The sequence below is a fragment of the Passer domesticus genome, chromosome 4, assembly GCF_036417665.1.
Source record: "Passer domesticus isolate bPasDom1 chromosome 4, bPasDom1.hap1, whole genome shotgun sequence".
In the NCBI taxonomy this organism is placed as follows: Eukaryota; Metazoa; Chordata; class Aves; order Passeriformes; family Passeridae; genus Passer; species Passer domesticus.
In genome coordinates this window covers 77,704,495-77,992,852 of record NC_087477.1, presented here as the reverse complement: position 1 = coordinate 77,992,852, position 288,358 = coordinate 77,704,495, and the positions used below count along the sequence as shown (strand labels likewise).

The 288,358-nt window shown below is 43.8% G+C and overlaps 1 protein-coding gene and 5 long non-coding RNA genes across 9 annotated transcripts; 3 read left to right on the top strand and 3 right to left on the bottom strand.

The window, feature by feature from the left end:
• Positions 1–6,341: 6,341 nt before the first annotated feature.
• On the top strand, positions 6,342–17,306 carry LOC135300122 (uncharacterized). Its single transcript, XR_010362004.1, has 4 exons — positions 6,342–6,418; positions 8,563–8,632; positions 11,519–11,587; positions 15,899–17,306. It is a non-coding gene; the product is annotated as an uncharacterized LOC135300122 (long non-coding RNA).
• Positions 17,307–49,329: 32,023 nt separating this feature from the next.
• FGFRL1 (fibroblast growth factor receptor like 1) lies at positions 49,330–220,018 on the top strand. Of its 4 annotated transcripts, none has more exons than XM_064418967.1 (7): positions 49,330–49,771; positions 50,822–50,931; positions 130,699–130,971; positions 200,998–201,078; positions 205,769–206,053; positions 208,438–208,791; positions 211,595–220,018. In XM_064418967.1, the coding sequence occupies exons 2-7, from the start codon at positions 50,871–50,873 to the stop codon at positions 212,002–212,004; spliced, it is 1,464 nt and encodes a 487-aa protein (XP_064275037.1). In that variant the 5' UTR covers positions 49,330–49,771; positions 50,822–50,870; the 3' UTR covers positions 212,005–220,018. The 4 variants fall into 4 exon arrangements, with proteins under 4 accessions (XP_064275037.1, XP_064275039.1, XP_064275038.1 ...); XM_064418969.1 differs by lacking the exon at positions 49,330–49,771 and adding an exon at positions 50,034–50,118; XM_064418968.1 differs by lacking the exon at positions 49,330–49,771 and adding an exon at positions 50,112–50,239.
• LOC135300121 (uncharacterized) lies at positions 126,494–128,221 on the bottom strand. Its single transcript, XR_010362003.1, has 3 exons — positions 128,045–128,221; positions 127,611–127,761; positions 126,494–126,685 (listed from the first exon to the last, which is right to left on the bottom strand). It is a non-coding gene; the product is annotated as an uncharacterized LOC135300121 (long non-coding RNA).
• An 888-nt stretch (positions 220,019–220,906) lies between the features above and the next one.
• On the bottom strand, positions 220,907–227,479 carry LOC135300164 (uncharacterized). Its single transcript, XR_010362053.1, has 3 exons — positions 227,368–227,479; positions 226,857–227,018; positions 220,907–221,009 (listed from the first exon to the last, which is right to left on the bottom strand). It is a non-coding gene; the product is annotated as an uncharacterized LOC135300164 (long non-coding RNA).
• Positions 227,480–243,360: 15,881 nt separating this feature from the next.
• Positions 243,361–247,903, bottom strand: LOC135300120 (uncharacterized). Its single transcript, XR_010362002.1, has 3 exons — positions 247,694–247,903; positions 247,049–247,151; positions 243,361–243,504 (listed from the first exon to the last, which is right to left on the bottom strand). It is a non-coding gene; the product is annotated as an uncharacterized LOC135300120 (long non-coding RNA).
• Positions 247,904–277,478: 29,575 nt separating this feature from the next.
• On the top strand, positions 277,479–286,217 carry LOC135300123 (uncharacterized). Its single transcript, XR_010362005.1, has 5 exons — positions 277,479–277,673; positions 278,720–278,782; positions 281,154–281,274; positions 282,135–283,134; positions 285,787–286,217. It is a non-coding gene; the product is annotated as an uncharacterized LOC135300123 (long non-coding RNA).
• The last annotated feature ends 2,141 nt before the right edge of the window (positions 286,218–288,358 follow it).

Below are 288,358 nucleotides of genomic sequence, written 5' to 3'. Positions count from 1 at the left end.
CTGTCACTGGACATTAATGGAGTGAGAAAAGTAATTAGATCTAATTTCAAATGTCTAAGCCAATTAAATAACAGGGAGAAAAGTTGTGTAATTTAGCTCTGCTCATCAAAAATAAAACTGTCAAATTGTCCACATTTGCAAATCTCATGCTGACTTTTTGGACGGCTTAGGGAGGGCTTGTTTGGGAAATACGCAAATTGTGCACAAGGTGTCAAGACTGAGTGCACCTTATGTTTTTCTGGTTCATAAAACTTGGATCTTTTAGGTTTAAATGCTTCAAAGCTCAGCTCTGCCCTCAGACATTCCCAAAAAACCAAGGTGAACCTGGCCAAACCAGGAGCTGTCAGTGGGTCTGAGAAGAAGCCTTCAATTCATACATATGCCCCCAAAAGGCAGGTGTGTGTGCTCAGCCTGCCAGGTGGCTGAGCCCACAAAACCACTTGTCCTTGAGCCAAATTTTGCAGTAGAGGTGTTTGCAACTGCAGAGCCAGATCCTGGTTGTGAATGTGTCACCTCCATGTGCAGTTGTGGTACTGAATTTGGTGGAGGTATTTGAGACTCAAGCTCACGTAAGTAAGGCTGGAGAGTGGCTCCCAGACTCCAGCCCTGCCTGAGGTCTGTGCTGGAGCTGGGCCAGCCCTGCTGCAGTCTCAGATATCACTGTTTTCTTGTGCTGTGTTTCCCTGAAAGCCTCTTGGACAGCTCAGAAGCAATACTGCAAGAGACAAGGCTCGACGTGCAAAGCTGCAGTGGAGAATGTGGAAAGCCCAGGAGTGGAGCACGAGGAAGATTTGTGCTGCCTGTACCTTTGAAGGGACAAAGCCAGCAGCTCATGGGGGTCTGACACCCTAAAGGACTGCCAGGCTGGTTGGCTAATGGGGGTTTCAGTGTATAAACCTGCACCAGGTCTCAGATCCACCACACCTTTGGGTCTAGCATGAGACCCATGCTCAGGGCAGATCCACCTGCAACTGGTGAGGCTTGTGAAAATTTTATGCTCAGTAATAAGATTTGTTTTCCTTTGGCTGCATGAAGGGTGCTCAGGTGGGGGATTCACAGTGTAAATTTGCATGGCAATATCAGAACACTGTTCATTCTGGTGAATGCCAGGGGATGAATATGGAGGAGGAGAGAAGAGGAGCTTGGATGTGTTTCTACTCCAGTTGATTAGTACTGGCTGCAAGCCCCTCTACCAGGAGTGCATGCATACAGCTGGTTTTATGAAAATAAATAATTTTCCCAACACCTTTCCTGCTGGCCCTGCTGGGACATTGGTGGGGTCACCCAGAGGCAGTGGGCTCAGGAGCCTGGCATCTGTCTGCTAGGCAATAAATGAAGGCAGCCAAACTAATGTCACCTTCACCCCTGAAGGCTCATTGGATGAAGGCAGCCTATATCCACTGTTTACCTGTTCTGGATTTGAATTGGTGACCCAGGGATGAAAGGCTTTCTGTCCTAGTGCCAGGACTTTGACTTGCTCTGCTGTAACAATAAATATCCCCCAAACCCCTTGGAGCTCCCAGCAATTACAGCCTTAAAATAAACTTATAGCATAGGATAGTGATTACCAAATGTTTCTTATTGTTTCCCCTCTGGGAGACATGTATCCCTCAGGAAATGAGGTTCTAATTACACAGGAGAAGCAGGGAAGTAACCGTAGTGTGGGAAAGCTAAATTAATAAAGCTCCTAGGTGCACTCTGACCACCCCTTTTAGGGGAATGATTGAACATGAGTGGTCTGAGAGTTTTACTTTGTCTCTTCTTGAGGAATGCCTAGACCAGCTGGGGCAGAAGAGATTTGAGTAGACAAAGAGAGGAGAGAAATAAAGATGCTGTCGAAGACCCCAGGAAAAAGCTGCACTGAGCAGCATACAGGAATTCTTCAGCCTGCAAATCCCAGACCATGTGGTACCATCCTGTGCAGGGCTGAGATTCTAATACATTGGGAAAGTTAATAAAATAGATGTGCATACTTTATCCCCTTGAGGTGCTAACCCAGCTCATTTCAGAGTCCAGTACTCCTTTCAAATACACAATATTAAGGAGTGAATCCAGTTCAAGCCAGTGCACTACCCATTCATGGAAAGCTGAGGCTGAAACACTCTTTGGGCACTGTATGGCTCAGAGAGCCTGAGATTAGAGAGGCTGGAAAGCCTTTTGGACAATAACACATGTGATGGTTCATCATGCCAGCTGGAATCCCCAGGGCTGGCTTTGTTTCTGTGAGTGCAAGAGGAAGTCCTCTCCATCCCTTGCTTGTACTTGTTTCATTTCCCACAGTACATACCATTTATAAACCTTGGGAATGCAAGTAGTCCCTTGGAAAACATCTCACATCTCATCCATGCAACAGTGGTGTCCAGAGCAGAAAAATGGCTGCAAATGCACTCAGTCCCTCTGGAAGTGAATGTCAGGGTCTACCCCCACTCAGTTGCTGCTGAAGGACAAAATCTTCAAGCTGCAATTTTCTGGGCAAGATGAGGCTCATCCTTTTTCAGAAAATGTCTCCCTTGGTTTGAAATTCATTGCCCTGGTGGAAGATACATCAGGATATGAAGAAATGTGCCCTGAGGTGGGAGCCAAACCATGGATGTCACATACCTAAGCACCCATACTGCAGTTTGCATGTTTGCAGAGTGGATGTCAGGTTGCTTATGGGGAACCCCTGTGAAGTCTTGCTATGTAATTTACTCAAGATTAAAGAATGGAGAAATCAAATTTGTGTTTGTACATAGCTCAGAAGCAAAGAAGACAGTAGAATAAACAGTGACATAAAATAAGAATAAAAAGAAAAGAATAAAACTCTGAGGAGAGGATAGGATTTAATTTTAAGTGAGAATGTTGCCTTTCTCTGGGCAGAGGAGTGCTTTGTTTTGAGATGGAAAACACAGTAGTCCGTGTATCACTGAGGATGTTTTTATTCTGAAGTCAGGCAAACTATTTTTGCTGAATTTATGCTTAGCCTGCAAATTGAAGCAAATTGCAGGGATCCCAAAATTACTCATACCAAAGTCAAGAAAGACAAAATTAGCTTTGTTCTCTTGGAACCAAAGCCACAGGATCTCAGCCTGTCACAGCTGTCCTTAAGATAACGAAATACTCTGTTCTTAGGATTATGCTCACCATTTTGATCAAATCCACAGTTAAAAACTGTGGTTGTTGCACATTTAGTTAATCAGCACTCATCTTAAATTCCCAATATATACATTTATGCTATTCTTGTACTGCACAATTTGCCAGATGGGCTTTTATCCTTGAGATACACAGTGAGGAACATCATCACCTCTCCTGGCAGTGCCAAACCACAACTGCTTAGGGATTCTCTTTGGGTATTAATTGAATCTGAAATGGTAGTGCCAGCAAAACATCAGAATTGCAGCAACATATGTTGAAATGGCATTAATATAGGCTGTATATATAGATAATATGTTCAATCTGCCTCTTGGGGAATGAGAATTTAAGCTTCTACTGATGCATTCTATCCTAAAGGTTAGGGTAGGATCAGAGAGCAAATCATCACATTGGCATATGGCAAGGATTTACTCTCCTGCAGCTGTAATTATGTTCATTCTGTCTGGTGAGAGTGCAAAATAAGACAGGACACATTCATAATAGCTCAAGCAAGCCCGTTTTACTTTGCTGTTGCTGCACATGAGAAGTTTTCATTATGTTAGAGAAGGGGTTACCTGTTCAGGGCACACAAACCCAATTGCTCATGCTCTTTTGTAGTTACTCCTAAATCATCCTGCCTCAGGGTAAGACTCTTCTCCAGCAGAAGAGAATAACAATTGGTTTTCTCTACTCTAGTTGTAAATAACCACCAGCAATAAGTACCTGCAGTGTCCCTCGAGAACCTGTTTCACAGCCAGTGGGGTGTTGCTATTTCCCAGCACTCAAACACGGGTTTTTCGTGAGTACAAAGACTACAGTGCTGGTCTTCAGCAAGGATAAATTATTTGGAACAAGATTAGACATTAACACCAGCAGAGCACAAATGGGAAAATCACTGGACAGAAGCACTGAAAATTGCCTGCAGCACTGATTTGTTATTTAGTGTCCTCCTGCCCTGTGGTACCAACTTCATCCCTTTAATGTGCACCAACAGTAACTCAAATTTAGCTGTGGCTGGGTTTTCTCCCTCTATGTTTTCGTATTTATTGATTGTTAACACAATGCACAGAGCACAAAGAGGAAAAAATATAACTGTGGAGAACAGTGGTGCCTCTCTCCCTGTTCCATCCTGGATTGTTATTCACACAGATAAGAAAATGTAGCCACCTGCCATTCCCCTCATGCTTAGACTGTCAGCTTTCTGGTTCTGTATTTGTAAGGCACAATAAACCAGCAAATAACAGGGTAGCTGAGCAGCATGATCAAAATCTGCAAATGTCTTGAATTTTCATTTTGCTGAATTGATCCTGGTCTGTGTTGCATAATCCTGGGCTGTAAAAGGTAGCTGTTCTTAGAAGGATCAACCTTCTTGAGCTATTTTCCCCTCTTGTTAACAATTTCCATCTCATTTCCTATTTCCGGCTCTAACTCCTGCCGATAATGCTCCTCAGCTAATATTGAAACCAAGAGGGAAAAATATATGAATAGTAGACATCCGATCCAAGCTTTGTGTGTGGAATTTGGGGATGGAATGTTCTTGAGAACAAGACGGGTTTTTTAAATAGCAAAATACTGCTTGTTTAGGAAGAAAATTTGCACTGACACCTATATGTGGTACTGCTGATGTTTGTTCCCACAGTGCTCTTAGGTCAAATATAACCATCCCCTTAGAATGATTTTTTCCTTTTTTTTTCTTCTTTTTTTTTTTTTTTGTTTTCACCAAGATGTTCTCCATGCAGAGTGTGTCTGCATGGCACTTTGCTGCACGACTGCAGCTTGTACAGATAATTTGATGCCAGCTTAAGAAGGTGAACTTGCAAATGCCATAGCAGTCACCAGCTGGGTTTGTGATGTCATGCAATGCTGTCTTTCAGTCTGCAATATTGGCCTGCTATGCCCTTGCCACCTATTCTGGCTCCTCCATCTCCTGCTGTTCATCAGTTGGGTCAGCAGTATTTTGTACAGTTGTTCCAAGACACACTCAGCCCCTTCACTTCCAGAAAAGACATTTTATCTGCACCCCTGACACAGTTCTTGGTGCATGGATGGTTGTGCAGGTTATCCAGCTGCAGGTGGAAATGAGCAGCCAGGGCAATAAGTGCATGGGGAAAGACCCATCCCCTCCTATACAATTGCAGCTAGAAGTTATTCAGAACTAATCTGGCCATTTCTAGGTGAGTTCCCTGCTGCTCTTTTTGCAGAAGAGATAAGAGCAAATATATTATTTCAGTAACAATGAGTACCCATGCAAGAGGTGGGCATGGGGAGTCCTCCCTGAGCAGGGATCATGTGAGGGTCTCTCTGTGCAGCAGTTTTGTAACCTACCCTGGAAATACATCAAAGAGGCCTTGGCTATGAAAGGCAGGAAGGGAGTGGTCTGAGGAACTGCAGCTACACCAGCGAGTTGAGCAGAGCCAAGGAATGTCCTCAGGCATTGCACTCAATTGTGCTGTTAAATTGTCAGTCCCTGGCCAGCAGAGAGCCTGGGAGCTGGCTGGGGCTCAGCACTGAGCCCAGGGCTGCTTGGACGTGTCCCTCCCTCCTGGAGGACCGTGGTATGAGCACGGGCAGTTGTGTCCCTGTGGGCTTCCATGCTCCAGAGGGAGCCACTCAGGGCATGAGCAATGGGATAGGCAGCTGCTGGTAGGAAGGAAAAACTGGATTTTGCTAATTCATTTTTTGGTATTAATATTCCCAGATTTCTCTGTAATAAAGCAGAGGGCATATATGGCTCAGAGTCTCATCTACAGCTCTGGAAGCGGAATTTGGACCTTACAGAGCCATCCAATCTCATGCTGTCTTAGGATCTGTCTCTTCTTTGTGTTTAAGTCAGTACTTGCTTGGGGCTCAGAGTTTTTTTCCACTGGATATTCAGCTATTCCAGGACTGTGCTGCACAGGGGGAAGTTCTGCCTTGTGTGTAACACTGTCCAGGTCTGCCTCTACCTCTGCTGGTGGCCCTGGCTGGCAAAGACAGGTCCCCAGGGCATGCTATGGCTCAAATTCAAGTGGGCACCTTCCTCCTGCAGAGTCCTGGGCACCCACTCTCTGTGGCTGGCTTCATGGAGCACACTGAGAGGAAGTGGATAACATTTGTTGGGACCAGGATTTCCAGAAGCAAGCCTTCATTTGGGTGTTACAGCTGGATGTCCTCACAGACTGATACAACCTGTGGGAAGGCTCTTACACCTCAGCTTCACCTGAGCCAGGTGTTTATCAGTGTGGAAGGAGGTGGGCCCAGGGCAGCATGCCCAAACCCAGGTTAATTAGAGCCAAGGGACGTTGATTGGGGCCTCCTGGTTTGTAAGGTAAGAATTCTGATCTGTGAGAGTAATGAAGGTGAGTGTGGGGGGAGCAATGCAGATAATGGAGAGCTTTTGAGCTGAGATAAAGCTTTGCCATGTGGTGAGCCAGGGAAGATGTTTCAGGCTTGTCTGCAGCATGTGTGACTGAGAGAAGACCCTGCTCAGCTGCCTGCAGTGAAATGGTGCCAGTTGCTGGATACTCCTATGTCCTTCTGATTTTTGTAACTCCAAACCCTGATGAGTCCCATTCTGAAACTCAGCAGTGAAGGTCAAAACCCTTCTTGTGTGAAATGACTTGTCTCCTGTTTTTCCCTAGCAAAGCACACAGGTGATCCTTAGGGCTCCAGGGAGTCTCCAAATCACTTGTACCAGGTTTTGGTTGCTTTGATCTTAATACTGCAACATGCCCTGGGCCCAGCAGATTTGCCAGAATTGACAGGGCTGAGTCTTTAGCAAAGCTCTTTACTGACTATTCATTAGCCTATGGTTGTGTTCCAGTAGCTGAAAAATGCTCTTCTTCCAGGGTAACAAGTGACAGGAGAAGAGGAAGAGTCCTCAAGTTGTGTCAGGGAAGGTTTAGATGGGATTTTAGGAAACATTTCTTCACTGAAAGGCTGGTAGAGCCTTGGAAAAGGCTGCCCAGGGAAGTAATGGTGACACTGTCCCTGGAAGTGCTCAAAAAATAGGTGGACTTGGCACTTTAGGGACATAGTTCAGTACTTGGCAGTGCAAGGTTAACAGATGGACTCAATGATCTTAAAGATCTTTTCCAAACGAAATGATTCTGTGCAAATCTTCCCTGGAGCCCATGGCAGGGGGGAAGATCAGGCTGGAGAGTGAGGAATGGGGCTGGGAGGCAGTGGAAGAGGTTGCAGAGATGCCTGTGAGAAAGAGAAAGGAACTGGGACTTCCCTGCTGGTTCAAGAAGGGCACAGGACGCCAGATCTAGAGAGTGATTGTTTTCTTGACAGTCTTCCCCAGAAGACAGGCATTTGGGATGAGCTTCAGCCCGAGCTGTGGGACAGGAGCTGTGGGGCTTTCTGCTGGGGAAGCTCAAAGGGGCTTGTGGACAGGCCTGAACTTTCTCAAAGTCTTTTGGAGATGTGTGGAGCTGAGTGGGAGAAGCACAAGGAAAATCTGCCAGCTGGAGCAGCTCCTCTGCTCACTGCCCAGTTTGCTGCTCATGCTGGGCCCTCAGCCCTGGCAGATTCCACCCATCAGTGTAGGATGTCCTCTAGGAGAAGGCATCACCAGGATGCTTTGCACCCCTGAAAGTCCAGAAGAAACACTGCTGGCAGGGCCAAAGACATAATTTTTCCAGTACTCCTTGCATGGACAAGAGTGGGCAGCTTCTGCCTTTCCAACCTCTTCTCAGATACCTCAGGCTGTGAATGTCCCCATGAATCATGAGAGGGGTTGGGAAACAATATTTACTTTCCTGGAGCCTGAAAACAACAGAAAGGACATGGAAGAACAAAAACCCCTCCTGAGACAGGATCTGCAAATCTTATATCTGCCCAAATCCAGGAAGGAAGCAAGACTGTGGATGCCTCATGTGGAGCAACCCCAGCACAAAGAACAGTGGCCACAAAATTTGTTGTTGACCCATCTCATGGAAAGCTGAAGAGCTGCCAAGATGGGTGAGAACAGGGGACCCCAAACTGGGCTCTGAAATGTCATTTTGGATACCTGAGAAAGCAAGAGGCTCCTCAAACACCCTGACTGCAGTGGGTGCTGGCAGTGCTTGCTACAGAACTGCTTCCAGGCTGAGCACTCTTTTTTTTTTTTTTTCCATCAGAAAATGCCAATTCCTTACAATGGAAACACTGCAGGGTTGTATCACTGCTGTGACTGTGAGAGAAGCCAGGCTGTTTTCTTACCCAATTCTTTGGCTCCTCACAGCCCACCCTGGCAGGGTCTGCAGAGCCAGAGCCTCCATCCTCCACATTAACCCTTCACCCCATCCCGACACCTTGAGTCCTTGCTCAATGGCCAAGCTCCTGCTGGCCTGTAAAGGGGAAGCAGTGGTGTAGTTTTCTGCTCCACAGTTTGATAGTTTTCTGGCTCAGGAGCTGGTGTGACTTTCTATCTGATTGTGCAACTTTTGGGAAGTCAACCAGGGATTAATTTCATTTCTGTCTTCACAGGATGGCTGGGAGATGCTGGGTCAGGACTGCCTGCTTTCCTACTGGAAGCTGGTCTGTTTCCAGGCAAATGGTATGTAAATGGTATCTAGAGGGATGCTATTAAAATTACTTAATCTAAGGAAATATTTTCATGAAATTGTCTTTCGAGGGGGAGCACTAAGCTTTTGACTTGAAGCTTTCACAAAATAAATGTCTCCATGCAAAAGCCACTTCCCTTGGGCCAGCAGTGGTGGGAAACCAGAGTATTTTGATTTCAGCAGGATGTCACAGCAGCAGCTTGAGGATCTGGTTGGGTTGCTTCCTACCTTTTTTCCCTGTCAGTGACAAGATACCTGGGGCCAAAGGCTCAGGGGTAAAATCTGATTTTCCCTTTTTTGAGACCAGGTGGCTCACGACCCAAACTTGCCACCCACCAGCATTTCCAAATAGAAGCAGTTTTCTGTTTCAAACTTTGAAATTTTCAACCCCAAACCTCGGTTTTCCTGCAGATCTGAAGGGCCTGAGCAATTGAAAGCCTATTTTGGCTGAAATTCAGAGCAATTCTGTTCACAATCACTTCTCTTAATAAACAACATTAACATCTGGTGAGAAATCCCTGGGCTGAGCACAACGTAACTGCAGCACCATGCTTGAGCTGAGCTCAGCTTGATCCAGAGACAGAGCAGTGTGAGCTGAGCCAAGAGCAAGGAGGGGAGAAAACAGCAAATGGAAAAATTAATTGCATGGTAAAAAACTCCAACACTCCAACTTCCATCATCTCAGGGGTTCACAACTGGCAGGGAGTCTTTAGTAAACTAATTAGTGGCTATGGCAAATTGTGGAAGAGTCTGTAAGTTGTTGTAGTTGAACAGAAGTCAACAGTGTCTGATTTGCAGTAGCCAAAACTCTTGCTCACGATTTTGCATTGCACAGCTTTATAAACAGTAGAAGTTTTTTACCATTTCTCTGTTAAGATATTGCTCATTTTGAATGAGTCTTTCTCTTAGAACTTTAATTTAGATAGAATTTCGTTTCAGATATATGAAATTAAAACATATTTATATGAGTTATCTGTATAATAGATTAAAAAATAAGTTTACTCAGAGCCCTAAATTAGCTATGAGAGTGCAGACACCTCCCATGATTTAGGGATTTAATTTGCTGCTGCTTGGAGGGGTGCAGCAGTAGGTCAGGCTCTCCAGGTTGCGTGGCACAGCACAGGGACAATTGCCAGTGTAAATAAACTTTGCCTGGGTCTCTTTAAGCAACATTTCACTCTGAATAATCCTGGTGATTTAGCTCCCACTAGAACATTAGTTTTAGTTCCACTTTGCTTTATTGCTGCCATGCTTAATTGATTCAACACCAGGATGGAACTGCATAATGAGGCTACTTAAGTGTAATGAAACCCTTGCATTGTCAAAAATGAACGTTTTGTCTTCAGATTCTGGAAAGATCTCTAATTAAACACTTTTAAAATTAGATATATGCAGACATAGGAATTTATTTAGTCCTCTAGTTCTGTAGCTTTTCATATTTCCTATTTCATCCAGGCCATTCTCCAAGTAATTCCTTTGTTAATTCAAATTTCAGAGGCCTTGATTTTTTTTTTTTTAACATTCAGCTGTGAAATCTCTCTGCTTGGAGATGTCTATCACTGAGAGACACTTGTTTGTTCTGTGTAGGTTGATGTCAGCTGCCTGGTTGCCTCCTGACAAGTCCTTGGAGGCTGCTGCTTATTTTTCTTTTTTTGTGATAAAATAAAATAAGCTGTTCAAGAGGAGGCTGCTGCATGCCCCACACCAAGGCCTCTTTGCTGGCCACGTGGGAATGGGTTTGTAGTGGGAGACCTGAACTAAACTGCTTGGTCCCGATGTGTTTTTCACCCTCATTGAGCTCCTCTTGAAAAAAGGGGGAAAATTCAGTTTCTGTAGGAAAATAAGCCGGAATACGCCTGTTACATCTTTATCTTCTTTCCCTATGTTTCCTGGCTCTGGAGCGGCAGAGCAAATTTGGCTTTCTCCACCAGGTGGTACTATTAAGCTGTCGTAGCGGGAAGATTTGCTCCCTCCATCCCAAACCCACCCAGTTATCCCCGGCGGCTGAGGCTTTCAAATAATTTCCCTCTTGGTGTACTGAAGCTAAGGAGGGGCCCCGGTTAATTGCAGCTGAATGAGGGCATTCAGGCCCTGTTCCCCTTCTCACTGCAGATCAAATATTGATTGATTGATCAAAGGATTGATTTTTCCCCCCCCCCAATTTCTAATTAAAAGAATGGTCTGGAATCTTCTGATGAGCCCATACTCATGGTGGGCCCTTGGGATTGTTGCTTTTATGAAGATATTTTCCATATGAGCAGTGTAACTCCCTGATAGCTGTGGAAGATGCACCAACGTGCCTGAGGACAGAGCAAGGTTTTGACACAAGTTGTGTTCCTAATCTGATGTTCAGCTTTCCCTGGGTGAAGTGGATAGCATGTCTGGGCTCTGCCTGCAGTGACAGGATGGGATGCTGAGGTTCCTGTGTGGGTTCTCTCATGCAGGGCTAATATCTGTCCATATCTCAGACAGCTTTTGCTCTTACCTAGATATCTTGTCCAGGAAGACTACTGAAGGTGGTTTTTTTTTATTAATTTAGTGCCTCTGATGCCTGTGATGGCCCAGTGGCTGTGTATGGGCTGCTGTGTGTCCTCAGCTCCCTGGCACAGCCACAGGGCATGTCCTTGTGTGGCTCCGTGCAAAAAGCCAGAGGCACTTGAGAAACCTCTCTTGCACAATAATTCTGTCAAGCTGCAGACATGTCAGATGTAATGTTGGTATTGTTCACCTGGGAGGGAAGAGGACACAGGTACATGGAGAGCCAGCTGCCTCACTGCTATTGAACTATTAAAATGCTACAGGGGCAGTGCAGTTGCTGATGTTGAAGACTCAACCCCTTAAAATCTGAGGACAATAGCATTGTCTGAAATATACTGCAGCTCTCAGCTCCACAGGTAAATTGTCAGCAGTGTGCTCCATCCACTGGAATTATTTATAGACTTGCCCAGGTAAGGATGATCCATATTTTTTTGTGCTTAGTCAACCATGAATTTGTGTATGTCTGAGCAAACGCAGTCCTTATCTACTGCTGACTGTCCACATGTGCCCTTTGAGCACTTCTCTGGTCCTCTTCTTATGGAAAGGGCTTTGCATGTGCTGTGATGGGCTGGCTGACACAGGGTTTCTGCTGTGAGGCCAGTGCTGTTTATAGAGCTGGAGTTCATTTGCCACTGGGGTGATGAAAAGACACTTAAACTGGAAGATCAGGTGCTTTCCTGGGCATAACCAGCTAGCTGGCAGAATTTAGATAATTGGAGTATTGTCAGGACTGCTTTTGGAGAGTTGCAGCTTCTGGGAAGACTCTGTTTTTTTGAGTCACCCCCCTTCACATGATGTTTATGACACTGTGACAGTCACACAAAAGCCCTGTGATCAGAAGGACAGTACAGGCAGCATGAGGGGCTTTGAAGAACAAGCTCTGATGTAAACCAGTTCTGCTGAGCAGGCAAAAACTCCTCCAGATTTGGCCAAGTGGTGGCATAATGTGCTAGGTTACCCCAAGGATCCAGATGCCATAACATAAATCTGTTGTTGCAGGACTGAGAAGGTGATTTTTTTCTTTCATTTTATTAGCCATGCAAATTATAAAAGCTGTCTAAAAAACCCAGTGGACTTTGTCATAAAGCATTGAGGATGGTCTTGCATCCTTAAACTAGTGGATAGGGTAAAAAGAGGATCTTTTGTCCCCTCTCCTTCATCAAAATCACACTGTGAGATTTATGCTGGTGATTCAACAGAGAGGGGAATGAAATACTACAGTGAGTCTCCAAATTGGTCATTTTCCCCTGCTGTCTTGTGAAATGGTGGTAATTTGTAAATGAGACATCTGTTGCTACTTGGGCTTGAATACTCTTTTTTTTTTTTTTTGGCATTGGCACTGTGTGATTGTATGATTGTGTGTGGTGATGTTGGTCTGTGGAGGAAGGAGAGCACGATCTGCTGCATGGGGAGATGCAAGGGAAAAGGGGCTGTTGATGAAGGAGCAGTGGCAATCACTGGGAATGTTTTTGCAATGTATAGATGGAGAAATCTTCCTTTCCTTTGTCATTAGGGGTTTGTCAGAACTTGGCACAACCCTAGTCAATTTGGATTACATTATTTTTTAATGGACCATCCTGCTGGATTCTGAGCCCTTCCTGTGGTTCTGCACAGGGTGTGCACTCTTAAAGTGGAGCAGGGATACCTGCAGAAAGACAATTGCTGAAGGCTGAGAGCCCTCTTGGGGCAGAGAGTTCACAGCAGGAGCTGCGATGTCATCTATAACTGCCCATTCCTGCTTCCTCTCAATTTAATTTCTTCCTGGCTTAATTTGCTGGTGCCCTGTCCATAACCCCACTTTTCCCTGGTGTCGTTTCTCTGTGTTCCATGCTCTGGCTGCATCTCCTCTGCTGCATTTGGGGACCAGTGGAACGAGTTTCACAAGTTTCTGGCTGCACAATGCTGATGTGCCAAAGGGATTTGGTTCCCACGTATTGATATCTGTGTTGCAAGTGGTGGGGTCATGGGTTGCTTTTGTCTTTGGGACTCCTTAGTACCAATCCTTTCACTCTCCTCTTAAATTTCTATTCCTGATGTGATCATTGTTTTAGCAATAACCACCTGCAGCATTTCTCAACATAATCATATTTGTGTGTCTGGCTATAGCTTTTCTTTAGGCTTAAACAGCATCAAAAAATTCCTTACAGCTGAAAAGTTCCTTTTTGATCTAAGGATTTATCATGCTTCTTTTACTGTGCATTTCCCCCAGATATAGCAGGTGATCTATATTATCCCTTTTATCCTATTCTTTTCCTATTCTTTTCTTAAAAATTGGAAAGAGCTGGTATTTCTTCAGTGCAATTGCACAACAGAGGAAGGTGTTACCAGCATCACTTTTGGCTTGCAGTGCTCAGAACATTGTGCAAAGCCCCAGTGGGCTCTGAGTGATCTTTAACATCTGATTACTGGGGTTTGGTAACAAATGCACCCACATATCCCTATTGAACAGCACATAAATTAGTGCCACTGATATTCTCTAAATAAATACTTTGGTTTAAAACCTTTTCCTCCCTGGTGAAACGGAGTCTGGTGTTTTATGGAAGAAATTCTTCCCTGTGAGGGTGGTCAGGTGCCCAGGTTGCCCAGGGAAGTTGTTGATGCCCCATCCTTGACAGTGTCCAAGGTCAGGTTGGATGGAGCTTGGAGCAACCCAGGATAGTGGACGGTGGGAGGTTTGGAACCTTCCAACCCAAACCATTTCTGACTCCATGATTCCAGGCTGCTGCTCTGAAGAAACTACACAGGAATAATTTTTACCTGGTTTGACTGATCAAATGCAATCACTGTTGCATCACCACCAGTTCTTTGAAACTGAGCTCATTTGCTGGCCTTGAACTGGTGCTGCATGGAGAGGGTGAAGGATGAAGGGGTGTGGGCAGGAAAGTGTCGTGAACATCTCTGGTGCTTGGCAGGCTCATGGGTGTGTCAGCCAGCACAGGGCCAGTCACTGCACAGAAGCATTGAGCTCACCCTGAAATAAATAGCCTATAGCAAATGTAGGCACCAGGAGGAAAATCCTGCAAATGCTCCTAAGCTCTGTAATTCCTTATAATTTTTAGGAACTGGTTGTCCTCTGCTTTCAAACAGCCTGCAGGATTGGCCACTGCCTTCACAGGCAAACAGTAAGCATTTGGTACAGTAATAAGAGATTTTAAATGGAGACAGGAAGCACCCCCCCCATCTTTTGAAAATGTGGCCAGACCCCACTTTCAGAAATTTCTTGTCTATCCCTTAAAAATCATAAGGTTTTTTTTCCTTTTACTCCCCAGATCTCATGTTTAAGCCAAATAATTTGAAAATTTGAATTTCACAGATCACATCCATCAATCTGGATGTATCTATCAATATGGGAGTTATCAACCAACCAGCTCTATAATCTGTACATATCATGCATGTACATATGGAGTCATTAAGGTTGGAAAAGGCCTCTAAGATCACTGAGTCCAATTACTTAATTAACCTACCACTGCAAGGTCCACCATGAAACCATGCCCCTAAGCACCACATCTACCTGTTTTCTGAGCGGTTCCAGGGGCTGTGATCTCCCCACTTCCCTGGACACACTGTCCTTCAAGACAACTGTAGATGGATGCCTGAAAACTGGCTTTATTCCATCAGAAAGTGGGATGTGAAAGTATCAGGCTGCTGGAATCCTAGGGAGAGCACCAAGTCGAATCTTCAAATGCAGCCTGTGCCTTCATGGTACAGGGACTTGTTACCATTCTGCAATGCTACAGCCTCTAATTCTGTGGCATAATTCACCCTCTGTCCCTCAGCCTTTCTGGCAGCTGCACAGTGTAACTGTAATTGTTGCTTTTCCCTTATTTTTATCTTTCTTTGCCACCCATCTCCCTTGCAGGCTCCTGCCTGATCTCCTGTGGTGAGGTATTCACACCAAACAGTGAAGGTGCTGCCAAGGATCATGTGTTGGTGACCTTGTTTTGCTTGGCTACCCTTTGGGTATCCAAGGCCTGTCTCTTGTGCAGTGGGGAATGTGACATTTCCCTGGTGTGGAGGGTGTCAGAAGAACTAGTTCTGGAAGGGCTGTGAGCTAACAGACTGTGCAGCAAAACCGGGGCAGTAGGAGCTTTTCTTCAGTGTCACAAACCCTCTGCTCAGCTCTTTTCCTGTTGAGAAATTCTTCATGGTTCACAGAGTGTTTCCTAGAAAGCAGCTTCAGTTTTGCAGTTTCAATAACTAAATGAGTGCTTTTGTGTGAGGCTTTCCGTGCCATTTTGGGGGATTGATATCTTACTCACAACTAAGGAAAGCTGTACAAAATTACTGCTTCAACATACACAAACAAAATGTTTTTGGCTTGAAGTTTTGCCCAAACTGATGGATTAATGATTCTCAGTCCTACTTGTACACTGAAAAGAGCTTTATTTTCCCCCTGTAGGATAAACCCTGTAACTGAGAGAGGTGTATGTTTTCCAAGAGTCAAACTGACTGATAGCTCATACTCTATGTGCAAGCTGTGGTCACTTGGTTGAGACCCATGGTTTTTCTCACAGCCATAGCTGATATTTATTCTCACATGTAGCAGCTTCAAAATTGGGTTCCTACAGAAACTTGGGCAACACATTCTTCTTAGTGCATTACACAGAGCCAGTTTGCAATACTAATAATTAAAAAAACCCCAACAGAGTAGTTAAGTGTCATATGCAGATTGCTCACTGGAGGTGACTAAGTGGCCTAATGATCCCTCTTCTTTTGGTCAGAAACTTGGCTCTCAGGACTGAGTCATTACAGGAAATGGAAATATTATAAGCAACACCTGGAAAGAAGGTTCTGGTTGTAGAGTGCAATTCAAAATTTAAAAAGCTTCTTGGTAATGGATAAGCTGAACTGTTTGAAGTTCAACACAGGCAAACAGAGGGTTCTACAGCTGGGGAAGAATAACCCCAGCTCACTACAGGCTGGTGACTCACCTGCTGGGAATCAGCTCTGCAGAGAAGGAACTGAGTGTCCTGGTGGAAAAGAAGCTCTCCAAGCAGTGCCATGGGGGACAAGAAGGCCACTGGTGCATTAGGGGTGCATTAGGGAAAGCACTGCCAGCCTGCCAAGGGAGGTGCAGCCACAGGCAGTTGTGGAGGCAGGATCAACAGGTCCCAGGAGGAGCTGAACAAACTCATTGACAGTAGAAGGTTTCAATGCTCACTGATGTACAAGTACTGGCTGGAAACATGGAATGCATTTCCCCTATTTGTACAGCTAAAGCTGGAACGTTAGTGGAGCAGGAATCTGAAATGACAGCGAGATTGCCCATGCAAAATTAATTCACAGCCTTCAAAGAAAATGTGTATGGGAAACATGCTGGAGCTGACCTGCACCTCAGGCTCCACTCCACAAATGGGATCTTCATCCTGCCTGCAGTCTGCTGTAGCAGGGACTTGGCATGACTATGAACTTGCTGGAGGATTGTGGGCGACAGGTTCTTGCCTGGCCTCCCCTGTCCTTGCTTGGTGTGGAAAAGATGTAGGTGTGGTGTGGGGAAGAGTTATAAAGTGACTGGTTGCTGCTGGGGGCTTGTTCGTGCTCGTGCTGTGCTGTGGGGTACAGGCTGTGGAAAGACTGTCAAACCCAACACCAGCACAAGGGAGAAAGAACAGAGCCCATTTTTCATCTGGCTGGGGTTATTTCAGTGTGTACAGCCCTCTGTTGTGCTTCTCTGAGTGCTGCCTAGGCATGTGCAAGCTATGGGGTGAAACTGGGGTGAATAGACCTGGGTCTGTTCTTGAATAGCTGCAGAAAATTCCTTTGGAGGTGTTATGTGTACACAGAGGCTATTGCAGGCTTCCTGAAGGCTGTTACACCTTCCCTCCTTGATGAATCCATGGGGTTTTGTGCACTGGATTATTACAGGGTGCCCTTTTAGCCCCTTCTAACACGACACCATTTGCATTTGTTCTCCCTCTGGAGAACAGGAGGGAAAGAACAGTGAGATATTCAGGGACTTAAAACCCCTGCACTTAACAAAAATGAAATGGGATCTCATGCCAACTGTGTGATTCGCACTTTCCTTGCTTTGTGTGCAGCGTTGGGGCTCTCCCCCCGTTCTCTTTTAGGTGATTAATTCCACCTCCTGCTAAATAAATTTACAATTAAAATGGGCTTATTTGTAACAGCCACTGAATTTCCACTCTCTCTCTTTTTTCTTTTTTTTTTCAATATATAATTGAAAACACACCCAAACTCTAGTCGCCTGTAAGTATTAATTTTCATTTCCACAGAATGCTCTGTCTCCGGGGCAAGGAAGGAAATTCCAGAGAGTTAGCCAAGACAATCAGGGTTAATGTGCTCTTTGAAAAGTGTGGTGCAAGCAGGACCCTTGCTTTCTCATCCAAAGGTCAGGCCTGCTGCTGGGACAATGGTCTGGGTATAGAATGGAGAGGGCATGGGTCTGGCCCAATGTGCATTTTGCCCAGGATACAGTTTGGGAGACCATGTGCAGCAAGCATGGAAATGGTGATATGAATTTTCAGCAAGGCTGTGGATTGCTCAGGGGCAGCATGTGCTCCTTCACAGAGGAACAAAGGCTGTTTTCAGTTGTGTGGAGGATGCCTGACTTCATAGCATGGGAGGTGCTGTACATTCACAAGGGTAGGAGGCACTCATGGGGCTGGTGCTTTTTGGCTGTGCCCCCTTGACAAGCAAAAGAAGTGTAGGCTGTGGCCTTGCCATCTTGCTAGTCTAAATTATATGGATCACTCCATGAACACTCATTCACAGAATCACAGAACAAGCTGAGTTGGAAGGGACCCCCAATGATCACCCAGTCCAGCTCCTGGCCCTGCACAGCACCATCCCCAGGAGTCCCACCCTGTGCCCCAGAGCATTGTCCAAGCACTCCTGAGCTCTGCCAGGCTGTGCTGTGAGCACTGCCCTGGGGAGCCTGCTCAGTGCCCAGCCACCCTCTAGGGGAAGAACCTTTTCCTGATATCCAACCTGAACCTCCCCTGGCACAGCTTCAGGCCATTCCTTGGGTCCTGTCACTGTCACCAGAGAGCAGAGATCAGTGTCTGTCCCTCCTCTTCCCCTCACGAGGCAGCTGTATCTGCACTGAGGTCTCCTCTCTGTCCCCTCCGGGCTGAGCAGACCAAGTGCCCTCAGCCTCTCCTCACACGCTTCCCCTCAAGGCCCTTCACCACCCCTGTGCCCTCCTCTGGGCACTCTCTGATGGTTTAATGTTTTTCTTACATTGTGGCACCCAGAGCTGCCCCAGCACTGGAGGTGAGGCCGGCCCAGCCCCGAGCAGAGCGGGACAATCCCTCCCTTGCCCGGCTGGCCGTGCTGTCCCTGATGTCCCCAGGGCAGGGATGTCCCTGCTGGCTGCCAGGGCACTGCTGGCTCAGGCTCAGCTTTCCACTGCCCAGGAGCCCCGGGTCCCTTTCCCTGGCACTGCTCCGCAGCCCCTCATTCCCCAGTCTGTCCGTACATCCAGGGTTGCTCCATCCCAGGTGCAGAATCCGGCACTTTCCCTGCTGAACCTCACATGGTTGGTGACTGCCCAGCCCTCACTTGCTGAGGTCTCTCTGCAGGGCCTCCCTGCTTTTGAGGGAGTCCACAGCTCCTCCCAGCTCTGTATCATCTGTGAACTTGCTCAGTGTCCCTTCCAGTCCTCACCCAAGAGGTGACCGAGGGCATCTCAGTGCTCTGGGTACGAGCAGGGCTGACTTTATGGCTCCTCACTCCATCATGCACATGGGCTCATCTTGCTTTGGTGCTGTGGTGTTCAAAAAAATCATCCATGTGCATTACAGACCCTTTCCTCTGCAAATGTGTTCTTGCAGTTTTCTGTGAATGTTCAGTGCCTTCTGTCCCTCCATCCCCATCACGCCAATAAGATGTGATTTCATCTCCACCTGGAGACCACACTGTTAAAGCTGTGTTTTGAAGAGCGCTAGGGCTTCTTTAAAATAAAGCTTCAATAAATATTTTTAATAAAAAAGCCCCCTCTTGCTTCCCACAGCTACTTTAGGCCTGGAAACCTAAATACAAATGTGTTTTTGTGCATTGACATAAAACCTTCAAAGTGAGACTAACTTGCTGTTTTTCCTCCTCTTCAGTTAATCAAATTTGGTTTGTGTATTTTTTAGGTCTCGCTCTGTTTCCTGGCTGGCTCCCCTCTCCCCCCTTGGAAATGGGTAGGAACACCAAGTTCTGATTGCATGATAAGTTTCATGGTCATTCACCCACATTCCTTTTCTCCTCCTGGTCCCAATAGCCAAACTGCAGAGCAGGGCCAGGGCTTGTAAGGACATTTTCAGCTTCCCTGCAAGTATCCAAGCCAGCAGCATGCGGGCTGTATTAGAGCAACAAAGGTCCTTTTTTCTTCCCTGCCCGTTACCTCCTACTGGCAATGAGGATAAGAAGTGGTTTTGATCAATTACTAAATCTTTTTCCCTGATGAAAAGCTGCAGTAATACTCAGGTTGAGATTAAAATCAAAACTACACTTACTCCATACCCCTCCATGATATGGGGTAACAGTATTTTTAAATTCTCTGCCTTAGCAACAATGCAAAGGTTTTTTTGGGAAGTTTTGTAACAGTTTGGGGACCCGGAGTACCCCAAACCAGCAGTGCTGATGCCTACCTGAGTGTCCTCCACTGCTCACACACCTTGTGGACAATGAGTGGCTTCAGTGAATGGGAACTTTTTCAGACACATACGGCCATGAAAGCCTTCCAAAATATTTTTTTTCCCATTCCAATTTTTCTTTTGGACAGATCCACAAACCCAGGATAAACTGATGCTCATGGGCACATTGCTCTGTTGCTCCCTTGACTTTAAATGCCATCTTCATTTAATCAGAGAATGGTTTGAGTGTGAAATGGGATAACATGTATGAGGCTGATCAGAAATAAAAGGAGCAGCTTTTGCTTAAAAAGAGAAGTTGTAGAGGTGAGGAGATACAGTTGACTGTTGCTGTTCATCAGGGTCATATGCAAAATCTGCTTTCCTGGACTCTTCCTGGAAGTGATAGTGCTATGGATACGATGTGTAAAGCTGGTTTTATGCAGTTGCTGTGGGACTGATCTAGTGGCTTGATAATTAATAATTGAATTTAGAAACAGTTTATGTCTCTTGGAGAACTGGGAAAGAATGGAGCAACATGGTAAGTTGGTCACATATTTATTCCTATGGTCTTCAAAAAAAAAGAAATTAAAAAAAAAAGATGTAATGCATCCAGACATTGATCTCTTGACCCCAAGTATTTTCTTATGTACAAAGATAAAATTAGACTTTATTTCTCTATGAAAATTCAAATTTAAGCCTTCACTAATCTCTGACAAAAATCTTGTTTCTCAGTGCTTGCTTGTCCTGAAATGCTCCAGGCTGTTTGCATTGACAGCATGTTGTCTGTGTGAGATCTTAAGACTGTGTGCACCTTTGACCAAAAAATAGTGCATAAATCAAGATTCTGTACAATTATGACAATGAGTAGTTTTATTTATTTTAACATGAAAAAACATGCAAACAGTAGAACGACAGTGGGTTTGCTTTTTTTCCCTGAGTCAAATGATCCCTTCTAGGCAGATTGTTTATTTGTGAGCCAAGTGATGAAGAAAGAACAGACCTGCACACAACCTTGGAGAAACAGATGCTGAGAGAGGGGATCTCTGGAGAGAGAATGATAGAGCGGTTTGGGTTGGAAGAGACCTTACAGATCATCAGGTTCCAGTCCCCCAACTGGATCAGCAGGTCAAACTCCTGCCCAGATCTCAGAGCATCAGCCTTGAATTTTTCAGAACTGCATCAACAGGCCTGTTAATTGTTACAGCAAATACAAAGTGGCTGAACAGGGACGATACTGATTTTTTCCCAAATTCAGTCATCTGAACTTGAGATGATTTAAATTTTCTGTGAGGACCATTGGTGTGGATGTGGCTGCATTTTGGGCAGTTTGTGGTTCTCCATTCAGCATTCCTGCACCTTTACTCTGTGCACATTGAGACAGTTGTGCTTTTTCTCTAGCAACATTGAGACCTAACCCCCTGTAACCTGAGCAGTTTGGGATGATCCTTGGGAGATAATGCTGTCCCATTGAGAGAGTGGCTATGCATTAGGGAAAAATGTATCAGTTAAGTTCCTACACAGCACAGAAAACCTCAGCTTTGTGGTATCAGAGCAGTGGTTTCAGGCAGGGTAATTATAGCAGGGTTATTATGTTTTTCCTACCTCTGCAGCAGCAAATTTCTTTAGGAATCTGGGGTATTGCTTGACAATAGTGAATAGTAGAACCTTATTCCCTTTAGGTCTTTACACAGAGTCAATCAATCTAAGAAAATGCATATTTAGATAGCATGCCAAAAAGTGATTATGTCTAATACTAAACCTTTTGTATCAAAAAAAAAAAAGAAATTCCAAGTTAGAAGAAGACCAGTTCAACTTTATAAAGTTGTCATTTCTATCAAGCCAGGCCAGGAAACTATGCTATGGGTATGTCAAACTAAACAGGAAAAAAAATAGAGGAGAAATGCAGTTAGTGCTCTTGTTCTGGTCCCCTTTGTATTGGGGAGTGCAAGCCAGTTTGAGGATGAGTCTTCTTTTAAAGGCTTTGTCCTCATGACTGCAGCCAGGTCTTTGTGGACCAGCGTTTACAAATCTGACGCAGATCTTTTAAAAAGCTCATTTGTGTTTGGTCAGCCTGTAGGTTTATTCCATTCAGATTCCAACTGTGCAGACCTCGCCATGGAAAAAGCCCTCCCTGTGAGAAGTGACATTCACCACCGTGAGAGTTCTCCTGTTACAAAATCCCCTTCAGCTGACTGGCAGAAACACCCCCCTTTCCTCCAAAACACAGAAAACTGAGGCAGATAGCCCAAACCCTTTCCCTTAGGCACGACTGTAAGCCTTACAGTAGAGATTTAACAAACTGCTCTAAGAACTTCATGACAGCTGAATTATGCAAAAACTATGATTCCTGTTCACATGCTGGGGGTACAGATCAAAAACAGCTTGTACTGGAAACCATCTCACAGACCTGGTGTGCTGGTCAAGGAGAAATACATTTATGTGGAATATTTTAAATGCAAAACATACTTAGGAAATGCTGTGAATTTCTCCCATCACCCTGCAGCTTTGCTAGCTGAAAGCAGTGGAACAGGCAAAATTCACAAGGTGAATGGTGGCATCTCTTATTCTCCAAACTGACGTGGTTGAGGCAAGAAAAAAAATAAAATAGCAAATTGTCCTGAACAGCTCACAAAGAATGGGGTTTGAGGAGAGCTGGTCCCAGAGCCGGCCCAGCAAGCCTTGACAGGGCTGTGTGGCAATCAGAAGGGACAGCTGTGTGTCTCTGTGCTCCGCTGTCCCCCACGGCTGCAGCTGTTGGAGGAGGAAATGATCTGGGGGTCGGCAGAGTGGGATAGATTAAACAAACCCCCCTGCCCAGTGCAGGGTCTGGGAGGCTCCCACCCCCACTTTTGCCTCCTTGGTAAAAAATAGTTGTGGCCATTTGTTATCCCCCTGTTGTGTGCTTGAAATGTGGCTCAGAAAGGCAACTGCATCCTGGGCAGTTTCAAAAGAAGTGTTGAAGGAGGTAATTCTTCACACCTTTTCCTTGTAAGTTCTCACCTGGAGTATAGGGGTCCCCAAAATAAGAAGGATGTGGACTTGTTGGAGGAAATCCAGAGGAGGCTATGAAGATTCTGAGTGTTGGAGCACCTCTGCTATGGGGACAGGCTGAGAGCGCTGGTGGTGTCCAGCCTGGAAAAGAGAAGTCTCAAGAGAAACCCCAGTACTCAGAGGGGGCTCATAAAAAAGAGGGAAAGCTGGTCTGAAGCTGTCATGCTCTGTACTTCAAACCCAAATCACAGGCTAGACCTTCACATTTCTGGGGTCTGGCCTCTCCCTGAGACCAGGTCAAAACAGCAAAAACCTCATCAATCCCTCAACACCCCTGCAGCCTATTGTTCAGGACAGCATTGGTCAGGGAGAGCTTCTGGTGGATTTTTCCTTCCCCGGTTGATTTTCCTCTCTGTATGGGCACAGTGCAGCCCAAGGTCAGATGGGTTTTCCCTGCTCTTGTTACACCACATTCCCCTCCGTGCTGAGCCAAACCATCCTCTCTGCCTTTGGAGTTGGTGGGTTTGGTGTGGGTTGTGTTCACAGCATGGCCTGGACTCAGGCCTGGCCCTTCTCTGCCATGGGCTGAGAGCTCCTCAGTGACCTGGTTTGGTACCTCATCATGTCACCTTTGCAATTTCATCAGGATCCTGATCATGCTCCAGCCAGTGAGGTACACATTGGCATAATTCTCTTCTCAGAGGGGATTGTTGTCATCATCCTGCTAAAATCCTGGTTGGGCTGACAAGGGATTGAATACAGTGCATGTGCCACAACTGTGTTTCTGTAGAAACCAGGCTGTGGAAATTGGTTCAGAAATATTCTTCTCCAGATTGTCACCAGTCCTGGCTTTCATCTTGGTGAAGCCTTCCTTCTCTTTTTTTTCCTCATCCTCCCACTTAGTCCATCTCCTTCTTGCTTCAGATGTTGTTTGTGTGCAGATGAAGGGGCCACCTTTAGCTCTGCAGGTCTGAAGCCAGGGAGAGCAATGCTGATCAGCTGGAATTTACTCTGGTGCAGCCAAGCCCAGGATATGGCCATGTGTCATTTATATTAATTTGGCTTTATTTATTTTTTGGCCACTTTCTGAGCACATTTGTCTCAGACCTCTGGGTTTTCCTTACTGGAGGGGATTTATCTGCTGAACATAAACTGGAAAACAGCTGTATTCCAGTAAGAACCTGATGATGTGATTAAAATTGTAGGATGGCCATGAAAATGTCCCAGAATTGGGATAAGGAATCTTGAAAAGTTTTGAGAATCATAAAGCTTTAATCCAGAATTTAATCTTCTTCTTAAGGCTGCTTGTCTATTGATTTCAAATTTGCCAACCTTTTCCTTGGGGTGACACTGGCACATTGGTACCCCAAGAACCCAGAAGAAAGCTAAAATTTGGAAAAATTTAGATTTCATCTGAATCAATCTCCAAACTATAGGTGACATTTTTGATGTAATCAAGCAGCCATAGGTCCAAAAATCTCCTTTTACTCTGTAATAAAAATCAGATGATTTCAGGGGCTCTATCAAATCTCTGGATCAACAATTCCTCCTTTCCTGTTCTCCTCTTTTCCTGTCATACTTGCTCAGACCTTCAGGTCAGCAGGTGAGTGATGGTCCCCAGGACTCAGGCTCCTCCAGAAGGCTTCATTAGAGCCTTCCTGGCTTTCAGACTTGTCTGAAAGATGAGCCCATCCACATCCCTGAGTACACAGACCTCTGTGCCTACAGTTTGGGATGGGTTTGTTTGGGCTTTTTTTCCTTTATTCAGCCCCTGGGGACATCTGGTAAAGAGTTCAGTGCTTGGCTGTGGCTGACAAATGGATTGCTGGTATGGAAGAAAGCAATTCCAATTGAGCTAATAAAATATACCTGTTGCCTGTCATTTGTGAGGAAATATCCCAGGGAAAGCTATTGACTTCCAAATATTTATGCAATATTTTAAATGGATTCTCAGGCTAAAATTGAGAAATGAGAGGGGCATTAAATTAACAGCTGCAGCATATTTTCCTCTAAAGTGTCACGTGAAATGCGTGAAGGGCTCTGAAAATGGAGTGAGCAATAAGGTTTCTCCTCCTCCTCCTCCTCCTCATGGCTGTGGTTGCTCCATGGCTCTCCTTGCTTTTTGTGCCCACAGAGAGATCAGATTGAAGACATGGAGGTGAAATGCAGCAGTTGCTGCACTGCTTTTCCCCATCTTGATGTTGGAACTGAACCCAAAATCTTGCACTGCACAAGCAAACCTTACACTGCAGCTGCAGGACCCTTGCTCTAGTGGTGGGTGCCTTCTCCCAACATTTCCTCCTTGGAAGAAGATCTCAGACTCTCAGCTTGGGAAGAAAGAGCTGCAGAGATAATTTAGCACCTAAACTGGAGAAAGGGCTGTGGCTGCAGCCGTGTCCCTGTGCCTGGTGTCACTCTGAGCCCAGAAACAGCAGATTCCTACTAGCACCAAATGGTTTGTATTTCTCCCCTGAATTCAGGGAGGACACCCCACTTCCAGCCTCTAGTGAGCTGGCTGAGGCAAGTGCCTAAGTTATAACTGGAGTCTCTGAAGGTTTGAATTTCACCTGATGCCCATCCAAAGTGAAATGCCAATTGCACCATTTCCCAGACCACTGAAACCAAACCTCCACAGGTTTCTGCCTGGAAGTTCCTCAGCCTGGAAATGCCTTTGCTGGGAGGAGTGAGAGGTGGGACTGGGTCTGTGTAAAACATGCTGGGCACAGTGGGGTGAACCCCAGCTCATTTAATGGCTTGGAGCCTGTACTTGGAGCTTAGCAGAGGCTGTAATTCTGAAAGTGCTGTTCCACAAGCACAGTCCTTACCAGTCTGGGCTTGTGGCACAGGAATCAGTGACGTTGATTCCTCTAGCAGAGGGCAGCAAGGGAGAGCATGTAGGTGCACGTATCTGCACACATGCACTCACCCCCGTGTTTTTTACAGCCTGAAAATGAAAGAAAGGCAAACGCCATCCCACCTGAAGGGATTGCTGCCAGCACACTCCGTGCTCTGCAAGCCCCACTGCAGCACTGCTGGTGGCAGCCAACACGTTAAAGCAAATAGAGTGCCTCTAAAACCTGCTCTGCATGGCTCTGCTTCCCTTGCTCCACGCTCCAAGACACTCACGGCCGGCTCGGCTGAAGGATGGCAGAGGAGGTGAAGGTCAGCAGCCCTGAGGAGCAAAACAGGAGGCTGGGGCGGGGTTGGGGAGGGAGTAAACTTCTAAATTAAGGGACATTTGGAAACAATTTCCTTAGCACTTTGCAATGTGGCATATGGGAGGGGGCTCCCTGTCTCTGTACTTCCCCCACCAAACACCTGCTGAGCTCTTCAGAAATTCCAAGGACTGGAACTCTCTTTATCATGAAGTCAGACTGAAGGAGCTGCTGGCTTGGGGTGCTTACAATGAAGGTAGTGTCACCAACGGCAGTAAACTTGCCAGATTCAGCAGAAAAGCTTCCTAGAGCGTTATCTTAAACAAAGTTGCAGTTTAGTGATCTGAAATCATTAATCAAGCTAATTGCAGCTCATATTTATTGGCCTGTAGCTGCTGTGTAGCCACGAACAGCTGAACACACTGAACTTATCAGTGGAGTAATTGTCTCTGATAAATGAATTGCCTTCAAAAGAAAACAAGTGATGCCAGGAATCCATCATCAAAATGTCTGCAGGAAACCACTGGATGTGTTGCTTTCATACAGGCACAATCCCACTTGGTGTTAAATAAAGAGAAAGGGCACGTTCCTACAAGGCCCTAAATCCTGCTCTTACACCCTGAGGTCATGGGGCATTTGGTGCTTATGATGGATTCCTTCACAGAAAGAGCAAATATAGATATTATTTATATATCTTTGTGTGTCTGACATTGGCCTTGCCATCTGCTTTCTTTCTTTTATGCTTTTCCCACCACATCATCTGTCTCATAGACCCAAAGGACTAAAGGTTTAGCCATGAAGAGCAAACACATGGGGCAAAAGCTCTGGATTTGAAGAGGTGATGGCACAGCTTTCCCAGGTATCTCTCCTTCTTCACAGTGATTTTTTCTGGATGTCTAATTCAGCCTCAGAATCACCGCAGAAAGCAATGCGAAATTTGCAACTGTAAGTACTGGCTCTTATTATGACTGTAAGTTTCTCGAGTATTAAGCCATGGTACTGCAGGAAAATGTTAGGGAAAGATAGAAAAGGACTTGGAGAAATGGAAGAAAAATGTGATGTGTTGCCTCCTAAACCAGGAGAGTCCAAACCTAAGCAAACCTCCATCCCTGTCCTATAAAACTGCAGCAGGGCTTGTAGCTTGTTAGGAGGCAGGAGCACGGGGGCTGGGTGTTTTTTTTTCTCAAATAGCCACACGAATCACGTGTGTGAGAAAAGAAATGACTGGAAAAAGAAGGCACACATACCTGCTTGCAAAGAAAAGCCTGTTTGTGCTGCGAGCACACTGGAGGAAATTGTTGAAGAACAGTTCATCCATGTAAAAATACGACCGGCACGAGGCTGCCAAGGGTAGTTAGAGCTGAGCGGATTGGTCGCCTAAATGCAGGTCAGACAAATTATTGGTGTCTAGGGGCAGCTTTCAGTTACACACAGCATTTTTTCTCCCATAATTTATAAAACTTATGGACAGCAGGATACAGGCAAATGGCTCATTGGGGTCCCAGTTACTCCTTCCTCTTTCAAATTCTTTGGCCTCCTTGTGGAAATGCCCTTGCTATCGCTGTGTTTATCTTTAGACTTGGAGCAATTCCTCTGGCTGGGCTGGGCTGGCGGAAGAGTCCTTTTTTGCAGGAGAATTCACCTTTATGTTCCTTTATTTTCCTCTTTAGTAACGGAGAACAAACAGTAACTTGTTCTGGTGGATTTTATGCCTTTAGATAGCAGGAATATGTCATAAATTTGTCAGACTGTTTGGAAGTGATGTTTCAATGATCTGCTCTGACTTCCCAGATAACACAGCGCTCATTCCTGCAACAAGCCCATAACTCCTGCTATCACAGTAGTTTCTTCAAATATGACCATAATGTGAGAACTTCAAAAGGCAGCAAGTGCCCCAGAATGTCCACACAGTCAATTTCAAACAAATGTTCCAAGTTTCAAGATTAAGAATCCATATTTCTATTTCTGTCCTAATTGTAAGGCAGCTCAAATAAAAGGAAAAGCTGTGCTGCCACCCTTCTGCTTGCTTAATTTCTGTTTTATAGAGAAAAATGGTTTACAGCCATGGGTTAAGAGTCAGGACTCCTGGGTTCTTTTCCCAACTTAGCTACTGACTCATATTACGTTTGGCAAGCCATTTAACATCTTTGCTTGACTTTCTCCTCCATAAGAGAGATGTAATAATACTTCAGTGGCTTAATTAACTAAACCTTGTAAAGCACTTTGTGATCTTTGGATGAAATTGTTCTAAATGGTGTTAGAATGTTGAAATGGTAGAAACAACGAGATAGAAAAGGACAGAATTTACTGGCTGGTGTGGAAAGAGATTCTGGTGAAGGTACTGAAGATGCTTGGGAGGAAGGAGCCTGAAATGTTCACCTCTGCTCCCACGGAATTCTTGCCCTGGTGGATAGTGAATGCCATGTTTCTGGAGGAGGGGGGAAGATGTTTAGGCAGCTTAGAATAGTAGGGCTGAACCTCATGTCCTTCAATTCAGGTTCAAAGAAAGGATAATCAGTTCAGTAGTGCAAGAGTAGGGTACCTCTCTGTGCCTTGGCTGTTCATTTTGCAAAAAAATATTTAAAAAAAAAGTTGCTGTCCTTTTCCATTTTTGCAGCTCACTGAAGTGGATGGAGCAGTTTATGCATATCTAACAGGTCCCTGTTCCCACAGGGAGCACAGATGGTGCCAGTGCATCCTTCAGACAAAGGTGCTGGATGGAAACAAGGCTGCTGGGGCTGCTGTGCCATTCAGTGCCAGCCCATAAAGCATTCCCACTGTGTTTTGTTAGTCAGTGGATGGCAAAGTTAAAAAATGGGCTGTATAGCCTCAGCTCCTCAGCCAGGTCTGTGGGTGATGGATTGCAGATGTAGGAGCTCTTTTCAAGGCACATCCTGTGTGCAGCACGAGGCACTCCGAAGTAAACACCATTTCAAAGAAGTGTCCCACGCTGCGCTGCTCCCCAGTATCCATATTGCCTTGGACTTCGAAAAAAAAGAGGAGGCCATGGGGTCTTTTAGCAGTGATTATGTGCTGATGAGAGGTCCCACCACCTCCAGGCAGGAGCAGGCCCTACCAGGTGGCACAGGGAAAAGCCAAGTGCATGCCTCCTATGCCTTAAGTTTTAATTTTGACAAGGAATCTGGCTTGCAGCAAGCAGGGAATGAAACAGCCAGGAGGGAATAACAGGGAGAGGGTAGGAACTGTGAGGCATGTGGTTTCACAGGCTTGCTGGGTGCACAGCCATGGGGTGTTGAAATGTTTAAAGGGATTCAAGATAAATAAATCTCACTCAGGCCCCGTCTCAGCAATGCCTGTTAGCGTAACTCAGTGTTGGAGCAGAAAGTAACCCGCTCTTCATAAAGCGTGTGACTCAAAAGGGGTTAATCCATCACTCACTCCCCCCCCTGCCCTCACCCTGCTCTGTCTGGGATAGTTTCTAATCAGTGCCTGGGCCCAGACATCGTCTCAGCAGCTGGCCATGACGCCACGGCGCAGCAACCCCTCCAGCCCCTGCCAAAAGCAAACCCCATCCTTGCTTTAGCGAGTCCAGGAGCCAGCCCCAGCCTCTGCACCCCAGCCCTGGCCCAGAGGAGGCTGTGCTTGGCTGCCACTCAGCCCTGGAACCTGCCCCTCTAGATTTTCCTGATGCCCACCAGCAATGAGAGAGCTGCAGCCTGACCCAGTTTTCCATGGCTGGTGGGGTCTCTCCAGTGCAGCACTTGGACACACTTGGTGCTGGCAGCAAGCCGAGGGGTGGGGGGTGGTTTATGTTCCCACTCCAATCTCCTTTTGGCAGTGTCAGGTGTCCCATAAGCACAGACATGTATTCTGTGTTAGTTTCAAGGCAAAACTGCCTCTTTGGGAATGATTTCTCCAGAACTTGCCCATTTTTCTGTAAAATTGACCTGGCCCTTCCTGGCCCCCAAGGTGCCATTGCCTCCTGTGAGATGCCCAGCCTGGGTTGGAGAAGGGTGGTATGTAAGCAGAGAGGGACTTCAATGGACAAAGACATGCAAGAAAGCAGAGGACAGGGATGTAACAAGGAGCCACTGGTTTTATAACTGGCTTTATAACAGGATTTATAACAGTTTTCCATTCCCTTGCTTGACTCTCTCCTTTGAACAGTGGATGTGAAAGAAGGTACAGTTTTTTTACATGTGATTTGTAAAAGCAGCAAGAAATGCAAAAGATGGGTCACTTGGGCTCTGTAAATGGTGGAGGGGGGAGAGTTATTACGGGTAAAGTAATGGATGTAAAGCAAATGTTTCTGGAAGGAAAGGGGATGCATTCTCCCCCTTGTGCAGCCTGCTTTCAAGGGCTCATCAAGTGCATCTCCCAGAAATATCATTGGAGCACATCTGGTTCTCTCCAACTCAGATATTGCATGGGTCACAGTGGAGCCAACATGATGTGGGTCTAATGAATTTTCCACCTCTGACTGAGGAAAGCCCATCTTGGCCCATTTCTTGAATGTTCCCACTGAGTAGTTCCTGTAAGTTAGGAATATATTTCCAGTCCACATTTCCACTCGTTGCCACCAGTCTACTTTCCAATGATCTGGTTCAGCCCTGAACCATCCATACTCTCTGGATATCCTGGTTCATGGTGGATCAGATGTGTATCACTTGTTTCTTCATGGCAATGCTCTCTCTGCCTTAGGAGAAGGAGGTATTTCTCCACTACACACTGCTCTGCTCCACCTCCCTGATGCACTGCAAGGGCATTTTCCTGCATCGTGTGTGGGACTGACCTGTCCTCCCATGGAATTCAACCTCTGTGCTTTTGAATCATTTTTCACCTCTGGGTCCTTCCCTCCCCTCACTCTGAATGTCACTACATGAGTCATTCCTCAGTTTTCTTGACAGACAGACCCCTGAGGAGCAACAACTCAGTCCACGTTACTGCCGAGTGTGTTGTGTGGTTGAAACTGTGCTGAGAGATTCCCTGCCAGGCAAAAAAGGACAAACAATCTTTCCCTGAGGATGCTCTGCTTCATTAGTGCCCTCCCCTCATGGATGGTTTCACTGTGAAGCTGGACTTCTTCCAGCATGCATACAGGTTGGACATGGGCTTCAGTGGGCACAACTCAAATCCCATCTTACCTCTGTCCTGCTGGGAAACAGTGTCCCGGGAGAAAATCTTCTCTCCCTGCAAAATACTTGGCAAAGCAACAGAATTTTCTTGGTCTGAGCTCATTGATGGACTCGACTCCTGCGGGATTGCACTGGATTCTCAGCCTATTGGGACCATCCAAAGCCCTGCATTTATCACAGGGAGGTGTCAGTTTGTCAACTACCAGCACCATGTGGATAATAACATTTTCATTACATGACATCTTTTGCTTCCCTTTTTTCTTCCTGACAGCTTATGAAGACAAATCCCTCTGGTTAACATCCATGACGCTGGATCAGGGGAGTAAGGAGGAATTATTTCAAGACATGGTGTGGGACATCATCCCTGCCATACACTCAGTGACCTCATTGAGTTTTCTGTCATATGCCTCTTTAAACCACCTGAGGGCTTGACTTGGTGTCCAAGAGGGATTTACAGATACACAAAGAATATCTCGAGAGTTAATTAAAAAAATTTAATTCAACCCAAGAAGTTTTTCATGGGGCCAGGGCTTGTAATGAAACCCCTTAACCAGTGCCACACACTGCGAGTCATCCTTGCCTCAGTGGGGTTGGTAAATTCAGTCTAATACACAGATTTTAACCAAAGGTCTCCTTACATGCTAGGAGGGGTCCTGTTGCTTTTAAAGGGAAGTCCACAGACAATGAGAACCACTTGGTGTTTGACGTCCAGCCAAGGTATCTCCCAACAGGATCGTTGCCTATGTTTGCAAATTAAAAGTAGAAGATGTAGAAGGGTGAGTGTTCTGCTCTCCATCTGACCTCTCATGGGCATCATATCAGTGCTAATTGCAAATAACTTTTGTTCTGTGAGCAGAGCTTATATTTTGTTGGGTCCTATGGTAATATTATTTTAAGAAATATCTCAGCGTTCTTGCACTTTCTCTTGTTGTTCACACAGATCAGATCCAGGTTGGCTTTAGGAAGCTGAATTTTTTTAAGATAAGGAGGTTTATTTTGGCTAATTCTGTGTCCCCACTTATCACTTGGTCTGAGTGCAGAGTGTTGTTTCTGAAGTGAGACGAACATTTCAGGAACGACATGACCATTGTGTCTTCAGTCGCCTTGTCTTTTCACACTTGGGTGTTTTTGTTTCTCCACCAAGGCAAAGTAACCACTTCTCACATAAATCAATAAATGTAATGCACCTAGGGGAGCTAAAAAAAGCCAGGGCTGTGTCCTTTAGACCTAGACCAGCCAAAATTCTCTCTGATGCCAGTGGGAATTGGACAACATGAAAGGATCACGCAACTAGAGAGAAAAAGCAGCCAGAAAAAATTAAGTCGGTGAACCTCCAGGTCAAAGACATTTGAAGACTGGCTGCAAACAAATATGGCACCTGCCTTTAAGAAGACAGTGAAATCAGGGCTTGGCATCTTCTGTGTAATTAGCTTGTTTGTTTTGGGGAAGCGTCCAGACTTCACAGTCTGTTGGAGGAGTTTGTGCAACAACAGGCAGGAAAGTATCCAATGGCTGGCAGACAACACGGCCACTTTAAAACCAAATCATGCCAAAAATAATGTACAATTGCCTTCCCAGTTTGGTGGAGGCAGTGAATCTAGTGCACCCATGATGTGTTTGGGATTAGTCAGGGTATTTGATATTGCACTGTGCTGGAAACTGGATAAAAATACCCTTGCTCAGGCTATATATTTTCCAGAGCAGAGAGCTGCTGCTGTTGGTGAGCTCCCCTGGGCATGGCAGGGTGCCAAGGAGGTCAGCAGTAGAGGTGACTCTCATTTAAGGTCTTCAAGACCATGCCAGTGCCTGGTCATTTGGAGTCTTGCTCTTTTCTTGGTCCCAGAGAGTATTGGGAGATCCATGGGCTGTGGGCACTATCTGCAATGCCTGGGGACAGGGAATGGGGCCTCACCAGGGACATCATATGAGGACTGGTGACATGAGCTCCCCTGTGGTGGAATGCTGTTGGTGATAAGCAACAAAATGGCCAAGAGAGAGATGGGTCAAAAATTCCAGCTGCAATCACAGCAGTGAATGGAGATGGGATGAAATGGGATAGTTCTTTAGGAAGGGAGAGCGAGGCCAAGGGACCCTGTAAAATGCACAGTGCTGCAGAGGACCTGGCAGAAAACCTTAACTGTCAGCTTGTGATGCCAGAAGTGTAGGAGGACAGAGCCAGACTGAGTGGAGAGGAGGAAAACTGTTGCAGCAATGAATGAACAGCAACCCATAAGTAGATTCAATGGAAAAAAAAAACAGTTCAAAGAAAGTTTGAAAGTTGCAGTAAATAACAAAATAATTAAATGTTTAGATTGCTGATTTCAGAAGCCCTCAGCTTTGACCCCATATGGAATATCTGAGTCAGTCTTAGCCTATGCAATCATAGAAATGTAGACATAGAAATGATCAAAAGAAAAATGTTACAAAGCTTAAAAGCTGATACCTAAGGGGGACTGATATGTGGTACACTTACAGGGAGAAAAAGCACTTCATATTTTACTACCAATGTGTTCAAGCAATGATGCAATGAGTAGGCCAGGACTTATTCTTGGGAGCGGACTGTGTAACAGCAGTGGTTAGACACTAGCAAAGCTCAAAGCTCCTTGCTGGGAGATGGTTATGTGCTTCATTTCTCATTTGTACCCACCAAACACCCAAATTCAGACTCAAAATCCTTCTTCTGCTGTTGGATGCAAGGGTGAGCTCAGCCTCAGGAAGCATTTTCCTGCTCCCCATGCAATGCCCAGAGCCCTCAGGCACGGCCAGGCTGCAGCACGGTGCAATCCAAGCTCCCCGTTGCTCACGTGCCAAATTGCTGAGGGCACAGACCGACTGAATTACTGCAAAATCTGGACAAGTTCCCATGTCTCCTGCTGATGACAGACTTGCTCAAGGAGATACCCGGCATGTTGGGAAGTGCAGGCAGATTATAAGTGGGCAGACCAGGCTGAAGTCATGTAAATCTTGTAAAAATCTCTGACTGCTTCTCCAGCTTCAGTTAACACCAGAACAGTACCTTGACACTGGCTGATACCTGTGTGCAACATCAGCAGACTGCTTTCATAATGACCCTGATTTACTTCAAATTTCAGAACACTATAAAAAGACATTTTCAGACTAAACACATTTGAAAAGCTCATTAAAGAAAAATAATTAAATATCATTATGATGGCAAATGCAGCCACAGGTCTGTCAGGTCCCATGCTCTGCAGTGTCTGAAATGTAGTGGCTATTTCCCTTTCTTGGAACAGGAGGTGATTTCATCCTTTCATACTGTTTCCTGTAGCAACATCATTATGTGCCAGCTTTTTGGTGGGGACTGCTGTGCACCTAATTCATCCAGCTCACACTAGCACTGCTCATGGCAATCCTTAGCATGGATCTTCCCTGAAGCTGTGTTTGCTTAACCAGTATTTAGTGAAGTCTTTGTTTCTAATTTGTCTGTCTATGTGCCTAATTAGCTCCTTTTGAACTCATCATCCTGCACACCTACTCTGCAAAATGATCCTGGTAGGTGGAGAAATGCTGCTGTTGAAATCCAGTCAGCTGTGTTGGTGCAAGTGAGGTCAGAGTTGGGTGTGATGTGGCAGTGTTGGAAATTACTCCTCTTTCAGGGGCTGTGTTTAAAAACTTACATTATAAATTGTGCTGCTGGAAAAACAAGAGGATTTGTCAGTTAATTCTTTTGCATCAAGTCTAGGCTTGCACGTTCAGACCAATTATTTCTCCACAAAGAGCTCTCTTTCCAAGATCATATATCCCTCTGCAGTTTTGTATCTTCATTTTTCTGCAGCAAAGGCTGGGTTGGTAACATCCAGTTCCCCACATTCATGGTCCACATGAGTAACAGGCAGCAGCTCTGAACATGTGTCCTCATGCATTTATGGATATTTATGCTCTTCCTTGCTAGAGAGATGAACATGTTTTGTCTCTGAGGACCCTGCTGAGCCTACTTTCTTTTCAACTTTCCTGTGGGTTTGCTCATCACCGACAGGTGGTTCATAAGTGCACAGCCAGCCAAATGGGTATAAGGGTATCTCAAAGTCTCACTGAAAAGTTTTGCCCAAATGTTATTTCTCCTGGAGGCAAGAACATCAGGCTTGGCAGACCAGGGCTGTTTGGCAGCTCCTGTGTCCCCGTGATCCTCACACACTGCCTTGGGCTTGTGGCTCCTTTCTGCAGGTGATGTTACACCACAGCAGCTCAGCTGCCCGGACAACTCCAGATGCCACTTCTTGAAGGCATAAGAAAACACCTTTCCTTGCGTGCTGGAGGGAAGCAGGACTCCTGGAGAGGGAGTCCTCAGCCTTTAACCAGAAGATGGCACAATGTAACTGCTGTTTGAACCTGGACCGTCAGCGAGCTCTCTAAACCAGAGTGGAGAGTTGCTAAGAGGAGAGCTGAATGGCCAGGCATTTTCCAAGGGGTGTCTGGTGGCTCTCAAGTGATGGCTTCTGCATTGCTGGTCACTCATCTCTCTTCCTGGGATCCTCTTGTGCTTCTGCAAATGCATCCAAGCCAGAGCCACACTCACCTCTCCTCCCCATGTGTTTGTGTGCATGCATGGGTGAGGATATTGCACATTCATCCACGTGCCTGCATGATTTCCAGGGTGTTACACCCCCTCCAGCTTGCCTGAACCTGGCAGACATGCTGCAAATCCAGCAGCCCAGCTGCTTACTGATCCCCACAGCAAATCTCAAACCCTCCAGCAGATGCATGCGAGACCCCAGGAGCTGATGTATCAGGGATGCTGGGCTGTCAGGGCTGGCTCGTGGCCCGTGGTCCCCCTGCTGCTGTGCTGCACACCTGGCCCTGCTGGCAGCCTGGGCTCCCACATTCCTCTCCTCTCCTTCCTCTGAGCTTCAGGGGCTTTCTGCCCATGGTCGTGTGACTCCCGTGGACTCACGGCCTAGCTGTGGCCTCTGGGCCTTGGAACAAAAGGGACAAAACTATTTGTTACAAAAGTATTCAATACAAAAGCATTTTTGTACTGAAAGGGCTGGCAATCAGCAGCCAGGGAATGGCTTGGGATTGGCAGCCTTGCTGAAAGGTGGTGAGGGAGACCCAGGCAATTCCAAGGCCATAGATAACTCACTTGCTTTTGAGTGGTCCCATGGCTGTGTCAGACTGCCCTTGGAAAGGATGAAAGATTGAAGTTCCTTTTACAAATGGGAAACTGAGGCTCATAAAACAAGAGATTAGGCATGCAGAAAAGGAGTGCAGCCAAGAGTGGGAGTCCTCCCTCTGTTCCTGGAGCAGCCTGTGACCATAGGCAAGTGTGTGTGTGTAACTGTCTTGTGGCAAACACAGCTACCCTCTTGTGCCTCTGACCAAATTCTTGGGCACATTGCATTGCTTGAGCAGTCAGGACATGTAAAGCCCTCTGAGTCTTGAATGAACAGGCCCGTAGGAGTGCGAAGTATTGTGGTGCTGAGGATGGATTATTTTAAAGGCAGGGCCCAATTAGTGTAGTTGATGATGATGGTCTGACAGGCAGTAGCACAATGACAGATCCTAGAGACAGCTACACCATGGTGAATGAGTGAGCAAAGGCTAGATATGCCTATAATTTCCTTTAGTTCCTTTTCTTTTAGCTCAGGACTGACATCAAGGTCGCATTTCAGTATCGCCATAAGAGACGTGTGACAGCAGATTTGTGTCTGTCTTCAAGGACAAAACTGATTCCCAAGGTTTCTGATTGCCACTGATACTTTTAATGTCACTTTGGCATCATACTCAAACACAAACCCTTTGCTTACCTAGTGAGATTCAAGTCCAAGAAAAATGTGATGGCAAAACAAGCTTAAATTTTTTTTTTTAAATTACTTGCTCTCATTTTTTTTGTGTTAGTTAAATTTGCTCTTTGGTGTGCTTGATAATATTTGCATTAAATTATCCTCCTCTGAACAGAAATTGTTGGGACTAATTTAGATTTCAGGGCATAAATCCAAACTTAGAAGACTATAATAAAGTGGCAGCTCTTTGCCATTGAATTACATGTTAAGTATCTTACAGTGGAACTGTAATTACATGCTCACTCTGAGCATTGACAAGTAAACAGGATTATAACAGTCTCTGGAACCAATGTTTGCATGAATACTTCAAGAGAAAAGAGATACTTGAGGACACATATGGGGTTTATTTTCTGGCTGAAAGCATATCATTGTTATTTATTATTCACACACTACTGCTGTACATAGCAGAACAGAGGCTTGCAGCACTTACTAGCTAAGAGGGAGAGATGGATAAAGACAGAATAAACAAAAGTAAATCTTGGCATTTTCAATGTTTCCTTTAGCTGTGAAGGGAAGGGAGGGATAATCAGACATTGACAGGAATTGAGGTGGCTCTGGAATGCACTGGGAGCACAATAGAGACGTGCCTGCACAGAGTCTGCACTGAGCCACACCAGTGTTCCAATGATCATCAATACCCATCTTAGCACGACTCTGCAGAGCTTCCAACCTGTTTTTCCTTTTGCTCACTAGTACTTTTGTGTCTCAGAGGATTTATTCCCATGTGAGATCTTGCCAATAATTTTTGATGTGGCCTAGGAAATCACACAACTCAGCTCCCATGGTATCAGATATGAGGAACAAAGAGGTGGCACACTGCCTCTGATGGAGCTTAGATGGGTGTCCCTGCACCACAAGGAGAGTTCAGCAGCAGAGGAATAAACCACCCCTCTGTTGCTCAACCATAACTGAGACTCAGAGGCATGTATTTCTCCCCTTCTCTTTTGTCTTAATGCCATGGTGTGGGAGGGGAATGTTTAGCCATGGGCAGTTCCTTATAGCCTAGAATAACATGTAATTTCCTAGGCCACCTTCAGCACAAACTGGGATGAAGAAATAAATTCCCGGCAAAGCTGAGAAATGTTTGCAAAGCTTCTCTAAACACAATACAAACTGGAGTGAGTTGATGAGGACGTGTCAGGACAATGGGAAGGGAAGAGGAAGATGATGGGAGTGCCATGTGCTTATGTAGGTATTTGGATCAGGCACTGGAAACCTCTGTGTCCCACAGTGTCTCTGTGAGGCTGTCTCCAACAGGCTGAATCACAGCTCCAGGTCCAAGTGTTCCTGAGCTCTGGAAGAGGCTTGGACCCAGAGATGAATTCTGTGGCTGCAGCTCATCTCTGACCAACAGTTTATCAGTTTTAGCCGTGTGCTCAGCTTGCTCTTTGTGCAAACTGTGCTCGTTAGGGACCATGGTGTCAGCCACTTGCCCTACACCTACACCTTTCACACCATGTGCCCTGCACTCTGTGCTGGCATCCAGGGCTTCACGCAGGCATTCTCACTTCCAGCTCACAAGAGCGATGGCATGAATTGCTCTAAATCAGGAGCTGCATGTGATTGACATCTGAAGTGGCAGTGAGAGGAAAAGGGCTGGTATCTGGCTTATCCATGCTCTGTGCTGCAGCTTGGTTATATTCTGGGTGACAAACTCTCCTCCAGTGAAAACCTGTGTTGTCCAACTTACTCAAGTACATGGTTCACTGTTCTGATGCCTAGGACTCAGTTACTAAATGGCAAAAGAATGAAACACACATTTCCAGGCCTGTGGACAGCCACTCAAACCAAAATTCATTACTCTAATCAGCTGCAATTCTTCCTTCAAATGGACTTGTCAGAAATGGCACTGGGCTAACACTTTGAGTTTTGTGTCACTTCTGAGTGGCCCACAAGGCTTTATTCAGATCCAATAAACACGTTTGAACTATTAAGTTGCGGCACATCTCTGAGAGCTGTGCAAAAAGTAGCTACTAGTAACTAAGATGCTCTTGCAGATGCCTGACTAAACTTTTCGGGCTGTGTCTTTGGAAGAACATGGACTTATGTTTAGGAAAAGTAATTCTGCAAGGATACAGGTGCTAGCAATAATGTTTTTCTACTCAAATAGAAGGGTCTTCTTATTTTTTTCTTACAGACACCATCCCAAATGCATTCCTGTTCCACAATCTCTTGACAAGCCATTTTTCACAGACAAAAACTTTGTGTTTGTACTGAAGGATGTTGCTCCTTTTCTGGACTCCTGAGTTTCAAGACATGCTGCCCTGCTTCCTGCACCCAAATTTCATCCAGCCCACCTTGAAGCACCTCCCAGAGGGCTTCTCATGAGGCACAGCTTGTGTGCTGCTTGGAGATGGTGTCAACAAGAGTGTGCCCTGCAACTTCTCTGGGAAAACACACTTTGGGAGTAAATTTTGGCCAGGTGAAAGCAAAGAGTCGCTCTAGGACTGGTTGTAAGGAACTTTTAGCTGGTGAAAGCAGAAGCTCTGGCAGGTCACTCCTTGCACTAATGCCCCTCTGCCCCATGCACAGGGGCTCACAGAGCTCAGTGTCCTGTCAGAGCACCCCACTGGAGTCAGGCTCAGTGATTTGGAAATGCTGACCTGCAGCTTTAATTATGGCTTTGCTTTTGAATCTTTTCTGAACTGGTGCCCTGAGAAACTTTTCATGCAGATGACTTTGGTGTCCATAACCCAAGTCCTTCATCCTGGTGCTGGATTAAACAATAGAGTCACACTTAGCTTTGTTAGAAAATACATCTGAGTTTAGGCACCTTGGATTATTCAGATTGATCATCCTGCTAATTCTGCCTGGCCTTGAATGTATTCATTTTTTCCCTAATGCCTGGCCTGGATTTCCTTGTCAGAGGCTCAGGATGTTGTATTCCTTGAAGAATTCTTTTGCACTGTATAACTTTACAATATGTGGAATTTCTTCTCTCTATTTATTCACTTTAAGTGCTATGCTCAGGTGGGGATGGTTGTGTCTGTAATCTGGGTATCTCAATTTATGGCCACATCAGGACTCGGAGTTCCTACCCTTTTCATGATAGCAAATGATTTATGAAGAAGACATTTAGGGTCTGGTTAGAAAAATGGCTCCATAAAATTGTGTATTTTTAGCCTTCCTGCACTTATATGTCTTTCAGCTGAAATGATGATCCCTATTCCCTTGTTAGCAGAGGAGAAGCAATACATCCATAAAGCTGAGCCAACATATAAAAATGTTGTATATTGTCAAAACTCTTCATTAAAGCCCTGTCGCTAAAGTCACTGCAGAAATGAGGAAGGGAACTTCATTTTTAACTCCCAGATTCACTGTCCCATTTTCCCATGGGAAGGACCCTCACACCTTTAAAGTGCTGAGAATTTCCTCTGCTGATGGGAAACAAATGTCCCTGAGTCATGCACAATGTGCTTTTTCTGATGCCACTGCATGAAAATGTGGATGTCAGCTCTGAAATGTGACTCCACATATGCCTTACCCCACTTGGATCCTTAATGCTCATATCAGCAGTATGAGAGTTGATTTTGAAATCTTTTCCCCTGCTCTCTGCAGGCCAACCCAGGGCTGGAGACAGACCAGGATCCACCATGGATTATACAGGAGTGAACACAGCCAGAATCAGCCACTGGCTTGCAAACAATTTTTTTTTCTTATTTTGGTCCTGGAGAGGTGAGTGCCCTGTTTCTCTTGCAGTGCTCCTGGAGTACAAATTCCTGGTGAGCAGGGAGGGAATGCAGTGAGCTTTATATCAGCAGCTTCTCAACTTTGTGCTGGGGGTGAAATTGCCTGTGAAGGAAGTTAAATCAATTGACTTTACAGCTGAGCTGATTGATAATGCCAGCTCACCATTCCCAAAGCTGGAATCTTCATGCTCAGGCTGTCAGGGAGTATTGAATCCTCCCAGGCCTCTCTCCTGCCTTAGGACATTGTGCTGCTGGCTTGGACAGAAGCTCTGGCTACTCCTGTAGGATTCCCTGTGCTAGGAAAATCCCCTTACTGCCTTCAAGCATCAAACATGCTCCTGGCTTTGTCAGAGAAGTGTGAAAGGAAAAGGGGAGGGGAAGTTGAGAACTCAACCTGCCACTCCAGGTTGAGCTGCAGGGCTGGCAGTGAGGAAAGAAAATAATATTTCTGCTGCTAAACAAATTTGATCTTGAATCAGTGAGAAACTAACTGGAGCTTACCCGGTGCACTCATTTTGGAAAACTTTTGCAGCTCATTCAGAAATCGGGTGGTTTCTTCCTCAGCACAGCTTTGGCTGCTACAGGGAGCTTGCCACTTCTTCTTCTCTCTTTTTTTTTTTTTTTTTTTTGGTACTGTTTCTAGTGTGGATTTGTGGATAGCCCCAGAGCATCCTCTGCTCCCCTCTGGGTTTTGTTGGTTCTCTTTCTTGCAGAGACAAACACCCATGTGCAGATTTTAGTGAGGGCATTATTTTCTCTTTGATTTAGCACGACCAGGAGTTATTCCATTATACCCAGACTTGTCTATTTACTCTTTAAAGCATGTTCCTTTTATTTACTCCTCCAGAGCTGCCTGTTTAATCCAATCTCTTTTCCACTGAATTACACTAGCACAATAACACAGGCCAAACAGGTTCAGCCTGGGTCATGGGTGGCAGAGTAAGGAGCTATATTCTTGCCAGATAATAACTGTAGTATTAAAAGAAAATTAGTATTTCCTGGGACCAGTGAGATTTATAGCTAAAAAGGGAGTTTCTATTCTATATATCTATATTCCCAGTATTTGTAGTGGTTTTGCAGCACCTATCCCTGTAAAAACTAAGCAAATGATCTGAAAATGAGAGTGGAGTCTGGCTCATTTTTGCAGGAAGCCTGAGATCTGCCAAAAGTTCTATCCAATGGGTAATGCCTGGCCAGCCAGATGTAGGACCTCATGGAGGAGACTGGCCCCAAAGCCCCAGCAAAGCACCCAAACCCTGGGATGACATTAATCTGTTGTGTAGAACATGGATAAAAGCTCCCCAGTAAGCAGACCTTGAAGTTCAGAGCCAGCACTGCAGTGGGTGCTGTGCCTTGTGTCCCAACATCTCTCTTCCCTCTGGCCTTGGGTTACAAACTGTGTGACAGCTGAGGACACCCTTTTATGTATTTATGTCACCTTTTGCTCTCTCACTATTGCATTACATCTGCCTTGCCATGCAAGATTTTTATGTTCATTATTCTTTCTGAGTAGCAGATTTTTTTGTTCTTCATTATTAACACTATATCTTAATGGCTCTCTTAAGTAAACAGACACCTGGCCTTTAGAGAAACATGAGAAGATAAGTCCTCTGGTCCATGGAGGTTAAGTTCTTATTTATTTCTATCATCTGTGATTTACTATCCAGCAGTTTTTCTCATGAGATACATTGTCACCTTCTCACTGCCCCATGTACATCTGCTGCTCACCAGGACACCAGCCAGCCCTACTCTGCTCCTGTTATTTTGGAAACCCAGAGCTGTGAGTTTCATAAAGGCTGGGTTAAGTAAGCAACAGATTTATCTTTGTCGAAAGATAGAAGTGTTTGGCAGCAAACGTTGGCAGCTCCTTGCATATTTCCAAGGCTCCTTAGTGTGCTCTCTGCTCTTCCCTTGGCTGGGGATGGCTCAGGGGGCTGCTGCCCAGCCCAAGGGGCTGCCAGGCCTCAGCAGGCTTGGTGTGGTTAATATTTAACCCTCCCTGTGCCTGGGGGGGGTGGGCCAGGTGCTCCCCAGGTAGTTTCTGGTGCATCAGGCCATGGTGGATTTTGTGTCCATCCTGCCTGGGCTGTGGACAAGTGGGCAGAGCTCCTCAGTCCATCAAGGTTTGTCCTGGTGTGAGAGGACAACAGCCAGCCACCCCAGCAGTGATCTTGGATGAAGCCATGGGCACAACACCAGGACAAAGTCTGAAGAACATTTGAGCAACTGCAGGGCCAAGAAATCCCCACTGAGTTCAGGGTTTCCCCCATGTGAATAAAGGAATAAAGCCATGGCTGAGCTCTTGTGGTGGTGTGGCTGCAAGGGCTGAGGGATATCCACAAGCTCCAGAAAAATCTCTGAGAGGAATGTCCTAAACAGAAAGTATTGAGGTGCTGGATGCATCTTCCCTGCCAACTCTGTTTCTGTATCACAACAGCCCAGGCTGGATCTCTGTTTGAGGGAATCAAGGAGAGTTTCTCAGACAAACCCTGGGCAAAACAAAGCTCCTGCCAGTCCAGGCAGGCTGGAGCAAGCTGCTCGCTGGGGAGAAGGCAGCACAGCTCTCCCACCCCCTTTCTCAGCAAGCATCCCATTCCAGTCTCTCCTATTGTTTCTATTTGCACACAGATAGAAATTTCCTATGAGGATCATTTCCGTGTGGTTTTTACGCATGAGAGTAAACAAGACATAGCTGTTGACTGTACAGTTAACATATTTTTGGTGGTGTTCCCATCCAGAAAATGCAGCTGCATTATATTCCTGATAGAGTGGAACTAAAGTTTGGCTTCAGCAAGAATGTTAATAAATGAAAGACATTTCAAACAACACTGATTGAGGCAAAGTGTCAGTCCCTCTTCCCCCCACCTACCCCCTCCCACAAGGCTTAATTTTTTTGCAGAGTTGCAAAAAACTCTGATGTGTGACCTGGAAATCAGCAAATTTCTGCTCCTGGTTACACTTGCATGAAACTGCAATGGCTTTATTGGTTTCAGGGGGTTTGTCTGGGCCAGCACCCTGGCCACTGAGAGCAGGGGCTGTGCTGCTGCTTTACTGCAGGTTTGTCCTTCAGATAATTTGGTTTCTCTTTGTTATCAAGACCCAGCCAGAAAGGGGGGAGGTTGTGCTCGTACCACCTAAACTTAGTCAGTGCCCCTGACATGATGCATGTGGCTCTTGCCTAATCTGCCATTGCTGACAATTAAAACACAAACATATAGTCATGTTTTTGGATGAAACTGTACAAACATTTCAAAACAGTTTATGCATGCAGATTTGTATGTTATCAGAGAGCACCACACATGCACATGGAATTTATGGAAAATACTGAGATATTTGAAAGGAAATAGTTTGGGAAGTTGTCTTATTTTTTGAACATAAATCCCCAAACAGTTTCCCTTAACATTCCTCACGTCTGTTCAGCAATTAATACTTGACATTTCTGTTTCTCATTCTGTCTGTTGATATTGGGCTTTTTCCTTTTTTTGTTATTTTTCACAACTCTTCTTTCATGTTTGCTACATTTGTTTGCTAAACCCAGCATCAATGTGTACAAATTTCCTTGAACAGGAGGATGATCTGAGGAAGCAGTTGGAGGAGATTTAGGCCTTCAAAATTGTGGTCTCCTCCGAGAATGAGATATTTAGATTCAAAGGTTGCAAATTCAGTCTTCAGCTCAGCCTACCTGGACTGAATAGTGGCTGCTCATATGAGTCTGTTGGTTTGATCAGGTTTTTTTTCTCACTTAGAATGATTCCAATGGCTCCAGTGGGATTATTCTTGTTCTAGCCAGATGTAGAAGGAAAGCAAAATCAAATCCTTCATACATCAGTGTCAGACTGACTCCAAGAAACCAGTGTTGAGTGATATAAAGGATAAGGGGCCTGAGGAAGGATGTGTTTATGGAGAACATTTGGAAACTTTAACTACTTGTAGTTTGAACAACCGCAGAGTTACAGAACTGCCTTCAAATATTTAAGAGTGGAAAGAAGCACAGTGATGGAAAGGGATATGAAAAAGAGGAATGAGATACAATTAACAAAAGGAGGAGTATAACTCTTTTAAACAACTGGTGAACTAGTCTGCCACAAGCTTTTTGTACCATATTCTTCATCATGAACAGGAGTTTGGAAATGGTGTTCAGATGTGGTTTATTCCTGTGATCGCGGTTAGTTGTTGAATAGAAGGGAATCAGATTTTGTTGGAGATGTAGTATCTTTTCTTAGATCTACTGAGAAAAGTCAGAAAAAGCAGATGAGGTCTGGGCCCTGTGTGTCTAAAATGTTCTGTGTATTCTTCCATCTAGATTTCTTGATCTAAACCCCTTCCCTTTTCTTACCTTTCCTGCAAGGAAGGAGAATTTTGCATGGATTGTAGTGTTTTTTTACACTAGGACCTTCCTATATACCCTTTTGGAGCAGAGAAGGTTGTCTGAAGCTGTCACAGAGGCAATATAGGTCTGCACTTCATGGTGCTGCTTTGGGATGCTGTGAGCTTTTTGTGAGCTTTGCCTTCAGCAGGAGAGTTCAGCTTAGCCTGGAGCAAGGACTTTTCTTCTGCTGTCACCCACCTTGGAGACATGAGCTAAGCAGCTGACTAGTGTGTCCCAGGCTCTGAGACCTTGAAATTCATTTGGCAGCTGCTGGGAAGGCAGCGTGAGGGACTCACACTGCCAGAGAGATGTGTCCTCCTGGCCTGGGCTGGGCTGGGCTGGGCTGGGCTGGGCTGGCATTCCCCGAGCACCTCCTGGACTCTGCTCAGGGCTGTCACGTTTCCCCGGTGCCAGGGAGCGCTGACACAGCGTGCCCAACCTGGCCAAGAGAGACAGGGCCTGCTGCCCAACTGGGAATGGTGGAAGTGATTGCCTGCAGATGCTGTCATGTGCAGATTTAGCACCAATGAGAAATCCGAGCGCATTCTCCAGGCAGAGCGAGGCTGGGCAGCGTGTGCGGCCGGTCCTGGTGAAAGGGCTGGGAATTCTCTCCTGGTGGTGCTTCAGACCAACAGAGAGACCCACAAGGCAGCAGAGGGATCTTTTGTGCCTGTGGAAAGCCAGAAAAGCCCTGGTATAATGGCCATGGGGAAATGGGACCTCCCAGCATTCTGCACAGGACCCAAGGTTTGGATGATAGCAAATCTAACCCTGTTACCACCCTCTCCCTCTGTCAGACATTGGAGTTCATGCTTCATGTAAAAAAGTGAACCACATGCATATGATGAACCATTTGTTTCTTTGCAACACTACTTAGAGCAAACCTATTCTAAGGGACTAAATGTATATTTACACGTGACATAGATTTCAGCACTGTACCACCCTGTTTGATCTTTCCATCTGCCCGTTCAGCCCCTCTAAATGTTATCTAGGTTATAGCTGGGTCTCAGTTATAGGGAAGACAGTGATTCTGCTTTCTCTGAAAAACACCATTTCAGCCTTAGCTATAGACCTAAGTGGAGCAGGCAGTGACTCTGGTGTTGTGCAAATGGAAAAGTGCGTTTTGTGCTCCTTGTCTTCCCAGGAGAATTTTAATTTCATGTGACATTTTCTGCGCTGCCCTATCACAACTGATCCACCCAGGGATCAATCCCATTACTCACCTTTCCCTGCATCCACATCAACCCCCTTCCCCAGGCATCCGGGAGGGATGCTCAGGTTGACCCCACGTGGCTGGGTAACCAGAGGAGGGCTGCCGGGACGGGGTGGCAGGTGGAGGGAATGTGCTAATCCTGGTCATGCCCTTCCATCACCTTCACGTGCTCCGTCAGCTGCGCGGAGCCGCCCTGCGCCCCGGTGGCATGTCCCCATGGAGCCGTGCCATGGGCCCCGTGCTCCTCGGGCAGGGCAGCGCTGCCAGCCCCGTGGAGTGCTGCGTGTCACAGGGAATCTGGCTGCGTGGCTGCCACCTGCAGCTGGGGAAAAAAAAATCAATTAAAAAAAAATAAAAAAATCATTGGAACCGGTTAGGAATTACAGTCTGAAGGTGCTGCGTTTCCCAGAAAAAGAAAAGGCTGAACCGTCAAGTTGGAAGGGAGAAAATGTGGGGAAATTGAGTTCTGTGATAGCAGAGGTGAGCAGCTCCTCTGAGAAAAGAGGTAGAAAAGCTGGGAAAAATCCAGTTTGTGGTTTTGGAGACATAAGGAAAGTCACCCTGGGGATGGATGTTCACTAGACCATCACAGCCATGCAAAATTTGAAAAGCCGTGGTCTGGAAACAGGGCTTTGGGGACAACTGGGATACAAATGGACTGTTAGGCTGCTTCTCAGGCCATGTGGAGACACGTATTTCGTTGCTTAGCATTCATTTTTGTTTGTCAGCTCCAGAAAGCTGTTTTCCCACAGCCTTGTCTCAGGACCGTGGGGTGCAGGAGCAAACTGGGGCTGTTGACTTTCAGACTACTCAATCATCCTGCAAATTACAGTCAGCCCAGAAGAAAAACACAGCTCTGCATGTTTCCTTTTTTAGGTAGAAGTGTTGGGAAAACAACATGAGATTTTGTTTCTGATAAACTAGGAACTGTTTCAGGAATATTAATTATTTTTCTTGAATCAATATTTTACATTTATTTCTCTACTATGGTATTGAGATTGAGATGGATGAAGCCTACAGCATGGGTTTCAGATTTTCTTTCAGGCCCCTGAAAAAAAAAAATTAAAAATAGTGCTGAAATTTTGATGTCAGACAGGTTTATTTTCCGGTTATTTTAGCCTGGGGTATGGAAGCTGTGGGCTCCATTCCCTGCCCCATGTAAGCCCTTTGTAACATCATTTGGAATCATATTCTAAAAAAGCTTCTGTACGCCTTAGGAAGGGGCTTAAAGAGCATCTGAAGGTGTTGAGGCACCTGAATAATTTTTAACTTCTTGTGTGCCACCTCTGTAATCCTTCATCTTCCAGAACTTCACACTGGTGGAAGGCAGCAGGAGAGATTTTGCTGCTTCATAGTTGTACTGTGAGGAGAAATCTCAGTCTGGGAGATGTTGGAGCCTCCAAAGGCACACACGTGATTTTCAATAAGGAAGTGAGGATGGAAGGAATAGATCCATTCAGGGATTTTTATCCTCTGTGTTCACCCTGAACTGGGTGCTCAGTGCTGAGCTTAGGCACAGCCTGGGTTGGAAGAAGATCTTTTCTTTCTGAGCTGATTGAGGCCCAGAGAGAGCTCACCCAAGTCTAGACAGTCTGAGACAAGATAGTCATGGTATCTGGGATTTAAGCCTCAGCCTCTGTGCATGACTTGAAAAACAAGATGTGGAGTAGGAGCTCAGCCAGGTCCCTCTAACCTGGTGGGAAACCTGCCTGTGAACCAATGGCCCACATCTGCACCAGAACTGAGGCTGCTGTGGACTTCAGTCTGCACAGACACAGAGGCTGTGTAGATAGTTCTAGGGCTGGATCACCTGTGTGGAGATGTCCTTGGGACAAAGACCTTGACTCCTTTGGGGTGAAATGGCTGTAAAATGTTGCAAAGAGGTGTTTTACACATCATCCCGAGATGCAGCATGAAGCTGAGCTCTCATTCTGCTGCAAGTTAGAGTGATTTTATCAGAAGGCATGGCATGAAAATGACCATGTAGGTTAAGTCCTGAAGGTTTCCCTCAATCAACACTGTCTTTGAAATCAATGAGGCTGAAGTTATTACCTGATAGGAGAAGGAGTCCATCTGGGATTTCTCAGCTGAATTAACTTTAATGATAAAAATTATGATATAAATATGTAAAATACAAAACCAGTGTTGTCAGCCGTTTTGTTTCTGGCTCGAGGGGTTTATATGTTTAGTCTTAAATGCTTTTCACATTGATTTTGTGTATTAAGATTTAATGTTGTCAGGAACCACTCAGTAAAAATATTTAGTAATAACAATAAAAATGGTGTGATTTCATAATCCTAACAAAACAGATAAGACAGATGTTCAAACTAATTCTTGGCTTGGGTTTAGGCATTCTCCTGGTGCCTATCACATTGAACTAGTACTGAGACAACTTTGTTTTCAAGGAGGTCTTCATGCTGGAGCATATCAAGTAAGAGATCTAAGGAACTATAACATCAACAGTAATGATATTTCTTTTGAGATACAAAATGTTTAGCCATTGGGGCAATATTTTTTCTAGTCGTTTGTTTAGTCTGTTTGGTGAATTCTGCCAGGTTGGTTTTGATCCTGTATGAAGAGTGATTTGCTGCAAGAGCGGATGCATCAGCCGAGTCGCGCTTGAAAGTAAATAATAAATAATTGTAACAGTTAATATAAGGAACTGACATCTCCACAGTTTATTTTCCACTTGGTTAAGTTTAGCTCAGGCCAGCTTCTTTCTGGCATCATTTGCATCCAAGCCGAGCGATCAGAACGGGGCGGCCGCCCCCGTCCCTCCCGGCTGCGTTCCCGGTGGGTTCCCACGGCCGGGGCTCTCTCCCGGCCCGGGCCGAGGGGTGCTTTGGTCGGGAGGGGTCGTGGCTGCGGGGTCGGAGGTCTCCACCGCCTCTGGGCTTACGGGGGCGCGGGGAGGGGGATGCTGTGGGGCACGGCGAAGTCGGCACCGCAGCGCCGGGGCTGCGGGCTGGGCAGCGATGGGGACTGCGGGACGCGCTCCCCGCGCACCGAGCGCTCCGCAGCCGCCGCTGCCGCCCGCAAAGGGTTAAGGGGAGCGGGGCCGGCGGAGGGCGGGAGCTGCCGGGGGCTCCCGGGGATTGGTGCGAAGTTTGGAGCGGGGCGGCCCCGCACCGCCCTCCGCGGCGGCTCGGCCCCCACCGCCACAAAGCCCTGCAGGGAAAGTTGCTTTATCGCCGGTTTCTCGCTCCCCGGCTCTCCCCCCCCCTCCCCTCCCCTTCCCCAGCCCCTTTCCCCTCCTCCCCTCGCTCCTTAAACGGGATTCCGGCTGGGCGAGCCGCCGGACGGCATCACCGGGCATCCCGCGGCGCGGAGCCCCGGAGGCTCTGGCAGGTCCCCGCTGTCCCTCCCCGCACACACACACTCAGCCCGGCCCGGAAAGCAGGAAAAAAAATAATTTACAAGGTTTCCCCCTTTCCCTGACCTCCTCGCCCGTGACTCTTGAGTGGAAAAAAAATCGCCCGCGGGGGCGAAGCGGGGGGAGGTTGTTCCAAAGCCGGTGAAGGGGCAGAGCCGCTCCGTGGGGAGGGCACCCCCAGGCAGCCCCCGCCACCCCGGGGACGGGGGGGATGAGGTAGAGGCCGGCGGCGGAGCGCCCGCCGGGCGCCGTGGCCGCGGAGGGCATGAGGCGGCGAGCGGCGGGGATGGGCTCCAGAGCGCGGTGTTAGAGCCCGGCAGCAGCCAAGGTAAGTGCGTGTCCCCCGCGCCGGGACACCGCGCCGGGACACCGCGCCGGGGCCGCGCAGCGCGCAGCCGGGAGCCGCCAGCGCAGCGCCGGGGCGCGGGGCAGCACCGGGTGGCATCGCGCCGGGTGTCCCCCCGCGCGTCCCTCCCTCCCTCCCTCCCTCCCGCGACCCCGGCTCCCGGCGGCCGATATCCCGTCACCGCCGAGCCCCGGCGCCCCCCGCTCCCGCTGCCCGCCGCGGACGGCGGAGCGAGCGGCGCTGCGGCCGCGTTTGCCGCGCTGGATGCTGTACGCGGGTTGTTGTGTGTCCTGGGGGCACGGGGTGTTTAAAGCGGGGAGTTTACAAGGGTGAGGAATCCAGACAGTGTTTAGAGAGTGAGAGTTTTAGGAGGAGAATGGGGTATAATTAATGTAAACCTGATCTTCCCCGGGCGTGCGTATCGCAGCGAAGGCATCTTCAAGAATCTGGGTAATTGAGTGCGGTTGCGCTTTGGGACGCACCTCTGGAGCCCACGGAAACAAGTGGGGCTGTTGGTGGGGGGAAGAAGAGGAAAGGAGGAATCAGTGCTGTACAGAGAAGTCTCGGAGTGGAGGAAGGCGCGTACCCAGAGCGGAGCCTGGCTGAGGGGCACTGGAGCAGCAACACAAAGTTTGCTGGGCTGCTGATGGGAGAGGTAGCATTCCTCCTCCCCCTTCCACCAAGTTCCTCCGCAAATTGTTAACCTGAAATCTTGTTTTATGGCCACTTGCTAGCGTTTTGTTTGCCTTCCAGACTGGTTCTGTACAGGATACTAAAGAATTATGCATTAACTGTAAACTTAGAGGAGCTTACTGGCCTCAGTGGGTTCTTGATTTATATCAGGCTAAAGCAGAGAGGAGGGCAAAGTTTTACTCACTGAGCACCGAGGAATGAATTACAAGTACGTTGCTCTTTCATTTGCTGTTTCTTCTTGTCAGTCTTCTCAATAGGATTTAAAACTCTGCAAAGTTGAGGGTTGCTCAGGGTTTTTTTCCTCAGTAACTATTTTGGTCTCTTTTTTCCTGCCTCCAGGTCTGAGAGGACAGTAGCCTGTGCGATACGGCGGGATCTGGTTTTCAAAATGGAATTGCAGCTGGCGCTCCTTTTGGCAGGGATAATTGCATTTTCGGACTCAGCGAGAGGTAAGGGGACCGCGCTTGGTGCGATCACCCTGGGACTCTGTCCCTTCCCTCTGCTCCGTGAGCTCTGCTAACACCCGTGGTGCCCCCGGAGGGACCCCCCAGGGGAGCTGCTGTCAGCAGGGACTCGTCCCCTGCACATTTTTTATCTGCACAGGGGTGCAAGCTCGTGCCCACCTGTGGTGCCTCCTCACCTGCGTGGTTCGGGGCCGTCGTTTGGGATGGAGGTCTCTTAGGCACAGGTGAACTTCCAGGGGCTTTTCTTGTGCCTGTGTAAAAATACACAGACAATTTTAAAGAAAAGCAGCTGCATTCCTCTGTGGATCAGAAATACCTCTCCCCTCCTGTAATCCCTCCAGCCTCTGCCCTGTGTATTCCCACTTACAAACTAAACAAACACATCCATTAACTTCCCCGGTGACAGACAAATGACAGTTCCCAACAGCGAGAGCGTATTTGAGCGCTGAGGCTCCAGCAGTTGATCAGATTTCAATAAACAGGTTACCCTTCCAGAGGCAAATTGAAATAACGTTGACTTGGGAATGATGGGGGTAGGAAAAAAGAAGTTTCTTTATGGCAAGGTGCTTTTAGCAAAGCTGTGGGATCAGAGTGTGAGGAGCGGTGGCGCTTCCTGCTCTTTGCCTGTGTTGTACCTTGGTGGGTGCTGTCCTTAGCCTGAATGGGAATCCAGGATTTCAGCTCCCCCACCTCTGGTCACAAAGTAGGGGCCGCATCGTTCCCGGAGAATAGGGGTACAACTTTAGGATGCAGATTGCTCCAGCTGCAATTCCCAACAGTCTCAGAGTTTTGTGAATTGTTATAAGACCTTGAAGTTGTCCAGTGTGAAGAACTTGCAAGTTAAAAGATTTAAACTTGCTCTTCACTTGGGCTGTAACTTGCCAAAAATAAATCTTGGGGGTGAGGGTGGGAAAGGAGAGGGGGAGCATTACTCTCAAAACTCAAGTTTGGTTTAGTGCACTGCTTTTTTTTTTTTTTTTTTTCTTTTTGGCATTGGCTCTCAAGCAAATATTTTATGGAGGCAAAAGCACTATAAAATGATTTGGCTGGAAGCTGAATGAAAAAGAAAACAGTGTATAGGCTGTAATTCCTTCAAGTCTGAATTCCAGGCAAGGCTTACAATGGAGACTCAGTTTAAGTTGTGGGCGATGGGCAGCAGTGTGTGAATTAAGATGACTTCATGGATGTATATTATTGCAATGGACCTGAGAAGTTGGTGGAGTTCCGGAAAAGATCTGAAGTGGGCAGGAGAAGACAAAAAGATTCTTGTCTCTGATGTGAGCTGAGTATCGGCTCCTTTACTGGCTGACCCTGTTTAAATTTGGTTTGCAATTTTCTTGCTCTTACACTTATTGCCCCTGGAAAGTGAAGTGCTGTGGGCTCTTGTCATGTGAAGAAGTGACAGAAAATTAACAGCAGTAATTTCAGGACATCATTATTTTTCTTGTGGAAAGGTCTTTTAAATATAACTTTGATAGGATCATATTGGTAATTGGATTATTTGAACACTTTTCAGAGCTAGAAAAACCCATTCTGTAAGTGTATGGAGAGATGGTTCTGGTTATTTAAAATTATCAAGAGATAGAGGTTAAAAGCCAGGGCCAAACCCATGAAAAATGTCATTCATTTGTGTGCTGATTTAAGAGGGGGGAAGTAGAGAAGAAAAAGGAGTCATTGCTGTGAAAACAGAGACAAAATTCTGACATTCAAGTCCTGCTTTAGACCTCCTTGAGAAGGAGAACATTTCTGATAGTGAAGGAGGTAGATGGAAGATCAAACTTGTGAGCAGAGATGAGACACTTCCCAGAACTTTGAAACTTTGTGCTGACAGATATCTCCAATTGTTAGGTGTTTACACTGGGATAATTTCAGGTTCTTGGAGAAATGTGCCAGGCTTTTCATGTGCCTGCAGAGTTTTTCTGAACGCCTCCTACGAGGGCTTTGGCTGCTGGAGATGTGTGAATGTTACCTGCCACAGTCGCTCAGGTTTTATAGGCAGTCCTTCAGCCAAATCTCAGCCTGAGGTCGTGAGGCTCTTCTCTGGGGGAAGAAGGGCTCTTTGTTTTGGTCAAACAGCATTTCATATCTTTGTCCTGATTGCAGGTTAGACATGTGTGGCCTGAAGTGTGCCAGCCCCTCCTGATCCGAGGCATCAGAAGTTAAATAGGTGCTTGCTGGCTGGCGATCAAGTGAGGAAGGTGGCTGAGTAGGTTCTCTGGGAAAGTGATGGTCCTTCTTTTCTACTCATTTTTGGCAAAAGTAGGTTATGCTGTAGTTAGGGTGTTAATTTGAAGCTGACTGAATGCTGTGCCCGTGCTTGGGGAAGGGCTGTGCCGTGGTGCATCTGCACAAGGGGGCAGAGTTAAGTTGCCCACGCGCTCCAGCTTTGATATTTCCTGACAGTTGAATGCTCAGCTGCAATCTTGCATTAAATGTTACCGTTGTATTAGTTTTACATCTTTATTTAGGTGACACCTTTTAAGGCAAAGGGCCCTGCAGGAATGACTGATTGGGTTTGGCTGGCAGGTTTTTTTTTTCCACCTCCCAGCAAAAAGGGGCGTTTTTCCAGGGTCGGATCTGTGCCTGCTGGCTCTGTCCCACCAATGTATCTCATCACTGATGAAGACATTAGAAATCGGAGTATCTTAGCAAACCAAGATAAACTCTTAAGAAAGAGGCAATACCTCTGAAGTATCCAGGGAAAATAGAGAGCAGGTCTGATTTTAGGGGTACAGGTGGTAGAACTGTCTGTGTTTGAAGGGATTAAGGGTGAGGTGGCTCTGCCTGTGTTTGAACCAATGCTTTTGAGGTTGAAAGACTTTGACTAAGGGCTTGTGTACACCTTCCAAAAAACTTAGTCTGGAATAACTCTCAGTGGCCAATCTTATTCCAGGCTAAGGATCTCCTGAAGGGAGCCTGTACCAAAAAGTCTTCCCCGGGAGCTGTTTTGGTAGATATCCAAGCCCCTTCTTTCCCTTGTGGCTGAAAACTAGAATGCCTGTGTGCTCAAAACTCACTCTTGGAGAACAGAACCTGAGTGCCGTGGTTTTCTAAGAGGGACTGTGCCTTCCAGCTGGCAGCCAAGGCGTGGAGCTTCAGCCTGGCAGCTTCAGCCCGGTTCCCAGCCTCGACAGATAACGTCTGCTCTGAACCTGGGATAACAGCACAGGTCCAGGAGCTCATCCTTTGTGTTATTCCATTCCTGCTCTCTCCAAGCAGCCCCATACTGGGCATAAAAGTCTTCAGTGTCCTCTGCAGGGATTGATGCCATCCTGGGTCACTAACCTTTAGTGACTATGTCCTGTAGCAATGTAGCTCCTGCCACGCCACACCTCCAGCTGGACACAGGTAATACAATCTGATATTTTCCTGCCTGTGTTATCTCAGTGACCAACAACGCAATATTTGTTCCAAATCTGTCAAGTTGCCATCATATTCGCGTTGGTGACCGTATATGGTAACGCTGGGATGTGCCTGGCTTGGTCCCATGGCTTAAGCAAGATTTTGTATGGTATGTTTAGAAGTTTTTGGTAAGAGCAGTAACCACCCTCCTGTTAGCAAGTAAACTGATATTCTGCTGGAAACTAATTAGTTTGGATGTTGATTTCATTTTCGGTGCATTGCGTAGGGAGGGGAAGAATGGGACCTTAATTGCTTTCTGTTCTGGCACTTCTCTCTGCAACCTTGGCTTGCAAACCTGCTTGGTGTCTGCTTTACAGGGAATTTGCCGACTGGGCCACGTCAAAATTCAGTGGTTTCATGCAAAAATAATGTTATGTGCCATTTTTGTTTCTCTTAATATTGAAGAAAAGGGAATAGGTTGCTAGAGGTGCTTTTTTATTTCTTGGAAGTTGAGTTCTTCATTCTGATGGACAAAATTCCCATTCTGTAACTTTGGGGTTTGCAAGAGTGAACTTAAGTTTTTATAAGAATCCTTCAGTAAATACAGAAAACATAAATAATGGTAGTGGGACAGAGATGGTTATTGGCTTTTGTATTACGCCTTTATTCTTAGTGAGTGGTTGTTACCAGATAGAACGATTAGGTAATTTCTCGCTTGTGCAAGAGAAGCATGTTCAGATCTAACAGCCTGATTCAGATTTTATGGAGACACAGCACATCTTCTGGAGAAGTTTGGAGCATTTTTTGGATCTTGCTCTTGGGGAACTTGCTCATGAATAATCTGTCAGCATGACTTGTACCTAGAGTCAACATGACGAGCTAAGAAAATCCTGGTTATTTTTTAAATGCCGGTTCCTCCCTTCTTCTGAGGCTGTCGGCCGCTTTAAATTGGGGCCGAGTTTAAACATAAAATTCAGTGTGCGTCATACTGGAAAATTAGGGTTGATTTTATTTGTTTTTAATTAGGAATATTACAAAATTCAGCAAATTGCTCAAATACATCTAGATTTTCCCTAAAGTTTTTATAACTCTGTTTTTCAAGTCCATATGTTTCTTTGACCTTCATTAAAAGATGCAAGCAGCAAATCCAAATGTCTCTTTTCTGGGATGAACTTGCACACAGCAAAGGCTGGGCTCCAAAGCCTGAGTCTTAGCCACAGACGCCACTTTCATATGCCATGAGGTGGTTCTTGAGATATTACAGGAAAGTGTTTTTTTCAGGAAAAAAATATAATTCAAAATTGAAAAAGAAGTGACTATTGCTAGCAAGTAGGAACTCTTTTTTCAAGATTTGGGGCCATTGGTGCCAATTTATTACCTAAAGCTGAAGTTTTTCATTTGACATGAGTTGGCTGACAGAGCTGATCTTTTCCGATATCCTCTCTGATAATTCTTTTTTGAGTGTCTGTCTCACCATAAGTGACACTGGTACATCTGGGTGCAGAATACTCATCATGGAATAGTGTGAATGCAGTAGAGCCTGCCTGCGCATTTTTGGATTAATTACTGAAAGAGATAAAAATTTCCACTGAAAGAGCAAAATAATAATAATGCAGAGATCCTCTTGAGCCTAGGTTGAATTAAAAAAAAAACCTCAACAACCTTTAGTCATAGCTTTATTTATTCAGTGAGACTTGAACTGGTACAGCTGATTTTCCTAATATGTGAAGCTCCTACTTGTGTCTGCAGTGACTTGTAAAACCAAGCTGCCAAAAGGATCTGTGCAAATGTATCCCAGCATTACAGGAGTTGGTGGAAGTGCTTTTTTCTCACATTTCTTTCATTACCCTCCTCATTTTGTCTTGTTTCAAGTAATTTGTCTTTCATCTGACCTCTTCCTGTATTTTCTGGTGGGCTGCTCAAGCTAAAATGCATTTGATATTGTTTGGAACATTTAGTTTGGATTTCTGTTCCTTATCTTTTTCTCTGTAATCAGCCTTTACTTTGGGCTTTCTCTGGTAATAACGCCCCCATACCTATTTAGCTGTGTTTACCTGCTCTAATCTTTTGCAGCAAGGTGAAACATTTTTGGTCATATAAGGGACTTTTTGAGAGTGGAGTCAGTGTGAATGCAGAAGTTGCAAACACTTCTATCTGATGCAAATCTGTTCAGCCTGCTGCTGTGTTACAGTAACTGTGGTACTATGGTAAAAGAAAAATATTTCCAAAAGCAAGTTTGATCTGATCTGATCGTGCTGTCCTGATGTCGTGTGAGATAGGCAGATGCAGCCCATGCCAGTTGTGACAGGTTAGGACCTGATTCAGAGCCTGTGAGTGTTGGTGCTGTGACTCCTACTCACTCCCATAGGCTTTGCATCCATCCCTGAAGGATGACTTCCCCAGATTATCTGTGATACCCACCCCATGCGAGACAGCAGAGGGGATGTGGGCTGAGTGATTGCGACTCACCTGCTTGACTGCATGGCTTGGACTCACATTTTTATTCTAGAAAAGCACATTTTGCTTCTACTGACTGCCAGCTCTGGTTGATGGGTGGAGTGTGCACTGCCAGGGCTGAAAGCAATTTGGAAATTCACTGCTTGAACTGTGGGTTACTGCAGAGAGGTTTATCCCCAAAGACAGAGAGCAGTGTTCTGAGTCTGCATGGACTCAAAAATTGCCTGTTGTTTAATAAATGAGTGTATGCTGTTTGTTCCTAAATCCATTCCCATCTCTTATTCCCCCCCAGCCTTTCCAGTCAAATAAACCTGGGCTGTGTGGGGTTTGGTTGGTTGCTCTGATTACTCAGTGTCCCCTTGGTATCACAGCAGAAACACAGTGTCCTGCAGTGCTGCGAGGAACCTGACGTTGTTATTTCATCCCAGCCACTCCAATTTTCATGAAGAAATTCAGCCAATAACTCCAGGCTACTTCTTCCATTAAGTGTTCAAACTTTGAGCTTCACTAAAGAAGGAAGAAAAATGTAAATTGGGAACAGAGGCTCCTTGGAGCAGGTTAATGTTTCTCAGGATGGCTGCACCTCTATGCTCAGCCTCTCTACAAGTGGTTTCCAGCTTGATGGGACACAAAATAATTTCTTCTCATATGTGGTAAATTTATTTCATGAGAGATTCACACAATCTTGGGTGTCCTGTCAAGTGAGTAATGCAAGAGGTGTCAAACCCTAGATGCCACTTGGGGGCATTGACTTGGGTGGGTATTTTAGGAGCTGTCAGTGTTCGTGCCTGTCCGATAAAAACACAGGAACAACAGACAAATAGGAAAATGTGGACCTAATTTGTGCAATAGGCGTTTTTAAAAATTCACATTCTCCTTTCTAGGTTTGCTCCACATACCCCCTGAACTAATGATAACCTTAAGAGTTAGTTATTAATGGGGACTGGCACAACATCTCTGTGGTTACTTTGGGCTTGTTAGTTCTGCCCAGGATACTGAGAGAAGGAAAAAGCTGGAGAGGAACGTGGTGGGAAATGTGTTAGCCAGCCTCCAAGATAAAATTTAGTCCAGATTAATTAGTGTACCCCTGCTCTTGAGGCCTGCTGGTCCCTGGGAGAGGATCTTGAGCAGGCAGTGTGTGACTTGGACAGGGATGTTGGGATGCAGCTTTTCCAAGTCTGTGTTGTAGTTCTCTTGTCTTTTGTGTCCCCCATGTACAGGTGTGAGACTCGATTGGCTTTTGACCAATGTGTGACTCTGAGTAAAACCCTTGTAATGTAAAAGGGGTGCTTTCATTGTGCTGTGTTTTGCTATTGCTTTGTATGGATTTTAATCTCCTTTGTTCTAGACAGAAGTGGATGGGGTGAGGCCAAATCAACCACAAAGAAGGAAAAGGGAAAGCTGTTCAAGTCTCTCAAAGCTGCACAAGCCAAAGTACTGGAGTTAGGCAGCTGCAGATGCTGGAGCACTGTGAACAGGTTTCTTTCCCTCCTCCTTCCTCTCTAACAGATTTGTGTGAGTTGGAGTAACAGAGGAAGTTATTTTTCTTGACGGTTGTTCTCAGATCTGTTAACGCAGATCTGTAACACATCTGTAACTGCTGGCTAAGCAGTGGCAAGTGCCAGATGAGCTACAGGTGTATGAACTGCGTGTCAAGGATGGAAGGGTTAATGAGTAACAGGATGAACCTCTGAACACTCTGGAATATCTCCCCAGGGATACTGCAGACTCTGTGGAAGGAAGGGAGGATGCTTGTTTGTCATTGACCAGTCAGTATTGAACTGGTGGCTTTAACTCCTGCAGGGTGTGGATACCCTTCAGAGAGAGGGTGCTGTGAGCCACCTTGCTCACCTTCTGGGTGAATCTAAATCTTCCCTGTTCTTCTGCAGACTAACACAACATTTTGGTGGCAATACCAGCACCTCTTTATCTGGATGAGGAATATTGGGAAGGGTTTAATGTAATTTTGGGCAGTTTGAAATGGAAAAACTAGGGAGGAGTTGACAGGTCCTCCAGAGAGGAGGTCAGGCTCCATGGATATCAGGCTCTGTGCTCTGATAAGTCATTTCATATTTTAATGTTCAGGGTTGGATTACAAAGGTGATAGTCCCTTTAGGTTCAGTGAGTTGTGGCTGAGTAGGTGTGAGTAGGATTTAAATATATAATCCTACCAGAGAGCAGAAACTGGAGCCTTGTAAGACCAGGCAGAGCTTCAGCTCTGTGCAGGGTGGCACCACACCATGGGAGGGTTCATCATGATCTGCAATAGTTAATATAAAACTAGAATAACAGATCAGAGCTGATGAGTATCTTTCCTCCTCCCTGCTATTCCCAACCAATCAGAAATGCAGTATTGCCAGGGCTAATTTCATTAAGGGCTAATGAGAGTGAAACCTTCTACTTAGTCATGGCCAGGACAGTAAGCATGTGTTTACTTTGCCTTGTTTGATTGACAAGGAATCATAAACCTGTTAGGGAGATATTTGCATATGCAGGGAAGTGGCTTTGGACAGTTGATTGCTAATTGCTGGATTTGTTCTCTGAAAGTGTTTGCTCTGAGCACACAGCTATTGTTTCTGAGATACAAAGAAGTCGTAGAGGCTGGTGAGAGCATTTTGCTCAGGAGCTGCACAAACCATAAGGTGGGGATGGGTCAGTGTTTTATCTAGACCTGAGCAAAGTCCTGCTTGTATTCCTAAGGCAGAATGCTTTTCCTGATTTCCTGCCTGCTCAAACAGGAGTAGGCCAGAGGATTTGGAGGATTTCAAGCAGTATTTTGTGATGGTGATTTACACAGTTTTATTTTTGTCCTTGGAACTTCATTGGAAACATCAGACTAGTAGTCCTTGTATGCAATTGGTAAAGCAGCCTCTGGATATTTAAATTGAAGTTAAATTCAGGGCTCTCCTCCCCTTGAGTATTCCTGTTTGGAGGAGGATTGTAGATTCACAGGGTTAGGAATCTGTCCCTTACTTTACCATCAATACCAAAGAAGAAAGCTACTGCAAGGATGCTACTCAAAAGTAATCATAGCAATAGACCTGCATATTTATAATAATTATGACTATTTATTGAGAATTTCCAGTACATTAAAGGGACCCAAAAAGTGCTGCTCAGCATAGGCAATCTTCCTCTTCTAGATACTGTCAGGAGAAAAAGCTTGTCTTTCTGAAGGCCACAGACTAAGTGGAGTTCCAAGCTTATTTTTCTTTTATCCAAGAAAATCCAATAAATCCAGTAAATTCTTTCAGTGTGGTCTTCCAAGAGTTTTTCAACTTGGTCTGACTCACAGATTATTTGAGTGCCATTATAGACTAGGGGTCAAGCAAGTTAATTCCCAGAACAGTATGCTGCCCTGTTTTCAAACTGTGCTAATCAGGGTTTTGAGTCAAAGCATGGCAGTTTGCTTAGTGAAATTATTTTCCTGTTAGAAAATCACAAATAGGCTCTGACTATTCATGTTGGCCTGGTCACTGGAGCACTCACATCACATGCAGTGCAAAGCCCCCAGGGATGCAGTCGCTGTGGATCAGGGCACTGGTGGGGGCTCATTTACCATTTCACAAGATTGAACTCATGAAAACAGGCTGAAATCTTTGGAAAGAAAAGAAAGAAATTGTTGCTGTTGCATTTCCACCTCCAGCAGGATGGAGGGAGGGCTGTGTGGAGCCCGTCTGAGCTGTGAATGTCCTTCCCCTGAGGAGACATTTGGTGGAGTTATTTGGTTACCTCTCCCCCTCACCTTTTTGTAATGGACTCTTGTTTACTTTTTCCTCCTCCTTTCCCGAAGCTTATTAGCACTGTTTAGGCAGAGGAAATGAATTAACATAATTCACTGTTGTTTAGAACAGGACACATTCCCTGCATGTCTGTATACACACGCTGGCATTCACCCTCCCAGCGCTGTGCAGAGCAGCGTGTTTACAGAGTCTGGCTCCATTTAGGGAGAACAATACCCCGATTATAGAGGGCAGCCTTTTCTTTCCAGAAACCAGAAGGAACCCTTTGCTTCAAGCAGCTACTGCCCCTTGAAGGTGTGGGTGTTATGAGCTGCTGGAAAGGGGGGAATAAATCTGTTGTGGACACAAACCAGCAGCATTGTTCTCCACGGAAGTTGGTTTAGGGGTGGGGGTGAGGAATGGTGTTGGGATAAACCAAATGCCAAGTGTAAGATCTACCAGCGTGCAGCGAGGTGTTGTGACTTCCAATTTAATTTTCAAATAACAGCTGTGAGACTTCATGGGGAGTTATTTGGTGCTGCTTGAGCAGGGAAGGCTGGGTGGGAAGAAAATGGTAATTGAGTCTCAAAGTGGTTTTGGATGGGCTGAGTTGGGTTGAAAGGTGCTGTTATGTGTGAAATGCTGGTCATTTCTAATTGCAGTCATGCACCTGTGCCTGGTAGATAATGCTGGAGCCGTGTCATATGGAGCATTTGCTTCACATGATGTTGAGAAAGGTCAAGCACTTGGTTTCTGTCCTGCTAAGTTGGGTCATTAGATGCACAAATAGGACTCCCCTTCCTTTTCATGACTGCAGGCGCTCAGATTCTGGCAGTAAATCCTTCTCAGGTGTGACTTCATGGCAGCTGAAGATGACTGAACTTGACCCCATCACTGGCCTGTCCTTGTCCTCCTTTGCTCTCAGCCTGGTAACTCCCTCGTGCTAGGGGAAGAGCTCCTCTGACCTTGCTTTGGATGTTTTGGGGAGGAAACTTGGGCAGGAAGCCAACCTGGAAAAAATGTGATGGTTTAAATTCTTAGAGGAGCATGGGCTGAGCTTGTGGAATATCACAGTGTCCTTACAGGCAGCAAGTCCTTTCTTCTGTTCCCGCTTATGGCAGGAAGGCTCAGTACTTTGAAGGACTGGATATTTATGGGAACATTTATAAAATGACTCTTTAGGAATCTCAAATGCATCAAGGTCCACAGGGTAAAATGTAACATAGCCTGGGGGCAGTGAATGTGAAGACTGAAAAGTCATGTTTGGCTCTTGGTTCAGCTCAGGGGTAGTGTATTGGTGGACCTTCTGCACTGGGAGATTGCATCTTTCACACTCTGCATTGTGACAATTTTCTGTTTGTCTCAACGATCCCTTGAAATTTGGAGGGATTTTATAGGGAAATGGGAGATACCTTCTTCCTCTGTCTCTGCTTTTGTCTTCTGAGGCAGAAGGATCATTTTGGGGGAATGGAAAACATCAAGTTAATTCTACCAGCATTTTCTGACCTGCCTATGGCATTGCCTGCTGCAAGGAAGGAGCTGCTCCATGAGAAGCACAGTGGGCAGCAAAGGTGGCTGCAACCAGTGCTGCTGGTGACCAGCTATTCCCTCTGGTCCAGGCATAGTGTGTATCCACCCTGGGGCCAAGGAGAATGTGGGATGTCACCAGGAGTTTCTCCTCAAGCTTGGTTTTGTCTCTACAAAACTTCTGACTACTGACACTGCTTCAGCAGGTTGCAAAAATAAGGCAGAGAAAATAACTTGGCCAAAATACTCCCTGTGGGTGAAAATATTTTTCCAGGGAGAATAAGAGAGCCAGCAGGCTAAACAGGTAACACTGCAGGGCTGCATCAACAACACTTTTAGGGGATTTCTGGAAGGGGATGTTTATGTTGACCAGTGAGACGTTGTACTGGAGTTCTGTCCTGGGGTGATTGACACATGTCTAACCTTCTGAAACATGACCCAGCACCCTGGAGAAGCTGTGGCTTTTGCCTCTTGATCCAGTTTTTTGGAAAGGGGGAAAGATCCTGGTGTATGCATCAGTACCCATATGAAGGCTGCTGGGCTTACTCTGCCTTGGAAGACTAAAGTCAGGTACAGATGTGAAAATCAGAAGCTGGTACTCAGTAACTCTACCTATTGAAAGAAAAGGATTTGTTTTTTAAATATGCTTTAAAATCTGCCAAACCTTCTCGTACCTGGACAATGGGTCCCTCTTGGTCAATGCAAGAGGGACAAGTGTAGGTTCCCATGCTGGCTCGTGGACTGCAAGAAGGACAACAGGAACAGGACAGTAAGAACCACTCCAGGGTCCATCCCTGCATCTGTGATGGCTTTAAACTGAGAGTGTGAGGGTGTGTGGTGATCTGGGGAAATTGTGAATCTTGGCAACAGTCCCTGCCTGATTCAAAATATCTAGGAAACACTGAGCCGGGAGGTTGAAAATACATCTCTGGGGTTTCTTTCTCCAGAAGGAAAAACATTATCAGACTTTCACTGAGAAAAGTGTTTGAAAGAAAAAAAAGGGAACAGCTTAGTTATCAGAGACTAACTGAAATAATAGCAGCAAGGAATAACCCTGAATGAATTTTAATGGCATTTTGATTTGGATTGTTTTCTTTGTGTACTCACAGGCGCTTTCCCTTTTACCTCTACAAGGGTAAGACAGATACTGTAAAGTGCAGAATAACCCCAAACTGCAATAACTTATCTGAGGCAGATGAAAAATGCTCAAAATTAATTGAACAGGCTTTCTGCTGCAATTAACACAGTGTTAAAATTGACCCAGGGCCTTCTGTCTGTGGCATGTGTTGGAGGGTATTTACAAGATACATATTAAGGTAGAGCTTGAGGAGTACTGCAACATCTGAGACATTTAATATTGCTCTCAGAGAGCAGGTCTGCAAGTGAGCAGAGGTTTTTGTTGGTGTGATGAACACAGCATAAGGCAAAGGTGTTGTTGTAGCTGGTGTGATTTTATTTTTTTTTTTTTAGATTGGGGTTAGTGCCTGGAAGTCCTCATTGCACCAAAGCGCTGTCGTTGTGGTGAGGGCTGTGGAACTCAGAACAAAGAACAGACAGCTACAGTGTTAAATGCAGCAGTTCTTTGGATAGAGGCTTTGTTTTACTCTGACAAAGGGCCCCTCCAAAACCAGACCTGTTGGTCAGCTGAGTTTTATTTACTGTGTACCCCCCAGAATGGTGAGGTACCTTTGCACCCTGTACAAAGCAGATGTTGCCCTGATAAGGATTTCTTGCTGCTGCTACAATACAGACCCACCAGGGCAATAATTCTGTCCCCAGAACTTGTTTCAGTGGGCAAGGTAAAACAGATGCAAGCATTTGTTCATGCACAGGCTGGAGCCTTGCACTGAACACCCACCATGGTTCATGTGTGTGAATTACAAGTTCAGTTTTCCCCTCTCTGCTGGGCACAAGGCACCATTGGCTTCAGGGAGAGATGGCATTACACCATGCTTATTTTTTATAGAAACAACCATCAAAAGTCCTGGAATGAAAAAAAAAAGAAAATATACACAGATTATTCAGGCATTATTACTGTTATTATCATCCTCATCATCAAAGTGTCTTCATCTGTGATACCAACAAGGTCTGACTGCTCCCAGGTGTTGCTCCACATCCTGCTGGAGCCCACCAGAGGTTTCTACTCTAGACAGATGGAAATAACAACCAACCTAAAATCTGGGAGAAGGAAAGAGAGTTGAGAGAGGCAAATTTTCACACAGTCACAGAAAAAGAGATCTTCCAAAAGATTTCATTTTCCTTGCAAAGGCTTCTGGTGGTTGTTGAAAGGGCATTTCAGTGGAAAAGGGCCAAGCAGCCCTAGGCAGAACCAACACCCTCAATTGAGAAAGATTTTTTCAAACAGCAGTACTGCTAAGAAGTAATTAAAGTCAAATAAAACACGGAAAATAGTGTATGACACATCCATTTGAATTCATCCCAGTTTGGATCCACTGAATCCATGTAGCACAACACTGGAGGCACACAAGGGGAGGTCCAAGCCCAAGGATTTCAATGCACTTTTGCAACTAGAGAAGTCTCTGTTCTCAAACTCCTTTTTTCCAAGTGTTCAGGCACATACTTCAAACACCTGGAGATTTCTTGTATTTAAAGAAATGCTTGCTGAGGACCTTCCACTCTTGCAGCTCTCTTTGCTTTGTTCCTCTGCCTCTCCTGCAGTGTTATCTTGGGCAAAAATTTAAAATAAAATAAAGAAAAAGGGTCATTTTGGGAGCCCAGCTGTGTCACTTCAGGTTTTTCCAGCTGTTTAGGAAGACTTGTGAGGACTCTCTGGGGGAGAAGGGGTCAGGTCAGAGGCAGAAAGCCACTCACCCTCTGTCAGAGGGGCTTATAATGCCAGGGCAGCTCCCCAGGGAACGTCTGTCTGTTTGTCCTTCCCTCTGGGGTTGACAAGAGGCTGATTCCTTCCCCCAGTTGTTCCCTCTGTCTCATTACAAATGAGACTCTGAAAAGCAGCCCTTGGCCTTGCGACAGCTCCTCTCTTGCTAACTTGTTCTACCCATCAATTAACGTCAAGCAAAGGTGTTTTATAACTATTTTATAACTTTTTCAAGAGCAGGACCTTCATGCCTTTGCACAGGAGAAGTCCAACTCCTGTGTGAGTGGGCTGCCAAAATGCACAGTGCACAGTGAGGTATGTGTGAAAGCAAACAGAACTTTTGCTTTTCATGAAAAAAAGTGCTCCACAACATCCAAATCCTTCCACAGGGACTTTATCCAAAAAGAGCATATTTTTTATAAGTGATGATGAGGACAAAACATCTTTGTCCTCCCCATCAGGACGGTGGCACTTAAGAACAGCTTTGGTCATGGTCAGAAATCTTCATCCATTTCTGATGAGCTTGAAAACCTGGTATGAAGGTCTGGTGGCTTTGCCTGGATTCTGTCCTAATTCCATTCCATTCTCATTCCTAATGTGAGCAAGCAGCATTTGGAGCCATTGTTCACCCTTGTAGTTCTTGGCCTGTGCAGTGGATGTGAAAAGTGAGGAGTGAATTATGGAATAAATAATTGAAAATCTTACATGGCAGTGTATTTCCTGGGAGGGAACAGCAAGACCATAGTGGGACCTTTCAGACCATCTCTTACCCACTCACCCTCTCCTCTTGCACCAACTTCCAGCAATTGGGCTGCGTGTTTTTTTTAGGAACTAACTTCCACCCAAAGACTACTGAATTTTTCTTAAATGCTGGGTTCTGTCAGAGCTGATAAGGCAGCAGCCAGCCTGCAAAGATAACACAAGGTATCAAGGCTGCTTGGGTTTGTCTTTATTTGGATTTTTTAGCAAGCATTTGACAGACGCTGAGGGCTGTCTGGAGACTCTGGGTTTAGTGGGTCCTCCCTGCTTTTCTTTTTGTCTTTGGTACCAAAATGCTTTTAGGCTGATTTGGAAGGAAAAAAAAAGGTCTGATGGAGCTGGGGAAGGGGGTGGGGAAGGTGGACATTGGGGGCTGGATGCCAAGGATGGCTCTGGGATCTGTTGTGATGTCTCCACTTGGAAAATATTTCCCCCAAACAGGGTTTAAAGGGGGTGAGTAGCAACACAGAGTCACTCTAAATGCCTGATCACTGGCAGGAATGTGTTAAGGTGTATGAAAACCTGTGATTAATTGTCTTTTCAACTTCCCCCTGACTCCCACTCCCCTTTTCTTGCAGAGTTGTCCCTGTTTGGGCTGCTGGCTTTTGTTAACCTCTGAGGGAGTGTTTATGCTTGGCTTATGTTAACCAGAAAGGAAAATTTTCCAGTCAGAAATTGATCTATCTGCTGATGCTAATAACTTTGTGATAGGGAGTTTATAGAGCAAAGCAGATGGGGATAGAAAGCATAGCCCATGCCCTTACACAGAGATCTTCTGTCACCCTTAGAGTGAGATATTAGGTCCATTTTTAGCCCAGGTGAGTCCTTAGTGAAGTAAGATATTCTCCCATTCCTCACCTCTTTGTACTGACCCTGTGTGTCCCCAGTTTTGTAGGATCATAGAATCCTGGACTGGTTTGTGTTGGAAGACTCCTTAAAAATCATCTTTTTCCAACCCCCTGGCATGGGCAGGGACACCTTCCTCTAGGCTGCCCCCTCAACTTGACCTTGAACACTTCCAGAGAAGTGGCAACCTGTTCCAGTGCTTCACTACCCTCACAAGAAAGAATTTATTCCTGCCCTCTGTCTGATGCAACTCTGTGGATGGTTGTACCATGGGTCAGATTAGGACATAGATATGACTGGAAATCCTCTTAAAAAAAAAAAAAAAAAAAAAAAAAAAAAGGAAAGACTAAAAGTCATGGCATAGCCCTACAGCCCTGGATTTTATAGACCTGGCTGTTGCTTGTGGTACCCCTCAGGTGGTTTGTACCAAGCAGGCTCTTACTTGCTGATATTTAATATTCATCGTTTTGTCAGTGCTGTTTCACCATGGCTGGAATTACAACGCCAAACTAAGTGCCCTTTTCAAATTTCAGTGCAATTTGTGGGCATGCTTTAATTAAGCTTCACAGCAGTGCTTGGAGGAACATATTTTATGCCTACAGTATTGTGAAGGCAACCTCACAGAGAGGGTCATGGGTACTGGTTTTGTTAGGTGCTTCTGCCCAGCAAATCTTTCTTGCTCTTTAGTGTAACCTGTCGCATATGAAATTAATTTCCAACATGCATTTGCTTACAAAATAGCATTCTTCACACCAGAAATCTATAGCAGTAGAAGAAACCACTGCCAGATGTCTATATTTATAGAAAACTGGCATGTTCTGTCTGGCGATGACAGAATATCTCAGTGTATTTATGAAGTGCTCGTGTTTGTAGAAATATTGAAATCCAGTCAATATCAGTAGAATCTTGCTTTTTTTTTATTTTAACCAGCAGAACATGTTTCTTTAGTAGATGCAGTACTAAAAAACTAAGAAAAAAAGCTTTCACTACCCCTCTGTCCTCACTGGTTGGTTGGGGTTTTTTTTGTGGGTTTTTTTTTTTTTTTTTGTGTTTTTTTTTTTTCCTAGCTTCACAGACCTCATTTTAAAGGGACATCTCTGGCTTTAAACAAACATTACTAGGATCTCATGCAACTTTGACTATACCATACTTCTTCATCAGGCATTTTTTACTTGAGATAAAACTGAAGGAATAATTTTCACTCTAACAGTAGGTCATACAACATTTTCAGTTTTCAGACTGAGGTGTTTTCTTTTGCTTAGATGGCCCTCTTTTAGGTTGTTATCATGCCAAGGGTCTCACATTTGAATCTGAACCCTTTGAATGTTAAATTTGGATCAAGCCAGAGGTGTTGGAGAGTGCAGAATCCCTGGCATGGCTGGTGGCTACAGTGAGCCCATCAGAAATAGTGTTCCACAGACAGCTCAGTTGTTTTCCAGAGTGCCTGTAAACAGCTCTGTTGAGCCACTCAGTGCCTCAGGGTCATGGTTTTTGCTTATATTCCTGACATGGACACTGGAAAGTTTTCAGAACTAAAATTTGCAGAGATCTGGACAGATCTTGGTCGGAAGATGCTGTTGGAAGCCAGGGCTGCATGCCTGGCAGTAAAGAAATGGAAGGAATTTAGATAGGTGCCTTTACATATTCAGGTAACAAATGAGGAGCTGTACAGAAATGTAAACAAGAGGGGCTCCTTGTGGGATTTACCACTGGAACACAATTGCTAATCTGTGCAATCTACAAATCAAATTAATTGGGTTTGCTCAGGCTGTTGCTCACACTGATTGCTAAGCACAGTAGCTTGGAGGCAATGAGGGTTTGGCCTCCCAATCTCTGCTGCGTGTTTGTTTTTTTTTGCAGCAAATGCCTTTGATATATGTAAGTTATATTTCCGTACATTACAAATGATAGATTCCTCCCCCATATCCTGTGACAGCCTTCCCTGGAGACAGACAGTCTGTGTTGTTTTAGGGAGATGGAGAAAGATTAACGGGAAAGGTTTTGCTGGTGTTTGCAAAGACTTTCAGCAAAAGGGAAAGGTTTGGATAGAGGATTTAGTGAGAATGAAAAAGCATTTCTGAAAACTCCTGCCTGCCCACAGGGCTCCCCTCAGTGCCTCCCCTCTCGTGCTACCTTCTGCAGCATCAGGGCAGTCCAGAGGAACCCACGGGCTTGGATCCCTCCCTGTGCTCCTCCTCAGGTAGAACTAATCCCATGGCATCTGCAGGTCTGCAGATGATTTTCTGATCCGGCTGTGCTGCTGCATTGAGTGTGTGGGTGGGCAGGGAGCCTCTGCACCACTGGGGAGTGTGAGGAGGTGGGTACAAGTGGGGAAGGGGCTCCAGGGGACCCCTTTGTCCTCTCCATGGGGCTCACCCCACTAGGTATGGGAATGCTGCCCTGCAACCTGAAGCCAAGGCACCATGAGAAGTGTTCAGCTCATGGATAAAATCATTTATGTGTTGGTGTCTGAGCTGCCCTCAAAGCTGATGAAAATGTTGGTAAGTAGGGCATTGAGCCAATATTGACCATCTCTCTGCAGACTGTAATGGGAGTTTGACACCTCAGTTTAGATGCACCCAAGAGCTGAGTCCTGGCCATGTTTAAGTTCCTGGAATAGCTAATGTTGATGCTGCCATAGTCATATACAGCTCATGCATATCTGCATGCAGTGCCAGCAATTAAAGCTTACAGGTTAATCACAGGCAATTCCCACTGAGCTTTTTCCCCTCCACAATGAGTTTTTAGAGCTGGATAGGCTCTATCTCTCTCCATAGCTGCTTAATATCCTCAATCACTCTTACCCAGAGCCCCCAGCTCTTCCCTGCCAGGTGTGCCTGAGGACACATTGCAGTTAAACATCCAAGGACATTGCTCTGTATTCCTATGAAATGTTTTGGTCACTGTCTGCAGAGCAGCTGTGCCTGGAAGCTTCACACGCAGGCTCCTTGCTCCTATGTGTGTAATACTTTACGTGTTTAAGGGAAGAGGTGGTTTTCCTGCCTCCTGGTGATCAGTTTATACCCCAGAGTGGGAAGGATTGATTGCCCTTGGGGCTTTCTCATCACCATGCAGGAATTAGCATCACAAGCAGGAGGGGCTCAGAGGTCTGACCTGCAACCTTCCGTGGTGTTTTCATTGTGAACTACAGACAGGATGTACAGTAAATTAAGTTCAGGCAGTTCTGCTTGCTGAAAACAACATAATTTCACAGTGACCCTGAAAACAACTTTTTTTTTAGAGTCCTAGCAGAGGGACTGTAGCTGGATCCAGGAAGAGGAGTTGGGGGTGGTGGATCAGGAGCTGGAAGCAAAACTTTCCTCTCTGGGTTCATGCTGCAAATCCTGCCTTTGCTGACAAGGCTGGTGACGCATGCAGAGGACTTGGTGGCCTTCACCATGGCCTGATACAGGGCTGATAGAGCAGCTCCTGCTTCCTGTGAACTGGAAAAGATGGACACCATGGCCTGGAGTCCCTCTGTCATGAAAGGGGGCATCCAATTGTGGCAGCAGCTGAAAAAAGCCACCAACAGAAAGACTCTGAGCGGAGCCCTGGTGGTCCCTTCAGCAGTGGGAGGGAGAAAAGCTCATCCAGCCCCTGCTGTGCTGCAGAACAGGGTTTGTTTGTCCCACTCTTTACCTGTGTGAGATGGAGATGCTTCATGCCCTAAAAGCACATTTTCCTCCTGTAAAGAGAGATGAGGGACCCCTCAGGTGCCTCTGCTCTGTGTGTCTAAGTTAGAGGTGAAGGAGGGCTGATGGGATCTGTTTTTCAGCATGTTCTGGTGTCAATCAGGAATGGCTTCTTCGAAGTGGAAAAGGAAAGGCTAATTTAAAGCCAATATATGTGAATTTACCCTCAGGCTTCAGTGAGAGTTAGAAGGATTAGTATGTGAGCCAGCCCATTTCCTTACACAGACAAAACTTTTCCGTATGGCAGGAGATTCAGCTCATTGCAGAAGGCTCAGGTACCACCAAAACTCCTCTCTGAATGGGAGGCATAATGTCTGTAGACATTGTGTTGCCTGTCTGTCTGCACAGGGAGAAATGTCATAGTAAATGAATCCATTACCCAGGATTGTTGATATAACACCTTTCTTCTACCTCTGAAAGAAGCTTCCTTTTAGGTCTTTAAATCTGTGTTATCTACGGCTCCCTTGGTGTAATTGAGGGATTTGGGGATTAGAGGATGGAGCCAACGTCACTGCTGCTTTTCTGCATTTTTGGAATGTGAGGGAAGAGGCTGGGGGTGGAATGGTTCTCGAGTGTGCAGTTTACTGATGTGTCTTTGGTAGAGTTTTATGGCTTTGTTAAAAGACGTTGAGCTATATGATTTATTAGCACTGCCAGAGAGTGTATTAATGATTATTTCACATTCCATGAGATCTTAGTGGGTCCTGCCCATGGGAAGGTCAGAACGAAGGGGCATTTGACAGAGTACTGCTTTACTTACAATAACAACTGATAACGAGCCCAGAAAATAAGTAAGTTCCTTTGACTTCAGGGTGCGTTATCTTGCAGCAGATATCAACACAGCCTTCCAGAGAGAACTGTTGACCCTTTGCTGTGTGTTGTCAGATCTCTAAGAAAGTGCCATGGCAAAACCTGTGTGCCCATGTGCATTTGGAAGTGTGTTTACTTGCTTAGGAGCAGGCACTCCAGCATCAGCAATTGCTCCTGGCAGATGCAGCACTCTCTGCTAAGTATGAGGGATCGGGAGGTTTGGTTGGGAATGAGCATACCCAGCTGGCATGAAAAAGGATTTGTTAACACTTGCTTTTCTTTTCCAGGGGTATTCTCTAGTAAAAGTCAATCTGGCCCATTTGGTGCCTTACAGAGCTAAAGGCCCAGTCCCCAGTCTGGGTCTGGTTAGTCTCAGGTTGATACCTGACCAATTCTGGTGCATGTTCAGAGGTCTCTGAACAACATGGGTGTTTCTTGACTGTAACTTCTGCATTGCACAGCAGCTGAAGCTTTAAGAAAATCAGTGATTATTACAACTCTGTTAATGAAAAAAACCAAACATCTGTTAGCAGAGAGCTCCATTTTGGGTGATGGCCACCCAGCATCGTAGACCCATTCTGTTGTGAATTTGGTCAGGCTGTCTCAGAGCGACAGCTGTCTGTGGGTCAGCCTTGCCCTTCCAGCATCTGGCCTGGTGGAGATAAGACAGCAATCAACCCTCAGCTCTCCCTGCTTCCAAAGCCGATTTTACAATGTTTTTTTAATTTTTCACAGGCTACTGCTGGCCAAGCAGAGACATTCCTTGTCTGTTATTCATGGGCAGAAATGCTTGATTAGGGCTCCTCTTCCTGGAAACATCAGTGAAGTTGATGCCCTGGATCCTCTTCCACAGATAAGATTAAGAGCATGGAAATCAGCACGCTTCTGGCAGTGGTTTTTACTGGCTCCAGGTGGTAACTGCAGAGAGGGTATTTTGGACTATGAGAAATTTGCTGTATCATTTGTCGAGCGCCATTCGCTGCTGGGTTCTGGGGGCAGAGAACTCACCTAACAGACATGGATTTTTCTTTTTTCCATGTTGTTTCTTTGGCTGGCAGTGGCTGTGAGGGTTGCTGCTGCGAAGGGAATGAGTCACTCATTTGTTTGAAACAGTGAAGAAAGGTTCTGCGTGTTCCCATTGATATTAAACACGAAGCTGTGATGTCGGTGGTTTCCTTTTCTCCTGCTTTCAGTGTATTTGGTTTTCATATCAGGGAGGTCAGGAATTCATGTTTGCTGCCTTTGAGGAGGGAGGTTTCAGGTAGTCTTTAGGTCTTTCTGGCTGCCCATCCCAAGCTGCTGCCATTGAAGCACAGTGGAGCCTGTCAGCTGGAGTATTTTCAGTTGCTGTTTTTGTGGGGAACCTGCCTGAGTTTCAGCCTCATGGATCTATCTTACTTCACTTGTTTTTATTAAAGTCAGTGACCAGTGCAACCCTGGAATGCAGCCAGGCTTTATTTCATGGCATTACAATTTGAAGGATGTGAGGATCAGCATGTACCATTAGAGTGGCTGCTCTGTCCTGCCTGGCACAGACCTGGGAGCTTCATCTGCTGGATCTCTTTTGGGGGCACAAACCTGTGTTTGATTAAATCCATTCTAGCACCTCTCTATATGTTTATTTCCCTGCAGGCAAGCAAAGGATAAAGGTGAGACTCTTCTATCTGGTAGTCCTCTGTCAATAAGCAGGAAACTTAATTTCCCAATTTTTCTCATAACAATCCCACTGACCTTACCCCAGTGAGTTTTTCCTCTTTAGGGTATCTTGCTCAGGAAAATGCAGAAGTGATTCCCCTGGTGTAGGAGGACTGGTCCATGGAAAGCTGTTTTTCCTGCCCAGTGGTGATGTAGCAGACTGCATCCTCCTCTCTTTCACTCCCCACAGGTAAATTTTCTTCAGAGTGGTCACCTGGGGACACATGTGTGCATATTTAAAATAAGATACAAACCCCTGCCAGTGTCTTGTAAGTGCTTCTGTTGGCTGCTGGTTCTGCTAAAAGCTGGAACAGCAGATTTCACTCTCCAAGTAAAATTGGTCCCCTGAGGGGCACAGCTCCACCTGACATCAGCAGTGCCCTATGGTTCCCCCATTGTTTTTACTTTTGCTGTGTCTGTAATTTAAAAAGCAAAACCATCCCATCCTCACCCCCACAGAGACCATATGTGGAAGTGACTGTGCTTGATGCAAATGCAGAAAATGTGTCTGAAAATAGATTGCAAGTGATGTAAAAGCTGTGCTCATCAAAGGAAAATGCCAACCCAGTTTGCCCTCATGGTTCTGGAAGGGATTTTGTCTTGTGCAGAATGTGCTTCCCCCTCGTCCCCCTCCTCTCCCCTGGAGCTGTAAGTCCCCTTTTGTTAGGCCACTGTCGTGGAGCTAAATCCTGGAAACGTAATTTATTCAAAGTGTTCCGCACACATGTAAATGGGCAAAACTTATTGACAGCTGAGTTAAAGTATCTCTTTCTTCTGCGTAACAAGGCACTTTTGCTGGATCTTTCAGCTGCTGCCTTTGTTCCTCAGGCTGGTGAAAAGAGCTCGAGGGGGGAGAAACAGGCACACAGGGAGAATGCCTCGGGTGTGTGTTGTGTGTCTGCACAGGCACAGATTTGTGTGGGGACAGCGTGGCAGCAGCTCTCCCCATGCAAGGTGCAGGATGGCACACAAATCTCAGCATATTCTTGGTATAAGAAGACACTCTCTGTGTCCCTGGTTCTTTGAAAGGCTCCAAGTGGCTGTATGTCCACCTTTAGCTGTGGGAAATGACAGTTCCCGAAAGGATCTTGGTATTTGTCTATTAAATTCCAAGCACACAGCAAACTCAGCTGAACTTTCTGCTGCTTAAGCACTACTCTTTCCTCCTCCATACAAGGCCTTGAATTAGCTAATTAAAATCTAGGGGAGAGAGGGAACAGCCTGCAATGGAGTGAACTCACAAGATTTCTGAGGTCATTGCTGGTACAGAGTTCCCTCACTCTGTCCCATGAAAAGATTTTTAAGTATTCATTGGAAATCTCCCATGGATTTAACTTCTTCCTTTGTTTTCCTTTGCAGTAAAGGCTTGATTGAAAGTGGCTGTGGCAGCAGTAATGCCTGGCTGAGTTTGGAGAAAACAAGCTCTAGGCCCATTTAGACATTTCATTTGAAAGCAGCTTCCATTATCTCCTGTTAGGAGCTGTGGTTAGTAAGGAGCAGGGTGAATGCATATGTGTGTTCATCCATTATGACTTCTTTATCAATTATTTTTAATCACTGTGTTTTTAGGAAGAGGTGAGATTATTATTTTTTTAATGTAGGTAATTAATGTTTGATAAACCTGACTCCAGTTTTCTTGGGATGAAAGAAAACTGACAAAAAATGGGATTTCCCCCCCCCCCAAGATTAATCTTTTTTTTTGGGAGACACAGTTCTTAAAACTTAATTTGCATGCTGAAATTTAAGGTGTCAATTACTGTGGCTTGATCAGAGCTACATTATGTTTTGTCAAATGTTTTCTGAGCCTCAGTTAACACAGGTGAGGCTTTGAGGAGAAGAGTGGTTCTGCCTGAGTCCCAGCAGTGCAGTCCCTCTCACTTCAGTGGAACTGGAGGAAGGTTTTGGGTTTGTCTTAACAAAAGTGGAGTAGATCAATGTATGAAATGAAGAATTTATTTATGTAAGGACATGACTGAAATGTTTTATCTTAACCCCAGAGCAGGTAGGGCACATGGAGGCAGTACTGGCTTCTGCAGCATATCTTGAGCAGGGAATTGCATAGGGGAAATTCTGTCTTAGCAACTCATGCCTGAAGCATGCTCTTTGTGTTGGGACAAAGAACTATTTGTCAGCAGAGGCTGTTTCATATAAAAATGGTATTTTCCATTGAGTTTTGTTTTGGAGGCCCTTTTCTCCCCGCATCCTTTCCTGCTGCTGGCTGGCTGCTGCCATCTCACTCCTCTTTGCCTGCACTGGGCCAGTCAGACTCATTGCACTGCTGAAAAGTAATGCAACAAAGTATTTTTGGGTGATTTGATGACCTGAATCTTCCTTCTTACCACATTAGAATGACTGCACAGCGAGGAGAGGAAGGTGTCAGTTTGATTTTTGCTTTAGTGCTGCTTTGAACTTAGATCTCTCCAAGCTTATAGGGGCATACAAATGGTTTTGTGGTGCTGTTGGGGGTTTCTTGGTTTCATTTTTGCAATCTGAGCTTGAGTGTGGAAGAGCCCAGGCCTCTGAGCTCTTCATGGAAGTGAGAGGTCTGATGCTGTGGTGCCTTGTGCTTTCTATTTTTGTTGGGCTAATGATAGGGAAATGCCACTTGCTCTTCAGATTGATAGGAGGAAACAGCTCCTAAAAATAGGAGGGTTTTTGTGAGGGTTTTCCCTGTCTGCTGGAGAGATGCTGGGAAGGTTCTCTGCTGGAACAAAATCTGTACTAGAAGTGAACTGAAGTGTGTGGGGAAATGCAATCAGTCTGCACTCCCAGTCTGTCTGAGGCAGTGGAAGGAGTAGGATGAAACCCATGGCACCACTGTAGGTTCTCCTCTTGGGTCATCCTTGTTTTGACCAGATAAGGTGGAGTCGGGATAATGTTAGACCTTGTTCTCCAGCCACACAAAGTCTCCTCAAACTGGAGGTTACCTTTGAATTGTGTAAGGATTTCAGTGTGCTGGGCAAAGCAGGGAGCATTCAGAAGGGACAGCAAGCAGAGAGGACCTCCAAAAATCTGTGAGGGTTTTAGTCCTACCTCATGATGAGCAAGAAGAAGGCTAAGTCTATCTTTTGGACTCTTTCAAGAGTGAAACTCCTGGGCTGACCAGGCAGCATGCTCTGAGGATTGATTTTAAATTAGCCCAAACCCAATTACTTAGTGAAGCCTCATTCTTGAGAGGGTGTTGATGCTCTCAGGCTTGGACAGGGCCTCCCTGTGGCTGCTCTGGCTTCTGTCAGCTTTATGACTGTAGCCATGAAATTAGCCATTTAACCATGTAATGACTTTTTATTTCATTTAATCTTCCGAAGAGCGCTATTTGTGCAAAAACACCAAGAGTGCTGCGGTTTCTAACGCAGCCTTTCTCTGGCCCATTTCCTGCCCAGCTGTTGTCCTCTCCAGCCCCTGTCTCTTGGCTGTGGGGGTCACACCTGCACATCTGCAGTGAGCACCTCAGCCTGGGAGCTGGAGCAGCCGTGGCCATGGGGCTCCTGGCTTCCTTTAGCCGTCATTCCCCGCGCCACTATCGCGGCCATCGCAGCTTTATCTCTGGACCTGGTGTCTGATGAGGCCGTCATGGGGCAGGAGCACTTACTGGAAAATGATTTATACTAATTAGGCAGCCTGAAGGTTTCTTGTGGAGCAGTAGGAGGGAAGACACAGAGGTCAGTTGTCTTTATTCTCCAAAAAGCCATCATCACCTGATAAAGATTCAACTGCCTTAGATTTTGAAGAGGATGTTTCATGCTGCTTCGGCCAAAGCAGGGAGTGAAGACTTCAATCTAGTGACCTTTGTTCTCTAAAAGAGCGTGTCAAGTTTTGGCTGTGCTGCTGGCCTTGACTTTTAATTGTTGGAGAGGATGTGAGATCAGCCCCAAGCCTTTGTGCTGCAGCTTACCCGGTGAGAGAGGGGAAGTGCTGTGCTTCTCTGCACACCGCTGCCATGGTTTAATGTGAAAAAAACACAGGCAGCCTCCCCTTCCCCCCAAATAATGAGCTACCTCTTATCAGCAAAAATTAAAGCAAGAGAAGAACAAGAAGAATGTTAGGGATGGGAAACCTGATTATATTGATAGCTGTGTTTTCATGCAGATTGTTACACCATGATGAACGAGGGGGTTGCCCTGACTTTACCTTGTCTTTAGCATAAACTTCATCCCCATATGAAGGGCCAAATCCCCATTCCCTGGCACAATGATGGCATGTGCTTGTGAGGTATCTGAATTTGGCCTGACAAGGTGGCCTAATCCCCCCTCATGCCTCAGAACCACTTCTCACCCTGCTGTGATCCAGCTGAAGCTAAGGGATCAGGTGCTGGAGAGGGAGGACAGAGTGGGAAGGATTTTTGAAGGGCCAGCAGGATCTGGGTGAAAGGACCTTGTATCAATATTGATCTCTGTGACTCATTTCTCTGCCTTTGTCTGTCCATTGTGTGTTACTCTGCTGGAGCAAAGACATCTGTGGTGGTTTGCAGGCACTTTTAGAAGCATGTCTGAAAATGAGGTGTCCTCTGGACACATGGAGCACTGGTGTTCCATGCCTCTTCAGTGTGCCATCCTCTGGTTACCTGGTATCCTGCCCTTGTCTCTTGGGCTGGTGTTTGCCAGGAGGTCCTTGAAAGGTGCCTTGTCTTTTCTGGACAGCATGAATGACTTACACCCTTTTTTTGCTTCTTTGGCCCTTTTACTTGTCAGAAAAGCACTAGAACATGACTAAAAATTTCTGTGTTTCCCTGCAAAGAACAGCCAGGCCTAGTAGGTGCTTTCTCCTTTCCCCCCAGCATGGCAGCCCTGTCACTCTTGATGGTGGGCAGTCATTTCTGGCTGACCTCACCAAGGATAGTCCCCAAAATGTTGACTAGTTACTATCTTGGTTTCAGGGTTGCTGAGATGTGTCCAGTGGGGAACAGCACTTGGGAACTATTTTTTTCTGGACAAATGTCTCCTTACAACCTTGCTGCTCACGTGGGTTATGTGATTTCCAAGCTGGCTGGGAGCCTGGAAGTGAACTCATGGGCCTCAAGGAGCAATAAGTGCTGTGGTGTTTTAACCAGCCCAGCCAAACTCAGCATGCACATGTGTGTGTGTGTGTTTATGTGCATGTGTGAAAGCACTTTCCAGCAGACCATCTATCTGTAATGATAGCCTAGCTCCACTCAGCTGTGGTATCAGCAGCAATTCCATGGTACCAAGCCAAACAAGGAAATATGCTCCTGAAAAAAGCCTGTTTTAAACTGCACATGTCACCTGTGGGTCTGTGTGAGTAGAACAAGCCTCTCTCAAATGCAGCTTTTTGTGACATAGGGTCTGCTGGAAAAGCTGAGGTCTGAGCTGGTACCTCAAGGTGTGCCCAGGTAATCAATCCACCTCTGAAGTCATCTCCCATTCCTCTTCCAGGTGCTGCCCTCTTTCAAGGGTTATGCAAGGAGATTTGAAGGCAGCTAGTAAGCCTGTGATGGATTTGTAAATTCTCTAAGCAATGCCTCTGATGTGTGGGTTGGAAACAGAGCCTGTTCTTTTATACTTGTGTTGTGCTCTCCTGTAATTGACTCTGCAGATGCTGGGCTGGCTCCTTTGAGAAACCAAGGAACTTGCAAAGGTGTTGAATGGTTCTAGTAGGAGCTGAAAGGAGCTGTGAGTGCTTCACAAGCCCATGAGGAGTGAAAAGTCTGCCTTGAGGTACCAAAGCAGTTTTGTAGTTGGCTCGAGCCCAAGAGAGGAGAGAAAAGCAAAGTAATGCCTTTTCCAAAGGTCTCTTAGAGCTTCAAATCCTAGGATTTATGAAGTCTTTGATTTGGGACCAAATTATTTGACAGTGTGTGCCTCTGTTGCTCTATTGCTGCCTGAAGAGCCTGTCAAATGGAGTCTTTGATAAGGTGTGCTGGGCTGAGACCTGGTAGGGGAATCATCTGCCCTGTCCCCACTGCCTGCATTATGATGAGATGAACACAGTCTCTCTGTACTTGTGGTACAGGGAGCTGAAGGGAACTGGCTTGAACATGGACGGCTGCATTGGGGAAACCTGGGCTACTGTTTTCTTTTCTGAGCACAGAGAACTGGTACATGGAGACCTTTTCCCAAGGCTCTGTTACCCCTCAGGACTATAGGCATTCCATAGGTTCAGGGTCCTATGTACCAGCTCCATATGGATCACCTGGTGTGTCTTCTGCTGCTCTGGATGTCTTATATTTGGAGTGACTCAAGGTCTTAGAGCCAGGAGAGCTGTTCTCCATTCCTGCCTCTATCCTTGATTTATCCTGGTACAGTGGCAATTCTCTCTAATTATTGTGGGCCTTGGAATATTCTCTTCTTTTAAGGCCTTGTGAAAAATCAAAGAAATAGGAGTAGATTCAAGTCCTCCATATTTTCATATTTTTAAGTATTTTTTTTTGTCCTGAAGCAAGACAGAAAAGCTTTGTAAGCTTCCTAGGTTACAACAAAGCCTGGAAAACGAGGCGATATTGGGAAAAATAATTTGGTTAACACTGAGCTGGTGAATTTCAGACAGATGGAAAATGATAGCCCTTCAACTATGGCTTCAGTGCTCTGCAACCATAGCCATGACCCTGGTTGCCATAAGCATGCACTGAGGTAAGCAGGGCACTGCCACTGCCCATTCCTGGGCATCTCTTGCAGAGCTCCCAGAAGCAGAGACCATTTCTGAAACACCACCTCCCTGAACCTCTGATCTTTACCTCTACCTCCTCAATCTGATACAGTTGAAAAATACAGTGAAAAGGCTGGAAAAGGCTGTTAAAGAGACCTCCAGAATTTCCCATTTACCAGGACCAGCCTGCCCTGACAAGCCCTTGAGCTGTCGTGGTTTTCTCTCTCAGCTTCCTGACAAAGGGTGCGCAGCGTTTCCCAAAGAGACTTCTGCCAGTGCCAGGAAAGGAGACAGTGTTGCTTTGCTCAGAGTTGTCCTTGTGCTTTTTCCTCCCTCGTGTTAGTGAGATAAGGAGCCCGTGAAAGACTGTGCAAAGCACCATGTCGGTTTAATCAGTGTACGAGGGAGAAACTCGATATGCCCTGTTAGTGTAGTCACAGTCCAAGCATGAAATTAAGTGGAGGTGGGGGTGGATGTGATGGAGAGAAATGCTGTCCATCTCCCAGGCATGAAGCTGAGAGTCCACAGGAAGGGAGAATTGAGGGAATGCCCTTGCAGAAAGCCTCCTGGAGCCTGGCAGACCGGGGCTGTGGTGTCTTATAATTATTGCACATAATAACCCAAAGTGGGTCATGCAGCAGTTTTGTGTGACGGTATTAAATGGCACTTTGGGAGAGTGTGCGTGCTGATTACAGCTGGTGAGGAATGCCATCACTTTAAGAGGGGTGAAAAAGAAGTGAGAATGAAAAGATTTTCTTTGTGCCTTGAGGGATGTGAGGTTAGTGTCTTCCCCATCACCCCAGGGATCAGTGGAGAGTTACACTTGCTCAACCCAGACATCAGAGCCTCAGGCTGCATGTTGACATGGGATTTAGTGCAACCTGTCTGCTTGAACTCTGCTTGACTGTGTCCTGGTGGGTGCTTCCTAGCCTGAATTACCCTGGAGCAGTGCTGTGGACTACCAAATGTTATCTGTCCTTTGGCCTGGAGTTGGCAGTGTTTAAAACTGGCACTTCCAGCCTCCACAAGCTAATACTGCCTATGGAGAGAAGTAATCCTACCTTGCTGCTGCCCTGCCCTGGTCTACCCCTCCCTTGGAGAATGTGATTCAAGACCTCCATTGCAATCAGAAAAGGCTTTCTTGGGACACTAATTTTGCCAGCAAGTCTGGCTTTTTGTATTTTCTGCAGGGATTTCAATGTGCTCTCTAAGCTTAGAAATTGCCAATGTTTTAAATTTAATTGCTCCTGATACACAACTCTTACTAGATGTTGTAGATATGACAGTTGTTTCTGACATGACAATTATGGGGAACCTGCAAACAAGACAGTCAAGGTGGCATTCCATGCTGCCCCAATCTCTGCTGTTTAAATCTTTCCTTTCCATCTTGTTCAGAATGAAGAGATTAAGCAGAATACTTTTATTTGCATCTTCTTTCTGTCTGAAAATGAAGGATGATTTTAGTAGCTTCAGGTTATCCTCTGAACTATGAGTGCTGCCTTATTCAGGTGACAGTCCTGCTGAAATTAGTGGGTGTTGCACCTTGTAGTGGAGAAGTCTTAAAATGCTTTACAGAGGTAGTTGCCACATAGTCCCTGCTTTACAAATCCAAGGCACAGAGGGAAGATCTTCCACCAAACCAAGCAGCAAGAGAAAGAGAATATGATCTAGCTGATAGTGACAGCATTGTAGCTCAGTGTTAGATTACCTCAGCTGTGTTAATTACCCCACCTGTGTAAATTTGCAGGTATGGAGTCAATTCACCAAAACAAGGCCATGGCTAGGTAAAATTTCAGAGATGAATGAAGATGAGGATGCTCTGGTGAACGAGACTCCTCCTGAGTGCTGGAGAACTTGACATTCTCACTGCTGCTGCTCACTTGACATTCTCACTGCTGTTTCATTGAGGAAATCATGCCATGTCTTTTTTGTTTCTAATTCTTGTTATTTCTCTCAGGGCCCCAGTCCATCCCTGGCTGGACCCTTAGTCCTGCTGTGGGAAGGAGCTCTCTGTGCGCTGTATGAAATCATGGGGCAGCTGCACTTGTTCTGCTCACCCTTGCTGGTGATCTCTGCCATTCTCCAGCCTGGTGTCCCGAATTCCCCACTGCATTCCCCACTGCCTGCCCTGCCCAGCCCTTTGGATGCAGAGCAGGGTGAGCTCTGGGGCTGTGCAGAGTGGGGTCCCTGCCAGGCTCTCGGGACTCCTGCCAGCTGTCCTGCTCCCTCGGGCTGACAAAGGCTGGGGCTGCTGCAGGAGGAAGCGTGCACAGATCCCAAGGGGAAAAGGAGAGCAAGCACTTTGTATCACTTGACAGGAAGGCCTCTGCTTGACAAAAGAGCACTGCTGACAGGCTCCAAAAAGCAGCCCGGGGCTTATATTTCCTGAGCCAGCAAGACATCCCCAGCCTTAGTGCAGAGGGGTTAAAGAATGGGAGCGAGAGAAGGGACTGTGGGTATTAGCAGATCATGGCAGGCTTGTTCCTGATCTGTGCATGGCTCTTGCTTCCCAAAAGGTGAACTTGCCACCCATCCCTTCCAGCCTCTGGTTTCTGTGTGTATCAGGGATGCCAGCAGTTTGGGAAGCACTTGCCAGATATTTCACTTCCCCCTCTGCTCCCCCTGCCAGGCTCGCACAGCAGTGAAGTAATCTGTGACATTCAGACAGCGGGAAGGGGAAGCCGCTGCAAAATAAAATAACAGCATCAGGAAGCAGCACCGTGCTTTTCCCCACTCCCAGCTGGGAAATGACAACACTTCATTCAGCTGCTCAAAGCCCGGCGCCAGTGCAGCCCTTGCCGAGCAGGGCTGGCTAACAACTTCCCTGGCTGCCCAGCTCAGCTCTGCCTGCCCAGTGGGCTCAGGGGCACTGGGAGGATGAGACAGGCGAGGTGCCAGCAGACAGTCACTTTAGCAGCAGGAGCTGTGCAGTAACACCTGGCAAAACAGTTGCTGGGGTTTATAGCTTCTGTGAAGACCCCTGAGGGGTTTCTTTTACATTTTAATTCCTGCTAGTTACATTTTGCAAGATACCGGGACCTTCCCTCCTTCCTTTTCTGTTACTTTTACAGATGTATTGCAACGCGAAGTTTCACAGCCCAAATCCAGTGTGTTACGTGCCAAAAAGAGGCAAGCTAGACCCTTTGGACAGGTGGTGTGTGAGTTTGGAGCAAAGTTTTTCTCTCTTCTTCCTCTTCTTGTTACAAACCAACCCCTGGGTGGAAGGCACTGCCTCTATACACAGTGTCTGAGTGCAGGAGGTTGGTTCCTGTGCTCCTTCCCTTTCTAAAACATTAGCTGCGGGAAAAAAGTCAACCTGGCACATTACCTCTGATGATGGCACCAGCCAAGCACCTTAACATGGACAGTGAGATCCACAGACTTTAAATCCTCAAAAGCAGATTATATTCTTTGTTTATGTATGACTGGAATGTAAAAATAAGTAAAGCCTCCCTTTTAGGGCTGGAGTCCTAAACCACAGATCTGCTCTGGATTTAATGCCTGTTCTCCTCATCTAATCTGAAGGGACTCAAAAGAGCCAGCACCTGGTGATGGGCTTGAGGGTCGTGGTGATTTTCTGTCCACAGTTTCAGCTCTGCTGGGCCTGATGCTGGCTTTTTTGCCTAGGATATGACTTGTCTTGTAGGGATCATAGACCTGATTTTTCATTGACTTCAGATGCACAGCTCCTAGGGTTAGAACACAAATGCTGTTCTTTTTCATTCAGGTGTGTTCCACAGCAGGCATGTATTTTTAGTACGCACCAACAGCATCGGGAGGGAACAAAGCTGGTGCAGTCCTACAAGCTGTTCCTTCAGCTTCCAGCCCCTCTCTTTGGGTGCTGTGACCCAATGGCATTACCTGAGTCATGATGTCACCTCATTGCTGTGCTGGCATTGCTGGGCATGTGGAAAAGAGCACACATTCCATGGTGGGAAATTTGAAATACCAAGGTTTCACTTACACCTTTCAGCCTACAGATTGCTGTGAGGCTGCACCCACTGTAGGTGAGTTCCTTCCCATCCAGCAGCTTTGGGGGTTGTCACTTCAGCCCTTCAGATGGCTGCAGCCTGAGCTGTTCACCATCTTCACGTTGCTGCCTTGTGCTCACAGGAGGATGACATAAATGCCTGTCCATGTTCCTGTGGGGGTTTTTGAGTTGCTTCTGAGTGTTAAAGTAATTTTGTGTTTTGCACCTGGTTTTTGTCACCCAGGGTCCATCACTGTCAATCCTGTTGCAATTGTTTAGTTTAATCCTCTTGCTGGCTATTTCTTTTCCTCTACCCACCACTGGTCTCCCCAAGCTTCTCATCTTGCAGTACAGCTAAATCCTGAGAGCACTGGACCTGCATCCCAAATCAACATAAAATGCCTGTTGTTTTTTTGGCCAGGTGTACTAAGAGTGCCAAAGGTATTAAATGATGTCACTATCTACTGAAGATTCTCTTTTGGACCTAATTTGTCACAGAAAGCAGGAGTGCAGCTCTGAGCTGTATAGAAGGCTCCTGGCACATATGTCTGGGCTCTTGGTGACCCAAACCCATGTTTCTCTCTGCAGTGAGTCTGATTTTAAAGTGTCTGCTCACTTACAATTGTGCAAACCTGTGCAAAGCTTGGTGTGACCTGCCCTTGGGGTGATTCCTGGCCCTAGAATTGATCTCCTGTAGAACTATGGCCAATTAATTTCATAGGTCAGTTCATCCTCCTGTTTTGTTTCTGGCCTGTCCATTTGGACATTCTTTTTGTGTGTTTGCACTGTACCTCATTCAGTCTGGGGCTCTGGTCCTGACTGGGACCTTGGGGGAAATGCCACAGTAGTCATGTAAAATCTTACTGTGTTTCTGTGACAGGGCTTTAACCTGTTTTACATCCCTGCAAATGACTGCCCTGGGCATCAAAGAATGACAAATATACACTCTTCTCTTTTCTGTGTATGTTATTACATTACGTCTGATATAGAGAGTAAAATATATATATATAAAGGAACTATTATATATAAAGGAAAATAACTATTTTCCTTCAGAAATTGCAAGCCTATCCCACTGAAATGAAAGTATCTCCCAGAGTTGTGTGGGCTTTGCTGAATCTGAGACATAGACAATCCTATTGAAAATAATCATAGAATTATAGAATGCCTTAGATTGGAAGAGATCTTAGAAATCATTTAATTCCAACCCCCCTGCCTGGGCAAGGGTGCCAGCCATCAGATGAGGTTGCTCAAAGCCCTGTCCAACCTGGCTTTGAACACTTCCAGAGATGGAGCATCCACAGCTTGCCTGGGCAACCTGTCCCAGTCCCTCACCACCGTCACAGTAAAGAATTTCTTACTAACATTTAATCTAAATTGCCATTCCCCCTTGTCCGGTCTACCTGTCCAAGATTCTTTTTTTTAAAGTTTTTTTTTAATAAATCCCCTTTAGAAACTGGAAGGCTGCTAGAAGGTCTCCATGGAACCTTCTCTTTTCCAGGCTGAACACCCTCAGCTATCCCAGCCTGTCTCCAGAGCAGAGGGGCTCCAGCCCTCTGATCATATTTGTGGCCTCCTCTGGACTTACTCCAACAGGTCCATTGTTTTCCAAAGGAAAATAAGATTTTCTTTGTAAGACAATTTCCACACTTCAGGTGTTGCTGCTGTTCCACTTTGGTCCAGATTTCAAAATCTCTGAAATCATACATGAAACAAAACACCCATCTTGTGCCAAGCCCTGGGTGGAGGAGGCTTTCAGTGCCCTGTGCTGTGGGCACAGGGAGGGAGCAGGCTGGGAGGAGGGACACAGCTCAGGGAGCCAAGTGGCTTCAGTTCTGCTGTTCACCCTGGTACAGGCTCCACGTTCAGCCCGGGTCAACGAGCCATGTCTGCAGATAAAGAGCTATTCTGATAAAGTGTGCTGAGAGGGGATGTGTAAATGCAATAAACCCTTAAATTTATGCAATATATCCGACTGAGCCTCCACTCCCCTGCAGCTGGAGATTCTGATGGGTTTTAGGGGATGATCCTCCTTAAATTAAACAGTAAGACAAAGCCACCAGTAACTGAATGGGCTGGTCTGACAAGGAGGAGGCCGGAGCTCTGCTGTGGGGACACCTGGCTCTGGGCAGGGGACAGGGACACCGCCCACCCCGATGGCTCCAGTTCATTAATCTGAAACTGCCGTGTGCCAGTCTTGGTTTTAAATAGCAAGTCAAGAGGGAAGCCACGTTTGTCTGGGGCTGAGGAGGGAGCCAAGCTGAGATAGTGCTGCTTGCTGGAGTGTCTGGACAGCATGGGCAGAAAAGGCCCCCTCTTCCTAGCAACAAACCCCCAGATTTTGGCGTCGAAGGTGACTTTTTTTAAGATAAGTGTCTACTGGTGTGGAGGTTGGGGGAGGAAGAACTGGCAGCTGAGGCAGAGAAGGGCTTGTCCTTTGTTCTGTCTGCTGTGGGAGTGATCTGGACTGCTGCAGTGCGTGCCGTGAGGGGCTGGGTTGGTGGTGGGGTGGGCAGGGTGTGACATGGCAGGTGGAACACACAACGTGGGAAGAGCTGGTGTGCCCTGGGTGTGTGGGGATGGCCAGTGCTGGTGGGCAAGGGTCGGGGCTTGTGGCAGGGAAAGAGAGAGGGAAAGGTCCTGGTGGCTGGGAGCCAGCTCTGGAGCTGTGAGCAATGAGGACACCAAGGGTTTTAGGGGAAAAAATGGATGAAAGTGTGGTCAAATAGAAGCAGGATTTCTGAACCACTGCAGTTGGAGCCTTTCTTTAAGGTGCTTCTGGCCAGGGTCAGCTCTTGTCCCATCGTGTCTTACAGAGCTGGCCTAAGTTGTGCTAGTGAAATAGGCCTCAGAGGCAAAGCAGCTCCAAGAGGGCCAAAAGAGTGGGATCAGCTCCTGCTCCTGAAAAAGAAAAAAAAAGGGAGTGGCTCTCTAAAGTAGTCTCTTGCAAGGTGAGACCAGCATCTCAGCCTCCTGCAGTCCTCAAAACTGCTTTTACTTAACCTGTGTAGTGGCCATTTTCAGGGTGTGACTGTTCTCTTCCTTCTCCCAGGGTTTGACTGCGACCTTCACGCAAGGCTGGGTGGGAGCTGGAGCCTGGTTCCTGTCTCAGTCTGAAGGGGTGCAGTGGTGGAGTCCCCATCCCTGGAGGTGTTTGGAGAGGCTGGATGTGGCGCTTGGTGCCATGCTGGTGTTGTGTCTCGGGCTGGACTGGGTGATCTCAGCGGTCTTTTCCAACCTCGCTGATTCTGTGGCTCTGTGGTGGGTGTGCTGTGTGGCTGGGGTGCCTCCATGTCCTGCTGCTGGCTGCATCCTCCCAGGTGTGAGCTGTGTCATTTGGAGTTTATATCCACTTCTGTGGGCCAAGCAGATCAGAGGAAAACCTTCGGCCAAGAGTGCTCTCCTCATTTATTAGAGCCGTGACAAGTTAAATAGAGGTAGAGATTAAATATGAATAGGACTTATGTTGGAAAGCTCAGCCTTAGAGACATTAAAGAAAAGGAAGTAAAGTCAACAGGAAAGTCACCTGACTAATAGGAGGAAAATCTAATTATGAGCAGGGTGCTGATGGTGTCCCACTTCCCTCGTGGAGTAGAGGAGCTGCTGGGGTAGGGCACCTGAAAGGTGCCTGACAGATGTGGCATCGTCCTGTTCACAAGGGAGCTGCAGCCACAGATAGAGGCATCATAATTTTAAACTCTCCTGTAAGTTTGTCTTTCTGAAAAACAGAGCAGTAAAAGCTGTCTACTTTTGCAACTTATGTGCAATGCAATTAATGGATCCTTTCCATGTGCTGGCAGATTTCATCTGCCTCTGTCTATCTTTAGTTATTAATTGCCTAGGATTTAAACATGAGTTTCTCATTTTTTATCTTTATTTATAATCAATACTTGTCTGATGGTATGAATAGTTGTCAAATTAAGCTAAGTATTACCAAATCATGGCAGATTTGTATATTATTTGCATGAGAACAGCTTTGTGTTGCCTGTTTAAATTAAAGTGACTGAGCAGTCACGTTATGGACAAGATCAGGATGAGTCCAACTTTGTGTCAGTGTAACAGCAAAACTTGGATTACAGGCTATTTTTTGCCATTGCCTAGGATGGTGTTTTCTTTTTTTTTTTTTTCCTGGTAATTGATGGTCTTTTCTGTTTCTTTTCCTAAAGTGTTTACTGAAAATGTGAATGCCATTTTAAGGGTGTTTCTTTAGCAAGGAAGTGTGTGATAAATAGAAGGCAAAGTTCTTCATTCCAAGAAAGCACTGCAAATCCACACCACATCTGCTGACTTCAGCAGTCTCACCAGGTTTGCACAACACACACATGGCAGCTGGGCTCACATCGTGCATACTTAGAGAGATGATGGAAATATTTTTTGGGAAACGAAGCTTTCCTGAAATTCTTTTGGTACTTTTCTTGAGACCAACATACTTGTATAAGAAGAAAATGTAAATAGGAATATCTCCAAAAAGGCCAAGACACAGGAATAGCAGGACAGCAAGGTGCTCTTCATCTTGAGTTCATGTTGCTGGCTCAGGATATGGATCTCCATGATCAAATCTCTGATGTGGAATGAAATATATTTTCCCTTTGAAAAGAGGGAGAGTGAGAGATACTTGACCTTGCATCTTGGTTGGGTGGTAAACTGTAACCTTCTTCTCAAGAAAAAGCTGAAATAAGAGTGAAATGAGAGAAACAAGAGACAAAGGGGGGATACATATTTGTCCCTGGCTGGTGCAGTGTGTGTTTGTGCATTGCTTGTGGTGACACGCAGCCTTCCCTTTGCTGTCCCTGTCCAAATATTTTTCTCTCTCCAGCATGGAAAACATGAAGTTCCCAAATATGATACCTTCTTGTTTGTAACAAACACTTAAACAGTGTGATTGCATTCAGGGGCAAGGATGGCTTGTGTCAGTCCCAGAGCCCCCAGGACTTGGTGTGTTGCTCTTCCACAGTGCTGATTATGTTGTTAATATGTTTGCTTGGCAAACAGAATCCTTGAAATGAATGGCTTTTGAAAAATTAATTAATTAATTATTTTTTAAAGCAGTTAAAAAAAGAAAAAGATGGCAAGAGAGTGAGAATTCTTCCTCACCCCTCTTGTTTTTTTCTGTGGAGATTTTTCACTTGGCAGGGCAGGGGCTGTCTCTGGAGCACAGAGAGCTGCTGATTCTGCTGACATCCTTGAGAAGATGTGTTATAAACAGGAAGGAGAGAGGGAAGAGCCCAGGTCTTGTTGACAGGGAGCATGTGGCTATTTTTGTGGGTGGGAAACCTTACCAGACCCAAGTCAGGAATCCGGGTGTGCTGCTGAGAGGTAGCCAACCTCTCCAGCGCTGTTGCTGCTGAAATCCCCATTCTGACATCCTAACCCTGCTGGAGTGCAACCTTTTCATTTCTTGGCTTATTTAACTCTCCCAGTCAGTCCATTCAGTCCCTCCTGGGACAGGCTGTCCTGCTGGGGTGTTGCACTGCAATTAGATGTTAGGTGTCAGGAGCAGATAATGGCCAAGCACGTATCAGAGAGGATGGCACTTAGCTAATCACTGGCTCTGTTTATCTTACAGGCTATTTTAGGGAAAAACAACAACAATGCAAGAAAGCTGCCACTGTAGTGTCTGTGGTTGAGGTTGGCTGCTATTGCTTTGGGGTTGTGTTGGCATTTCCACTCTGGCTTCACGTGGTGCTTTCCCAGTGGCCTTGTTTGCACAGCTGCCCCATGACCGGGCAGGAGCCCAGTGGCAAATGAATTCAGCCACAGCTCTGGCCAGACCTCGTTGTCAGCACTTCTGTCTTCTGCTGGATCACTTCTGTGTTGCCTTGGTTTTTTTTTCCCCTGGAAAAGCAAGAACCTAGGTGTGGAGGCGTTTGGGGAAGGGAGATGAGCTTTTGGGATAATTAGCATCATCCATGAAACTTCCACATTTTATATGCTTGTTACATCAGAAGCCTTTAGGGTTGAAGTTGCATCTTTAGGCATTTTAGTATGTTTAACACTTGATTCTCTGGCTTTCCAGCATCTGCCTGGTTTAGGTGTCTTACATAATCTTTCTGGGATCTCTTTCAGCAGCAGAGAAGAATAAAGTATGTTGAACAGAATGTAAGATGGCTGACCTTACATACACAGATTATTTTTCAAACATTCTTTGCCTGAAACTAATTACCTCATACTAATTAGCCCTTTCTAAGTGGTGAATTGAAGGGCAGGCAGCTGTGGCTGCTGTCAGTCAGGCTCCAAAGTCTAGCTCCTGGTGAAATGAGAGCCTAGTTGAGTCTCTTCAGTGTACATGAGGGTTGTTACTGCAAGGATTTGCCCTGGGTACCCCATCTGGTTGAAACAGTGGAGAAAAACCAGGAGAAGCTGTATATGTGTGACAGTTTTGGGAAAACAGCTTTAAAGAGAAGTGGAAATTCTCTCTTGCTGTTTGCTGCTGTCCCATGGAAAAAAGAAATCCTGCTGTGTAACCCCTGAATTGCAGGAATTCCTGGAGCCCCAGCAAACCCTGCCTAATCTCTCCCAGTCCCTCACGTATCGCCTCTGAATGTTTTCAATGAGTTCCCAGACCTCGTGCTTTCTTGCTCCTGATAACTAGCCATTGCTGGGATGCCAGAACCACTGCGCTGCATAGTTCAGCTATCAGCAAAAATATAGTGAGATAAAGGGGATGGTTGATACTAGAGTGTCTGTGGCAGTGCAGATGGCAGAGATACTCAACTGGCTTTCCTGGAGAAGTTCTTTAAATGGGTCAAGTTGCTTTGGGAAAATAGTATCTAGCCCTTTTGACAGTGTGAACATCCATAAGAGCATCATGCAAACATTTCTTCCTGTTGAAGAGTTAGGCAGCCATGAAATAAGCACTCAGTGCTTCAGAGTCTTGGCAAGGTCCTTCCCACCTCCTCTGGGACTTTCCAAGGATGGCTCTTGGGTGCTGAGCACATTTGGGAAGAACCCAGTTGCAGCTGAAGATGAAAAGCTGGCCTGAATGATGGGCAGTATGTTCTTTTGAGAATTAAGCCCATAAAATAATGAAACCAGATAGAGGAGCTGAAGGATTTATTGAAATGACTGAGCAATTGTAGGATCACAGGTGCCAAAGAGGAAGAATAGGGCTATTGGCTTTTCCTGCCAGGTCAGGACTGCTGCCTGTAGTGTCTGGTCTAGCAGCCTGTTCAGTTGTTTTGAGTGATCATTTCCATTGCTTCCCTTCTGAGACCCTTGTATTTCCTGATAGGAAAGCTTAGTAACAATGAGACCTAACTGCCAGGCTAAATTTTTCTTCTGTCTAATTGCTGGTTAATATTCTTACTAATTCAATGGGAAATGCATACCAAAACAGAGAGAAGAGTTCCCATGGGGTTCCTTAGAAAATGTACTATTGTCCATAGTGTTTGCTCCAGGGCATCACTGGAGGGTCCCTCTTGGCATTTCTGTGTTGTGTCTGCCTGTGTGACAATTTGGTGGCTGAGATATTTTATACAGCTTGGTGTGAAGAATGATGTTTTGGGTTGAGGTTTGTGGTCTGTGAGGTTAAATACCAGGAGTGGTGGTCTTGGTGTTGAAACTGATTTCTGGGAACCAGTCTCTTGCTGACTTTGCTACTGACATGGGCAAATATCCTTAAGCTATGGTGAACTCATGAGTGAAATAAGGTTTTGCTCCTCCTGATGCCCATCAGAGGGACAGCCAGTCTCTTGGCAGACTAAATACAAATGTGTAAGGCACTCCTGTAGGTGTCTGAGCTTTTGGCGTGTGGAAAGTGCAGGGCAGAGTGTGGCCACTTAGTTTCTAATAAAAGGCATTTGAGCTGAGACATCTGCATTTGAGATGTTTGCAGAGCAGTGTTCACCACTGAGCAGTGGTGGATTGATCAGAGCTGGGAGTTTGTAGCTGCTCTGGGCAAGGCCCAGGGAATGACTGGAGCAGCTTGTGCTGAAGAAGCTCTGCAGAAGTGAAGAAGACAATGTGCTGAAGAAGCTCTGCAGAAGACACAGATTACACTAGTCCAGGGGTTTATCTATGGGTCTCTGGGTCAATGTGGGTCTTGTATGCCGTTGTGCTGAGTAGGGAAGCAAGAAGCAGGAAAGAAAAGATTGCAGCCACCTCCTCCATTCGTGGGGATGCTGTGCTTCACCGTTTATGGAGGGGGGTTGGCCTCAGCTTGGGGCAGCTGCCAGTCTGCCCCTCCTGACCGATATTAAGTGCTTGTTAAATGAACACAACCTTTAGTTTAGGTTCAGCATTTCACTTGATAGCTCTCTCTTGTGCAGCCACCAGCGCTGGGAAAAGGGAGGGAAGAGGAATCCCAAGAGCAGAAGCAAGACAGAGGAGAATAGTAAGGGGAAGGGAAAAAAATATAAGGGCATTGTTTTTAACAGCACTTAGTGGCCTAGATTTTCCTTTCACAGCTATTTCTAAAGTGTGCTCTACTGCAGATCCGTTCAGCTTTTATTGGTATTTAGTACACTGTGTAGCAGCAGCCACTGTTGTCTGCTCAGCTCTTAACATGATACTCTGCCAGATGGCAAGGACATAAACCTGCGTTTGTGCTCCGGGACTGATCAAAGTTTTTTTGCCGTTGTCATCCCTGTAACATTGTCGCAGATGTAAGGCCACTACACCCAGCTCTCATCCCTGCAACCTTCCCGTGTGTAAATTCAGTACAGTGCCCCTTTTCATAGCAGCATTATGTCCACATTCCTTAAATCCCAGGAATAGCCCTGTGTAGGGGAGGATGCACAGCAAGGTTTCGCCAGGAGGTTTTTAGAGGAGGTTTGTGCAGGGGTGAGCGCAGGGAGTGGAGTTGGCTGGGAGGAGGGTGGGTCTCCAGGAGATGTAAATCAGCAGCCCAGTTACAGTAGCTGGGCTGATTTACTCTGGTGGAGAACTCAGCTTGGGATCTCAGCAGGAATCCTCCAAAGGAAAGGCATTTGGGAATGATTAAAATAATACTCAAGGCAACGATTGTTCAGTGGTTTTGGATGAACAAAACCTTGCAGAGGAAAAAGGCTGTTTTGGAAGGGGGTGTGGAGATGCAGGGAGATGACACAGGGGTCCTGCTCTGTGCGGACATTTTGCTCAGGACAATTTAATTAATCTTTAATGCATCTTTACCTAACCATCTGCTTATTCCCATTCTCCCATGGCTTTCACTCCCTATTCTGAGACCTTTTTTTGTGCTGAGGGCTTGTGTATGCCAACAAGCTTCTGCAAAGAGCCGGAGCAGTTTTGGGAGGCTGCACCATGGGCTGGACTCAGCTCCTTCCCCCTAAGGCAGGGGAGGTTTGGTGTCCTGATCCACCTCCCTGCCTGCTGGTGGGACAAAACTTATATTACAGCATAAAAATCCAGGGATATATTCTGTGCTCAGGGGGAAGATGGTCTTGCTCCAAGAGAAGGAGGCTGTGCTGTGGCCAGGGGTTGCATGCGCACACTGGACAGAAGCAGATGAGAAGAGAGAGCATCATGAGCAATTTTGCTCCCCCTGCTCTCTAAGGAGACCTGTAACTGTGAATAGCAGGGAGGGGGAAAAACATGCCCAGAGGTCTGTAGGGCTGCAGAGAGAGCAGTGGGCAATAGGTTGGAAATTAAAGGGGTCTAGAGAATTTAATCAGATGCCAGTCTGTGCTGGAAGAGGTTCTGGGAGCTGTGCACCAGCTTGTTACTTTTGATGATTTTTACAAAACTACACTGTTTAAATCCCACCTCACGCTGCTGAACCAGAGCCTCACTGCATGGCAAGGGCAGGTGATCCCTTTCAACATGTTGCTGTGTATGAATTGCCTCTGGGAAGCTCGTGCTGATGCATGTTTTAAAAAAGGCAAAAGGTGTCAGTTTTGGCCTCCTGACATTCATGAAACTGGCAACTTTTTTTTTTTTTTAAGTTTGGGTTTTTCTCACATTGGTGGGGATGAGGGCAGAAGAAGCCCAGTTTGGGATGATTTGTGGCTCCAGGAGTGGTTAATTTTTTGGCAGAGTTTGCAGGAAGAGCCCCCTAAGCGTGCCAGCTGTAATCGGCCAAGCTTTCAAGAGACACGGGGAGAGAGATAAAATGTTATTTATCCTCACACACACAGGCTGATGGAAAACGTGCGTGTCCCAGACAAGGAAATTCTCCTCCCTCTGCCCCCTCGCTCAGTTCAGGCTCCCCGGGAGCAGCTGGGCTCTCTTTACTCCTGCAGTCCCCAACAGCTTCAAATTCACTTCCCTCAGCGCCTTCAAAGGAGGTTTTGATAAATGCATTGCACTTTGCAGCCAGCCAGCCTCTAATTGCCAGGAGGATTATGATAAGCTTTTTTCTTGTTGTTTCAAAACAATCTGGAGGACAGCGTGCCCTCCCGGTGCAGACACCCCCCAGCCCCGCTGCAGCCGGGCAGAGAGGAGGCAGCAAGGTGCCAAATTCACCCTGATTATTGCATTAAACTGGGGCTGGTTTGGTCTCAGTCCAGCCCGAGTGCTGTGGGCTGACACTGGCTGCAGACCTGCGGGTGACCTGTGCTGGAGGGGAGCCCTGTGCCAAGGCAGCTCCTCCGTCGGTCGCCAAACGTCCTGGCACCTCTGGGGCCTCGGGAGTCCCAGCAGCAGAGCTGCCTCGTGGGCCACTGAAGTGGAAACTCAAGAGGTCTGTCAGCCCCTGGGAGTGATTTTCTTTCTCTAGCCGTGTGGTTATGCTGCTTGTACAGTGGTTTATTTTTATTTATTTATTTTTTTTTAAAGGGCGCTCTCGTTTCTTTGCCTGCTAAGTTTAATAACCATGGTCTGGTTAGAAAATAATGCAGGGGAAAAAGCAGAGCTGCCTTAATTTGTGATCTAAAAATAGGGAAACCTACACCATTAAATTGAGAGGATTTAGAAGCATAACCATAAAGCCAGGAAGAGTTTGCCAGGAGCTATCGAGTGACACAGATTTCAGCTCCCTCCTTCTAGTTTTCTTCTTTTAAAGGTGAACTGAACAGGCTTAGATTTCTATTTTGCTGCTTTTGATTACAAATGTAGTTCAGGGAGTTTTCACAGTGACAGTTATCAGTAGAGCTTCCTTTGTAATTTTAAAGATTTTGTTTGTAATAAATTTTGAATGCAATACCACCAGCAGAGAAAATGCTTTGTAATCCCTATTTAACCCTTAAATGTCCCAATGTATGACTGACGTACCTGAGATCCATTCCAGTAGAGTAGTTCAAGGATTTAACCATAGGGAGAGAAAGACTGATGGTTACTGTTCTCATCTGACACTTAACAAACCATCATTTAAATCTTTGTGAATCAGTCTCTTTCTTGACTGAACTGAGAGAAATCCCTTTTGTCTTTGCCATCACCAGCATGGGGATGAGTTTCTCAGGTGTGAAACAATGATAATGATTTCATAGAAATACTTCCAGTGGAAAATGGCAGGTTGCCTGTAATCAGCTTTCTCTGGAGGGATATGGCATGCAGCCCCTGGAGTGATGAATGACCCTGAGACAGAATTTTCCAGCCTCTAAAAACTTCTGCCAAAAGTGTTAGTGATCTCCTTTAGCAAGGTTCACCCTGTGGGTCTTTTTGGAAGAACTCTGCTAGGGAAGGTCCTAGAGGTTTTTTCCCTGATGCTGGGTGGTTTCCTGCCCAGGCACTGAGCAGTTCACCTTACTGCTCCCCATCTCTTCATGCTCACTGATGATTTCCAGTATGGCTCAGTGAGGCACTTTCAGACACAATGAGTTCTACCCAATTTCTCTGTGTGGTTGGCTTGAGCCAATGATGCTTTGCTCAAACTCAGCACCACCTTTGCTTGTGTAGACAATAAGTTTTCATATCAAAAGCAGATTCATGGTTAGCTGGCATCTTTGATTAAGAAGTGCATTTTACCCAATTTTCTTGGCTTATTAGCCACCTTGGATTGCTCAGGGCTTCAAGATCTGCTATAAAGCCTTGCATAGCAGTGAGATTGTTTACTTGGTCTTGTGCTCACCTCAGATGACACTGTGCTGGTTTCACTAATGCTGTGTATTGGATAACTTGCTGTCCAGGAGAGCCTCATTTGCCTTCTTTTTCTTTTCAGTGTCTTAGAGTAGCTGGAGTCTGTTTCTCAGATGACTTGAGTATAAACAGAGCTGTCCAGAAAGCCAAAAGCAGCCTGACAGACAAACAAGGAAATATTCAGGGAACTTTAAAGGTGATGAAAAGCAAAGTTATTCCAGATAAGCTCTGGAACATACTGCCATGAGATAATACCAGGACCACATGCTGGTTGGGATTAAAAAATATGTAGATATGTGGATAATGGGAATATCTGCTCTCATATTACCCAGTTTTTCTTTTTTTTTAAGGGATGTTAATTCTGATGCTTTAAAGGCGTATGCTGAATACTGAGGATCCAGTTATTTAAGGAGCACTTTGCTGGTAAATAAGGGGAGGATTAGTTCCTGGATGGTGGCCTAGCTGGAGGGACCTTCAGACTGGGGGGGCTGTAGATGTGAGACAGTACCTACACATCTGATCTGTGCTGAGCATCCTCACACTTGCCAGGAGTGCTGAGCTTTGTTTGTGTGCCCTTGCCAACAACCTGAGTAAGCACAAGCCCAGGATAGAACCACAGAATTGTTATGGATGTAAATGACCTCCAGGATCACTGAGCCCAGCTGTTCACCCAGCACTGCTCACCACTAAACCATGTCCCCACATCCACACGCCTTTTGCACACTTCCAGGGATGATGATTCCAGCAATTCCTTGGGAAGCTTGCTCCAGTGATGTTGTGCAGGCCAGTGCACAGCCCTGAAGTCTTAAGTGTGACATAATCAGACACCTCTTGTATCAGGGAGGAACTGTGATTTCTTTTGAAATGCTGTGGTTGGTGGTAGTGAGAGTCTAAACTGTGATGTGTTGGAATGAACATACCATCAGCTTTGAAAACACCTCTCTATCCCCCATGCTTGCCAACTGGGTGCTGTTGGGATGACTAATTTGAATTTTGGTGGAAGAGAAAAGAGATTCTGCTGTCTTAAATGTAAGCTACTTCCCTACTTGCATGGCTGAAGTACCTGGGTATTTCCAGTGTGCTGGAAATGGAGATGAAACAGAATAAAGAGCAGTGTGGCTTGTCTGGGTATTTAGGAGAGTGCTTCAGTCTGAGCTGGAAATGTGAACTTTGGATAGCTATGTTCTGCATGCTTGAAAACTGGGTCAGAGATGTCAGAAGAAGGCTTTTTATTGATTCAAAGAGATTTGCCTCTGTGTGCTGACCCACAACGATCTCTCTTGAGTTCCCCTCACTACTCTCTCATTTCAGCACAATCCCATTTGTTTTTAACTCCTCCTCCCCGTCCCCATCGCCTCAGCACTCAGCTGTTTATTTAGCAGATGTTGGCCCAAACTTTTGAAGCAAGGGTAAACAGAGCTAAGGTCAATCTGAGAAACACAGCACCCCAGGAGAGCTGCTGCTTCTCACTGCTGCTGGCAAAGCCTGTATCCAACTGGAATTGGAGGGAATCTGAAAAGACATGGGTAGAATTTGTCCCTGCAAGGATAGCAGGGTTTATGTATTTGAAAAAAAAATCACACAGGACAAAAGTGTGGAACCTTAAGGTGAACTGGGTGAAACTATACCCTTCTTATGTTTCCTCCCTTTGAAGACCTTGCATTGTGTATTCACAGCCATTACCATATGAATCAATGATTTAAAAAAAACCCCAAACCCAACATCTTGATAAGAATCCAACTTTGCTTTACCAGTCCATCCTCTGAGGTAACCAGAGCGAGCTCCTTTCACTCCAGCCATTGTTGGCAACACAGATTATGTTCTTCAAAGACTGTCTGTCTCGTTCAAACACAAGGTCCATATCTTGACTGAACATTAACGTCACCTGATAGGCCCCATGTCCAGCTCCACCTTGCCCTTCCCAGCAAACCAGGCTTTACAGCAGAGTCACAACGTGAGCAGAGGGAATAAAGAGCCTTTGTGCTCCTCCTGGGTCCATCCCCTGGAGCTGGTCAGGCACCAGGATTGATTACCAGGCAGGTAAAGACCTGATAACCTACCAAATCTGCATGAAGACCCCTTTCTGATGACTTCTTCCCCTGATTTGCATTTCAGGCCTCCGTCTCGTTTTAGAAATGATTTTATCTGGCTTTCACTATAGTCCAGACTGCAGGAAGTTCACATGAGAAGAGGCATCAGGGAAGCTTGGAGGCTACTCCTCTAGTACTATTCAAATAGAAATTAAGGCCATAATATTTTACTTAATTTGCAGCAATGATTGAGTCAACTCCTCTGCTCGCCAAGTACTAGGAATTAGCATTCACTTACCATCACATTAAATAAATTAAATAAATTTACAAATACATAAAATCAAATTGAATGGTTTAGTAAGGTTGCAAAACAGAGAATTGAAGATGTCCTTTTCTGCCCTAATTCAGCTCATGTGTGAATATGCCAAATCATAGAATTTCTAATTAGATGTTCTCCTACTATTTTTCTCTCATAAGAATTGAGTCATATATCCCAGGCATTGGAAAGTCTTAGACCAAATGGTTCTGTGTGGCAAAATTATGAGCAATTAAACTTTTGTCTTCATCAATTTAAGCACTCTGTTGATTCTTGCCACAACCACAGGGATTTGTGGTAGCTATTATGTGTGGAAGTGCCATATGTAACTCCTCAATTTCTTTTGTTTGGCAAAAATTGAAGAAATTTTGTATAGAAAAGGTGGGGTTTTTTTAAAAATGCCATTTCTTTTTAAAAATGCCGCTTCAGTTTAAAAATACTGGTTCTTTTTTTTATGGATTTATGGAAATCCTGGCAAATAGTGATGAATTTTGTTCAGTGCCTCTTGTCTGTCTGCAAAGTTGGTGTATAGTGGCTCCCACAAATGGGTATGATTTGTGCAAAGGGCTGTGAAAGTGGGACTGTCCTCTGTGCTGTTTGTGTCCGTGTCTGCTGCAGGATCCCTGCCAAGACACGTGAAAGAACTCTAGGAAAATTTCTCCAATTTTCTCTGCTTGGGAAGTGACCCAACAGGCCCCAAAGCTGCATTGCAGGAACTGTAAGGAGAGGTGAATCCCTTCTCACCTAAATCCAACAATTATAAACAAGCCACTTAGCCAAAACATAAAAGATGGTGTAAATGGAAATTATGCCTTCCCTTAGGGTTTTCCATCAGAGGGTCTGTTTCCCTGACATCCAGCCCTGGGATGGGTGGATGACATCCAGCCTGCTCTTTTGTGTGCGGTTCCTGTGGGAGGTCTGAGGAATTCTGAAGCTGTCAGGCTGTAATACTCTGGGTTTAGCTTTTTCGAGAAAGCACGCTGTTTTCCAGAGAGGGAAGCCAGATTGCTGGTTTAAAGCTGCTACATTTCACCAAAAGAATGCTGATTATTTCACAGTCATGCGAGCGCCTGACCGGTAAAATGTGTGGGCAGTCTGTCCACTTCTTTTCTTTTCTTTTTTTTTTTTTTCCTGTTTTCTCACTGATTTGGCTTCTTAATACAATGCCTGAAGATCTTTTGAGAGGGCCAGAAAAATCTGCTGACAGCTCACGCAGCTGATTTGACCCAGAGCGCCTGCTTGGCTGAGCAGAAAGATGACACTGCAGCAAAAATGTTACTTTAAGGGAAAAGAAAACAGGCACAATGCTCCTGCCATTGTTCCCAGGCTCTGTTCTAGTGCCAAGCTCTGCACTTAGGAAAACACAGAGGTACCAGGTTTTAACCTTTTGCCTGCTTCCCGCAGGTGTTATCTTTTGCTCTGAATAGGCAGGATGAGGTCCACAAATCACATTCAAGCCTCTAGCAGCCCCGCTGGCTATGAAAAGACAACTTTTAGTGGGTTGTGTATGGAGGAGCTTTACAAGATTTTCAGCAAAAAGAGTCATTTGCTCAATTTTATTCTTTCTAGGTTTCAGTGTAATATTAGGTGAAATCACTGTTGTCTTCTCTCCCAGCACTGAAAGTAAATAGCAGTAGTTTAGTGCTGGGATATCCAGCCTATGATGCATGTGATTTAACTATATTTTACCACTGACAAAGAAGTAAAAAAAAAAGAATTAAAAAAAATCTGAAATGGCTTTGGTGAGGCTCCCATTTAAATAGTTATTGTTTTGAGTGAAAGTGGTTTGTGGAAGGAGAGCAAAGTGCTCTGACTTCAAAGCTTGTCATTGTAAAGAAATCTGATGGTGAGTGGTCACGCATACCTGAACGTCACTCCTACTGCAGCAAAGCCAGAAGTGCTGGCAAGCAGCCTGGTCATGTTCCCATTGCAGGCAGGGTGAGAGATCCTCAGCTGGTGTAAATCACAATAGCTGGATTTAAGCTGGAGATTTCTTTTTCAAAAACTTACTGGCTGCACTGGGGGCTGGATCGAGCCCCTTATGTGAGTCGATGGGAGCGTCTTAAAACCCTCTGATCCTATTATTTGTTCAAATCTTAGAGAAACTCTGAACCTAAGAAAATTTGGTACAAGTATGAGCAGGACTTCTTTTTTTATTAGTTTTCCAGGCTGGCTTGCCATCCTGTTGCTCTTAACAGGACATCGATAACTGTCCAGGTGGTGTTTGTGCTGCTCCTTCAGCCCTGCTGAACAGTCATTTCTTGAATCTACCATCCACATTCCTGAAACTTACCTTGTGCCATCCTGGGCTGTTGGGACAGAGTGATCATCACACAATGTGTCTCTCTGCAATATCTAAGGAATCGTGGTGTTCAGCTTGTTATAGGCAGACCACAAATTGTTTTTTTCCTCCCCAGTAGATACACACACAAGGTAAGAGGCATGCACACTCCCACCCTGCAGGTCAGGTAGATCCATCATGCAAGGATGATGCATTTTGCAGGCATAATGCAGCAGTGATGACAAATGGGTGCCTCTGAGTACTTAGAGAGTGCCTGGAAGGCAGACAGATTATCTCAGAAGCACCTCAAGCTAATCCTGCTCAAGAAAACCAGTTTTTCTTAGCCTCTAATCTACCTGCTGAAACCAGGGTGGATTTGGCATGCCTTCTTTTCGAAGAAGCGGCAAGTAAGATGACATGAAAACTGTCAGTTCAAGTCTGGAGATTGGATTTCTGGGTGTGGAAAAATTGGAAGATATCTAACATTCATTGACCAGCAGTCATTTTTAGTGTGAATATCCTCCTGTGCACTTGGAAGATAGAGCTGTTGATGAAAATCCACTGCCACAAAGCAGTGCTCAGTGGTTTTGTCAGTGAGGGCACTGTGTATAATTCTGCACTGGTCATGCTTTATGAGAGATTTGAAATGCTCTTTTTTTGAGCACAGTCAACAAAAGTGCCAGAGGTGTACCCAACTGGGAAGATGCTGCAGGAGGAGCTGTTATTATGGCTGCCCAAAGGATGGCAGATCTATCTTCCATTGCTTTTCTGAGACCAAAAAACTCCTACTGTTCTGCGCTGGAACAAACCCAAAATGTTTCACTTTATCTTCCCCCAGAAAATGGAATGTCAACAAAGTGTCCCTCTTGGCCTGAAAATGTTGACCTTTTCCATTCCTCCTGGTCCCTGCACAAGTTCCTTGAAGCACACAGTTACTTATCCTTACTTCTTCAGGACCTGGGGCCATCCTGGCAGTAGGAGGTTCAGCTATGCCTGTGCAGGGTGTCCTGGGTCCCAGTGACCTCTCCTCTGGTAACAGCAATGCCTTTTCATATGAAGCTGCAGCTCAGTTTTTTGCCAGGATTCTCCTTTTTTTGTAGTCAAACCCATTAACTGTCACTTAAACGCCCCCCGGCCCCATCTGCAAATCACAGTTTAAATAAACATCAAGCTATTTCCCACCCACTAAAATAAATCTTGTAGCACTGTAGCTGGCGCATTCAGGGTTGTTTTTGTCCTTGCTGGTTTTGTTGTCAGGTCATGCTAACCTGACCATAAATGTATATTTTAGTGGATGGAAACATGGGGCTGATTCTTCAGCTGGCATTCAAGGCTGAGTTACGACTGATTGGCTGCATAATTTAAAGTAAATTTAAAATTAAATTTACTTTAAACAAGCATCTGTGACTTTTAAAAGTGATCCAATACCTAAGGAAACAGTTTTAAAAAACAAGACGGGCTCCCACCAACCTGTTGGGGTGGAGGGAGTGGAAAAGAAGAGAGAAAAAAGGCATAACCTGTGCTGCTACAGGGCTGTTTGGTAGTGATGTTAGCTAGGATTGTTCTGGGGCTTTCCCTTTGAGAAAATATAGCCACTTCATTAAAAAAAAAAAAAAAAAAGAAAAAGAAAAAGATAAGTACCACCATCTCCATTATATAGATGGGGAAATGAGGCAGAGAGAGATGAAAGGACTGTGGCCCATTCATCCCACCAGGAAAACAACAACATCCAGGTCAGCCAAGTCCCTGTCTTTACACTTTGGTCCTTAGGCTATGGCTTTCTAACTCCTTGCACCTGTGTAAATAGGGAGGCAGGTGCAAAGTCCCCTGTGCTGTGGCAGCCTTGGGAGGGCAGGAACCCAGAGAGACGTTCTCAGAGGGTGGCTGAGCAATGCCATTGTCCTCCCTTAGCTCTGCTGCCTGCCCCAGCCAGCAGGACTGTGTCCTGCCCGGGCAGGAGGCATTGCTCTGGCACTGTGAAAGCATGCAGTCAGCACCAGAGATTTCATGCTCTGTCTCTTGAAATCCAATATGAAGCAGTTGCCTTCTCTCCATCCCACAGGCTCATTACACAGCTCTGTGTGTGGCCTCTCCCCGTAATTAACCTGAGGGGGTTACTTTCCTTTTCTAATTTGTAGGAAGTGGCTCATGACATCTGTTGCAGCCCCGAGGCTCCTTCCTGCAAACCTTTAGCCGGTTCTCGTTGAAAGAAAAAGCAACACAAAGAGGTGTAACAATTAACCGGGCTGAGTCCTGGCTTTGAAAACAGCATCTTTCAATTGCTCAACAAAAATCTGCTGAGAGCAGAGGACAGCGCATATTCTTTTTAAAGGGAACCATGGGCTTAAACCTCATGACTAAGTATCTTCATTTCTCTTCTTGTTAATACTTCAGGGAAAAACTAACAAACAACAATTGACCTAGGAAGATTTTTAGCGTGTTTTGCTTTTTTATTCTGCCTCATGGTACAAAATTATAATAGTGCTCTTCCTCACAGTTCACCTTTCTCCTTTAGAAACTTGCACTTACCTGTTGCATCATACCTTAACTGGGGCTTGATAGTGCAGGGAACTTCCCTATAAAAGCCACTATAGAGTTTGATCATAAGACTTGAGTTTGATCATGAGACTTAAGTTTGATCCTGACTTTTGGAAGTGAGAAACATCCTTCTTAGATTCTAAAGGAAAAAGGGATCATTTGGATTCTCTTATCACAAGAAAGCTTTCCAGTTTCATAATTGTATTTTGGAGTTAGGTGATGTTTTGGCAAGGAAAAAATCTGAAAGAGACAGAAAGGTGCAGCAGCTTATTCTGTGGGAGGGAAATCAGTGGGGTGGGTGGGAAGCTGGTTCTCACCAGCCAAGCTATTTTGAGGTGATGCTCTCCCAGTCTCACTTCTTGGAGCTCTTTATAATTCTTATAAAGTCAATATTCCTCAGGGCATGAAGAGAGAAAAGCTGTACAGGTGCATCTGTGTGTGCATTAGAGCTGTGAGAACATATGTGACTCTTACTGTCACTGATTTATTACAGGGCTTGCAATGAGACTTTTCTGATCTGGGCTCTGGCTGTTCTGAGAAACATAAATTTCTATCCTAGACATAAAACATTTTTTACAGTAGATCAATTTTGATATACTTTCATCCCAAATTTGTACTTCCCCTCAAATTGGCATCTTCTGACTGAACTGCAGGCAGCTGGAAATGGTTGACTGTAATCTCACCCGACCTCTTGCGTAATGTGCTGCACAAAATCTCTCATGGTCCTTTCTGCAGCATTTCTGTTGGGCACAGAGCATTAGCTGTGTGTAGATAAAAACCCTTTTAGAAAGCTGTCTGCCCTGTGTTTGCAGCAGGCAGTTGTAGCCTGAGTCAGGCAGCTCTGACCTCTGCCAGGGCTGGTGATACCTTAACAGCAGTAGTGTGTGTGTGTGTGTGTACTGCGTAACAGCAACTGAATGAAAAAGGCTTTGAAGTTGCTGGCTGGCTGGGGAGCAAAAGTCCCTTCATCTTTCAGCACCAGTGGTGCTTGCCAGGCCATCCAGTGCTACTGAAAAGCCCCTCCCTGCTCCTGATTGCGAGGTAATGAAGATGACTGATAATCAAAGTGCCATTTGCCTCCTGCTCTCCATGCACAATGGAAGCAGCCTGGTGGGTTCTGCTGAGATTCCTCTGTCTGTGAGGGCTTTTTAGGTTGATGATTCTTACTGAAGAGTTTTACAGGGAAGGAATCCCTTCCTGCAAGGGCTGAGCTGCTGTTGTGTGAGGGCTTGCAGGTGAGCAGTACCTGGAGTTTTGAGTTTTGTGGAGCACTTCATGCCAGCTTGGCCAGATTGTGGCCCTTCCTCCAGAGCAGTTTCAGATCCAAGAGCAGGGACTCCTCAGAGCTGAGTGCAATGTCTCCTGTAAAATCAGGAATCATCCAGTGTGTGATGAACCCAGGTCTAAATCCCTGTTGTCTCCCAGCTGTTGGCTGATAAGGGTGGACTGTGCCCTGCCACATCCAGGCCATCAAGTTGTCCTCTTGGGAATGGACCTGTGTCCCCACGCTGCTCCCTGTGCCCTGGGATAATAGCAGCAATATCCCTACATAGCCCTCAACTCCCCATGAGTAAGGCTGGAGCTGTACCTGGGGTACAGCCTGTGTCAGGGAAAGAAACATTTCTCCTCACAACACTGCACAACTACAAGGGCCCTGTTAGTTTTAACACTCTGGATTTGAAAGGCCTGCTTGGCAAAGGGCTGAATGGCCCCATGAGCTGTGTGAAGGGGAAGCGTACTTGGCAGGAGATATATGGCTCTGTTAATAAATAACGAGGATTATGTGAATGCTGTGTAGGGGCTACAGCAGGAGCAGGCTGTGGGGATGCAGAATTGAGGGTTCTGTTCCAAGAGAAGGGGGTTTTTGTGTGGGATGGTGATATGGGGGTCTATCCAAATGTGTAGGGCCCTGGTTAAAAGCTGATGAGGGTTGCTGAGCTGACTCTTAGAGTGAACAATAATACAGAGAACACATCACTTGGAGCCACTGGAGCCTGGGATCTGCAGATCCATGAGTGAAAGGGCTCTGGGAGGAATGGGGATCCCTGCCATTTCCCTCAGCATGTCATACTTTGCTTTGTGAACATGAGAAAATTATTTTATGAGTTCCTCCAGAAGTGCTGCTTGCTTGTGTTTTGGGAGGAGAGGAGAGGATGGAGGGTCAGGGGACAGTAGAAAGTACAGTTGACACAGTGGTCTGTGCAGCTTCAAGTGATCTGTGCAGCTTTAGCCACTAAGGCCCTGACCTGCCCAGGTGCTGATTTGTTGATCTCAGATTCACACTGCAGTTGCTGTGTCTTGCTAGAGGGGCCCTACTTGGGATTGTCTAAAAATTGTTCAGAATTGCTCTTCTGATATTACCTTATTATGTCCCTGGTGCAAAATACTTCTTCCACTGCTCATCTTATTTGATTTCAGGTTACTTTTCCAGGCACTAGGAAAATTTCGTGATGCTGTGGTTGAGATAGAGATTTAAATTTAGACCTAAATGATATGGAAAAAATAACATTAAGGAGTTGGGGCCAAGCCTTCAAACTCAAGTGTTTAATAATAGATGCCTAAATCTGCACAGGCATTTAAATGTATTGCCTTGTCCTGTGAAGACTGTTAAGCAGTTAATTCTATTAATTTAATGTGAATTTAATAGGCAGGCATCCTCTGCTACTTGCTGAGGACCATGCCCTCCACAGAGGGAACAGAGGCTCCAAAATATTACAGAAAACCTGATTTCATCCTAGCCAAGTCTTGCAGCAGACCATAAAGCTGTAATGTTACCCTTCCCAGAACCATGACTCAGTCTCCAATACTCAAGAGGATATTAAGGTATTTAAAAATTCGCATTTAGGCACTGCTTACTTGTTTTCTGGCTAAGCGTTCAAATTCTCAAGCTTTCCACAAGCTTGTCACCACAACAGCTAAAAAAAAATTCCATTAAGATTCATCCTTTTGTGTTATCCCGTGACTCCAGAAGCTGTAACTACATGAAAACATATTAAATATCATTAACTAAGGGTGAAAAGAGCACAGTTGGCATCATGGATGTTTTTTTGTAAGCCCCAATATAACCAGCTTGGCTCTGCTCTTGTAAACTGAGGGCTACAAGTGGCACCTTCTTGTTCAGTTGCCTTTTTCTCAGGAATTTTTCAGAGTCAGCACAGCTGAGGGTGGATGAGGCCACTCCTCCTCTGCCTTGTGCTCCCATCAACAATAAAAGCATGTAAGCATTGATTGCAGAGTTTTCCTTAATTGGGTGAGATGGTTTGGAGAGAACCAGCTGTTGTTCCTCCTCCCCAGAGAAGGTTCTGGGCTGACATAACCCAGCAGCAGGGAAGGTGGATGGATGTGGGAGGGAGGTGGGAAGGGAGAGCAGGTCCCACGCCTCCCCAAACTGAATTATGCATCTGTCACTGCCAGGTCTTGGAGGAGATGGCTCAGGCAGCAGCTGACACAGGTTCAGCACTGCAAGAGCAGGACAAGTGATGTGGCACTGTGTCTCAGCTGTTTGCATGAGTCTGGTTCAGTGTCTGGTTCATGGAGGCACCCACCCACCCACATCCCACCCCTCAAGGCTCCCCAGCAGTGGTGAATGGTCCTTTATCACCCCAAAGTAAAAGTGTGGCTGTGCAGTAACCATAGAGCTTGGCCATGGCTAAGCCCTTGGTGGTTGGTAATGAAATTCAGGGAATTCCAGGCACAAGTGCTTCTCCCTCTACTTTAATCTGGATGTCAGAAGCAATCTGTGCTGAGGAATGGAAGAGGCCACACAGATAACTCTGCACGGAGCAGCCTCCCAGGTGCCTCACAAGGGAGGTCACTTTGCTGTGGTTTCACTTTCCCTGGAAGGGAAATGAGGGATAGGGACTTACCAGAGGGAAGGGGTGCATTGCTGACGTGTTCACCCATCCCTGCATGCCAGTGAAATGAGAAGATGCATCTGGCACGAGGTCTCAGTGCATTTCTTCCTCCCTAGCTGATGTGGGGAGCTGCTGTGCTGCCCTGTGTTACAGCTCACTGGCTCTGGGCATGAAAGAATTCAGTTAATTTCATTTCTCATTGACATTGCCACGTAGGGGAAGGGGTTACTTTTGCTTTTTAAAGTCTGATGTGCATGAAATCTTACGTATTCTGTGTTTGAGAAGAGCAGCTAGTGGCTGTTCCAGTGCACAGCTGCTGAAGCACCATGGAATGACATGAACTGCTGTGAGACATGGAAGTTGAGGATGCTCCTATATCACTGTTGAGTCTAGCTGAGAATTTTTGGAGGTAACACTTCCAGGGTGCAAGATTCCAGCTCATAATAGCTAAAATTTTGAGGGAATGATTGATTTTAGTCATTCATCAGGTTCATTTAAAAAAACCCCAGCACTCGGCTATTATCATGTTTCACAACTGTGCCTGGGGGACTTTATCTTGGATCAGAAAAAGGCTAATTGTTGTACAAATAAAGAATGGTAGGAGTAAAATTGTCTCCCAGGGAGGTTGTGATTGCCATTTACTTTCTTCAAATGAAATGTAAGATTGTCTGATTTGGCATAGTTTGGGTTTGATCTACAATTTAGGTTACTTTTTATGAAAAAGCTTGAAAAGATAAAAAATGAATAGCAGCTGCCAGGATTGAAATGAAACACTCCCAAACTGCTGCTAGAAAAACTGACCAGATAGAAAAATGTTCACAGATTAAAGTTTTAAGAAAATGCTGAGGTTCTTTCATTATTTTTTGTTACCCCTCTTTGTAATAGAATTTTTCTTTTGACATTTCACAAAAATATCCGGGGACTGTGAAATCATTTTCCCCTCACTTTCTTCATGGCTGCTGCAATTAGACTGTGGCAAGGGGGTTTTGGGTTGTGGGATCTTTTGCCCATGGTTTTTCTTATCCCACTCTGAGCAGAATTACATGATCCAGCACTAAAAACAGCCGAGTCCAGTATTGCATTAGAGCACTGCTCTTGCTGCTACTGGCTGAACTGCACTGTTTCTTTTTGAATTATGGGGTCAGTTTTTGCAGGGCAGACAAGGCCATGATTATTCTCTGAATGTGGGACTGGTGATGTCATGCTGTTGCAGAAGGTAGGCTCTGCATGTGCTAAAATAGCCATGTATTTCATGACACAGAGAGAGAGCCCTCGTGGTTGTGGAGTAACATCACACATTTCAGTAATGCAGTGCTAAAGTTCTACTTCCACAAAATACGTGGCCATACACACACACAGATTTTTTTTTCAGGTAGCTTGATGTCATGTCCTGATCTGCAGAGATGTGATAAAATGCAGCATTTTTACATGCTGTTCATGTGTGTGTATATACAAATGCAGAGGAACTGATTGTAAGATGCTAAGCTTTGCAATAATCTTTTTTTATTTATAAAAATAGATTTTAAATAATTTTTAGTATCTTCAGTCCTTAGTTGCATTGTTTAAACATCCTGTTTTGCCTCTTCCCTTTCCACTTTGCCTTCCAGCAACAGTCACTGTATTTTAGCATGGCCTGTTGGCATTTCCAGGGTCAGAGGAGTTGAGTGGGGAGATCAGCAGGAGCACTCAGCCTGTGCAGGCAGCAGCAGGGCTGTATCATCAGAGGTGCATCAGCACCAGCCAGGGCACAGTGTACCTTCCTAAAGGCACTGGCAGGGTGGGAGAGAGAAGGTACACTCTCTGCCAGGCTTGCTTTCTTTCCTTGAACACCAGCCAGAGGTTCTCCAAGGCACACATTCTGGCTGCTCACCTGTGCAAAGCCCTTACCACCTCATCTCTGTGTCCTGCAGGTGCTGGTGTTGTGCACAGCCCTGTGCTGCAGTCTGAAGAGTGGCATTGCAAATGTTCACCATCCACTGGGTTTTGGAGCTGGGTGTGTTCCTAACACCCTGGGCTTGCAGGATGACACAGGCTTACTCACCATGAGCAGCGTGTTCACACAGGAGCAGAGGGACACAGTCACTTCTGTATGAAATCCTGGCTCCCGTGGCTTGTGTGGGCTGCTTTGCCTTAAGGCTGCTGCGCAAAGTTCCTTCCAGGTCAGACTGCTGCCCTTTAGTCCAACCTGGCTCTTGCTCAAGGGTGAAAATAGAGGGTTTCTTGTTCCAAAACAGCAGCAGAGCTGGTGGCCTCAGTCCAATGCACCTCCCAAACCAGAGCTGGCACCTATTTTCCTTACCTGTTTAGCCATGATTTATCCCACAGCCTTTTTCTGCAATGCCATGTGGGTCTGGAGTTCTGCTATCCTGTGTGTTGTGCAACCTCAAGCCAGACAGGGCTGAACTCTGTACCCTCCTTCTCTGTCACACCTGAGGACACAATCCCTGTCATGGCAGGGAAATGCACAATCACTCTGCTGTCAGTGATGTGAGTTCTGTCAGTACTGAAAACACCCTAAAATACATATAAATAAGAGAATAGAGTAGCTCTTGGCAGTCTCTGGAGCCCCTGGAAGTCTTCTTTACACAGCATGCCACATCTTCCTTCTTTTCTCATCTCTTGAGTCTGAGTATTTTCATTTTGCTCTTTCCACTTCCCTCTGGGAAAAAAAGTGCCTGGAGATTGTATGGCTGTGGAGTCAACCCCCTTCCTTCTCACAGTACATGATTATCTGCCTTACTTATTTTATTGAAACCAAAGATTAGGTTTGTGAACAACTGCTGACTAGAAAAAGAAAGGTTTGTAGTACAGTACTGTGGGGAGAAAGTGACAAAAAGACAGGAGAAGAAACAAAAAAGAAAAGAGAAGAAAAAGGAAAAGAGAAAAGATAAGAGAAAGAAAGAAAAGAAAAAAGAAAAGGAAAAGAAAAGAAAAGAAAAGAAAAGAAAAGAAAAGAAAAGAAAAGAAAAGAAAAGAAAAGAAAAGAAAAGAAAAGAAAAGAAAAGAAAAGAAAAGAAAAGAAAGAACAGCTTCACATTATTTTGAAAGTCACTCCAAAGAAATCCCTTTCACTTGTACAATAATTTCTTCTCCTGGGACATCTCTCTGCAATTGTTGTCCTCTTCCTTTAAGTGGTTACAGATTGAGAATGTGATATCCTGCCAGAAGAGTCTTGACTGCTCTACTTCAGGCTAAATGAACTGGAAAAAAGAAAGAAGCTTTATAAAATTGGTGCTTTCTGCTAATTGTTCTGCAGAGAGGCTCGTGCTAGTCTGTGTGCCAGGTCAAAACTTCTCATGGCACAGTTGTATTTCTTTCATACTTCTGTGCTGGGGGGATGTTTGCAGTAATTTTGTCAGGGGTGCTTCTCTTTACTATACCTGAGTGGATTTAAAAGATGTGCAGATGTGGCATGGAGGGATGTGATTTTAGTGGTGGACTTGACAGTGCTGGTTTAATGGTTGAACTTGATCTTAAAGGTCTTTTCCAACCCAAAGTGTTCTGTGACTCTGATTCTTTGCAGATGTGTCATCATGAGCACATCCACAGGCTGAACTCCTCATGCTGAGCTGGTTCCAGTCCTTGCTGTAACCCTTAGAGTTGCAGCTGACATTTGGTATGTGCCCACATGACTTCATGTCATGTCACTGTGTCCCTAAATTCTTAAAGTGATGGATTTTCCCTGTTTTACCATGACCTGCCATGCTGCTGCTCCATAAATCAGTGGTTTCCTTTTCTGTCTTTCACAAAAGAAAATTTTACTGGATAATTTTTGGGCACCTATTGACATAGTACACTGAGGTCTGCTGAGCTCCTCATGCAAGGCCGTGGGGATTTGTCCTGGAGTGGGGAGGCATCACCTGCTTGTCACAGCAGAGCACTGGGAGTCAAAACTGGATTCCTGATGCTGCTGCTACAGACTCACAGGGCAGCCTTGGGCAAGTCTCTCTCTCCCCACAGGCTGCATTATATTTGCAGTGAAAATAATGTGAAATGATGCCAGCAGAGATCCTGGCAGCAGTTATGTGTGATGTAGATGGACCCGGTATTTTCCTGTCTCTGATGTGTGTGAGACCACCAGACAAAGCTTTTTGAAGCCTTTAATTCATAATATATCCTGTGTCATCCTTATGTGACTAGGCAGCTATGCAAAGTATTATTACTTCTGGTTCTTGTATTCCTGAAGGGAATGGTGAGCAAGAACATCTTCCAGAGAATTTTCCATGCACAACTGAAGTGGAAGGAATTAAATTATTGACCTTCAAGATGGCGTTTCCCCTTCTTCCCTAAATTTTGGGTTTTGGATAGTTTGAACCAGCACTTTTTTATTGTTTTGCCTTAACTTCTGTATTTGAAACACCAGATCATTCACTATACCTCCTCTGTGCTGGATGTGCTCCAGCCTAAACAATCTCTATTCTGTGTGCTTAAATTCCTTTCTATAGTTTCAGCTGAATGTGGAATTCTTTTCTGCTCCTCTCTCTGAATTGCCATGTGCCATTCCTCAGGGCAGTGGGACAGCTCAAGTGATCCTCCCTGGAAGGGGCAGCATCTCAGTAGTGTGTGAAGCAGGGTCTGTGTAATCCTTTGGGATCTTTCAGGATAAAAAGCTGCTCTATAAATACTGTGTCATTTTCATTGTCATTCTGGATTCAGGAGTGAAGTGATCCAACTTAGTTAAAGCAGGATGAAGTGTCTATTTTCATATTTGTTTAATTGAACCACTCAGCATGTCTGATAGTAATGGCTTTATTTGAAGCATGTGGTTCTTATGAGCTGTTAAGTTACCAATAGCATTTGGATTAGTCTTTTTGCCAAGAAAGCCAGGTCAATTCTTCAGGAGAATTAAAAAAAACCCCAAAAAAACCTAAAGCAAACTTTATTTTAACAGTGTCTTGAATTTCACTTTAGGTTCCATAAATATTTGTCAGTGTTCCTTTTGTAATACCCCTGAGAGCCCTTGGCAAGACATGGGGTCTATCTCCAGAACACGGAATATAAATAAATTCCCCAAACCATGCTGGAGAATTGGAGGTAACTTTAGCCCATGCAAGAGACCTGAAGCCAAGTGAAGGGGTGATCGTGGCTCTTGAATTACTATTTGTAAAGAGAAGAGGGAATGAGAGGAAAAAAGGAAAAGTACTGAGAGAGCAAAATCTAAACATCAATAGAAAGTATGTGGGAGCCCACACCATCCTCTGCAGGAAGGTGGAGGTGATTTACCAAGGCAATGACAGAAAAGTGACTTCTGCTTGGATTGCAGGTGCTGTCTCCTCCTAATGCTTCCAGAAAAGTTAATATTTTTCTGATGCCCTAGAGAAAAATGGAGGAAATTTTAAATTTTTGATGAGGACTGGTAATACCATCTATTTCAGAAGATCAGGCCAAGAAAGCACTGGGGGAGCCACCCTATGAGCCCCATTCCCCCAGCTCCCTCTGAATACTTTTGATATTCCTGAGATCTGGATTCACTTCTGTGGTTTTCAGCACTATCTCTAAGAAAAAGAAAAAAGAAGCCTGTGATGATTTCAAAGACTTGCCTATGGTTAAGTACTTAACCAGAGGTTTAGGGTGCAGGGCTTTTGATTTAAGAGCAAGCCCTGTTCTGTGCAGTTGAGGGGGGAAATAGCTGAAATTTTATCCTATCCCTGACCACAGATTGAGATTACCAAAGCTGTACAAAAGCAGGGAGTCAGAATGAAGGAGGTGTATTGAAGGAAGCGGGACCTTGGCTTCTAGCAATGCGCTCTGGTTGCTGGATCAACTCCAATAAAAATTTAAATTCAGACAAGCTGAATGCCTTATTTGTCTGGTTGAGGGGGAAGAAGGTGGGGATGGGTGAAGTTTTTCCTTTACCTCTGAATGTTAAAATAATGGTAGTAGGATGTGAGAAGTATATATTCCTTAAGAATCAACTATTGTAATATCAGATAGTTGACAACTGTTTGTTTTTCTTCTTTATGTGCTTAAGCTGGAAAATTGCAAAGCATGGATAAATAGAGGTGTGAGAGGGGTCTGCTGGAGGAGAAGAACCTGTTTTATAGTGAGATGGGAGCCTATCTGTCCACAGATTTAGAATACACTACAAAATGCTTGACAACTTTTATCTCCCTTGAAATTAATGGGAATTGAGTGTTGCTGACACTTCACAAGATCAGCGTGTCTCTTTGCATGGAGAATTTCCAGCAATGATCAATGATCTCCATACCAGTCCTCAGTTGTCTGCAAGTACTAAAAGGAAAGTATAAAAGAACCATTAACCCCATGTTTACTGCTTTCAGACAGCTGTCTGGGGCTGTGTAGCTGTTGATATTCTATAGCTTTCTATTCCTGCCACACTCTTCCTACGTATGGTTTTGGACATGCAACTGAGATTTGCCAGCAGTTCCTTAATCTGGTTACTATGGAAGTTAAGGGAAAAAAAATCAGGTAACAACCTCCATCTGCAAAACTACTTCTGGTTTTGTGACTGGGATTCATACACAGTCAGCATAGTCAGATAATTTTTTACTTAAAAATACCCTCTCTCCCTCACCAGAACAGGAAGCATCTTTCCAGGAATGCTTGGGAAAGTGTTTGACTTTTATGTGACTGAGATAACTGGAAAAAGTATTAAGGCTGGAAAAGGTTTAACCAGACAGAAATACCCATCATACTCGATAGATGTATTACCTGTGCTCAATCTGTCCTATTCCTAAGTTACTGACATTTTTCTTCCCAGGCTGGTTATTTTTTTTTTAAATATGGACTTTCAGTTATCCTTTGGAGCTTCATAAAACTTTCTTAAAAAAGCTTTGCAGCCCATTTCTTAATCCTATTCCATCACACAGCTCATGCCAACAGTACGATTTGGCAAGGGGCTGTTTACCTTTCTGCACCAGGTCCAGAAAAAGTACAGGAGGGGCAGAGGCACAGCCAGCGTGTGCTGGCAGGGTGCACACAGGCACTTCTCTGCCTGCAGCAAGAGCTGCATTACTGAGGGGTCTGGGCAGCATTTACAGGAGCTGAGCACCAGTTCCTGGCTAACAAAGAAGGAGGGGAGGGATGCTTGCTTTGTTCCTGTACCCAGGGCTTTGGTTTACACAGCTTCATTGTGTTGCACAGGGCCTTCCTGCCCTGCAGCTTGACTTGCTCCGTGACAAATTATTCCTTAATTACTGGATGGCAGAAGAAAAGCTTTACAGCCCTGAGGTTATTCCTAACAAATCAGGTTACAGAAGACTTGAAAATTATATTGAGCAGAAAAGCACCATGAGGTTTCCTTGGGTGCTTGGGCTGTGTTAAGCTTTACTAAGGCAATGTGTTAATGAAGCTTGTTAAAATGCAATTATACGTTAATGCTGTGGATGCAGAAATGAGGATAATCAGCAGAGAGGTGCTAGTGAAGCTGTTGTGATTAGCATGATTGGTGTGTGACACTGCTGTGCTCACGGCCTTCACCTCACTGTGCAAGGTGGGTGAACACAAGAAGGCTGTGTCTCAGGAGCTCCCTGGGGGTATGAGATGAGGAGGATGGCAGGAAAATGGCTGGAGCAAAGCAGCAGTGAGATCACAAAATCTTATAACATAGAGTGGTTTGGGTTAGAAGGAGCCTCAAAGATCAATTAGTTCCAACCTCCCTGCCATGGGTAAAGACACCTTCTACTATCCCAGGTTGCTCCAAGCCCCATCCAGCCTGGCCTTGAACATTTTCAGGGATGCAACAGCCACAGCTTAACAGGGCAACCTGTTCCAGTATATGCTGAGTAAACAATTTCTTCCACTCATCTGATCTAAATCTCTTCTTCTTTTAAAATGTTCAGTGGTGTTGGCCATGAGGGTCAGCAGGATGCCAGGCTTGGCTGCTGACCAGGGATGGTGGGTTCCTGGTGCAGGAGAGCTTTAGGGGGCATGTGCAGGGAGAGAGCCAATGCCTCAGCCAGTGCTCCCACGCAAGGCAGGAAACACCTATGATTTTCTTTGAAAAATGTAAAAAGGCAGGAGAGAGCCTTGACATCTGGCACAGCTGGAAGAGGGTGGACCTCTGGTAAGGAAGAGGTGGTAGAACAGTGATTGGGAAGAGGCCAGGAGGAGCCTTGACAAGTGAAGAAAAGTAGCAGCTGTTTGATGTGGCAGCAAAAGGGAAAGGTGGATGTGAGGAGAGGGAGAAGTGGCCAGAGCAGTGCCTAGAAAAAAATTAATATGGATGAGGCAAGAGTGTGCTTTGCCAAGGCTGGAGCAGAGGAGTCTTGATGAAATATGATGGGAGTCTGGATGCAAACTCCAAGTGAGTGGACGGGCAGCCAGGGCTGGGCTTATCAAGGAGCTGCAGAAAGGCTTTGGCTCAGGGTCTGAGCCAGGATGGGGAGAGCTAGAGGGAGAGCAGAGCAAAAAATAAAACCAGGGCTGTGGGCCTGAGCGACAGGCAGGACAGTAGCAGTGTCCACAGCAATTAAGGAAGGAGGTGGGGAGGGGGAGGAAGATTAAGAGCTCTGAGCTTGAGCTGACAGCTCGACATCCAGGAGATGTCAGGGAGACAGGCAAGGTTTTCGTCCGGACAGAGAGAGACAGGCCCGGATGATCGGATCAGACAACTGGGGGGACTGATTTATGTGAGAAGATTAAAAGAGCTGCTTGTAAATATATGTATAGCTTGGCTAAGTGACACCTGAGGGGACAATAACTGTCTGCAAGTGTATGAAGGGATTGGATACTGGAGCCAGGAGGAGGGGGAGGGAGCAGTTTAGGAGCGTAGATGAGGATTTTGACTAAGGCAGTGGAATGAGGCAGAGCAAAGCTGGCTGTATCACCTTGTTAGGGAAAATATCTCCCCTGGAAAACAGAGAAGATTCTTTGGTGAGTCTTAAGAGCTGCATATCCATCTAGGTTCCCATCTGCCTGTGATCACAGGGTGCCTGGCAATCTGGTGTGTGTCCTCACAGCACCTCAAGAGAGGAAGGTGTCACCAGCTTTGTGCAGTTGTGCAATTTGTGGCACTTTGGTACCTTGTGTGACCCTTGCTCTCTGACTATCAAGGACCTAAGAAAGTACCTTGTCCATTAGGTTCTCTTCCCTTTTATCTGTCTCTGTTTTAAAGGGCCATTTCTGCAGAAAGTCCAGAGAGATGGATGGGAACAAGACCTAATGGGGCTCCTCCAGCCCACAGTTTGTGGCATTTTCTCCACCTGATCCTTACAACTTTTTAACTTAGAAAGTTTTACTCCTCTGTGAAGCCAAAGGAAGGAGCAGCAGGTATTAATTTGTTTCTGCTGGGCTCATCTGTGGGCCAGTGCCAGTCCCTAGTGCCTTGTCTCTGCCTTTTTGGGTATTTCAGAGGGAGATGCAGGGCATCTGCAGGAGGCAGCTCCAGAGCGAGCTATCTATTGGGAGATTTGGTTTCCTTGCACTGGTTACAGCCTTTTGCAAGTCCCAGATTTCTATTAATTTTGAGCAACATTGCTCAGAACATGAAAGGGTTTTCCTAGGAAACTTTAACAGAGCACTGAGAAAAGTCAAAGGAATGAGCATAAAGTGGATCCATCCCAAGGTTTGTTATTTGATTTTCTGGTGGAGGTTCTGCTGTGATACCAGATGGGGTTTAAATCCTCTGATAAATCTTTCAAAGAAAGAGCCCTATTTCCAAAGTTGAATACCAGCTGTCTCCTTCTCTCTGAGCACCCCCTTCATACCTATCCTTGTCTGGCTGGTCTTTACATTGTTGTCCTAAAGAGGTGAAGTTCATGTGGTGACATTTTTTGAGGGTCAATCCATCTCCATCCCTTCCAGCAGCTTTTAAGCCTATAAGCCAATTTCACACACTTTGTTTGAGAAGGAGTGATGTGAAAGATACTAAGTTCAAACTTTGTGAAAATGGGAAGTCATGTAGAAGGGATTCTAATTGTGCTGCATCCCACTGCCACCACACTTGGAACAAAGGCCATTGCAAGTATTCAGCCTTTTCTAAATATATAAATGAATTTTCTAAATAAAGAGACGGTAATGCAACAGTGACAAGCAAATAGATAAATGAAGATGTCATCAGATTCTTGCCCCTTAATAGGCCCTGGGAAATGGCTCCACAGAATGTGGGGCCATTGGAAATGAAGCTTTGTTAATAAATTGCCTGTCTTGCAAACTGTCCCATCGCCAGTGTGGGGTGGACAGGTATCAGTGGGAGATGCAAATTGCTGGTGGCTGTTGCACCTCTTTCTGTGCATGAGGTGCTCAGGGTGTCATCCTTACCAGTGCCAAACTGAATTTCATTATCTATTATCAATTATCAATTATCAAAAAATAATATAGAACCAAATAGTACAGAACCAAATTATACAGAACCAAAATTCATTTCCAGCTCTTCATGCAGACTTCAGCTGCATTTTAATGGTGGAGCCCTTCAGTAGAGACCAGAGGTCTCTGACCCATGAAGATTTCCTTTTTCCTGCAAGGAGTTTGTGTTTGACCTTGGCAGTCACAGTTACTAGCAGAGCTCCCTGCTCTGACTTTCACTTCTGTTTCTGCAGGACCAAAACCTGTGGGGTCCTTCTGAATATTTCCCTCCTCACCCAATATTGCTGAAAATGAGCCTGAAGTGCTGACAGACAGCAGCACTCTCAGTGTGTAGGAATCCAACATAAACAGACTTGCTGGTTGTGTTCTTGGACATGTTAAACGAGGTCCCTGCTTTGATCTTCCTTGCACTATCCTAAAGCCCAGCAAGCAAAGGCTAAGTAAACAGACCTTTGATTTCAGGGCTGTTTGGAGCAGAGGTCTTGTAAAACTTTTATCAATGGCAGAGCTGAGCTACTGAAGGTCCCTCTTGGACTGTAGGTGCTGCAAGAGTAGCAGTGTGGTTTTATTGACCCTAACATCTCCCTGCTTCCCATAATGACAAACATCTGGGAATATGAGCCAGCTTCCTGTTGATTGTAATGTGCCAGTTTCTCTAGGAGAGACACCTGCTTATAATCTCCTGTATGGTGAATGGAGCATAAGCTATTTCAGATCCTACAGCTATTGGATCCCACAGCCAGTGCAGCCTTTTGTTAATGCATGTCATAAAGATGCTTAAAAAAAAAAATCACATGGGACACATCCGTGGGAAACGCTCACGTTACTAATCCTGTGTGTTCAATACTCCTTGGTCAAACCCCACAAAAGCCAGTACTCTGGCTTGAATGTTACAACAAATTGGATTTTATTTATTTGTTTCCTGTTTTCAGAGCATTTAGTGATTCCCCACAATCACAAAGGTCATAAATTTTCTTTCATGTTTAAATAAACAGGAGGTTCTCCTTCAGGATCATGCCCTCCAAAAACAGACAGTAAAAAACAAGCACCTAATATCACAAGATTTAAAAATTAAAATTGTGAATTCTGGCAAACTCCCCTCAATGGATGAAACACAGGAGTTGGATTGGCCTCTGCTTTCTTCTAATTTAGTATTTGTCTTCTGGTGAATTACATGAAGGAAGCTTTGTTTCCCTTATATCCACCATAGGAAAGTGATGTAGGAGAGTGAGATCTTGCCAAGGTATTTTATTTTTCAGAAGCATTACCAAATTTTCATTGTTTTCAACACTAAAAACCACTGTATAATAATGGAGTCCAGGCTGTTCCCAGTGGGCCAAAGCTCTGAACTCTCATGGTGGAGCCATTTCAGGCAAAGCTTGACTGGGCTCAGGATCAAAACGAAGTGTTTTGCTCAGGCCTACCAATGATTACTGCTTCATATGAGGAGAAATGCTAAATGATAAAATAATTGGCCAAAAATAATGGACCAGTTGTTCCACGCCCATAGCGCTCCTGCTGTACCTTCTAGAAGTAAAGCAGAGATTGTTGGTGGAGTAAATTGTGAGTCAGAGTGCATCTAGACCCTCTTGTCTTCTGCCCTCACACTTTTACAGTTTGGCCTTAAATGATGACCTTTCTTACACTGCCTGTTCCGCCTTAGTCATGAACTGATCCTTTACTGTCAGTAAACAATGCAGCACTGTTCTCCCTTCGGAAGTCAATTTTGTCTTTTGTTAAATAGTCACATCCACTATTAGATAAGAAGTGTTTTTAACAGCCCTCTGTTTGTTGCTATTTGATGGCAGTTCTTTGATCCCCGGAGGGGTTTGCGGCGCTGTTTGTGATATACAGCAAATCGATTTTACACATTTCCGTCTTTTATCGATGAGTCTTCCAATGGGGTTTCACCATAATCAGATTGGAGAATACCATGGCACAGACATTGGGAAGGGGTTGGAATTCACATGCAATAAAGATTAGGGGATTAGCAGTTGATTAGGAATGTGCTGATTTCCCCAGCCTCAGGTACAGCAAGGGATCCTGCATGTCTGCTGTTCTCTGACCTTGGGCTTTGACCTCTTGACTCCTTGCTCAGAAATGCCAGCGAGCAGCACAGAGTGATTCCTGACGTGGCTTCCCTCAAGAACAAGTTCAAGTCACTTCAACAGTAAAACCTATTTCTGTGAGCGGGGAAGCCCAGAAACGCTTCTGCAAGTGGCCAAGCTGCTCGGATGTGCATCAGCTGTGGCAGCACTTGAGTGTGCGGGCAGGAATTCCTGCTGACAGCTGATGCGCCGTGCGTGTGCCGGTACCCGCACGCGCGCGATGGGATGCACGCAAGACAATATTTCCCCGTGCACAGCTTTTCCTAGATAGCGCCTGTGCTCTCAAGGTTTCTCCCCCTTCCACTTGCAGGAGGGTAGCTGGGACTGCACATTACCAGACACTGAGGTAATAGGATTGCGCATTAATTGATATTCCAGTGGCTCTATCTACCTGCTGGATACGACGTTACATTCCACTGCGCAGCCCGCCAATGGAATGGCCTCACTTGAAATCACGGAGCAGTTGGTGTCAGCAAAACTCCCATGTGCCTCTGTAGCTGCTGAAGTTTGGGCAGCTCAAATAAAGCAACAGGCTGTTCCAAGAACAGCGGGTTGGTAGTCTGCTTGTGTATCAAATAATAATTAGCACCGTCTTGATGCTGGTGCAGATGTACAAGGATAAATGGCAGGCAATGTGGGATGTTCAGCAAAGGAGAAGTATTTCCAAATCCATAGTTTGGGGAATCTAAATGGGTTTTTATTTTAAATATTTGTTTTCAGTAGTTCAATTTTGGCAGACTATACCCAGTGCTGGGTGCTGGTTTGCTAATACCATTCATCCTGACGCATGCCATGCTGGTGTGCAACAGAGGTGTAGGAGGAATACCTTCCTCCAGGTGATGTGAGGCAGCTTTTGAGCAGCAAGGAGTGCAGCAAACCTTTGGACATACCAGATTAAATGAAAATCTGATTTTATCTGATTTTAGAAGCTCAGCAGTCCCAGGACTGTACAGCATAGCCTCTGGCAGTCCTAGGTGGTGCAATTGGACATAGTAAGTCAGACAGAACAACAAGTCTTCACTTTCTCCTAGTAGTAAAACAAATAAAGCCAGGTAAGAGTGCACTAACCCTGTTGGGAGCAAACCAGAGGAGGGGCAGAGGAAATGGGCCCATTTGAATCTCTCCCAGATGCAGGCAGGCTGCAGAAAGCTGCACTTGCCTCTATCCCAGTGAGTGTATTGTGTTTTTACATCAGGTACTGTGTGCTTCAGTGTCTGAAGAGCAGGAACCAGATGGGAATGTTATAAGAATTCAGTGATAGTTTCCCTATGCAGGAGACTTGGTGTCTGTTGAGTTTAAATGTAGGTTTTCAATGAATCAGTCTTGGGAAAATTTTATTTTAAAGTGCATTCAAGTATTTTCCCCTCCTGGAAGTGATGTACAGGTGTGCATAAGCTAGATTGTAGAATGGCACAACATTCTACAATGGAACAAATCTTTCAAGTGAAATATTTGGTGCTGAGGAGGTGATGTTCACACTAAAGGCACTCTGGGAGTTTATTCTGGATCAGCTCCAGCCTGGTCATGTAGGTTGAGTGCTCGTTAATGGAAATGCGAGAGGACAGCTTCTGCTTTTGTTTTCCCTGGGTAACAGTTTTTTTTTGTTTTCCAGGTAGCAGTTGCTGAGTGTCTGCATTAGCAGCTGGTGGGGTTTGGGAAGATTGGATCTATAAAGCAAAACATTTGGTTTTGAGGAGGTGGCACCTCCATTTCAGAGGAGTGTTTCACTTCAGAATAGCTTTAGTTTGATTCTGAGAACTAAATGCCCCTTGCAGCTCAATTTCACACAAAAGCAACTTAGTCCATGTGCACCAAAACAGCTTCATGATGTGAAGCAAAGTATAATTGGTGGTGAAAATCAAAAAACTAATTTTAAAGTATGTCTCTGGTCGAGATTAAGACACTGATGTAGGCATATGTAAGGTAGACCTTTATGATGAGACTTTAATTCAGAGAGAAAGAGCCAGCTCCACACCTACCATGGAGGATTTGGTAGGGCAACAGTGAATTATTTCAGGCAAGATTTTAAAATGCTGATGTCTTAAAAGTGTGTTGCATTTTTCTTTTGGAGCAAGATTTGTTTTTTTACTTTTAATTTTTCTTCCAGAGCAGGACAAGTTATATATATAAATATACACACAGACATAAGTATATATATCTTTGTATGTGTGTATAAATATATATATGTGTGTGTATACATAGATACATATTTTTGTTGTTGTTGTTGTTGTTCATTACTGTCCAAAATCAATTCTGTTTTCAGAGTTTAGGAACACAACAACCAATTAAAATATTACCATTGCTTAATCAACACACTTTTAAAATCACAACTTTTTGCTTGCATGTGTTTTACTTTGATTGGCCAAAATTATTAAACAAAATATTTCTCAAGCTGAAAGAGGGAGAAAACCAGGCAAAACTCTTTGAAAGAGAAAACCAGGTAAAGTCTTCTGTCTTGACAAAAATGTGATTTTCTCATAGGAAAACAGTTCTGCCAAAGGCTCCATACCAAGCCTGCTATGCAGCCATTCAGCTGGAAATGCTTTCTGTTCTAGAGAAGCCTCTGAAAATATCTCCAGTTCTTAAATACCACAATGTTTATCTCTTTGTGGTCACCATCAAACAGTTGTTACCACGCTTTTGTGGTGACCAAACATAGAAACCCCCAGAGATGAGGGCAGAGGAAAGGGAGGGCTGGGAGCAGCCTTGCCATGCAGGGCACTGCCACTGATTTCCCAACAGCAGAAGGCTTAGGGATATTTTGGCAGTCTCATGATCAAGAGTGAATGTTCAAGATGGTTTTCTTCTGAGTCCCTAGTGCACTAATCACACCTTTTCCATCCTGGGTATTGGGAAAGGCCAGTAGGAACCAGCAGTGGGTGGAAGAGTTTAAAGTCTTCTCCACTTTTACACCTTAGAGTGAATTCTGGTTAAAAAGGTTTTTAAGAATATTTTGAGGAAAACCAATTCCTTGGATACAAGTGAAAAAGGCTCCTGTGTCAGACTATGGCTGCTGTGGAGTAGCAGGAAGGCAAACCAGCTATTTAAAGGTCTGTGTTTGCATCGTTCTGTGTATGGCACAGAGTCAGCCATCGTGGTTTCTGTTTTCCTGCAGACATAAACAATGACACTTACCATTTCCTGCTTGCACAATGCTCACACAAGAGCCTGTCCATAAGGGAAACGTCTAATTACTTATTAAACCCTGCACAGTGCTCAGATGGGTTAAATATTGACTACCAAGGTTCAAGGGGAGCCTGTGTCACCAGACATGAACTTGGGCATCCTATTTTCTAGGAGCTGTTCAGATCAAATGGATAGGTGACAAAATGCTGCCTGCAGGGAGGGGGGACAAAGAAAGGGAAAACAATCAGAAATTTTGTCTCAGAAATAAACACCTACCTTTGGAGCCTGGGGATTTGAAATGTAGTTGCTATTGGTGGCTCGAAGGGGAGTTTTGTTACAAAAAAAAAAAAGTGAATTAAACTGAGTCTTGTGGAGTGTTTGGTTTGTTTTACTGAAAGTTACAAAGATGTGGGTGATTTGGCTGGAAAATCCACTAGGCTTGAAAAGCAGGATTTGCATAGCTGGGAAGCAGTTGGAAGGGCATAGTACAATGGTATTTATGTTAAAATTTGGGTAGATCCAACCCAGAAGGTAATTCAGGGCTGCCTGACTGGATTGTTTCCCAGAGATTATGGGAAGCAAACAAATGGCTTGTGTTGGCAGGAATGGTCCCTCTGTGACCTGTGGTGGAGGTTTGGGTTAGGTTTGGAGAGAGCGGGTTGGGGCTATGGAATTTCAGTTGGGTTCTGGATCCTCCCTCAAGCCAGAGGATTTCTAGCTTTCTTCCAGAATTATGCTTGTCCTTCCTGGAAATATCAGGCTAAAAAAAAAAAAAAAAAAAACCACAAAAAACCCCCTTCTAATTTTAAAAAACTTAGCCATGTTTTAAGGCTATTTCTTTTGAAAAAATGCCCAACAAATTAGGAATGACATTTTTTAGATGGTCTTGCCTTCTTGAATGGGAATGGAAGAGATAGATTGTGAGGGTGTGTGTGCCAACACACCTCTGTTGAACTTATCTCTTCTCTAAAAAAAGTATTCTGATTATCCATTAAGCTGCATACCTGAACTGCACCGTCAGTATAATTTTAGCATTTGAGTAGAAATATTAGTCCTCTCCTTTGGCCCACAGTAATCCCACTGGCAGCACTTGAGAAACAATAAATAATATCATTTCTTCCATGCTAGAAACTTTCCAGCATATGAAGTCTGTTTCTTCAAAGGTAATTTGAAGTAATCCTAACTCTCCTTTGCGTGTGCTACCTTGAAACCTGAGGGATAAAGTTACTATTTTTTGCTGCTGAAAAAATGTTCAGCAACAATTGAAATTGAATGTCACCCATGCACATTTAATTTAATAAGATGGTAATTTCATGTTAAATAAATACCAACTGATTATTGAAAACATATGCTCAAAGGATTTAGAAACTATGTAAGAGATACGTATCTCATCTACTGTTGTTGAACTAATAAATCTAAGCAATAATCAAGTGCCAATTGTTTAACATACAATAACTATTTTATTAAATGTCAGTGAAATGTGTATGCAGGACACTTAATTAAATGGAACATGTTCCCAGATATTCTAGTTTTCTTAGTTTTGGAACATCTAGAGTAGGAAATTTACTGGCAGCCTTCACACAAGGGGCTAGTTATTACTCATGTAAAAATATGGCAGGTACTTTCTGTGCTATCAATAAATATCCATTTCATCAGCAAAGCAACTCCTACCACAGAGGAAGGGAAGAAAGAGAAGATATGGCACTTCACTTGCTGTGAAATGGATCTGCAGAGCTGTTTTCTCCATCAGGTTGTTGGGCTGAGCCATGCACCCCAAGCCTGGAGCTTGCTTCTGCAAGCAGTCCATGATTTCCAAATCTAAGCCTGACCAGCCATCAGGGCTGGTCAGCAAATACTTGTGGTGTTTTTGTGTTCCTCACTCAGAGTCTTTGTTCTACGGAGATGCTGTTGGTTTTTTCTTTAATCTTGTGATTGTTTTTGATAAGCATTGTTTTTGTCTGTGGGCGCCTATGTTTTCAAGCCAAGAAGGACCCATTAGCTCATCTAATCTGATCTCCTCATGTCACATACCAAAGCATTTGGACCAGTTACCCCCACGCTGACCCCTACTTTGCTTGGCTAACACATACCTTTTGGAAATGCAAACTCTTTTGTTTTGAAAATATGAAAAGACGTTGGATTCACCAGTCCTTTGAACTGCTTATTCCATTAGTTAATGGGATACATGGGCAACACATTCGTCCTTTTATCTCTCTCAAAAAGCATTTTTATCAGTTCTGCTCTCCATGTAATGGCTTCCAACTGTGCAGAGAGCCAAGAGTTCCTCTCTTTCAGGAACACCTACTCCTCTTGATTGAAACTGTTCCCAGTACTCCTCTGTAAAGCCTTCCCTGTGGGATTTGCTCCTTGGTAGAGTTTGTCCTAGCAGAGCCAGGCCTCTGTCCATTCATCCATCATTACAGCCTGAATGCCAATATAAATAATGGTATTAATGATATGCAGAGAGTGTGATTACATAATCCTCATGCTGGTCTTGCAGAGAGGGTTAAACTATTATAGAAGAGGTTAAACTCTGGTTGTAAGCAGGAATTGTCCAGCCCAGCTTTGCAGCAGCAGGTACCCCAAGATAGGCAACTCTGGATGTGTGTTTCAAACATGGCTTTTAGGTGGCCCTTTCCAGCTGCATGTGTACATTTTGAAGCATGGGAAAGGTGAAGAAAATCCACTTTGCTGTGAACCACTCTGTCAGTAAAGACTTTGGAAGCTCAGGTTTTACAGTGATGAGCATGGTGAAGGCCAAATGTTGCCTCAAGTTTTGGTGTAAGAGATTGTGTTTACACCAAATGAGCAGTTTGGTTGGTAATCTCTGTCCAATTCCTTCATCTCACTGTTGTAGTGAAACATTTCTGTGCTTAGCTCTATTTTCCTCATAGGACATACACTGTCTGTGGTATTCCAGCCCCTCATGCTAATTCCAAGTGTTGATGGGTTGTTTGGGTGCTTCATTGTAAATGACTTTGCTAATTTGCTAACACAGAACTTCAAAAGAAGTCTTATCTACATAGAAAGTGAATGTGTTTGGTATTAAATAATAAAATATACATAACCCATGGGGCTCTTAAAACTTATTTAACTTCTTTATAAACTTTACAATACAGTATGTGGATATTATAAATTACTTTCTATTCCAAGAAACTGTCCGGGCTTGTTGACCTTCCCTGGAATTTCCTCTTTGTAATTATGTTTAATGTGTTAATAAAGTTCACTTTGAACTGTATGATGGCAAATGGTCTCATAGGACATGGGTCAGTGCTGGTGCGTTCACCATATGTGAAGCTTGATATTAGTGAGCAGTTTAGTTGTAGGAATAGCAAGGATAAGCCCAAACAATTGCAGAAGCAGTATCTCCTCCCCAGGTTAGCAGTAAAAAGGGGTTCATGGAAAGTTAGGAATGTGAAGTGGGAAATCATTTAGCTTTCACTGCTAGGTGTTACTAAATTATAGTGCTGGGTTTGAGTCACTATCAAAACATCATATATTTAGAGGGTTTTCACACAGAGCTGTAAATCATGTTTACTACATGTATGAGTTGAATGAGTGCATGAACTTTGCAGTGCAGCCCAGGAAAATATAATTGCATGTGTGTGTGTTTTTGTCTGTGAGAAATATGGACAGGAAGCTCCAGGCTATTCCACTCTTGCGTCTTAAATACACTTCTAGAAGTTGTTTTTGCTCTTCCTGGAAATAGCTATTTGCTAAAGCATAGAGGCTTTCTTGGGTTTTACATAACTTCTTTTGCCAAGAAATGGCAACTACTATCCCTTCCCAAGGCACTGGGGAGGAGAGCAGGAATGCTAGTAAAGCAGTGTCAGCAGCAGAGCAGCAAGTGGGGCTTTTCTGTGGTGTAGGAATAGTGGATATAAATTGAAAATTGCCCAGCTGTTCAGTAAGACAGGTGTAGGGTCTGTCTTTTATATAATGGAACAGAATGGGGATTCCAGTTGCTTGTATTCGTAAATGAGGCAAATAAATCTGCACACTTGTCTGCATGTATATGAGCAGAAATATTTAAAACAAATGAGGTGATCATGGCATTTCCTTGTTAATGTTTGACTGAGTTTATATGATCTTGAACAGAAAACTTGGCATCTGGCTGAGCTTGTTGGTTTCTTTCTGGTTGTGTTTATATGTATTTGCAGATGGGGAAACTACAAGCAAGAAAATAACTTGGTGGAAAATGTACTTTCTGGATTGCTTAAATTATATTTTAAGCCTGATTGCACCCTGGCTCTTGGAACTCCAGGCATGATCCCTGCTAGTAACTAAAATTATTTGAATGTTATGGGGCAAAGTTATATTTAGTTTGTATTTGGAGAAAGAATAACAACGAAGCACGGGGGCAGGCAGCTGCATTCTCATCACTTCTTCCCGAGTCACATCCACAGATGTCAAATCCCACCCTTCTCCCTCAGCCAGAGTAGTAAGAAATTATTCTCTTACATTGTTGAGCTGAGGACAAGGGGGACTTAAGAAAACCTGCCCCCACTGGGCTTGTGTCGAGGTGGGGCTTAACTTTCTGATCTCCTTCTGTTCAGACAGGCTGTAGAACCAGCTGCTCCCTCTCCACTGTGATGGGGTTTAAAAGCAGTGCCCTGTGGCCATAGAGAGCTGTCCTTGCCTGGTGGAAAACTGCAAGAGTTCCCTTTCCCTTCCTGACCACAAAAATGCCTGAAAATCTTGGATGGAATATCTACGTGGGTCTTGTTTTCATGCCCTTCTCCCGTACCCCATGAAAAAATGCTACAAGAAGTAATTTCTGTGTTCAGGAGCATCACAGAGTGGAGATTTTTGGCACTTAAGAAAGGCTGATGTTTCCAAGAATCACTGCCTGATGGCTAAGAAATGAGGGGGAGCAGAGTGTAGGGACTCCTCCAGGATTTACACTCAGGACCAGAAGGCACTTGCCCTCTGCTGCTCCACCTTGAGAGGATCCACTCTGCAGCTTTGGCCCGTGAGTGCAGGCACATGGCAGTTGACAGGATTCATTCCCCCTAGCCAGAGAGATGGTACATATTAGCATTAATGTTGCATTAATAAATACATGAAGTCACTATTTTAACAGTCTGGTTTAATGAAATGCTTTCAGGTTTCAGAGCTATCCCTTATGCTGTTGCTCTCCAGTTCTTGGGGTGTTGCCTTGCCCACAAACATGGCAAGAGAAGTGCTATAATGAGCAGACACGGGGTATTGCACTCAAATTAGAGCATTTCTGCTCACACACAACACAAAGCTGGGGTCCAGGACAGCACAGATCCTGACACTGGCTGCTTGAGCAGTAATTTCATCTGCCTTTTAACGCTGCCTTAGAGCACGGGACAGACACTGGCAGCGGTGAGGGATGGGAGGTCAGTCAGAGCCAGGCTTCAGCTTGTTTTTACCTCCCTGGCAGCTGTAGGTGAAGCAGCAGGTGCTTTCCTGGGATTTTGCCTCGCTAAGCAGCTGTAGATATGTATCCAGCCTGCAGGGCCCGTGTCCTGGGCTCTGCTCCCACAGTGCTGCTCTCAGCTGTGAGCACACACGTGCCCAGCCCTGCAGGGTCAGACACCAGGGACACTCCCAGATCAGTGCCTTGGGAGGGCTAACTGGGCACTCTGCCCTCCTGGAACCCCCTGGCATATTACGGGCCAGTTCTGGAAGGTGGGGAGCTCCTGTCAGTAGCTGCATGCAGGAAATTGGCAGGCTCAGCATGTTTTTACTACATCTTTTTACTCTGTTCATGCAGCAGGAGATGGAACTGCTATAGAGAAACCTTGGGCATTAATTTCCAAGAGAACCTGAGCAGTGCTGAGCAGTTTAATATCTGGATTCAGAGGGGGGAGATGTTTTTGCCTAAACAGTGTGTGAGGCAGCTCTGTGTCAGTAGCACCCGCTGCTCAGAGGACATTGGAGAAGGGCCTTTTTTCAAAACAAACTTACCCCTCTCTGCTGCCTCTCCTGATGCCTCTGATGGTGCAGAGTGGTGAGGTGTGCCAAAGTGTGTCTTGACTGGAAAAGCATTCATCTGTCACTGTTGCAGTCCCAAGGCAGGGCTCTACAGATATGTAGTGAAATAAGACCCAATGAATGTCTGTACATGAGAAAGAGAGATAGACATACGTGATGATATCAATATTTTATTCTTGCTGTAGCCCAGCTTCAGGAGGTCCAGCTTGCCAGGGCGTCTGAAGCCTCTGGCGTATGTGAAGGTGCTGAATTATATTGTGCTCTTTGTAAACACAGTAGTAAATTACGATATTGTAATAATTATCATAGTGCTTGACATTTACATCAGAACACTGATTCCAGAGAGTACTGCTTGAGCAGAATGTTATTAATGCAAAGATGATAGGTAATAAAATGGAAATACTTACAGCAGAAACAAGGCCTTGTCATCTTTGTCCTAGAGCTGGACGCTACTGAGAAGTGCATGCTGTATCTGGCAAAATTCACAGCAGGAAAAAAGAGTGAGGGGAGGGTTTTATTCCTGTTCCTGAGAAAGCTGCTGGAGGAGCTAATGAAGAGCTGCAGTAATGTTTTTAGGCAGAATGGCTCTAAGAAACGCACCCTTTTCTAAATGTCATAAAGGTCTGCGGATAGATCCTGTGACAGGGACTGATCCAACAATTCCTCAGAATGAAAGGTCAGTCAAAGGAAAATGGCATTTAGGAGGACCAAGCTTACCACTGACCCAAACATGTGACAGGTCCAGAGGCAACTCTGGTGCCATCAGGAGCCCCGCTTGTGCAGGCTGCCCCAGAGAAGCACATGACGTGACTGGGAAACTATCTGATTCCTCCAGGTCTCAAAATTCATCAGGAGTCACCATGAATGTCGGAAGGAAAGGGATTTTCAAGGAGCCTACAGCAGGCTTCCAAGCAGGGAGGAGAGTGCTCCTCTCCCCACTGTCCCTGCTTGCCCTGCACCAAACATTTTTTTCCCCCAGTACTAATTATAGATCTGTTTTTGTCATTTGAATATGCATGAAGGAGTGTCCTGGCTTACAGGCAGGTTGCAGTGAAACTACTCTTAAAGTTTGACTTGGTTTGATAGGGCTCTGAGTCAGAAAGAACCTCTCCAAGGGCCAACCCAGAATTTCAACAAGGCTGTGGACTTGTCTGGGCATTTCTGCTCCTTTGCACTGAGTGAGGGCTCCATGTAGGGAAATGCAGCAGAATGTGGGGGCAGATTCTCACCCAATGTTTGTGAATTCTGCCTTATCAAAGTCAACCTACATAGCCCCTCTTTGTGGGTGGATTTTCACTTTAAAATATTCAGCAATGCAATTTGTGTCAGACCAGCATTCAAAAGGTCTTGGGGTTATCTTTCCATCCATGGAGATGGTTGGAAATCTCACAGGTGAAGAACCTGAGGGTGGCTTGGAATTTTTAGAAACACCTGGGCAGGCAGGATTTCTCATGGTGTTTTGCCAGTTCCCTTGGAGCATTGGAGGATACCATCACCTCCAAGATCTCCCACAGGTGACTGCAGAAGATGTGAAGGCGTGGTGTTATCTTTGCCTTCTTTGTTATTTTTGTTATCTCTGACTTTTTCAGAATAAGTGCTCTCAAGGTCCTTACTTTGGGTCATTAGGAGTTCATCAGAATCTGAGTGTGTCTAAGACCATTGATTTAACCAGCCTCTTAGTTAAACTCTTTTAATCAATTTCAAGCTAGTTCACCACTCTGTTCTCAGCTTGAGCAGCATTTCTTTTTACCAGCAAAGCTGCAGAATTCATGGGTGCAATTCAGCATGAGTAACTGCAACAGCAGCTCTGGAGTCATTCAGGAGTTGGACTGTATGTGCTGCCTCAGTCATGCTGAGGAAAAATCAAGCAGACGTTGGAATAATATGAATTAGTCATGAGGAAGTGCAAATATGAGCTCTGTAGTTTATCCCCTGTGGGTCCAGTCCTGCAAAACATCAGGAACAGGAGTAAAATATGAGGGAACAGTTCCAAACCCCACAAACATCTTGTGGGTTTTGGGTGCAACTCAGCATCAGCAATCCTTAGCAAAACATTTTGTCCTTGTGCAAGAACAGGGCACTTATTATCACACCCATTAATAGACTATTCTGGGAAGAGCACTGCTATTGCAGTCTGTGTAGAGAACTTGTGCAATTAATGAAAAGGCAAAAAAGGCAGATGCAGGAAAAATTCTCTCAACTTTTCAGAGCCTTGGGAAGGAATTTCAGTTGGAATTCAGCTGTGGGAGCATTCCCACTGTTGGAGCCTTTATCACTTCTTTTTTCTGATTGTTGGCCTGTCCAAGTGCATCCTGTTATCATGTAGCAAACAGTGTTTTTAGTCAGATATTCCAGGGACACTCTCTTTTGTATGAAATTATCACCTTTTACAAAGAGCAAATATTTGTCAAGTGGGTCAAACTGGCAGGGTTGCTAAGGAAATTTATAAAAATACCCTCTTTTGGACTGTAAGCAATGTTAACATGTCAGGCTAAGCTGTGCTTTTACTGAAGCACTACCCAATGAATGCTCTGTGTTCAACAACTGCAGGCTTATATGTCTCAGATAAAGCCCATCTGGTGACTATTAAAGGGAATTACTGTACATACAACATGAAAGAATTAAAACACTTGGGGGGTGTGGGGCAGTGTTTTGTTGGAAGTACCACTCCTGTTACTAATTTTACCTTCAGAATAGGTGTTAAGTTTAAAACAACTACAGTTTCTTTACCAAACACACCAGGAAAGTTTGTGTGTTGGGCTCCTTCTTGTGACAAGAAAATGCTGGAAATTTTGGAAAAGCAATAGAGCCTCAGAACCAGGCTTCCCTGGTGGGTTAGTGTGAGCTGCAAAGCTACAGCTTCAGGTCTTGCTGTATCCCTCTGTAACTGCTGACATTTTCAGCCTTGGTTGTCAGTGATTTTTGGTAAGCACCTTCTGTTCTGTACAGCAGTCAGTGTAATGGCCGGATTGATGACTCGGCTTTGAATCAGTGCTGTGTCACTGGCAAAAGTCGTAACAGAAAAGTCATAACAGCTGTTCCTGTGTCTGCTCTTTCCTAGGCCCCCCAAGGATCGCCGATAAAGTGATTCACCGCCAGTCCGTGAGGCTGGGCAGGACCATCAAGCTCCTGTGCCCGGTGGAAGGCGACCCCCCGCCCCTCACCATGTGGATGAAGGACGGACGGACCATCCACAGCGGCTGGACGAGGTTCCGGATCCTCCAGCAAGGGCTGAAAATCAAGGAGGTGGAGAGCGAGGATGCGGGGACCTACATCTGCAAAGCCACCAACGGCTTCGGCAGCACCAACGTCAACTACACCCTCATCGTCATCGGTGAGCGGGGCTGGGCAGAGCCAGGCCTCGCCTGCTCTGGGGCCACAGGGCTGATTTCCATGTAGCTGTCAGTGATGGCAGGTTTGCTCTGCTAATCATTCACCGACCTCCACTCTTAGCTGGCCCCTTCCAGTGTTTGAGGATTGCCAGAGCTGGCTGTGCTGCTGCGCATCTTCTGCCGCAGCCGGCTGCAGGCAGATAATATTGCAGAGTGCCAAAGGTTACACATAAACAGAAATGATGCAATAGCCACTGGGGTCCAGATCACAATGAATTCCACACAGGAAAGGCTGTGTGATAAGGAGAGGTCACACTGATCTTTATGTTTGCTGTTGGAACAGGATAGCTCTCAAAACAAATGTTGGAGCACCCATATGAAAACACACAGCGGGGAGATCCATGTGCTGAGCTGTTGTAAAGCATGGAGTCTTGAGGAATAATAATATCTGGGTTGAAACAAAGCTCTGAGCTGGCATGCAACCCAGGGATGCTCAGCTCCTGAGAAATCTTGGTGGAGGCAGGATTAAAAAAGCTTCAGATGCTGTCTCAGTGGTCGTGGGTTCACTGGCAATGCTTTTGACCATTTTCAAAAGGCTTGCTTGGCCCAGCAATGAGATTTTGGGGCCACTTGCTGGGCTGAGCATTCCCAAAGACTCCCAGAGGTATTTCTCTGAGTAATCAGAGATTCCTCTGCAGGGGCCGCCACAGAAATGTGCTCATTGGTGCTTGACTGGGAGAAGGAAAAGAGCTGGGTGAAACTCAGTGTGTTTGAGGATGTTACCCAAGGAGGGTTACAAAGCAGGGGGTGAGATCAGATATCTTGCTCACCTTTTGCCTGATCAGCATCCTGAGCATCTGGTCTACAAAGTTCTGTTTCTCTGAGATGGTGGGAATGAGAACAGAGTTTAGGGCAATTTCCTGCTGCCTACTGGTTGGCTCTTGGCCTGGTTTTGTTCTATTTCTCCTTTTTCCTGTTTGCAGCAGGAGGGGGAACTGCTGTGGGCTCAGGGCATGTAGCAGACACTTGGTGCTTCTTGATGGAGGATTACCACCTGATAACAGGGTGATTCTTGGAAAATGCATTTTGCTGCACAGCCAGTATAAGAAAGGGACCAGAATGTAAATATCTCATCTGGAAAGAGATGCTTCTGTGAGGGAAACCCTTTGGTGATTCCTGTAGCATCAGAGGGATAGAGTTGCAAAAGTCATCTTATAGTTTACATAGTTTGAGGATTTGGTTTTCCTTTCACCTCTTTCTTAGCCACATTCATCCACTTCTCTGTGCTACACTGAACAAACAGGGGGAAGTGGAAATAGTCTTACAGAGTCATGTCTATACAGACTTCAGACTCTTGGCTGTGGAAAAATGAATGCTATAGGAGACTGCTTCAGGCCAGCTTGTGCTTTTGCAGTATGTGGAAGTTGCCAAAGTCTTTGATCTCTTGTGTCATTCTCTACCTTCTATAAAGCTCAAGCCAGATCCCATTATTCCAGGGTAGAGGCGTCAAGGTATCTGTAAGTCAAAGAAGGCTCTGCCTATTCTTGGTAGCACAACAGAAGCAAATGAAAATAAAAAGACAGGAGGCAAAGGGTAAATGTTGGACTAGAATTCAGGAAAGATTGGGACAAAAACTCCAATTCAGTGCTCAGGGAAATTGGATTATCAAATATAATTGTGTTAAGAACAATGGTATTAATTATATTTGGCACTGAAAAGCCCTGGGCAGAAACACTAGTTATTTAGAGCTTCATCAGGCGTCTATGGAAGGAAATGGCAAAATCCAACTGGCCTCTGTGGGTGTGAGATTGAGCCCTATGCAAACAAATATTGATCCCCAAGTGCCAAGAAAAGGGTAACTTTAACCTAAATCTCTGTCAGACGTATGGACTGAAGTATCATTCATTTCCATGCATCCTTGTTGTAAATACTGGCTAAACCCAGTCCTTCTTTATACTATTTTGCACCCTCTTTCCTTGTCTCCCAGTGTGCCCTTGTGCATTCTTGTTGCTCAGACCATTTCTGATGGATTACTTACATCCCCTGTCTCTAGTGGTACAGTTGTGTTCATGTAGCGTTTCAAACCGATTGCTTTTCACTGGAGCAGTTTCCCCTGAAAACAAATGTTCCCCTTGTGTCTTTCTTGTCAAGCTCTGCAAGTAAACACAAGGTATCACTGACTTGCTCTTTCAAAGGACCCAGACATTTAATGCAATGACCAGATGCTCGTGTTCGTCTTGGTGAAAAATACTTTTGGTTGAGAGAAAATCAATCCCTTGTTGGTTTTTGAGAAGGAGGCAGTGTTTTAAAACCAACTGCATGTCAGTTTTGATGACGGAGATCAAATTGATGGAGCTGTTTTGTTTGTGCTCTGGAAAGCACAAAACTTCATTAGGCTTTTTGAACCATATGGCTTCTCTATTTTCCCACTCCTTCAAAGGAGAAAAACCCCTCTTATTCCAGCTTTACTGCTAACACCAAACATGTAAAACCACACAGGTGTCAGACATGGGCAAGGTGGTTAAGATATTATTAGATCTAGAAATGCATTAAATGATTAATGGAACACTAGGACTTAAAAGAATATAATTCATTTGACATGAGAGCATTCTGGAAATTTAATCAATAATATCTGGAAAATATTCAGTAGCTGATTGAAAGGTTTTGGAGTTACGCTATATAACTCTAACTGAGCTCTGCCACAGCACTGGCAAGTGAGGAACTGTCACCCCTGTGTTGTTTACATGGAGGCTGCAGCAGAATAAGGTGATGGTTTAGCCAAATCCTACAGAGACCTGTGAGTGAATTCAGCAGTATCCAACCTCTCTGCCTGCTTTCAGTGCTATGTAACTCTTACTAATCTTAACTTTTACTAGCCACTGTATTCCATAAGAGTACAGAGAACCAGCAAAAATCTGGGACGTTGTACAAAGGAATAAAAAGTGGGTTCTCCAACACTGGGGGATCCAGCAGATGTGGCAGAGATGAGCTCCCTGGCTGGACACTGTGAGATTTAATAATTCAGCTATAAGGCTGTTTGAATGTCCCTTTGTGGCTTCAGGACAGATCCTGTTTGCCACCAGCCAGCTCAGTGAATGAGCAGAACAGACTTAGGTGTGCCTCTGCATGTCTGGAGGCAGGACAGCTTGCCTGGCTGGGGAACCCCTCAGAATGAAAGTGCAGATGAGATAGATTACAGTGATTTTACAGAGGGTAACTGAGATAAAGAGAGACCAGGTGATTAGGCCAAGACCACATAAAATAGGAGCTGAATTGAGAGTTGAGAGTCTAAACCTCTTAAATCTCTCCCTAAAAGACTATTCCTACTTCATAACACGTACTAAAGTCTTTCCCTCCTAATCTTGCATCTTCCTAGCTGCTCTTTTGGAAGTGAATCTTCTCTTATTCTGGGGTTTTGATCATCATTCTCAAATAAAGGCTTTGCCAACACAGATGGTAGCAATTGGTTTCTGCCCTGCTTATTTCCCCATCTTCTCAGGCAGCAGGGCCTGGATCCCAGAGATCCAAGGAATCTTGCTCTCATACAGCCTGCATGAAATGTAAGCCAGTAAAAGCAGATTACCAATATAAGTCAAAACTACAATTTCCTCTCTTAGCTATCCTTAATAGTTTTTGTGGCTCACCACAAGATTTGGGATGCCAATTACACTGCAGATGGATTTACAAATGCTGGAAGAGGAACTTTAATCAGTATTTAATTACATTGCAGTTATTAAGTACAATGGTTCCTTATTTTGGAGAATTATGCGTGGCTCATCAAAACAAATGTGCTATACCTTCCCCAAAAATTATATTTACAATGATGCCTATTAAATCTTATCTTTTTTTCCTCAACTGAATTAATTCTAAAGGTGTGAAAAGTAACTTTATTTAATTTATAGCTGGTTGGTTGAAACCTGCGGTTTCTTTACTGCATAATTAAAAAATTCCTTGCCAGTGTGCTCTAAAAGGAAACTTAAGGCCAAAGAGGAAGAAAGAAAGTGCTGAATAGCTACTCCTTATTTGAAAACTGTCCACCTTGTGTGCTGAAGGGAGGCATGTTCTGCAGAAAAAAAATAGCAGGTGGTGGTGTAACTGAAGCCTCTGTCGAGCTGTGGCCAGCTTGGCCAAACTGTGAGTTTGCACACATGGAGCCACACTCCAGCCATCAGGCCCTCCCTGGGAAAACTTAGCCCAAATGGGTGAGCTTTTCGTGACTCAAAAATAACTGAGAAAACAAAGTATTCTAACATGGAAGTGCTGGAGGACCTCCATTACTGCTCTCTCTTGCAATAATAAACAGTTCGAGTTCCAGGAGTTCGAGTTCCAGGAGTCTGGACATTCTCTGAAGGGAAAATTGTTTGTGAACAGCTGTAGGAAAACTATAGGTAAATATTTATGCAGTAACATAATGACCTCTTTCACTGATACACAACACAGAGGACTTTTCACTTGCAGAAGTGTTGTAGGCCAAATCCTGCAAGGTGTGCCAGCATTACAACATGTGGGGCTATTGCTACAGGTGCTGCCAGTAAATACTTCTTGCATCAGTTGCTCAACCAGGTGATGAAAGATCAAACTGTCTCTATTTTCACATCTGCATCCATGTTTCTTACTGCTTTCTGTAGCAAAGGAGGGAAAAAAAAAAGGCAGCAGCAAGAGCCTGGGGCTGTCACCTTCTTGCTTGACTTGGTGTTTGTAAACTGCCAAGGACCCATCTTGCTTGGGTGCATCTCAGCACAAAAAATAATCAACATGCAAGTTCAAGAAACAGCTTCTCCCGAATTTCTTTTTCTTGCCCTATATCTCTGACCGCTGCAGTTGTTTATTTTGTTATTTTGGGGGTTTTTTGGGGTTTTTTTTTTGGTTTTTTGAGGAATAGTTTGGTGAAGAATTTGTCATCTATCCAGTTCATATCCCCCTCTGGTCCTGGCCCTCTGAGGGACCCAGTCATTTGGCCCCATTTGGGCTGTAGAGTAGTAAAGTTTTGATACAGAGAGCAGGAGGAAAAGTGCAGCTTGTTTTCCTAAACCACTGATGGGCTGTTCAGAATTTGAGCTACATCTCACTTTCAGACAAATCAAATTTGCTGTTAAATGTCTGCTGTCTGTCTATTGCAATTGATTGCTTCAAGAATCTGCCCTGACATGAGATGATTTATCTTTAAAGTAGCTTTTTCCTGCTGAGCCAACTGCTATTTTATGCTTTTTTACAGCTTGTCCAAAGACAGCTCTCTTTGATAACAGGCATGTGTGAAAAATTTGCATTAAAATAACAATTTTTTTTTAAACAGTCAGCATAAGTATCCTGAAAAAATTCATGGCCTTGTCTGAATGGATATTTATTCTTACATTCTTTTTTCTGCTTGTAGTAGTAGAAAATACTGTGTGAAAAAAAACCAAGTACAGTAAAACATGGTTTGCATTACACTTCTGCAATGAAGTCATCAATCCGTGTCTCAGAACTCATTTACAGTGCAAAAGCTGAGAAAACATTTCTACCCAGAGTCAGGTGCCACCAGCCATCTTGGAAAGGCATGACAAATTCATTTATGTTTGGGTTTTGGCCTCTTAAGAAACTCTGGGGACCAGAGAGAGATTTGCTCAGCAAGAAGATGTGAATCAACCCTGAGTCAGCAATGTGTGCTCCAAGGGTCTGCTAATGCTAAGCAAAAATTGAAATAAGTCAACACTTCAAACATAAAGGGAGGAAATATGCAGTTTTTGCATTTGAGAACAAGGTGGTGTAGCCTGTGCTGACCATGGTATGGAGTTAGCAAAATGTCTTTAGTGCATTTACTGCAACATGAAGTGCAAAGGGCAGTCCATCCAGCGTGGGACCATTAACACAATCACAGGACATATAATCAAGGCTAATGATGATTAGTCAGTTGTTATATGGAAATGAAGAGTTCCTTGTGACAATAAACAGTTACAAAGTTTGTGTTTAGTTTGTTAAGGCCCCAATCCAGCAGCTGGATCTACGTTGGTGGCCTCCCGTGCACACGCAGGGTGATTAACACCAGATGAGGATCTGGCCATAGCCACTGATGCTTAGTAATGGTTGTGGTGCTAATTAAAGCTCAGATTGGTTTGGGCCTTTGGGAGCTGGGCAGAAGGGGGAGCCTTCCCAAAACCCAGCCATTGGAATTATTGCACAAGGACTTCTTGTCAACGTGTGATGAGGTGCCACCGTGTCACCCTCTGTGGAGGTGTAGGTAGAATAACAAGAGCTGCCTTACTGGTGTTGCCAGGTGAGGGAATCCTTCATGCCAGCCTGTGGGAGGAGACTGGAAATGGACATGAATAGATCTCAGTGAGTAGAGGAGTCAGTGAACTGTGTATATTTTCATGTTTTGATGCAAACTCATAGCTAAAAGCTGTTCACTTGGAAATGAAGCTCCTTTTCCACTGGAAGTGACTCATCGTTGACTAATGATGCCCTCACCCAAGCAAGGGCTCTTCCTTCTCAGTGTTTATTAGCGTAGGCATAAAGACACACACCCTGGCCAAGCTTGGTGCTGCTCAGGGACAGCACAAGCATGTGAAAAGAAATCTAAAACCAGTCAGTGTTCCTACCCACTGAGTTTCAGCGGTTCCTCACTTCTTCCTCATTTGAGAGATCCAGCTCAGAGTCTGACAAACTCCCTGTCCAATATACACAGCTGTAAAATGTTCACTGTCCTGGGAGGGGAAAGGAGGAGAAAGAAATATGCTGAAATGAAAAGGTATGACTATTGCTGCATTGCTACAGAGAAACAATTTCACTAGTTTTCATCATTTTGATGAGTGCTGCACTAGACAGCTGTCACAACACCCCATCACAATTTGTTCTTGAAAAGCCTGCTCCATAAAGAGGTGATGATGTGAGTGCCAGTATTAGCTGTAACTATCCTAAAAATGACTGATCAAAAATGTAACACTGAGTGGTTTGACTGATGGTCTTGGTGAACGGGTGTAAAAGGCTGGAAAATACCACAACTGGGCAGCAGTTTTGTTTCTTCCAAGTCTAGATCTATTATGTAGCTCAGTGCTAATGCTGTATAATGTCCACAGTTTTTACAAGATCTTTGTTCGGTTTTATTAGTTTCATTTGATTTTATACCAAACTTTACAGTATGCTTATCAATACATCATGTTCTGGCTAACAAAAGCCTCACTGTTTCGGGTAGATCTCTTTTTTCCCTTCATGAAGCTGTAACATAGAAGCCAAGTTAAGAAGGTGACAACACCTGTTCACAATTTAAAGGAAATGAAAAGCTTTTTTTTCCATGGATGTAAGCATGAAATTCATACATATATGTATGGATATATAATTTCCCCCCATACTCCATCCTGTGGCAGACTGTGGCAAACCAGGGCTGCAGCCAGTGTAAATCCCAGGCATGCAGGACATATGGATGCATTTAGCCCACAATCCTTTGCAGATGCTTTGGAGTGTGTAGTGGCTGCTACACCCGTGCAAATAGCAAGCTGCAGCTCTGCTTGCTGCATGAATATTGTTTGGGAATGAAAGCAGCACACAATACCAGGCAGGCTGACATTAAAACCGTGTTTGATCTGAGCAATTTATGGCTTCCTTCTGTTAAACGATATTAATAGAAAGAGCCTCTGATCCCAGCGAGTTTGTGGTGTTCATGTTGGGTTTTTCTCGTCAGTTTGTCTGAGGCTAAAAATGTCTCTTGCCTCTGACTTTATTAATCAGAGCTGTCTTGGTGCAATCCTCCATATGGGCAGTGGGTGGAATTTCTGTTGACAGTGCAGTGCTGATGTGCTCAGCCAGAGATTTGTCCACATCTGCATATCCACAATGCTGAGAAATATCTGTGTTCCTGAGTAAAGCCAAGGCAGTCCCTGCTCCAAGCTGGTGATCTCTATGTGTGTGGAAGGCAGGCTTTCCAGAAGTGGTCTAGATTCCAAATCAAGGTTTGCTCTGGCTGCAGAATAGTAGTTAGGAGTCTTTTAATTACTAGCACCCCAACTAATGAGAAGCCATCAAGCTAATTGCAGGCCTGGCCATCAGCAGCTTTGAGATATCTACCACTTTGCCAAGTATCCAAGATGACATCTTCTCCAAGTAGTAGGGTCTATCTGTTAACTTCCCTACAACTACTGCTGTCCTCCCCTATTCCTGGCAGTTTTTCCATGGAAGCTGTGCTCCTCCCTCTGCTTCTTGCTGAAGGCTGGGAGTGAAGGATTTAGCATGGCCTCTCAGAAGACCACTGAAGCTGAGTTGAGCTTTGTGGGCACAGTGTCTCCTGGAGGTCTGTGCCAGAGCACCGTGCCCCATTCCCCTGTGCCACCACACAGCTCTGCTGTCCTCAGCTTGCACAGTAAATACCACAGATAGTGGGGTTTTAGCCAGATTTTCCCTTTGGTATCAGTTAACTCAGAAATACCCAAAAGGCACACTTGTAAATTAAAGCACAGTGAAGAATATTTATTATAGAGTGAGCAGTGCCAAGTTGGACCAGTTTATAACGTGTAGCTTGAATGTTGTTTTTGGAGACTGCTTTTTTATGTGTAAGTGCACGTACACAGCACCAATTGCTCACATGCTGCCTCTTGATCCATGCATGTAGGTATGTTGCCTGTTAAAATGTATGGCTGCTGAGGAGCTGTATTTTTACATTCCTGTAGGGTCTGGTTCTCTGCCTTTCCTGTGCTGTCTTTGGCATCCACATCAAGAAAAAGATGAAAAAAGGAAAATAAAAATCAACAAAACTGCTGAAAATTAGTTTACAGACGTATTTTAAAATCCAATTTATTTTTGTTCGATGAGAGGAGGAACATATTCTGTGTTGTCCTTTGTGAATAATATCATTGTGCTGGAAGGCTTTGATTCTTCCTTCTTTATAATAATGTGGGTTTCATAGTGAGAAGACCTGAGTGTTTACATTATACACTTCTTGGCAATAAAATTGGAAAAGAAGAGGAAAAAAAAAGTACTAATCCCAGGAGTTCTGAAACCTACACTCCTTCTTAAACGTACCCTGTTAAAGACATTAAGTCCCTTGCAAACATCCATCTATCAGCAGTTGAGAGTTTGTAAAAGGCGTACTTTGTTCTGAACTCCCTGCCCTACTGATTATGCACAGTTCTTTTATTTTGAGAATAGGATGACGACCCCTTAGCCTGGTAATGATGACAGATTTATGTATTTTAACACCCAGACGCTGCTGTATTTGTTAAGGGCTGCCAGACTCCAGCAGTGCGGCAACCGTAGTTTATTTTCATTGTCAGTTTGTGCTGCTTTTTAAGGTGTTCTGCAGCCACTGGAAGCAGCACCACTGCTGCTTTCAGAGGTTGAGATGTCAGGCTGTTAAGAGCATAAGCCACCATCCTTGGACTGTTTCCACTCATAAAATGTCAGTTTTATTCTGGTTGCTCTGGCGGGATGGAACCTGTTCCTCACACCGAAGCCAAGGAAAAGAGGGGAGAAATAAGCAGTAAAAGGAATCAGATAACACAGAATTTATCCCTTCACTTTCTACTCCCATGATGTATTTTTCAGCTCTAGAGATAATGTTTTAAAGAAAACCTTCTTTTAATATGCAGCAAAAAGCAAAGGACATAAACACACTTTGCACTGTTAAAGTGCTGTGTAGGTCAGTACATCTGTCCTCTACACAATGCATGTGTCTGTGATTTTTCTGGGTTGTTTTAAATTACAGTAAGTGACAGAACAATAGGGAGAAAAACAGTGAAAACAATGCTGTTGTTTAATATCAAGCTAAATTATTAACAGGCCTGTACAGAAAATATTTCATGTAAATTAAAGAGAAACAAATTATTTTATTTTCCATTGCAATGATCCAGTGCAACAAAGGCAGTTGATGTGTTTCTTCTTTTCTTCTCTTCTTTTCTTTGATCTTGCTTCAGATATGTTTGTTTCTGTGTGTGTATGTAAAGTTCTTACAGACACACTGAAGGCTGTTAGGTTATAGAGCAAAAAATGCAGAATGTGGATGGTTTTCTGATCTCTTCTTGCCAACCAAACCACTAATTCTGAGTTTATCACACAATTGAAAAGATACATAGGACTTTCATGGCTTTTTTTTCTTCCAGTTCATTGTTTCTCTGAAAAATGTTGTCAAGTCATTTGAACTATTGAGTTGAATCCATTTTCTGCTTGATTGTCAACAAAAGGCTTTGAAATATTTGGCATTGAATCCTCCATTGCGAAACTCTTTTGATTTGGAAAAGCACCACCACCAAATTCTTCATTGAGTTGTCTTTAGTCCAATATTGAATGTTTCTCTTCTTAAAGAGAAGCGATGCAACTGGCATGTTGGTTTTATGTTGGGTTTTTTTCAAGCTGGAAAAAATTACAGTGACCTTTGCGCTGAAGTAGACAAAGCTCTTCGTCTCACCTTTGTTGAATGTGCAGCTGGCAGGAGAGAGGAGAACTGGTGTCAGTCCTCCTTGGTCACTGGTAGGGAACTGGGGGACTTGGATCCACTTCAGATGCAGGCTGGGATTCCCTACTGAACAATCCCAGGAATCTCATGGAGGAGAAGAACGACGCCTCCCCAGTCCCCAGCACAGCCCAGTGTTTGTGCTCTGTTTGCAGTGTCTCCTGACAACTGCAAGCCCACTGCAGCTCTTCCTGGTAGCCCTGGAGTGTTCTTTGGCAGGAGAAACTCCAACCCAGGAGAAATTTGTGGCAACAGCATCAAGAGGGTTGTGTCAGCCAAGGTGTCTTGTGAGCTGCTTTGGTTTGAGTGTGGTTTTGTTAATCCCTTTCCTTCAAGGAGGTTTGGAAGATGCAGCAGCCTTTACTTCTGGGAACTGAAAGTGTTGATGGTGAATTTTGAGCTGGTCTGTGTCTTTGATTTGAAATGCGAGCAAGGTGCTGAGCATGCTCCTGGCATTGGAACTGTGTCCTGCTCACACTGGCCTCATCTGTAGGGACTCCATCACCCCCTTTCCTCTGGGATGGTTTTCAGAGCCTCGAGGGAGGTGTCTGAGAAACTCTGACCAAGACCATTGTAAAAACATGCCTGTGTGACCTTCAAAAAGATTGTGTTGTTTTCTGGGTGCTCTGTCCTTGGATAATTATAGAGAATTTTGTGGTGGTCCCTTGAGACCTTGCCATGATAAACAGACAAAAGAGCAACATCTTTCTGGGGTAGATGGGTAGAATTACATGAGAGTTGAATTTGGCCACTGAACATCCTCAGTACTGTCAGAGCTCGTGTGTATCTCATGTCCTTTCACAAGGAATGATTTGGGTACTTTTTATCCTTGTTCTAGGCAAAAGCTGCATCATGGACATGTTCAACTATGAATTAACCTGTTAAATCTTAAATACACAAATTGTGCATTGTATGGGGCTATTGCTGTTCGTTTGTTTGACCTCTGTTAACTTCAGAATTTTTGTCCCTGATTGTATTCAAAGCTCCACAGCTTTCAGGAGGATGGGCTGCACACTGGGCTGCTCACAAGGGACATTTTTGCCACCCTTCAGCATCTTCAGCAAGGGAGGGAATACTGCAGATCCTGTGACAACACGTCTGTTCCTCCAAAGCCATGTCATATCCTTGGCATATGCTGAAGGGGAAACTCTAAAAGTTTCACTAGATCCTTCCCACCTCGTATTTGCACAAGGCACTCTTCTGTGTTTTGGGCCAAATCTATTAATTTTTTCTCATATTCTGTGGAGCACAGAAATAGTTACAGACATGAGGAATAAAAGTCAACAAGATGCCTGCATGTCATTCCTGTTAGTTCTGCTGTAATCTTTTTTTAGAATATTTTACTGACAACTATCTCCCTGGAGCTCTGTACCAGCTTTTATGACACTTGGTACGGGGAGCCTGTTTCCTGTGGAGAAACCACTAGTTTGTTTATTCCCATATGGAGTTCTGACTTGCTTTTTTGTATTGCAGATGTGACATGACACCTGGTGCCATCCCAGCACTCTGCAGGATGTGCAATGATAATGATTTAACTTTTGTGGATGTTATTGCTTTCGGGCTTTGCTCGTTTATAGCCCCATGGACTTGGAAGGTATTTTCAAGACTCTTTACTTCACCCTGCCTGTATTGGGGGATCTGCTATTGTAAGTGCAGTGGGATTCTTTTCTCCAGCCTCAAATGCTAAACCATGGCTAAGGGGAGATGATAGGGCCAACTCTTTGCTGATGCTTTGGTCTCTGCTCTGAGTAGTAGGTGGATTTTTGGCCACTGCTTTTCTCAAGCCTCTCTTCAAATATAGTATGGCTCAGGCCGTGAGTGAAACGCTTTTCATGTTCGTACTGAGGGGAGAAGTGGACACCACTTAGAGGTCTGTAGTGTTAAAGGAGGATGGTAAACTGAACTTTCAGCATTTTATCTCTGGGACCATCAAAGATAGCAGATAAAGGGGAGTTTTTCAAAAGCAGTCAGCCGAGGCTGAGTCAACCCCTTTTGAAGAATTCCCATGAACTTCCATGGGATGAATATTGCCATTGCTGAAAGCTTTGAAACCTTACCTAACCATCCAGTGACACTTCTTGAAAAATGTGTGTACTAAGCACACATTCCTGGGAAAATGTAAGTAGGGTTCACATGTGTTGAATACTGAGGTGCTTTCTCAGAAGCAGGTGTTTTGAAAGGAAATTGAGAAAACGGGTTTCAAAAGCAGTTTTAATGAGCTGTAGTGTCTGCCCTAGTCAGTAGGGACATGGTACTTAAAAGCTATTTTTTAGAATAGCTTCCTCTCCTGCAAGCAAGGCCTGACTGGTAAGTTGGCTGTGGCAATAAGTAATCCCCTAACAATAGTCTAGCACATTCAGCTGATGTGTGAAGTCATGCTGAGAACAAAACCACTGCTAGGTTTGCTGATGTCTGACTGGAGCTCATATGATGCTTTGGGATTCAGAATAGGAAAGCCATTTCTGTACCACCTCTGGATATGAGCTGTAACAGTTAAACACAAGCTAGAAGAATACAGAAGCTGAGAACTGAGACAGTCCCAAGGTTGCAGTAATCGATTTTTTTTTCCAGTTTATGAAAACTGGAGGCTCAAATATCAGGAACGCTGCAGTTGGATGTAGTCCATGCATGCAGTTGCCATTGGCTGTGGTGGGAAATTGATGGAGTTACTCAGAAGGAATGTATGTGAATGATGGGCAGGGTGCCCCACCTGTGTTGCAGGACTGCATCCTGGTACCTGCCCTCCTTAGCTTTAGGACTCATCTGGAAATTCATTGGACTCTTTTAAAGGGAATGGCAAGTCTTGCAGTTTTTCAGGAAGGAAATGAAGGACAGAAGGAGCAAAAGAAAAAAACATTAAGGGAGGGACTTTTTAAAAAAAAAAATCTTTCCTCCTTTTTGCATTGCAGACACATTAAGTACTTAACATTTTAAGAGCATCCCCTGACTTAGAAAAGCTGGCAGAGATGGGATTCAGTATGAGTCTGCCAGATTGATTTACAAATCGGCCTTACGAACTCCTGCTGCTTAAACATACCAGAATGCGACAATTAAAGCCAACATCTGGAATTCATTGGTGGAGCTGATCCTAGATAAACATTAAATGAATGTCCATTTCCTTAGCATTGGATTTCCTCTGGCTACCACAGCTTAAGCAGTGTCATCCTATCAGATAGAGCTGATGCTGATAGCAGAGCAAATGTCAAAGTCATGAGCCAGATCAATTTGTTCTGTCTTTTAGCACTGAAACTAGGACTAAAGCTGGGCTGAAGACACCCACTGTTTTTTTCCACTAGACTGTGGGAATGGATTCCTCATCTCGCTAACTTGGGCTAAGCTGGTTGTGTAACCCTCTGTCTCTTCTATGCAGAATACTTCAGATTGTTTAGGTCAATCTCACTTGAGGAACTTTGTCTCAATACTTCTCTCTCTGTTTCCTCCAAACCTGACAAGGTTATTGAAGTCTCCCTCCATTCTACAAATCCAGAGAGGGATTTTGTTTGTTCATTTGTCAGAAACATAGAAAATCAGCTAATGAATTTGGGACTAACTCCTAAATTAGTTGCAAATTACATAAATGGAAGCCAGTCACAACAATTACACATCTTCCTTTGCAACAGATGTTCAGTGTCTTCCCACTTTCGCCAATCTGACAGTCAATGGATTATTCTTCCCACCTTTTGCCCAATCATTCAGCTTTATAAAAGCATCAACTCAGCACTTTGGTTTCCCTAGGGAAAAAATTGCATGAATCGTTCAATTTTCTCCCCTCACTTTGTGGAGAGGCTGTATCCATGTGGAGACCATCTTGGCTTGGAAGTGAGTTTTCAGGAGGCATTTGGGTTTCCCATCTCCTGGTTCCAGCTCCGTGAGGGCTGTGCTTGCCATACCCCGGAGCTCTCAGTGTCACTGTGGCACCTCAAGAGCTGGTGTGTTTTGGGAAGGGATCACAGGCAGGTTCCCTGAATCACCCTAGGGAACCAGCGGGACGTTCTGTATGGAGCCTTCTCTCCTTGGAGCGGCCCCAGCCCGGCTGAGCTGGAGGGAGCTGTGAGCCCTCTCAGGATGCAGAGCAGGCTCAGCACGGCGGTGCAGAGCCCTGGCACTTTGCATTCTCATCATCTAGAGTTGCCTGCTCGGGGTAGGCTCCGAGAGGCGGAGGTATTTTCCTTGCTGGTTGGCCCTTTTTTCCCCTTGTGGCTCTGCGAGTGTTAATCTGCAAGTGGAAACTGAAATGCGAAAGAGCTCCTCAGAGAGGAAAGATTCAGGTGAGTTTACAGTTGTGTTATTTTGCTTTGCTGGTGACTTCTGTCTGGTGGGTTTTCCAAAGCAGCTGGTAAACACTTTTCTCTGTGTTATGGTGCCCAACAGTAGCCTGGAGTCCCAGTTTCTTCCTACAGAAGATAGACCTTTGAGGTCTATAAAATTTATACAGTGCACTTTCTGATTTTTATTAGCCTAGTAAAAGAGATCATATTTTGTGTGCTTCTGTATCTCTGGAACGTATGGCTGGGGAATTATTCTGCAGGGCACCAAGCTGCAGGTTGTGGTAGAAAATACTGATTTATCTGAGCTGTGAAAATGGTAGACCAAGCAGATAATGAAAGTCCTTGAAATGTTTCAGACATACACAGCCATTTTAGAATATCCCACAAGGGGGCTGTGGGTTACGTTGTCATTTAGCTTTTAGTTGTTGCTAATTAGTTCCACCTAAATACTAATTTCCCCAGCCCATTCCTCGTCTCTCACTTATAACACCCCAAAGAGTGAATTTGCTTTACTCTCCCTCTGTTTGAAAACAGTTTTTCATGGCAAGTGGTCTGTTTGTGAACATGCAGTGAATTCAAATACTTTAAAAAATGATTTAAAACAATTTAAAACAATTATTTTTAAAACACACTTGCTTCCAGGCCCAGCTATGCATGGGGAGATTAGGGCACAGCAGAAGGCAAGTCCCAGCCTTTAGAGTCTGAAGAGATAAAGTTGATCAAGGACTGGTGGAGTAAGAGGTACTAAAAGGTAGAGGAAGTTTCTAAACTTTGTGCAGAACACTGGTAGAATAAGTGACCTCTTTATGCCTTCTATTAGTTTTTTTCTCTGCATTGTTTTTCTTATCTAGGCAGCTAAAAAAGGAAACAAAGTATTGGCCAGTGGAGCACATGTTGTTTAGTAGCCTGTTTCTGTTCAAATAGAAATTTGTTCCAAGACTGGGCAAGTTATGGTGCTTGTGACAGGGCTGGAGAAGAACATGGACTGGAAGGTAGATGTGACTTCCCCCTGTGAGATCAGCCATGAATTTTACCTTGAGAACAAGGAAAATTGCATTCTTCCAGCGAAGGAGAAAAGGAATGGTAGAAATGCGTATGAAGAAGGAATAAAAGGTTTTTTCCAATACTTGGCCTAGGCTGGAATGTGTAGTTGTGCACATTCTGCCCAGCTCCTTTGTTTGGTCATTTCCAAAATAACCTTATGCCAATACACTGACAGATGTGGGAGTGGAAGGGATCATAAAGTGTCACTTGGGTGGGATGTTGGGGTGTGTTTTACCGCCCTCTTATTCTCCCCTGGGAAGATGATACCATCTGCACAGTCTGTACACAACCTAGAACTTGCTCTGTTGCTTTGTGCCTCTTGCAGTGATGAGGAGGCTGAGCATGGAGCTGAGGAGGCTTTGGGTCTCTGTTTCCTCTGCCCAGTCCTGGAGGTGCTGTTAGAGGGAGATGCCACATCCTCCTGGCCTCCTTCTTCCATGCAAAACCCCACTAAGTAGCTGAGTCTTCACCACAAACATAGGTGAGTCCCCTTACCACCACATGGAAGAAATAACCAAATTCTTTGGACTTTTGTTCACTAAAGGCCAGGGGAAGGTAACTCTGAGGTGACTCTGTTTCCTTCTGCATCATTTTTCTGACCTAAAAATAACACTGTGGCCCTTGTGGTTGCCATTAGGGTTATTTAGTGCTGCAGTCTTTTCTTTTTCCCCTTCTCCTTTCCAGAACACTAGTGCTGCTGAGCAGAAGAACTGCCCCATTGTGCGAGCCCAAAGGAAACACTGCATAGAAAATGTGAGGAATTTTTAGGCCATGATATGTTTGGACTAGGAAGCAGGGGACTCGGAGGAATGCAGAGTACAGTTCCAAAAATATTCCTTGCAACAGCGCTCTTGGTCAGTAACAGTTATTTTTGTTGGCCCGCCAGCTCTCTGGAGCAGGGCTGATGTCATTCCCCGGCACGGTGGAGGTGGGAATACAGAGAGTGCCCTGTGGTTTTGCAGGGCTGCGAGTGGACAGCTGAACCAAATGCCTGCTCCTGTCTCAAATGCTCTCTCTGTTGTGAAAAAAAAAAAAAAAAAAAAAAAAAGTAAAAAAATAGGGGATTGTGGGGTTAAAATAATTAAGAGCACCATAAAACATTTTCTGTAGTCGTAGTCGCTTCTTTTCCCGTGAGCTCCCTTCCTCTTAGATCTGCTGCTTTTCTCCTCTCAGTGATTTATGTGCTTTGGAGTGCTTTTTGGGTAGTGTTTATGATGTTAGACTGCTTTTGTTATTAAAAGTGATCAAAAAATAACTTACAGTGCTCTGGTATCCTGAGCATCTCTGGCTGAGACACAGGCATGTGAACATCTTCAGAGTGATTAAATAAGATGATAATATGCCCTAGAACACCTCTGGAGAGGAAAAACAGCTTTTTTTTTTTTTTTGTCTGTAATACACAGAAAAGAGAAGTAAAATACTAGGACCTTTTTCCTTGCTAATGACTGTCAATGCTTATTGTGACCTTGGTGATGCTTTGATTTAGAAGTGAGGAAGAGGCCAAGAAATAGAGACATCTCAATTTTCATTAAAGGTTTATCTAGGCTGATAGGCTGGTAAAAGCTGTGTGCATCCATGAGTGGTATGAACCCAGCATAACGTAACTTCACCTCAGTCCTTCATAATCTGAATTACGGTCAGCACATTAACCCAGGGAGAGGGGTGGCACAACATGTTGGACATGTGGTAAGGAGTTAAAAACCTGGATTTTAATCCTGGTTCTTGTATTTAAGCAGACCATTTAACCATGTGTGCCACTGGTTATTGTTTTCTACCTGGGTCTTATACACGACACACATGTACCCCTGGAGGGACTGTGTTCATCCTCGAAGAGCTCTGGTTTTTGTTTTGGCATCTGGATTTAATTGCAGCCACACTTTGCTTCTTCACAGCCCCAGTGAAAGTTGTGTCTCTTGACTTGACATGAAGGGAAACTTATTTGAGCTATGGGAGTGGTCCAAAAGTCCTCTGTTCAGATCTTTATTGCATCCTGTTTTATGGAGAAAGGAAGAACCCGTAAAAAACCCACAGTGCTGCCTTTCCTCAGCCAGGTATCTTGGGGCTGCAGAGGGAAGAAAACTGTACAAAAACAACCCAAAAGCGTATGAATGCAAAGGTTTCCTAACCTTGAAACTTAACTTTTGGGTTGATAGAATCCATGCAATGCTGACAGCTATACAGTGGCAGGAAATTATTAAAGGTGTCAGGTTTTCCATTTTAATTCTGGGAACACCCTGGCTGTAGATTTCCTTGAAAATATTGCTGAAATGGTCCCACTTTCTAAATTGGAAAGATTTACAATTTACCTTTTCTGTTAACCTCTTGTTCCTCAAAAGGTTAAGTAAGGGAAATTCCTCTTTTTAACACTGGTAGCTGTTTGACAAGGTTTCCTTAGCAGTGGGTAACAGTGGATTTCTCAGCAAATGCGCCAATGCAATCGTAAAAGAAACATTAACTTGCAAGTTGTCTACAGCAGTCTCAGAAATCTGCTTCTGTCATATAATTCATACACCCTGTTTAATTTTCATGTTGCATAATGTACCAGAATGGAATAGCATATAATAGAACAGATTATTTCAGTTGCATGGGACCTGCAATGATCATCTGAGGAATTCAGGGATGACCAAGTTAATGTGTGCTGCTAAGGGCATTGTCCAAATGTCTCCAGCACTGACAGGCCCAGGGCATCAACCACTACTCTGGAAAGCCTGTTCCAGTGTTTGGACAGCTTGGGTAAAAAATGCTTCCCAATGTTTAATCTAGACTTCCCCTGGTGCAGCTTGGGTCCATTCCCACATCCTGGCAGTGGATACCAGGCAGAAGAGCTCAGCTCTTTCCTCTCCACTTCCCCTCCTCAGGAAGGTCTAGAGTTGCTCCTCAGCCTTCTTTTCTCCAAACTGGAATAATGAAAGTGCCTGGGTTGGAAAATACTTTTAAGATTATTGAGTCCAAGTAATAACTCTGTTCCAGTTCTTGACCACCCTTGTGGTGAAGAAATTTTTTCTAATATCCAGTCTTAACCTCCCCTAACACAACTTGAGGACAGTCAACTTACACAGATAAAAATAAATATAAATATAATAAGGATAAATATATACTTATATGTATGTATGTATAAAGGAGAGTGGAGTCTGGTAAATTTTGTGTTAGGAAGGGGCTTCAGGCTTACCTTTAATCAGGACATCTTTCATGGGGCTTCAGGCTTACCTTTAATCAGGACATCTTTCCTCAAGGTTTGCTGGGGAAAAGATGGAGCTTTGGTAATGTGAGATAGAGGCAGTGGAGGCTGCTAGTTCAGGTGCAGGGTGGTTGCTGAGTGTTGGAGTGCAGGAGAAGGAAAGGATGCTTCAGTGTTCTTGAAATGTGAGTGAGATCTTGGGCAGTGATATGCTGGTAGCTAATTTGGATTAAAACTAGAGCATCTGCGGGGAGTACTGGAAAGGTGATGTCTCTCTAGGAAGAAAAGGCTCTTGAAGCTCTTGGAGAGTCTGGAAAGGTTCTCCCAGGACTAATGCATGTTTCTAGATTTCTGTCTATAAGAGCTAAATAACCAGATGTGTATTCCCTGCATGGATTTAGTTGGGACAGGTTAAAAAACTGGTGTTTCATCAGAACTTCTTGGTTTGTGTGTGAAGCAGCCATGGAAGGCCAGGGGGAGATGATGGGCTGGGGAATATGTCAGGGTTAATAGACCAGTCAGTCTCCTGATTAGCTCTGCCCTGGCAGCTGCCTAGTAGTCAGCTTCCAGTATAAATAATCTTTCAGCTCCGGGGTTGATATTTCCAAAGCTTAAAATATGAAGGCCATACTGTGCTCTTTCTCAATATCATGACCTTAATAGGTTTCCAGTAAGAGCTGTAAAAGCTGTCCCCACACCCGCTCTGCTTTGTGACTTGAAAACATCTGTGCAACAGTGCATGGCTCACTGTCCTGGACAGGACTGGATGGAGACCAGTGCCTAATTGGAGAAGGAAGGTCTTTGATGTGCCCCAGATGAAAGACATCAGATGGTCTCTCTAATTAGTCACTGAAGTAGATTTGGAATTCTGAATCAAGTGGAATCAGAAGCATTAATGGTTGTGGCTAAATATTTTTAGAATAGAATAGGCTATTTTGATTGGAAGGGACCTACACCAACAATCTAGTCCAAGTGCCTGATCAATTCAGGGCTGACCAAAAGCTAAAATATTGTTGAGAGCATCTCTTAGAACACTGGCAAGTTTGGGCATTGGCTGCCTCTCTGGAAAGCCTGTTCCAGTGTTTGACCAACCTCTTGGTAGAGAAACCCTCCTTGATGTCCAGTTTAAGCCTTCTTTGGCACAGCTCTGAACCATTTTTGTTTCTGTTCTTCAGTCAGTCAGATAAACTGCTGTGACTGGGTGTAGTGACCTGTTGGGACACACACTAAGGAGACAATCAGGACAAAGGAAGCAACAGCACATTGTCCTGCACTGGGAAAAGCAGGCAGAGAAGAGGGTTTCAAGAGAGTGTTGGTAAAAGGTCCTGAGTGCTTCTTTTTAAGGGACTTAGTGGGGAAAGTTATGGACACCCTACGCTGACACCTAAACCATCAGGAGTTTATTGATAGAAATTTCTGTGGTATCCATAGAAGTTACCATTAAAATTGAAACAAGGCTGTTCAGAGGAGGTTTTATACTGGCTGGAGCACCAAGGGAAGCTGAGACATTTTTGGACTTAAGGAGTCCTGGCCCTTATGAAGATGGTGAAATGGGGAATGTGCCAAGAGTTTCCTGGAGAGCAGAGTCCTGTGTGTCTCCTAGAGCCTTGCCATGCTATTGATATGAAAAAGGTTTATTGAAACAGGGTGTTCTCATAGTCACTTCCTCACACTGTCGTTGCAGCACCCTCCCCCAGTGAAATTCCTGCCTTTATTTCAGTCATTAGCAGAGCCCCAGTTTTTAGCCAGCTGTTTTCCCCAAGGGTTGCTCTGCAGGGCAGGTCATTGCAGCCAGGACCCTCTAAAGAAGATTTCTCTGTCTGGATTGTACTGTGAAGCAAAGCCGGCAGTGAACACTGGATTCATTTTCTGTGTTATTGTTAGAGTGAGCTCTTTATAACCATTCAATTTTCTTTTAAATAAATCCCATTTGGAAAAACAAATCCTGCCCATAAAAGCAGCTCTCTGTGCTGGGTTAGTTTTCAGCATACCATACACAGCTGTATATTTGGGTTTATGTCTCCAGGCTAAATTCTCATTCCTGTGTGCAAGCAGTGCGCTCATGTTAAAGCAATGGCAAAGCTGTTTCTTGGGACTCTTGGGCTTTCACTGGCATTAGGAAAGATGGAAGAGAATAAGTTAGGAAAGCGAATAAGCCAGACAGTTTGTGCCAGGGAGTTTTGTGTGAAAGATTACAAAGGGACCAAGTTCCTACCATGGAGTCTAAGGTGGCAGAGATCCCTGTGCCAGCTTTTTTTTCTCTCTTCTGTGCCGTGAGTGGTTCCTGCTAGTCTGGCTCCCAGGTCTTTTGGTTCTCATCCCTTCTCCTTTATGCTGATCCGAGTCCCTGGTGCATGGTGGAGATGAAGCATCACCTCTGACCACTCACAGAGGGAGGAGGGGCGTCTAATCAGGGTGTCCCCCCCTCCAGAGCAGAAAACATCTGCTGGCTGTGATTTTTCTCTGGCCATGATTTTTCATCCACAGAGGATGGTGGGAGGGCTGAATAGGGATAGATGCAGTTGCTCTTTAAGGTCCCCTTCAATCCAGGCTGACCTATGATTCTGTGATTCATCCTTTCCAAAACTGTGCAGCTTGCTTCACCACTTCACACAAGCTATCTCTTTAAATCCTTTTTTCTCGTTTTTTTTTCTCCCCAGCAAGAGGGAGATGAGAAGAAGCAATTGTCCCACAATTGTTGCCAATTCCTTGCTGGCTGACGTTTAAATATAAGGAAAAGTCAGCAAAATATAGAATCTGTGAAGGGGGAGAGAGAGATCTCAAAAGAAACCATGGGAATGTTTGAAACAAAAGCGCTATTATTCATTGTGGGCTTCATTTTAGCATTTCCAGTGTGTAAGGCACTGCAGACCTCCACTGCTGGGACACAGAATGGGAAATTTCAGCTGGAAAGAGCCATCTAAAGATACAGTTCTGAAGGAGTGTGAGGCACCCTCTTCCTTTCCATCCGCATTACATCTGGAATTATTTCACACAGTTATTTATGCTACAACAATGGAGCTATTAATGCTGCCACAATAATACTTTGCAGTTCTTTAATGAGGTTTCTAAGAACGTCATTAGTGCAGGGTCACACTTAAACTACGGAAGACTATTTTACAATATTTAAAATGTTAATTTCTATGTCTAATTCTTGAGACAGAGCAGTTTATTTCTGCTTCTTTCTATCTTGGATGTTAGATAATTCAAAGACTTTTTTCTGGATTTTATCTTTGCAGTGAGGTGGGGGCTTTTTTTTTACAGTGAGCTTTAAATGGTGGAAGGAAGCCTGGTTTAACATTTTAGCCAGGGTGAAACATTTTAAAGCAATTTTTTCTTACTCTAGAGACAATGTGCCACTGTTGATGGGGTGGAGCAGGATTTGGGACACTGAAAAGAGTCTGTATGACTCTGTATAATGCAGAGCAAATTGTATTGGGACTTCCTAGTCCTCAGCACACTAAGTTGGCCAAAGGCTCCTGTTCCTGCATTGCTTTTGACCTCCTGTTATCCTTCCTTGTGTAAAACAATGCAACAGTCATGGGAGAAAACCTCTTCAGTTCCTGTGGATCTTCACAGCTTGCAAAAGGTTCAGCATTTGCGTGGCTTCTGCTAAAACAATTTCCTTGCAAAAATAACGTAATACAAATTGAAAAAGTAGTCCCTTTATTTCAAGCGGCTTATCTCAGGCTCTGGTAAAAGCAGCTGAGCTGAGGTTTTCATTAGAATTCTCGTGTTTTAGGAGATGAGTGGAGTGTGGGTTCTGAGGGTCTGAAAGGTTAGGGCTGACTCGGAAGGTACAGAGGGAGAGAGGAGTGGTATTCAGGCTCGTGCCTGCAGCACTGCCATGAGCCCATGGCTCGAGCTTGCCTTGGGCCAGACCCCGAGCAGCATTTCCACAGCAATTCACGTCACACCAGCAACACTTTGCTTTTCCTCAAGTACGTGTTTTACAAGCTGAGTTCATGCCCTTGGGGAGAAATAACAAGTGTGTGTGATTAGGAAGGTGATTTGATAGGACTGAAAAGGAAAATAGCCAAAGTTTTTAAATGGAGGTAAATATTTAGTGCTTGTGTCAGTTGTGCACAGCCTCTGATTTCCTTAGTGCATTACTCTCCTCCCTCCCTCTCCACTTACGTCTCTCTGTCACTTGCAGTTTGGTATGATGTGAAGAACCTGACAGAGGTTTATGAAGTGGAGGCTTTTGCAGACCTTAATTTGTAGTGTGGTGCTGTGATGGCCAGAAGTGTTGATGAAAAGCTGCCTCCTGCAGTCCCTTGAGCTTTGGTCTAACCTGAATTGCCCATTTGCTTGGGAATGTGGCAAGGTTGAATTAGATTCCCCAGTTTTGAAATCTGCTTTATATCTGTGGGAAAAACCTTGCATGTATTTTTTTTCAGGATCCAAGATTTACACCATGGGAGAATAAGGTTTATGGAATTATCTTCTTCGTGCCCTTTCACACCTCTCCCATGGTGACCAGCAGCAGAGAAAACAGCAGCAGACACTTGGGTCCATTGAGTGAAAAAGGGGCTCGACCTTTTCTGCCTCTGAATTGGTCTTTTTTTTTTTTAATTCCTGTCTTGTCCCCATCAGCCAATTTTTTTTTCTTTTTCTCCCAAGCAGCTTTTAATACATGGGGATTATTCCTTATTTATGTCAGAGTGCTCAGAGGTGCCAACAGAAAGCAAAGACATTTTGTGCTGGTCATTTTTCTAACATGTAGCAAGAAATAGACCTCACCCATATGATGTTACAGGGTAAGTCAACTGTACAGAAAATAATGAGTGACAGTCCTTGTCCCATTTTACTGAGTGAGGGAACTTGCCTGAGGTCCCAAAAGAAGTTTGTACAGAACCTAGAAACTGAGCCCCTGTGTTACAAGTCCAGGTGCTATAGTCAAAAGTCTTTCCTTCATTTCCAAAACTTAATAAGAGATATTATTTTTCTCAGGAGAGGGTTTTGAGGTTTTTATTTCCTCATATAGAACCTAAATATTTTCTTTTTAAATTTTATTCTGCTAGTTTGAGGTAGACACACTGTCAAAAATTCAATATCCCCTTTCATTTGCCTTTTTACAATTAGCTACACATATACCTCATAGAGAACAATGACTGTCAGGTTTGTTTCTGCATACAGATGGAAGATCAAGTGGTGCCTCAGGAAACTTCTCTAACTCATATGGAAGACACTGTGTGTTAAAATTTGCCAGACAGGCTTATGAAGTATTTTAAATCAAACTAGAATGTCTCAGTGTGAAGAGGAGAATACATGGGACATGGGTACTTCCACAGACATACCTGGATCAAATATGGCAGTTATAATCTTTTTACAATTTAGAAAGTTCTGGTGCCTAAACTAAACCCTGACTATGATGGATATTTTCCGTTTTAATTTGTATTTTAGTTTGGTGGGATTTTTTAAAAATCAAAATTTATTTTACATACATGGGGTTTTCCATATTTGTTGTTAAATTAAGGACCAGAAGGATCTGTTGAGAGTGTGTCAGTCCAGTGAAGGTGGTGTAAATCTTGTTGACCCTGTACAGCAGCAGTTTGGTCTTAGGATTTAGCAGCCTTAATATCTTTATAACAAAGAATGAAAAATAATTTCTGTTCCCTGGGAATTTTGGTTGTTTTTTTTTTTTTTGAGGAGTCTTTGAGGTTAGAACCTGTACTGTACACTGTGCTATGAAATTATCTGTACTATGGCTGATAACCATGTTATCACCTTAGTGTCACTGAGTTAATGTCCTTAGATGGGGCCTTACATGCTGGGAATTCCCTTAGGAATGGGATATTAGGACATGGACATGCCCAGCACAATCTCCTGCCTGTGCCTGCCAGGACAGTGGGCACCCAGGGAAGCTTTGTGTGGTATTCCCCTGGCACAAGTGCCCAGACTCCAACAGTTTTAATTCCCTGAAACAGGGAATTCCCTGAAACAGAAATACTGTACAGGATGCAAATCACTGGACCCCAGCCTGTGCTGGTTCATGAACAGCAACACAGAGGAAATATTGCCATAATTAAAACCTGACTAAATGTCCCTGTTTAGAACATGGGAGATGTGGCTGGGTTTGTTCTATGTAATTCATTGGCTGTGAGAGCAGTGGACTTCACTCTGCTGTCACAGTGGGCTGCAGTGGCTGAAAATTCCTTTCCATAGCTGCCAGCAGCATTAGGGCTGCAGCTGAGGGCCACCACCTCTCAGTTCTGGGTGGCTTGGAGCAAAAGGTGCTCCTTCACCTCTCACAACAAGCCCTTGAGGACTAGAGTACTGGTCATTCTGAGAACAACCCCTAAATTTTCTTTTCTAAATTTTTCTAGAGTTTGAACCAGAATTTTCTGTGAGAATATGATTTCTGTTACAAAAAAAAAAAAAAAAAAAAAAAAAAAAAAAAAAATCACAATGGAAATACTTCCATAGATAATGTAATTTTGAATAGTGTGTTAAATGCCTGAGAGACCTTTCTGACCAAAGCCTGCTCTAGGGAGGTGGAGAAAAGCTGATATCCATGAGGGACCAGGATAGGGCAAGATCTCCTGGGAGGTCTGTGCCCCATACTCACCATGTAAATTCTTAACTTTGCAGCAGAAGGAAGTGTGCAAGATGTTTTTCTGTCCTTGTTCCTACACTCCCATGGCTTGCCCCACATACCATGCTAATTTGCTTATTTTTCTCCTGCACAGTGTCTTGTATGATGCTTTACCCAGTGGGACTACACAGAATGTGTGTAAATAGGGTTTTATATCCACTTTGAGTAGGTGATGAGTAGGTGACTGCACAGTCTTAAACAGGTGAAGAATTAAGGTTTCCTCTGATTAGAACATATTCTAGAGTAATGCTTCTGTGATTGAAACCAAGGGGAGAGTTTTAGGTATGCAGTGTACAGTAATTACAAACTGGAATTTTGGCTAGAACAAACTCCTTTGCTTTTTTTGAAGAACTGCAATGAGATTTTTAACGATGATGGATGATCAGCGTACTGGTTTTATGTTTTGCCCAAGAGGAATGAATCATAGATGTAAGAGCTGGAAAAGGCTTACAGAAAGAGGTCATCTAATCATCCCCAAGAAGACAGGATCATATTAATTTGTGATGGTTAAAGACACTTGAAGAACACTTCAGTAGAAGGATCTTAGCTGTTCTGTTCACGTGCTCCTTCCTTGTGCTTTCAGGTTTTCTTACAGTTCCATGGCATTTCTGCAAAGGAGGAAAACTCAGCCTAAGGCTTTCTCATGACAGATGCTAAGCAGTGCTCAAATCACATAAGCCAGATTCAACCCACAAGTTTTTGGTAACTGCCAACCAACCAAGAATTTCATAGTTTGAGCATTTTTCAAAGATAACAACCACTGGATCAGTCATTTGCACTGTGCCAGGAAAATACTATGTTGGTTTTTACTAGTCACAAAGCTGGCATTTTCTCTGCAGGCTTTTTATGATGGTTTAATTTAAGTTTAGGAGGTAGCTCTGTCGTCTCTCTCCTTTAAAAAATGTGTACATATGGAAATAGCTAGAAGTAAAGCAAATGAGTAAAAAATGTCATTTTTCATAGGTAAGACTAAGCAGCCTGATTTAAAGGAAACTTTTTTGACAAGATCTTCTAAATATAACCTTTCAGCTAGCTCCCCTGGAAAGTGATGGCAGCTCAGGATTTTAAAGTTTTGCCTGAAAATAAAAGTCTACAGAAAGCATCCCCAGGATTTTAAGAGATATTTAGAAAGCCATCAACCCAACATCATCCTTTATTTTCAGAGTATCTGTAACTGTTGTCTTTTATACCATTTGGATTAAGGACACTTAAATTGCACCAGGCTAGGGGCTGTGTTGACAATTTGCCAGGCTCTTGAGAGCCACATGTAATTTTAAAAATATGAACAAAATTGCAGCTGGTGCTGATTTGGAACATGGCAGGTCGTTTCATTCAACCATGCAGAAGTGTTTCTATGCCCACAGAGGGACACATATTTTGACAGAGCTGTGGTTGTGCCAGGCTGTCCTGGGTGTCCTAAAAAAAACCCCACTCTTCCTGTGTCCTGTTTTGTAAGTGGGGATTTCTGAGTAATTTCTGAGCAGGAGACGTTGCATCATGGGATGGTGTGAGGAAAGTTGTCTGAACAGCTGCAGCTGGTGAGCTTCATCCTCAGCAGAGCGGCCAGCACTGTGTGCTGGGTGCTCATCCAGACCTGTGCCTGTCTCCTGCTGAGGGTCCTGAAAAATACCTGCAGCAGCCTCAGAATACACGGGGTGGAAAGCAGACAATTCAACAACCAAGTGGTGCAAACTATTTTTGAAAAAGTAAAGGTAGTTATGTAATTTCCAGGTAGAGAGATAAGCTCGTCCTTGACTTTCCAGAAGGCCTGAGCCAAAACACAGTTAAAAATGTCAACATGTTGCTCACTTGGGTTTCTGTGAAATACCTGAAATCACTTAATGTGTTTTTTAAAACAGTAATCATTGGTCAGAAGGACAAATAATGTCATATGTTGTGCTGATAATTATGTTTGCTAACACAAGGTTTTTCTCCAATGCAGATAGGACTGAAGGATTTTGCTCCTGGCAGCCAGAGGAGGGAATTGTGCTTGTCCCTTACTAAAAGCAAAACCGTGGGCTGTGCTTATCACTCATGTGGCCAGGCAGGTGCCAGGAAGGATGACTGGTACCATTGCATCTTACGGTTAATTACCCAACAGCAAGACAATAATAACATCTCAAAACCTGCAGACAAGACATCAGACTTGTTTGTATAACCATGTCACCTTGTGCTTTGTGCTCCTGGTCTGTGTCTCAGGGCCTGAATGGAGTCTCTGGACTACAGAGTAAACAACAAATAACAAAACCAGCAGTCATTGAAATGACTGTGGTCCTACATTATTAAACTTGACAGCTACCCCAAAAAATTCAGGAAATCACAAGAAAAATTGTTACTTCCATGGAAAAATTAATATTATCCTATTTTCTAGCCCAATCTGGTAGGCTCTACCAACAAAATGGAGGCCTCTTGTCCTATTTCTGAGGCATTACAATGATTTCAATATCTGTCTTCTGCATATCTCTCACACAGCAAGATCTTCCCCTTGCCAGAGTTGGAGCCAGATATTTTTTTCTTTGGACTTTTCTCAGGGATCTCTCAAGATACTTTCTCAGTGTGTTTGCAGTCAGGGATATTGCAAATACTGGGGCTTACCTCAGGCAACTGACCCTCTTTTTCACCAGGGTCTGGAGTGAGTGGTTGGGCATTCCTGGTTGTGCTTGTTGTGGTTGTCTGAAGATCTGAAACAGTGTTAGCTAAGATTCTTGCATTTCCAATGAGCAATCTAGGCAATGCGTCATGCCATGTGGTAGGTGGTGGTCAGTGCAGGTGTGCCTGTGATCTCTCTTGACCTACAGCTACAACATCTGAATGTGCAGGTTATGTAGGAAAGACTGGTCTGATCCCACAGACTTCTCTGTGGTTGCCTTAAGAGGAGCCTTTCAGCTTCTGTGGGCAAGGATTTGTCTGACTGTAGAACAGCAAAGTCAGGCCACTGCTGTCTGCTGCAAAAAGCAGTAGCTGCCTTTATGAGGTATAAAGAAACTTGATCAGGAGCAATGTTTGTGGTTTAAAAAGGCTGAAGACAAGTAGGAGATTTCACTGAAAGCTGCAGGAGTGAGAGGCTGACTGCCCCCATGGTTTCTTTGCCGAAACAGCTTTGTAATAACAGTGATATCAGCCAAGGCTACGGCCAGAGAGCCAAGTGAGTGTTGCTGTTACCTGGGCATCATTTCCTTTGTGTGAATCTCTGCTGGGACTTTCTTGCAGGGCAACTAAAACCTTACACCAGCTGCTCAGCTGGAATAAATCAATTTTACTAACAATAGCAGGATTTGGTCCATATGATAATTTTCTGTGCCCGTTTGAGCAAGGAAGGGTCTGGCAATAAAGCTGTGCAAGCATAATGTTTCTGGTGTAGATGAGGCAACAGTAAAGAGGCTGTGCTGAAGACAGGTTGGATTACGTCTGCTAAGTGAATGGGGCCTGTCAGGGAGATCACACCTCCTTGTAGAAGCCTGTGTACATCACTGTCCTGTCTCACAAAAGCTTTTCAGATGTCTCTCAAACATGGACAACGTGTTTTTAAAAGGTAAAAGGTCAAGCTTTGTGTCCACCTTGCTATGTGGTTCTCAGTGTGAAATTTGATTTTGCTGGGTCAGTGTTCCACACCTGGACTTTGACTCTCTCTTTTAACTGTCCCTCCACTCATTTTGTCCCTCACTGTCCCCTTGAGTTTGCTAATTACTGATGAACAAACAGATGGACAAAAGAATCACAAGGCCTTGTTATCAGTTTGTACTCATTTAAATTAAATGCTCTCATCAGATACTTCTGGAGTCTTAATGAGGCAGAGGAAATCAGTGACTGACAGAGTGAATTGCTAATTCACTGTGCAGTAATTACAGACAGTGGGAATATCTGAGATCCTCTGGGCTGCACAGGAAACTCAGAAATGTTGTAGCTCCAGAAATGGAGCTGGATCTCACATCCTCTGCTGGGGAAAAAGAAGATGCCTTCAGATTAACGATAAATGAAGAAGATTTGTGAAACATTGTTAAACTATGTACTGTGGTTTAGTGCAGAAACGAGCCCTGTCTTGTTTGCTAACTGGATGTTTTTCTTTTTTGTTTGTTTCTTTCTCCTTTTTGAGAAGAATCCCACTGTATGCCAGGACTAAGTCTGATTTCACCAGTGTTGTGGGAATATACAGTGCAGAGTTGAGCTCTTTGATACAGCTCATATGAAAATACAGGACTAATGCACTGGCTCCCTTCCATGCCACCAGGATTTTTGCAGAGTGGCACAGGCAGAGATCTTGTTGATGGCGTGAATAAGCTCCTTGCCATCCAGCACAGCTTCTCAGAAGGCAGATTAACCAACCAGCGTCTGAACATGTTTTCAGCACAGGGAGAATGCACCAGGGGGACTGTAAACATTCACATTTGTTCCTCTTCAAAGAGCTGGTTCTGGTCTCATTACTTCCCCTCTTTCCTCCACCTGGCCCCAGCCCTACCCTATTTCGACTCATGATTTACTGGGCTTCCTTGAACTCTGACCTGTGTCAATAGGGCCGTGATGTAAACATCTTCTTGTGGCTACAAAGCTGTGACCTGGAGGAGCAGGTGGGGGATGAGGATGGGGTGAGAGCCGTGTCATCTGTGTGACCCTATTTTTGGCCCTACAGTTCCTTGCTCTCCAGGGCAGTGAGAGCCAAAGCCTGTAGGAGTCAAGAGGAGTCTTTCTGTTGACTGGAATGATCTTTGGATTGGGACATGTGTTTGCTGTGCAAACTGGAAGATAGCCCTCATAAACCCCAGCAAGTGAAAGAGGGAGATTCCCCCCAGGCACCCACTCTGTGGGTGATCTTTCTTTGGGAATGAAAGCAGATCCGCAGCTCCTTGTGTCGGACAACACAAGAGGAGCTTGCACAACAAAAGGGGAGCTGGTGTTGTGAAAGCCAGGCAGGAAACTCTCTGGCTCCAGACACGTAGGCACAGCTCAGGGCCTGGCTCAGGAGAGGAGAATTCTTTGTGTTTTGTTGCTCTCATCAGTGCGGCTGCCAGGATCAAACTTGAGTCCACGTGGGAGGATGCAGCGGGAGTGGGAGTGGAAGGAGAGTGGGTGCAGAGAGATGTTGTTTTTGTGCAATTCGTGAAGGTTATTGGGAAGGAGTCGAGTGTCAGTCAGTGGTTATGGCATTCCTTCCAACCTGTGTTGTGGACATGCCAGCAGTGCCGCTCACTTTTCCATAGTGTTTAGTTTGAAATCAGATTTCAGCCTGGCTGCAAGACCACTATGACTGTCAATATTTTATATTATTTATTTATGAAGATGAATATTACAATTATTGGGGGTGTTCTAGGTGCTTGCTTTTCCACCTGGAAAATGTTTTCCTGCAGGACTGCATCTGTTCCTGATATGTTTATATTTGTAACATGATTTTCTCCAAGAGCCATTCATGGAGCCAGTATTACAAACATGAAATGAGATCTCAGACTGAAAACTTGGATAACATGGTCGCTGTGGGACACTCAGATACTGTTATTTTTCCCTGAGAAGTCACTCTGGTGAAAGAAAGAAAGTGGAAAATTGAATTTAGTTATTTCTACTGACCTCAACTTCTGCTGAGCTGCTCTACAGAAAAAAAAAAAAAGTCGGCTTAAAACTGAGGTTCTAAAATAAATAGTTTCTCTTGGATTTCACTAGAACTTGAAATAATTGACCTTAATTTCTTGTCCTCACCAACTTCAGCCAGTTGGGAGGATCTGCAGACAGTGGGGACCTGACAGAGAGTTTTTTGAGGCACTATCACAACACAAATGTTAATCAGCACTTCAGTGAACAGCCTCTGCCATGAAACTGTAACATCAGCTTTCTTGGAAAGTGCCATAATAATTCAATAATTCATTTTTTAGAGTAAACCAAGGACGTACATACCTCTTTGAACACAATTTCAGTTTGTCTCAGATGGTGGGTGAAGGTTTGGGTCAGCACTCGTGTTCAGTATCCACAGAGAGCTGACAGTATTTGCTTCCCTACCCAGATCAAAGCTGAGGCAGAGGGCTGAGTCTGAATGCATTTGTGATTTTGTATCAGTAAGTTGTAGTGGATCTACAGCTGAATTCAAGTAACCTAAAATCCCAGGCTGTGGTAGAACAGTGCTAGTGTGATTGTCATTTGAGAAGCTACCCCTCATCAGCTGAGCTGTGGAAGCTGGAACAACATTCTTATAAAACCCTGGAATCATAGAATGGTTTTGGTTGGGAGGGATCTTAAGAATATCTTGTTCCAAACCCCTGCCATGGGCAGGGACACTTTCCACTATCCTGGGTTGCTCAGAGCCCCATCCAACCTGAGCTTGAATATTTCCAGGGATGGGGCAGCCACAACTTCTCTGTGCAAACTGTGCCAGGGCCTCCCCATCCTCACAGTCATTTGTGTTTTTAATTTTCATTGGGACAGACTGACTGATTATTTACCATGGCAAAGAGGTGGCAGGACAGACAGCAGCTCTGATGATAATCTGATGTGAAGAGCAGAGGCATTTCAGCCAGGTGTGTGAGTGGGACCTGTTCACCCTTCCTTGGTTAAAACCTTCATCAGGTTTGGCAGCGTGGCAGAAAGACAAGGGTTTGCACATGCTCCTAAGGAGGAGCAACTGTTTAGGACAAAGGATGCTGGAATCTCTGCTGACCTAGAGAGGAGACTGCAAATAGCATTATATTGGCATGCTCAGTATGTAATAGTGATTCCTGGGAGTCCTACATCTTGTTTGCTGGGTGGGGTTTTCCCCATCTGTCTACCTATCTCTACAGTGTATATGAACCACAGCTGTTGACAAGGAAAATATGCAGTTGCTCTGCAGCAGCAGGAAGGAAAAATAAATCATCCTCCCCCTGCCCCTTCTGTTACTATTGACTTACCAGTGACTATGCTAAGGTTAAAATCACACAGAGCTATATGTGTAAATGACAAGGAATTTGCCCTGAACTGGACCATGCTGCCACTCATGACAGATAAATTCTCTATTTGTAGTTGCACTCCCCTTGGCAGGCAGCTCAGCTTTATGGCCATGATGGTTATTTCAGCAAAGTTGCTCACATTTTGTGCCAACACAGTGTCAGGAGAGCATGGCCGTAATAGGAGTTTTGCCACAAGAGGGTGAGAACTGGGCATTGAAATGACTATCTAGAGAAAAACTCCGGAGGGGTTAATTGTCCTCTGTGCAACTGAGGGGGGAATTTGCTTATTGAGATGTTTAATTTTGCTTTTCACACAAGAGCACTCCCCCTGCCCCTTGTGATTCTCCCAGCCAATGGAGCTGCCCACATTCCCCAAACAATCTTGACAGACAGTAAAATTTGCCCCATAAGGCATGCATATTTTTGTGAATAGATCAGATGTCACCAAGGGCACAATTTCAGTTTGTCATCTTCCTCTGGCTTACACTGTAGATGCTCCTTCTCATTAGTGGAGTTGCATTCATTACGCTAAGTGACAGTGTAGCCCTGTGTTTTACATGACTTCTGGGATATATATATTTTTCTTTTTTGAAGTCTTCTGGCCTCAGGCTCCCATTCTGCCTGGCAAATGAGTGTTTCAGAAAGACATCCAAAGCCAATCTCTGTATCCTGTGGTGAAAACAAGACTGACTGTATTCATTCCTCCTGCTTGTCACTGTCTAAAATATGTCTTCCTGATTAAGTTAGTGGACAAGAGCTAGTCACACATACTACAATATGATACAAAGAATATAAAGATGCACACTCTGCTCTCCATGACCTTTCTTCTTTCATGATCAATTTTTTAGGGTTGTTATTGTTTTTGTTGTTGTTGTTGAATACCTTCTGCCTTGAGAAGTTTTCTTCCTTTGGCTGATCCTGCTGACTTCTGTTTGAACAGATCAGACATGAGCAAGGACAGAATTCCAGTCCATCTTGCACAGACAGCACATATTTCTGGTTTGCTGTAACTGTTTATATCAGAGTAAGCACACAAAGGACACGTATAAAATCTGGATCCAGTGTACTACACATCATACAGCAAATTTGATTTCATTGGCCTATACTGCCTTTTATTTGCCTGCTAAGCCTTTAAAATCAAATAACTTCACAGATTTCAAATCATACAGTCTCCACTCTCCAGCTGGAAGATTGAAAGGGGATTATAGGCTAATCTCAAATGTCATCACAGTTGCTACCTCCACTACACTAGTTCCTTTTGTTTAAAAGTGGTGAAATATTTGGGCTTGGTTTTTTGTTTTTCTTTTCTCTCTCTCTCTATTTTTTTTTTTTAAGAAGATAGTGTTAAACATTGCTACCTGCAGGGGTTAATGTTAGTGAAAAATGACAGGTTTAGGAGTCCACAGAAGATTTTCTGGAAACAACTGTCAGTTTCTTTGGTCCCATATTACAGCTCTACATCTATGTATGTGTCCAGGAAAAGGTTGGAAAATTCTTTACTCAAGATCATGAAGATGCTTCTGAATGAGGTTGGAAATGCTCCTTTGCCATTTGTTAACTCCCACCACCCGCCACTGCCTGATATCCTGCCTCATTCACCAAGACTGCAGAGGCACCAATTTTATGTGTTGCTTGTGCAGTATTATCTTTTAAGGAGGACTAACTCACTTCTCAGCCTTCTTTCTGACTATTGGGATTTATTGAGTACTTTAACATTTACGAGTGTTTCCTCCTCTTCTCTTACTTGTTTTGGCTTACTCTTACCTTTTTTTTTTTGTTTCATTTTTCTCATTTAATTTTTGAGCCATGACATCGAGTCTGAACCCAGATGCCATCTCAGATACTGTTGTGTTTACAGCCTACCCACTTCTATGAAGGATTCTTCTTATGTCCAAAAAATGCATTTGCTGGTTTTGCCACATATTTTGTCTGAAAATTCAAGTTGAACTGTTCATCCTGAAATCTCTGCTTTTGAGCTCGGTGTCTCACAGCCTGAAGCTTTGCTCTCTTCCAGACTCACACACATGTGCCCTGCTGAATGGTTACCTGTTCACTGAGTGATGCAGTTTATGCTCTGTCATCTCTCTCCTCAGGCTATACATTCTCCACAGTTGGTTTTGCTTCTGTCTTTTCTGTGCTACCACTGATGGTTTTTCCTTCTCTACACAGCAACAGGTTTATCCTGAACTGGAAATGGATTTTTAACTGCTGCTTTATTGATTTTGGCTGGATGAGTCTCTGGTGTTTCACTCCTTTAACTTGACTTTTTTGCAGGCTCTGTTTTTTAAAGACTAATGACATTCCTCATCATTAATCTTCTCCCTGTTTTTTTTCAGGGAACCTATATATATATATGTGTGTGTGCTTTATTTTAATGTTTTATTATTACTTTCACACATCATTTCAGCCAAGACAGTTTTTTGCCACCAGGAAGGTCAGGCAGCATGGGGTGCCCAGAGAAATTATCCCAGTAACCCCTGGAGATTATTTTTTTTAAACTAACAAACCCCCTCCCCCTACAATTAAATAAACACATATTATTACTATACGTTTAAGGAACAATCATTGTCTTTGTTAACAGCAGCTTGCTCTAGGTAACAGTTGTGAGTCTCTCTTCCTCCTTCACACGGCCTGGAAATGTTCATCTTGTCCTGTTATTACTCTGTGCACTGTGGCATGGCCATTACTGTCCCTCCACCCTTCCAGGCACAGCTTTCTCTGTGGAGGATGGTGGATGTTCAGTTCAGGAAATCCTGTGGAGAGTGGGACTGCTGATCACCCCCAAGTTATCCAACATACATCTCCTGCATTGTCCTGTTTCTCTGCCTCATCAACTATAAAAACTGGGGTCTGCACTTAAATGTGAAAGCCACTTTATGTTCTTCATTTGTGAAGTGTGAGACCTTTGGTTTGTCTCCTCTGTACTAGAAACTGGGATGCCATAGACTAGACCAGTCAAGCTGACAAGGTAAATTTGTTTTGTTTTCTACAAGAATACAAATTTCAATCCTAATTAACCTCCTCAAGTTTGTCAAGTGATTGGGTAGTATGCCTTTTCCTTTACTTCCCTAGTCATGCAGTTAGTCGCAGAGGACAAGGGAGCCCTCATAAGTCTCAAGAACATCATTCATGGTGCACACTGTTCTTATTTCCTCTGAAGTTTAACATGCACCAAAAATTCAGGCTTTTTGCTATAAAGCCATGCTGATGGAGTTAACTTCCCCTGAAATTTGTTTTCTCATTTAAAGCAGAACATACATACACTTTTAGCTTGAGTGCACCTGTGTATGGCTTCCCTGGTTTTGATGCAGGGAAAAAAAAACAAATGCCTAGTCTTCTCTAATGAGGAAGCTGACCAAGGTGTGCCTGTGGTTTTATTCAGTGTGTTGTGTTAAAAGGATGAAAGGCACCATAAAAGAGGAGAGTTTTTCTGGAACCATGGTCCAGTTGTTTGGCCAATGGGGCATGCTGCATTTTCCATTTCTCACATTGCCAGTAGGCACATGAGTAATCGTGTGGTAAGGGAAAGAAAAGAAGGCACCGAAAAGAGCGCAGAGGGCGAGCGTGTCCGGCCTTAATGAATCCGTGCCCCGGCCCAGGTGCTTGTTTCCAGCAAAGTGTCCGTATGTCACTTATTATTTAGAGTCTCTAGCACTTGCTCAAGGTGCCAGAAAACAAAAACAGACGCTGACACGTAGCGGGCACAAAGCGCGGCTGCGGCAGCGCAGATGGAGGTTGGATTTCACGCCCCGGTGTTGGCTAACATGGCGCGAGGGGGATCTCTTTCACAGGGGCCGACCGGGCCGCGCTCCAGATGAGGCGTTCCACATGATTTCACATCAAACAATCGCTGCAGTGGCACATTTGTTGTTTCCACTCGTGCGATAGCGCGGCGATGTGCTGGTGCATTCATGGAGGCTTTATCGATCGGGCTGTTTTCCTAATGTGCTTTAAGCCGCGGAATTACAAATCCTGGATGGCGCGTTACCGTGTTCCGCTGGCTTGGGGAGGCACACGGGAGACATTCATCCTGATCAGTTACTGTCAAATGCTTCCCCCCAGGCCCAGAAGATAACTTGTCTTGCCTGGAGGAATAGGTGTGTGCCATGAGAATGAAGCCCAACATAAAACATAACTCTTATTCCCCTGCCTGTGGGTCGCTAGCCACAGAAGACTTATTTGATGGTGTGTTGGTAAAGTACAAGAAATCAATGTGAGTCTTCTCTTCTGTGTATTTTCATAGTAAATTTGGCATTTGAGCCATGTTTAGTAAAGTTTTGCCAGGGGTAGTAAGTTTTGCCAGCTTCTTTTGTGATCCAAGGAAAAGTTCTTTATCTGGCAATGCAAGTAACTTCATGAAAGTAAAATTGACTTATGGCTTGAAGACGAAAGTTTTATGCCACAAGAAACCAAAAAAAGATGTTGCAAAACAAGGCAGTTGGAGTGTATTTTTTTCTAGTATTTAATTATATTTGCGAAAAGGGAACATCTAAGAGCCAGAGCTCAAAGCAGGACCCAGTGTCCAGTGAACAGAAAGATGGTTGCTTCTTTAACCAACAAAGTATATGAAGCCCATTTGGAAACCTTTCCCAGCAACATTTTCTGATGGAAAATGGAATTTCCAAAACATTATAAGTACAATAATTCAGAAAAACTTTGATTATCTTAAAATATTGTGAAAATCCCAAAAAATTTTCATTTGAGTATGCATAATTAAAAAGATATGTTATTTTGCTGAATCTGGCTCAACTTACTATGTTCTGAGTCAGCTCAATAAGCTATTAAGTTGCTTCCACTAATGCAGCAAGGACCTTCAAATGTTGAAAAATATGTGTTTTTCTCTACTCTTCAGTTTGTTCAATACTCAAATCTCTCTCAAGAACTTCATGTTAGTTGCTCTTGCATACTTTTAACCTATATCTTTGTAAGGTCATTAGGCTTTAGCCATACAGTTATTTATTTCAAGACATTTTGTGTATTTCAACACATTTTGTGTATTTCTTCTCTAATTTTTTTCATTTTCCTTGTTCAGTTCAATGAACCTAAAGAGTTACATAGTGCTTGCATCAAATATGACACACAAGTACTGACAGAAAGCTATTTAGCCTGAAGGAAGGGCCTTGCTAGAATTTATGCCTTGTTTGGGGGAGGAAGGGGTCCCTAATTTCTCTGCTGCAGTGTACCCTATTGATATGTTACTGTAAAATGGCTTTAATTTTTTTGGATCCATGTGTTTTCACAACCTGAGGTTTTTTAGATCCTGAATTTCAGCCTGAGCCAATCTTTGAGTAGATCTGTAATGTATAGAAAGGGCAGTATAATATATTTAGGAGTGTTATGTATATAGGCCCATTGTCATTTTTCAAGCTTAAATTGACTGTCTTTGGTGAAGAGGGAATAAAGTCTTTAAGACATGGTACAGATTTTTTTTTAGATAAATACCTGGAGATCTGAAAGATTCTGCAGCATTTATAAGTGATAACGCTGCTGTGATCAAACAGTTGTGGTTTTGTGTTTAAACAATCCTCGTTCTTTGTGATCTTGTGCTGTGGGTGTGGCACTGAAAAGAGGGATTTGACAGTAAAATCCATCTCCAAAGGGAGACTGGTTTTCTAAGGCAAGACTTGTAAGCAGAGCAAGTAGGGGCAGTGATTAGAATCTCCTCATGATGCTGTGATGGCAGAGAGGGTTATTGTTACACCAGGGGAGTGCTCATGAATTACTTGTGCAGCAGATGAGAGAAACCTCACCCTTTCTACCAGCAAAGAAGACAAATATTTAATTTGAGTCTCCAGAGAAGTGATTATTTTTCTGCTGTTATTGTGGAAGCAACAAAGTTACTACATTTTCTTTTGATGCAGAAAGACCATTGTAATCAGAGGGTTTTTTTCACAGATTTCTCTTGCCTTCATTACAAAGAGCAGCAGCTTTAAAGGGAACTTGGCCAGCTCTGCTATTTTATAGCCTTGAGATCTCTGCAGTGGATGAAGTGACCACATTTCACACCTTCATTTGCTGAATAACAAGAGGTAGATCCAGCACCCTTGTGCAGCACAGCCTCGTTCCTTTCCTGGGGCTGGGGTGGGGACTTGGAGGCCATGGGAAAGGGAGCCCTTGGTCATCCCTGATGGGTCACATCCTGCTTGCAGGACAGACCCTCCTCAGGCGTCTGCCTGTCTGCAGCTAAAGATGACTCCCATCCAAAGGGGAGAAGCCAAGCCAAGGCAAAAGTCCTGGAATCACCAGCAAAGAGCATCTGCCAGGCCTGGCTGTAACTGTGTGTTGGAAAAGCCTCGTCTGCATGGGGAATGGCACACATTCAGCAGATGACAGCCAGCACTTGGCAGGGCCCTGCCAGCTCTGACCTTTGGGGCAGGTGGGAGGGCAGGCCAGTGTTTACCTTGGCCAGCCTAGCCAGGGTTTATTCCTCATGGAAATGGAAATAAACTCTTGAGTACTCCCAGTGTGCATTGCTGGGGTACACTGCACGTCAGGATCTGATCCACTAACTGTGCCCCATGGCTGAAAGTGGTGACAGGTCTTGCTGCTGATGTCACGAATCTTATTGGAAAAATCTTTAGTGTGGGATAGCCCTTGTGCATTACTTATTTCCCAGCAAAGTCTTACGGGGTTGACAAACACAGCATGAAAATGCCAGCTTTTGGAGCACCTGTACTGAGGGAAAATTGTGTCAAATGAAACCATTGTATAAATACACACAACATTCTATATATATACACCTTATACATATATATATATGTGTATGTGTATATATATATATAATATATATGGCATTAAATAGTGCTAAACTAGGTAGTTTTGCCTTCTACAATGAAGACAATTTATGCTGAGGTCTGGGTTCTTTCATGAATGCAGGGCATCATTTATGCAACACGATTCCTTTCATCACAAGTTTAAAAATACCATTTTTGAAGTTACTTTCTTGTGGACTAATTTGGATTATACTGAGGCAAAGGTGTAATTATGGAATGTATATATATATGTAGATATTGTACAGTAAAGCTCCAAGGCTATTTGGAGCTTTGCATTCTCAAGAGAGACTGGAAATCCTGTATTGCTTTGGTTGGAAGATGCTGGAATAGAAAGGGGTCAATGTGTGGTTGAACCGACAACTGGTACCCCAAATCTGAACTGCTGTAAGATACTTACTTTGATTTAACATTTGGCCCACTCATTAGGGTTTTGTTGCTCCAGGTTGAAATCTATATCAGTAAACCTTATATATGTTCGAGTGGCAGATTTTCCCCTTCACTCTTGGAAGACAAAGGTCATAAGGAACTTTCTTCTTGTGATCGTAAGCCAGGTCCTGATCTTGTTTCCACAGCTAAATATCTGGAATAACATAATGTGTTTAATAGATTTGCCTCAGATCTTTGGCCATGTGAGTGATACCGTGAAGGACTCTCCCATCTCATCTAGTGCACATTGCACTGGCCCACTGAGTCAAATTACAGGCACATCAAGGAAAATGGGGTTTCAAAAATGTGTGTGCAAACCACACACTGGTTCAGCACAGTGGGTGCAGCATGTGGCTTGCTGCAGTTTATTGTCAGAGCCTTTCATTAATTAAAGCCAACAGCAGAAGTTGATGCTTGGACATCACCCAGTAAAGAAACTCTATCCTCTGCAGAAGGCGCAGGGAGTCCTTGGGAGGACTGCAGGGATAAATATATGCACATTTGCCCATCCTGATACAGTAGCTCTCATCCCCCAAGCTTTCATCTGACTTCTGCTCTGTAAATACCTCTGGTCATACAAGGGAAAGGCTATACCAGTAAAATGGGAAGCCAGTGCCTTCACCCTCTTCACTTCACGCTTATGTGTGTTGTCTGTCACCTTGTAGTCAGAGATACACTGATAAACTAGTAGCTGCTGGTAGTTATCAGGAATTTAATTGAGAACCATTTAACATGAGGGTGACCTTGTGAATGAAATTGTGAATGAAATAGTTTCTTAGACACGCACCACACATTAAATGGTGCTGCAGCTCTCTCTGTTCTCCCTTGCTGTGCTGCAGTCACTATTCCAGGCACTCAACAGCATAGATGATCATCCTTCAAATGTTGTACATTGTTTTATTAACACTTGAGGAAAAAAGTGTTGAATCCTTTTGGCCAGAAACCAGAGGAATACATGGAGAGTTCAGCACACATTCCACACTCTATGGAAGGGCACAGGATGTCTGTCAGACCCGTCAGAGCTGCATCAGTCCTACCTGGTCAGAGATGTAAGTGGTTCCAAAAAAAAAAACCCAAAGCAAACCACAACAAAGAAAATTTTTTCCTTCTAAAACAGGCATAGACCACGATGGGTTCTTTAATTCCCAGTCTTTTGTAAACATGTTAAGCGACTGCTATTTTCATGAGGTTTTCCCTGGTCTCTGAAGCCCGACTCTCAGATAGTACATTTTGACTCAGATCTGCTGGTGCCAGCACAGCTGCACTGATTCACAACAGTAACATGATCTAGTTACTTTTTCTAGTAACACATTCACAAAACCTTTCGATCTGCTTTCTCCAGCACTGGCAAGGCAGAGTGCACACAGGCAGATTAAATCTTCATGAAGCCTGGACCCTTCCCATTTCAAGGATGCCTACATTTTGATGACTGTCACTACAGGTTTTTACTCTACCATCAAGTCCATAATCCCAAGCAAAACTCTCCAGACAGGCAGTTGTTAGCAATTTCTAATCTGCTGCTTGACCATCTGCTGCTTTGCTTTTAGTTAGTGCTGCCTGAGTCTGGGGACCCAGCTATAATGTGCCCTTGCTGATACTTAACAAATGCTGAGAGGAATAGCTTACTGTTTTGCATTTTCCACTCTGTTTCTTCCCCTTCTTGGCTCCATTCTTTTGCCTAGTTTTCACATTATTGGGTATGGTGTCTGGTTTCTAGTAGCATATTAGTAATGTAGAAAAAATGAACATAATTGCAAAAATACCACACAAAAGACTCATATGTTGCTTCCATTGCTTAATCCGCTTGCTGGGAATAATTGAGCGGGATTCCTTTTGTTTTGTAGCTGCTTGATTTTCTGAGTAGAAGTCCCCTCCTCCCATGCTTGACCCTGCAAGTACTAATGGGCAGACAGGCTTGAGAGAAATAATAACAGAATCCAGCCCTTTGAAACTGAGCCTGCTCCAGGGAGTCAGAAATGCGTGGTTGAAAGTACTACTGCTTGTCATTTCTCATAGCTCGTGTGCTTTGGAGACATTGGCAAAGATTCACCTGGACTGGGGTGTGAATTCAGCTGCAAGCTGGTGATGATAAGCTCCGTGCTACTGGAGTAACACAGATATTGGGGGGGTTCTGCCACTGGAATGGGGAGACCCTCTCCTAGGAGAGCCATAATTCAAGGTTGTTGTAATGGGAAATGCCCTTAGAAGAGACCTCTTCTGTCAAAAACGCATTTCCCTGGTTCTGTGTAGCTGTTACTAGTTCAGTTTAAAGCCTCATTCATCCAAATGTGTGTCATCACCCCTGGTTTAGATAAATGTGGTGGTTCAAGGTGGGCTCAAAGCCACAGTGCTACTTTGCACACCAGCGGGTTTCAGCTTCTCTCTGTTCTGCAGTACACAGTGATGTGGAATCTCCTTGCACAGCTCTGAAGGTGTTACTGGTCCTACTCGTTTTGTCCTCGATTGCTTCTGCATTTTTTGGGTTTGTCCACAGCACAGGCAGAAGTGTTGCTGTAGGAGAGCAGAGCAGGAGCAAGAGCTGCAGGGAAAAATTCATCTGTGTGTTCCCAGACAGGCTCTGGGCTGCTGGTGGCATTTCCAAAGCTCTAGGTGTCTGCTCAGGGGCCTGTCAGGAAACTGCAGTTGCTGTTGCTGGGATGCTTTGTAATGGGAAAGGAAAGAATGAATGTGTGCATCTAGTGTGGTCTTGTATGTCAGGACTTGGAGGTTGTTTTGCTACAGCAGTGTTGTTTTCTGAACAGTGGTGAGACCGAGGAATGTTAAACACAACCAAGGGCCCATGCATTAAAAAGCACATTGATATGTCATGGGGATTGTACAAAAAGTCACTAATATGTTGACAAGATGAAGATAGGGCCTTGAAGTAAGAGATTTAAAGACTTTCAGCTGTAAACCTTATCAACAGGAAGATTGAGAAGTGACTTAATTGCAGTCTGTAAGTACTTCATGGGCGGAAGATACAGGATATTAAACAGCTCTTTAATTTAGGAAAAGAAAGGCATAAGCTGATAGCAGAGCTAAAAGGTGAGTCCGGACAAAAGCAAGGTAGAATCTAGACAAGCAGTGGAGGTGAAAAACCTCTGGGACAAACTGCTGAGGGAAAGCATGGATTTTCCATCATTTGATGTCTTCAGCTCATTTCTGGAAGCTTTCCTGGAAAATGCTTTTGCCAAATACAGCAGCACTGACTAGATGGGAGTTCAGATTAGATGTTCAAACAGTCCCTACTTGTGTAAAGCCCATGCATCTTCTTGTCACACAGAGAGGACATAGCTCTGGAGAGAGGCTTGGCAGACCTGGCACATTCCCGGGTCCAGTACTGGTGTGTGGTGTAGACCTGCACAAAACAACTTTGAACGGCCATCTAAAACCACACCCAACACAAAAGATTCATACTATATTTGGAAGGTCAGACACTAAAATAAATGGCCTGGTTTCATTGTTGCTTAGCAGAAGTGAGCTCTGCAAACACTTTATCCTGGAATAAAGATAATTATTTGTGTACCTAAATAAAATTTGGATGCTCAAGGATTCTGTAAGCAATTAGACATTGTGTCTTCCTATTCCTATATGGAACTGGCAATATTTGAGCTCCCTCCACACGTTGTGAAGTAATAAATGCTACAAGTCATGACTACTTTTTCATTTGGGAAGGAAACTGAAAGCTGTTCCTTGCAGAAGGCTCTTGTCCATACAAAATTCAGCACAAGCTGTGGCAGCTTTATTGTGCAGCCATGTAACATTCCTACCAGTAATGTATGTGAGTGTAGAGAGAGGGCGGGCAGGCAGTAATTGTTCCACTGACAGAAAAGATATAGACAGATGCACAGAAGCATTCTGGAACAAAAATGGGGCTGCATCCACTGAAACAACAGATGCTGCCTTGTGAAAATATTTTTTCCATTATAGCTCCAATGTCATCTCCCACTTATCTCTCTCAGAAGTGCAGAAGGAGCTCATTTCAAGGGTACCTATTCTTGCCAGTGGCATTCCTCCTGCCTCGCAGCCTCAAAAAAGGGAATGGGTTTTTAACAGGCATCGTGGTGGGGGGACCATTTGTCTGCGATTAGGCCCGAGAAAGGAAAGAAACTTTTGTCCCAGTGAAAGGGAAGCTTGTAGTTCATTAAGCGGTGGAGGGATTAGCCATGTCGAGAGCTCTGTTCTCAAAAAGGGCTGGAGAGGGCCCGGGAGGGGAGGGCTCCTTGTAAGAACTTTCTTCCTTTTCTCTTCTATTCTGCGGGTCTTTAATGGCTTCCCCGCGGTGGGGCACGGTGTAAGTAGGGGATCCTGGTCTTATTAGTGGGCTTTGGGTCCCCCACCTCCCTCCAGCCCAGCATCTCTTTATCATTCTGCCAGTTCATTTACAAGCCCCAGCCAAGACTTCACTGGCTTGGGACTAGGCTAAAGAGAGAGAAAGAAAAGGGATGGGGGAAGGGAAGAGGACGCAAAGCAATTAATTTGGGAGCATTCAGGCCTGAGAATGTAGGCCACTCCAGAAGAAACAGTCCCCCCAAAGAAAAGAGAAAAACCGAACCTTTAACAATGTTTTCTTTCAAGGTTTTGGCTACTGTTGCATAAAACCCTCCAGTGCTTTGATATTTTTCCACTTCTAATTTGCTTGCATGGAGGAGTTTCTCCATAGAAATGTTTCCTTTCGTTAGGAGCTTTCAGATTTCCCCTTGATTCCCAAATGCTTCTACTTTGGAAGCAGAAAAGCTTTTGTTTTCTTGATATCAATAGTCCCTTGGGGCCAAAATGTGAAAATTGTGTGCAGGTAAATTCCTTCTGTCCTTGCTGGGAACCTTGGATAAGTACTGGCCACTATAACAGGCAAGTCTAGGCTTCATGGTTTGCCTCCTGCTATTCCTATGGAAAATTCCTTTTGCAGTCAAAACACTCCTTGTTCTTTCAGGTGGATATGATCAAATGCAGAATTACTGCAGGTCTCACTGGCACAGAGAGCCATCTGGGGAGCCCACTTGCCTCCCTTGCTTGGAAATTCTGGAAAAGATATTCTGGCATAAAGCCATTGTTAAACATCAATTCTGGAGTGGAAACCCCTCTTTCCAGAGGTCTGAGCTCACCAGTTATTCCTCATCTGGACTGAGAGCTTGTGAATAAGAATATTGCCACGGGACTGACGGCAAAACAGTTTTTCCAGAATCAACTCCAAGCACAGATGCTCTCAGAGCTATTTCCTCTGGAGCAGTGGGAGTTTTGGTGGGCCTGGAGGTCCGGTCTCACTGCCTCACCACGCCAGCCAGCATACAGAAAGGCATCTGAATCATTTAGCTTAATGAGAGAGCCACAAATTAGTAATACAAAAAAATTCAAGTTAGAATTTCCAGCTGTTTATTTTCACCTGTGTGTACCCACTTGTGATTTCCTGGCTAGGAAAGGCACACTTCTGCGGGTAAGGGGATTTGTGTGTACCCTTTTATGGGGAAGGGGATTTATAGCTGACCAATAGGCAGTTTTGGCATTTTTCAAAAATATTTGGATAGATGGAGGTGTATTGAAGTTGAGGGAGGCTGACTGAGACGAGACCATGTTGCTTCTCCTGTAAACCCAGCCATGTGTTTTCTGGGCTTGCATTTCTGCCCTGACTGCATTCACCACATCACTGAAATGCTCAGCATATGCTGCTTTCCACTCGAGGTGAGCCACAGCTGAACCCCTTGCACGGCAGTTTGACTACAGAAATCTGGCCTGATTTGTTGCTAGGTTGGCTTCTAGTTTTGGGTGCCAGTGTGTTTGCTCCAGGCTGTTTGGCTTCCTCAAAAGGCACCTTCCCATTTGCTGGTGATCTTACACAGTGTAGAAGAACAGTGTTCACAAGTCAGTGCAGGAGCTCTCTGTTACTAGAAATCACAATTCAAGTATTTATTCTAGAAAAGTCCCATGGTAGAACTCTGGCATTTGACTGCTGACAAATGCAAAGGTGTGTCTGAGCCAGGAGGGACACAAACATAGGGTGGGGAAAAGCATCTGCATTGTGTTTAAGTCTACAAAGTGGGGTGATTCTGGGGTGATCATGAGACTCCTAATGAGGCAGATGAGAGAAAGCCTGGAAAGGTGGGAACACTGGCCACACCACTGGCATCCCATTCTGTCAAACATGAGCAGCTCTTCTTCATACCTGCAAGGATGCAGAATGACACAGTTGCCTTTAGAGACTGAGATGATTTTGCTCCTACTTTGTGCTGCCTTTCGTGCTCTGGCTCAGGGCTTCTGGGGTGTCCTGCTCCCCTTGGAACAGCCCTGGGGCTCTGCATCTTTGGGAAATGACCTTTCCCACTGCTGCCAAGGGCAGTGAAGATGATTTGCTTTGCCGTGACCTGTGGTTAGAAACGTGGGTGCCAAATTCTTTGCTCAAGCATTTGTTTAACAACTGGGTCGCCTGTTTCTATCAGAGGGCAGGATTTAGGCACATAAATTAAAGGGATTATCAGGAATGCTATCTTCACTTACTTTTTTTATTTCCCTTTTTGCTTCCTTTTTGGCCAAGGTTAATTCAGAACTCTCATGTGGTCCCCCTGGAATGACTGGAGAATATTGCCCAATATTTTCCAAACTGTTTTCCAGCAAAGGCTGTTGGTACATGGCACTATAAAGATCAGAACAAGGTTCATACTGGCAATCAGCAGCTCTGACTTCCAGTATCTTACTGCAGGGTGAACCATAAAACAGGAGGTGGTGCATAAATTGAGAATAAACTTGTGGTGGGTAAGAGCTACAGGCAACATCTGCCTTTCCCATCAGTGCAAAGGCAGAGCAGTTACACTTTTTATTTTTAGCAACTTTATTTGCAAACATGTGATATTCCACTGAATAAGAGGTGGTCAGTTAAATGGATGTTTTGGCAAGTTACTTTCCTCCTGGAGTCCGGCCTTGATGGAGAGAGGCTGAGCCCACATCCCATCCCAGGCTGTGCCTCCCTTACGGTTCTCAGACTTGTGTTTGGATTCACAGCCCGTGGGGAGAAAAGCTGGGCTTTAATTATGGATGGAGCCAATCAGTCAGACAAAATGACATCCCACTCAGGTTTTTAGCACGGAACTCACACTGCATTTTTTTCAGCGATTACAACCGAAATCCTCCCATTTCTCTCCTCCCCACCCCCATCTGTGTATTCTTCAGTATTTCTGAGGTTTGGTCTGGTTCAAAAGCAAAAATGCTGAGCGGTAATAAAAATCAAGGTTAATGTACCATAATATTGAGTCAAGTGACTTGTAAAAATTCTTGCTTTAGTTTCTCTTAGTTCACAGACACAAGGTTCAGGACTTTTTCCAGCAAGATTTGCTATTGCAACACGCTCTTATTATGACAGCTTTTATTTTTAGAAATGTTGAGAATCTCTTTGGAAACTATTTATAGGTTTGCTGCTCAAGTATGCTGGAGCTTTTTATTTTTGTTTAATTATTGCACGCATAGTTTTGCTTTCATGTTGTTTTTGTTTAATGACACAGAATATATATATTTTTTTTTCTTTTTTAGCAGAACTTAAGCATACAAGCCTTTTCTTTGCTGATGTATATATTGGAAAAGCTTGGGGCCAGAAGTGAGTGCTTCTCAAGTGAATTGAGACTCAGCTAAGGCATGATTTAACTGTGGTAGTTAATTGGAATGAATTCACATGGGTAGACCCCCAGATTAAATTGTCAGATGCCCTGGGTGTGTACTTAATTGTCAGGGTTTTATGCAAACCCTAAAGAGGCAGTTAGTTTAAGTGTTGAAGCTGACTCCCTGCAGAGGGGGATGCTTTGCTCCATCCTTTTTCTCATCATCTGTCCCCATCCTTCTGTTCTTTTGGGTAAGTCTTCCCCATGCATCCCAGCTGCTGAATAGAAAATCAGTGCAAATCACCTTGTCCATTTTTGTATCACTTATTACCTAGAAAATAACTTCCATCATCATTTCAAATTATGCAATTACTCTTTTTTTTCCTTCACTAAAATCTCAATATTTGCAAGGCTCATTGCCACACTTTATAGGCCACTTTAAGGAAATATCAGCATGCCTGTGATTTTCTGAGGACTCCACAGTGGAGAAATTGGATATATTTGTGTCCAAGTCAGAATGACAGGGGCTGAAATGCATGGAAACATTTTAATCTACTATGTTAATGGTCTTTCCTGTCTTGGAAATGTCCATTCTCTACTCAGGCAAAAGAAATTAAATGCAAAAAAAAGTTATGAATAACATCTAATCAAAAAGCCATCCCTGTTTTTATATCTTAGAGCAGAAATTAACCATGACAGCTGCTCCTGGAAGGTTATTTGTCCATGCTATTATGCAGAATTCTGAAAATTGCCATTTTTTCCTCACAGACTGTTATCAGGAACAGTTATGTGTTTTGCCTAAAGACTATTACTTCCATTGTTTTTGAACTTTACACCAGACATAGTCTATCACAAAAATAATCACTTGTCTTGTGACAAAACAAACCATTCCATTTTTTCCTTTTTTCCAAGGCATCTCATTATCAACTTTGGAAGGAAGTTGAATTTATAAAAAGATAAGTCATGTAAATAAGCTGGAAGAAATCTAATCAAAGTCCTTTGTCTTCTTTGGCAAGCACAGCTCCATTAAACTGTGATTCTCCTTTGAAGCTTCAATTACCTGACTTACCAGAGCTGGAGCAGGGGAGAAATGGCTAATATTTCTGAACAATGTGCATGTGTGTATGTGAGGGGGACTTATTAACTTTTTGGGGGGCAAGGACACAAAAAAGTCTAAGCAAGTTTACAGACTGCAGCTTTATGGTTTTGGCCAGCTGCTTGGAATCACAAGATAAAATTTATCCCTGATGTGTCCTCACTGTAAGCCAGTGGGGGAGCAGGGCCAGTAAATGCTCTCTCCAATGCCCCATTCCCTTCCTCAGTGGAGCTCTCTTGCATCCACTTATGTCCACACATTTTTGTGGCCCCAAATGCTGTTTTCACCAAATGCACATCAGAAATACCTTGCACTGCTCCCCTGTGAGCTCTCCCCAGGCTGTATTGCACAGGGTTCTATTCACCACTGTGTTTGTGCCAGTTCTTTCCATTTAAAGGTAAATGTCAAATTCCCTTCACTGTTTTGTTTTTTGGGGGTTTTTTTTGAGTGTGCATACACAACTGTCTTCAGTGTTGACAGATGCAATTAGACCAGATCTCCTGGGGAGCAGCATGCACCTAGCCCTGTTGGTGTGAAAGCCTGTGTGTCTTATCATACTGTTGGGCAGAGTAAATCAGAATAACTGAGGAATCTTGAGTATTTGAGTAAAATCTCCCTGCTGGGCTCTGTGCTGCTGCAGCTGAATTTCTGCTGCCTGGAAAGCTCTCTCTACACTCATCCAGGCTCCAGAAATTGTCACAGAGAGGCAGAGGACTTGCAAGGCAGTAACACCTACCTGCCTTCTCCCAAATGACAGAGACTCAACTTTTTGTTCTTCAGTCAAGCATTCAGCTGATGCACTAGTGGTCTGTACACATGCAGTTTGCCACTGATTTCTTACAAACAATTTTAATCCTTCCAACTCCCCCCATCATTCTAGGTTGTATAAATAACCTAAAAATTGAGGGCAAAAACCATGGATTTTCTGTTCTTTGTTGGAATGCTGCTCTGGTGTAACTGAGAGGAGAGCTTGACCTGCTGTATCCGTTTTTGCAGAGTTCAAACTGTAATTCCAGGCCAGATTTAATCTGTGCTTCTTGCTCATATTTCACTGAAGCTCTCAAAAAATACACATGCTGTGGACTGCAGTGCAGCGTTGCAGGCAGTGAGTGACTGTTATCTGGCCTGAAGGATCTTCTGGAAATAAATTTTAAAAAAAAAAAGATAGCGATCAAATTGCTCAAGTGAACAACTGATGGGTGTTTTAAGTCTTTAATTTGTTTTCATTTGCTTGGAAAAGCAGACCACGTTTGCCTTCAGAGCAGAAGGCAGTTATTGATAGCTCTACTTAAGTGAGCAAAATAAAATGCTTGCAATGACAGTTATCAAAGGTTAGGTCCTTGGAGATGAAAAGCTTTTGTGTCCATGTGCACTCTAAACCACATCTTTCTGTGGGCCTACATAAAGTATACAACAATGTGCTTCCCTTCTGAACTTTTTTGGGACATGGCATGGAAAGACTGTAGCAGTCTTCATGAAGTCAAATCCCAGATGGGTATTGGTTTCAAAGGGAATGATGACTAGCCAGTATGTTAAATATTTTAATTCAGTAAAGCCTCCTGTTCTCCTTGATGTTTGCTAAAGTTACGTTCAGCAGCTGTAGAGGAGAATGTGCACAAGAAACCGAAGGAGAATCCTGTGTCCTCTCCTCTTGCCTAACCAATAAATTTTAGCACTGAGTAGGCAGGCACCAGCCCTCCTCACCTTGGCCCGTGGGGTGGGGAGATGGGCACAGAGGGGTTTAGATGGAAGCAGAGCTGTGAGCAGCTGGACCAGGTGCCACTGGTGCTCTGAAATGTCACTTTAAAGGCTATTAACATAGTGAGGGCTTTTGGAGGCTGCTGAACTGTTTGTAGCATAATCCTTCCGCTTTTGTGCCGCAGCACTCCCTGCATGTCGTGCTAATAGACACTTGTGCTGAGGAAGCCCACCATGTACAGAGCTCCAGAGAGAAAAGCTGCTTTAGCTGCACTCAGTGGCAGATAATTGCTGGTGGTGCTGTAAGTCTGATACAGGCACATCTGACCTTCTTCATTTTTTAGGTAGATTTGAATTTTCCCAGAATCCAGGCTTATCTGGGCAGAATCTCTTGGAAGATAAGGAATTATTATAATAGAGGTGAGTTTTGGGAGTGAAAGGTTTGTCTTGAACTTTGTCACCTTGCCAATGCTTTCTGCAGTAATAGAGAAAAATCCTTTCTGCTATATGAGGAAGTTATTTGCCAACAATTTTTGGACAAAGAGGCTGCTTTTACAGGCAGCCAGTACAACAAACAGCCTTTCCTCTGGAGCAGCTGCACTGGCTTTTGGTTTCTTTTGCTTTCTTCTGCTATTTTTTTGGCTTCTGTAGAATTTGTGTAATCTTACCTTGCTTGAACTGTGAATCAGAGTTTTTAGACCTGCTAAATTATGCCAGAGGATTTAAGACAAGTCTTTGTGTGTTCTCACTGATGCCCCACTTCTCTTTGAGCATTCACTTGGCTCTGAGCTTGGCTAGACAGGAGTGAAGGAGGCAGGTACCAACTTCTCATGCAAAGTATGATATATACTTATGTAACAGTTGAGGCATAGGAAGAAACCTGGATTCTGTCCTGCTATTCAGGGGCCTGGCTTTGCTGCTGAAAATGTTTTTAGCTGTGACTTTACACTACAGGTGTGTCTGCTTTTATGTTCTGTAAGTTATGAGGCATTTAGTTCATTTTCCAAGAGCATCTCCTTTGCTTTTCATGGGGCAAAGCTCCTGTGTCACAATGCACTGCACTGCAGATGGTTATATCAGTTCCTTCTTGATGACAATTTTAGTATTTGATCAGCTTGTTCCTTTTCATTTTAATTTATTGCCAATTATGCTTTCCTTGCTCAGAAGCAGTAATGTATGACATAAAAGCCAGCTCTCCCCACCCTCCCTGGCTACACTTGTCAACTGTGCTCAGTCATAGCTGCTGCCATTTTAATAACCAGTTCCTGCTCTTGGATCTTGAGAATGTATGATCAAAAAATCCAGCTCCTGAGACCCACAGTGAAATGCAGTGATTTTGCTGGAAAAGTCAACCCTTCAACTTACCTTTCACCCCATGAAAATAGCAAAGGTGGGAGGTGTTACACTGGGTGTCCAGTCTCCCTCCTTGCATGGAGTAAGGCTGTCTAAATAATTTCATTCTCATTAGCACTAAGTTGCTGAGTTACAATCCTGGCAGCATTTCATCTGTTCCCAGTGGAACCTTGCATCCTTCTCTCCCTTGCAGGGTTGTCACCCTTTTGTCAGGTGAATTGCCTGTGCTGGAGTGGCCTCACACTATCCACCACTCCAACAGGATAATTGTTGCTGAACGTAAAGCAACTTGTAAAGTAACTTGTCACTTCTCCAGCTCTGGAAGGCAGGAAGTTTTGGACAGGTTCCTGAAAAATACACTTTTTTGGCCATGACAAGGATGTGTTAAGAAATCACAAGCACAGAGAAGCCCTTAGGGCCAGGTGGTGTTAATCTGACGTGGAGTAGTCCCTTTCCCAGTGGCACACTGTTTGTGTGCTGTCTCCTTGGATGGGTGATGCTGGAAGCTTGACTTCTGGTTAGGTGACTGAAGCACAAACCTGGGTCTGCTTATCCACTGTGTGCAGGCAAACCAGAACATATTTAGACAAACTAGATAACTTTTAAACAATGTTCCCAAAATTCCAACACAAATTGCCTATGTGGTAATTGAGTCAATTGACTGCGTACAAGGATCAGGATTTATCATAAGGCCTACTACTTGTTAAACTCACAAAAATACCCCAAGGTGTAGATGAAATAAGGTATCACACAAATAACCACACAACATATGTTGTCCTAAGGCAAACATGTTGCTAAGCAGATGGGTTTGCATCTTTCACTGCTGCTGTTTGCACTGCAGCTGCTCACAAGGTGTTTCACCTTCCCATCCAGCAATACCCCTGTGCAGCAAAGGTGTGATTTAGATTTGGTTTCAGGCAACAGCTTTGAAGGGCGAAGGTGGTAATTTTATCCAGGCTTTTTTCCTAAGTAATTTGTATTGTTCCTTTTTCTGGGACCTTTTACAATTTGTACTTTCCATGGCTTTTTTTTTTTTTTGTTTGTTTGTTTTTTGGCATTACTTCAGTCTTGATATAATCCCTTAATATATGATGGAGAACAGTTCAGCCCTTCAGGGAGATGCCATTGGAGACCATTTTCAGGTTATTGGGTCCTTCAGTGTTGTTCACATCCATCCTTAAACATTAATATTCTTCATCCATTCTACTTTGAAACCAATGAAACATTTTAATTGGATTTAGTGTCCTTTGATCAGGCCTGTGATAGCTGTGTAGTGTTGCTGTCATGCTGTACATGTTGTTAAAAGGAGTTTGAATTTAGCTTTTCCTCTAAAGGAGTGCTAATGTTGCTCTTATTTCTGGCTCCTTGTAGAGGGGTGCTGTTGCACAAATATTTGGGACCAGTTGTGCAGTCCTTACCCAAAGAATATATAATTTTGGCAACAGCAGAAAAGACAGAATTAATGTTACTATGAGTAAAAATTTTGAGGTGGTAAGAGGAGTAAATATCTTCCTCATTTTCACCCAGAGGCACTGGGGAGGACTGAGAAGCAATGTCAGCTCTCTGTGCTTTATACCTGTGCCTTATCCTCCACCAGTTGTTCCTGAACACACCAGCTACTCCCATTTCAGAGCACTGAAAACTCTGGAAGTGTCTGAAAGCAGAGTCTGGCCTTTCATACAGAAACCAATTTGCTCATCCCTGTGGAGCATCCACAGAGAAAAAAACTGTTCAACAGTACAAAACCCACATTGTGTATGAGATTAGGACAGGAAATAGGGGATTGCAAGCTGAAACTGCATGGTGAATTTGAGTGAGTTACACACACTAAAACAACATGCTTCTCTCTTTGCATCCCTGCCTGTAGCAGAGAGGCTCACAGTTTGGCTCTGTTTGTCCTCATGGTATTCCCAGTTGGTGGGAACTCCTTGCTCCTGGGTTCACAGATGAGGTCCTGGGCCATCAGCAGGGAAGGTCACCTCTGCAGTGGTGGAGGAGAGCCCAGAGCCTGGCTGCTGCTGTGCTGTCTGCTGCACATCTCCCCTCTAAAGGAAAGGAAGAGGCTTTAATAACTTTGAGCTAACAGCTCCTGAAGGCCTCTTCTGAGATGTGCCCTGAACAACAACCCACACTGTGTTCACCTACAAACATGGGTGTATGTTACCCAGCTTTACTGTCCCCAAAATAGATATTTAACTGGTTTTTTTCCAGTGAGTAGCCAGAAATGCTTTTACACTTTTTTTCCTTTTTCAAAAGGGCTAATGGAAAAAAAAAAAATCTGCTTTCAGAGGTGTTTTTTTCCCTTTGATAAGATTAACCCATTGTTTGTAAAGCAGAAAACAGAATTTTTTCCACTGAGCAAGCAAAACCACAATTGCAGTAATGAATATTGGGTAATTAACCCTTCTCATCTAGAGAAGATAGCACATAAGATTCACTGCACTACTTTCCCTGTAGAATAAAGTAGCAGTGGTATTAATCCAAGCCAAACACTGAAGTTTTACAATTGGTTGTATTATTTTTGCAGTTACAGCATTTTTACAGCCAGAGCAGAAGGCTTCTGAAATTAAGGTGATATTTAATCTTCTTAAGACTGCTGGGCACCAACTAACTGCTCATGCTATAGAAGGGAGACAGCTGCCTTCTGCTCTGCTTTATACAGAATTAATGCCACACCTCAGTTTCTGGGAATTTTCCAATGCAGTTTTCATTTGGAATAGCTGGTCACTCGAGTAACGTGTAGCTTAGAAATAAAATAGAAGCAATTTTCTGCTTAATTAGAAACATAATCCTAAATTCTGCCAGCTTCAGCCCGGCAGTTCAACAGAAAAGTTTCACTATGGGATTGAATGTCATGTTTTGAAGCCTGCTCTGCATCCCTGCTGGACTGACAGTGTGGTTGCATTGCCTTTTGCTTGGGAAGGGGCATCACCTCCCAGACAGGGTCTGGGTGGAGCCATCCCAGCTCCAGGCCAGCATCCGACATTGGCCAGGGAATCCTTAAGGATCAGTCCATGTGGGCAAGTTTGAATGGAAGCAGTGGAAATCTGCCCTCTGAGCTCAACCAGCTGGGCTGTGCAGGAGGGAAGTTCTCTCTGTTACAAGGAGGCCTCTTGAGGAGACTTCTCACCGTGTGAAATGCTGACAAATTGTGGTTTCAGCAGCCAGGAGTCAAATTAAGGGAGGTTCGTGCTGAGGCTGAGATTGTTTTCCAACAGTATAATTTCTGAGTGCTCAGAGAGCAAGGCCAGCACAGTCAAACATTGTTTTTCTGCTGTGTTATCTCAGAGGGAACTTGCAAAATCACCCTAATTTGCAGTGGGACTCCAGTGCAGCACTGGGAGTCAGCTGGGGCTGTGCTAATATGGGTTTGAGGGCATAAAGGCAGTGGGGTCCCTGGCCCTGAAATGGATCAGACAGTTTAGTGAAAAAAAACAGTGACAAATCTCTACCCAGATGGGGTTGGCTTGGGAGTACACAGGGATGTGTAACCAGACTTCCTTGCAACAGGATGGTGATTGTTCAGTGGGATGTTGGGCTGTTCATTCCACATCACACTGATATGGGGAAATCCTGATTGCCTTGAGCATCCAGAGATCCAGTGGCTTCCACAGGGACATGCAGTATCTCAAACCTATTTTTTGTTAGAGAAACCCCATCCACAGATGTGATCCAAAACCCCATGCTTTTCCTACATTCTGAGTTTACCCTTTTTCTTTTGAACAGAAGTAGCACTGTTTTATATTTTTTAGATTTTCAGAGTTACTAGACTTCCTACATCAGATTATTTAGCACAAGGATTATTTGTTTTCGAGCTTGTGGATTCCCAGCATTTCCAGACAGACAAAACTATATCAAATCACTGCAAAAGCATGGCTTTTTGACTTGTCCTCAGTTATCTTCCCTGTGCTTTTGGAGGCAGTCATGGATACACAGACCTGTGCCATATTGCAGGCTACTTCTCACGGAAATTCTGATTTTATTAAAAATATTCCTCTCCGTGCTTGCTCCTTCTTCCTTTCAGCGAGTCTTCTTTGCAGCAACCCCTCTCCGGCGTTCCTCCCATCCCACTGCCATGAGGCTGCCTTTATTCCTGGTCGGATTACCAAAGCCTTCCCTCCTCCCTGTGGCATCCAGGGCTCCCAGCACAGGGTTTACCCCAGGCTTCCCATTGCGTAGGCCTCTGTACTGCTGCCAGGCGATCCTCACAGTATATGCTGCGGGTGATTCTCTCAGCCTCTGGAATGAATTATTTTATTGCTGCCAGCTTGTCAGAGAAATCAGCTTGAAAGCTGAGCCAGAGAGAGGTTCCTGGGAGCGTCCGACTGGGAGTGGAAGCAAGTCACCACTGAGCAAAATAAATCGGGGATGCATCAGCTGGATAATGCAGGTGCTGTTTTATAGCAGAATTTCAAAAGAACCAATCAGGCTTCCACAGGTCTTATATCTAAAGCTCATAAATATACAAATCATTATCTTATAATTAAGCATTGTTGTTTCCCTGGTTTTGGGTTTTAAGGGTATAGTTTTTTGTTTAACTGCCTTCCTTGTAAAGATGAGGCATGGTCTGGTCATTTTTCTCTTCCCATTTACCTCCCAAGGAATTTGCATTCCTGCTCTGGGCCTGCACTTGGGTGTGCGTGCTGCCACTGAAAAGGCTGTGAGCCATAAATAAAAGAACAATATGACCACAAGCATCCCCTGCAGAGGAAGAAGAAAGACATGAGTAAAATAATATGCCAGAGAAAATCGCAGGCCAGATAATTTATCCATCCCTAATTATTTCTGGGCCAGAACGAGGTATTTCAGACAGTAAGAAAACACCTCTTTTTTTCTTTTTTTTTTTCTTTCCAATTGATTTCAAAGCATTGGACTATTACAATTTGATTCAAATTTTAATAGACTCTCTGTCAAGAAAAAAATCACTGAAGGCCCTCATGGGCACCACAGAATCCACAGCCTATGTTTCTGAAGCAGAAAGACAATTTTTTCATGCATTTCTGTTACTTTCAGCCATTCAGACTCCTGTGTCTTGAAAGAAAACACATCTCAGGTGTCATGTTAATCTGGTTGGTATGAGATTATGGCTTGCAAATTGCTGATTTTGGATATGGATGCCTGGCCCATTTAAAAGACTTCAGCATAAATAGTAATAATAGACTTACAGTGGCGCAGTCTTTCAGGAGAGGAGACAAAAAGCTGTGCTTGTTAAAACAAAAGATACCCCAGAAGCAGGAAATTTAATATTATTAATGAAAACAGAAGGAATTATTAGGAATGTTTTCACACGATAGAGCTCCTCATTCAGGATGTATTACCGTGGGGACTGCACCGAGGGGTCTTGCTGGATCTTTTTCCCCCCTGAGTGTGTCTGCAGCACTGTGAACATTCCTCTGCTCCAGCCTGTGATGTATTTGTAACATTTGCATGTAATCTGTCAGGCAGGGCCTCTGCTATAGAGCGTGGGAGTTTCAGGCCCGTGGGATTTGTGAGGCTGCAGATGCAGAAGTGGAAGTCAGTCAGATTTGTGGCAGGGACAGGGGTTTCCCCAGTGCTGGAAGGAGGGAAGAGTAAGCCCTGCAATCTGACTGTGCACAGGCTATTCTCACAAGGTTTCCGTTTTCAGACTCTGGATGTGTTTTGGCATTGGAGTTCTCCTTTTCAGCCCATCCTCCCCAATTTTTCAAGGTTCACCCACAAGTCATAATTGCCCAGGGGGATAACAGCACATGGATGCAATGAAATGCATTCATAAAAGTGCTTGTTTTTTGCACTGATGGGGCTCTAACTGCTTGTTATCTCTGAGCATGATTTAGAGGGACATAAATGCAGCATCTCAGCCTCACACATTCATAACCCCTTCCATCAAAAAATCTCAAAGCATTTTACGCACAGATGTAACCAGATAATATGTCCTGTTGTCTGTGTGGCATCTCCAACATCAGTCATCATCATTCTAAACCATATGCCAGAGTCTAGAGTATTCCCTGAAGTATTTTACATGGGAGGAATCATGTAAATAGAATATCTGGCAATCTATGAATGGCTCACAGGATTTCAATCAACTGCACAGTTTTAAAATTGGCATTTAAATCCCTCTCACATCTGTTGTTTAAAATAGCCAACAGCGTGTGGAATACATTCAGCATGAAATATTCATTTGAGTATGTTAATAATAAAATGCATTATCACAGTAAAAAAATAAGGTGTGTAAACTGCAGTGCTTGTTAGAGTAAGTATTTAGAGATTTTAGAGAAAGCACTCTTTACTAGTCAAAACAAATAAATACTTTCCCTTCACAGATAATACTGAGATGTTCTTTGTTTTTTGAATACAGGACTTAAATGTTCCCAGTTGGCCTCTTGGTACAGGTTGTGGCTTCCAGTGCTCTCCAAGAGCAGTCCATATGGGGTAACTTGCATAGGAAGCTAATAAACTGCACCTGCTTTAGCTTCTAAATACCAGAGGGTGGAATACCTCTTGGAAAAAGTTTTTTATGGATCATCTGGGCAAGGTCCTAGGTGACAGCTAACTCTGGTTAGGTGCTAGGTAGTTGTGGTCATTGACAGGCACCGAGTTCCACTTGCAGCCCTTGTTTGTCTCCTCAGTGCATTTTCCTATCTTCAGACCAAGATTGTTTATGAAGACTCCCTGCCCCTGCTTTGTCTCAGTGAAGGTTCCAGGTGTGAAGTACATTCACATGGGACATGTTCTGTCTCTGACCACAGAGGATTCAAGTACTGGGGAGAGCTGTACCCTTACTCTGAAAAACTGCAGTAACTTTGCTACTGAGCACTCAAAATCTGTTGAATTATACCTAAAATATCTTGATTTTCATACATTTTTTATGACCTTTAAAGGCCCCTTTCAACCCAGGCTATCCCATGATTTTATGATTCTCTGTTTTCTTAGGTAGCTTCTGTCTCTGGTCCTTTCTGATCCTAAGGTGGTGGTTGTTCATATAGGCTGCTGGTCACGTGCCAGGACAGGCATTTAAAAAAGTGCAGAAACACACAAAGGAATTTAATTCCATCCCACAGGAATGACTGCACTATGCTAGTCATTGTTTCAAAGTATGTTTTAGAAATTTCTAATGACAGCATTGGGATTATATAGTTAATTGTGGAGCAACCATTTTTACAATTTGTGTTTTACCCCACATGGAAAGCTACAATTTACTCCATGTAATTAGGTTAGGTTTAATTCTGGCAAGACACAGGCCAGCATTATCCTGTGTAATATACTGTAATCCTCACGTTAGGTAGGGTGCCAAGTATTCAGTTTGTTTTGGGAGCCAACAAAATTGCCACTTGTCCAGGGTTGTTCTTGGACAGAATTGTGAAAGTGGTAACATTTTGCTACTAAAACCAGCTTATTATTATTCTGACAATGACCTGGAGATATATGTATCATTCATTGGATGTTATGTGGAAGGTAAATGGCACTTCATTAATAAAATTATGTATTTAACAGCATATGGGGGCAATGTTGCAAGTCTTGATATCATCAGACACCCAGGCTTTCATTGACCTCAAAATCTCAATTTCTTTACCTTATTGTCAGGCTGTAAAGTGTAGTGGACAGAGACATTACACCATTTCCATACTGCTATTACACAACTGCATATCAGTTTGCTTATAAAAGATAAATCTAAGTTTAAAAAACTAAAAATTATTTATTCTCTCTACCCTTTCAAATGCCTTTACTTTCAGAATTAATGGTTTACCTAACCTATAGAAAGTCTATTTGTCAAAAGAGATTTGAGTATAAAGTTGTGGGATGGTGACTGATGAGGGGCTGGCTACTGCCAATGACATATTAAAATTTGTATTCATTACATATATGGACTGTTTTCTGAAGTAGTCCTTTTCTGAAATATGAGAGGAAGGATTCCCTAACAACATCTTGTGCCTCACTGAACATAATGAACAGTTATACTGTTATATATATGAACATATATATATATATGTTATATAATGAACAGTTAGACTGTTATATGCTCTGCAATGTCCAATTAAAAGTTATCATCCTCTGTTGATGTCTTGGCACTTCTACAACTTACAGGTGCTGTTATTTCTTGAAATCAAAGTTAAACTGTAATAGCCTATTGACCTCTCCTGATGAGGTGTGATTTTTCACCTCAAGCAAACACACTTTTCCCATTAAAGATGTTGAGCAGCAGTCCTCTCTGAGATTTTGCTTCATTTGGTAATTGTCATAGGATGTTTCATTTTCTTCCACAGGAGATATTTTTACTTTTCTACCAGAAGACTATGAAATATGTAAGCCCATAAAGAATGTTTCAATAGTTTTCATTCTGGGGTGGAAGAAACAGCTGGATCCACATTCCTGGCTGTAAAGCCCAGTATTGCAATTCCCAGTTCATTGTGATGGATTGGGTAATTCCACACTGAGGAATTATCTCAGTGTTTGGAAGGCACAGGACTGTACAATTGATTATTTTTGTTTGATTATAAATGCCATCCAAAAATAATGCCTGTGCTCAGTCACTGACATGTGTGACCTCTCTTTTCCTTCCAGCCCCTCTGGAAATCTCTTTGTGCTGGCCTATTTTGGCCATGTGAATTTTCAGGGAGATGGAACATGTACCAGTGATGTTTCCACATGTTTTGGTGAAGAAAATAATAAACATCGATCAGTGCTAGTAGGGAGGGGAGTGATAGAGGTATAATTTTATGGGGGACAGCAGCTGTGTGGTGGTTAAAATAGAAGGCTGGGAGCCAGGTCTTATCAGTTTATCCTCAGCTCTGCTGTAATCTTCTTCTTATCATTAACCTTGCATTAGTCCTTTCAGTGGCATGCCTCCCTCCCCCAACCCTAAGCGATTTAAGATTGTTGAAGGTGGAATTTTGGCCTGTATTTTTGGGTGGAGTATTCATACCCTCTCGCTTTTGGCACCCACTCTAGGTAGCCATCATCTCTTCTGCAGTCAGGGAAGAGAGGTAGGTGTCACCCTGACCTTCTTTTCATTCTCTGGACTTGGTCACTAAATTTAGGGCCCAAAGTAAGGACTGTTTAAACTTATTTATCAGATAGCACTTAAAATCACAGAATTCTTCCCAGTGTTTATAAATATTCTGTAAGTAACTAGTGATTTATTCTTACAAATAATAATTGCAGTGAAATGGTTATAATTCAAAAAGGCTGATTGGTGTTATAAATGAAGCTTTTCTCCTCAACTCTATAACCCCCATCATTCCCCCACCATGCCAAAATGGGTGGGTGCTAAAAATATGTTTTTCAGGGAACTTTAATATGTGTGACATCCACACTGTGCCTGCACTACACAGGCAGTAAACTCTTTAAACAGCATCTGTCTTCTGTGCTGTCTAATATACTGGGACCCTGTCTCCAAGAAAGCCTTGATGCCAGCATTAAAAAGTACTGGCAAATATTACCAATTTGTTCTGGGCCTGGAACAGCTGGCTGGTAATTGCTGTCTTTTGGGGGCTGCTATTTCATGCTCAGAAAGTGCTGGTGACAAGGCAGAAGCCTAACCACTCATCTTGTTCTCTGATTTCTTCTCCCTTTCATCCTCTGGAGCAGCAGATCAAGACTGTGACCGCAGACTGGTGCCTGTGGTACAGAGCTCTCGAGGCTGCTGTCTGTGTGTGCTGGAGCATGCTGATAAAAAAGCAACCTCAACAACAGCAACAAAGGAGGGAGGGTTGTTTTCTTGCCCCCTGTGGAATGGGGACCTGAAGTGAGGCGGGAGGTCCTGGTGTCTGGAGGAGTCAGCATGGCGGAAGGGCTGTGATTGCCTTTGTAATGTAATTGTTGTAATGGCAGGCCAGGGAATTGCAGTGGTTGAGTGAAAAACTCCAGCTGTTTCTCCTTGTGGTTCTTTGTGTGGTTGCAGCAGGAGCTGGAGCATCCCCATGGCAGATGGAGCCACGACACAGAATGTGTCTCGGATGACTTTGTGAGCTCTGTGGGCAGCAAGAGACCACAAGGAGCAAGGAAGAGCTGCACTTTCAGAAGGGCTTCTCCCTCCACAGCATTATGGAAAGTGATTGAGGAGGGAGGGGAGGAAACTTATAAAGTAGGTGCAGATCTGAACCAGATACAGAGTCATGGGCACAGAGGAGGAGAGAGCGTGGTAGGCACAGGTCATATCCTACATAAACTCAGAAGAACTCCAGAATTCCTCTGCATGGATACAGCCAGAAGAGAATATTTCTCAATCTTCAAGGACTCCTTTTTCACTAATATTCTTTTCTATTGTGTGTCTTCTTTCTTGTCAATCATACCATACTCCAGGAGTTATTAAAGCTCTCTTTGAGAGCTACATGAGCCAACTGTGGCAAGTGGAATTGTAAAATCCATAGTTAGATCATTATAGTTTTACATGTTCTAAAGTCTGAGGCTGGAAAGCTGCCTGGCAGAAAAGGAGCTGGGGGTGTTGGTTGAGAGCCAGCTGAACAAGAGCCAGTGTGTGCCCTGGTGGCCAAGAAGAGCAGTGGGATCCTGGCCTGGGTCAGCAGTGGAGTGGCCAGCAGGACCAGAGCAGTGATTGTCTCCCTGTGCTGGGCACTGGTGAGGCCACACCTCAATGAACATCTCTGTGTGCATTTTTGGTTCCATCAGTGCAGAAAGGACATTGAGGGGCTGGAGCACCTCCAGAGAAGGGCAATGGAGTTGGGGAAGAGTCTGGAGTACACGTCCCATGAGGAGCAGCTGAGGGAGCTGGGGGTGTTTAACCTGGATAAAAGGAGGCTCGGGGGGACCTTCTCGGTCTCTACAACTCCCTGACAGGAGGATGTAGCCAGATTGGGCTTTTCTCCCAGGTAACAAGGTTAGGATGAGAGGAAATGGCCTCAAGTTGCACCAGGGGAGGTTTAGACTGGGATTAGGAAAAACTTCTTCATGGAAAGGTTTGTCAGGCATTGGAACAGGCTGCCCAGGGATGTGGTTGAATCACCATCCCTGGAGATATTTAAAAGATATGTGGATGTGGCCCTTAGGGGAACTTGGCAGTGTTAGGTTTGTAGTTGGAATCAATCATCCTGTGATTCTGTGAAACAGAGTTTTTTTCTCTTCTGCTGAGTGACTATTCCATAGTCAAGCAGATGCCCCTCTTGGGAAGCTTTCACATATGTTCAATTTAAAAACTTTCATTTTTTTATCTCAGTTTTTTATGTATTAATCCCTTTATACACTTAAAATACCCCACTTTTCTGAAGTTCCACCTCTCCACATTTAGCTCTCTAAGGAAATACGTGATCCCTTTCCATACCAAAGTTTTTAAATCAAGGCCAAGCAATAAACCACAGCATTCTTTATGCAGGAGTACAGAACAGGGATATGTCCATGTTGGTCTCCCAGCAGAGATTGCAGTATTAAGGAGGAATTGGTAGTAAAAGATTTAGTCCAGGTGCTGGTAGCAGCTAAATAAATAAATAAATAAATAAATATTCTCTCTGGGCTGCTAAAACTCTCAGTGGAAGTAGGATTGGTTTGTCTGTGCTGTTGGAGCTCAGTTGGTACCAGCCTGTAAAATAAACCAGTTTTCGTAAGTCTGTGCTACCCCATATTCCCCCTTTATCTCACTCTGTGGAAGAGAGTTAAGTCTTCCTCGGTCTCAAAGCTGTCATCTCTGATTATGTTCACCTGTTTTGAGATGTGGGCTGCAGCAATAACCACCAGTTCAGAGCTTTGTCACTGACAGGTAACACAATGGGCCTGCACATCGTCACAGCTCAGAAATGTGAGTTACTGATGCAGCTCTGGACACAAGCCTCGTTTCTTCATTACCCAGCCAGGGCTTTTGTCTGCTGTCTGTGGAGTCTCTCCAGCGTTTCAGGAGGCAGGTGGGCTGCAAATGTTCCTTCTGCAAAGCATCCTGCTTACAAGATATTCCCTGGGTCTGAAGTGAAATCCGTGAACATTTTTGCATGGAAATCCTCATGAAAATGGCCAGAGCTGAAAATACCAAAAAAACCACCAACACATACTTTTTTATTTTTATTGTCAGGAAATTCCAGTTTTAATACCTCTGGTTATTTTTGGCCCAACTGCAGTTGAAGGCAATTGGTAGTAAAGTCTCCAATGCCTGTCACAGAGGGAAATTCTCTGCCAGTAACCTTTTATTTCATGTTGGTTTTATTGTGGGTTCTTTGGGTTTAGTTTGGTGTTTGGTTTATGGTTTTTTTTTTGGTTGGTTTTGGTTTTGTGTTTGTTGGTTTGTTGGTTGTTTATTTTTTGTTTGTTTGTTTCGTTTTGTTTTGAGAAAAGCAGAGTGTTCTTTGACTCTGCACTCCTCTGAGTGGATTTCTACTTTTCCATCTTGAGGGGTTTTCTCTGACTGGACCAAGGAGAGGGTGTTCCTCTATGAGGTCTTTTTTATCTAAATATTCCTGATACCATTGCTTTCACTGAACCCTTCCAAATAAACTCTAAACAGAGTTCCTGTCTTTTCATAACATTAGCACTGTTAATACAGTAGGTGACACTTAATGCAGGTAGGTTAAGGAATGGTGAGCATGAGATAGAGGGTTAATAGAGGATCTACAAAAAAACATTCAGAATAGTACCTAATATTTATGCCAGGTTTGTGTCAATGGGATGAATTCATTGGAGTTTGGTCCTGTTTGCCTGTGGCAGGAAAGAGGGTTCAGAGTGGACACTTGCTAAATTAGACCTCAATGATGGTAAAAAAATTCAGAATTAGTCAAAGTGAAGTCTTTGCATCTTAATGATTTCAAGTCACCTGTCTTAAGGGTGCTGCAGCCATAGTTCAGGCCTCACAAGAAACAAAAAACAAGCTGAAAAATCACAAGAACTCAAAAATTAATGTTTTGCTTCTCTTTACCCAAGATTTGAGTGTATTTGCACAGAGTTCTTCAGAATCACAGATGTTAAGAGTTGTTATTCAGTAACAAAAAACCTCCTGTGTAAGTAGTGACTTCAAGGTCAAGATCGTGTTCAAGGTCCTCCAGAAACATCCCAAATAGCACAAGATGAGCAATAAAACCCTGTCAGCTGGCAGTGGTAGCTCTCAGATGGTGTTTGTGCTAGCCAGTGGGTAGGGCTGATTTTCCCTGGTCGTTGAGGGTTAATACCAGCTGAAATTCTAATGAAACCTGGAGTGTTAATTAAAGTCCCCACATTAAGGAGATCTGGGGAAAGCAAGCACCTTAATCCCTGTAATATCCCTGTAATATCAGAGACAAAGTTATTGCTGCCTCCCTACACATGTACCTCATGGACCATTCATTGGGCATCAGATAAATCAGTTGGGATAGCAGAAGACTCCCTAAAACAAAGTACAGAGTCATCTCTGCCTTGTGTTTCTCTTTAAATTCCAGCAAGTACTACAGGAAAACTTGAATGCATCTGAGATAAACTGCAGACACCTACTTTTTAAGATTACACTTGCTTTTGGGTGTGTTTATCCACCATCTACTACACCTTCAAGGCTGCTGAAAAATAAGTCCAGTCTTTCCTTGTTCGAAGTTTATGGTCTAAGTTTTCCTGGTTAGGCTCAACAGAACAAATTCTGATATAACTCCTAGAAAGGCCCAAGGTCCACTTTCCAGTATCAACCTGGGTTTGATCCCTCCCAGAATCCTGCAGCAGTGAAGGCCATTGCAGACATGATGTGCAAATATGATGTGTCTGGGTAAACGCGAGAGTCAGCTCGTACAGCCAGAGTTCAGAGAGATTTCTTTCATTCATCCATGGGAGAAGGAGAAGGCCTCATTATAATTGTTCAAGCCTGACTGGATTACATCACTTTCCCCCTCATTTCACTCCCTCCCCACTTGCCTCCCTCCTTTTATTTACACCCCTTGTTCAGCAGCGGTGTGGAGTGGGGGCTGCCCTAATGATGGATGCTGATCGCTTCATTCCCCACTGCCCCCCCAGCGCCTCCCCCAGTGCTTTGAAGTGTGCTCAGGTCTCAGGCTCCAGTTCAGAGGTCACTTTGTTTATTTATGCAAAGCTGGCTCATCTGTGAAATGGGGCTTTCAAGGCCTCTGACATCAAAGACTCCAAAGCTGGTCCCATCAAGTCAGAGCAGGGACGGGCCTTGCATTATAACAAATTGAAGAAACTTTGTGAATCATAAGGAAATATGATGGCTAGATTTTTTTGCTTCAAAAATTTGCTTGTTGTTTTGACTTGTGGTTGGATGCTCAGCACATGTTATTGGCCTGAAAACTAGTCATACCCTTTTGGCTAAAACATGAAGCCTTCATGGAGAGCCTGTGGGTAAATAAAATTTGATCCTGACTCAGTAACAATCTGAATATTTCTCATCAGTTGCTCTCAGAGCCGGATTGTTGTGCAGAATTTTCCATGTGCTTTAACTTTTAAGAGGGAATGGAACAATTCTGCTATGGTAATAAACAGTAACCATATCCCACTGATGTGGCAGTCTTTGACCCATAGGCTCCTCAGTGGGCTTTGTCAGTTGATGGAGTTACATACAGAAATCCCTTTTCTGCAGAAATCCAGCCTGCTTTGGGACACCACACTCTTCCCCAGCACCACCAGCATCTCAGTCCTGTGGCATCTCAGACCTAAAAGCCAGCTTGGAATGAGATCCTGAGGCAGGGGAGAGGCAATGGCTGGAGAACAGCTGAGGATGATGCCACTGGGGTGACATTCCTGAAGAGTGGGCTGATGCCTCTGTCCGTCCTGGCCCTGTTTTGCATGGCCATGTGCAATATTTGGAGGGGAAGGGCCTACACGAGTTTGTCCCATGTCTCCAAGTCTGTCACCTGACACGACATTGGAGCCTTGCCCTTCAGGTTTCTCAACCAGCCAGCATGCTCTGTAACACCATGGAGCCAAATTGTACATTAAGGACACCTAAATCATGTGTATGTTTTCTTAGCATCAGATACTCGTGACATAAAATTAGTCAGTGATTGCTTTTCAAGGCAGGTTTTCCACTTCATAGTCCAACTGGCTGCTATCCTTAGCGTGTGATACTGTCCAAGAAGTCCAGTGCAGGATGACCTTCCAATATAGGTCACAGAAAAGGGATCTTGTAGGATACTTCAGCAGTTCATCCTTCTTAGCACTGCCTCTCATGGTAATCTGCTGGCAGAAATTTGGCAGTGCTGCATAGCTGGTCCCTGCTGCCCTTTGACTGCAGGCTGATTTTTCTGTGTGTACTTATCTCCACGAGCTGCCCACCTCTGTGGGGAGCTGACAAGAGCATGAATAAGCAATCGGCTTATTAGGTCATTTCTTGAATATAGCTAAGACTCATGATCTCTGCTACTAACTCACCATTTTGTATGCTGCTCCTTTATATCTGAATGTGACTTCTTTCTCCAGGTCCTCTCTGTGTCTAAGAAGAATACTGCCAGGCCAGCTGTGTTTGTGACAGTTGGAGTGAAATGCAAAGAGCAGGTCTTAAAATCTGACACTATTAACCAGGCTTCAGACTGCAGGTTTGGGCTGAACCAGATGCCTCTGAACTTTCAGGAAATTTGGCTTTGCTTTCAACATCACAGACCCCTATAAAATACCATAGAAGTGTTTCTCTACACTTGGAAACCACTTGATATTAAAATTGAAAATATAAGAAAGTTCTTCAAATCAGGGAGAAACAAACTCCATGCAGCCACAGTACTGACTTTGATTGAGGCAGGTGGAAGTCAAATATTGATAATGTCTGACAGGGGCCTTCCATCCTCAGGGTGTTCCTGAGTTATCTCTCTCCCCAAGTAAGAAACCAGCTCATTTTTGTTCTTTGCAGCCACAGGTCAGAGCTTAAGACACTCACCCAAGGTGCAAGAGGGGAGATTCAAATCCCTCTCTGAATGCAGCAGAAGAGATACCTGACCCTGTGTCACTCACATCACAGATTAGCACTTTATATCTCTGGCTACTCTACTGCCTCACTCATTAAGTTCAACTGGAAACTCATGGGCTTCAAGGAATCTTCCCCAAATAATCTTCATCCAGTTTCTGGCTGTCATGAATCAGCTGTCTTTGGTACAGCTGTCGAGTGTGAGTTTGCTCAGACACAAGGAAGGTGGGAGCCCAGTTCACTGCACATTTCAGCTGGAAGGGTCTGCTGTAACATCCCTAACCCCATGAGCAGCTCTGGGGATGGGAAGGAGCAGTTTTTCTCTACAAGGGTTTCCATGTTTGTGGCATTTCCCCACCTCAAGATTTCTGCTATTGTTGTTAATGTTACCACGTTCCCAACACATGCAAAGCAAGTTCCAGCGTATCTAAACCAATGTGCCTAAATGCATGCAGTTGTTTATTTCAGTCTTGATCCTCCACCAAACCAACTATTCCATCAGCTCAGCATGGTGGCAGAGGTTATCCTGATCTCTTCCCCCAAAAATGGTTTTTTCTGGGTTTGGTAGGTGACTCCACAGGTTTGCGATTTGTCGGGATAACAACTGAGGATGCATCTTCAAGGATCAAACGGATTCAGAGCAATTTTCCTTACATCAAAAGCTTGGCAGCAAGTCTGGAGGTGTGAAGTCCACAGTCAGCGCTTGTGTGTCACAGGAGGAGGGCACAGGGGCTGACTTTGTGTAACATGAGGCAGTGGGCAAGGGAGATACCCTGCTCTTTGCACATCAAACTCAGCAGGATTAAGGTCTAATTGGCAGAACATTACCACTTAAATCTCATAACCACTTTTATGATATTCAGCAGTTAACAATGGACAGGAATCCCTCATCTCTGACCACAGTTTTTCCTCTCCATTACAACACATTTTTCTAAATGTGCTGAGGGATTTACTATATTCTCTTGCTAGACAGCATCCAAGAGTTCGTTCATGATACTATGGATATTTATGGGTAAAACTGTACAAGTGCCAGGAGATAGTTAATTTGGTATTTTGACTGAAAGGAGACAACATCATATGCAAGTCATCATGTATAACGTGTATTTTTGTATTCCCTGCATTTGGTTTGCCAGGGCTGTAAAAATAAACTTGCAAAGTGCAGCTCAGGAGGCACTGGCACTCATCTGTAACACAGGCTGCAGGCAGAGCCTGGGTGGTGCACTGGCACTCAGGCTCTGTGTGAGACTTGGAGTTTCCTGAGTGGGCCCTGTTTCACCCTGCTGCCCATGGTGTGGGCTGGGAGGTGGCTGGGGCACCCAGGAAAGGCTCAGGGTGTCCAACAGAGGGTGGCAGCAGGTGGGATGGAGCTGGAGGAGCTGCTGAGGTTTGAGCACGGCACTGCTGCCCACAAAGCTTTCTTTTCCCCTTGAAGTGACAGCTGTACATAGCTGTACGTGTACATTTCCAGGAGAAACTGTGCTGAAGTAGCCAAAAGGAGAAGACAGAAATCCCTCAGGGTCAAGGGGGGACAAACTCATGTAGCATTGTAGCCTCTCTGCTTAAGGGACAGGGCTAGTGAGAGCAGAGCATGTGTTGGCATATAATGCCCTGTGCTGAAGAGATGGGATGATTTTCCAAAATAGCAGAACCTGGGGTGAGGATTGCGTTAAAGACACATTCTTCTCTCTCAAAGACTGCACACAAGTTTACACACTAAACACTGTCTTAAGCACAATCCAACTTGTAAAACAACTGCAAAGAGAAGTTTTACTCTTTGTACCTTTTGGGGGGAGCATGGTTATATATAAGTTGAGACCAGTTTTTTCTCTCTGTTTCAGAGAATACAGAAATAATTGTCCTGTCTTTTGCTCACAAGACCCTTTTCTTATGAGTTCCAGGAGCTGGGCATTTGGAGGGATTCCTTCCTTAAATTAGATATTTCCACTTCTCTTTATTTGTTCGGGGTTTTTACACCATTGCATTCCTCACTGAGCCTTCATCTGACCTGTCTCTGCAAATCAGTGCAGTAGAGGTCAAGCTGGAGAAGGAAGAACTTTCACATCTGGGTGCTGCAGAGGTGTGAGGCCACCACTATCAGCCAGGTTGTAGAAAGAGGCTCAGGGCACTCTCCTGCCCCCTTGGCCCTCCTGGAGACCTCACAGGTGGCCATATCACTGTGACAATTTGAGGTGTGGGCTGCTGGAGAAATATGGGATTTACCTTGTAGGGATTTCTATTTCTCCAGGGCAGAGCTGAGATTTTGGTGCTGCTGTGTGGGAGTGATGCAGACAACAAGAGTGATGAGGGACAAAGTGGTGTGTTGATACAGGTGGATGGGTGGTCTTAATTAAAAAGAAATACAAGCAACTTTTCAAATCTTGTTTTTGCCAGCCATAAATTTGCATTCAGTATCCCTTGAGAGCTCATTTGACCCCAGACCTGCTTGTTTTTCTGATCTTTTATGGAAGCTGAAGGGTGAATTAGTGGCAGCAATCATACTGCTTATGCTCTCTATGACTGATCACATAGGTCTTCCCCCATCTCCTAGGTTTAATTATCTTTAATTTTGATTTATGCCATTATTTGCATAGATGGTACCACAGATCAGCTCCTCCTAGGGAACAGCAACCTGTAAACATAAACAGAGGGGCTTTTGTCAGCTGTCAATGGCAACATTGATTAAATTCCCATTGATTTGGTAGCCTGCTGAAAAGTTCATAAAGCAGAAAACTGAATTGTTCATTAAACTGGCCGGGCTGTAGGTGCCAGGATGTGAATGCCTACTGTATGTTGAGTTTGCTTCAGCTGCATAGTGTCTCCAGCAGGAAATGCAAACTCCTGTTGTCGTCCTGCTGTGCTGCAGGAGACCTTCTTAACATCTCCCCTTTTCTTTTCTGCACAGATGATGCCAGCTCAGGAAAGGACAGCCAGGTGCCTGAAGGCTCCAATGGAGAACATGAAGACCATTCTGGGAAGCAGTGGGGTAAGGAGCAGTGTGTGTTTTGTGGTTTTCCTCAGCCCTTGGTTCAGTGCTGTTCCCGTGGCACATTTCTCAGTTGCTCAAGGAGAGGAAAGGCAGAGTGGCTGGAGTGAGTTCTCCCTACATATGGTCAAATAATAAACAGAGTGTCAGCTGCATGTGTTGGTGTGAATGGATCCCATCCAAGGGTCCTGCAAAATGCAGCCTGTGGTTGGCCCTAGGGCCCCCTGCCATTTACCCCAGCATGGTTCTCCCTTGTATTTGTTTTTCTGGGCAGTGACTTTTCTTCTGCATGTGCAGCTATTACCGCTTTCATAGACTCCCTATAAAAAGCATATTGACTTTTACAGCAGTATTTCCAAAACTCTTCAGTGCCAACATAACATTGCTCCCACTGAGGGCAAATGGGAGGTCTGACTTCACTTCAGGAGAATTAGCACTAAGCCAAGATGAGTATTTCTTAAGATCACCCTCTCTTTCAGACACCTGCCTGAGCTTCTCCAAGCCATGGACTGTTCAGGCATAAGATTTTTTAGCTGTTGCAGAGCTTTGGGGAACTGCTAAAATCTGACTCGGAACAGGCTCTGAATCACTGCAAAACTTGCAGGCCTGGTTTGGTCCAAGCACTCCTTGAAGGACAATAAGTTGTCAGGCTGATGCCAAACAGCTTTTGGCCATTACTACAGGAGTGTGATGTGAGTTTATGAGCTCAGTGGATGAAGCACAGCATTTCATTTCGCTCATGCTCTACATCCCCCTTTTTAATTTTATAATACAGGGATGGCTTTGTACCACATTTGTGGCCAGGGAGAACCTCACAGTAGTGTTGGGGTGGAACCTGACAGGCTTTTGCTGTGTGAGTCCCCACCACTTCAGCTGAGGCCAGTTTTCTTCAGCAGCTGGCAAACAGGGATGTGGTGTGCTGTGGTGTAGTCTGGGCTACACCTGAATTACATATTTATCTCAGGCTGAGCTTTCTGGGGGAGAGAAGGTAACCTGCACTCATTCTGGAGAGGGATGGCAACATTTCAGAGCTGGAGGAAGGGTGTCTTAGATAAACTATAGGTCAGGAGTACTTCAGGAGGGGTTCAGCAGCTATCTCTCCACTTTTCATTGCCATTGTGCTCCTGGTAGAGCTGCTGGATGATGAATCAATACAACAATACAACAATAATATTATGAAGAAAAGATGTAAGCCCTACTAAAACCATTAGGCATTGACAATCTCATGTCAGATTGTGTCTTACTCTGTGCTGCCCTGGCCCAGTCCATTCCTGAACCTCTGCTTTTTCTTCTTTTCATCTCTCCTGTCTCCTCTCCTCTCCCCAAAAATTGCCTGAGGCCAGCCACCCTACCCACCTAAGCCCTTTCCATCCAGCACTGTTCACCAGTAAATTGCTGGTGTGAGCTGGTGTGCAGGGAGGGTCAGGGTGTGTCTGCAGGTCTCTGGAGGATGATGGGTGAAGAAGCAGTTGGTGTTGTCACAGTCCTGGGCCCTTGGAGATGTGTGAGAGGAGAAGCATGGTGGAAAAAAAAGCTCCCGTTTACTTTCCATCTACCATCATAGAGTGGTGTCTCTGGGGAGAACAGGGAACTGATGTGGGGAAAGACAGAGACCTCCATCCATGTCTTCCCACAACTGACTGAGCTCTTAACCAGAAGACCTGAAATATATTGCAATCCATATATCTATTGTGACACTTTTTTTGTAATTATCATGAAAGGTGGTAGTGGTGGTGACCGTCATTACATGGTGCACCACAGCAGACAACATTTTTCAGATAATCACCTCACTTTGTGTGAGCAATGTCAGCCTCAGGGATTGATCCATGCTTCTCAAGGTGTCCCACAGGGAGAGCACACCACTGAATTCCTTTGCAGGTCTTTGTGCTGACAGGTTTCCATTGCATTTAATTTTCATTAGGTTTGGATAAATCTTCATGGTAAACAGCATTTCAGCCAGGAACCCGTACACAACACTGTCTCTTTGTCCCCATCCACTTGTGTTTTCCCTTGCTCTTGAGTGGGACATAATTTATACTGTACAAATGTGTGGTTCATGTTTATGAAGCAAATGCCAAGTGATGTGGAGGAGAACAAGCATGTGAATAACACAGAGGCACTTTGTAATTGCCTTTGCTGGCACTCCAACAAGCAAAACTTCTGTAAATGGAACAGATTTGGGGACAGACATTTAGCATCAACTCAAAAGAGACCTTTTCTGCCTCTCTCACAGTGCTGCTTCTCCTCTTTCTCCTTTGTGCTTGCTGGGTCTCTTTTTCTCTCTAATGTGTATGTCTCTCTCTCTTTCTCCTTTTTTTGTTAACTGGCTTTTCTAAACTTGTCCAATTCAGGCTTTTGTCAAGGAAACATTCAGGACTGTGTAAATGGGATCTGGTTTCAGCATATTGCACACAGCCTGGAGTAGCTTTTGAGACCACATAATCACTTAACCTTTTTTAAACAGAAAGAGAAAGAAAGAAAGAAAGGCTGAAAGATCCAAAGAAGTGTAGCTTTACCTGTAGTTTAGTAGGTATTTGGGCAACCATGTGCAAGGAGTGAATGCAGAACTCCAGACAGACTCATGGGAGTCACAGTGGGGGGAAAACCAGAAATGTTAAAGACCTGCTTTTTTTAGGTGGAAAGAGTTTCTGACTTAAAATGCCCTTACTGAGCAGGGGTGCCAGCGAGTTCTTCCGAGAGTTCAGAGTCACAGACTTGACTTTTCAGTCTGCTGAGGGAGTGTGACTGTCCTGGCTCCAGTTTACTCTTTGGTATGTTAGTCCCAGCTCAGGAATCCTGTCCATGAGAATCTCCCCTCAGACCCGGAGTTCCTGGTCTCAGAGTAAATTACTGCCATATTACAGAGTAACTGTTCAGACCCATTGCATGGCTGATTCCTGACCTCTCCACAAGCCTTGCAGACATTTTCTCAGTTTCCACAGTGGCAGCCCTTATCAGCACATCTCCCTCGGCTCAGACTCAAATTTGGGATTACCCACAGCGTGCAGCTCTGACAGGTTCATTGTCAGGGAGGGGGCTTGTGTCTGCTGTGAGGGAGCCTCCTGCAGCAGACCCCAAAGAGCCCAGCAATTCAGGCCCCAGGACCTGTGGAGGGGGTCAGTATGTCACACTTGCTGCTCAGCTGTCACGGCAAAGACTTCCAGTGCCGGAGTTACTCCGGTTCATTGGGTTACACATGAAAGCCTCTGCATGGAGAGCAAAGCATTTCTGAGCAGGAGTTTGAAATAACATGGAATGGCTGGGACCCAAAATGACAGCCAAGGGGGGCAAGGGAAGGCTGTGGAGACAGATGGTTCCCCCTACGGAAAAGCACTCTGTGGAGAGGGGTATGCCAAAGGGTGTCCTCTTCCAGAGGGAGGGATGTTGGCCAAGGCTGCAGGGGGGTGAGGGCTAAGGGGTATGCTCACAAACCTCAGAGGGCAATGGCTGCCATTCCCCAGTGCTTGGGGATAGGAAGCTGCAGACCGGCCTCTTCCATTCAGGAAAGCTCCACTATAATGAACATCTCAGAGGTGCTGGCCCTCAGCCCTGGACAGCAGGGCTGGCTGTCAAGTAGGAAGTTCCACTAGGCCATCCTGTAGCTGGCCAGGGAATCCCTACAAGTGCTTAAAAAGCATGTAGATGTGCTGCTTAAGGACATGGTTTAGTGCTGGAGCTGGCAGTGTTAGATTAATGGTTGAATTCAATAATCTTAGAGGTCTTTTTTGACTTTAACAGTTCTATGATGGGCTTAGAAGTGCCCCTGGACTGGCATTGTGTAGTTAAAGTAACTGTGAGAAATTTGTTATTTCTTTTAAATTCTTCATTAAGTTTCAGATTTTGCCAGGTGAGGGCCTTGCATTTCTCAAAGTTTCTTGTCTCTGCACTCTTAGAAATACTGGTGATTTCTTTGCTAAGACAAGATGACTGCCTTGACCCATGCTTCTATCCACCAGCACCTATTGCTTCAGATTCTCCAGTTTTGGGAAGGACTGGCATGGGGTATCCTGTAATAAAAAGCTCATAAAGTTTTATTAGGTCTTTCCATTTCTTTGTTCACTTCTCTGGACCATTCAACATGAATGTTTTGTAAATTAGAGCTGAATGAATGGCATACATTTAAGTTCAGACCAATGTACAAAAGTCTGTCTCACTTCTAAGACTTTCCTATGTGTGTAAAAGATGCTGACTCTTCTTAAATCTCTATAAAGCCACTGAGAACTAAGAGGCAAAACATCTTCAGGAAATGAAGCTTCATGTGACAAGCAAAAAATTGAGAAAATGGTCAGCGTGACAGGAATCTGAGTTTTTTCCTTTGGTCTTGGCCAAGGAGTTTGTGGAATATGGTAGCAATTACAGTGTGATTATGGGGCCGCATTTTGCCTTCAGCTGCAATAGCGTGATTTTGGTATTATTTTGTGAGATGGTCTGGTGCAATTGCCTTACAGACACAGAAATTCTGGGGCTGTACTATGCAGAAGGTTAACGCAGTGCCCAGAGCAATCCCACAGACATTCAAATGCATTGAGGTGGGTGGTGAATCCCTCCTAAGGAAAACAGTTTGAGCTGATATGAGGGAGAGCATGGTATGTATGGGACTGCCTCTCAAGAAAATCTGGCCATAAACCTTGACAACAGTTTCCTTCTCTGGTCATGTGCTCACCATGGTCCCTTCTGGTGCCTTTTGCAGCCCGGCCCAGGTTCACTCAGCCTGCCAAGATGAGACGGAGAGTGATCGCCCGCCCCGTCGGCAGCTCCATCCGCCTCAAGTGCGTGGCCAGCGGCAACCCCAGGCCTGACATCACCTGGCTGAAGGACAACAAGCCCCTCACTGCCCAGGAGATTGGGGAGAACAAGAAGAAGAAGTGGACGTTGAACCTGAAGAACCTGAAGCCAGAGGACAGCGGGAAGTACACCTGCCGGGTGTTTAACAAAGTTGGAGAAATCAACGCGACGTACAAAGTTGAAGTGATCCGTAAGTGCAGCTCTGGGAGGGAGAGCAGAGAGGGGCCTTTGGGAAGGGGGCTGGCTCATTCACGACAGTGTGGGGTGGTGCAGTTTTGATGGCTGGACATGGAAATGAGGAAGTGCTAAAAACATTAGAGAAAACACTGCTGGAGCTCTAGAATGAACCTGAAACCTGGGCAAGACAGGCTAGCAAGAAGATAATTGAGGAGCTGAAATGAGGAAAGGTGCTTGGGAAACAATCATCTCCACAGGCACCTGCATGGTGAAAGTCTTGCCCAGTTCAGTCTTCCACAAGAGAATCAGTTCAAGGACAGACAGAGAACCAGCAGAGAAAGTCCTTTCAAGTACCATGGGGAAGGGAGGGAAATATCTAGGATAGCCCAGATTAGTATGGCAGAATGGGTGAAACCAGTCAATTTTAAATTTAATGAAGAAGTTTCCCAAGGGAAACTTGAAAAACAAGGAATCTTATGATTAGCATGACTAGCCAGACAAGGCTTTAGGGCCAGATTCTAAAAAATGTTTGGCCATCTGAAGGTCCAGGCAGGTGGAAATGAATTACTAAAAAAAAAAAAAAACCCAAACCTTAAAAACATCCACTAGGATCCTGTCTGTATCTTTAGATGCCTACATAGCTTTAAAGATTCAATCCTCAGAAGATGAGCTGTGGGGGATTATCCTGCATTGTGGTGAGGTAAATTGCTCTTCTTACTATCTAGCTATTCTGAGTCTTGCTCTCTAATCTTCGGTTTCCCCTATTATTGCTGAGGATAATTATACTCAAATCCTTCCTAAGTTTACCAGAGAAGAGCTCTTATTCTTAAATCATTGTGCTTTGCCTATGACATCATCATCCATGTCATGGAAATGATTACAGAGTAGACAACTCAAGAAAGAGAAGATGGGCTGAGTGGAGGGAAGATTGAATAGCCTTCATTAATGAGGAGCAGGGCCATGGAGGGATGTTTGCAGCCACTTGGAAAGCATGCTGTTTGTCTGTGCATACATTTTAGCATGAGAAAGTTTATCCCAGTGTGAAAGATTGTTCTTAAAGGTAAAGATCTGTTCTCTGATAAGTCCTTTCCCTAGAATCACAGGAATTAAAAGCACATGTGGGAAGCTCTGTTGGGCTCTGAAGGCACAAACCTGCTGGACATCTGGGATTGATAAAGATGCAGCTGTGTGGAGACAGTAAAAACATGTGTTTACACTAAAACCAGGAGCAGAGGCAGGGAAATGAATCAAGCCCCATCCTAATGGCAGCTGTGGCATTTTCACTTCATCAAAACCAGACAGCACCAGGAACAAACCCCTTTCTGTGTCCCTGTTTATCTTGGTTTTTATCAACTTAAAGATGTATGTAACCTTTGTTTTCATTAGCTTTTGCTGGCTAGGAGTGAAAACAGTAACCAAAGCTGGAACCAGAGTCAAGGAGATAAGGGCATTAGGCAGTTTTCAGACATCTTTCTATTTTTAACATCATTCTGTGGAGCATTACAGGTTTTATTCAATTTCCTCCTTTTTTTCCCCTCCCCTGAGCCTCCACTCCTAAGTCCTGCTTATCTGAAGTCTCAGTCTCCCCAGCTGTGATTGTTGCTCACAGTCCAAAGGCAAAGCCTATAGAGACTACTGTGGTATTTTTGTTTCCTAAGCACATCTTTAGAGCCCTCAATATTGAAAGTATCCCGAGGTTTTGAAAGAGGGTCCATTGTTCCTTCCTTTCACTCCAAAGCCAGTGCTGGTGGGAGCTGTTTTGTTACGTGCTCAATCCAACAGTGTTTGCCATCAAAAGGAGCTGATGATTGCCAGCAGTTACCACCCACTGTGATACCATAATTTCTCCTGTGCCTAGGATAGAGGTTTGCATTACCTCCTTGTCTGGAAACTGTGACTGATTTATCTGATCCTAACACTAAAAAAGATCCAAACATTCCTCAGAATGAGGCGTACATTTTTCCTTTCACTTTATGTGGTGTTGACACAACCTTACGATCGTGCTGGAAAGGATGGTCTTGTGAACCTCTTCCAAAATGTAAGGGCTCAGAGGGAAACCATCCTTTTCTCCAAGTCTGATGCAGGTAGAAAAGCCACTTCCTTGTTATAAACAGGAAGATTCAGGTTGAGCATGAGAACAGACTTGTTAAAGCTTCAGACAATGGTAGAGTTGTTTGGAGAGACTGGAGAGCATCTAACATTGGAGGTTTTGGCAAGAGGCTGGCAAAATGTTTATCAGGAGAAGTTTGCAGAAGTCTCAGCCTGCCTTGGGGCAGGGAGGTGGACTAAACTATGATTTTGCATCCCTCCTACACCTTTTCCCTGTGTTTCTGCAACTGCACGTTACTGAGGTTGGCAAACACCTTTGCCCATGGAGCTCCCTGTGTTTCTGTGCAGAGAGGACGAGGTCCAAGCCCATCCTGACAGGGACACACCCCGTCAACACCACGGTGGACTACGGTGGGACCACGTCCTTCCAGTGCAAAGTGCGCAGCGACGTCAAACCCGTCATCCAGTGGCTGAAGAGGGTGGAGTATGGCACGGAGAGCAAGTACAACTCCACCATTGATGTTGGGGGGCAGAAGTTCGTCGTGCTGCCCACCGGGGAGGTCTGGTCCCGCCCAGACGGCTCCTACCTGAACAAACTGATGATCACTCGAGCCAAGGAGGAGGATGCAGGGATGTACATTTGCCTCGGGGCCAACACCATGGGCTACAGCTTCCGGAGTGCTTTTCTCACAGTGCTGCCAGGTGAGTTGTGACATTTTCCCCCCTCTGTTATCACTCATCTGTGTCATGGTGTTTAATAATTCAGCTGCTGTTGCCCATTGGCTCCCTGGCACTCTGTGATGGTTTAGGCTAGCCCAGTTCTGATAAGAATGAATGGGGGACTGAATCAGCCCTGATTTAAATCGGTCCCTGATGAAGTCCTGGTGATGATATTTCCTTTTCTCCCTTTGTGGGGAATAACCACAGAATCACAGAATGGGTCATGTTTGGAAGGGATCACAGTTGGTCATCTGGTCCAACTTCCTTGCTCAAGCAGAGTCAGTCCAGGGCATGTGGCACAGGATTGTGTCAGGATGGTTCTGGAATATCTCCACACCCTCTCTGGGCAATCTGTTCAGTGCTCAGTCACTGCACAGTAAAGGAGTTCTTCTTCATGTTCAGGTAGAACTTCCTGGGCATCAATTTTTGCCCTTTCTTTGTGTCCTATTGCTCAGCATCACGGAACAGAGCCTGGTTCATGCTCTGACACCTCCCTGCAGGTACTTATAGACATTGTTGAGGCCCCTCTCAGTCATCCAGGTTACATAAATTGAATTATCTACTCCTGTAGGAAAGAAGAGTAATCTGGGAAAAGATACTGCAGTTGCAGACACTAAATCACTTCAGTGATAGGCTGCAGGATGGGAGAGGGGAACTGAATAACAGTGCAGTTTGCAACCTCATTCCCTAAAATTCCTCCTTTCTCTTGCCATTATTTATATTGCTTTTACTGGTAAAAGGAAACAATTATACAGGCCCATAAAATGAGGGAAGAATAAAAACTGTCTGGGTCACAAAGAAACTAAATGAATGAGTGTGAAAAACAGAATGATTGATTAGTTAAATTTTTATCCAGTGGTTCTCTGGGGCCCTTGTACCAAACTCACAGCTGCTGCCTTCCCTCCCCAGACCTCAGAGCTGGTGGCCACATCCAGCTGAGACTGTATCATTTGTGTTTGAGACACACCATCCTGGCCTGGTCATTTGCTCCTTTGTCTGCTGACTATGCAGTTCTGCCCTGATAAACATTTTGGATTTAGGACTACAGCCTAAGTGAAAGGCCTGTAAATACCAAGGAAAAAGCAGCATGGGTGGGATATAAGTCAAAGCCTCTGGGAGTTTCTGACCTATGAGAGTCTGATCCAGCTCCCACTGAAATCAGGGGAGACTTTCCATGGGTTTGAATGGGACTGTAGAGAGGCCTCATGCCAGACCCAGAGCCTGCAGGGCTGTTGATGTTGGCAGTGATGGAAAGGGAGAACCCAGTTTGCCCTAAGATGCAAAGATGTGGTTGTAAAGCCATGAGTTAAAAAATACCATTTTGCTTGTAAATCTACCAGATTTGACATTGACAGCTCTGAGGAGCATGGATGAATATCAAAACACTTTCTTTTCAGCCCAGCATAGGATTTCTGCCAACCAGCATGAAGACTTCTGTTTTCTGTGGTCAGCTGATAGGTCAGCTCTCTGATCTTGTCATGTTTTTAACAGGGGGCTGGAACAGACTCGCCTCCCAGCCGAAATTATGCTGTAATTTCCAGAGCTGGTGGATCAAAATTTCATCTACTGAGGTCAAAGTATAGGTCCTCCTAACTTCAAAGAGACCACATGGTATATATTTAGCATTTCAAGCTACCCAAAGGATTATTTGTCAAGGAGAGAAAAAGACATTAGTGTCTTAAAGAAGTTTATCTTGAAAGTTAAGTGATAGATGTTTGAATATGACATATTGCATGATTAAGATAGCCTGTGGTTTTGGAAGTTTTCTGGGTGTCTCCCTGCAAGCTGAATTCTGTGCCTGGGTATGTTTCAAGGCATTGGATATTCCAGCTGGTAGCTATCTAGACAAGGATTTTCAGAGCTAGAATCCTACCCCAGAACTCCTTTTGGGTCTATAAATCAGGAGATCAGGCTGAGAAACTCGAGTGGCTATCCAGGGATAGCCACTGACTGCCAGCTGCAGAGAGATAAAGGAGGAGGTGGTTGTGAAAGATGATGTCTAAAGCATCTTATCTCCTCCATTTGCTGAATTTACTGCCCTTGAAAAGACAGCAGCAGCTCCAAAGAGACTGGTGGAGGTAGAGTCCATTTGGGGTAGGAAGCTGGGGACACACTTCAGTGTTGAATGAACTTTCAGCTCCCCATGGCTTGGGAACCAAGGAGGGACCACCAGCTCCCCTACCAACCACACAAGAAAGTCAAGGCAACACCTCCAAAACCCCTCATTCATTCTCCCTGCCATTGTGGAGCACTGCTGGGCAGCTCCAGGATTGCTAGACAGGATTTCTAGAGGGTGTCTGAAGCCCTTGCAGGCAGAGCTACACCTGGCAGAGGTGGGTGGGCAGCGCGCTGTGGCTCTGTGCAACCTGATTGTGCCTCCTGGGCTGGTGACAATGAGGTTTTACTGACATGTCCTGAGTTGTGTCCTTCAGTCTGGGCAGCAAAGACCATTCTGTCACAGAGTGAGAGTGTTAGGAAACTCTCTCAGGCTGGCTCTAGTGTGCATCCATTAAAGCTTGGATAAGAGAGTTATAAAATCCCCCAAAGACTCCCCTCCTGACCCCTAAACCAGAGAAAACGAGTTGCTTGTCCTTCCAGGAGCACTGAAAAGCAAAGCAGTTACCAAACATCATGTGCTGGCTTGATTTCTCCCTTGTTACTTGGTCTGGCAGAGCTGCCAGACAGTCTGTACAACAGCCAGCCCGAGCGTGATGACATCTGTTTTGAATCCACTTTGCCTGCATTTCATTAACCCCTTCTGTCTCTCCCGTGCCACCACGCCCAGATCCCAAGCCTCCCAGCGCACCTGTGCCCCCTTCCTCAGCCAGCAGCCTGCCCTGGCCCGTCATCATCGGCATCCCGGCCGGAGCTGTCTTCATCTTCGGGACCATCCTGCTGTGGCTGTGCCAGTCCAAGAAGAAGCCCTGCTCCCCCCCTGCTGCGGCCCCCGCGCACCGCCCGCCGCCCCGCGACCGCATCTGCGTGCCCCAGCTCCCCGACAAAGACTGCATCTCCTCCATCAACTACGAGGAATACGTGGCCCAGCAGCAGCATTTACTGTCCCAGGGGCCCGGCCTGGCCCCTGCCATGGGCTCCAAAATGTACCCAAAGATTTACACGGACATCCACACCCACACCCACTCGCACGTGGAAGGCAAAGTGCACCAGCACCAGCACATCCAGTACCAGTGCTGAGGGCTGGCCCCGTGTACAGTGGCTCCTTTGGGCTTTTCCTCGTGGTACCTCAGCAGAGACTGCTCCACTGCCAGCAACAGGCAGAGCAGGCAGAAAAGGTTATATATGTAATTTTAAATATATATATATACATATATATATAATTGTATATGCGTGTGTGTATGTGTGTATATATATATGTGTATATATCTATATCTATCTATATAAATATATATATAATAGAGAAAGACACAGAGAGAAAAGAGATTTTTTGGTTTTTTAATTATTGCAATCAGGATGTAGCCAAGGAATAATGAAGGAACTCCAATTCAGAGCAGAGAGGCAGCTGTCTCCAGCAGTAGAGCCTTCCTGGATATTTTAATCAAAGTGGCAACAAGTGAGATGGGACACAGGGATGTGAACCACCACCTCCTTCCTTGTGTTTCTGAAGGGAGCAGGCAGAGCAAGAGGTGTGTGTGGTGCTTTTCTGGCTGGGCCTGGATGCCTGCTGGGCATCCCTTGTTTTGGTGGGAAGCCCCCAGACCTCTCCTGCTCTGAGTAACTCAAGCTCTATCGTACTTGAGGCTTAGTGCCAAAGCACCAGGATACATAACCCATTCATCTCTTCCAGGGAAAGAAAATAACACAAAAGAGGGTCTGAAAAAAACAATTTCTGTTCACAAGGTGAAAATTCTTCTCAGTTGTGGTCAGCACAATCAGCTAACCAGGCTGGTTGGGTCACTTTCTGCAAGGTGAAGGCATCTTGTTTCCCATGGGATGTTCTGCAGATCAGCTCCACTCCTCTGGTCCTAGGACTCAGTGCCACTGCCAGGAAAAAGGAAAGAAGGAAAAAGGAACATTGTACAGAACACCTTTATATTTATATTTAAGAAATAATAATAATTAATAATAATAATTGAACTGCTGATGGTGAAGAAAGCAAAACACACTGTCCTTCTCTGATGGCTTAGAGTGACAAGCTACTGGATTTTCTGCATCAATGCAAAATATGTGAAAGCATTAGAAAAAAATAGTAAGAAGCAAAGAGAGTGAAATAATCTTGTAGGAAAAAATTGCATTTGAGAAATATCCACCTAGGTTGTGTGTGGTTGTCCCCTCCCCTCAGATATCACTTTGTAAGTGATAAAACATTGCAGTTCAAACAACAGTAAAAACAGAAAGAAGAGAAAATAAATAAGGACCATATGAAATACCTATATGGACTGGGAATGAATCCAATTGCAAAATATAAAACCTTTGTAATTCTATATAGAGTTTAAACAGAAGTCATGTATATTTAATTTATTTTGTTAAACAAGAAAAAAAATGTATGATATTTTCCTCAAAACAGGCATTTCTATATGTATTTTTGATCAAAGAAAATAAAGATTTTTTTTTTCAGGTTCTGTAGATGCCATGCTCAGAACACACTTGATGTAGCTTGTGACCAACTGTGCTTCTCCTAACCTGGAGGCCACCTGTCTCTGTGCCTTTTCTCACTAGCCAGGTGTCATCTCCTGTCACCTCAGGTGCTGCTGGTGCCATGCTGTCCATCAGAAATTGACCTTTTCCACTGTCTGCATCCTGACTGGGGGGTCTGCAGTGGCCACATCACTTCTCATGGACCCCAGCCATCTTCAGCAGCAGAGTGCTCCTCTCACAGGGAAAACTGCTTCACTGTGCATTTCTGGGGGGTGTGGGGAGGATGATTCATTAGTTTTTTAAGCCCAGACCTGCAGTGGTTTGTTGGTTTGGTTTTGTTTTTTTTAAAGAAAATTTTGTAAATCAAAGCATAATAATTTGTGAGGCTGTAAAAGAAACTTTGGCCTCAGGGTGCTTGGAAGGGGAAATAATGAAATGTAGGTGAAACACTTAATTTGTAACTGCAGCTGCTTTAGGAGCCAGTGGAGGGTGAGCTGGGCACAGTCAGGAGAGAGCACAGGAGCTGCTCCCCTTCAGGGGGGCTTGAACCTTCCTTCTGCTGCACACCATGGAGAGGCACCCTGCTCTTCAGGGGACAACATTTTCTTTGGAGAATGCAAGTTCAGCAATCATGAAACTGTTTCTCTTCTTTTCATTCAGAGTTTGAAGGTTTAAAAAAAAAAAAAAGAAAATTTGAAACATGCTAATTTTTATGTTTGGAATTACTTCCTTCTCAAGCCTGTTCCATGAGAGAGATCCTCACCAAACCAGCTGCTCCATTTAAAAGTGTAACACTTTATTTAATCTGAAACAAAGCTGTGCTTTAGGCTTTGCTTTTCTCCGAACATTTGTGGAGCTATTTGCTCTGTGTTGACCCGCAGTGATTTTTTCTGGTGGTTTGTTTGAATCACCAGCAAACCAAACAGTTCCCTGTTTGCTCAGCCGTGGTGCTGTGAGATGGGGCCCCGATTCAGTGAAACACGTCAGCTCCTTCTTTCTTCACCAATACATTCTGCTCCAAAAAGTCCCTTTCTTGCCCCAGGAGGAGGTTACCCATGTAGTAACCCCTAGAAGAAGACCATCCATCATGATGGTCCTCCTGTAGAGGTTGTAATAAAGCAGCCCATTGATAACTAGTATTTTTCAGCAGGAGGGTTCAACACAAATTTATGAAATCCCTAAAATTCAGATTAATGATATCTTTATATGCATCTTCTCAGCTTCAGGGAGACATGAGAGGAGCCTAAGTGTGAGCACTGATAAAAGGCATGATTTAGGCAGGAGTTCTTAATGGCTGAAGTATACCGAGTCATTTCATTTAAAAAAATAAATTTAAAAGCCTCTATACACTAAGGGCATTGCCTGTATTTCAAGGAGACAGTAAGTGTATAGATGCTAAAGGCTACATCTCATCTCTTGTGCCTGTGGGAAGCTACTTACTACACGTGGTATGTCCCAAACTGCTGCACATTCCAGCAGCATTAGGGGCATGGCAAAGGGCAGGATTCCCCTGTAAGCCCCTGGCTCTTCTCTGCTCTCTGGGCCAGTTCTGTGGCAAGGGGACACTTCTGAGCCATGCCCTGTGGGCAGCACTGGCACCCTTCAGAGGTGAGCCCTGGGTTTGTGGGGTTCAGCCCTAAGCAAACCCCGAGAGGTTTTCTGATGGCACCAGCCCAAGTGGCAGCTCTGTCCCTGAGCCTGGGAGGGGTTGGTGGGTTAAGAGAAGCACTCCTGCATTTCCCACGCAGCACAGAATTCCAGGCTGTGTGCGGCCCTCTCCACCAGTGCCTTCTGCCCTTTGTGACCCAGCTCCGTACCATGCAGGCAAAAACTTCACATTTTGTCAGGTGGCTCAAGTGGAAGGAGTGGCTTCTTCCTGCCCTCCAAAGATAAATCTCTAGTGCTGCTGACAGAGCTCTCCAAAGGCAAATGTTGCATTAAACTACCCCGTGTGGGCAGTGCATCAGCTGCTCCAGGGCAGCTGCAGCTCTCAGCTGTGGCACTGAGAAGGCAGCTCTGGTTTTGGACGCACCATGAGAGATGCTATAAAGGTCTTGATTTGCAGAAAGTGTGGGGATTTCATCCTGCCTTGGCTATCTGCTCCATCTTGACCACCAGAAAAGATGTGAGATTTCCCCCCAGGAAATACCATCAAATGCCCTGTTTAGGAGGGGCTCTGTTTTTTGTCTGGGCCTTGCATTGGGTTGCTGTGCCTGGGTGGATTTCACATTTTTGAGGAATTATTTTTCCTTCACAAGGTACCTCTAAGACCTTTTCCAACTCACTCTGTCCCAAGCCCATTGAATTTTAGGGCTTGATTGTGCCTTGCATATATTGGAAAGTCTTCCACAGTTTAAATACATTCAACCAGGTCACACTTGTGTATGAACATATTTTTTATTCAGTGAGAAAAGGTTTGGATGCATCTTCATTCCTAAATAGAGGGTGTTCAAAGAAAACCATTGTCTTGTTTGTGGTAACTGACCCTATGTTGAACACAGATTTTTTATTTTATGTATTTGTATGCATATAGGCATATAGATGTACAAGTCAGGCTGTGATACAGAAGGCAGTTGTACTTTTAAAACCATGGAGCTTCAAAGATCAAAGGAATTTTAGGCTTAAAACTCACTATCTTTGTTAATTTTATTTGCATTACAGATCAAACATGGCTTTACCTACCAGTTTGTGCATGGCATTTTTTAACTTTGTATGGACAATCTTTCTGTGGTTGGCCCCTTTCAAACTGAAAACTTATCAGACATTGAAGATAAAAAGTGTTCTGTGGTTTTCATTTGGTGACAAATACAATAACTGAACACATCAAAGGAGACAGAATGGCACAGTGTGTCTGTGGCTTTGTAATAAAAGTTGCAGGAAAAAAAAGGAATAAAAGCCTGGAGTTGTGTTAATATGTTTTAGAGTTCTGTGTTTTGAAGGGAAGTGTGGCTCTGTGTGGGTGTGTGTGTGTTAGCACACATCAGGAGTGTGTGCTGGCAGGACAAACAGAATAGTAAAGTTACCTGTGTGCCACAGCTTGGTCTGATGTTTTGTGTGGGTTCTGTGAATCAAGCAGAGGCATTATTTTTTTATGATTTGGAAAAGGTTTCTGATTTTTGGTGGAAAAGAGCAGTTTTTAATCTGTTCACCTCTAGAGCCAAATGCTATAACTGCACTAGGAGCCAAATTTTAATTAGCAAAATGGAATTTTGCAGTACCTGGACTGGACCAGGGATTCCAAGGTCAAGCTCAGCACCTTCACCTCTTTTGAGGCAAACCTGGGAGTGTCTCACTACTCACTCCAGAGGCAGTAAATGTCCAAGCTGTGACATCTTAAGTTCAGAAAAGCTGGCCCTCACCCAAACTTCATCTTGACCTGACCTGGGCCTCTGACCCAAAACTCTCTGTGTAGAAATTGCATACTTGGGGTAGGAAAGAGGAAATATTTCTCTGTTTACTCCATTTCTGTGGCTGTCTGAAACTCTTGAGAGGTTTGAAATATTGGAATAAAGACCTGGGGAAGATGCAGAGGTGAGCAAACCCTGGAAGGTGGTCAGATATTAATGGGGAATTCATCATGGCTTTCCTACCTGGGCAGCACATCTGCCTACATAAGGAACTTCGAGCATGCCCAGGGCTCCAGATTGCTCAAAGCTGATGATTAACATTGAATCATTGGAAAAGATCCTTACAATCGTGGAATTATTACCCATAAAGAACTTGTTCCAGCTCTTGGAGATGCCAGTGGGAAAAAAATCCCTGCAATGTCCAGTGGGAAATCAGTTGGACACATGGAGCCATTCCCAGGTTTTTACATCTTTTCCCTGTCTGGCCCACTGGCAGAGAAATATGGGGCAGAAATTAATGGCCCCAGTGTGAAGTCAGACACACATAAATGGGATATATGCACACACTTTGGAAGGAGCTATCCAAGGAAGGGGTAGACAGTGCATGTCTCAAAGTCTTCAAGGCTGTGTGGTGTGTGGCTGAATGCAAGATTTTGGGAATGTTACTGGGATAAAGGGATTCATGGAGCCCAGATGAGTTCATCTAGTGGTGCCTTCTGGCCCTAAGGAAATGCAGCTGAGCTGCAGAGAAAAGGAGATGCCAGAGCTTGTCCCTGCACCTGGCTGTGCTGCTCGCCGTGAGCACCGTGGCTGCATGAGTGACCCCACGGCAACCGTGGGCACAGGGCTGCACTCCCAGGCTGCTCGCCCAGCTCCAGCTGCCTCCAGGCAGGATGATCCCAGCCCTTCCCAGCTTAGTGCTGCAGTCGTGACATTATTTACACAGAGTGGGGCTCTGCACCCACATTTACTGCCCTTGGTGCAAGCAGCGGCGCGTCCCCACGTGCGCTCACACCCCTTCATGGCAGGGTCTGTCTTTGAAATGTGCTGGCATGGCCTGGGGCTGTCATCCAGTGTGTTGGGGTGGGTTAGAATCTGTCATCCTACGTGTCCTTTGGTGACCAGCTGAAGGAACAGGGTGGTTTTGTCTGGAGAAGAGGAGGATGGCTTGGGGGGACCTCTCCACAACTACCTGAAAGGAAGCTGTAGTGAGGTGAGAGTTGAGAGGATGAGGGGAAATGGCCTCAAACTGCAACAGTGGAAGTTCAGATGAGATAATTGGAAAGCATTTTTCACTGAAAGAGTGGTTAGCCATTGGAGTAAGTTTTCCAGGGAGTCACTGTTTCAGGAAATGTTCAGGAGGTGACTGGATGTGGCAATTAGGGAGATGGTTTAGGGATGGATTATGGTGGTGCTGGTTTGACAGTGGGACTGGGTGACCTTGAGGTTCTCTTCCAACTCTGGTGATCCTGTAAATGCAGAGAACACCAAGGCACAGAACCAAACTGGTGAGATAAATTCAAGACCACTAACCAATTAATATCTTCCAGTTACTTATTGTCCAAAGTCTTTAAATCTCAAACTAGACATGTGGGAAAAATTCTTTTACAATGAGCATGGTGAAACACCAGGTTGCCCAGAGAGGTGGTGAGGGCCCCTTCCCTGGAAACATTCAATGCCAGGTTGGTCAGGTCTCTGAGCAACCTGATCTAGTTGAAGATGTCCCTGCTTATTGAGGGGGTGGGACTAGATGATCTTTAAAGGTCCCTTCAACCCACTCCATGCTGTGAATCTATGATCCAAATGTGCTGGGATGGTTTGGGGTCTGTTATCCAATTGTGATGGGAAGCATCCAGGCCACCTGTCAGGTCAGTCCTGTATTCTGGACCTGTCAGAAAATGCTACTAAGTAGGAAACTGTAGGCATAGATTCTGTCTTCACCATATCTTATCAGCAGAGCATTTCTTTGCCCAAGATTCTCAGCTTTTAAAAATTTTCTACAAATGTAAAAAAGCCACAAGCAAATCCCAGCACCGAAAGTGTGGATTATTGTAGTTGGAAATAAAAAGTAATGGCTGATAAAATCACATTTAAAATACTGGTGTTATATTCACTGTTAGGTGGCACATGTCTATTTATGGAGTAGAGTCTGGAGAAAAGAGAATGCCCATTTTACATTTCGTTTAGCCAAGGCACCTTTTGTGTGCTTACAGCTTCAGATCTTTGCAAACAATATATGGAGCTATGACCTTTATTTGTCCTCATTTTAGCTTATGCGTTTTTTCTTTCCTTCTTTTTTCTTTTCTTTTCTGTCAGTCTGCTGTAATTAGGATTTAACATATCCTCCAATATGCATGGACATCAACAAAGCAATGAATATTCTTTTTTTTCCTATTTTCACTAACCAAATCCAGTCCAAAGTGCTATTTCTATCCGAGCTGATCTATGCTTTAGTGAAAGGAGTAATAAATAACATTTTAGACCAGACTTCAAAATGCCATTTTCCTTTGATCTGAGTAATTAAAGTCAAGCTGCTGTTCCTGAGCGTTTTCTGATGGAATTACACGAGTTACACAGCTCTTCATTTGTATCTTATTAAGCATTATGTGTTATTGATGCTGTCCAAACAATTAGCACCTAAATATGCCCCATATTCTCATAAAGAGGCAGTAGCAGTGTTAATGTTAATGCCCTGGTTAACAGTTTGCTCCCACCCGGATTCCACCATCGTGCTTGAATGCCATTTAATATCAATCAGGACTTTACTGATGCCCTTCTGAAGTCGTTCTCCTCTGCAATCTTTTAACTGTGCAGCGAAGCGAGAAGAAGTCGAACAATAACGTTAAGTAAAAATGGCATCTCTCTTAAAGCAGGATTTTTTGTAAGTTCATTGCAAGTTTTGGTTATAAAAAGGCGAGCGCTTCATGGCGATCGGTCATTTTGACGTTTTTATGGCGTTTTTATTACCCCTGGCTCATTTCCATACTAAAGAGAACATTTGTAACAATACTTGCTCGCTCTGTTATGATTAGGATTGCGCTTTGTTCGGCGGTTGCTGCGCCCAGTAATGCTCTTGGCACACGTCCTCCCAGACCCCGCGGTGTATTTATTCAAAAGGAAGGAAAAAGAAGTGTCTACTAAAACAATAAACTACTACTGCTTGTGTTAACCTGGCCATAGCTTCCTTGTGCTGCAGACAATCAGTTAGAAAAGCTGTTGGGTAAACTTGCTCCTTCTGAAAAAATAAATATTCATGAAGCTTACAACCACTTCTTTCCTGTGCTTTATTACTGGGTTGAAAACTGTGAAAAATTTTAACGCTAATGATTTAATCAGAGAGATAAGGATGGTGGTCCAGATCCTGGAACCAATAGGAGCTTGGATCTGAAATACTAATGAGGACCTGGGTAAGGTTTTAAGGCAAATTTTGATTTGTAACTTCAATATTAATGTTATCCTGCATGTAAGGACAGGTCCAGCCCAGTATTAATTTTATTAATATTGAAAATTGAGTACACTAATATATTCACTAATGCTGTCTGAGACAGGAGGTGAATGTGGAAAGAGGAGTCATGAATGGTAGGGAGGGGCAATTAAAAAAAGATAGAGAGTGGTGTCATGTCACCAGAGGTTTCCAGGGTCAAATCAAGTGAAGGCTTTGGCCACTCCACATGTGTTGGATCCCAGGAGGCAACTGGAGTACCTGTGGGGGCATCCTCAGACCCAGGGTAAACTAGAAGAGTCAGTGCCCACTGTGTAACAGGCAATTTCTCTTGAGCCCATCACTGCAGAATGTCTTTAGTTTAAAATGTGTTTGTATCTTGCCTGGCTTGCAAAGACAAGAAAGGATGTTTTAAAGTTTAGATTCATCTTTTTTCCTAAGTGACTTGGCAAATTTAACAACAGAGTAATCATAAGCTTCCTACAACAGGGAAGAGAAACTGGCACTTCCCAAATGTGGTTTGGTTACTGGGTGGAGAAGAAGACCCCTGATATTTTTTCCTCTTCCACTAAAGTCAAAAAGATAAGCTGAGTTTCTTACCCAGGTATCATGAAACAAAAGGATGAACCTGGCTTTGACAACACAATGAAACACAATGCTGGAAAAAATACAGAAATATGCAGCAAATTGGTGAAGTGTCCATTTATGTTACCTTTGCCCAGACCTGGTAAAGATGTCAGCAAACAGAGGTGACTTTCCTTCTGCTGCTGTCTTGTGCAGCCTGGGAGGCTGGTAGTCTCCTGAACTCTCCCTGTCTGTAGGAATAAGAAACAAAACAAGATGGAGAGGGTAGAGGGGTGCAGGGTGGGGTGTCCTGCTGGTCCAAGACCCAGCTTTCATCACTCGGCTCCAGCTGCTGTTTGCTGGCCAAAGCCCTGGGCTGCTGGGGAACCCGAGCTGGCCTCTGCCATGGTTCAGTGACAGCAAAGAGCTCTCCCATTTGACATCACAAGAGGAGAGTTTTGATGTTTATCTGAAACTCCCTTCAAAAGTGCATTTGTGGTAGAGGCTGCGTGTAGGGACAGGTTCAACCCGCTATCACGGAGAAGTGATAAAACACTTTTCTCTCATTTTGGTTCTGAAGGCCTAATACTCCCATATGCCAGAAAAGATTTGTAAGGGGCCATGAAGTCAGCACAGCTCTGTTTGCACTTGTTTTTTGGTTCCTTGACAGTGCTGCTGGGGCCTCTGTGCAAACATGACTCTGCAGTCAGCATTTAAAGTGCCAGTCCCCACAACATTTGATCTGATTTTCCCTCATTGCTGGAATGGACCCAAAACCCAAAAGCTGGAAAATCACATGGGCAAATCAATGTCAAAAGAGTACTTAGAAATAATTTACTCATTAAATAATTTTATGATAAGATATGATATGCATTGTGCAGGTAAATAGTAACTTTACATTTCCAGAGTATATTCACACCACACATTTTTGACCACTAAAAACTTCTGCATCTCTGTGAATCATAGCAATAATCACTCTCACTGTACAGAAAAGACATTGAAATATAGATAAATGAAAACGTTATTATACAGCAGGAAGAGTAGAAATTTGAACTTGGATCCATGTACAAAGTTAATGTCTGTCCAAAGCCATCACCTTCCTCATTATGTCAGCAGTGCTTGCTTTGATGCTGGGAAATCACAGGACATCTGTGGTTTCTTCTCCCAGGTAACAAGAGACAGGACAAAAGGAAATGGCCTCTAGTTGCACAAGGAGAGGTTTAGATTCAATATTATGAAAAGTTCTTCACAGACAGGGTGGTCAGGCTTTGGAACAGGCTGCCCCAGTGGTGGATTCTCCATCCCTGGAAGTCAAAATGTAGATGTGGCACCTGGGGACATGGATTAGTGGTGGCCTTGGCAGTGCTGGATTAATGGTTGGACTCAATGATCTCAGAGTTCTTTATCCACTTTAACAATTCTGTGATTCTGTGTTTTACTGTTTTTCAGAGCATCAGGAGTAACAAAGCAAGACTAAGTTCAATTGTACCCCCAAACTAGAGCTGGTGGCAACATGGGGATACTGGAAGCCTCACTGGGGAGGCTGTGTCTGAGTTCCAAGCTCAGTTTCTCAGTCAGTGGAAGGCACAGCCAGTTTGCTCAGGGTCTTCACTTGTCCTTTTTCCTTCCAAAACATTGTCTAAAAGGTGAAGCTGTTTCCCCAGGTGCTGGATGAGGCAATTAGAGTGGTTTGGGTTAAACTTGGCTTCATGGAAGTCATAGGGATTCTTACACTGGACTTTTTGGGAGGCAAGCTCATTTCCTTTAAGAAGCTGGCAGCCTCCTGACAACTGCTGTCATCAGCACTCTGGTAAATAATTTTTTTCCCTTTATTTTCTGGACAAGTATGTACAAGAGAAATGTGAGGGGAAATTTTTACCATCCTGGAGGAACTGTGCAAGATGTGTCAACATCAAACCTTTGTCCTGTAGCTACTAGAGAAATTCAGGTGTGTGTGGTTCCAACTCATGCATGTCAAGCATTCAGAAGCTTCTATCTAAAACCATGTGCTGTCCTTAAGAAAGCTGGGGGGAAAATAATGATAAATAATTCACATTTCAACTAGCACTAAATGGAAATTTTACCAAGGAGGTTCAAATTATTTATTAAACACTGTAAAGTCCCTCCAGGAGTATCAGGCAACAAATGATAGACAATATTTTGGCAGTAAAGAGAAGTGGTTGCTTCCAACAATTATGGATGACCAGGCTGTCCAGGAAACATGTTTGGATTGTTAATCTTGATAGTTTTTCATTGTTGAGATTGTGGTTGAAGATAGCAGTACAGGGACAAGTACACCAGGTGTGGATTTTTTTCTAACTATGTGCTAAATTTTGAATGTTTGGCTACTCAGAATTCTAAAAATTGGTCATGAAAAATATAAATTTCCAGAATCGTCAGTGTGCCATTAAAAATAATTTACTATAAAGATAAGTTCCTGATGCTTTTTTAATTTTACAGAAATAATGAAGAGTGTTTAGAGAGACAAAATCTATTACTGCTGTATTTACCGAGGAAGTTACAGTTATTTTATTCTGCTTAATATATGTGTCAGCAGTGTTGGTCAATAAGGAAAGCCATTTTGTTGTTTCCAAGACTGTCAAATATTTGAGCTGTCCCCTGGTAGTATTTTTAATACTTTCAGTCAATGTCCCTAGGATATTTCACAGTATTTGGAACTCAGAAGCCAGATTTTTTTTAAAAATTTAGCAGATTAAATGTGTAGCACTGGAGACATCTTTTGGTCTTTGCTTCTGGCAATGCCTGTGCAGTATGTAAGAACTAGTCAATAATTCCCATTTTTCCAAGGCAAAATACCAAAACTGGAAGCACCGGAATTCCGAATTCCGTGAGTCTGCCTGGGGCTCACAGCCTGGAGTGCTCTTCTGTCCAACCTTTCTTTGAAAATTCAATCAGCTTTCCCTTTTAAAACACACCCAGAGGGTTTGACACCTTTTTATGTGATAATCAGGTGCTTGTAACTCTCACTCCAGGTGTGAGAGAAGGGCTCTGTACATTGCAGCCCTTCCAAATTTTCCATCCAAAGCCCTGAATTGCTCCAAATCTTGACTTTCTGAGCACTCCCAGCCCGGCATCCTGAGGTTTTCCCTTGTGTGGGGGATGAAAACAAATGCTGTGGAGAGGCAGGAGAAGGAGGCAAGGGACTTTCAAAGCTGCACTGGAGCTGTTCAGGTGGCACCCCAGCACCTCCACCTCCTCGCAGCCACTGTGGCTCCCTCTGGGCCCTCAGCAGGATTGTGTGGGGGTGGTTTGGAGATGAGGGGCACTATTCCCCTGGGGCAGGCTGCCAAATCACTCAGTCATTCATCCTGGATCAAGAACTGTGCTGGAAGAGATGGGCTGGAAATGGCTTCATCTAACATATCTAAGGCAGGCATGCTGGGCAGAGAGCGAGTTGCCAGGACCCATATTTGGAAGTCTTTCATGGCCATCATCTGCCATCATCTCAAGCCAAGAATCATAAGCATTATAACAAGGAGATATACTTGAGCACAGAGGATTACAGTTTTCTCAAGGATTGTTGTCATAAACCCCATAGTGGGTAGAGCTTAACATAGTTTATGATAATAACTGAGTATCACATTGCCCACAGCATCAAAAAATGACAGCAAAATTCAGCAGCAGGTGGGCAGCTTTAATTATATAGGCTCCAAAGGGAATAAACACTGGGATGGTTTTTACTGTCTGTCTGGTATGAGTCAGTCCACAATGACCCTGCTGGTGAGATTTGGTGAGAATAAAGCATCTAGCCACTCTTTAACCATGCAAAGTTTCTTTTTCTTTTTTTACCCCCCTCTCCCTGTGAGAGCAGAGAAAACAGGATTTGTAGGAGGAACTGGGGGATGTGTTACTGTCGGTGATTTGCACATGTCTGAAGCAGGGCAGAAACAGAGGAAGTACCCGAACAGCTGGGACTGCAACAGATGTTCTCCAGACAGCCCTGCCTCATGAAGATGTAGTGCAGCAACAGGTCGTGTTACAGAAACAGAAAATTAAAAAGAGTGATTTTGCATGCATGAGCACTGGCTCCCCAGGCCTGGCAGCATGAGTGACACTGAGCAGGGGAAGGCAGCTGGGACCCCTCTGAAGAGATCATTGTGTCCCTTGCCACCACAGCCTGTTTTTCCAACACAGAGATACCTCCAGCAGAAATAACCAGACTCCCAGTACAGAAACACAGGAGGGCTGAGTGCAAAATCCCCTCAACATTTCTGCAATTTAAGGGTGGATTCTCAATTTCTTTGTATATCTGCCTTAGGGCTTTTAGCCTCTTCCTCTGCCTCTCTTCCTGCAGGTCACTGAGTGTGGATTTTCCTTTCTACTGACCTAGAAAATGAGAATGGCTGCAGGAAATTTGCCAGGAATCTCTGGACATGATTCCCTGTAGTCCTCAGACAGGATCAGCAGGACCTGTTGTGGTGAAACCAGGTGGTGATGTCCCAGCTGGAGCTCCAGTGCCATCAGCCACACCAACCCAAAGCTCCCCAGGGAAGGTCCCAGAGTGTGGGCAGGACAGCACTGCCCTTGCAGTATCTGCTGCTTGCATGCTACTGACTTCATCTAGGGAGAAATAGGATCTTTGAGGCCAAGAGGCACTACATCTCCCTTTCCTTCAGACAAAGAGAGTGTCCTAACTACCAGGTCACAGGGTTTCTTTAGATATCTCCAGTATTTTCCTTGAAACTGAGCTGTTTTGCATCCAGGAATCAAATAGTGATGAGGTCAGATGGCAAACTGGGAGCACAGAGAGCAATATCTTGTACTATTATTCAATTTTATTTTTTTTTCCAAACTGGGCATCATTTATTTCCACAATGAGCAACATCATAGAAAAAGAAACTGGCCCTCTTCACTGTTTCCCTTTGGGTACACAGAACAATTTTCTTACCTTCCTGTCTGGTTGCTGTATTTTACTGTGTCCCAAAGGTTTTCCTCAGTTAATTATTTTCATTACAAAACTGAACATTGCCCTCTTACTCTTAGTGCTTTCAATATGTAAAAATTTCTGATGTCTTTCACAGGTATCTTTGCAGCTTTGCCACTATGATGCTCTAAAAAAGCTCCATCAGTAAATGGAAATGGACTCAATGGGATATTAAATATATTTAAGTAAACACATTAAGCAAGCATTAAGAAAAGTGAGCACTCTTAACTCGATGAAATGAGACTGCAAGCACACAAGGGCCCCATAATGGCAGTTTCATTACCAACAGACTCCTGTACACATACTCACATGTTCCAGCCCTCTCTCCTAATATGAGAAAAGTGTGATCTGTCATGTCCTTGCATGATATCACTGCTCTGCAGGCATTGAAATATTGTACTTATTGCACCGTGAAGTGCTTGGGACCAAAAACATTGTGGCTCTGAGTGGAAGGGCCTCACTTTGTTGTGTCTCTCCAAGTTCATCATGCTCCCATAGAAACCCAGAGCCCATCAAATAACCAAATATCCTATTTACAAACACATGGGGCAGCCACTGGGAATTTCTTAAAATATTTTAGTCTCTTCAACCACCCATTTCTGAGAATAATTTCATTCAGCCTTTAGCACACCTCATGCTGCAGAGCAGTGCATTTTACCACTGCACCTGTGCGGGTACTGCTGGGAGCTGTAGCAGCCACTCTGGCACTGCAAAGGGCAGCATGGTCACCTCTTGCTGGGAAATGATGCAGACAAATCCAACAGAGCAATCCACTGGCATCCCACAGCCACTGCCCAAAATCTTTATTGAATGCTGATTAATAGAAACCACCTATACAAAATTTAGGGAATGATTAGGGAATGAGGAAAAGGAAGAGGAACTGGGATTTCTTTTACATGTGTTTTCTATACTGCACTCTTAATTACTAATTGCTTCCTCACTTGGGATTACAGGCTATTATTTTAAGCTTCAGAACATCAGTGACATGTAGGGATAGATTGATTGCAAATCTCTATTTTTCCTATTTCTGAATAAGGATTACTTATTTCAAGCTTCAGAACATCAGTGACATGTAGGGATAGATTGACTGCAAATCTCTCTTTTTCCTATTTCTGAATAGGGATTACTTGCAAAACCTGGATATTTTCCTTACCTGGGAGATTAGGGTAAAGTCACCACTCCAAGCTGTCCTGTATTTCTGGTCCAGACCAGTTCCAAATTGCCATTTCTTTCTGTTCCTGACCTTCTTTTAGTTTTCACACCTCCCTCCCACTTTGGGATCATCTTTGCAATAGTGCCCAGAAAAGCCCCCTCTCTGCAAAGGAAAAGATATAGATCTGAAAAGGCAAGTTGGATTTTAGGGATATATTTTCAAATAATTTCTTGCTGCCCATGGGACCTTGCTGGTCCTGTGACCAGCCAAAATTACAGCAATGAAGAATGATCAGTGACCAGGACAGGTCAGGTCACTGGGTTTCCTTATTGCCCAAAAATGGCCACAGGAGTCCTCTGGGAGCCTCACCTTCTCCCCTGCCCAGGATTATGAGTGTCAATCATGGCACTTCCATGAGCAGCATCTGCTCCCAGAGCACTTTACACAGCATTACTCCTCCTCTACAAATATGGCAGGACTTTTGGAGCACAGCCTGGAGTTGTCCACTCACATCTGGAACCTGGAGAAATTTCCCTTTATTCCTGTCCCATGAGATGCAGGGTCTCCATTTTTGTCCCAGATACTGTTTAAGGGCTGGTGAATCTCTTGGAAATGTGTCTTCCGTCACTATGATATTTTCTGGAAAAATCCCTTTGCCAGGATTTGTCTCCCGGGAAGCTGAGGAGCCTCAGAGAAAAACAAAAATAATATTATCTCATTTGATTCTCCTGTGTTTTGCTGCTTTGGAATGTGGTTGGAGATTGTTTATCCAACAAGAGAATTGTTTTTATTTATTGGCCAATCACAGCCAAACTGTGTTAAGACTCTGGAAGAGAGTCACGGTTTTTTATTAGTATCTTTCTAGCTTTATGTCTGTATCCTTTCTCTGTTCTTTAGTATAGTTTAGTATAGCATTCTATAATAAATATATGATATGATTAATATAATATAATATAATATAATATAATATAATATAATATAATATAATATAATATAATATAATATAATAATAAATTAGCCTTCTAAGAACATGGAGTCAGATTCATAATTTCCTTCCTCCTCTGTCTGGGGACCCCAAAAATACCACAGTCCTTGGCTCCTGACAAGTCACTTTCTGAGTGAAAACCTGGGACAGGCAATAAGAAAAAACTGCATTGTAGTTATCTGAGAAAAAAAAAGTTCAGGAGGGAAAGAAAATACTAAAATAATCATATGATTCTGTAGTAACACCTGAAAAGAGACTGACATCAGCTTTCTAGCAGCTCATGAGGGTGGCAGACAGCCTTGTCCACACTTCCAAGACCTCACAACCCTTTGGAAACTCATCAGTCATGTCCATAATGAAACTGAAGTCTTGAGTGTCCAGTAGTCCTTGCTAAGCACCTCCCAGCACCACAAGAGAAGAGGACCAGCAAGGCACTCAGGGCTGCTAATCTTGTTTGGGTTTTTTTCTGCTGAAATCACTGTTTTCTCCTGACTGCTGCAGTAAAGCATGGCACAGAAACTCAGGAACCCACATGCTGAATTCCTGGGTAATTTACTGGGCTGCAAAGATGATACAGCCCAGAGCCCAAACCAAAAAAAAAAAAGGTGTGAAGAGGAAAGCGGGGAGAACGGGGGAAACACTTGAATCTTCTCTCTGGGAGGCTTTTCTAAAACATCAATTTTGGCATGGTCTGGGATGCTTCAGCTGGAAAATCTGCAGATGAGGGAGACACAAGAGGCTACTTCAGGAACTGAGAGGCCTTTTTAGGGTGAAGTGCTATGAATAAATTACCAAAGCCAGTGACAGTGGGAGAAATCAAAAGGAAGCATAAGAGCATAAAAAGCAGGGAAAGTTTGAGGTCAGTTGCTATAATTTAGTATAACTGCACCCTCCTCTCTGACCACCACAAGAGCTACAGCTTTCATGCTTGATTCTAAGCAGGAGATATACAAAAAATCAAATTAATTTGGAGGAAGAGGAAGAAGCTGAGTTGAAAATGAGAGAATAGGTTGATCATTTAGCTTAATCTACTCAACAATTTTCATTATACCCCTCATGACCACATTCCAGTTGAGAGGGGAGTGTTTCTCTCCATCTATTGATGGAAAGAAACCTTCACAAGGGTTGGTTCACTGTGAGACACTCTCTGCCTGGAGAACTTGGCCCCACAAGTTAGTAGGAAATTTGTTCCCCATCCTGTTAGAGGTTTCAGAGATTTTGCTTTTCCTGTCCTGTAATAAAAAAGAAGAACAAGTAAAATTCTCCACACCAAACTTTTCCCCACGCCAAACTTTTCCCCTCCAATTTCAGATTGGTTCCACAGAAATTTTTAATCTGAAGCATGTGGGACCAGTTTATTTCAATTCTGATATCTAAAGATTAGGAAAAACTCTTGGAAAGTGTAAGTGTACTGCAATTTCAAAGGTACTTTAGAACAAAAAGAAATTCTTCATTTAAGGATAAAATAAAAAGATACAGACCTGAAAAGTGTATTTTTAAAATGTTTAGTCTTGAGATTCTTCCTTCCCCAAATGTTTCCTGAACAGGTTGGATTCTGACAAAGCAGTGTCCAGGAAATGTGGCTTCCCTCGTGCCAGTTTCCTGCACTGTTTGGGAGATCCTCATCTCTGGATCCATGCCTGAGACATTGCCCTTAGACCTGTGTGGAAGAAATTCACACTGAGCTTTCTGTATTCAAAATCTGTCCACGTTCATGGGCTGGACAAGATGAACTGACCAGCAAGAGGGATTTTTTGTTGCTAGGTGGTCAGGCAACACACATGAGCTGATGGGCAACTTTTCAGTGACCTCATGATCTTCCCCCACTGCTTTTTTTAGTTTTAAAGTATTGTTGGGGAGCTGGAATAAACAATCTAACATCTAAAGGTGGAAGTACATGTACCAGACACTCTCTGTCATCACCTGGAGCAGCAGGCAGTCTGGTATATCCAAAATATAAAGCACCAGGTATTTTGGAGACTGGGAGAGGATCCAAAACCGAGTTAACAGGGCATTCAGATTAGAATAAAAGAGACCTTATTTGAGGAGTTATAAATTCACTGAAATATGTTCCATGTATAGAAGGAACAAGAGGTCACAGGAGTGGCCAGTTTGGCTTACACAAGGCACCCAGGGCAAAGTGCTGGCAGAACACAGTCTGGACGATGCCAAAGAAATCAAATGTAGCTTGCTCCAGCTTAGGGAGGCCAAGGGACCAGTAACACAAAGAGAGGCAATTATAACTTGGCCAGTCCCCTGACGCCAGCGTGTTGCTGGAGCTGGAGCTGAAGCTTTTCCATCCAAAAGAGGGCTCATTGTGAATTTCACCACGTAAAGCTGGGCTTGGGTTTTCTTCAGGCCACAGATGGGAGGAGCATGTGGGAAATGAAGGGCATGTTCATGGGCTATTGCAGAGAGACCTTCCCCTCTCCCTGCTCTCCTCACCCCACCAAACCCCCTTCCCCTCTGCAGGAAAAACCCTTAATTACACCAGAAGATATAATGATCCAGCTATAAGATGGTCTCCAGCACAGGGTGTGGGCATTGGAGAGGGTCTCTCATGTCAGAGATGTGTAGGTTACTGCTTGGGGCAGGAGAGTTTCTATACTTCAATTCTAGTACTCTGAGGGAAGGGAGAGGAATTACTGACCTGATTTAATGTTTAGATTTAACAAAAAACCCTCCAGCTGTTAATCCCACATGAAATTTATCCCATTCAACATTTTAAATTTTTTTTAATATAGGCACTAGGCTAAGCTCAGCATGCTCAGAGTGCTGGGGTTTGTGAATTACTTTCTTCAGAAATTGCCTAACTAGGATTTAGGAGCAGGGTCTAATAGTGATCCTTAAAGCCTTCTCCTGAATCTAGCACCATTCATTTAGTCTTTGGCTCTAATCAACACAGCCCTACAGGGTCTGGCTTTCCTATCTCTGCACGTTAAATAACAACACAGAGATTTCTAAATCCTGTCAGAGTTTGGCTGTGTGTTGGTTTAATCCTCTTAGATTGTCGTTTCTAAATATTTATGTTACCTGAGATTTTGTTTCAAACTTGATAATCAGTGCTGCTATAGCCCAGTTAGCAACAAAACCAGCCTTTGATATGCACAATGCTTAGAGAAGAGAATAATCTTGAGTGTTTGGAAGGTACTTTGCCCATGGCAATGCATAAACATGCTAGTGTGGGGTTTTGTGCATGTAGGAATGAATCACTTTTGTTATCACTTCTGAAAAGTTAATCTGAAACACAGTTTCCTGTGCAAAAATTGAAGGGAGTCTTACCACCCACACAACCATAGCCATAACACTGTAGGCTATCTCACTGTATTTTGTGGGTAAAGTGGAGTGTATTTTCAGAGAAATATCTCATTTAATACTGTTTTCCTTCTGTCTGTCTGCTGCTCTTCCCATTTCCCTGATAACAGTCACTATTAATAGATTTGTTATTAAGTCACCTCTTGGCAGCTCCAGTTCATGGTGTTAATTGGGAGAAGCATATCTGAGACATGTGGAGTGCTTTGCTCAGCTTCAGACCCTACAGCCCAAGTAATGTGTACTCCAGACACACAAGATCCAAATCACAGGAGAAAATATGGGAAAATCACCCACAGGAGGTTTTCTAGAGACCTGGAATAGGTGAATCAGCCCTTGATCTGGGCTTTCATAGACACAGCTTTTTGTTTATTGCCTTTAAGAGAAATTAATAGAATTATAGAGTCATTAAGGTTGGGGGAGACATCTAAGATCATCAAGTCCAACCATTAACTTAATACTGCCAAGGGCAGCACTAAACCATGTCCCCAGGGGCCACGTCCACGTGGTTTTTGAACACTAACAAGGATGGTGACTTCACCACTTTCCTGGGCAGCCTGTTCCAGTGCTTGATAATCCTTCCCATGAGTAAATTTTTACTATTATCTAACCTAAACCTCCCCAGGTGCAGCTTGAGGCTAATTGTGTTCCTGATTTAAACTCAATTCAGATTAGACCTTAATGGGCTATACCTTAATATGGCATTTAAGGACTTACAACAAAGGAAGAATTAAAACCTTTCTGGATGTCTCTTCCAAGACTTTTCTGTGATTAAAAGTGTGTGGAGATGAGGCTGAGCACCTTGGGCTGTAACCTAATGAGTTCCAGCTTTCTTCAGAGCATTGCAAAGCTGATGAATAACAAAAGCTTCTTCTGGAACCTCTGATACACCTAGCAGACAGAACTCTCCTGAATTTTTGCAACACACAAGTAAATGTTCTCAGTACACCACACAAGCTGAGATGAGAACTCTTCTCTGATGAGAAGAGTTTTTATTTCTATTTCTCCCCAATGCATTTCTACAATAATTCTTGTAAGTCTATTTTAGAAATTAGAGCTAAATACCACCTCTTCTCCCTTAACCTCCCAGACCTCACCCAGCCAACACCATCCTTTTCAGCCTTTCTCTAGAAGGGCCTTGACTTCTGAAGGCATCTATTGATTAATTTTGACTTAAATGGGGTCCTGGGCTACTGGCAGTGTTTTCTATGATGCTGATTGCCATCATCCTCCAAGGATCTGTCCTGAACCCACAGCAAGATGGAATTTGCACTGCTAGGATCCTCCTGGTGCTTGTCCATCCCTTTGTCTTGTGGATGAGCTCTGCTGTGAAATGCTCCAGACCCACCAACATGTGCTTCTCATCAGCAGCAAGGGAAGCTGGGGCTCCTAGGGTCACACTGGATGAGGTAACTGTTTTAATCAACAAATCCCTGAGCACAAGAGAGAAGCAGCTGCCTGGCCCATACAGTTGTCCAGCCAGCTCGTGGGAGAGCAGCAATTAGCTTGCTAAATGCTAATGAAGAGGTAAATTGTTGAAGCAATACACAGAGCAAGGCATAAAGGAACTGGTGCTGAGGAGCAAGGGGGATATGGAAGAGGAACCTGACTCATTCATGGCCACTCAGCTTGGGGTGGTGAGTTGTCCACAGGTCAGAGCCAGACAGGGAGAAGAGACTGACCAAGAGTCACCAGCACTGACCAAGAGCTCCTGCATTTGTGTGCAGACCTCGGTGCTGGCCTGTGCAGTGCTTTGCCATGGGTTATTAACACAGTTCTTACACAGATGAGGGCTTTGGCTTATTAAAGTGTCCCCAGAGGATGTTTCATACCACTAATTAATCTCTTCTCACTCCTCATGTCTCACTTCATTCTCCTTTATAATTCCCCATTGGCCTCTGACTCTGGAAATCTCATTACCACAAACATCATCTCCTGCTCCCTTCAACACTCACATCATTACAGACCCCAACTGTTCCTGTAAGGGAAGGAATGGCTCCACATGAACCTTCTCCTGGGCCTCCCCAGGCATTTTAAGCTGTTCAATTATTTGCCCATCAATTACATGAATTAGTTGTAGCAGTGAAATCAGGACCCACTGTCTGAGGTGCAAATGAGGCAAATAAACCTCAGTCCTCTCCCCAGAGAGCTCACAATCCACCTGCATGTGCAACATGGGCTCTCCAAGCCCACTAGCTGGAAAAATATCCTTAAAATTGTATAAAAATTAACCACTCATTGAAAGAAAAATGATCCTAAGCAGCACAGAAACACATGGAAGGGTGTTAGCTTGGAAGTCCATGAAGAGTTTCTGTCACTTCAGTTTCCTTGTGGTGTTTTTTTTTTGGTTTTTTTTTTTTTTGGTTTTTTTTTTTTTACTTTTTTTTTTATTCTAACAAGATCTAAGATCTGAGATGATGTGTATTTGAGAAAACATTACTGAACATCTGGTTGTCAGCTGGATATTGAAGGGGTCATCCTGCAGTATCCCCAGAATCCCCTCTGGATGTGTGTTGCACACTCTAAGTACCAGGACTGAATCAACAAATCTCTTTGTATGGACATATAAAGTGTAACTCACAGGCAACATGCTCTAACTTCTTAAAACCAGAGCTGAGGGCAAATTTGGTGTCTTCCCTCTGCTCTTGGCCAGCTCCTCAGTGCTGGTGACAGCCACCGCAGGCAGAGGGGACATTTTAGTGTCCCCTTTGTCCTCTCACTATCATTAATGTGCTGCCCATAATCCACCCACCAATGGTGTGGTAATTCACTTCTTGCTTGTGTTGCAGGGGCTGTGCTTCAGTCCCTGTTGAGTTCTTGAGCTTCTGAGCTTTGATCAGGGCTTCCTGTGCATTGTGTCAACTTTTCAATTAAATGACCTCACACTGACCAACCTCTGTCCCTCTTCTCCCCCATGTGTCCTGAGGTGTGTGTGTGTGTTCAAAACCAGAAAAAGCCATGCTGAGAAACCTTGGCTTTACTGGGGTTCATCCCTGCTTAACTCAGTGGGGCTCCAGCACTGATGAATTCTGACCTTTACATGAAATCCACGGCAGAGCAAGCAAGAGTGTCTCTGTATTCTAATTTAAATTTTGCACTCAAAGGATACACATGCATTTTAAACCCACCTTTTTAATCCTTGCAGCTGAATCACTCAGCTGTTGTGATGCCACTGAGAATTCAGGCGAGATGTCTGACAGAGGGTGAGGGAGCTGCTCTGCATCCTTAGGGAAGGCAGAGGTATGGGATGAGAGTGTGTGACCTCTGAGAGAAACAACCTGCACCGAATGCATCAAACAGCAAAATGTTGCCAGGAACAAAGAGTTTTAAACCCTTTAAACTGAGCTTGAAACCACATATGCCTAGAAGTAGAGAAATTCCTTCCTAGCTTGTTTTCTCCCTGTATAATTAGTCTTCAAATATGTGTTCTGGAGTGAGTGCATTGTCCCAGTCTAAGGAAGCAAATGGAATGATGTAACTGGTTTCTTTCGGTTCCCACTTCAGTGCAACTTCACAATACCCTTGGACTTCAGGGGATTAAGTTCCTGTCTTGGCTGTGGTCCAGTTGCTGGTCATTGCTATTTGTCGATTATCCCAGCATTCCAGAAAACATTTTATCCCCTTCATTAACTCACAATTGACCAATCACATAAATCAGGTTAAGGACTAGTGGACATGTCTACAAAGAAAAGAGAGATTCTGAGAAAGGCCGATTAAAGAACAGGTGGAATCTGATTTTGTCTTAAGATCTCTATTCTTGAAATTGCAAATAATGACCCCTGCAAAAAAAGAACATTAATTCAACCTACCACTCTTTTGTTCACACTTTGAAAAGATGAAAAAAAAGCATTGTTTCTCTAAGAGAAGCCTCCACCTTCTTAAAGATACACGGCTCATTTCCATCATCATGTTTAAAAACAGATTATTTTCAGACCTAACACCTGTGAATGTATGAATATGTGGGTGTGTAATTGTGTCTGTGGTGGACTCACCATGTCACCAGTGCACAGGGGTGCTGCTCTGAGGACAGCTGGACACTGGGGACACACTGATGTCCTGTTGTACTCGGGGGTCAGTGCATGAGCCTTCATTCAGTAAAAGTCAGGAGAAGCCCTGGCACTGATTTCACTAAGAACAAGAGTGAGTCCTGTGAGAAATCAGCTTGCCATCTTTATAGGTGATATGCTGAGGACAGCTCTGATGCTGTGACCTCCTCCTTGAACCCAAGGACCCCCAAACCTCCTCTGAGGTGACAATAAGGACTGCAGTTTCACATCCTGCCCTTCCCATGCCTCCCTCTTCATTTGGCCATGCTGGTACCCTGGAGCTAGTGAAGCAATTCCTTGGCCTTTTATTCCATTTGGAACATATATTTTTCTTGGTTTGACTTGGGGGAGAAGGTTTCCAAGAGCTGGATGGGTTTTAAATTGTACACTTTGCCATGAGCCACTCTCTGAGCTCTCATGTACGTGTGACCAGCGTGTCTGTGGGCAGGAGCAGTAAATGCTGCCTGATGATGGGTGACTGGTGTGGCCACATCCTCTCCCTCCAAGGCCTGGGCTGCTGTGGGCTTCTGGAGGAAAGGAAAAATATGTGGTTCCCTCTCCTGAAGTGGGTGCAGTGTGATTTTCTGCAACAAAGCATATGTGTGATTTTCGTGTCCAAAAGCTGCTCTGCCTAAGGGATTTGGACCTTACAAGAAGTCAGACATCCTTGTTACCATATTCTCTTCTTCAGGGAAGACAAATTGAAGCTAACTAATCAGTGCAGTACCCATTTTCTTTTCTCCTGATGGAGATAGGACCCAGCATGGAGATAAGCATAGAATCATGGAATATCTCGAGTTGCAAGGGGCATCTCTGCACATCTCCTGGGGGCCCTGGCTCCAGCTCATCCACCACCTGAAGAAACAGATCCAGTGCTCATACCACCTCCATGTCTGGCTGCAGTGCCAGGGGATCTGGCAGGACCTGTTTGTGCAAAAGATGCTGAGCAATGAACCATTTCTTTGGTTGAAAGAAATGTATTTTCAGTGGAAAATGTATAACCCAAAGGATATGAAGGCTCCAGAGGGGGACATAGAGGCCATGGCTCTGACAAAGACTTTTGAGAAGCATCACTGGTATTGGAGTAATGTGAAACTGGACGATGGGATGTAGACATGATGGCTTCATCCTCCTCCTTGGTCCAGTAGGGGCCTACTCAAAGGGAGAGCAGAAACCCCTCAATGCTGGCAGCCTTTAGACATCCCACGTTGACTTTGGCCAGGTGAAATTGGGTCACCCAGCTACCAGAAGTTTTTGGTGGGATCATGACCCTGTTCTTTCTGGACCTGTAACCCAAGGACAAGGAAAGAAAACAGACATACTGGGTACTGCATGCTCACTTTCCTCGTTTTACTATTTGAGGTTTTTGAGGGTGGAGGAAACCAGATGATGTAGAAGCACCACTGATTTATACAGTGGCATAAAAACATCAGTGTGACAATATTTATATAGTGAAAATGTTTCGAGATGTGCCAGGGAAAAATTGAAAATAATATAATGAAGAGAGTATTCAGGGTGTAAATTTACAGCAACTGCTCTGACATCAGTAGGGTTTAAGTCCATCCTCTCAGTATCAATGGACAAAGCCCAGATTTATGCCTTGTAATTCCTCATCATATTGGGACAGGAAAAGATGGAAGTCAGCATGAATTAAGTGCAGAAGTTCTAAGGAGTGGAAGTGGTCCCTTGCTTGAGATTCATTGAGCTTAGTACATAGACAGTGATTTAAAATCCCAAATGCCATTTGGCATCCATCTGGTGCCTAGATGATGCCTAAGTAGGAGCAGTTTTTTACCCATTACTTTTAAGCAGTCTTCCTGGCAAAAGGACAATGGCAGATTGTGCTGCTGTTGCATTTGCACCAGATTTTCACTAAATGCAGATTTATGTTTATTTAATCACCGTTACTGGTTTATAAGTTATGCCTCATTTCTTTAAACAGTATGATTTCCCACCCCCAAAAAAAATCTGAATTAAGGATTTATGATGGAAAATCCATAAAAGGTCCCTTTTGTTCCACCTAATTGAATTTCACCTCCCGTTACCATTACCTTATTCCTGTTCACAGCACAGAGAATGAAAAGCTTTGGCAAGTTTTTGGGTGAGTATGTCCAAGAAGTTAGAAATCTTGGCCTTTCTTCTGGAAGATATTGTGTAAGGCAGACATCATGGACATATCCCCGTGTTTCTCCCCTTTCTTTCTGTGTCATCCCAACAGTCAGCCTGAAATTGAAGCACAGCTGCCTTCAAGGGCTCTGTAGGGTAGAGTTCCTCAAACCTACATTAACTCAAAAAGCCTTCCTAGGTCTGTTTGGCATTTAAATCTTTAAGAAAGTGTTCAGACAGCACTGGCAGCCCTCAGCCTTGGATTCCCTGGATCTTTGGTTCAGGAATGATTTCAGCCCTGGCAATGACCTGGCAGCATCACATTGAAGCTTTGTGTTGTGCCTTTACTCTCTCATGTCAGTGTATGCAGCAGCGTTTCAGTGACTTCATTCTGCTGAATTTCCATTATTTCCTGCCTAAAAATGACCAATTTCCTTTGTGTTTTTGTTTTTAACCATGCTCTACCTGCTCTTAACAAAGAAGTGATCTTTGTGTGGTAATGAACTAGCCAGTCTAGATATAAACTTTCTTCTGGAAAGAACTTGCTGCTCAGAGAGGTCAAAGGCTCTCAGCTGCCAACAGAAATATGATTTAACAAGCAGAAGGCATTTTGGAGAAGTATCTGTGCTCTTGACTTCACTCCACAAAATGAATAGGAAACTCCCTGCAGTCCTAAGTGCAAAAGTGAGATGCTCCAGCCCTGGCTCAGCTGCTGTCTGTGTGTGCAGCTGAAGTCTGGGGACATAATTTTTGTGGGGACTTGGATGTGTGACCTCAGATTTCACCTCATGATACATTTCACAGCAGTCAAGACATAGAGAGGCACCATCACAGGAAAGGAGAGCTCCTTCACATGAATATTCCTTGTGACTAAGGACACTGAAAGACTGAGAAGCTGGGATTGATCTATTTTGAACTCCTTGGCACATTTTGTGAGAAGTTAAGGATGGTTTGCTGGGCACCAAAGTGTCTGTATATATATATATATACACACACATATATAAGAAGTGCACTCTGAGCACAACCAGCTAAACTTAGAACATGCTGGACACCCAGACATCTCAACTACAGCTAAATCCTGCCAGCCTGCACACAACAGGCATTTCTCTGGCTGTTTCACCAGCAAGGTGTGCAGCACCCACTGGTGTTTAGGCACCTGTTAGGATCAGCCTTTTACAAAGCACAGCCAGCAGACACAACACTGAAGGAAGATTTCTCTGGGAAGAGGAGTTCATCTCATTAACTACTTAAGAGTTATGAGGTCATCTCGGTGGCTTCCACCTCATATCACTCTTCCAAAGAACACAATGATAAAATCATTTTGCTGGATTAAAAGCACGACTTTGTAAGGTATAAATGAGGTTAGATCCCCTCTGCAGACATTAGACTTGGCAAAAGTCTGACTCATCTCAGAGGTAAGGGCATTCTTATGGATCCAATTAGAGAAAAAACACTACCTGGCAAGAAAGAACAAAACCTATAATACTTCTGACTATACAATGGCAGCTGGAATAAAATTTTCTCATATGGGAACACATGAGCTCAATGTGTAAGGAGAAACTAGGCTTGTCAGACTTAATTAGAGTGAGGGAAATGGCCTACGGTCAGAAACTGCACACGTTGTCCACTCCTGGCTCCTGGGGCTGAGCCAGACTCGGAGGTCTGTGGGACAGCACCCTGCACCACAAGACAGGAGTTCACACCAAGGGCTTCTTGCTGCTGGTGCTGAGAAAAATGTGTGCTTTCATTAAAATGTTGTCTCACGCTGGTGACAGAAGGATAGGGGCTCCACCAGAGAGTCTCGAAGTGCACTCTAAATAGCTGTTAGTGATGGGATAGGGGCCAGCATGTTCCAGCAGAGTGTGCACAGGCTGGTTTGGACTGCGAGAGGGCCATCGCGGGTAATCCATCAGATCCGTCCACCTGAAGCACATAAATAGATGTAATTACATCAGCATCCAAGAGCCTCACGGCGCTCCTCTAAGCTAGAGATTTCCTGTTATTCCCAATTTATGTAGAAGCCTGGGGGACAAGGAGACTATAGGATTTCAGTGGGATCCAGACCTTCAGTTACCCTTCCAAGCCCTACCCTTGGGGACATGTGCATCATCGCGCAGGAATGGCCTCTGAAGGGCTGCCAGCCGCCTGTCCATGGGGCACTGGGGCCACAGTGCCCCAACCCACTGCGGCCATTCGAGCTCACACAGGGCTTGGGGGCTGCTTGGCAGTGTGGAAATTGGTGCAGATTTACTGGGAGAGGGGCGTGGGTGAGGGGGTTGTGGCACCCTCACTGGGTCCTACATGGTCCTGCTCTCCCGAGCCAGGTTTTTGGATCTTGGGGGATCGTTTCCCTGATGGCAACTTCCCAGGGGACAGCAAAATAGTTTTCTTTTCCTTAAGCTTTTGCTGAACTAAGAAAATCAACTTGAAATATAATCATGAGGTGCTGGGAAAGGTTTAGAGAGAAAAGAAGCAAAAGCAGTGTTTTTACCAGCCTGAAGAGGTACAAATATATTTGAGATGATTCTAAGAAAGGAAGACTTATCTCATTGATATCTAATTGGCTTTACCAAAATAAAACTTTCCATTGTGATCACAGATAAGTCATTTTATCAAATTCTTGGTAGTCAGTCGCAGGATAATATTATTATTTTCCTTCATCCATATGATATTTTTATATTTTATGCTTCCCAGGACAGAAGCTGTTCTGAGGAGTGACCAGGGCTTAGATCTCAGCTGAGGTCTCTGAGTGTTATGAATACAAAGGCAGATCACTGCATGCCTGTTTCAGCATCAGGCCAAAAATTACTTGCCTTACAGACTCAAGATCTTTGCGTCTGGGAAAAATTCATTTAGGCAAGGGGAAAGAGAGGACCATAAAGCCTTCAGTCTTCAAATTAAGTGGGTTCTCCCATTTTATACAAAGGGAAATGAATATGTCTGAAAGGAACACAGTAAAATCCCCAGTTTTCACTGGCATGGTTACTCTGTCGTGCTGCCATGTGAAAGGGCACCGTGTACCCTACTAAAGATCAGGAAGGGCTGTGTCCCTTGGCTCTCTTCTTGAGGCAAATGTACAAGTGGTATCTTGGGCTCAGATGTGCGCAATCCTTTGAAATTTGATTTGTCCCCTGGTCCCGTTGCCTGTTATGCAGAGTTGCAGTGGGTGGGACCATCGTGGTGATGCCCCCATTAGTGACTGCATGTATTTCAGGAATGTTCTGTAATACAACCTGGCTCATTGTTGACAGCCAGAACTTTCCAGGCCCCTTTTCATCTCCTTGGCTCCCTCATTCATTAGGAGGGCAATAATCAAACAGGTGTACCTAGAGGGCAAGGATGTACCACCACACCAAGCTGCAAGGTTCAGGCAGAGCAGGAGAAGGCCTTTCCTGGGGAAGACATCTCTTGCCCCCACGTGCAGGCTGTCCTTATACATCCATCCTTGCCTGGTATATTACCCAAGGGCAAAGACCTGACCAACTTCTAGCAGGCAGTGTGCCATCGTGACAGATGGGCACAAAAGGGGCAGCCAAGAAGCTGTGTATGTGCATCCAGTGTGTTTAGGGGTTGGGTTCCCAGCCAGGAACTTCAGAGCAGCTGTCCACCCTCAGTTTACGTGCCTGTAGTTTAGGGGGATCTTCCACCACTAATCCAGCTTCAGAGATGGTTTAACTTTCAAAAATTAAAAATAGCTTTCATTGCCCCATATGGAGAGTGAGTCTTGACCCATTTGCATCAAGAGTTGGTGTGGGTGCATGGGGAGGGGGCAGCATCAAAGAATGGGAGGGTGGGGAGCTGCCTTAACCTCCATTTGTCTTTTTGTTGGGATCTGCTGTGGGATTGTTAGGAATGCCTCCACACACCAGTCAGATCTGGCCAGAGTGCCCAAGGCAGGATTTGGGCTCTGCTGGGAGAGAGGAGAGAGGACTGGATTCTTCTACCCTATTTATCTCAGTCCTAGAACTCCATGCTACCCTATGTCAGCAGTGGCTAGACCTAGTTGTTCAAAATTGACATTTTAAAGCCCTGTACTTAAAATTGAATGCTCATCACAAAAGTCTAACATCTGGGTGTCAGATTCTGCCACTGACAGATGCCTCAACCAGACATTTATTCTCTGTTGGTCTTGCAGAGGTGCAGATGTGGCTCTTCACAGGGATGGAATAAGATTTTCCCTGACTCTAATTATCAAATGTTCAGGTGTATTTGGAGGTTCAGAGCTAGAACTAATGAAGGTTCTAGCTAATGTTCAATCTAATGAAGATTGAAAAATGTCAGACACTTAGATGCTCAGCCTGAGATGCTTAACTTCTAGAAAAAGACTGTTTTGAGGGCTTTAGCCCATGCACTTCACAGATAATTAAGAAAAGGTGTGAATCAGTCAACCCATGGGGAGCCCTCCTAATTAACCCCAAGAAAAGTCTAAATATGGCTCTGTGTTTGCAATGTTGCATCCCCTGAAATGCTTCCCAGCTGTGGAAGCATCTCAATTAAGTGTTCAATTAAGTGTTCATCTAAAGTCTAGAGACCCTTACATGTCAATCTGTATGGCATACAAATGTGGGAAAAGTTACGAGAGCCCAGGATTTTTATTCTCTTGTAAAAGATTATTCTCCAGCCGCTGGGATATCAGGGGAAGCCAGCTGTACCTCTGCATCCCCACTGGTCTGAGCAGAGCTTGTCACTGGACCTCTGCTCAGACCAGTGGTGCACCCCTGAACCTTGGCTTCAGTTTGACTTTATTGCTTGGAAGAAAGGCTGTTAGAAATGCAGCTGACAGTATCAGTAAGAATGTTTGGGGGAAAACTGAGGGTTACATCTGAAGTACTCAGTGCACCTAAATTTTACACATAAGGGCACCTGAACACCTGTGTTCTCTTTGGAGTCTGGATGCTCAAACACACTCTGATCCTAACAGGATTTCAACTTTGAAATCTTACTGGGCATCTTAAGTTGCAAAGAAAAAATTACTATAAATTCTCCAAACTCCTATTTTTCAGGGTTACATGAGATTTGTAAATTGAGATTTAGAGCATGGCAGAGTGAGCTGGAGAATTACTTAATTTCACCTCTGACTCTGGGTAAATGTTCTTACCTGTGCTAACATGTGAGGTCAAAGCAGCTGGGGTTATCAGTCACACCAGAACATTCTCAGTCAGCCATCATGATGTGACCTGTAGTCTGTACCTGATCATCTGTTTACAGTTCAGTCCATGGAAATGTGCTGATAGAGTTGTGATTTTACCCTCTAAGATCTTTTGGATGCAGCTGGAAATTTTTGCCATCATCTGAAACATCTTTTCTTTCCCATCATTCTCATTCTCTCTGGTGTTACTTATTTTCCTGTTTTCCAGCATTGTAAAATAAATCTCATAAAGAATGTGAATTTGAATCTCATATGAGAGATACACAGAAAAATGTTGAATCACATTGTGATATACTCCAGGGGTCCCTGTGCACACCTCAGTGTTCTGTAGCATTTGCAGCTTACAAAGAGACCTGTAGGTTATCCCAGTGTGGTTATCACAGCCATGAAAACCAGCTCACTCCAACCTGGTATGCAAGTTCTCCTAAATCACTGGGTTTCAACCTATGGTCTATGAATAGCTTGTGTTTGTAGGAGTATTTTCCCTGCTTACTGAAGGGAGAGGGCACTTTATAGTGTTTTACCTCTTTGCAAAATAGTTCTACACAATATTCAAACTTTAATATTTTTGAGGTGCTCTAGTGATAATAAAGATCATAAGTTGCTCCGTTTGTCTCAGTTGGTGACTTTCTTCAAATTCCCTTCTCATAATCTCAGTATATTTCATTCATCATCTGCAAACACTGTCCTACAACGTAAACCAGGGAGAATAATTTCTGGAAATGGCATTATTAACACTGAAACCATAAGCAGAATTGGAAGAAAGGGGACATAACAATACATATAAATTTTGCAGAGTTATTAGAATATGTTAAATCAGAGTAACTATTGAAACATGGTTATGTACGATACTTTATGTATTTAGCATTTCTCTTCAGAAGATGCCAAGACATCCTGTAGATGGACAAGAGCAAGATTCTGGTAGACAGCTAGTAACCCAGGAATGCAGAGCTCTGACAACAGAGGATTTACCCAGTCTCCAGCAGCTGTCTCAGTAAAGGAATTGTCTGATTTGTGATCTTCATTAGGAATCTCATGGCATGGGAAATTCTTCTTAAGCACAGAAGTCACAGCATTTAAAAAACAAGACAAGAGTAAAAATGAGTATGATGTAAAGATGAGGGATATGCACTGAAAAGGTTCATAATTATAGAGGGCAACAATCAGTTAAGAGTTTAATGGTTGGACTCAATGATCTTAGAGGTCCTTTCTAACCTTAATGATTCTATGATTCCATGATATGTCAGAACTTTACTTGAAGCAAGGAAGGGTGGTTACCCTCCTCTTCCTCATATTCAGCTTTCACCATCAATTTTTCTTCCCCTTTTGCTGGCTGAGTGGATTTCTGCCCCCATTCATGGGAAGAGAGCCCCTTCACCAGAAGTGACCCCTCACTGGCGGAATGGTTAGAGCTGCTTTCAGGAGGAATTATGACTTCTTGATTTGGGACCAGCATGGGAAAAATCAGTTATTCTCCACCCAGGCTGGAGAGGGATGTCTGCAACGCCAGCCTGTCCTGCATGCTCTGGTTTCTGCTGGCAGCTTGGCCATGCTGGTGTCTGCATCTCCTGGCAATCCCCAGCCTTGGCATGTGGAGCACTCAGTGTTGGTGGATAAAGAAAAGGCCTCTGTAATAAGTGAGCAGAATAAGGCTTTGCTTTCAGGAACTTTCTGAACTCAGCCTATTCCCCAGTCACTATAATGTTCCAGCAAATACTTTGTGAGACAGTTTTCACACTGCTTCTAGGAACACACAGAATATTCAACCAAAATGTCATGTGTCGTCTCTTTGACCTCTTGGCGTTCATTGATGCAAGTTTACCTCATAGCTACTATTTTCCTAATAAATTCTGTTTAGGGTTTGTTTTTCAAGCTCAAATGGAAAATCCCAAATTGTGTCATGACAAGAGTAAACACTCCTACATGCTGAAAGTGTTCTGTTTTCCATTGCTCTTTTGCCAAAGTCTAGGGGTGAAAAAAGGCTCTCACAGGCTGAGTGTCGAGGGTGTAGTAGAAGTGGGAGGTAGCCAACTTGGAGTCTGAAGCTTGTGTGTTCCTTCAACAACCGAGTTGCTATTGCCCTGATCCATCCACAAAGGATCAATTAATCACAGGTTTCTCCTTAATCAACAGATGCAGCTATCCCTGCCCTGATTAGCTAGTGGAAGGAATGTTTTCCAGTGAAAGAAGTGTAATTAACTCACACAGTACTGGGCAGATCACAACCAGCTTGAAGAAGTGTGAATCTTGCACATCTGGATGCTGGACACCTCTGGACCACAGCACTTGGAGATGTGTTGGTGCAACAGAGTTCCCTGAAGCTTTACCATCTGAATCTGAGCTCTGCCTCTTTGCAAGTCTGAGCTCAGAGCAGCATTTCAGGGAAATGAAGGAATTAAATTCCAGATAGGCTTTGGGAAATAGTCTGGATGATGAGGTGCCTGAATTCTGCACACAGGCTCCAAACTTCTTCTCAGCTGCCATCTAACACAGCAGGTGCTTAATTTTCTGCTAGAAAGTCTAAGCAAACCTGCCAAGACCTGGCAGTGCTCAGATACCTGGAGACATGCAGGAACCTCATGGGATTCCCAGAAGAGCCACTCCTCTCCCAGTCCTACCTATGGACCAAAGGGATGTTCAGATATCTGGGACATGGCCCTTTGAGATCAGCTGCAGACCTGTCCTTGCAGAGAACCTCTCCTCCAGCTCATCTGAGGCTCGACTATCAGTTCATGCTTTGTTTGTGAGGTCAGATAACCTTTAGGTTATGAGGAGATACACCCTATTGAACTCCTATAACTTTCTGTACACAGTCAAATAAATATCCATCAGGTTGGCAGAAAAAAGGAGGGGTGAGCAGTGGGAGGAATTTTGTTTTGAAATCTTGGGTTCGATCTCCTACATTTTGGGTGTGTGTTTTCAACCCACAGCTAAATGAGAGGGTGGGAGGAAAGGCAGACCAGCCTTGAAGACAGAGTAGCAGAGGATTCATAGCTGAGTTATGTACCTAATTGCATGGCAATATTTAATGTGCTTTTTTTTCCATTTTATGTTCCATACTACCAGGATCTCCCTTCACATTTTAAGTGCAATTTCTAAGCTGCAGAGTCTTCCTCTTTAACACACATGACTATAAAATCAGAATACACCTTAAAGGCTGATTTTTTGACAGACTTTCTCTTCTGTTATAATATATTTAAACCACAGATTTCAGTGAGGAACTAATTTTCTTTATGGGGAAGGGAGAATAGTTTTACCCTGAATGAAGCCAGCTTTGAGGTCTGACTGATGAGCACGTGTTCAAGCATGGTGTGTCCTCATGTCAGTGGTTTCCCGGGGCTTTCTGAAGAGTCAGGCTGACATCTAAGCTCTCACATGTGAGAAATCTCAGTGCAACTGAAGTAAGTGACAAAATTTTCACTGATTTTCCACTGGGAGTGATTTCACTGAAAGCAATTAGAGCTCAATAGCAGAAACACAAAAACCTCTCAAATGATAACGTGGCCCAGACATTCGTGCTGGAATGAGAATTGTTTTGCTGACATATCTTGATGGGGAGAAATACTTTGAGAAGGATTTTCTCATTCCTCTTATGTGTAGAAAGTGAGGTACTGAGTTAACTCCTTCCATCCCTGCAAGGGGACCTGAATTCTCACAAGGTGAACTATCAGATCCCTCTTTCTCAAGCTGGACACTGCACTGCTGAGTTTCCCAAAAACCACTCAGAAATGCTTGGCTCTGGGATTTGTCCTGAAAACTTTTCTTGACACATCCAAAGATAATCTCAAGTCTGCCAGAAAGACTTTGGAGCCAAAATATTAACCTTTCATTTTTCATTTCTGTCTCAGCTGAGTTTAGTCCTGCTCCCAGAGAAGAAGACACAGGCTTCTGCTGCAAGCTGCTTTGCTCAAGCCATTCACTGCACATCTCCAAGTGTTTTTGCAAGGAGAGAAAAGGCAGCTCCCCACCAGACTGGCTGCTTAAGGAAAGCAGGAAGGTCATAGCAGCTAAGGAGTTTTTTAACACTCCAAGAGCTTGGTCTGCTCTTTCTCTTCACTGAGTGAGGTGATTGGCATCCAAGACACATTTAATCCTGCTCTGCGAAAAGGCAATATTTTAACAACTAAATGGCTTGTTCACCTGAAACCTCACATTTTCCAAGAAAACATGCCAAGCTGGTTTGAAAATCTGCATGCAAATGGATCATGGGATATGTGTGATAATTTCATTACTTTCTAAGACACTTCTTGTGAGGATAGCAGCAGGCTTTTGTGTATTAATGCAGTGACTGATTCATTTTCCAGAATTCCTTACCTTATGGTAGATAAGACAAGTGTAAATGTAAAATACAGGGCTTGCTTCATCCACAGGCAAGTCCAGCTGTTTCTGGGTGGAAGCCTGCCATAGTTTCACAGTTCATAACTGCAGTGTGTAAAATTCTCGAGCTGAAATTGTGTTTCTCCCACATACTGTAAATGTGGCCACAAGCTGCGTGTAACAAGATAAGGAAGGGGATGCTGACTTCACCTGTTAGTAGAAGGTGACTGGTCAAATACTGCATTTAAAGCAATCTTTCACCAGTGTCTTGACTCACCTACACTTTTCCAGTGAAGAAAGCAAGTCTTTAGCAGCTGAGCTTCCATCAGGATGAATTTTCCACAAACGTGTTAAGGCAAAGAGCATTTAACAAGATGCTCCTTAGAAAAAACAAAGGAGTTCATCAAAGTGGGTGGGTGAGGGTAGTGATTGAACTTGGAAAAAACTTAGCATAAATATGAACGTAGATTAGACCAGTTAATAACAAAAATAACTGAGTACAGATACTGGCACTGAGTCAAAGAAACACAGAGTGTGGGATCGTGTGAGAAGAAAACAACAGAGCTCCTAAATGTCTTGTTTGACTGGTCAGAAGGATACCAACTAGTGGGAAAGTAATGAGAGTAACTGCAAACATTGGGATTGGGGAGGTGTGAGCAGGGAGGAAGAGGAACCTTAAAAGAGGAAGAGTAGGCAGTGTTAATAAAAATGGGAGCTGAGTCATAGAAAAGTAAAAAAAACTGTGAGTGTAGCAGGAGAAATAATGAGATCTGGGGCAAAACCCCAACATTCAGGGAAGTTACAGCCCACTTCATGGCATGAGAGCTGGTTTGAATAGGTGGTTTTACAAATGATCTATTAGAAGAGACCTAAACCAGCAGCAATACAGGTTGGCAGTGGGCCCTGTGATCCATCTACTCACTGTATCTGTCCACCATGGGATTTGTTTTCCCTCCAAATGCTGGACTGACTCACACTTTAATGTGTTTGCAATTGCACAACTCATTTTGGATTTCTGTGAAACAGGCAGACAGCTCTTTTAACCTCCAACCCTTGTCTCTGTTACGAGCTTTTGATGCTGTTTTTTTGTGTGTTTGACTAAGTGAGAATCAGACCCTGTGACCCTGTGGGCTGGAGGGGACCCTTCTCCTGGCTCACCCAGGATTCTTACTTCCATGTAACATCATAAATGTCCACAGGCCAAACTCGGTGCTGCTGGAGACAGTGGAAGAGATGCCATGAGCTCAAATGATCCAGGGCTCAGAGCCAAAAGCTTCTTTGAACAAAGGAGACACTTGCACTCTGCCCAGCTCATGGAGACTGGTGTTTTGTGATTAATTTCCTTTTTCAGTACATTGTGGAAGGAGAAAGGCCTTTCAATAGGAACAGCCACAGGATGTGTACAGTCAGCATGGGACTTGTGCTCCTTACAAATGATATGCACTTAAAAACTGAAGTCACTCAAAGCCAGACAGGCTCCTCTCAAAATGACAATTCTGAGGAAATGGATCATGAAGTTCAGGACCGAACTTGCACTTTCTTGGAGAGAAAGAACCAGAATCAGAAGCCAGCAGGATCTGGAGGATTTTTTTCACTTCCATGGAAAAAGGAAGGCAGAAAATGGAATGGCATTGCTGCACAGTGAAGAGGGGGCAGCTCAGAGGTCTCGACTGTCCTTTGAGGCTCAGCCTGCTCAGCCTGGATCCCACCTGGAAAACAGGGGCCCTCTCCAAGCAGCCCAGGGTACAAGCCAGTGGGCCAGGGGAGAGCTGGCAAGGCTGTTTCTTTTGAGGGAACATAGGAAATGGCAGCCATTTGGGACATGATGGAAAGTTCACCCCACCAGGGAAGTTTGTGCCTTCAGCATGTTTGCCTTCCTGGAAGAAATGAACGATCAAGGAAATAATCAAAGAAAAAGGAAGGGAATAAAAAAGGAACATCCAGAGACAAAATGAGAAAAAAAGTGCCAAAAAGCCATTTGCAAGGAGAAATTTTATTTGACTTCCTGTTCTATGGGTTTTCTTGGTTGTTTTTTTGGTTACTCTTTCTTTGCACACCCTGAGCTTCATTAAAAGGCCATTTATTTCACTGGTTTGTGCATCAAGCTAATTATATCCTGTGCACAGCACGCTTGGACTGGACAAGCCAAAAGGGACAGCTAGGACTGGATTCATTAGAAACAGTTTTTCATTTTATAGTACTATAAAATATAATGATACAGTTCAGTCCCAAACTTGCAGTAACCAAATTTGTATGGCACAAAATCCATTCCTCCTAATTTGGACTTCCTAGCTGAAGTTTCAAATACTATTCATTACTGTATTTTCTCTATCTCTGGTCACTACCTCATTGAAAGGTGTCAGGAATGATTTAACCAGTAAAATTAAATTGTTGTTTTTCTATCAAGAGTAATGCCTAGGGTTGGCCAAAATGGCATAAAAGATTCAGGAACACATTGATTTAAAAATAACATTTAATTCCAATATAATGTGGCTCCAAGGCCTCTTTTAGTGAGATACTTTAAAAACATAAATATAGGCAGTACTGGCCTCAAAAGAATTTATATGCTGGAGGCTCTGATCCCACCAATATAAATCTGTGCCTAGATGGAGGATTCTATCTGGTGGAAAGTTCAGTACTGCTAATGGTTATCGAGCCAGAAATTACTCCATTTAAATCTCAGCTCCCCAGCTGAGCTTGCAAGGCTGAAACTCCCCAACAACAGAAGGAAAAAAAAAAAAACAGAGAGAAGAAAGCTGCTCCTGAACCAGATACCAACAATGACACTTTTATAGCCATTTATTTCTAATTGCAGCTGTGCCATAAATAACACAAGATAGCCCTTTTAAAATTGTTTAGAATCTGGAAGTCTAACTAATAATTTCCAAGTAACAGAACTTTCACTTCTAACAGGATGGAAGAATATGAGAATTTGGAGCACGACTGAGAAATGTCATCCCACAACTCTGTATCCTGGCAGTTTTCCAAGACCGCCCTTCCCTGGCCTACCACTGATCCATTAATGTTCTGTACCCCACAGATATCAACAGATACAAGATTTTTTGGGGCATATTTTGCCTAAAGCAAGGCTGTTTGGTAGACCCTGCCCCTCAATGTTTTGTTTGAGCTGATCATGTGAAAAGAGGAGTCTGTGTTGGGTCACTCCTGAACACAAGATGCCCTGAAGTCATCAGAGCCAATACATGAAAGATTTACCCTCAAAAAAGCACAGACTTCTCTATATTTGAGTATAAGTGCTTGGATCTTCATGACAGAAGGTTTACTCTGGCTGGACCAGGGTCCCCTGAGCTCACAGCCATGAAACCACCAAATGGCAAGACCATAACTGAAGTGTCCCAGAGGAAATATAGATGGACAGGGTATCTGATGGACACAAAATTAAACCACAAACTTGTTTCAGAAGGACCAAGGAGAAATCTGTTGGAAATAAAAATGTTTTGTTAACTTGTTCCATAGCTAGATTTAACAACAATATTTAAAAACAGGGTTTGGAAGTAGATTTGAACTGAGTATGTATGAGCAGAACACCAAGAGATTTCATTTTAAATTCCAGACACTGGGATTTAAGTCAAAAAGTGTTCACGGCATCTTCCCTCTTTGCTTTCCACCAGTTCTCTGAGAGAAAGTATTTCTCCTTCTGGGAGGGCCTAACAGCAGAGTTGCCTTCTTTCCCAAATATTTGTTGGACTGACCTCCCATTTCAGAAACCAAAGGAAAAAAGAAAAATCATTAAAATTTCTCATTAATCAATATCAACATTGATGTTAGCCTCCCCTATGAGCAGAAGCCTTTCTCACAAAGGACGAGCATTCTTAGCCTGTGATAAGAAAACAAGTTATTTAATCAATATATTTTCCAGCATACGTGTTCCTTGGCAGAGGCTTTAAGCTGCCTCTTCTGAGTGTGCGTGTGTCTCTGCTCTGAGATGTGTGTGTGTGTGTGTAAGCTTTCCTGCCTCAGAAAACAGAGCTGTTGGACATGGATAGGAATGTGTCTGGCATCTTTAGAAGAAAAGACTCAGAAGGAAATCAGTATTCGAGTGAGTTTTGCAAGATTTCCAGCTCTGACTGTTTTGCGGTTAGCTTTCCATTCCAAAATTGCTAATGGTGAGCTGTCCAGACCGTGTCTCTTACCAAAGAATTTTGGAATCATGAGAAAACAATGAGTTAGCCGTTAGGAAAGATTAACCTCCCCATCTTAATCCTTCCAGCTATCGCTTTACATAAAAAGGGTATTCATGTCTAAACCACTGCTAAAGACTCTTGGATAAATTTCTCTCCTCATTCCACTGAAACTGTCATTTCCACACCAAATATACAGTGATTTAATGTGAGCTGGCTACAGTTATTGTTGCAGTAGTGTTCAGATTGCCATCTAATATAGAAATCCTGGTAATGGTACTACTCACTGCATTTACACAGAGAAATTTTACAAGCTGAACAGACAAGAGACACAAAGAATTGTAGAGACAGGAAATATTTTTATATTTTAGGCAATAAAGTCTCATACTAATAAGATGATTTGCTCATAAATATATAAGGAATTTGAGAAGGAATGTGAAATAAACCCAACTGTGCTAAATTCTGCATCATCCCACCCTATTGCTTTATAAAGGACATTAGGGTTTAATTTATTGTGGAAAAGGCAGGTTGTCCCTTTTGATTTCACTGATGAATCCACAACCAGAACAAAATGTAACACTTCAGAATAACTAAAGAAATAGTTTCCTAGAATAAGTCTGCTGCCAGTCCCCTGTAGCAACAGCTTTTTAGGCCTAGGAGCAAAAGGATGCTTAGTGCCTGTCACTTAAGCATTTTAATTCTTGCTGCTTTCCTATGCAGGACATCGTCTGCTCAATATATTCATAGTGCTTAGGATACTGGTTTTTAAAGTCAGAAGTAAAGAATTGTATCAAGATAGGGTGGGTTCTTTGCCTTTTTTTTTTTTTTTTTATCTACCTGTAACCTACCTGTAAATATGTGCCCACTCTCTCTCAGCACTACACTGCCTGGCTGGTGACATAAAATTGGTGGTTCAGACCTTGACATCTTCTATCTGTATGGTTGTATGGCAAATCTGTGCACTTCAGGTTGTGAGAACTGTAGAGACAGCATGGAATTGCAGCCTCAGTGCTCTGGTGGCTCCAGGTGAGGTGGTGAGAAAGCAGCCAGCTCTGCTGCTGTACTACTTACACATCCATCCTGCAAATGTGCTTGTTGATCATCTGAATGTACCTTTCAATTAACGTGTTTTGGATAGCAAAACAAATTGAAAAAAAATATATCCATCTTGCCCAAGTTTGGATTCTGACCCTGCTGTAAGGACTTGGGGGGGGTTTGGTGATGCTGAGCCCAATAACACAGAGGGCTGACACTGACTGCATGGATACCCCCACAGAAATGCTGACCCTTGTGATGGTGTGATGGGGCAGAATGGAGGGATGTGTGCTGTATTCCAGTGCCTCTGCAAAGGGAGGTTTTTGGTGTTAAGGCTCAACAGCTGTAACTAATCCAGTTGCAGGTTTGCTCTGGCACCAAGTGCTGCAGTTCTTTAGCCAGCAGAAGTGGTCAGTGCTGTCCTTGACAAGAAAAACAAGCTCACAGCAAGAGGACTGACAACTTGCAAGTGTTATGGACAGAGAAGTTTTTGGCACTCTAGAGCCTTTCTATTATTGCAGTGCACCAAATGAAAGCCTGCATAAAGAAAGGGAAGAATGGACCATCTGGTTCTTAAAGGTCTTTTCCTCTGCTCAGCACTGGTGAGGTCACCATGGAAAACTGGGTCCACTTCTGGGCTCCTCAGTGAAAGAGAGACATGGACACACTGGAGGGGATAAAGGAAGGGGCCATGAAAATCCTGGAGAGGCTGGAGCATCTCTCCTGAGGGAAGGCTGCAAGGGATGGGACTGTTCAGCCTAAAGAAGAGAAGGCTTGGGGGTTCTTATCAATATGTAAATAAATAACTGAAGAGAGGGTGCAAAGAAGACAGACTGGATTATTTTGGTGGTAAAAGAGGGAGAGGCATCAGGCACAAACTGAAGCACAGGAAGGATCCTCTGAACATCAGGAAACACTTATTTACTGTGAGGGTGACTGGCACATGTTGCCCAGGGACTCTGGTGTCTCCAATTTTGGAGATACTCAAAAGTTGTCTGAACACAATTCAGAGCCAGAGCAACCACCCCTAAGTGCTGCTTCTCAAGCAAGGAATTCAGACAAGGTGATCTACTGAGGTCCTTTCCACCCTCAATCAGTTTGTGATTATCTGACTGTACAGCTTATGTAGTTTTACAGCTGCCAAAATGCTGAAAAAAAATTTTAAAAATCATGCATAATACTGCTCCTGGTCTTCTGGCTCAGACTGATGAGGAGTGCTTAAGCAGTGCCCTTCCTGGGTGCACAAGCAGTGTCTGTGATGTCAAGGGTGCTGTCCATGTGCCCTTCCTTTCTCAGGAGGTAAAGGAGAAACAACAACCTTTTCTATTTTCAGGATGTGCAAGGCCTCCCACTCCCCTCTTGCAGCAGAGGCACCTGCTCTGGGCTGCTGTGCTCACTGCAGAGTGTCTCCAGCTGCAGAAATATCTGTTGTGACAGCAGGACAAGGGATGTGTCAGGAGGCACAGGAGATAAATGGCACAGCAGCCATGCTAATGCTCTCCCTGATAATGCAGCTGGAGAGCTAAGAACCATTTGCCTCACTGCTGGATGAAACAAATCAAAGAAGGCAGCTTCTCTACACAATGTACACTATTGTGTCAACAAAAATTATCCAGATGGGAGTTTATTTTGCCACACAACTCAAAGTTTGGGTTTTTTTAATGAATTGGAAAAATTGATTAATATCTTGACTGATTTGTTGGACTTGTTGTATTTGGGTGCAGTGAGCAGCATTTCCTGATAAAATTATTTTTAAGGTGGCTATTGTCTGTTGAAAGAATTGGAAGAAAAGTAAAAAAAAAAAAAAAAAAAAAAAAAAAAAAAAAAAAAAAAAAGTGGGTTTAATTTTCTGGAGTTATTGCCACCATCTATGCCACAATTGCACCTGCAAGTCCCTTGCAGTGCAATGCTGATCCATCCAGGAGACCATCCTCATTCCAAAGTGGGCAAAGGGTCCTTAGGTTGCTCCAGGAGAATGTGACTGTTCCAAAATCAGAGGTGATGCCTGTTGCAGACCCAAAAAAGGATCTTGTCTTAGCTCAAAGCTTTAACACCTGTATTACACTTCAGGCTGAGGAGCTGTTAAATGTTGTGGGTTTCATACATGTAGACAGGGAGCTGTATGCCCACACAGACTTTACATAGACGACCTCCATCCATGGAGTGACTCCCATCCCACCTGCTGGCAGTGCCTGGGTGGGAGCACTCTCATCCAGGAGAGATGACCTCCAGCCCACAAGCCCTGCATGAAATGTCCCTTCAAAGCCCTGGCGAGGCTGAGGCTCGTGCCTAGAGCAGGGCATAAATGGTTTTCCTGAAAGCACTAAGGCTTCTCGCCTGCCAAAAGCCAGCTCCAAAAGCCTGGAGCTTTAGTTAACAGAGATAACCAAATGCATAAAATTTCCTTATTTAGTTCAGTAGCTGATTTATTTTTAATACTCTGAAGAACTACCCAGCCAGAGGAGATTTATCAGTTGTCTGGTCAGTCTTCTGAGCAAAGCCAGGGCTACTGGTTCCCTCCAGCAGTTCCCACATCAAACTCAGCAACAATAGACAAGGAAGTGTCAGTTATTAAATGGGCTGAAAACACTTTCCATTGTTAAGTAAAGGATTTCCTTATGATTTCCCATGCCAAATAATAAATTCTAAGTTATACAGTGTGTGCCATTACAGACCAGTACTACTGCAAAGAAGATAAATATTAAAACCAAATGACATCTTCACCATTTCTTGTCAAAGCTGGCTCAGGACTATCCCCAATAGGTGCAAGGCTGAGTTTAACTCTTGTTTTTCCTCTTCCTCTTCCATTCTCATCTGGAAGAGGTGAAAGGGGAATACACCTTTTTGAGGGAGAGCTTTGCTCTCACAATGAGGGCTTGTCCTCCAGCCACTGGAGTTGTGGAACAGCCTGGTGGGATCTTGCTGTGATCTTTTCCATTTCCCTGGAAGCAAGAAATGCAAACTTGTTCATTGCTTTATAAATACAGTAAGTGTTACAGTGAGGGTTTTTTAATGGGATTTTTTTTTCTTCCTTTTTTTTTTCCTCCAGTAACTAGAAATTGCAAATACTCAGGAAAAGAAGAAGGATTGTAGGGAAGCCCAATTCCCCTGGGCAAGCTGTTGTACACGTGTACAGGAAATTGAATGCAGAAATTATTGCATGCAAGGCTGTTAAAGAAGTGTTGGGGTTATAAAACAGATCTTTCAACTGCCACCCATTGTGGACATTCCAGTTGTAAAGGGTCAAGTTTTAATACAAATCTGCTGTCCCAAATTACATTTGTCTTTTTCCATAAAGTAGAAGTCATCAAAGATTTACAGGAAAGTAATTTTATTCCTTGTTACATTAACTCATTTATCTTCTTTCTGAATTGCAAAAGAAGGAGAAGGAGAAGGAGAAGGAGAAGGAGAAGGAGAAGGAGAAGGAGAAGGAGAAGGAGAAGGAGAAGGAGAAGGAGAAGGAGAAGGAGAAGGAGAAGGAGAAGGAGAAGGAGAAGGAGGAGGAGGAGGAGGAGGAGAAGGAGAAACCCATTGGTTTGGTAGAATTTATTAGGATGCCATGCTATAATGGCTTCTGCTCTTGGTCTGCTGAAATGTCCATGAAAACTCTGAGGGTCTTTTCCAACATACCTTAGCTCTCTTGAAATAGGGCTAAAAATAAATAGAACACAAAATCTTCTTGTGCTTGATGTGACTGATTTATTACATACATTTTAATTTATTACATACATTCTAATTTATTGCATGCATTCTGTTCTCCTGATCTGATATTCCACCCTTTGCCATGTAGCATCATAGCACATACTGGAAGTGAGATGACTTTTTTCTAAATAATTGTGACAATGAAGAGTTTGATATTCAGACCCTCAGTTGCTACCAGGAATTTTGATTACACTTCCCTTTCTCTGCCTCTACTTTTCTTCCTGTTTTCAAGGCAACAGACAAAAAGATTTCTCAAGGCCATCTGCAGAATTAAATTTGAGATTATCGTGCAAGGAGGTACAGCACCAGTTAATTCAATTGGTTTTGAAAGAGGTAAAAAGAAAACAAGCTTACAGCCCCATCAGTGAAATCATATTCCAGAGGCGTGCTACTTCATGCTATTATTTTTCCTGAAATTAATCTGAATTTTGTTATCAGCAAATCAAAAGCTGATCTTCCAAACTTGAGATAAATTCTGATCTAAATCCTTTTTTTACTTGAAGCCAGACACAAAATATATTCCTATACACTGCTGCTCAATTTACACCCTGGCTATTAATGTTTCATCTGACTGTTCAAGTCCTATTCATTATTCCTTCAGACTCCATAAATGCACAGGACAAATCCCCCAAGTTTTTCTTTTCAGGCTGCAAATTCAATTTTGGTGACTCTACATGAACTTTGAAGGTCTGGTTGGAGCCAGTCACTAGGAACTGCAGCTCCACTTTGTAGAGGCTTAGTCTTGATTTTGCAGAGAGCTTTTGTGTAATCAGGCAATTAGAGCTGTGACCAGTGATCCATATCAACAACTGATAGGGAGTGCAGGATTGGTACGCTTGGAATCCAGGTTTCAGCCTTTCTGGTTAGCTAGTGATTCTCAAACAGCACTAACATTCAAGGTATTACATTGATTTCTTCAATTCCTTGACCACAAACACCTACAGTCAACTCTGCATTAATTATAGAAATTCTGGACATTGTTTCTTTCAGTATCTCCATCTATGCTTGCACTATTAGGAAATCCTTCCCCAATAGTTTTCTGTAACATCATCTGGAAGTGTAAATAAATGCACTGATACAATCAGTTAATAACAACCAAATCCTGCCACTGCAGCTCCAAGTGTATTTGTTTAAACTCTGAAACAGTGTAGTTAGATTGTTTTGTCTCTTTGTAGAAACCTAAATTTAAAATAATATTAAGCTAGAGTAAATTTTAATATTAAGCCCAGGGTAAGTGGGTGCTTATTTAAAAGCCACATATTTAGCAAGACACTTTAATGGCTGCTGTTCTGTGAGAAAGAATAATTGGGGGAAAAACTTCAGAGTTTAGCGTTATTTTATAGTTTCCCCTTTCAACAACCCCCTTAGATCACATTTGCTGAGATCTCTGTTGTTATAAAATGCTCACATGATTCCTGACAATAGATGTTGAATGCAAATGTGTTCTCCACTACTTAGAATGGCATGAATACCTTTATTTACTGTGCATAGTGCCTGCCACTGCCTTTAAATACTCAAATGTGCTGTAAGATACTCGCAGTCAGTTTGACTTAAATATTGCTAATTCACCTCTGAGTGTAGTTTTGTGTATTTAACAATGGAGGAGCCACCAGAGCCTGAGCAGCTGTGAGCATGTCATGGGAAGCCATGTCCAGGGCTGAAGCAGCTTCCACCTTGGATGAATCCCTGAAAGTAAGAACTGGGAGGAGAGCAGCATGGGCACAGAGCAGCTGGCCTTGTTTGCTCTGAGATTCAGGGGTTGCTCCTGAATTTACTCATAGACATCAGGTCTCAGGCACAGGGATGCTCCTGAGGGTGCCTGACTGCTTCCCACAGAGACCTGAGGGGTAAGGGGCAGGGTCAGATGAACTGGGTTGTTTGCTGTCCAGGCATTGCAGAGGCAAATCCTTCATGGAAGTGTCTGTCCACAAGGAAAATGGCACCAGGAGGAGCAAGGAGGGGGATGGGCCTGAAACTCAGATGTTCAGGAGAGAGAACATCTGGAGATGTTTGGAGAAACCAAATGAGTGGATGCAGCAGAAACTGGTAGTTAGAGAAGGGAAAATCCTGGGGCTCTTCCACTGTCGTTATTTCTGCCATTTCAGCTGACTACACCAACTGTTCTTCAAGAAGGAAATGAGTTCCCAGGTTTTCCCCTGAGGACCAGTTCCTGTGGACTCACCCAGCTCCCCACTCCAGTGCCAGGCAACAACCACCAGAGCTGGCTTCTCAGCACCCTCCTTACCACGAAGGTGTCTCTGGGAGGGATGTACCCCTGCCTGCAGTGCCCTGCTCCTCTTCCCCATGGCAATATGTGGTGTTGAACAAGTTCTGCATCACCTTATGAGGCATCTGTGTGCCAGATCTGCTCTAACTTCTGATTACTGTGTCACATCAGCCTGCCTCACTGCCTTTGCCCCACAGCTGGTGCTGCACAGCTGCCCTGGGGCACTTTAAACACTTTGGCATTTTAAAGGACAACTTATTTAAGTGCCTGAACCCAAAATGAAGGTGAGTCAAGCAACTGGACTCTCGGCATGGGAGAATGGCATTCAGGCCACACAGAGACCCATGAGACACACTTTTTCTGGGTAAAGTGGTGAAGCTCATCATTTCCCCAGACCATGGGTACAGTGCAGAAGTGCAGAAGCCAAGTACCTTCTGGAGTCAAATAAGATGGGCTTCACCACTGTTTCTCCAAAGACTGGAAAGAGAGAGAGAGGAAAGACTCACTCTTTCAAAGCATGGCTGCAGAAGAGAAGGGTCCTGGTTTTCCATTGCCATCTCTCTTTTCTAAAAATGTGACAGAAAACAACTTGTTGGTGAGGACCAGAAATAACACTTTTACCCATGGGATCTTGTTGATGCTGTTTGTTTATCTGTCTCCACGGACCTGACTTGGCTTTGGTGGGAAGGGTGTGGGCATGCAAGGACACCTGTCCTGGGCTCACATCCATCACCTCCTGCTCTCCTGGGGCACGATGGATCCAGACTATTTGAACCCCGGGGCTCAACTGGAGCTTAAACAGAAAAATGGCACCCTCCTGTGGCAATGGTTAAAAAAAAGAATAAAATAAATAGCTGTGACTAAATTCAGAGCAGGGTCTAATCCTATCAGCATGTGTTGCCCCCGTGTACACCCACCAAAGGAGGCTTCACGAGGAATGAAGGTGCCCCCGTGCTTGTACAAAAACACTGGGATGGATTTGAGAGCTGGGGCAATGCAGGGAGTGCACCAGAGCAGAGCCAAGGCAAAAATCCTCCAAGGTCAGGCAGGGAGTCCTGCAGCGAGCTCGGAGGCAACTGTTCAGCAGCACGGAGCCACTCTGGATCCCAGAGTCCACATCCGGACAGCTTCAGAGCCTACATCCTTTTTTTGGACTTGGCTCTTTGTCAAAACCATAGGGTACAGTGCCTGCATGGACTTCAAAGGGAGGACACCAAATGTGATTTGGCCCAGGCAGTTACGACCATTTATTGCCAGCATCTTTCTCAGATACTGCTGCCAAGGGTTAAAATGTTTACATGCCCCCTGATTTTAAATGGACCGGGTAGCATGTCAAATGCCAACGAGAGGGACAGCTGGAGTATCTAAACCAAGAGCTTTGATCTTGGTATCTGTAAAAAAGAGGTCATTTAGTCTCCCCAGGAAGCACAGACATTTAGAAGGTCCCCGTACAACTCATGCAAGTATTTTATTAACAACAATTTCTGTTCACATTTAGGTAGGTTGTATTACTACTTACTTAAATTCCTCTTATATATACATGTATATGCATATATATGTATGAATATCTGCATTTTTTGTGTGTGTGTATGCATATATGTTCACACACATCTCATATACACGAATTTGTGTGCTTGTGTGGTTATCTGTGTGCTTTCTAACATCCAGCATTTCTATGCAGATGTACTGATCTAAGTTACTTGCAAACAAACTACGGTGATTTAAGCATTATATTTTATCTCTAAGTCAGTGTTTGCAGAAGTAACCTGAAAATTTTTTCTGTATGAGATGCTTTGAGTAAGCCTGCAATTGTAACAAGCATGTGTGGTGTTTTCAAGAAGATGCAGGCATGAAACACAGATTTCATTGTGCTGTAATCAGGTCTGACATTGATTCAGAAGAGAAGAATTCTAAAATACAGTATTTCACAGGGGAAATATTTTTTTTCTTTAGTGGAGGATTTGGTGGTTAGTTCACAATGCAATTAAAATAGCCACCAGATGTTTATGACTTCAGGCAGCAGTTAACTTTACTGTCTCTGATTGCTGTCCTTCGCTTCTTTGTCAGAATAAATAAGTATTTTTCTGCACTGGAGGAAAAAATCCTTAATTTTTAAACATACGGCAGGGGGGTGGGTATGTATTTCCATTTGGCAGAGCTCATGTTGTTCTGTGACAGACTTCTAAGAAATTATAATTTTGAAGTTAAAATAAAATCTCTCTCCAGGATGAAATAAACATATTTACTCAAATGTGAGATGAAATGTACAGTAACATCATTATACTGAAGTGATTTGTGAGAAGCAGCATTGTAAAAGGCTGTGGCTTTTCCAGAGCATATAATAAATAGAAAGATACTTTTTTTTTTCTCCATTGAATAATAGGATTATTAGTATGCAATTTTTTAAAAGACACATTTAAACAGACCCTGCTGTGCTCCTATTCTGGTAATTTTTTTAGAGTCTGTTATTCTTATTTGTTTCGGGGCTATTTATTTTGAGGCCACATTATGTTCAAATTATATTTGATTACCGGGCTCAGTAAGCGATCACAGTTTGTGTTCCATCACCCAAAGGAAAGTTAATAAATTAAGCTGCACACTAACATTTTAAGAAATAAATTATTGAAGTTCTGCAAAATAAATTAAAAAAAAAAAAAGAAGTGAAAAAAGTTATAGCAACCTGCTGGGCACCGTTACTAAAGGAGAAGGAGAGCCCAGACAGGGGTTAAAGAGCACTGAACGTCTTAACTTTAAATGTTGTATTTCAGCTATTCACTCATGTCTGAGATGTTGTGTTGACAAAGTAATTAATAATTTAAGATTTTAAACTTATGAATACCTCAGATAATATGGAAATAGAGAAGAGATTTGTATTCATGGGTACAAACCAATTCTAAACAGTTAAATAACAGTGTGATTTTCAGAAACAAAATTATGGCATTAGAAAAACCCCACAAAGTGGAAAGAAAATAATAGATAGTAAGAGAATATCTAATTTTTGGGATGTTGATTAGGTCTTGAAGGTCTATGCCCATGCACAGAAACTGGCAGTTTCTCACCTAAACCAGGCAGTGCCTTGGATCTGTGCTAATGGGGAACCCTCCAAACAAACAAGTGAAAGGATTTGAATTTGCTTGGCTCTGCTGAGCCCCGATTACTCAAAGATTTGATGTTCAGTCCCTTGGGGCATCCCTTGGTGATCCCCAGAGCATGGAGCCAGCAAGATTGCTGCTCCTCTTGGAAAGAAACCTCACAAGATGGCAGTGGGCTCGTTTGGGCCGTTCTGCACAAACACACCAGTGGCTGTCTGGGGTCAGAAGAGAGGTGAAGTCGATCCCCCCAGACTCCCCCACACTTCCCTGTCGAAGCCTGAAAGCTGCTGCAAAGCATTTCAGCTGGGACAAACAGGCATTTTCCCCTCTGGAAGACTGCTGCTCTCCTTTTTCCCATCTTGCTGGGTTTCTCTGGCAGTTGCTGATGCCAGGAGCCGAGGCTCTGCTCATCAGCTCCAGCCCCACAGGCTCTCAAATGGGGACTCAGAAACACCAAAGTGACACAGGATGGGATATCGAAGGCTCTGACACCATCCAGAGCCACATTCAGCATTAACTCCTCAGTGTCTGTATTATGCCAATCATTCAGATTGAAAGAGAAAGTGTGGGTTTTTAATTTAAATTAAACTACACCGTGGTTTTAGGATATGCAAGTCACAGGGTGCTGGGTTTGCTGACGGTGTTGTTCCAGCAAATTTCCAGTTCATGCCTCCTGCCACCCTGGAGTGTGGGACTGAGGGTGAGTAGGAAGGACTGCAGCAGGACAGTTAATCACCCAATGACCAGAAACTGCATTTTTGTAGAATACAAGTGAGTCACTCAAATCAGGGCATCACGCCAAAATCGAGACCAGCAGGTCAAAAGCAAGTCACCCTTGTATTTCACTGCAGGCTGCCCGAGGTAATGGAAGGGTTTATTTTGCTCTGTCTCTGATCCTGGAAACTCAAATTAGACTCTGAATGAGCAACACTACTCCTGAACATGCAGGTCTTCAACAGCATTATTTACAAAAAATTGATTTTATTTTTTTTTAACCAGCTTTTCATGACTTAATATTTCTTGGTAATACGGTTCAGGTGCAGAAATATATCACAACAAAAATCCCTGTCCCAAACTGCTTTCTAGCCTCGTGTGTACAAACTGCTGTGTTTCAACTGCTGCTGTTCTCCCTCCAAAACCCAAACTTTGTAATATTTTATTTTTAACCTGCTGTAGGTGGTAGTGGGTGTCTAAAATCAGTGTCGACCAGTTTAGCAACATCTTCTGGTCAATGCTGCAGAATTGTCCCATTATCATGACTATTTTTTTTCCTTGCTTAGTTCCCTTGTTGCATTTTTATTAATTTCCACCACAGATTACTTATTGCAATCAGGAAAGAATTATGTAATTTGATTCAAGGCTGGTATTTCCTTCTGTCTTTTCTCTTACCTGTTCTGCAAAAAGTTCCTTACTGTTTTATTAAAAGAATTTAAATAGCCACACCAGATTTCACAGACTGAACTTGTTCACTACTTACAGTGTTTTGTCCTGTCCTCCCTTCTCTCTGAGCTCTTTTTGCTGGTGCTTTTCAACCTCACTTCAGCTTTAGGGTCTGGGGCTTGCAGACGCTCAGACATTCCCCCTGTGTCAGTGGCACTGCTCAGATGTGCAGAGTAACTCAAGTACTGGAGCTCGTGGAGAGCAGAACATGAACCAGCAGTGATCTGAGTGTAAACCAACCAAGCAGGCTCCAGAAAAGCTTTTCTGAGCCACAATGATTTCAATGTGCTAAAATTCACAAAATGCAAGGCAGATGTGCAGTGGTTGGGAAATTATGTTGGCCATGAGATAAGAGTTGTGATAACTTCTGACTCTCCTTTTGATGTTCTCCATGCAATGCTGCACTGCTAGCAGGGTCACCTAATGCAAAACAATAAATAACCAGGGAGGCAAAATGCAATTGGGAGCTATTCAGCAATGGTTTGAAAAAGCCTGTTTTCAGGCCACTGGAAGTTGTAGCAAGGTTGTTTGTGTAACAGCCTCCCTGTTGCCCAGAAACAGCACATGAGACTACTGAGTGTCTGTAGAAACTCAGATCTGGTTTGTTTAGCTTGGATGTGCAGGAAAACTGATTTTTAAATGTTACTTCAGCTTTGAGTCAGTGATTACTTTGGTACTTTTACAAGTCTTGCCTGGAAATGGGATGTTAATTGTTGTTAATGAGTCTGTCCACCTGAGTAAGCTCTGCAGGGCAGAACTCACAGAACATAATTCCTCTACCATGACTCCAGAATCTGCACTGCTGACCCTGGTGTCTCCAGCATTTAAGAGCAACGGCACCAAATCTGCTCCTTCAGACCTCAGGGCTTTCTTCTCAGTCCAGGACAGTAGCCAGTTTCTGTTCCTCTCTCAGTCCCATGGGATTTTTGGAATGGAGTAAAGCCAAGGTTCAGCTCTTGCTGACATCTTTGGCACAGGGAGAAGACACTGGTGGGTACGGGACTGTGGGATACTGAACAGGGAAAGAAGAGTTTGGATAGGGAGCTGGAGATCCATATTTCTATCTAGCTTAATCCATGGTGTATCAGTAAGTAAAGATGTACTGAGCTGCTTTATCCTGATGGCAGGGGTTTTTTTCTGCATTGACATCTTCTGTTCCCATTGCTTCAGTTAAATTTTCATTGACCTTTCCTCTGCTACAGTACCTTAGGACCTATTTTTGCAGCATTTCTTTTCAATCCATCAATCATGTTTGTCTGTGGGGGATGTTTTGTAGTACTTCCCTTTGGAGCTCGCAGGTAAATTTAAAAAAAACCCCTAAAAACTACATTAAAATATTCCTATTTGGGATAGACAGAAGACAAAGTTTGAAAGCTAGTGAAGCTTTATATTTTGCTTAAGTGGGTGATACCTGCCTGAACATGTTATGGCCTTGTTCACATGGAAATAAAACAACTTCAAGACCAAGTTTTGTGTCATAGCTGATAACCCCATTTATCTGCCTCTCTCTCACCAGGCTTCTTGTGCAAAGTGCAAAGTCAAAATTGTCACACATGGCATTATTCCCCAAGTCACTCCAGCTATCCATCCAGCCACCACAAGGCTGTATTATGCCATGAATTTCTTAATCTCCTCCACTGGAAGAGCCAAGTAACGGGTGGGGTTTTTCAACCAGCAGTAAATGTCACTGGGGCTTGGCTGCTTCAGGCCCAAAGGAAGGGCTAACGAGCTCAGAGACAAGAGCCCTCTTGGAAAATTCCCTGTGAGCAGCTGCTCAGCCACGGGAACATCGGATCTGGAGATCAAAGCTGGCAGGACATCCCATGAGGAGGAGGGCAGTGATTCAGCCAAGCGCCCTTTTGGTCTGCAGCCCCTACAGAGGAGCCCTGTCCATACTGCCCGTGCCCTGGGGAACAGTTCAGCTGGGCAACGTTGCATTCCTCACACAGAAATATTCTTTTAGTGTTATTCTAGATCAATTTTTCATTCTGCACATAGTGTCCATATGTCTACGTGTATCCAAACTGATTTCTGCAAGAAGTCAAAGTTTTTTCTGATGGCAGTAAGGTTTGCCCACTCTTGGGCTGATGAAGCCTCATGTTCCCAGGGGCTTCACCTTCATCTCACTGGTGGAGCATTTACTTCAGCTCAGTCATCCTCCAGAACTGGAGACTGAGGTGTCTTTTCATTGACCCACTGTATCATTTTCACTGTGCTTCTCCCTCATTTTGGGGTGGGATTTATCTTGTCTATCTGCTGTCTTCTCTAGGCTGAATTAGTCCCCAGCCCTGCTGGATGCAAAGACCTCTTTCCAGACTAAGGGTGATCTTGGCATCCAAGTTGGGCCAGGCATGTGCTGCTCTTTCTGGCCATATCCAAGTCTTCAAATAAAAAAAAAAAAAATTAAGCAGAGGGGTGAAAAATCAAAATACAAAATTCCTCATTATTTACAGTGAAGAAATATAATGTTGCATGTTATTGAAGCTGTAGTTAAAATCACCTGGGTTATTGCTCTTTTCACAGGTAACTCCTGCTCAGAATTTGTTTCCTCATTCCCCAGAAATGGTGGCCTCAGACACACAAAGGCCCATTGTCAATTTGTCCCCTTTCAGTTCATTTGACATTGTCTTGGCAAAATAAAAAGATAGTTGAAAGACACCTCTATCTCCTGTCACTGCTGCTATTAAGGAACACGTTCTGTGCACTGTCCAGCCCACATTTTAAAGCTTTTAAAATATTCTTTGTCATTACGGTGCTACTATCGGGTTCAAAGTAAATTCAGCTAAGGTGGGATTTAAGAATTACAGAATTAATTAACAAGAGATCCATTTTGTAAAGAAAACATGGTAGAGGTGAAAAATTAATATGACTTTTATTTAAAAAAGCACACTATTTACAGAGGAAGAATGTGTACTTATTTGCAAATCAGAGTTGCAGTACTATTAATTCATATTATTTATTTCTTGCAGTAAAATTAATATTTTTCCCCTTAACAAATGCTGCTTAAAATTGCAAATCAAGTGGCCAAACAACTTTTAAAATTCTGATAAAGATTTTTTTTAAAGTTATTAACTTTAAAGAAGCAAACCTTTTGAATCTCTAGATAAGAGATTTTTCCAGAAAAAAAAATTACAAAAACTGATATCTGATTATGGTCAGATTTTACTCTTACAGTCATGATTAATCTATTCTGTCTTCATTGGGACTAAAATCTAGAAACAGCAACAAAAGTTACAATATCTGCCCCTGTGAATGGAAATCTTTGCTCTACAGAGGTTTTGTAGATCAGACTGGAATAATTTTCAACTTAAATTCATTTAACTACCTAGCAATTAAGGAATAGCTTTTCAAATGTGCTTTTTATATTTAATTTTATTTATATATTTTTAGATACGTAAAATTTTTAGATATGTGAAACAAGCAAAGTGAAAAATGGTCACAGTAAAGATTCACATGTTGAACTGTTGAATGTATTAATTATTTTGTGCCTTACTTTCATGTTAAAGTTATTTCTGTGGAAGATAAAAATATTTCAGGATTCTCATAAAGGTTGAACCTGGTCTAAATTAATAAAAGTTAGGTGAAAATTATAAATTATAATCTGATACAGGATAGTTTTATTTTCACTTGACTTTTAATAAGCAGGAAAAAAATTAAACTACACCAAAATTTTATACAGCCTTATGATAATTGCCAGATAGGTGGGAGTGCCAAATGTAGAATTTATTCCTACATTCAATTGCTAACAATTTTATATATAATGTATGTAGTGTTATGTTATGCAAAAATGTTATAATTTAAAATTAGCAATATAGAACTACTCAAATAAAAATATTTTTATATACTTGTTCCAATATTTTTAAAGTATATAATTGATGTATTATTACAATTATTCTATTAATATGTAATAAAAAGAATTATTATATTATTATATTATATCAGAAGAAGAGTATTATTAAATTTATATTATCACACCAACATGTTATATAAATAAAATGTAACCACATAATTATGTTTAAATTGCTTATTACTTTTCAGTATTTTTCTACTTTTAATATCTATATTTTCAATATTATTTTAACTTATATTTTCACATTATTATTGTTATTGTTATTATTATTATTATCCTCTTCAATTCTGAAGAATAGGTTAATTTTTTTTGTGGCCTGTGCTTACTATAAGCTTCTATGTCCAGATCACGTAGCATCAATATTTTTTTCCATTCTATAATTCTATAATTTTAGGAAGGAACTTTTCTTTATTTTGTCACATAATCTTACCTTTACTGAATATATGTGGTACCCCAAATGGGCTGGTTGTGTGCCATGTCGAGGTTTCCTGAACTTGCATAAAAGAAAAATATACTCTACACAGCTTTAGCCTTTTTCAGATTTTAATTTTTTTTACATTTGTTACAAATTATTTCAGTATTATGGAGGAATGTACACACACCTTTCTATTATTTCACACTTACTCAGACAAAGAAAGATTTAACAGAAGACAAAATAAATCAGGAAAGGTTAATTTAAAAATCAAGAGGATTGAGCTATGTCTGCTTTCTTTTACATTCTTTAGTTAACCCTTACAAAGTCAGAAAGTATTCTAAAAATTGTGATTAATGGTCTTACTATCTCTGGAGACATGAAAACAATTATGCACAGAGTTCTTCATTTCAATTTTTTCTCTCTGTGTTATTTTCCTTCTAAATTTTTGTGCAGAACATCAGTAAATGCAGTAACATCACAAATTTTTACTTCTGAAAAAGAAAACCCATACCTCATTCTTAACACATTATTTAAGATCCTCTGCATTCTGTCTCCCTTTCCTGGAGGTATTCATGAATATATGACCACCTATTAATGAGAATTGAAAATCCTCTGGCTCATCTTTGGTGAGCCCAAAGGCCAGTGATCACCTTAAAAGAAAAGTCCTAAAAATAGAAGCTTTCGCTAGAAAAAAACATCAAAGCTCTTGATTAAATGATGGCTTTGGGTCTGTTGAGGAAAGGAAATAGTGGCTTTGTCCTTCCTCTCTGAGGTCAGTCACAACCATGGCAGGGTTCTCATTTTATCCCCATTTCCAGTGATCTGGACCACTCTGCCTGGACTTCATCCAGTGTCCTTTCAAGCCTGACCAGTATAAGGTGAATATCAATGCAAATAAATTCAAGGGCAAAAGCATGGGGCAGTGACATGTCCGCAAAACAAAAAATAAGGCTCTACAACAGCTGTGTGGTATCAGTTTTGCTCGATGCTGCAAAGACCTGGGGCATTACGCAAGCTGACAAGAAAAGATTTGATGCATTTGATAGCAGGTGTTTAGGAGGGATCAGTAATGTCAAGTGGCATCACTGTGTCAGGAACATCGAGTTTCAGGACAGAACAAGAAAGGAGAAGATTGTGGACTTCCTAACAAGGCAGGGACTTCCATGGTCCCACCACTCCATGAGCATGCAGTGAGGCTGGAGGGTAGGGGAAGGTCTTGGGAGCTGGGTTTGCTCCTCCTGGCTTCCCAACCCAACCTGAGACTCATCAAAGGCTGGGAAAGACAGTAGAAATCTCTTGTAGATTTTGACTTAACTTGTCTGCTGAGGATGAAAAAGCCTTGGGGGAGCAAGGACTGTTCTTCTGCTTCTCCAGGGTGTAGCATGTGGTCCTACAGGGAAAGAGGTGAATGGGGAAAGGAAAATAAAAGACATCTTTCTGCAGGACTGCTCTTCAGCAGGAAAATTCACATGAATCAACGATTTCCAAACCAGGTCTCTAGAGTTTTGTAATGAAAACTTAGGCCACGCAGACAAAATGGGCTTTAACAGACTATGCAGAGCCAAAATCTACAGCAGTAGGCTCAGTCGACTCCAATGAGCTCCCACAGATGTGAGAGCAGAAAAGTCCCCTGTTGTTCACATTTTCTCTCAGAAACTTCAGCCTTTCTGCATGTGGCTGAAGAGCATCTCTCAGTAAAACCAGGCCCAAAGAAGATAACTTAAAACAGATGGGAGCAAGAAATACTGAAGCCAGCCCATATGGGTAGAGTGGACCTGTTTGAAGCAAGTGCAGCCAAATGGATTATGATGTAGTAATGTGTGAAAGAGGTTGCACTATTGTATGGACTATCTGTAAGTGGAATTTTTTCATGATTGAATCAAGAAAAGGAAATGTACTCTATCCAAATGTTAATGAGAACCATACTTCAAAAATATCCATGTTGAGTTCTTGTATCAAATAATGTCAAAAATAACTCACTGTCCAAACTAGGATCTTACTTTTTTGTTATTTATTTTTAAAACCCTTACTGAGGTTTTAAATATTCTCCTTAAATCTGCAGGTGGTGAAGTTTTTTCTTTTTCTTTTTTTTTTTTTAATTTACAATGTCTTTAGGCTTCAGAAAATGTAGGTAGCAACTGAAATAGGGCATTAAGATTAAAAAAAAATCAAATCCATATTAGTGGTGTATATCTCTGGTTTTGAGATAGAATGTTTTGCTTTACTTTTCCATGAGCAGTTTCGGATAGCCTTCCAAAAATAGACACAACTAAAATATAATACTTCTAGTGGTAAAAATGTTATTTCTCTGCAATATTCCGAGCTGTGTTTTAAAAGCCAGCACAGGAACACTAATCAATGATTCTACAAACAGAATCTATTACAAAATTAATTTTAAACCAACAATACTTACGCCAAGCTATTTTCAGTTGAATGTTTGGCTCCAGCGTTGACTAAAAGAAAGTGAAAGTATTTACTCAGGCAGCTAACTGGCCTATCAAACATCCAGCATTTGGGAGATCTCATGACAGAGCAAACACTCACACGAGTGCGAGGACAGCACCACATTTCAGCAGCACCACGGCGTGCCAGGGCTCTGCAGAATGAGACCTGGGTAACACCAATGACATTTAGCAAATTACTGCAGAAAACTGATAAGGGCATGATCCTTTTTTGTGGCGAAGATCATGCATAATGCCTGCTGTGCCTCAGCACCTTTTCATAAATATAGAATGAAAGCTTGTGGCAATATGCTGACAGATGCCACAGAGCAAGCAGTGAGTCCCCCTGCCCTAGGCCTGGGAGCTGTACCTGGAAGCCCTGTGGTGTAACCCTGTGGCCGATCCCACAGCTCAGGAGGTCACGTAGCAATTGTGCAGGAACAGAAAGTTGGATGAAGTGCTGAATTTTGAAGGATGAGATTAACTCTTACTGTATTACGTGGTGAAAACACATCACGGCCTTGTTTAGGCAGTGTGTGGTCTAATTCTGCATGTAATTGTGTGTGTGTGCATGCAAATATACATGGAGAGAGGCGGCTAAAGAGAAAGTGTGCTACAAAGCTGTTTTTGAGAAATTTATAGAGCAAACTTTGGCATCAGGAGATGATAATTACTATTAAAATATCTTCCATGTGTGTCAAATGAGGGACTACGCCTGAAACAAGAGGAATTGAGAGAAGCCTCTTTCTTACACTAAGATTGGATCCTGACCTGGGTCATTTGGGGCCTTTCCCACCAAAAGACCCTGGAGACAGGACTCCAGCCAATGGCAGCTAGATAATGGCATGTGATTAATGCAGGGATGGACAGGGGCACGTGGATAATCTTCCAGAGAAAGCACACGGATCCGCTGCTGAAAGATGGGATGGGAAGGGTACCACCTTCCCTTTGCGTGTCAGCCCCAGGGGATTTGAGAGTTTCAAGATCTAAGAGATAATTGTCTAAAGAACTGTCAGGCTCATGGAGGTGTTTCAGGGTCCCCCTGGTCTGGTCACACCATGTTTGACCCTTTGGCTAAGTGTGTGTGACAGGGGTTGGCCTGCAGGGTTCACCACCAGGGGTCCATTTTCCAGGGGAACACCTAGCACAGCACAGAGGTATCACTTCAGCACCCTACAAACTCCAGGGTTATCAGTGGGAAAAGCACATGGATGCATCAGGGTCAAGAACACTTTTCCCTATCAGTTCAAGAGCTGCCGAATATTTGACCTGAATGTCCTGGAAAAATTTCATGATTATGGCTAGTAGAGGATTTCTTAAATATCTTTTTCTTTAGAAAAATTATCTAAATCTTCTCCTCCCTTGTGGTTAGGATAAAGCCTTCTGTATCAACTCTAAGAGCAAAAAGGCCAAACCATTTTGCTAGTACATTATGATCTGGATATATTTCAGATGTGTATTCAGAGGTGAAGTATACCAATACAAAAATCAGTGGTAATTGCAGTTTTGCAATTTTAGTACGTTGTTCATGTTATTTACTGTTATCCCATTTGAAAATTCTAAGTGCGGGGCTGTGCAATTTTTTCATGCCATGGCCTCTGTTTTTCCTGACCACTCTTCTCCTCCAGTCATGGGAGGGCAGGGGCAAGAGTGCCTCTGGGATTCAAAAAAAACCCCTGACTGTGCTTCTGCACAGAATGACAGCAGCCCTTTCTGGGAAGTGATTGCACAGCATTTCTTACAGAAGAGGCAACACAGCACTTTGTCTGGGTTTTTGTGGTATTCCAGATGATAGGATGGATGTAGCATGGCAGACTAAGTGCAGTGTTAAGTGCTAGAATTTCAAGTTAAGGTGCAATTGTCTAGGTAAGAAAGTCTGAGCATCTTGGCCACAGCCAGCTGTTTCCCAAACACTACAAACCCCTTTGATTGGGAGCAGCTCTCTATGGACTCTGTTTTTGCTGGGGCAGAGAGTTAAGATCAAATCAATGAATGGCCTCATTTACAGCAAAAGATTTTTGTGGCAAAAGATTTTGCTGAGGGAAAAAAATCTTTAGAAAGAAGAGTGTGGGTCTCCTCCATGTCTGTGTTCTCATGAACTTGGCAGAAGGAAGTAAAGACTAGACTTAGATTATGACTTATATTTATATAACTTATAACTGTTATAACTAGTAACTTTTCTTTTGTTAGAATAATACTGTTCTGTCAAAACGAAAATTCTTCTGATAAATTTAACTTGTTTAAGAAGATCATAGAAACTTATAAAACTATTTTATCTGCTATAGAAAGATGAAATAAAAGCAGTTCAGCAGAAATATTTCAGCTATACTTAAATGTGGTTGGCACAGGTGATGGGGAACAGGGGTGAAGGTTTTTTTCCTCAAGTTCAATTTCTAAACACATTCTTTTATTTCTGATTGAGAATGGAAACAGAATCTGAAATGGCAGAATTTTCCATGGGATAGAAACCCCGGTTTTAACTTAGCACTAAGACAGAAATGATGATGAAAAGTTATAGCAAAACAGAATTTAAACACTCATAAAGAATAAATCCAGGCACTTCAGACCTCAAATAATTTTTAGGTGTAAGAGGAAACCTAAGAGTTATTCAAGTCTCTTTCAAGGGTGTGTGTCCTAGAAGATGCCACTTTTCTCTCCTATACTCTCTATCCCTGCTGCTGGCTCAGAGGGACCATGGAGACTCTTTGGTACTGCATCATTTTCAGAGAGTACTTGTGAACATAATTTCCATGGAGCTTATGGAAAACGAGCAAGTTTATCAGTCCTCATGCACACAATGTGCTCAGGTAAAGAAGGAGCTGACCTGTTGTAGCTGATTTCCATGGGGAATTAACAGACCTTGGTGTATAAATTGTTCAAACAATACCTGGCTCACCACCAAAGGTAGCTGAGGAGGGGACAGGAAGGGCAGGAGTGGCAACATTAGACAGCAGAGCAACTTATAAAGGTCTCAAAGGGGGAATTTCCCAAAGAAAAATCTGGCTGGTCATGCAGGTCCTATGAGTTTACGGCAGGTGGAGGTTCATGCCTCTCCTGCACCAACACAAGTTTTATTCAAGATGATCAGCAGAAACCACCCCATGGTTACTCCTTCACACTGTGGGTTATGTTGACAGCCCAGTGGTGTGGCAGTGGTCAGTTTGTTGATTGACCCAACCCACCAGTGCTTGGTGGCAAAGGAAGCAATGTGGGTGAACATTCTCCACAACCTACTTCATAGGATCACAGAATGTTTTTTGTTGGAAGGGACCTTCAAGACTATCTAGTTCCACACCCCCAGCCACACCTTGTATCAGATCAGTTTGCTCAAAGCCCCTTCCAACCTGGCTTTGAACACTTCCAGGGTGGGCTTTGCAGCCAAATGCTACTTTCTGTTTTGTCCTGGCAATCAGAGACTGTTCCACAGGAGCTTAGGGTTTGGGTTTACAGTTCATCTTCCAGATACTGGTGTTTGGCATATGGTGGGAAAAGAAACCTTGTTCTTTCTCTTCTGGCTTCCCCAGTAACATTGACATTTTTGCTGCTTAGAAATTAATCACTCTAATTTGTGTTCAAAAACCTCTGTATTTTTCAAGTTTGGAAATTTTCAGTCCTCTTTAGGACATTCACCATAGGACCGGAAGTGTTCCTCTCTACCTCCAAACCATTGACATTTTGGGGTCCTTCTTACATATATTTTGGACCTTTTCAAACTGAAAAATTCTACTTTATTTTCCATGAGACAGTTTTATAGCAGACCTGATCCTCTTCATCTTCAAAGCAAAACTCAAGAGGAAGAAGTAATTCCAAATCAGTCTATACAAAAAGAGCCATGTTATTTTTCTGATGTAGGGTTATTCATGTTGATTTTCACTGAAATACTGTGCATGGCTTTCAGTCCATTGTTATTGATGGCACTGTGATGAGATACCCTTTTTAGAGCAAGAATAACTTGCATGGTTTTATTCCTAAAACATGCATTCTAAAAAAAAAGTCTTCTGGGGTCAAAACTTCAGTGCTCCTAAACTACTTAGGAGCTTAGCTGATCTCATTGTTGTTCCCTCTAAAAGCTCAAAAAACTATATTGAATATATATATATATATATGTATATATATATATATATATATATATATTCCATAAACAACAACTGGGACCTGTCATTTGCTGGGTCTTTATTGTCTTCCAAACACAGACAGAACCCAAAACTCATGTTCAGATCAGCATTGCAGCAACACAAATTGTACCTAAGTCTGTGCCCTGGTGGGAGAAGGGATTGTGAGCCCTGGAGGATCACCAGGTTCAAAATAAAGGTTGCCTGTCCTGAGGATTCACAGTCTAAATAGTTCAGCAGTTGTAAAGGAGCGGGGGGTGTTTTTTTTAGTGAAATCCAAGGTGACAGCATCCTTGGAACGCGGCTCTTGTTTGTACAATGGAGCTTTTACACCAACATTTGCAGGGCTCAGCTTCTCCTCTTAAGCTTTTAAGACCTTGACCTGCTTTGCAGCGATCTAAAGGGCGTTGGTGATTTTACTCCCTGAGCGTCTCCTGCCGCGTGAAGCAAATCCCAAATGGAGTGTGCAAGTGCCTGTCTGGGACGTGGGTAAGGAGCACACGGCAGGGGGGAGAGGGTTTTGTCAGATGAATGTTGGGCTGGGCACATAACAAGTGCTGTGAATTATGCAGACAGCCAGAGGAGTGCCATGAGACCCGCACCGCCCTGTCACACCCTCTGCTGGTGCCCCTTCCCTTGCAGAATGGGCTATTTTAGGAATGTTTAGGAGAGCTGAAAAATATTTAATTAGGACTATTTTTTACCGTCCTGTTAATAAAGTAAGGGGCCCTAATTGCTTTGGTCTACCACGTGCCTCCATTCTGACCAAAAATAGCCTACTCTGTTCACAAGAACATTACAACTGTAAATTCTGATAACTTGAGAACCAGGAATGAGCATTGATATCTAAAAATGTCCCTTTTCGACAGCACAGAGAGACGGGCTAAATCTGGATATGAAGCTATGGCATTTTTTACTATAAACAAATGCTGTCAATGACTGAGTACTTTGATCTGATAGACCACGAGCCAGAGTAGATTTGTGGGGAAAGAATTCCAATGACAAAGCACTTGTGAGAGGGGAAGGGACAGGGCTCAGCTGGGAGCCTGTATGTTGCCAGATCAAGAAATTAGAGGGTGGATTGCAGATTAAGCTAGGAAAGAATGTGTTCTGAAGACATTCATCATAGCCTACCTAGAACTCAAGCTTTTTTTATATTTATTCACACCCTCAAAAATATATTTATTTATTTGTACATATATATCTACATATATTTATGTGAAAACATGTGATACCCTCCTGCCTGTATTGCCATGAAAGAGATTTTTGAAATATTTATAAATAAATATATGCTATTAATATCATATATATAAATAAATATATATATGATTGGTTTTTATTTACTAGATCTGGGAGGGAAACCATCCCTACCAAGGCATACACCAGTAGCACAGTGGCACAATGGCACCCTCTGTTGCCCTGCATGATTCTTTTGATGGCTGCTCCCATGTGGATTTATTAACTCCTGAAAACATCTGTGCATCACCTTCTCCAAATCTGACTCCTTCCTGCCCAACTTCCTTGTTTGTTTGGAGTTTTCCTCTGTTATTTCACATCTTAACAAAATCCAGTTTGTTCTTCAAGCCTGTGCTGGAGGAGATGGCAAATCTTGAGATTAATGGGCAAGAGGAAGCTGTGAGAGGTTGTATTGCCACACTCACTTCGAGAATAGCAACCTTCTGTCCCCATTTTGTCCTCCCTGACACAGCTAATGATGGTTTCCTTCAACAGTGGCATTAAACACGGAGCTCAGTCCTGCAGAATAGTGATCATTTCTGGGAGATGCTGTGCGAGACGGCGCCCGGCGCTTCCTGCAAAGTGATTAGTCCTAATGAGATCGGGTTGTCCAACTCTCATGCCACTAATTAAATCACAACTTCTTCTTTTTTGCAGTTACACAAAAGCTTGATTCATGAATTAAAATACGTAGTGAATCTGATTGTGACTCTGATCCTCTGTGTGTTCATAATTAAACAACCAGTTCCTTTATGAATTGAAACAAAATTCTTTCTGGGGCATGGTAAGTTTTCACTCCTAATCATACTCATTTACATCCATGTGACTACACTTTAATTGCTCGTTAATGGGATGACATGCAACCACCTTGTTCTTGCTGGACTTTCCTAATTATGACATTTTTGAACTTTAAGGACACCAAACTCTTCTCATATAGTCATTTTTTCTGTCCTTTAGCTTCCCACACTCTGTCATGTTACTAAGAATAATAAAACTATCTTCGTCTAACATTATAATTAATGACCGATTTTATTGTGTTAGTATAAGAAAAATTAGATATGTGCTTTCCATTATTGCTGATATGACTGCCTACTTTCCCCAGTGGAGTCTGAAAAAATTATCAAATGCTTTAATTATAACTGATCAGTTAGGAATGATCAGTCAGAAGTCATCAAATGTTGTCAACATCAGCAGATTTTAATTTTAAAAAACCCATGTTTTCTTTGATATGAGTTTTCTAGATGAAATCTTTTACACTGAAAATCTACAAATCTTGATATAAAAGGGGAAGAAAAGAGACATTCATAGAGAAAACAAAAATATGACATAAAAATCAGTTTGGGTTTTGCATGCACATAGTAATTTTTCAGAAAACATTCACTTGCTTTGATACAAAGAAGATGTTATCGAGAAGTCAAACTGAGTTTTATCCCAGGCCTCATAAAAACAAGCATGTTTGACAGTTGTGGGAAAGAAGGGGGCTCAAGATGGATCTATTGTTCATGCAGAAAGATCTCATTTCAAAAGTTAAATTACTCGTAATGATTCCATGTTAATTTGTTATTTGAATCCCCTGCAGTCCCACTTTCCCCAGACAGAGCTGGATGATGGGAGATGGTCAGGATGTTAGTTAAGCTTTTTGGCTTAGAGTAGATCTCTGCTGAAACAAGTTCTGATTGCTGCTGAACTAGATATGTGTTATTTTCTTTCAAAATTAAACCTGCATGTTTCAGAATTCAACAAAACCATTTCTTTTCTGATTTTTACTTCAATTTTGTTAAAAGAACACCCAACAACAAAATGTTAAAATGCCAAAGAAAAGTTTCTCAGAAACAAAACCAAGCCCAAAATAGCAGTATTTTAAAAAAAGCACATTTCAACAGAACGGAAATTCTTTCCCCTTCTTATTTTCTTAAACTAAACTGCTGACAAAATCAATACATTTTCTGAAGTGTTTCATTTTGACCAAATTTGCATGTACTGGTAGAATAATGGATCCACTAAACTGATTATGAGTGGTTGAGGCTGAATGTTTTTCTTTTTTGGGTTAAGGCCCCTACAAGTCTACTGAGACTGACTTAGTCTGTCCTGAATAGAGAAATTATTCTAATAAAGACAAAAACTCCAAACCAAACAACACCCAGAATTGTTGTGACTCTCATCCAGAAAGGTGAGAGGTGTCTGGCAAAAATACAATACAGAGCCAGATACTAATGGGTACAGACAACTTTAAGCAGTGTTTGGAATTCCAAAGCACCATATTGAGGGAGATACATATGAAGAATAAGACTTCTGACTGATTGGAAGCTGGTGAAAGAAAGGCAAGAAAGGAACCCCAGTATCTACATGCCTGTTTGTGTCACTTCAGTGCCTGGTAAAGTTATGGAGAAGATTATTCTGGGAGACACCAGAAGGACAATGCAGTCATTGGTCACAGCCAGCACAACTTCATGAGAGGGAAGTTCTACTTGTCAAACCTGAGTGCCTTTCATGACAAGGTAACACATCTGGTTAAACAAGAGAAGCCAGTCAATGTAAAATTTTGGATTTCAGTAAAGATTTTAATACTATCTCTCATAGTGTCCTTCTGGAAAAAATGCCATAGATAGATAATAGATGCCATAGATAGATAAACTCACTATTTTGCTGGCAATCACCAACCATGTGAGGTTCAGCAGGGAAAGTGCCGGATTCTGCACCTGGGATGGAGCAGCCCTGGATGTACGGACAGACTGGGGAATGAGGGGCTGCGGAGCAGTGCCAGGGAAAGGGACCCGGGGCTCCTGGGCAGTGGAAAGCTGAGCCTGAGCCAGCAGTGCCCTGGCAGCCAGCAGGGACATCCCTGTCCTGGGGACATCAGGGACAGCACGGCCAGCCGGGCAAGGGAGGGATTGTCCCGCTCTGCTCGGGGCTGGGCCGGCCTCGCCTCCAGTGCTGGGGCAGCTCTGGGTGCCACAATGTAAGAAAAACATTAAACCATCAGAGAGTGCCCAGAGGAGGGCACAGGGATGGTGAAGGGCCTTGAGGGGAAGCGTGTGAGGAGAGGCTGAGGGCACTTGGTCTGTTCAGCCTGAGGGGACAGAGAGGAGACCTCAGTGCAGATACAGCTGCCTCGTGAGGGGAAGAGGAGGGACAGACACTGATCTCTGCTCTCTGGTGACACTGACAGGACCCAAGGAATGGCCTGAAGCTGTGCCAGGGGAGGTTCAGGTTGGATATCAGGAAAAGGTTCTTCCCCCAGAGGGTGGCTGGGCACTGAGCAGGCTCCCCAGGGCAGTGCTCACAGCCCAGCCTGGCAGAGCTCAGGAGTGCTTGGACAATGCTCTGGGGCACAGGGTGGGACTCCTGGGGATGGTGCTGTGCAGGGCCAGGAGCTGGACTGGATGATCCCTTCCAACTCAGCTTGTTCTGTGATTCTGAGCAACTCTGTGAAAACCCTAACACAATAGGCCAGGAAACCAAAACAGGCCACAGAGTGCTGTCTGTCCTTAAATAAAGACAGATTAATGACAGGTGACTCCTGTTTTCCCACTAGTTCACAAATATTTTGTTTAGCTACAGAGATTCCCTGGAAGTGGGGGGCATGTTGTCAGGTCAGAGGACCTGCTGTTGGGTTATATCATTGTTATGAAAGTCATGCTGCTAAGGAGCTTTGAGTTGTACCCCATACTGAGAATAGTCTAAATAATCTGTGACTCAAAGTATCTCTCATCAGGGATCAGTGTGAACACGAGCAATTTCAGCTGACCCAACAAGCTAAACACAAATATGTCAAGATCTCAATAGCACCAGAACATTTGTTTTCAATATCCTGAGTGTGAATTCAGGGCCAATGGGCAACATTTATTTGGTAATGGTTTTGTTTGCCAGATGTTTTTAAATCTAATTTTACTACAGAGCACATGTGAGTATGTACTGGAATTAAAATGATGATAGGAAAGAACCCAGTAGCCAACTCCTGGTTTATTGCAGCAGCATAAACTGATTTCCAAGACAAAATCCATTATTCCACATTTGCAGGGTGTGAGATATGAACCCAGCCCATTCCCTTAAGGGAACATCTCTTGTAAACAAATAAATTAAACTTTGAGCCCGTTGAAATTATGTTTTGAGAGTGGTAGGGCAAGAGAGAGCACAGACTGTAACCCTCTGCTGTCTTGAGCTGAAGGTTGCTCCTTCCAGAGGGAAAAAACAAAGTGCACCTCACTACCCACTGCCCCAGGTGTTGAGGCTGACCATAGCTGATCCTTCTGCAGCTGCCAGGAGCCCAGAGGGAATCACAGCCTGCAGGAGACACACAAACCAAGGAACACAAACAGGTAAAACTGCAGGTGAGATCAGGCATGGAGATGCTTTGCCTGGGACTCTGGCAAGGCTCCCCAGCCATACCTACAATGCACAGCAGCAATGTGTTCTTTGATGTAAACCATTTTTTCAACAAGTAACTTCACTTTTTAATTATATTTTCATTTTGGACAGCAGTAATTGTCAGGGTGGACACATTAATATGGAAGCTGAATAACGCAGGGACCAGAGAAAGGCTTCTGACTTTAAATGAGCTGCACTTACTAAGTTCTATGTCCACATCAAAGTTACTTTGCAAGGAAATAGAGCTGACACACTGTTATACTTCTATCAAAGTATCACATGCAATTTTATAGATAATTGCTGCTGTAACATATTCTGTGAAGAAACTAGATCAGGAATACTGAGACACAGCTCAAAATGATAATGTGTCTTTTCCCCCAGGTTGTGAATAGATTCAGAGCAGAAACAGTGCCAGGTTAAAGCAGAGCAAATATTTGCAGTGCAGTATTTTATTCACCAGAAAATTCCTCAAGTTTCTTATAGATAATTCTGGCTGAGAAAACATTTCTTTAACTGCAAAGTTTTATTTGAGTGCATTTTGAAGCACTACTGAGTGTGAGCACAGGAGGACAGATTGGGGTTATTTTTAGAATGCTAAGTCCTAGATAAAACCAGAGCATTCCTTTTTGCAATATATATTTTGTAAATCTTTGTAGATTATTTGTTAGTTGGTTCTGGAGATTGTATATGGAATGATTTGTCCATGATAGAAAAGTGCTTAAGCCAAAATCTCAGATCCTGGAACTTTGCATACAGCTCTCCCCTTTTTCCTTTAATTGGTCATAACCCTGGGAGATCAATTCCCCAGAGTCTGGAGGGAATTTGGGTTTGAATTAAAGTAAGGTTCATCCACTGAATACATACTCTTATTTACCAAAGGGAGCCAAGCTCAAACCACATCATGTTGAACTTTGGCCATATATTTTATAAGATATGACTTCAAATGCAAGAAGGCATGCCAGCTTAAGAAAATACCACTCTTTCCTCCTTTCAAAAAGGTTTTCTTTGCTTTTCTAGGGTTTGCCCTCTTCGCTGCTCAAAGAGTAAGTATTCAGTTGATAAATGGGAGACCTCTTCCAGATAGAGTCCATCTTGGCTACACTCACACTATTAAAAAAGTGTAAATACAATTTGTAAGGGAATCCAAAATTTTCTAGGAACGCTTAAACCTTACAGGAGTGTCAAATTCTTCAGACTGAGCAGGGTCTGTCCAGATGGCTTAGCTGGGATATGCCTGCTCACCTCACCAGAGGAAACCCAAACTAGAACTTAGGAGGGTTTATTAGCAAATCCCACACACACTGAGCTATCCTTATAAATACCTAAGGAATTAATTTATAGGTTAGCCCAGAGTACAAAAAGAGGAATGCACTGGTTTTTCCACAGACGGTTATGTGAAAAAATATTTCTCCACCAGTTGTTATTACTTTGAGATAATATAAATTACTCCTGGTTTCTACAAATGGGTTCAGTGGCAGATGTAGTCAATCAAGAAGGGCCTTGCTCTGGATTTCAGCAGCACTTTAGGACAACAAGCATAAATGCTTCACTAATATTTTAGATGGGATTCATTGATGTGGCCGTGCTATTTCATACACATAACTTAAAAGCATCTTTTTAAAAATAGACATTCAATAAGCTTTCTAGCTGCAGAGGATCCTGCATAACCCCTTAAAGAACACGAACATGAAAACTCCACCAGAACAAGCTCCTTTCTATTCCTTCCTGATATTATTTCACACTGAAGCTTGTTTAAATAATGCAGATTTTTTTTTTCTTTTCTTCAAACAGTTATTTTCTTCAAACAAAAGATAGCACTTGGTTCTGTAACTCCCTGTAAGCTCCCTGAAGGTTGTACAATGCAGGTCTCTGATAATTCCTATGGAAAGTTATGGATGACAGAGAATCCACATTTGTAGTTCACAGCTTGCTGCCCAAATGTCTGTAGAAACAGTAAATTTACTTTTTCTACATTATTAAATGTGATTGTTGTATTTCTATTAAAAATGATGATATTGCAAAAAGTGCAAGGGGAAAGGAATCTCTTTACCACATTGGAGGTATTGCAGCAGGTTGATGTTTTGGGAAAAGGGGGAGGAATTGCACCTTTCCTGGGAGCAAGAGCCCACCTCTATGAGGAGGCTGCCACAGACAGCTCTGTTGCCTTGGGTAGGAGAGGCAGGAAACTGGACTGCAACACCAGTGAATCGGAAGGTCTTAGCAGAGTCACAATCTAGGCACTTGCTAAAAATATTGAGATTTTAGTCCCCAGAATTACTGAACAAGTTCTTCCTCAGTTTTCACAGTTGAGACTCGTTTCAGGGGTCTGTGTCCCTGGCAAAGGAATGGGGACAAATGGATGACCAGAACTGCACCCTGAAAATAATCTGCTCATGGAGATTGTCCTGGAATATTGGACTGGACCAGCTCTGTGATGGTCATGGTAAGATTTCACAGTTATACTCCAAACCAGCTGAAGCCGCTTCAGTCAAGTTCTGATAGCCAACATCAGCCCTTTGAGGTGAACCACGGGGTGAGAATTGAGTGCCCAAACATTCACTGTTTAGTGAACATTTCAAAGTCAGCATTTTGCTAGAGCTGTTCCATAAGCTAAGATTTTTTTACAAAAATATGATCACCCCCTGTGCTAAAGTCTCCTGCAGCTGCCAGAGTGGGCAGTGGTGAGGGTGGCTCCTCAAGGGAAACCTGTGCAGCCTCCTGTATTTTCTGACTTTTATGCTTCTGCAAGGCAATTCTGTGACTACATGAATGTCATTTTTGTCATTTAATACTGTTGCCAACCCACAAAATTGTTAAGGGACTACACAGTGCAATTTAGCATAATTAAGACAATTATACAGTTAAGCACCATGAGCAGTCAGTAGCCAAAGTTTTTGCCCTAGTGTAAGGAAACCCAAAGGCTCCATGTATGGCTCCTGTGCACCCTTGGAGTTTTGATTGCTGATGAGCATGAGGATGATCATGGGGCACTGTCAGGCCTTTTTACCAAGGGGATGCTGTTGATTAAGGAAAAGGGGGATCTGAGCCCATTCCCATCACCCCATAGGTTACTATGTGGGAACTTGACCTCCGAGCGTGTTATTTGAGCCACGCTCAAGATCTCACCAAGAGAAGATACTTAACACATTTCCTGTGCATTTTACATCCATCTGAAATGTATTTAGCTAACTTTTGAGGTACCTTGCATGTTAAACCTTGAACTGCAGTTGTAACCTCTCCAGTTTCCCTTATTCACACAGTATTTGATTTGGATGACATATTTTTATAATATTTATTTTTCAGCCCATTTTGAGACTCTCATGTTAATGCCACAAGAACTTCAGTCTACTGTATAATATTTCAGACATGGAGAGGAAAAAAAAAGAAGAAATAAAGAAAAAGAAAAACCAGCCGTCTGCATCCACTTAAACTACATTACAATAAAGCTCAGTAGAGATCTGATCAGCAGTTTTTTAGCCTGCCCTGATTTAATATGAAATAAATTAGTGGAAAACTTAAAGGCTGAAAGGAAATTTTTTGCCACTGTTTAAAACAGGACATGAATCCTTTAACATAATATTTACACACACTATATTAAATACTTTCTGCAAAGGTAAAATTTAGCACTGCCAGCTTCAGACAGACTGGGAACGAAATTTGTTTACACTTAATAAATCTGATTTTGAGAAGAAAAAGTTTTGTTCTTTTTTCCTTTTTTTCCCCTCCTGTGTATACACTAGCATTGACAGAAAATCCTTATTTCAAAATATATAAATATACTGATTAAAAAACTGTTGAACACTTAAAGGAAAAGACACAATTTGTATTGTATTTAGTAGTGTTTTCATCTTGGCCTTCAAACTTGCTATAATCTGTTATCTCTGGTGGTCCACAAAGCTTTTGAGATTCTTGAAGCACCACGGCTTTCAGTGATCTCTATATCCCAGCATAGCTTTTATTTGTGGTCATTGCTAGTAGATTTAGCATGAATTTTCTGACAGTATACTCTAATATTTGGGAAGGAAGGTGTCTGTCAAGAAATATTAAATTGTCAGATGTGACATTTTCATCAGAAAGAACTGTCCAGTTTCTCCAGGGAAAATTTTGTGATCCAGGATTGAACTGTTATTCAAAACAAGAAGATGGATTTTTCCAGGGAAGACCCCATAGTCCCCAGCCCAGCTCTTTGAGAACATCTCAGAAGACAATATACAAATCTCCTGCTCTGCTGACCCAGAACAAGGACATGGCATTATAATCTCAGAGCCTTAAACCTTCAGCTTTATGTTGGAGGGGGTGTGAGGTGGGTACAATTTAGCCATGTGGAGATGAGAACATTTTGAAAAATCAATAGCACTTTCATGAAATAGAAAAACAGTTTCCTACAGAGCTGCAATTAAAGTCATGCCCAATCCCTTGGAAACACATACTGTTTATTAAGGAAGTTACTAAGATGTGCCATAGCTCCCAGGCAGAGGTGAGAAAGAAGTTTTAACTCACCATCTACTTCTTTCATCTGAGATTTATCATCTAGCCAGACAACTTGGATCATTAGCACATCAAAGATCTTAAAACATCCCAGATGAAAAAAAGAAAAACTTCTTTAAAACCATGGTATTTCACAGATCAGCCATGTATTTGTAGATTTTAAGATCATATGGAAACTTTGCAGTCACCTTCTCTGACATCTGCAAAGCACAGCCCAGAGGAGGCTGCCCAGCAATTCCTAAATTATTTCCAATAAATTGTGGTTGAATCAGGGCATCTTTCTCGGAAAGACATTCAGTCTGATTTAAAGACTATAAGCAACTGAGAATCCACCACATTCTTTGGCAAGCTGCTAATTACAAATAGGGCAAAATCTCACCAACAGGAATGGGAGTTTTGTCTGGACTCATATTTAATCTGCAGATTAAATATTCACAAAATGTAGAATTATTATATATTCACAGGAGAAGTGGGTTGTAGTTTACTCCTTCCAGAAATCATGAGACTGTAATGATAAGTAAAGTAAGAAACTGGGGAAAGTATTAACTGAAACTATTTTTTTAAGTCTGATTAAGGTGCTCAAAATCCCTACAAGAGCATGAGAATGTTCATCCAAGACACATTCTTTATGAAGTCTAACATCTTAGTGCTCAGAGATAGCATCTATTTAAAATACATGAGCAAGGCATAAAAAGTCTTTTCCTCTTGCTTTGCTCCCAGGACAGGTCTTCTGATGCCAGTGAGAGTCCTAGAAAAACATGAGCAACACTCATTCCACTAGTCAGAAATTGTTTGTATGGCAGGATTTCCAATAGAAAGCTGATTTTATCTTGCCATGACCCCAGTTTGGGCCAATTGTTTTGCTGTACTAACAGGCAGAAGTCCTCAGTTAGCCCTATGAAAAGCAGACAGCCATAATGTAAATAGAGTTTCTATTTACTCTGAAGTTCAGAAAATTCATTCCAAGAGAACAATAAATGTGGGACCACATGCATTGTTTACTTATCTTTAGGAACATTGTTATTCCCCAAACAGGCTGACTACTTCTCACTACTCTTGGTCAGCTCCTTTTGCAAATGCATCTCATCAGCTTCAGCTAATTCATCACTGTGGTTTGACAATAATCACTGACTCTCTTTCTAAAGATAATCTGTGTTTAAAGGCTCTGTTATATAATATGCTATAAGCCAGGAATATCTTGCAACATTTGGAAAGGTAGGGCAGTAATGTTCTGCCAGATTCCTCTCAGCATTTAAACATCATATTTTACATGCCAAAAGTTCCTTCAATTAATAATGACTTGTGAGTTTTAAGATGGATAATTTATATCTGAAAACAATTAGGGAAGGCAGTTTAGAAAAACTTATCTGTGTTTGGGGAGATGTTACGACAAAAAATGTCACTGAAAGAGAGAGAAATAAATGGACTGAAATTCAAGGATATATCCTGGCCCCTTGGGAAAAGTCAGTGATAGTTCAGAGCCAGTTTGCTTCAAAGATAATGCTGGAGAAAGAAAGATTTTTCAGAGACATCCCAGTAACAAATAAGTGAGTGAGTCCTTGTGGGATTGAAGAAGCAACAGAGAATAGCAGAGGGAAAGAAGAGGTTTTCAGATCAGTGAAAAAGAGCATCCTAAAAAAGGGAAAAGACATAAAGCTGAAAATCTGGGACAAAAATAGGTGGAAGTATATCTAAAATATACACAGGAGAGAGGAGAGAGGTTAGAGAAGAAGTTTAGAGCCTCAAGAGCATTAAGGGTGCCACCAGAGCTGTCAAGGAACTGGAGGCAAAACACCATCCTCCATATTTCTGTAGCTGAGCAAAATATGTCTGTTCAGATTGGACAGAAAACAAGGGTCAAGATTACAGAGATTCACCATGACAAGGACGTGTCAGGTAAAAGCACAGAACCCATCAGCTGCAGGGACAGAGAGCCTGTTTGGGGCCATTGGGCAGGGATGTGCAGCATCCCAGGTCATGCTGACCCCAGTGAGCACTGTCAGCAGACACCCCACACACCTGGTGGGAAGGCACACCACACATTTTCTGTAAAATCAAGGATCTGCCAAGGACAGCAGACAGCTGTCCAAGCCCTCAGGTCGGCACAGAGATGTAGAGCTTCATATAATTCCTATTGCCATTAGAAAATAAACCATATATTATTTTTATTCTTGCTGGCATATGAGAAAACACTATTGAGGGAGCACCCCTGGTTTCCCTACCTCACAGACAGTCACATTTTCACTAAAGGAAAGGTGCAACTTCAAATTTCTAAACTTCCACAGTTGTTCATTTAATGACACTGTTGTTCTCCTGTTGCCTGGCTAAATTAACTAATTCCTCTTTGATAGCTGCATAATTATCTGGCATATCCTGAACAGAGCAGACCTGTTCATTATGGAAGGGGGGGGAAGACATGCAAGGACCAGTAGCCAAAACCTGATTTCTTCAAATATTTCTCTTCCAGATGAATGGACAAACAGATTTCCCACAAGCTCAGCTGAGGAAAGATTTGAAGGCTCAGAAAGAAGAGGCCACCACTGAAGTTTGCAGTGTCTCCTCCAGCTCAAATAAAATGAAGGAAAAAAAAAAAGGGTTATATTTGCTTATAACATAAAAGGTGGGCCTGTCACCATTCTGATTAATTAATTTAGTTTTGCAGTTTGGATTAATTACAGTGAAATACCCAAATACACTTCATAGACACTAATATCTGTAGTTTTATGACTGCTGAATAATTAAGTACTGCTTTTTCAGTTTCTCCAGGTGGGAAAAATCAGGCATATTAAACCTTGGGCACTATCAGCCACCCAATAGGTCTGTATAAAGGCTTGTGATGGAGTCAAAATATTACATTATTTAGCCGAAAGATTCAGTCTCAAAGGGTACTACTATCTTTGGTACATGGACTTTCCAAACCTCTCTGAAGATGATGGGTTTGTAGCAACATTTTATTTAAGATAAAGGGAGAGGGGAAAAAAGCTCTTTTGTTTAACAACAGAAGTTACTGCTTGTGTAACTAATCTACATGTCTTATAGATCTGTCTTTGGTGGTTTGGCTGGGAACTGAATTAACACTTTAAAATTTTGCTAATAGCATGGCAGACCTGGATGTGTCTACAAAAGTGACAGAAACAACCAGTGGCAGGCAGAAAACACCACAAAGAAGACATATCAAATAAAACCACCAAAAAGGGGTGGAATTAGGAATTACTCAAGAAGGAACGTGGTTTTGTGAACAAAGACAATGACTCCTACATCATTGCTGCAGGTCTCTGCAAACATTCTCCACAAGGAAACATGATTGCATTGAAGAAATGCAGGTCACCAATCTCTCCTTCCAGTGAAAACAATCTAGCACACCAGAAATATTGGCTATGAGGCAGGCAAATATCACCAGAGGAATCAAGTTTCCCAGAAGAGAAAAGATAAGCTGATATCTGCAATCAAACTGGAACAAACAATGGAGGTACTCACACAGCTCAACAATGGCCAGAAAATAATTAAAACAAGATCTAAACAATTGCTGGAGCCCTCTATAAAGAATCTGAGTCAAAATTCCACAGTTTCCCAGAAAAGGCAGAAATATGACCATGTCTTTGGGGGCAGAATGAGTGTGTCTGAGCAGATTGAAAAACTGCTAACATAAATACAATTTTGATCTGCACATGAAAAAAAAAAAAAATCCTGCAGAAAACTGCACTAAGATGAAATAATAATTAATGTGAAATTGTATCCTTTTTTTAACTACAGCCAGTATTAGAAGTTTAGGACAGAAGAGTGGGAAAAAAAGCCCTGTAAGATGATTCTTTCACCTCTGTTCTGGTGCCATACATTCTGGTACTCAGCTGTGGAGGGACTTTCAACTTGACATAACACTGAGCAACAACAGATGATGTATCACAAAACTTCTGATTCCAATTGGGAGACCTTTTTTCACTGGAATATATAATGCACTTCAGCTGACCTTGTGCTCACAGAACTGGAAATAAACAGCAAAAAAATAAAAAAACAGCTTTCTAAATAAGTGAAAGATGGACTCATATTATCTAAAGGAATTTCACTCAGAGGGTGCTGGTGGCTCTTCCTACTCCAGTGTGAAGATCTTCTGTTTGTGAAGATCAAATGGGACAGAAGGCATGTGTCAGCTCTGGGTCAGGCTTTTCTGGAGGCACACACACCTCAGCCAGCCTCACATCCCAAAAGACTGGTTGGGGTTTATGTCTGAACAGAATCACCCTGAGCACTGTGAAAGCTGCTGCACACAGCGACTTTTTACCTGTAAATTCATCTGAATCTGTTTGAGGTAAAAGATAGGCAAGGAGTTACAGCTGGGTGGGGAACATGAGAGAAGACCTTGACTAACAGGATGGATGTCCAAGGAGTCTTGTGCAATCTCAGTTTACACAGGCTTGGATTCAGACTAAGATACAAAACTCTGACATATGGATGCTTGCCTGAACTCAAACATTTCTCTTAAATCAGGAAAAAGGCCCAGGATAGCTCAGGACATGGAATAAGTTGCTGTGGTGCTCCTGCTTTCCAGTCAACAGTCCCTCAGTGGGAGGAGAAAGCAGAGAGGCTGGAAGATGGTATCCATGAGCCTTGATGCTCCATCCCTGGAATGTCTGCAGCAAAGGGATCAAACTTGGCTCACAGCTCTTCTGAGCTAACAGGGAAACAATGAAACTCCATTCTGCTCAGTTCTGGCGTCTTTTTTCTTTTTCTTTTCTTAAGTGAGAGAGAGAAAGAGAGGAGAGAAGAGAAAAACTGGCAAGAGTGGCCAATTTAGAGAACGGACCAGATAAAAGTTATTGTTATGAAATTTCTTTGTTTCATGGCCAAGACCATTATCTATCTCTGGCTGGCCAGACAAAGCATCATGTGTCTTCAGCAGAAGCTTCTCTTCTACCCAGGGAGCTGGACAGAGGAAAACAAAATTTCAGGAAGGAGCTGGCTTGAAAAGGCATCAGAGTTCGACTCAGCCTGAAGGACAGACAGTCCCTCTAAGGGACTCCTGTTCATGTTTAGGAATATGG

Excerpts from the sequence above, each read along its gene's own strand:
- FGFRL1 (XM_064418969.1), top strand. The coding sequence starts at position 50,054 with ATGCTGTACGCGGGTTGTTGTGTGTCCTGGGGGCACGGGGTGTTTAAA. Across the intron at positions 201,079-205,768 it reads CCATTCTGGGAAGCAGTGGG|CCCGGCCCAGGTTCACTCAG; the intron begins GTAAGGAGCAGT and ends TGCCTTTTGCAG. Across the intron at positions 206,054-208,437 it reads GTACAAAGTTGAAGTGATCC|AGAGGACGAGGTCCAAGCCC; the intron begins GTAAGTGCAGCT and ends GTTTCTGTGCAG.